Below are 236,452 nucleotides of genomic sequence, written 5' to 3' on the forward strand. Positions count from 1 at the left end.
AGAGGAACAAGGGCTGCCTCGACGACCTTCGTGAAGACACGAGGAGACAGGGCTAGCCCGAAAGGGAAAACCGCGTACTGGTATGCCTGCCCCTCGAAAGCAAACCGTAGGAACGGTCTGTGTCGAGGAAGAATGGAGACATGGAAGTAGGCGTCCTTCAGGTCGATCGCTGCCTTCGGTACAATGAAGTAGGGGCTGTAAAAGCCGGACTTCATTTCGGCTGGAGGGACAATCTCGATCGCACCCTTCGCCAGTAGGGTGGCGACCTCCACTCTCATGACAGGGGCATTGCCACCGACCATAGTGAAGCGGACTCCCCTGTAGCGGGGAGGAGACTGTGCGAACTGAATCGCGTAGCCGAGCCTGATGGTTCTCGCGACCCAATGGGACAGTCTGGGAAGCTCCCAAAAGCTGTACCAGTGGGGTCAAGCGAGCCAGACGTACACTGGTGGTGCAGCGAAGCGGAATGACGGGCCCAGACGTGGGTGGCATAGCGGCCCGGTGTGGGGGCACGGTCATTAGCCGCGCCCTGCCAGAGGAGGCCAGGGGAGGACCAGCGTCCCACGGGGGCGTACTCTGGCAGGGGTCTGGCGACAGAAGGGGACGAGAGTGGCGAGGCTCGTGAGCGGCGCGCACTGTCATCCACAGCCTCTTGGGGCTCGGAGGAAGGGGCATCAGTTCTTGAAATAAGAGATTCTCCCGCGGCCCTCCACCGGGGGACGGAGTGGCCCTGCTACCAACTCCTGAAAGAACTGAGCCCTAACTCCAAGCTGCCCGTCTCGAAAAGTGCTGCTTAGCCTGGTGTCTGGCCAGCTAAGGGGCGGAGACGGGCAGTGCCGCCCTCCTGCATCCCCCTCCAGCCCGGGGCCGGTGAAGGCTCGAGGGGAGGAGCCGCAGGGAGGCGGCCTCGGCGGGAAGCAGACTAAGGAGACCGCACGGAAGGATGACCATTGGTGCAGAAGGCCTCAGTCCACTTCAGGGGATGATCGAAGACTGTTGGGCGCAGTCCTCAATCACACCGCCGAGCAAGCCACCCGTCTCGAAAATGCTGCTTAGCCTGGCGTTTGGCCGGCTAAGGGGCAGAGACGGGCAGTGCCGCCCTCCTGCATCCCCCTCCTGCTCGGGGCCAGTGAAGGCTCGAGGGGAGGAGTCGCAGGGAGGCGGCCTCGGCGGGAAGCAGACTAAGGAGACCGCACGGAAGGATGACCATTGGTGCAGAAGGCCTCAGTCCACTTCAGGGGATGATCGAAGACTGTTGGGTGCAGTCCTCAATCACACCGCCGAGCAAGCCACCCGTCTCGAAAATGCTGCTTAGCCTGGCGTTTGGCCGGCTAAGGGGCAGAGACGGGCGGTGCCGCCCTCCTGCAACCCTCTCCTGCTCGGGGCCAGTGAAGGCTCGAGGGGAGGAGTCGCAGGGAGGCGGCCTCGGCGGGAAGCAGACTAAGGAGGCCGCACGGACGGATGACCGTCGGTGCAGAAGGCCTCAGTCTGCTTCTGGGGGGGGTCAAAGACTGTAGGGTACAGTCCTCAACCACACCGCCGAGGAGCCCAGCCTGGGACATGGGGGAGCTGAGAAAATGAATTCTCAGACCCCCTCACATCAACCTGGCTGAGCCCATTCCTGGACCACAGCTGTGGACATCACCTGGCCCCGGGATCACGCGGGTACCGATGTCGCCCGTAGAGCGAGGTCAGTAGTGTGCGTGGCGGATCGACCAGCCCAGACATGGGAGGCATAGCGTCCCTGCGTGGGGGCGTGGTCGAGTTTCCGCGTTCTGTCAGTGTAGGCCAGGGAAGGACCAGCGTTCCACGGCGGCCTGGTCTGACAGAACTCCCGAGTCAGCACTGCCTCGAAGGCGAAGGCGACACACAGCACTGCATGCCTGTGCCACGATAGTGACAGAGAACATACAGCCCATGATCACCACGCGATCGAGTGCAGCGAAGGCGGAGGACGCCCGCGGGCCGCGAAAAGTCACGTGGACTCCCGCGGGCCGGAAGCGTCCTGATGCACATCCGGGAAGCCTACAGCGCTCGGGGGGAGGGCGGCGCCACTCCTGCCGATGCTTTCAGCTGCCCGGGAAAGCATGACCATCAGCTCTGGATCTGACCCGACTAACGCTGACACTCCAGAGGGAGGCAACGCAGTCGAATCCTCATTTCCAGAGGAATCAAGCCCGCCTTGTGATGCTGTGAGTGACATGACACCACCTGCTGGAGCCCCGAATGAAAACACTGGGTCCCCGAGAGAAACCAGGCACACACGGAAGCCCCACGGTTTGCGATGTGGAGGGGGGCGTGGCCCGAGGAATGCTCGTCGGTATTATGCCACACTGTAACTCTCAGATCACCCTGGCCACCAGCCAAAGTATCCCCTCTCGAGGAAGAGATAGATTGGGGTGTGGCAGAGGGGACTCTACCCACACGGAGATCATTGAGTCTCGATCTATAAACATCGCGATGGTCACGTTCCCGCAAAGAAAACGTGACTCATCCACGAGCGCTGCCGAGCGTGAATAAGCCCAACACGCGAAACAGCGCTCGTGACCGTTAGGCAGATGAATCACGCGCCCACATCCAGTAAATACACGGGCGAACCGTCTTGAAAAAGACGTGCCGCGTGCAGCTCTTTTAGCGAGAGGAAAAGCTCAGCAGAGTGCTGAAGCGCCCAGGGAGAAACACACACACTGTCAGCAGATCACTGCACAGATCAGCAGCAGGCAATGCGATCTCGCTGGAACACGCCGTCACACAAACACACTGAAGAGCCGCTCGTCTCGTAGAGTGAAGATGATACAGAATGGCTTGTAGGAGTGAAGAAAACTCTTGGCTCCGAAGCGAAAACATATCTGCATGTTGCAGCGTACTTCCTTATATACCCCCAGGGTGGGGCGGAGTTACGCAATGCAAATTCCGCAGACCCATGGCATTTCATTGCCATAGGCTCGTTTTATATACTCGAAGATGACAGGCTTTCTAAGCGAAACCCCATTCGTCGTCATCCGACGTAACTCGGAGTGACAACGAAAGGGAACTAAATATACCACTGTTATGCCGATGATACATTATTGTATTTACCTATCTCCCCTGGTTGCACTACATCTATTGAAACTATTTTTAGCTGTTTGGAAGACATTAAATCCTGGATGGCAGAAAACTTCCTCCAGTTGAATACCAAGAAAACAGAGATGATTTTATTTGGATCACCCACCCATACAAAACACCGGAGCAATGCCCTTGGCCCTTGGTCATCAAACTTGCAGAATCAGGTCAGAAATGTAGGTGTCATTTTCGACAGCTCTCTTAATTTTAATAAACAAGTTAGCTCTGTTGTTAAAGGTAGTTTTTATCAGCTTAGAACAGTAGCTAAGCTGAAGTACTTTTTATCCAAGAAAGATCTTGAAACAGTCATTCATGCTTTTATTACCTCACGCTTGGACTACTGCAATTCACTGTACACAGGTCTAACCCAATATAATTTAAATAGACTTCAGTTAGTTCAGAATGCTGCTGCAAGACTCCTCACTGGTATCAAAAAGTTTGAGCACATAACTCCAGTTTTATCTGAGCTTCACTGGTTACCAGTGACATTTAGAATTGATTTTAAAGTCTTACTCTTTGTTTTTAAAGCTTTACATGGTCAAGCCCCTTTGTATATTTCTGAACTTCTGTCCACCTACTCTGCCGCCAGATCACTCAGGTCTACAACCCAACAGCTTCTTGCCATTCCCCAGACACGCCTTAAAACCAGAGGGGACAGAGCCTTTTCTGTAATAGCCCCTAGACTCTGGAACTCCCTCCCACTTCATATCATGTCTTGTAACACAATTGTCAGTTTTAAGACAAATTTGAAAACACACTTTTATTCTCTTGCTTTTAATTCTCTTTAATTTCTTCTTGGTTTTTTTTTTTTGCTTTATTTTTTGTTTTTGAAATGTTGCTACATATATATTGTTTTATGTACATTTTTATGTAATTTTAAGGCATATTGTTTCTGCCTTTCCTGCTCTAACTTGTAAAGCACTTTGGGTCAACTGTCGTTCGTTTAAATGTGCTATACAAATAAAATGACTTGACTTGACCAGTTGGAATTTCTTGTCTTGAAATCGGGGGTCATAGATCAATTCCACAATTACCTATAAGGAGACAAATTCACCGCACATAGTGATAATAATTCACTTACATACATTTTTATCACTCAGTGCCACTGGACATCATTGGCTGGCTGCCTTATCCACCTACGATTTTGATGTGCCAGGCAAGAACAATACTGATGCAGATTTGCTGTCCCGAAACCTGGTACAAGAGGAGAACACAGTTCTTTGGTGGGTTGGCAAAGCATGTCTGAGACCAAAGGTCCATATGCCAGCGAGATCATATTGACCTAAAGCTCAACAAATCACCTAGGTATGTGGAACAACAAGGAGCCTTACCTGAGTGCATTTCCTAATGTGTATGCTTTCCCTGTTCAACTGAAATGTGACTTCTTGGAGCAGAACTCCATGGCAGAGTTGGCAAAAACCCAAAAGAATGATGTTGTCTTGAGGAAAGTAATTGAGGAAAGCGTTGAAGCAAGGGACATGGTCTACCGATGTGAAAGTGAATTCTGAGTTGTGGCTCATGAAACGTGAGGAGAATAGGCTTATAATGAAAGGTTTGCTTTAGTGAAACAGTAAAATACCCACTGGAGATTAAGTTTCCCAGCTCATCTTGTCTATGGAACTCACAATAACATGGGTCTTCTGGCCTTAGAAAGAACCACAGATCTCTGGTAGTAGATTCTACTGGGCCAAAATGGCTTGTGAGGTTAAACAATACATCAAGAATTGTGGGGAGTGTAGTAGAGCCCTGCATTTCAGCCCAAGCCCAACGGGGCCCGCCTTATTTATGCCCCTAGGGCCGGACTTCGGGACATTGAACCTTACACACTCAGACTCTGAGGATTCTGTCAAGTCAGGTAAGTGGTTTTGGGGTGTGTTTTATCAAGTTTTTATGTTTTCTTGCCTTTTCAGGTGATGCATCATCAGGACTCTCCAGCATTCTCACTGACTGTCCAATGGGTAAGAGGTGATCACAATAAATGGTTTTGACTCCTTCTTTACCATGTTTAGGTTTTACCTTATACACTGGTAAGTTGGGCATTTTGTCAACCACAACATATGGCACAGAACTCTGAAGTTTGTATTTTCTCTCTCAGTCCCAGATTACACCATCACCATTCTCGAAGATCTGGAATCTCAGTAGCAGTGAGCGTGCCTTCAGCGCAGTTTTATACCTAGTCACTTCATGCATTTTCTAGGTGTAAAAGGCTCTGGATTGAAACCTTCCACTGTGGATGCTGTTCTTTTTCTCTCACAATGATCGGTAAGAGATTGTTCTTCTGTTAGGAGGCTGTCTCGTTTTGGATTGGACTTTTTTCATTAGTCTAACTGTTGGAAACTCTTGGAAATAAGAATGGCCATGTGCTGTGGTGAAGCCTTGATTTTAGCCCTTTTCATTTCCGAGTGCCGTTGCAAACAGCTGAGCAGCCTGCCTCAGCTTATCAAAAATCCCTTTTTTACTGTGGTGGTGATAAACGTTTAAACTAACATTGTGATATGCTTGACATGTTTTATATCTATGGATTTTATTGTAGGCAAGTCAAGTGTTGATTTGAAAGGCTAAATTGATCAAGCCTGTGGTTAACGCTATTGGCTGCTGGCCGATTGGTCGTCACTTTAAAAAAGTTTTTTACAAAACAAACATTTTACAAACAAAAAATGCTCCAAAATTTTTTCTAAATTGACCTTATAAAGAAACAAAAAAGAAATATAACTACTTTGCCATTAAAAACAAAACAACTATTTTAATGGCTGCAACAGTATAGGCTGTGTAATGGGGGAGGATAAAAAACAAAACAAAACATGGGCTCCAGTCAATTCTGATTAGCTGTCAGACAAGGGCCGGGCTAGGGCCTGAACATCTCTGTCAGGGCTCTGTCACTTCGGTCAAGTTTATTATTGGTTTTGTGACAGAGCCCTGACTCTACTGTATTGTTTTATCTTGTGTGAGCTCTTCTGTCCATGTGAGCTGTTTTGTGTGCGGAGCGTGGTGTTCTGATCCCGGCACGTCAGTCTAGTTTGGTTTCGGTTTTGTGCCGGGATTCGGACATTCATCCTCTGTGTTTGTCATCTGTTGTGAGAGCACGGAATGAATATTTGCTCGTTCACATGCGCTTTGTATTGTTGTGTAAGCGTGCGGTTTTGAGTTCGCTAGGGCAGTACGCTCTTCTGTCCGCGTGTGTTGTTGTGCTTTGTGTAGCACGCGGTTCATGTTTACATCAGCCTCATGCTTTCTTGTTATATTTTGTCTTGTGCTGTGTTGCACGCAGCTTGTTTAGAGTGCATTACTCGCAAAACACTAGCAGCTCCTTTGCACCAAACTACCAGCAATGGATCGATGGATCTAATCTGCATAGATTTCCTCTAAATTGAGCCTGACTCCAATGGAATAAGTAACATCTTGGTGGTCACAGATCAATTTTCTATGTACGTCCGAGCAAGAATCCATTCCGATCAAGGGCATGACTGAGTCATTTAATAAAATAGCTCTTGCTACTCTTGGGGATCCGCAAATCACTTACCACTCCATACTGCATCATCCTCAAGGTGACGCCCAGCCCGAGAGGTTTAATCACACCTTGCTCTCAATGTTGGGAACCTTGGCAAGTGAGAAAATGCATCAGTGGAGTCAGCATGCGGGGTATCTGGTATCACAAAATGTGATGCTACAAGGTACTCTCCCCACTACTTAATGTTCGGAAGGGAAGCAAGACTGCCTGTTGATCTTTGTTTTCAAATATCTGCTGATGGAACAGAGGAAAGGCAACATTCTCAGTATGTTGTCAACCTGAAAAGAGATCTAAAATAAGCTTATCAACTAGCCTCAAAAGCTTAGAACAAAGTGCACCAAAGAAACAAGAAAGTATTTGACAGAAGAGTGAAATTCCAGATCTTGGAGAATGGTGATAGAGTGTTGCTGAAGAATCTGGGACTGAGAGGGAAAATGCAAACTTCAGAGTCGATGGAGTTCTCTGCAATATGTTGTGGTTGACAAAACGCCCAACTTGCCAGTGTGACATGGTAAAGGAGGAGTCAAGATCATTAATTGTGATCACCTCTCTTACCCATTGGACAGTCTGTGAGAATGCTGGAGAGGCAAGAAAACACAACTTAGACAAAACACCCCCCAAAACCACTTCCTCAGAATCCTCAGAGTCTGAGTGTGTAAGGTTAAATGTGCCTTACCAGGCATACATGCACAAGTATTTGAAAAGTAGAATGGCAAGGAAAAGATCTCCTTATGGCACCGCAGATGAGCTCACGGTATTGATCAGAAGAAAAGTGATCAGGTTTAGGAAGAGTTGATGGTGTCTTAGGGTTGACTAAGTTAACGGAAATGCTTTTCTGAGGAAATCACCGCGATTTATGGACATCTAATATCGGGAGGTAAAACATGCTCTTCTTACTGAAGATGTTTGTTTCTTGTTGAGTGAAGCATTCTTTTATTTTTTTGACCAGAATGGATCCCAGCATCAAACAGGCCTGCAGTATTAACATTGAGACTTTCATATTGAGTTAATAGAAGGGTGAGCTCATATTGGCAGCTTATTATTTGGTTAAAGAGTCCTTTGAGTTTTAAGAAAGAGGTTGGATCAATGGCTCAACTTTAAAGGTGTATATACATTTAGGAATATTTGTATATACCTAAAGGAATATTTACAAAGAGTGAATATATGAAACTGATCTTTTTGGGATTGATCTGTGAATTTGTAACATTCCTATTGATTATTTATATAATCGTTATTTTATTTTACATTTTGAAACCACCTGAAACTTGATCTGTTCAGGATACCGTTTTTTTTTTTCAGTGTATTAATTTTTAAAAAAGGGGTATTATTAAAACTTTAGTAACATAAGCAAAATATTAAAATCCCAATTCATTAATGTGTATTTTAATACATTTTAGGATTAAGGGACCCAAGGAAAGTAGTAAAAATCACAGCTACAAAAATTAAGTTAAAGTGAGTAAATAACCACACTTAGCTCACAACAAATGGGAAAATACAAAGTTTATTAAGAACTTAGGGGGCTCCTTTATACAGTGTATCTAAAAAGCAAAAGGTCAAAAGCGCTACAGACAATTTTGATTTTATGGTGACTTTAAAATGCTGACAACGTATTGTTCATTGCTAGTTGATGTTGTCTAATGCATTAACTCATGTTAATTAATTTAATCTTATTTTTATGTGTTAATGTATTTTCTTCTAGATGTTTTAAATATTTAGAGGTTAACAGTAGGTGGATAACAGTAGAAAGACAGTGAATTAGATCATGGGATGCTGCAGACATCTGAGTGGGTGTTGAGTGAGTGGAAAGAAACAGCAGCAGTAGGAAGAAAAGGGAATGGATGAAAAAAAATAAAAAAATACCTGGATACAGTATGTGGCAAAGCCCAGTGGAAAACAGAGAGACAGAGAGAAAGAGAGAGAGAGAACACACACTAAAACAGGAGAATAAGTTTGAGTGACCAAATCATAATTCAAACATCTGTGGCAGATTTCAGTTTTAGAAAATTATGTTTCTCCTGGGGAAGTGAGCATGAATGAGGCAGTAAGTAATTATGGTAATATGAGTAGGAAAACAGCAAGTCTCGTCTGTATTTACTGGTGCAGCAGTGATGGAAAAAATCCTCGGAAAATAGCACGAGAGAGCAAGATCTTCTGACAAAGAACATAAGCATTAACAATGTAACACCTCCACGTCCCCAGAGAGAAAATTCGCCATTAACCTCGTTAGAAGCCCGATCTAAAAAATGTGCTTGTTTGCCAGACTGTGAGAGTAGACAGTATTACTTTTGCTCTTTTGCGCAAATCCGCAGCCCACTCCAAATCTCTCACAGATTGCCAATAGCGCAAGCTGTGTAGTCCTGCCAGATAAACAGAATCTATTGGATCAGGCAGATTTCAGGGCTGTGGCTTCACACATGGCGGCTTCTGTGCCCCAGATTCTCTGCTCGCAGACATTCAATCCTTTTCAGTTTTGTTTTTCAATGTCCCACCTTCTTTGTCTCATTCATCCGAGATACAAAAACATAACAGTTTGCTTATATTTCATACATAGCTGCATCCAGGGCAGCATGATGTGAGTATTCTTAAAGAGCACAAAGAAAGTGTAGTATCTTTTACGGTACAGTACAAAACACGGGGGAGGGAGGAGATGCTGGCCACAAACCGAATGCGCCGGAGGAAACGAAATGAAAACATTCAGAGTTTGGTGGATAATACCAAAGTACACAGCATCATCTACATCTGAGATCAGATGCAGTGCTGCATTGCGCCATCTCACTCTTTAAAGGCAGAGAGACAGCGGAGCAGGCAACACGGTTCAAATAGGGATTTGGTCTCATGACCATGCAAAAAATTAAATAAAAAAAAAATGGACAGATGGGTAACTTTGTGGTTAAACGGCATCCAAGGAAACAGAAGTGAAAGGGAGACACAAAAAAAAAAAAAAAAAAAAAAAAAAAAGCCAGAGGGTGAGAAAGTGAGATGAAGCGGACAGGGATGGCAGGAGGGTGAGTTTGCCCATCTCATTAGCTCGGACTCATCTGATTATGTAAGCACCCGGCTCTTCGACACATCGCCTATTTTTAGCCCGCTCCCATGTCTCGTCCTATCATCTGCTCTATTAGTTATTGGATGTCTGTGACTCCGCCATGTCATGATAATTATGTAATACGTGGTACTCAAACACACCCATTCAGGGGCACACATCTCACAGCAGTCTGGAAGACATTTGCGCGCTAATGATGTGTACAGTGCACTGAAGTGTGACAACACGCACACACACACGGCAAAGTCCGGAGGTGCTTTGTAAGCTAATTAGACAGAGGCTGTGACTATACTTCACTCTACATGAAATTACCCTGTTTACTTTTTTTATGTGTTTCAGTGCACATAATTTCAAAGACAAAATTTAGTCTGTAATCTTTTATCTTCCTCTGAAATGACTTGTCTTTTTGGGTGATGTTACCAAGAACTCTTATTTTTTGACCCCTTCACTCGACCACCTGGCATAAAGAGATCACTTTTCAAAATCCAATCAGTCCAATCAGTTCCTCTTTTTCTCAGTAAAGGGATAGTTTACCCAAAAATGAACTTCGTAACTCAACTTACATTTCTCAATAGCTACATTTACATGCAACCAAGATTGATGGCTCAATCCAACTGAAAAGCCTTCTAGTACTTTTAACACGTCAAATGTTAATTTTGAGCTCGATCTGAATCTGAATGAAAGTTTTATCCGATTGAAAGGGATGGTGTAGACCTCGAATAATCCGGGGGGCATGTAAAAAAGCATGTAAACCCTTAAATCGGACTATTTTCTGAATATTTACTAAATATTGATAATATGTCATCATGGCAAAAATTACAATTATACTTGTGGTAGCTCCGGTGACATTATCACGATTCTGAACACAACAAATGAGGACTACTGTATGTATGCACTGTTTTGTTTGGAATACATGTAATGCACATGCAAACGGATATGTGAATCAGATTGCAATGTTTACGGTTAAAATAAACAGATCTTTCAGAATGTGAAATCAGATTGGATTCAATCCAAAGACATGTACACAATATATACACCAAGACAGTGTTCTTGTTGAATGGAAGAAATTGCAACATGCAATATGGCGGCTCTAGAAATGCAAGTCCCGCCTTCCAAATAAAAGAGCCAATTGCAAATGAGTAAAGTTATCTCATCACTGAAGCTGTTGTTAGAAGCTCTGGTTCTCATAGAAACCCAAGACTTGTGCTAGGACTGCACATGGGCATATTTATTTTTTAGCATAAGAAACAACATTTATGAAACCGATTTTATTGCCGATTTGAAATTTAAGTTTGTTCCAAACCTGTATGACTTTCTTCTGGAACACAAAACAAGATGTTTAGATTTTTTATATATATTATATAGGTCTCATTGTATGGGAAACAAACATTCTTTAAAATTATTCTGTGCTCCGCAGAATAAATAAAGTAATACAGATTTGGAACAACATGAGGGTGTATAAATGATGACAATTAAATTTTTTTTGGGTGATCTACACTTTTAAATATACTGTTTCACTAAAGAATCTATTATATTACAGAAGTAAAATGACATTTTATGTTGACAGGATCAGGAACCTCGAAAATCCCTTTAAGTGCACTGAAACAAACTACAGTTATGCTGCAGGAAATGTCCACATATCATGTGTGTACGATCATACAAGGGAACGGGAACAGGAAATAACCTAAGCCAGACCCAGAAACTCCAGTGTGTGTGTGCTAACCACTGCACTGTGGCTCCAACAAAATAGTCTATTTTTATTTCAAATAGCTTGTTTTCAAGCACTTCATCCAGTGTATGGTAAGGACCTAGACTGGAGTGTGCTACAGTTCAAGCCCAATATATATGAGGAGGCAGTCCAAATCTGCTAGGAAATGAGGATTTAATCCACTTAATGGGGAGAGGTTCAATGTAAAAGCTGCAGCTCCAGGGCTAGAAGTGTGTAGAAGAGAGAATAAGCCAGTATACCCTAAATGCAATAGACAACAGTTCATTTACATACAATGGAAAATCATTAAATATATGTTGAAAGTGTGATTCGACACTTGGTGACACTATCTATCTATCTATCTATCCATCTATCTATCTCTCCATCTATCTATCTCTCCATCTAGCTCTCTCTCCATCTAGCTCTCTCTCCATCTATCATCTATCTATCTATCTATCTATCTATCTATCTAGAGTTTGAGCTAATCCCAAAGATCTTAAGAATCTATCACAACATCCATGAGTCATCTTTATATTGTGGAAAGAAATGTCATTAAATGGGACAGATACTAAAACAAAATGTGTTAACGAAACATAACCAACCTTAACTGAAACGAAAGAGCTTCTTTTTCCAAATGGATTTCCGGCAAATGCATCAGCAAGTTTTAATGGCATTTTGGTGCTGTTGTTTAAATGGTAGCAAAACAGATAAATGATGGAAAGACACTGCATGTGTGAACAGCAGATGTGGTACATTCACCAGAAAATATATCCAGCTATTTTTACTGCAATTTAACGGGTTTCATTTGTGAAAGTGGCTATTGTTTATCATTCATATGTGCAAAATTCATATTAAACAAATGCAAACATTTATGAGAAGGAAAGTAATAGTTTTGAATTTATTCAAGCTGAAGTTTTTCAGCAGAAGCCAAAAAAAAAAAAAAAAAAAAGACAGTCTTTTAAACCTTGATGAGAGCACATCCACACAATTAAGTTAATTGGCATTAATAAACTACACACAATGTTACTTTATTTTTCATTTAACAAATGTTTTAGTTTATTTTTCAGAAAGCACATTAGGGGGTCCAGAGAGTGCGCAGCATATGGCTTACATTATTTATAGACACAGTTTGACATATAAATAGAAATAAAACCCAAGAAATAAGAATAAAACACTTTATTTATTTAACATTGATCAACAAGAGAGTCAACATCACAAAAATTACATCAATGCCAAGACCTTTGCAGAGGTCATAAATCACTGTCTTAAATAACCGCCGTTACAATCAGTCACAAAAATGAACCCTTGGAACAAGGGCTCTTAGAAAAATGAAAATGGTCTCATTAAACATCAGTGAAGTCCTGCCATTTTAAAGGTCTTTGTGTGAGTGATGTCTTTAAAACTTTTAACCACTTAAAAGAGAGGGAAAGTGCTTTGCTTTTAAGTGTCCTTGAACAAACATAATTCTATGTACACAACACCGATGTAAGTTTTGGCAATATTTAATTTGAAGTCATTGTATGGGTTATTTTTTTTTATTTACCGGTCTGTTCTTCAACATAACATTATAACCTATGTACAGACTAGCAAAAAAAGGTTGCTCTGTTCGAGTTATTGAAAAGCGTCACACATGCCATGCATAAATTTAAGGCACTTCGATGCGAACGCATGTGTCACATATCAATTTCAATATTCAATAGTTTTGTCTAGTAAGTGTTCCAAGAAGCCAAACTGTTTATTTCAAAGTGATAATGATCACTGCACTTTTATAACTCGACACGTTTCCTCATATTTACCACTATACATCATTACATGCCCTTACTAATATTAAATAGAAAAGATATTCAAGGTATCTTTGCGTATTGAGGAAACTAAAGCATAACAACTCAAACTACTTTACTAAAATCATGACATGCATTTTAAAAGAAGACAACACAAACGGTCACAATGATGTACGAATACTCTCCCAGGCAAAACTATATTTACATTTCCAAACTTTAAAAGTGCAGGCTCTTTATATGTATATAGCACTTCTTAGCTTATACTTGAACTTAACTCTTGTGCTAGCAACATCTGTGTTTTTGGATACAGTATATTCTCTCTCAATGTCTTTAGTGTGAAGAAGGATGGAGGAGCGACAAGCAGTGCCATTGTGAAAGAGCCGCCGAGACCATGGATACCATGTATAGAGAAGTAAGAGGGTTTTTCTTTTCGAAGTTACAGTATCTCCACATAGTTTTCAGGGATGAGTCCTCGCTTTCCCTCCAGCACACCCTCCAGCCATCCGGGCTCCCTGGAGAGTGTCACTGCAGAGCAAAACCACGGACACACAGGTAAAAGTCTTACTGCAGCTCTTCTGTCACATTGCACGTCAGACAAGCAAGAATTCCTCATCGGATGGAAGACATTTCTTATGTGGATGGTTAGCATGGCTGATGAATGTCAACTACACACCACAATGGGTAGGAGTTAGGAACGTTTACATAAAAATAAAAAAGAGAGATACAGCCAGGCCCTGATGAAGTTTGCTTTTTCAGCATTTACTGTGCTAATAAAAAAAAAATAAAAAAAAAAAAATAAAAAAAGGGAAAATTGGAAAATGTGGTAAATTAAGCTAATAGAATGATTGAATTATTAATAGCCAAAGTGTTAATAAACAAACACAGAAGAGGTGGGAGATTTGTGAATAATGGGAGGAAAGTTTTTTATTTTTTTATTGTTGTTATTATTATTATTATTATTATTATTATTTATTTATTTATTTATTTATTTATTTTTTAGATGAGCGCAGCGATGATTCAATCCAAGGGTACTGAGGCTCTGGGAATAATTTGAAAGTCTGTGTCTAAACTTAGGATACTAATAACTGTGAATGTTAATTATCACTGCATACTGAAGATGCTGAATGCTGTATTAGACATAAGCCAGGAAATACTGGCAAAGAAATACTGAACAATTGACCGGTAACCTGTGCAAGCCTGCTTGAACAAACAGCGAGATGCCCGTACAGTTAGTTACTATGATTTGTCGAAGGACAACCTATCATTTCAATAAATGTAATGTATTAGAACACTCTGATGAATAATGGGACGTGAAGGAAGTCCAAGTGAATGACAGAAAAATTGTGAAAAACACAAAAATTATGAAAAAGGAACATGCGGATGCTGTGCTAGCAACATCACATTTACAATCACAAATTATACAAATTGACTAGAAAACAGACAGAATAAAAAATTCTATCCAATATTTTCATTATTTTATTGCAGGAAGCAAGAGTACAGTATAAGACATGTCTAGCAAAATATATTTACGTTTTTTTGCCTTTCTTGGCTTTCATGTTTTATGCCCATAATTTGACCACCAATGTTTTTGCTGGTTTAACAAAGTTGAGCAATATTATTTATCTGGTTTAATATTCTTTTCTTTTTTACAAACTTTTAATAAATGTAACAAAATGTTACTTAAGGAATCTGTCATATCATTTGGGAAGCCAGTTAACAACAACAATAACAACAAATAAATCACTTGATTCCATTGGTTCCATTGATTTGGCTCAAAATCATCTCAATTGTATCTCAAATTCAGCAAGACAGCTGAGAGGCTTCAGCTGAAGTAGTTGAGAATAGTTTCAGAAAACAGGAGCTCTGACAGTGATTAAGCTCTGATAGCCTTTATTTCCTCGTGTCATTCTAGCTCTGTCTCGTTCAATGCGAATTGATTTTAGGGGATGCTACACCCTGTCCCACTTTCCTCCCTCCACCTATGCTGATATAAGATCAGATTTTTTTTTTTTTTTTTTTTTGCTGGTAGGACCCACCAAATCCAATATGTCTGTGGATTCGGGTGAGTGCCTGTGGCAGTGATAACGTTAACACTTACCGTCATGGAAGATTGCGCCAACCTGGAAAGAGAGTTCGGAATCGTGTTCAGCCTCACAGGGGTACACAGCCTTGGCTTTCATGAGGGTGACACTGAAAAATGGAGGCAATCAGTTAGTGGATCTCTCGCTATTCGGAAGCGTGGGGATTAGGACACGACTTTCCAACTATCTGTAAAGTGGACTCAGCCGAAGTTATCACTGAAAGAAGTCTGTGTGATTAACATCTGTCCGTAAAAATCCCAGAACTGAGCTTTGAAGAAGTTGAGAAGTATGATAGTCATCAAAGAGTAGATATGATTCAAACAGAGAGAAATTCTCAAGCAAGTGTGGGCAGCATCCAGGCATATCCTGCCATTTAGAACTCCAAAATTTGGAGCATGTTCTGCAAAGCAGCGAACCGTTTCCACACCTTTTAATGCATTTCAATGGCTTTTCCATGATTTATCCAAACATTTATACTTACTGCATACATATTTCAATAATCTTATAAAATACAAATTGTAATTGTACTCACAAAGAGCAATTTTAGTCAATCATGTCCAATGGTTTTAAATACTTTTTTGATTCCAAAAACTTAATGACTTGAGATTTTATTAAATATAACCATTTATTAGAAACAATGTGCGCTTATTGAAGAAGATATAGCAACAATGTGCTCTAGACTCTCTTCACTAGTAGTCTGCAGTATGTTTTATATATTGTCTCAGAACAACGTGCCCTTAAGTTAATATACAACCCAGGCAGACACCCAGAATCCAGAAGTTACTGCAGGAGGTCTGCAACTGCAACATAACAAAGACGTCATTCCTGAAGGTCAGTCATTTTTTTCCAACAGCTTTTTAACAGATTAAAAGACTTTAAATTGAATGAGTCTGATCACCTGCCATTGGGCATCATTCATTTTATACGATGGAAAGTTAATGCATCTTTGTGTCTGGATCAGAACTATAGATCATTGCAATGGCCCCTGCCTGGAAAGTGTGAGACTGAGAGAAAGTATGTGCGTGTGTGTGCATTTGTGTGTACAGGTGTAGAGTCACAAATAGAGCTGAGGAAGCAGAGATGAGAGAGAGAGAGAGAGAGAGAGAGAGAGAGAGAGAGAGAGAGAGAGAGAGAGAGAGAGTACAGTTGTGTCGGCATGTCAGAGGAAAGGAAAAGTTGGCGAGTGTGTGAGTCGGAGGCTAAACAATGACAGATGAAGACTTTGCGTCTTTGCATGAATGCATGTGTGATTGAGTTAATAGCCTGAGGCTGTGAGCTTGGAGTGCGAGTGAAAGAATCAATGAGACAGTGAGAGAGTATATGCGATAAAGGTTGAGCCAAAACCGGCCAACCTGACACTTAAATCAACAGACTGGAACAAATTAATTACATTCTATGAGAATGGATGTGTGTATAATACATGTTCTTCAGGGACAAGTGTGTTTACATCTTACCTTTCCTCAGGTTTATTCTTTTCCTTTCCTACTGATCCAGGTTTCACCGGTGTAAGTGAGGCAGGGGAGGCATTATTCATCCATGAAGCCGTGGCAGAGCATATCCTGTGGAACAAAAAGTGACACAAAAAATGTATACTGTAATGCTTTCCTAAAGTAAAAGACACCTATTTTAGAAATACTGCCAGTAAGTAGAAGAAACAAATAGTGACCCAGGTTTGGACTGATATGATTTAGTTAAAATCCACAGATTGCATACTTTAAAGCTTCTAAGCTACTTTTTGTACAAAAATAAGTTTGTACAAGAACTTATTGTCTATTTATGCACATCAAAACATATAAACACAACACACACAAAAAAGGGGGTTAAAGACACAACAGATACGCATTCTGCTGCATATATTCCTCCATACAAACCCCTTCATCATTATTCTAAGAGAGGCTGTGCAGCTCAGACAGTCTCACAATCTCAGAGAGGGTTAGAGAAGTGAAGGTTATGGGGAAAACTGCCCAACGTCCCCAAGAATTTGAAGGATTTAGAAAATGCAAATAATGCAAATGAGCACTTTAGATCCGCAATAGCTGACAGCAGGATCAGGCACTGCACAAGATGCACTGCAAATATCAACATGAAATACACTATTGACTACACACACACACACACACACACACACACACACACACACACACACACACACACACACACACACACACACACACACACACACACACACACACACACAAAATCCATAGTAAGTAAATGCACCTATTTGAGTTTAAATAATACTAGTAATATAGTACTTAATATAGTATATATAGTATATAGTACTTAATATTTTCAATACGTATTTACTCAAACTCCTTAGAATCAGCAAATCAGTTAATTGTTAAAACAATTCAATTTAATCAGTTGAAAAGTATGAAATTGGTTTGGACAGAGCAAGTTGTGGAACAAACAAGATTAATTTCGTTAAAACGAATGAAACTGGTTTACATATATTGGATTTATTGATGATAATCTGGTAAACCTGGTTATTGTACATGTAAAACAAGTTTTATTCATACTATAACATAAATATCATTCTTTAAACTGTGTATTCCAAATATTTTATATGCAATTTAAATACATAAATCTAAATTATAGGCCAAAATATTTTTGATCTGAAAAAAAACGTTTTTAAATCGATTAATCAGTACATGTTATTAAAGTAGCATAACATAATCAATAAAATGATGTTGCTTGCACAGCACATTAACAGATGCCAGTTGTCAGGTAATGAGCATAGCTGACCGCTCGTGTTCGGCTTGTCTAGCTTGTTTCCAATGTCAGCCATATGAACGAAGGCAGACATCAGAAAAAAAAAAAAAAAAAAAAAAAATTGTTCTTTGCTAATTCAAGACACTTGAAGTCACATTGAAGTCTGGCAAACCACCTGTTCAGCCCCATGTAGACATGGAAGTCACATTTTTGTATCCTTGTACAGACATTATATGGAAGTCGACAAAGTTGGATGATTGGATGAAACTTTACACAGACAAGGTTGACTAGAATAATGTTAGCTCACATAATATTTAGGTCTTGTGGCTTTAAACCTAGTCCGACTCAATTTTCACTACCGTTCAAAAGTTTGGGGTCAGTAAGAAGAAGTCTCTTATGAGCACAAAGTCTGCATTTATTTGATCAAACATACAAAAACAGTAATATTGTGAAATATTATTACAATTTAAAATAACTATTTAATATGTTAATATATGTAACGTTTTATTTATTCCTGTATTGGCAAATGTCATTATGCCAGATGTCACATGATCCTTAAAAAAATATTCTAATTGTTTTGGTGCTCAAGAATTATGATCAATGCTGAAAACCGTTGCCCTGCTTAATATTTTTGTGAAAACCAATTTTTATTTAAACCAGAAATTTTTTTTTTTTTTAAATTAAAAAAAATGCCACCACCAGTGTTTTTGTTCATTTTCACAAAAGTTGCATGGCCCCCAGAATATTTTGCTGTATGAATATAATATTGCTGACATACAATATCAAAATAAATGTGTGTGCAATATACCACTTGAATGTGGGTAAGTTTCATAAAAAAAGCAACATTTTGAGCAAAAAGATGAGAAAATCACGTTTTTGTCAAAGACTACTGTACATCCAGATGGGATTAAGAACGATGATCAAAACATATGGAGTAGATCGAGTCCATCAACACCCCCAAAGCTTCACAGTCCTGTAGCTCGTCCTGGGTCGACATTTCATTCAGTAACATTAGGCAGTTTAAATGTATATGCGGTTTAATGTTGACGATCGCATTATTTTACATATGCATATGATAACATATGATATCGCTGGTCTCTGCTTCTTCTTCGCATGTATTGATCATGAGATTCAGTACTCTTTCAGAAGATGTATAATAGCGCTACCGTATAACACTGAAAACACAGAAAGCCGGAAAAGTCCGTCAATGGCGGGGAAAGAGTTCAAATAGAAATCTTTTGTAACATTATAAATGTATTTACTGTGAATTTTGATCAATTTAATGCATTCTTGCTGAATAAAATTCTTACTGAACCCAACCAATCTTTTAAATCACAGTGTACTTCTAATTTTCACTTCTGTTTTCTTAATTATGTATATTATACATGCCATAAATTGAGCTTCACTTAAATCTGGAATATCCAGATAACAGTTAAAACCAGGCCATGCTCTTAATTATATTTGGGTAACGCTGGTTTTGAATCTCAAGATAATGGAGACGAGGAATGTGTGTGTGCTGAAGGTGAGGAGTTGTGAAGGACTCACAGAAGCAGGGATAGTGGCAGCAGAGGGGCAAATGAGGAGAAGCATAGTCCAGCAGGAGAGACAGAGGAACAGAGAAAGAGATATATGTGTACAGTATGTATAGATAGAGAGAGAGATGCGGTGATTTATGACTCTGCAGTGGGTCTGTGAGTCCTCAGCTGCTGCACATCAGCATGAGACTCTAGCAGCGCTGCAGTGCAGCAAATCCACTCATTAACCTCACACCAGCCTCACACACACACACACACAACTCACACCAGCCGCATGAATCCCAGCTAACACACCACACACACTGCTTGATACATACCGTTCACGCTCACACATTTCAAAACAAGGTGAATTTGAATCGTCAAACTCCAAAAGAAAAGCTAAATGAAGTGGGAGAAAAAAATTATAAATATAAATCCAGTATGGTTGCCCTGGCAACCAGCAGAACCACAGGGAAATGGTTTCACCCCAAAAATGCTTTTACAATTACAACTAAGCCACAGCAAGAAATTCACGCTCATTTTTAAGCTATTAAAAACAGCACTTAGCAAATAATTGCATCTTATGTCTTATTTTCTGATCCTCAAAAAATGTCCTACTTGAAAGAGGCACAAAACGATTTAAGACTGAAAAAGAACTGAAAAACAAACACTGATCGAATGTGTTTAACAATTCAACTCTTTAAGTTCTGCTTACTGATAAACAATGTGTAATTATAATAAGTGCATGCAACATTGGATATATAGTGATAGATGACAAAAAAACAAAACTTCAATAATAATGAATTAATTGGTCACCATTTCCACGTTTTTCCAAAAATTTCCATTGATCCATGTATTCGTGCAATTATATATATACAGTATTATACATAATTATAATTATTATTATTATAAATAATAAAAATCAGTGTATCAGACTAATTACAATCAATCGAATTTTACATTTTTTTGCAGTCCAGAGCGTATACAGATCTATATATGCAAATACAGATTGATGTAGAGTGTATCTTTTGTATAAATGGATAATATTTTTCTAAATTATGCCAATTGTGGATACACTGGATTAACTCTCTGGTGCTCTTCAGGCATTTTTGAAAACTTGGTAAAGGTTTTGGCAATTGCCATGTGAAACAAACACACACACACACACACACACACACACACACACACACACACACACACACACACACACACACACACACACACACACACACACACACACACACACACACACACACACACACATACTGGTTTATGTGGATTAGCCAGACTTTTTCTCCAAACAGGCCCGGTGGTGGTTTAGATGGACTACCCTTTCCTGAGGTCCTAGAGCTATGAGAGTTAGATTAAAACACTCAAAAAAATTTGGAAAAAATTCAGGACACTTTAGACTTCAGATACACCCTTCAGAGCGTGATACACACCACCCTAAAACTATTGTGGTTTATAGAGACAGTTCTCTTTTTGAAGAATATGTGACTTATAAGGACCAAAACAAACATTATTGGGACTTTAAAGGGACAATGACGTCACTTGCTCATTAACATAAATACACATTAACATAAATACACATTAACCTGACACCACCAAGCATTAATGGGACTTGAATTATTATTTTATTGCACAACTCTAACATCACCATTGTTAGTTGGTGACACTGACTAACAGCCAGATAACAGCCTGTAAGAGCTAAACAATAGATTGTCACACAACACCAGTGCCATGACAATGAGAATGGAGCAAAAAAGGTAAAATAAGTCATTCTTACCCAACTTCAAAAGACCCATGGTTGCTCATAACAAAAAATAAAAAAATATATAAAATAAAATAAAAGCTGTTTTACAGTTTGCTTTTGTGACGGCCTCTATTTAAAACATTAAAGGAACTTTGGACTTTTGGGACTTTAGCTTATTCGTCGTATCCCCCAGAGTTAGATGAGTCCACACACCCCCTTCTCATCTCCATGCGTGCCGTAACTCTGTCTGACGCTCCCACCGCTAGCCTAGCTTAGCACAAAGACTGGAGGTAAACGGCTACAGCTAGCATACTGCTCCCAATAAGTGACACAATAACGCCAACATTCTCCTATTTACATGTTGTGATGTGTATAGTCACAGCGTGTACAAATAACAAGGTCACATGAGACACAGCCATCTTCTAACCGTATACATACTGGGAACTATATTCTCAGAAGGCGAAGCACTGCTACTGCGGAAGGATTTGCTCGCAGGACCTGAGAAGCCCGTGGTGAGGAGCAGAGAGTTCGCTCAGAGGGTTGTGCTAATCACTCCAGCCAGCAGTGCTTCGTCTTCTATATAGTTAATTCTATGAGAATATAGTTCCCAGTATGTATACGGTTAGAAGATGGCTGTGTATCATGTGACCTTGTTATTCATACACACTGTGACTATACACATCACAAAATGTAAATAGGAGAATGTTGGCGTTATTCTGTCACTTATTGGGAGCAGTATGCTAGCTGGAGCCGTTTACCTCCAGTGTTTGTGCTAAGCTAGGCTAGCGGTGGGTGCGTCAGACAGAGTTACGGCATGCACAGAGATGAGAAGGGTGTGTGTGGACTTGTCTAACTCTGGGGGATACGGCGAATAAGCTAAAGTCCCAAAAGGTCGGCGTGTTCCTTTAACACAAACATAGAAACACCACCACAATTGTCAGTGTATTTAAATCTTTTCTTTTTCTGACTGCCTCTTTGCAGCTATTCCTCTATTTCGAACAAAGTCCCTTATATTTTGCACTGTTCTTTGTGCCAACACGGGGTCTTCCACCAGTTTGCAGTGACTGCATTCAGTTTTGGTGGCCAGTTTTCCCCTGCTTATATGACCTTTGAAGTGTCGCATTACTGCAGCGACCTCAGCCTTAGACCACACTTTCTTTGCCACTCTTCTGGATCCATGTTCCTCATCAGCATACTTCCCTGGAAGATAGGCAAACAAAAATGAATAGATCACTAAATGTGTTGTCCAGTTTAAGCCATCAAAACATGAGGTCAGTTAATGCCACAGTTGACAAGAAATTGCAGTTTACTTTTCTTAATTCACTTTGGGTATCAGTTGGTGTCTCACTCGATGTGATTTCACCAACTTTACTAGCCCACATTAGAGTGCGGACAATATGGAGTATTATTAGAATGTCTGCTGTTCATCTATTTATGTGGCCAAACCTTTTGCTATTTGAATTAATTGCAGTAAGTAATACTATAATTAGTAACGTGTCTTAAGTAATTTTGGCATTGTACTTTAACACACCGTATTTTAATTGAAACCAAGACTATGGGGTTTAAGGTCTGATTCTCAGTTTAAATCTGATTTCATAAGGTTAACTAAATAGTGTTGGAACTTGGTCTGAAAGTTTAGTCTTGATATTGAAACTGTACGTAACAATCAGCTTAATACTACTTTTAACCTCTTAATCTTCCAGATTTTGTGGCATGTTGTGACTCAGTCATCAAGACCAATTCATTTTTAGTCTTTTAACCAACTTGCTAAAAAGAGAATTAATAGAACATACTCATGGGCAATCAAGAGAACATGTGAAGAGGAGGAGGTAACTTTACTTTTACCTCAAATTCAGTATACATTTCCTGATAATAAAGTAAGTGTATATGCTCCCTTGCAGACAAGATGTTTTGTACAAATGCAGTAGAGTTAAATTTAGGGCTATTCATTTATATCTCTTTCTTTAAGATTACTCTTGCATTTTGATAGTTGAATACATCACAAAGACGTGCATAATAATGTTAAAGGGATACTTCACCGTTTTTTCATATTAAACTATGTTATTCCCTTAACTAAGACGAGTTGATGCATACCTCTCTCGTCTCAGTACGTGCACTTAATCGCTCTGGCGCGCGGCGACACTTATAGCACTTAGCTTAGCCCAGTTCATTCATTAGGGACCAAACAGAAATGAAGCTAGAAGCGACCAAACACCTCCACGTTTTCCCTATTTAAATACAGTTACACAAGTAGTTACATGACCAAGTATGGTGACAAAATAAAACATGGCACTTTTCTAAGCGGGTAAAAAGGATAACTATAATGTATGGCGGAATAGCACTTGGGACTCAAGAGCACTTCGACTTGGCGCAGTAAAAAGTCACGCTTGAAAAATCCTCTCCCTCTCACTTCTGTCATTAGAACCAACGTGACTTTTTACCAGAGGCAGACAGAGTACACAGCTTCATTACTTGAGTAAAAGTACAGATACACCTTGCTAAATTTTACTCAAGTACAAGTAAAAGTACTACAGTCAGATGTCTACTTAAGTAAAAGTACTGAAGTACTTGTTTTTAAAAGTACTTGAGTATCAAGAGTACAAGAGTACATTTTCTAAATATTGCATTACTACTGCCACAGTGCTTACATTGGTAAACACAGCAAACACTTGAAGCGAAAACTATCATTAACTTGTTCAGAAAATTGAAATAGTCTGGCGAGGTGGGGCCACGGGTTGGCACATTCCCGGGACGGACCTGCTGCGTCTTCATCCATTGTTTCATCCATGGTTTCGTCTCTTATCTAAATCTGACCATGGAGTTGACCTTTGGCGGAAAGCTGAAGGTGATTGCTGATAGGCTGTCCCAATCAGTGGCGCCTACACAATCCAATCACGTTTGAGAGGGAAACAACAAATTGAGGGTTTCCGAGATTTTTCTTTTTCTTTTTTAGAAGTAACGGGTACTCACGGTTATGGATAGAAATGTAGTGGAGTAAAGAGTACAATATTTGCCTCTCAAATGTACTTGAGTAAAGTCATGAGTACTCCCCAAAAATGATACTCGAGTAAAGTACAGATCCCTCAAAATTGTACTTAAGTACTGTACTCAAGTAAATGTACTCCGTTACTGTCCGGCTCTGCTTTTTACACCTAGTCAAAGTGCTCCCAGTGCTATTCCGCCATACACTACAGTTATCCTTTTTACCCGCTTAGAAAAGCGCCACGTTTTATTTTGTGTCACCATACTTGGTCGTGTAACTGTATTTAAATAGGGAAAACGTGGAGGTGTTTGGTCGCTTCTAGCTTCATTTCTGTTTGGTCCCTAATGAATGATCTGGGCTAAGCTAAGTGCTATCAAACTGTCGCCGCGCGCCAGAGCGATTGAGTGCACGCACTGAGATGAGAGAGGTATGCATCAACTCATCTTAGTTAAGGGAATAACAGTTTAATATGAAAAAATGGTGAAGTATCCCTTTAAGGGAGTTGGGCAAAATAAGAATCTCATTGTAGGGTATAAACCACTGTGTTTCTTCTGTGCATAGACAATAAACGTCTTGAATCTGAATCTTACCTTCAGAGGGAGGTACACTCTCACTTACTGTGGACGACACAAATGACACTGATCCTGTTGAAAACAATTTAACAAGTTACTTTTGTCACAGGAAAATATACATTTTATCAGCAGTGACTATGAATTGAGTTAACATACCAAAGTCTCCCATGTCATGGTCTTGCTCTGTGGTTGTAGAGTCAGAAACCATAGGCTCCACAGTTCCAAACTCTGATGCGGTGAGATCTGTGTTGCTGTCATCAGATTCGCTCCCACTGTCTTCAGCATCACTTAACGCAATCTCATCTGGAAAATGGCATTAGTAAAACTCAGAGTACTTGAAAACCATACTTGAGTAAAAAGACAGATACCTTGCAGCATAAATTACTCTATTACAAGTTACCAATACGAGTAAAAGTGATTAACAATACTTTAGTATTTTACTTCTACTAAATCTAGGCTCAAAGATGCACTAGTCCTTGACACCTGAGACAGGCAGGTGAAAATAAGAAACAATTGATTTGTAAAATGAGAAGTCATGTTTATTTTCTAAAATCTAAATAAAACTGAACACCTCAATAGTCTAATAAATCAGGGTCGACACAACAGCCTCTTAAAGGGATTGTTCACCCAAAAATGAAAATTCTGTCTTCATGTAGTCAACCTCAAGTTGTTCCAAACCTGTATTTCTTTGTTCTGCTGTACACATAGATAGATATTTTATATATTTTTAACCAAGCAGATCTTGCCAGCCATTGACTAGTACAGCAGAACAAAGACAAGTTTGGAACAACCTGAGGGTGAGTAAATTATGACAATTTTCATTTTTGGGTGAACTATCTATTTAAACGTCTACAAACTCTCAAGTCTCAGTTAAGCTCAAGTGCACAAAAAGGCCACACGTAAACCAATATCCTTCAAAAAGGCCTTGTCAATATGGTGGATAAAAAAAAATTATGTTAAGTCAAATTAAATAGTCAAAGTCTACTTGCACTGGATGTGCTGGTTTTGGACTCATCACTGGCTGCAGTCCTGACTTCATCTAAATCAAACGTCTGCGATTTAGCACCTACTAATGCACTCGCATTCATGTAAAGTAGACTTGTTGACAAGTTTGGGTGAGTAAGGGCAAAACGCACAAGATATAGTTCAGTCAATGCCACTTAGATGGAAATATCACTTCTTTATAGCAAAAACAAACTGCTGCAGAAAAAGTTAGGTGCCATGCAAAATGTAATTTGTAATTGCATAACTTTTTGGCTACTTTGTAGTTGTACTGTTACTAATTACATTTACTCAAATAGTTTACAGCTCTGGTAAAACTCTCATAAATAGCTGGACATAAAAATCTGTGGTTGAAATAGCCACATCAAATAAGGAAAAGATAGTACTTGGTTTTGTACTTGCCACTTTTTGCAAAGTAACTATTTTTACTTGAGTAGTTTTGAGCTATTATACCTGCGTTTATGTTTAATGTGGTCCATGAGCACATAAGATAAATGATTACACAATCTGATATTAGGTTCATATTTAAAGTAATTCGACTGCACCTACACAAACATAATTTTGAATTACTGTCCAGCCATACTGTAGACTTAAGTTTATATTTCTGAATAGTAGTCCTCGACTCATACTTGGACATGAAAGGTGATTTTTTTTTTCTTGGAAAGGGATGCTGACTACGCCAAGTCTAGATGATTATAAATTAACATTCAAAGGAAAAAACAAAAACTCAGATAATATCTACAAGGGCTAATTTCTGTACAAACCTTCAATTTCAATCTCATCCAGTGACTTCCCCTGCATGCTGGAAAGGTTTCCTTTCTCCATTGACAAAAGGAGTTTGGAAATCTTAGCCAGTTGTGTTGTGGGAACTGGTAATCTGTAGAAGTCGCGGTGAACACGGATGTCGTGACCCAGGAAATCTGCAACCTGATCAAGTTCATTGTGTTTTAAATTAAGGACTTGTGAGAGTGTGGCAACATGTTTCCTGAGTTGCGTTGACCTAAGGTACTCAGGGTGCTTTGCTCCACACTGGCTTGCATGAACATGCAAACAATCATGTCCTCTGTAGTGGCTCATTGACGTTGGTCTTGCAAACAGGAAGACATTTATGGCACAAATGCCACATTCAGTTCTTCTACTGGCAAGTAGTGACAAAGCATATTCTGACTCTGAATCAGGTATGTATTCCTTGTCAGACATGTCCTCAGCATCATCAGATGATATTTGGTCCAATTCTGGATGTGGAATTTTGTCCTGATCTGACAGCAGTTCATCCTCAGAAGCCTTAGGAGACTGCTGCGCCTGAATTGGTGAGAAAGCAAATTATTTGACATGGTGATTGAATCTTATAGCCAGTTCAAGTTCAACACTCACTTAGTAGATACTCACCTGTGCTGCTAAAGTCATCTCTTTTAATTTGCTTGAGGCAGGATTTATGCCAGACCCCTGAACAAACTGGAACACATTTGAGTAAAATAATGTTAACACTGCAGGTCTATTTAAGTGGTTAGAGCACAACACATTACACTCTATACTAATTCACTAAATATCTAACCTTTGCATCGATAGCCAAGCCACTTGAAGGAAGATACGGGTCCCACACAACGAACACACTTGTCCAAGGAGGATACTGTTGCGCACACAAGGCGGTGTTTTTGACACTGTTGGCGAAAAATTTAATTGTAGTATTTATTTATGCCACATAGTTTGGACAAAGATATTTTATATTTACGCCACATAGTTTGGACAGAAAGATATTTCATATTTACATGTCGATATCCAATCATTTTAAATCCAATACCAATGTGACATTTAATTTACCTCATACATATGATTACCCTTTTATTGCATTTTGTTATTTATAGCGTATCTTATTTATATGCAGCTTATTTAAAGCATATCCTATATGAAGATATACCTTCTTCATATTTTTAAATTGTAGATGGGGAATATGTAGTTAGCCTCAGTGCCAGGAGCTGACTTCTTGTAGCCCAGTATAACTAATAGGGTGCCTATCCATTACATGTAACCAAACATCTTAGAATTCACATTTAACCAACATACAGATCCAATGCAGGCAGTCCAAGTGTTCTTAAAAACCAAAGTGACGCCTCTGGGGACGGGACCCTCTAAACTGTATGGACCTCCCAAGTCATATTTGGGTGGGGTTCAGTGTTAGATACACATACACTCAGATATTATACTGACTGTCCTTCCATTCCATTGTCCACATAAAGCATGTTCTACTCAGGTGACTACACACACACACACACATACACTCAGATATTATACTGACTGTCCTTCCATTCCATTGTCCACATAAAGCATGTTCTACTCAGGCGACTGTCCACATAAAGCATGTTCTACTCAGGTGACTACACACACACACACACACATACACATACACTCAGATATTATACTGACTGTCCTTCCATTCCATTGTCCACATAAAGCATGTTCTACTCAGGCGACTGTCCACATAAAGCATGTTCTACTCAGGTGACTACACACACACACACACACACATATATATTGAAATAGGTTGACAGATTTAACATTTTGCCACAAATAAGTTGTACATCAAATTTAATTTACCTCTCCAACCTTGGTGAGTGGGCCGAGCTCTGGACTAGTCTGATTCGGGTGGCTGACGGCTGTATGGGTGCACTTGCTCTCAGTGGTCAGCTGTAGAAGATCAAACAGAGACAAAGGACAATAAAGAGAAAGTCCTGGGAGCGTGATACTAGAGAGGACATTTGACATCTGAATAAAAAAAGAAACCATTCTAGTGTTGACAGAAAGACAGAGGAAAACCTTGCTTTAAAACTCACTGACAACTTTTCTGATATTAACAATCAAGTGCAAGATATTAATAAAAATCTATCTTTTGTGAGGACATACCTCTTCAGTATCATCAGTTGTGGAAGGGGGATTTGTGGTACAACACATCTTTGGAGACATTTCATCATCAAGGCCCTGTAAAAAGGAAAAAACAAACAAAAAATATTGTAGACCGTGGACTATGAAAACTACACTGATGAACACATTTGTGTTCACCGCGACTTCTACAGATTACCAGTTCCCACAACACAACTGGCTAAGATTTCCAAACTCCTTTTGTCAATGGAGAAAGGAAACCTTTCCAGCATGCAGGGGAAGTCACTGGATGAGATTGAAATTGAAGGTTTGTACAGAAATTAGCCCTTGTAGATATTATCTGAGTTTTAGTTTTTTCCTTTGAATGTTTGAATGCAGCTTATTTAAAGCATATCCTATATGAAGATATACCTTCTTCATATTTTTAAATTGTAGATGGAGAATTTGTGGTTAGCCTCAGTGCCTGGAGCTGACTTCATGTAGCCCAGTATAACTAATAGGGTGCCTATCCATTACATGTAACCAAACAACTTAGCATTCACATTAAACCAACATACAGATCCAATGCAGGCAGTCTTAAAAACCAAAGTGACGCCTCTGGGGACGGGACCCTCTAAACTGTATGGACCTCCCAAGTCATGTTTGGGTGGGGTTCAGTGTTAGATACACACACTCAGATATTATACTGACTGAAGCTTGAAAAAGCATGTTTAGACAATGTCCTTCCATTCCATTGTCCACATAAAGCATGTTCTACTCAGGTGACTACACACACACACACACACACACACACACATACACATATATATTGAAATAGGTTGGCAGATTTAACATTTTGCCACAAATAAGTTGTACATGAGATTTAATTTACCTCTCCAACCTTGGTGAGTGGGCCGAGCTCTGGACTAGTCTGATTCGGGTGGCTGACGGCTGTATGGATGCACTTGCTCTCAGTGGTCAGCTGTAGAAGATCAAACAGAGACAAAGGACAATAAAGAGAAAGTCCTGGGAACGTGACACTAGAGAGGACATTTGACATCTGAATAAAAAAAAATAAACCATTCTAGTGTTGACAGAAAGACACAGGAAAACCTTGCTTTAAAACTCACTGACAACTTCTTTGATATTAACAATCAAGTGCAAGACATTAATAAAAATCTATCTTTTGTGAGGACATACCTCTTCAGTATCATCAGTTGTGGATGGGGGATTTGTGGTACAACACATCTTTGGAGACATTTCATCATCAAGGCCCTGTAAAAAAGAATAAACAACAAAAAAAGATCAATTATAATAAATATCTTGAAGACAAGATGTTCCCTGTGTAGCATTCAGTGAAAAGATATCATGGCTGTATTTCAGTGAGTGTTTTGTGGAAAACATGTAGTCTCTGAAACGGTTCTTTAGTCACTGAACAGGCCACATGACTACAGTCTGTAGACTATGAAAACTACACTGATGAATACAGCATTTGATTACTTTGTTGTTTATCTATTGTCAGCCAACTTCGTAGAATGATTGCACTTCTAGAATAATTGACTAAGCTTTTACATGGAGTGAGGTGTTAGTCCTTCTATAGTTCTAAGATTTGCTATGATTCTTTTAAATGACATCTTGTCATGAATTTTCGTCAGTGCTGTTGAATGGGTGCCTTTCCATTACATGTAACCAAACAACTTAGCATTCACATTAAACCAACATACAGATCCAATGCAGGCAGTCCAAGTGTTCTTAAAAACCAAAGTGATGCCTCTGGGGACGGGACCCTCTAAACTGTATGGACCTCCCAAGTCATGTTTGGGTGGGGTTCAGTGTTTGATACACATACACTCAGATATTATACTGACTGAAGCTTGAAAAAGCATGTTTAGACAATGTCCTTCCATTCCATTGTCCACATAAAGCATGTTCTACTCAGGCGACTACACACACACACACATACACTCAGATATTATACTGACTGTCCTTCCATTCCATTGTCCACATAAAGCATGTTCTACTCAGGTGACTACACACACACACACACACACATACACTCAGATATTATACTGACTGTCCTTCCATTCCATTGTCCACATAAAGCATGTTCTACTCAGGCGACTACACACACACACACATACACTCAGATATTATACTGACTGTCCTTCCATTCCATTGTCCACATAAAGCATGTTCTACTCAGGCGCCTGTCCACATAAAGCATGTTCTACTCAGGTGACTACACACACACACACACACACACATACACTCAGATATTATACTGACTGTCCTTCCATTCCATTGTCCACATAAAGCATGTTCTACTCAGGCGACTGTCCACATAAAGCATGTTCTACTCAGGTGACTACACACACACACACACATATATATTGAAATAGGTTGGCATATTTAACATTTTGCCACAAATAAGTTGTACATCAAATTTAATTTACCTCTCCAACCTTGGTGAGTGGGCCGAGCTCTGGACTAGTCTGATTCGGGTGGCTGACGGCTGTATGGATGCACTTGCTCTCAGTGGTCAGCTGTAGAAGATCAAACAGAGACAAAGGACAATAAAGAGAAAGTCCTGGGAGCCTGACACTAGAGAGGACATTTGACATCTGAATAAAAAAAGAAACCATTCTAGTGTTGACAGAAAGACAGAGGAAAACCTTGCTTTAAAACTCACTGACAACTTTTCTGATATTAACAATCAAGTGCAAGACATTAATAAAAATCTATCTTTTGTGAGGACATACCTCTTCAGTATCATCAGTTGTGGATGGGGGATTTGTGGTACAACACATCTTTGGAGACATTTCATCATCAAGGCCCTGTATAAAAAATATATATATATATATTGTAGACCGTGGATTATGAAAACTACACTCTGATGAACACAGCATTTGATGACTTCATTGTTTTTGTTCTTACATTCTGTAATGGTCAGTATCATCTATGGTGTGCTGGTTAGGTGGTGCTAACAAAAGCTATAAAAATCATGTTCCACCTGAAGCTTGATGGAAAATGTACAGTGTTTTGGTATGTGAAATGTTCTATGGTTAAAGCATTTCTTATATGAGAACTAACAATTTCACAAAGTTAGTTAAATAAAGTCAAGAATATAAAAACACTGTTTTTAACTTTTTTTTTTTTTAAATAACACTCTACACACAGCATGTTTTGTATATTGATCATTGTGGTTGGTTACTATGGTACCAATTAATTTATCTTACAGGTTTAGTACACTAACAGAACATCATAAACACATTACATTTATTTAATGGCCTGAAAGTACTCATATTAATGATATCACAGCCTTCCTGTGTCACTGCAACTTCATATTTAAACAAAATAATGTTGGGCTACTAAGAAAATATTTAATTCTATAAAACAAACACAATGTCTGTAGTAAAAGTTAAGGCTTTAACTAGCTTCGCCCTGCTCATTAAGCCATGCGGTAGCCACAGCTCAACTTAACCTAGCTAGCTTTCATTTTAAAAACAAAACTACCAAATTTGACCTGCTCGCAATGTTACTTCTGTCCTCATCTCTACCTGCTGTCCTCCACCTCTTTAGCCTGAGGCTTAATGAGCAGGACATGTTGATAGCCACTCAAGCTAGCTCAGCTAATATTGTGGTAAATATATAGCATTTTACAGTAATTGTAAGTTACAAGTTACAATTTCTTGCAAATAGGAAACACTTCATGCAAAAATGCAACTATATGTATAAATATAATTATTACCTGTATGTATTTAATCCAGTAAACCCAACGACGTCGAGCTGACACTTCCGAGGTGTGGTCCATTAGGTATTTAATTAGCGACAGCTGGGCCATGTGCTGTGGGCGGAGCTTCCCGTCGACTTCTGTTTGTTACCGCCCACGTGCGCAAACCAGCCAATCACAAGACGGCCCGCCAAAATGCACCGTGTGTATCAGAAATGTGTATGAAACTGCAATATAAAACCCAGCTGTGGGGTCGCTGTTCTATACACTGGCATACACTCAAAATCAGGTCAAGTGGTAAATAAGGACTTTCAAAGAAAAAGAGAATTTATGTTGTTCAGACACTAACAAATGCAGTTACACTCTTTGATTTATGAGGACCTTGGCATAGTCCCCGTATTACCCTTAGGTCCGGGGAGCCCAGGTGAAATGTCCGGCGTGTTGTCCGTGTAAACCACATATCCCAACACACACACACACACACACACACACACACACACACACACACACACACACAGAGATGTCTGGTTCACTATCTTTGTGGGGACTCCCCATAGACTTAATGGTTTTTATACAGTACAAACTGTATATTCTGTCCCCTTACACTAACCCTACCCCTAAACCTACCCATCACAGAACACTTTCTGCATTTTTACATTTTCAAAAAAATATTATTTAGTATGTTTATTTACCCATTCCCCTAATGGGGACCGCTGGCTGGTCCCCACAATGGAGGTGATCTCAGGTTTTACTATCCTTGTGGGGACATTTGGTTCCCACAATGTACTATATATCAAACGCACACACACACACACACACACACACACACACACACACACACACACACACACACACACACACACACACACACACACACACACACACACACACACACACACACACACACACACACACACACACACACACACACACACACACACACACACACACACACACACCTATCTTTATGAGGACATTCATTGACATAATGCAATCTCTAGCCGCTTACCCTAACCTTACCCATCACAACTAAGTGCCTAACCCGAACCCTTACCCTAAACCTACCCTTAACCTAATTATAACCTTATCCCTAAAACCAAGTCTTGACCCTCAAACAGGCCTTTAAAGAGGTCTCAGAAAATGAGGACCGGCCAAAAATGTCCTCACTTTACTCTCTTTGTCCTCACTCCAATGGTCTAAAACTCAAACTGGTCCTCACAAAGATAGTTGTACAAGCACACACACACACACAAATCTTGGACATGATTTGAAAAGATTAAATGGTCCTGAAAAAAATTATCACACTTGTGCTCCTCGCGATCAAAAATGACTGCAATGGAAATGAATGGGAGACGATTTTCATCTAGTGGAAACTTTTGGTACTGCAGCCAAACAAAATCTTACTGAAAGCTAATTTTTTTGAGATAACTAGCTCAAATTTGGAACACAACTTGTTTAGATTTATGGCTTTGACTTTCTTGCAGTCTTAGAGTAAAACATGTTTTTGAAAATACATATTTCATATAAAATTTTAAATAACAATAAACATAAAAATTCTGTAACTTTTCCACTTCACTTTTTTAAACTTTTTCACTTTCGCAATAATTTGCCACGTGTTGTCTTTGAAAAGAGACATTTAAGGCCACATCCACACGAAGCCAGAGCTTTCCCTATCCGATATTTTTTTTTCCCCGTTCAAAAAAAAAATTCCGTAAACACGGCGTCGTCTCAAGAAATATCTGCGTACACACGAAACCACTGAAACAGACTCAAAACGATGTAGTATACATGCCAGACCAGTATGTGGCGCTGTAATTCTGCCACAGACATACACTAAAAACCGAGAAGAAGACTTAAAACATGCGCATAAACCTTGCGCGCTGTATACTATGGCTGTATACAACAATAATATTAGGCACAGTAGCTTCTTTTTTTCTTTTCTTTTTTAATCAAGAACTTTGTTGAACAATATGATAAACCATAAATGTAGTTGCTGTGACTTAACGGTGTCTGACTAGTTGACACTTGGTGTGATGACATCATCGTTTCACAAAATGTACGGATTGGCCGTACACACGAAAACGCAAGGGCGGCGTTTTCAGATTTATCCACCTTGGGACCCAGTTTAAAAAAATAGCGGTTTCAGTCTCCGAAAACGCCGGATCTGTGTGGACGAAACGCCAATACGATAAAAAATTTATACGTATACAGCGAAACGCGTCTCCGTGTGGACGGGCCCTTAGTTTGTGCTCTAAAGCATTCAAGATTAACGACAGTTTAAGTTGGAAATAACATTTTCAGGTCTATGCTCAAAAAGTGAATAAATGGATTATAACTACAGCGTAAATATAATTTAATACCATAAATCAACTAAAAATATTAAATAAAAAACATTATCGGACTAAAATATAGTACATACATTTAATTAAAAAAAAAAAAAAAAAAAAAAAATATATATATATATATATATATATAAATATATATATATAAAAAATTTAAACGTGAAGAGCACCAGATTCTGTGTTGTAACACATTATCTGAAACAAGGCAAGAATACAATGAACGTCTCATCAATTACACGGTGGCCTGTCAACATCCAAAGCTTCATCAAGTGCGATATAGCACAATTCAGCATTTACTACAGCATCACTGTGATCTGTGCTCTTCTTCAAGGCCAGGGGCTGGGAGATTTACAGATAAACAGGTGACAACCTCGTGACATATGGACAGGAGTAGCTCTGTAAGCGACAGCGCCTGCTAGAAGGGTAAACAAGGCGAACATCTCTCTGTGTCAATAGTGTTTACGGGGTAGTGCTGTGGCCACCTGTCCCTCGGACAAACAGCAGGCAGGATTTACAGGCGCACAGGGAGCCGCTTCCTCTGATGGCAGAGAGTGGGAAACGGCAGGGAGAGAAGCAGAGGGTTACATAAGACCAGCGCCGTCTGCACACAGGACCGCAGGCCAAGAAGAGAGCAGCATGTGATCAAAGCTCGAATGTGTATGGGAAAAGGGGAACTGTGAGCACATGAATGGGTAATTAAAAGAATAAAGGGGGTGCAGGAATGGATGGAGGTTGTGGCTTGTGGAAATGAGTGAGAACAAAATGTATCCAAATTTGGAGTGGACTGGAAGAAACAGCGAACAGATGTTTGGACACAAAGTTTATTTTCAGGTGACTCTGCAGAAAGTGGTGGGCCCCTATTAGGATTCAACACATGAGCCCCAGACAAACACACAGCATCTGAAGGGCTGTGAAAGAGCTGAGAAACCAGAGGCAAAACCTCTGGCAAATAACACTGGCACAGGATAAGACTCTTAGCCCAAGAACTAAATCAAGTTGACAAGCACAGGCTTGAGCTCAGAAACAGAACCAAATACCAACACACACAAAAAAGACAGGTCAGGTTATGCCTACAATATTTGTGATAGTGTTCTGCTACCAAATTATTTTAAATAGCTTTTGTAGCATGTTATTTTACCATTATTTTATACGTTTTTCTTATTATTTTTGAATCAGCTTATATTTCATATTAGCAAAATTTTTAGTAAATTATGTGCTTTTGTCATTTTTATTAGTTTGATTTTTTTTCCCTGACATTACTATATAATATAGGTTTAATTTATTTTTATTTCAGTTTTGGTTTACGTTCAGCTTTAGTTTTTATTGATTTCCAGTTAGTAGTTTTAACTTATTTCAGTTAGTTGCTAAGGCAACATTTCTAATTTGTTTATTTTAAGTTTTTAATCTAATGTATTTTATTTTATTTAAATTTTATTTCAATTAACAAAAATGTTTTAGTAGTAACAATGTAGCCAAGAAAAAAAAAGAAAAGAAAACTTTTATTTTAGGTGACAATAATAGCCCTGCTTCTGACTTGCAGTAGACTGTTAAACAGCTTAGCACTAACATGCACTTCAATGACATGATTATATAAGGTTTACTTTAGGTTACACGTTGTTTTGATAGTCCACTTTAGACATTCTACTAACTAATAGTAACTTTGCAACTAACTCGTTAATTTGCAACTACTCTGAGTATTGGTAGACTTAGATCAGGGTTAAAGTAAGTAGAATAAGTTGACAAGTACTTGCAAAGTGACTGATAGTCAGTAGAATGTCTGTTGGAGGACCATCACAATAAAGTGCTAGCAGATATTAAGCAGACAGTCTACTAATACTCTAATGACTGTTGATGTAGTTGCAAAGATACTTATAGTTAGTAGAATGTCTAAAGTGTACAATGGAAATAAAGTGAAACTTTATAACTTTAAAAGTACAATCTGTTGTTCTGACTTTACACCGCAAAAGCAGCACAGAGGTAGCATTTGCAATTTGTTTCTAATATAAAATTATTAGAGGAAAAGAGTGGCTATTCTGAAGAAGCAAAAACATAAGATTTAATTTTAATACTTTATTTTAAAATGTTAACTCATGACTCTTAAATCACATTATATACCTTTATATACATTCAACACATAAGCAATGCTTATTATAACAATGGCTTTGGAGAGACAAGTCTTTGCTACATACCCGGTGCTCTCTAGCATGGATGTGCTAATGGTGGCATGATGATTCTTGGATTTCTCGGGAGGCGTTCCAGAGGCGTTCGAGGACTGGGAGGAGACCGACTCATCACTGACCACTGATGCCTCATCATTACCCAGGGCTGGACTCTCAAAGGATGGAGAGACTGTCAGAGCAAGGGAGAGAATGGCAAGGAAGAAAATAATGAAACGATAAAGACAATAAAAGACAAAAAGAACAGGAAAATGAGAATGAAAAAGACATATTGAGAGAGAGAGAGAGAGAGAGAGAGAGAGAGAGAGAGAGAGAGAGAGAGAGAGAGAGAGAGAGAGAGAGAGAGAGAGAGAGAGAGAGTCAATTCACTGATCAATTCAGACTGTTAATGAATACATTCTCAAAATACTAAATCCATGAAAGTTTGTTTGGTAGTCTCTCTCTCTCTCTCTCTCAGACTGTGTGTGTTCTTGTGTTTGCTTGTATATCTGGGTGGGCAAACTAAAGACTCAAGTTTCTTAAAAAAATAAAATTAAAATAAAACAACACAATGTCTGTGCTATTCCAGTTCTAATACTTTGGTGTCTATTAAAATTAGATTAGTAGTAGTTTAATTGAAATGTTGGGGGAACATTACATTTTTTTTGTTTTTTTTGTTTAACATTTCATTGTTTGTACATTTGCACCACATGTAAGGGGTCAAATAAGTTTATCAAGAAAAAAAAGTGTACGGATTCAAATTGCACCTTCTATTAAAATACATTTTGAGGTGATATTCTGTAGCCTGACGTCGTCATACTCAGATTTTAGTCAGAATATACTAAATAGAATATGGAGATACGGGGGGTGTTTCAACCGAACCAGGAAAGAAAATGCTTCTGCACTCCAATCAGACCTACAACCAATCAGAGTGTTGATATCTTCTATAACAGACGCAATGGCGGAATCTACAAACATCAATTCTCCAGCAGCAGTCATATGTTGTAAACGAATTCAACCCAAGCGCTCTTTGGTGACACGGATGATTACGTTACTGTTGATCATCTGTCCATCATCGTATAAAGCCCGCCCTGCCAATTTGATTGGTCCGAACAGCTCTGGTTCGAGCATAGCTGCTCCACCACGGATCAAGTCCAGACCGAACTTCCCGACCTCAAATGTTGTGGGCGGGGCTAAGTTCGGCTGGCATCCAGGCTAGATATTCTGATTCTTTTCTCGTCCTTTCTCAATCTCTAAGCCATTGTAGACATTTAAGGTGCTCTAAGCGATGTCACGCGTTTTTTAGGCCAACATTTTTTTTGTCACATACAGCAAACAACTCCTCACTATCTGCTAGCTGCCTGTCCCCTGAACACACTGTAAAAAAAACGCGGTCTCTGTAGACAGCCCAGGCTCCACAAACAGCAACAAAAACAAACTGGGCTCACCTGCACCACGAAACATAACAAACTGTTCCAGCCAATAACCGACAGCTCAGGCTGGAAACCTGTACATTCTTCTATCCTGCTTCCGTTACAAATTTGCAGGAACCAATCACAAACTGGCTTATCACACTGGCGCGCTATTGGCGGGTTTAATCCAATCCAATTCCTTTAAACCTCTCAACGGTGCTCAATGGCTTCTTTAGTTTAGCAAACAAATCGCTCGAGTGGGTGTAAATACCACTTACTTTCATGTTGTTGTTTTTTTGCACAACCTGCAAAAATCGCTGGATGCCATTGCTGCTTCTGCAAACCACTGATCAATGCTCCAAACCAACATGTTTATTGACACGTTTCCTGCCTGGAGTTTTCACTGCAAAGTACGTCACCTGGATCGTTGGTCTGATTGGTTGAAGGACTATCCAATTGCGTACAGAGTCATTTGAACTATGCCCGTTGATCATGCCTCTTGTGCAGTAGAAAATACAGAGCAGACTCCCCAGACTATAGCCAGACTAACTCAGCCACTGATGCGGTTGTCAAGTTTACCGGCACAGCCCTATCCCACACAAACTAAAACTAAACTAAAACTAAAATGCGTAGAGGTCCTTCAACCCTGAAAATGCTTAAGTAGAGATTAATAATGATGGTTTGGCCTTTTCATGGATCCAGCATTACACACATTTATAGTTTTTCCACCTTGTGTGTGTGTTTTGGCAGTGGCCACCTTCCCTTTCTGAAGTAACATCCCAAAACACAGAGGGATCTCTACTAAACAAATAACCAGTGTTTACTATCTTGTGTGGAAAAGTGTGGTTAATCTGACTCTGAAAACTGCTGTGTTTTCGAAACCCAGCACATTTTGGAAAGCCTTGTGACAATGTGCTAATTCACTTTGTGAAAAGGGCCAATACTAGTTTTAGTATACCTGCACAACTGTAGTGTGGAAGAACAAGAGAACACACAGAAACATCGGTCACACTTTAGTTTATGGTCCAATTCTTGCTATTAACTAACTATTAACTACCACTTTTGCCTCAATAAACTGCTAATTACTGCTTATTAATAATAGTAAGGTAGTTAAGTTTAGGGGTTGGATAGGATTAAGGGGTGTAGAATATGGTCATTCAGAATAAGGCATTAATATGTGCTTTATAAGTACTAATAAACACCCAAATATCCCAGTAATACTGTATGCATGCTAATAAGCAAAGGTAATAGTGAGAATTGGACCCTAATACTGAAAACACATAATTCTTTAACTGAAAAGTGAAACTGGAAATATGATCTGCTTTGTTCTGTACTAAAAATAAAAGTTGCTCAAAACCTAGCCTAATCCTGCACTGATCCCAGTCTGAAATTGTTCCTCTTGGGTGGCATAACAAATCCAAATAGAGAACTGGGAGACACATTTCTAAGAAGTCCAGGGCCCCTAAAGCATCAGTTATCCACCTAAATATGGACCGGCAAACTACATCCTGTAGCCCAGAGTGACAATGGGTAATCAGCATGTTTCAGCAGAGCATCACATCTGATTGCTCAGTAATCTTACATAGTCATGAACCCTCACTAAGAAACGGCCAATGTCCACATGGAAATAAACCAACTGCACAAACACTGCAAAAAAAAAAAAAGGGTTATTTTACCACCTGGTTTATCCAAATGAAAATGAACCTCTATGAATTGCTGCAAAGTCACTTTAATATTAAAGAAAAAGTATCTTTATCATTTATATATTGTATCATATCTCCAGGCACAGGCCAGTATTTTCTGTGCTTCTGGTGCAATATCTGTGAGAGTCTGTGTGGTTCTGCTTATCTTTCCCTTTCCATTGATAAAGGCCCTATATTATGTCATTATCTATTTAATAGTAAATCTATGTGACAACTATAATTCCTTGTGCTTTTCCCTTGACCTCACTGTGCTTAAACCCGATTAGTCTCCCGTACCTGTTTGAATATCCAGCACCTGCGGGTTGTACACAGCCAGCGGGCGATTCTGGCGGCTGAGCCTCTTGGACTGTCTGGTTGGCGCAGAGAGGGGTGTAGTTGCTAAGCATGGAGAGCTGCTCGGAGCATCCCCGAATATCTAAAAGAACAAAAAGTTAGTGGGATTTGCTGGCTAGACTGAATGTGTTGTGTGCATGTAAAAATCAAAGTAAACAGTTTGTTTACAGCCGATGCCTGCAGATAAATAAAAATGATTATGTATGCGAGTGCGAATGTGTGGTGGAAAAAAACAAAACAAATAAAGATTCTGGATGTGCTCGAGACCTGTCTCTTAAAGGAATAGTCAATCCACACTCATGCATTTCAAAACCTGTATGACTTTCTTCCTTACGTGGAACACAAAATGAGATATTTATAGTAGAATGTCCAAGCTGCTCTTTTCTATAATGAATGGTGACTATGACTGTCAAGCAAGACTTTCAAGGAAATAATAAAAGTGAATAAAGAATTAATTTCACTCTGTTCCTCACTCAAAAGTAATGATGCACCAAAATGTTTTTACCGAAAACCAAAACTAAAACTAAATTTGGATATTCGGGTATTTGAAAATGTATGCTGTCCAGGGTGTCGTGTTCTCAGGTGATAAGTTAAACCAGCTGTAGTAAAGTTTTTTGGGCAACAAGCCTCTCAATGTTACAGTCAAACTAATTTTACATATTGCTACTCTAGCATCATTTTTGGTCACGGTGAGATTTCATTTGCTGTCTGTATGTGATGCTCTCTGAGGTGTAGCTGCGTCTTTAAACCTAGCCAGCTGCCAACCTAGACAACATTTTGGGCAGCTCACTAGTTTTGAGAAGTGGCCACGCATCTCTAGTGAGAAGTCTCACCTTTTCATGCTGTTCTACGAGAATATCAACCACAATTTTCTGGAATTTGAGGTCCGTAATGGCCACAACCATTTCTCCTGTAGCCTCATGAGTGTGGGTCCAAACACAACACCCGCGTCATTGGAGAAGCGCTAATTAAACTCAATATTTTCGGTCAATGATTTCAGCCCTTCAAAACCGTTTCTGCTGAAAATTCTTTTCTTTTCTTTGCTTCAGCCGAATATTTTCAGTTGCCGAAATTGTGGTTGATTTTTAAAGATTTTGAGGTCAAAAGATATCATTTGACTTCAGAACACACGGAATAAGGACACAGCTCGTATGCATCCATTTTATGATGCTTTTATGGTGCTTTTTAGAGCTTAAAAGTCGACACACCAAGCCAACGGTCAGCCATCAAGCAATGTCAGGCGATAGTTGAGCATCTGTCGGCCTAGTTTTTGTGGCGTTTTCTGCACCGTTGGCACTAATCAGACCCCTGCCGGGTATGTTGAGCATGTTGAATCGCTGACAGGGCCTGTTCTGATTGGCTGTTAAGCTTAACAAACCAGTCCACGAGTATAAAAACCGAAGTGATGAAAGCAAGCAAACAACGAAACAACTGCTTTGTTTACGGTTTGTCAGCTGCAGTCCTAGCTCTTTCCTTTTAGAATGATAAATACAGACTACTGCCACCTGCTGGTTATTTCCACTCAGGGGTGTAGTCTCTGGGGTGTGTTAAAGCACACCACAGTCGAATTTCATCGGTGCTAGTTCTTTGATATTGGTATGGTGTGCCAGGGCCTTCATCACCATTTACTTGGAAGAGAGTAGCATGGACATTTTTCAACACTTCTACAGAAAAAGGACAATCAAAAAGTTTTAGAAAAGACATGAAAATGAGTAAATAAATAAACTTCATGTTTTAGGTGAACCTTTGCTATATAAGATATGTTTGCAAGCTTCATTAACAGCAACAGGCATCAAAAGACCTCTCATGAGAGTTAAGCCTAAATAAGATAACCCAGGGCACATTGCCCAGTTGATTGTGAGAAGCTGAAACTGACATGCATTTGAACGAGTGGCAGCCGTTCAGTGACAACACAGGAAACATGTTTTCATAATAGCGTCGACTTCATTACAGTCACGCAGTGTTTACATTTGAACCCCAGATGGGCAGTGTGAGTGACGGAGGTTAACAGAAGTGTGGAACTCTCGACAGGGATGAACAAAGGAATGAGGGAGCTGGTAGAAGGGATAGAAATCTGATACAGTTGTGAAATTCTGCAGACGACAGCAAAGCCTGCTCTCTTTCTCTCTTCTCTCTCTCTTTTTCCATCTCAGTCTTTGCCCATTCCTCTCTCTCCCTCTCTCATACTTTCTTCCTCGTCTTTCTCATTCCAGATCTGCCTCTCTCTTGTTACCCTCTCACCCCTCTCTCTCTCTTTGCCCTCAGTCTACACACTTTCCCCCCTCGTCTCTTCTTTGTCTCGCAACTTTTCCAACTACTCTTTCTATCTCTCTCTACAGATGGACCTGAATGCAAAACACTGTCTGTTGAGTGCATCTGGGGGTATCAGCAGTCTGGAGAGGAGCTAATCAGTCTGCTGCTCTGCAGAGTCATTGCTTCTGAATCTCAACGCTTTGCCCACCTATTTTAACTTACCTCAAAACAAAATCAAGGTCATACGCAATATCATTTTGTTTAGGAATGCTGTATATTAAACATTAATCTGCCCATTTATGGAATTTTGGATGCTGTTTCAGAGTGCTTTTCAGAACACAAGAACATTGACAATTGTTTGCATTATTCTTTTACATATGCCAAGCACACATACTGAAGTGAGTACTAATGTCGTAATGGGTAATAAAACAATCATAATGTTAACCACATCTTGTTTGGGTGCATGTATGTATCTTAAAAATGGTGTATGATAAATACAAACAAATTCCCCTGTTGTTCTGTCAACATTTTATTATTCAAATGAAATCTTTATTATTATTATTATTATTATTATGATGATGTAATTGTTTTTAGTTCAAGATCAGTTTACAAAAGATAATATGAAACAGTGAACATTTAATCAGCAAAAGTGATTAATAGATCCTAGTGTTTATTTTGAATACTAAAATATGATCATTGGTCACAACATTGGGCATAGTATGAAAGCAATTCATCAGCCTGTTTGAAATGAAGGCTAAATAATTCAGAGATTATGAAATAATCTCACTCTTTCTCCCTTTGTCCCTCAGAATAAACCCCATTTTAGGATTAACCAGATTACTGTCATCTAAAGCCGATTAAATCAGTGTTTTAACCTGTATTTTAGTCAAATGAGTATGGTAGTCCAACTGTATTTGAGCCATCAGAAAGAGAAGCTAACTGAGAAGAGTACAGTCAAAACACATGGTTCCCCCTCCTGGCTGTGAAGAGAAGTACAACAACCTCTGCATGGGCAATGCCTTATAGAAAAGTTCAAAATCAAACATTGTTCAAATCAATAGATTTCATTAGCTGTCTGCTGTCTGTAATGTGATGCTCTCTGAGTTGTAGTTGTGTCTTTAAACCTAGCGATCTGCAAACCTAGACAACATTTTTGGCCACCTCACTAGTTTTGAGAAGTCTTACCTTTTCATGCTGTTCTATGAGAATCTCCACCACAATGTTCTGGAACTTAAGGTCCATAATGGCTGCAACCGTTTCTTCCTGTGGCCTCATGAGTGTGGGGCCAAACACTACACCCAGGTTTGCCACTGTCATCAGGTTTTGTTTGCTGTTGGCTGCAACACTGCACACACACACACAAGCACACGCGCACACACACACACACACACACACACACACACACACGTTATCAAGTTATGATCAAATGACTTCAAAGAACAGGAAAGATAGACATCACTGCACATTGTTTATTTTGAGGAGAGATAGCGAGTACATTGAATTTATTTGCATTTGTATTATTGGTTTTGATTGTGAGACTAGATGCAGTTAACCTCCTATAACAAAGATTCCTTAGAGACACAATCTTCAGTGTCCTTGCATCCTTGCTGAATTTACTCTGGTTGTGTTAATTATAGACAAATGACAAAATAAGAGAGAGGTGGGTAAACGCCATTACCCAAAAGACTTTCATTAGGGAAGAGAGGGTTGGCAGCATGTCAAAAACTTGAGATATTCTAAGTGTGTGTGTGTGTGTGTGTGTGTGTGTACGTTTTTTTTGTTTTTTTTTACTGCATGCTGAATGACTAAAATATAATTTTCACCCTTTTGGCAATTAGCCTCATAGTTGGAGAAGTTTAGCCAAACTTCTTTACTCATTATATTTTCCATGTAGATCCATTTGTAAATCATATGAAAGTGTATCCTTACCACCCTTTGTATAAGAAACAAATCATTCCTTCCTAAGTCGCAATGAAAAACGTGTGTCTAGTGCAGTCAGAACCTGATGCATTCTCTCTTTTTAGTTTGGTTCATGTAGGCATATATACTGTTTGAACATGGTAATTAAATTCAGTTCAAACAAAACAACAAACATGGTCCGAGACCACCTTGAGGAAACCTTGGCCCTGTTTACACTTGGCATGAAGATGCTTTTTGGTCATTCGGATCACAAGTAGATGAGGGAGACACATTCCCGTTTACACCTGGTATTTTAATCCGTCTCTTTTGTCCACTTTCAACCACTTCAGTCATGATTTCTTCGAGGGGAGGGGTACATTTTTCAGATCTTTTGAATGGACGAAATAAGCTTGCGCAATTCACATATGAACGCGCCCGGAGATGACGGAACAATATACAGAGAGCAGCAGCTTTCATTTCTGCTCTGAAAGCCGCAAGACCAAGCCTTCCACAAGTGCGTGTTAGAAATCAGGAATGGTGAGAGAACATTGTGCTTGGTTCTTTTTTCCAACCCAAATTTGAGTCTTCAGCCGACAAAGTTTGAATCCCGTCTGGCCAGTGCGCTTCCCATAATGTTTGCGCATTAGGTCAGTAGGCAGAGAGTAGGCGGTCTTTTGTGACTGTTCGAACGCATTCGGCCACGAGTACGTTTTCGGAAGTAGTTGAAAGTAGTCAAACTCAAAACGTTTTAGACCGTTTACATCTATTTAGAGTCATCCACTTGTGATCCGATCACCGAAAACACTTCTTAATATCAGGTGTAAACCGGGTCCTTGCTGCGATTTCAATGTTAATTAATATTACTCAGTACTTATTTGAGTAAGTACCACATAACTTAACTACGTCACCTTAAAATAAAGTGTAAACAAATAATCTTACCTACACCAGACTTTTGAACAGTACTGTATATCCAATAGAGTGAACAAAGCAAAAAACAAAACAACTTTCTTCCTCTAAAAATGGTTATTAATGACTTTTTTATTTTTTTACTTAAAACAATTTTGTCCCTGTTTCAGAACAATGCGAACAAACAGCCCTGAAAAGTCAGTTTACCATTTTTAAATGATGCACTTTGAAAATATATATGCCACAGACAGACAGCAATTAATCACCTCTTTGATTATATTTCAGATAACATGGCAACATTTGGCTTTTTTCTCTCCATCTCTGATGGGTGTGCAACTGCGCCAACTCCTAAAGCATTTTGCGAGGGCTGGAGTGGATGGAAGAGGAATTTAGTGGCGGATAACCTGAATTTAATTTCCAATTGCACATCTTTGGCTGCCAGCAAATCCCACTCTATATTTTGAGGAAATGCGGCTGCCCAGTCACTGATTGCCGGAGGTTAGAGAGATTATACGCTTATCCTCAATTTGCTTACATTCACATTATATAGAAATGTTAGGCCTGAGGTAAAGCCTTGTAATGGTAGCGAACATTTTTTAAGAAATATATTACCCGATCTAATCTCTTAACAGAAAGCTGTTGCATAACTCTCTTCTCTAAGTTTGCAGTTGTTGGACGTAAAGGAGATGGTAAAGGCTTTTTTCTCTCTAGAAAAACAAAATTGTTGATCTAGATAACAGCATGGAGACTATGAAAGTCCATGTGGAGTTGTCTCTTTGCTCAGTCTCTTTTCTCTCCAGAGTGCTGTCTGCCTGTTTGCTCTGTTGCTCAGCAACAGAGGTAGCCTACTGGTGCTGCCAGTAAGAAGGGTGTGTGTTTGTGTAGTGAAGGTAAGCATGAAGAGAGGGAGAAATAATGAGAGAAAAAAAGTGGCTGACGGCCGAGAGAAGTAAAAGGTTGGAGAAATAAAATAGAGAATGTACACAAAAAATTGTGTATGCACAAGAGAGAGAAAAACCAGCTTCCACTCACTTGGCGAGATGCTTGGTTACCAGACTGAGCACTAATCTGTTCCTCTCTGGCAATTTATGAACCAGACAGTGAATGGCCTGAACTCTAGATTCTGGACTAGCGCTCTCTGTGTAGACCAAAAAAGAGAGAGAGAGAGAGAGAGAAGGGGGGTTTTAGAAGACATTATGAAACATGCAGTATCACAGTTTACACTTTACAATAAGAGTAATATGAGTGTTATACTCTGCAATCAATGTACCATCAGTACCTGATCCGTTTTTTTTTTATTATTATTTTTTAAAGAATTTAAAGAAATAAAAAATAAATACAAACACTACCAGTTAAAATCTGGACATATCTGGCTGAATTTGTTTCCATGAACTTACATGTAAATGCATATGCTTAAATGTTTGTAATTAGTTTTGTAGACAAATATAAATTTCACCTATGTATAAATTATTTAGAAAATAAATAAAATGTATTTATTGTTTTAAACGTAATATAATTAATAAAAATAAAAAAAGATATATATATATACACATTTAAATATTATTGAATTAGTAGGACCAAACAGTTCAGGAAAACTAGCCTACAAATGACCAACATAGAAACTCCTAAAAAAGAAGCATCTCAAGATACTGCTCAAAGTTGGTCCAGGAAATAATTTAAAATATAATATGATATTTTTAATTTGTTCAAGTCCCAATCCTTTCAGGTTTTGATGTTTTATTACGGCTGGTGTAATCAGTGTTACTTTTGTATTATTTATATAAGGGTGTTTAACAATGAAACCGAAACACCTGTTTTAGACCACTATAATTTATTAATATGGTGTAGGGCCTTCTTTTGCGGCCAAACAGCATCAGTTCATCTTGTGAATGACACATTCAGGTCCTTCACAGTGGCCAGAGGGATTTTGAGCCGTTCCTCTTCCTGAACAGTGACCAGGACACCATGTGATGCTGGTGGAGGAAAACCTTTTCTGACTTGCTCCTCCAAAATACCCCAAAGTGGCTCAAAAATATTCAGATCTGGTGACTGTGCTGGTCATGGGAGATGTTCAACTTTACACCATTCTGTCACAAGTCTTGCTGTGTGTATTGGCGCATTATCATGCTGATCCACAGCACCCCTTCAGGGTACAATGTTTGTACCCATTAGGTGCACATGTTCCTCCACAACGGTTCAGTAGTCATTGAAAGTGACGCGCCCATCAAGCACAGTAGGGAATGCAATTATATTGCAGCCCAAACCATCACTGATCCACCCCGTGCTTCACTCTGGGCAGGTTGTTGAGCCTCTTTAGGGCTGCTCCACACCGTAACTCTTAAAGATGTGGGAAAGACAGTGAAGGTGGACTCATCAGAGAACAATGCATATTGTACATGGTCCACAGCCCAAGATTTGCACTGTTGGCACCACTAAAACCAACATTGGCTATAGCAGCCCGACCATGAATACTGACTCCTTGGAGCTCCCGTTGAACAGTTTTGGTGGAATCAGGAGAGTCAAGGTGTGTATTTAATTCTGCAGTGATTTGGGCAGCTGGACAGTTACTCCTGTTGGATGTGGTTCGTCCTTCGTGGCGGTATGCCGACATTACCCTAGATACCATAGCTCTCGATACACCACAAAGATTTCTTGTCCTGGTCAGAGATGAGCCAGCGAGACGCACACCAACATTTGTCCTCTTTTGTATTCTGATTTCCCCATTATGTTGTGTGGAATAATTTTTTTTATGTCCAGCTGTGCTATTGCTCAGCTAATTCAACCTTCACACTCTGCTCTTACTGATGGAATGCAAAATCAGTGAATATTGGCCACCAGGCGCGCATTTATGTGAGCCTGACTAGAGTTTGGTTTTTCCAGCTAGAAAGCCAACGGAGAGTTGCAAGACCACAATGGCTGCAAAATAAAATTTGCTGCCGCTAGGGTGCGTCTAGATTTCTAGGCTACTGTACTACTATAGTTTTTATTCATATTTTAAATGAGCTTTTATTTTTATATTTTCTGTTATGTTTCATGTTTCGATAATTTTAGTTTTTAATTTCATAATTTAGTCATGTGCTTGTCATTTTTATTAGTTTTAGTTAACTTAATTTCTATTTAGCTTTAATTTGTTTTCATTTCAGTTTTAATTTGAGTAATTCAGTACTTCAACTTTAACATATTTCAGTTAATTCAGTTCAGTTTATTTGCGTTTTTCATGTAATATTTATATTTTATTTTATTTCAGCTGTATAAATCATTTTTAATAGTTTTAGCTAACAATAACAACACTGGTTGTAACTGTATTGGCCGAAGTGGAGTAGTGGCTAAATGTTGCTCCAGGGGGACCTGAATACAATACGTCCCTGTGGGCCTGTCAAAAGCAAAATAACTAACAGTAGTTCAGGCCTGCCTCTATTGACTCCTACCATAACCTACAATAACCTTCTGAGGACAACCATCTTTGGCAGTCATTTTCATATTTCAGATGTCCTTCAACGGAATTTAATTCAGTGATACTTTTGACAAGCATTTACCCCCCTTAAGAGTTTCACAAATCATAAGCTCTTTTCTCACTGACATGCACATATTATAATTGTATGGCATTTGTCAAGTAATTGATTGGGTATTGCTTGATTATTATCTAAGCAAGGACAAAGACCTTACTTGCAGGGACGATGAACTCCTTATACAGCTCGTATGTCATTAGTGGCTCTGGAAGGCTCCTTGAGAGAGAGAGAGAGAGAGAGAGAGAGAGAGAGAGAGAGAGAGAGAGAGAGAGAGAGAGAGAGAGAGAGAGAGAGAGAGAGAGAGAGAGGGAGAGATTTATCGGCTTTATTGGGCATTATTATATACACAACACTATGATTAATGTGGCTGATCACTGCAAGAAATTAGATGAGCACACAAACACACATACACACTGTGATAACCAAGTTCATCTGAAGGTACTTTCGCTCAGTATCTGGCACACGTCCCAGCACCGTTAGCCCAAAATGAGCACACCAATATCATTCATACTTGTAATGCAGTACAAAGACAAAACACACATACAACTCTTTTTCTGCTGCATTACAAAAACTGCCTTGTGCTATTCTATTGTTACAAATCAATTACAGAAATCAATTAAAAGCAATATTAATTAAATGTTGAAATATACATATTTTATCACTGAAAGGAATGTCCCACTGCGAAATTCACACAAAAAAACTGATATTTCTCATGAACACATTTATCCTTGATACTTTTATTTGAGATTTAAATCGATTTATAAATGAAAAGGCCCATACGTTTCTTTCTGAGGATTCGCACTTGAAGTTAACTTTAAACTAAAGTTTATTTAGAAACAAGCAATTGTATTAATGCTGAATGTAGGCCTATTCTGTCAAATTACAATCAGTACATTTAGAGAAAGGATATATAGAAACTATGTTGTGTTTATTATCTGCAAACCGAAATGGAATGTAGAAAGTACAAACTCACCTCAGGTAAAGCTTTAAAGCACTGGTGATGGTTTTGACATCCCAGTCCTCACAGGCTGCTAAATCTATTTCATTGCTCTTCTCATCTACAGATCACAAAACAATAAAGAATTAAGATCAAATAATCTTTATTAGAGGGCAAAAAACTATGGTCGGTGAAGGGGGTGGATTTTGGATCTACTGCTCCTATCTAATGAGTGATTATAATCAAGGTTATGAGATTTTACTTTGTTATAGAAGCTACCAGTGTGATTACTGCAATGTTCTTTTAGAGTATTCTCTAATGTCTGTATTTGATATCTGAATGCAGTAACAGCGCTTGCTTATTTAGCCCGGCTTCCAGAAATGAAGTATGGACTTCTTTAACATGTCAATACATTTATCTGCTTTTCTAGGGTACTCTGCCAGCAATGGTCACAGGGATCATTGAAGTCTATAGTTAAGGGACCATTTCTCAGTTAAAGCCTTACTTTCCATTTAGACTAAAGTATCCTCTCCTTGAGAGAAAGAACGTATTATTTTGATGTTTTGAGAAAACTCTCCTGTTTATAGTTAGAGCCTGGCCAAATCCAACCTTGAAGAAGCTGTGCGTCGGTGTGTGTGTTAGTCTTCTTGGTTACAGGTTAAGGAACAACTGGCATTATTGGAGATTGACTGAGTTGTTGTTCTGGACATGCTGGCGCCCAGCAACCCAAATCTGCGACCTGGAAGGTCACGGCGTGCCTAACTTCAGGGTGCGAGTATCAGCTGCCTAATCGATGGAGATATGCTTCAGTCTATCTGTATATGTGTGGAAAATTACTATGTCTATCCATTTCTTAGCCAATGAGAATAATTCAACCTGAAGCAAGGACGTAGCTTAGACCTTGGTGAAGGGTATAACTGCTGTGATCTTTGTAACTGTAAGCGGGGCGGCCTATGAACCCTTTGTGAGTCTTGAAGCTGACTTCTGCTGATGAAACTGCAAACTATCTTCAGTAAAACTTTTCTTCAGTTTATTATAATTCTGACTTCTCCGGTTCTTCATACATCATATCTGGTTCTGGGTCTTTGACTGTAAATCCCCTTACATCGGTAAGATTATTTACTTTTTTAATTGTCTTGTTTGGTCATCAAAGCTGCATGTGATGGCTGCACAGTAAAACATTAATATTGTGAAACATTACAATTTAAAATACACTGTAACTGCTTTCTATTTTAATATATTTTAAAATGTAATATATTCCTATGATGGCAAATCTTTTTTTGTTTTGTAGCAGCCATTACTGCAGTTTTCACTGTCACACGATCCTTCAGAAATCATTCTAATATGATGACTCCGTGCTCAAGAAACATTTTTCTATTTTTTTTTTTTTTACATCAGTGTTAAAAAAACAGTTGTGCCGCTTAATATTTTTGTGGAAACTATGATAAAAATATTCAGGATTCTTGGATTATTTGATGAATAAGAAAGTTCAAAAGAACAGCCTTCATTTGAACTATAATTTTGCAACATTATGAATGCTGGATAAAAGTATTAATTTCTTAAAAAAAGACCCTAAACTTTTCAATAGTAGTGCATTTTGAAAAGTCTGGGAAAACAGTCAAATGATACAATCAAAATAAACACAAAACACATTTAAAAGAAGCAGAAATAAGGGATTCAGATGGAGGTTTCATGTTTCACTTGTATGTTTGACTTGTGATGTGCTAACCTCCCTTTGTCATTTTCTATTTATTTGTTTTGAATAATCCCTGTAATGCCTAAAATTGCAATAAAAAAAGAAAAGAAAAGGAAAGTAAAGAAAAAAGCAGAAATAAATGATAAACTCGTGGTAAAACATTTCTGAGCCAGTTTTAGTGTAACCCTACTAGGACCCGATTAGGATGCTCAGTATAGATGAAGTACAATGAGAAAGATAAAGAAAGTGAGACAGAGAAAGGGCTGAGGGTCAGAGTACGGATGATTTGAGGGGAGGACATATGGAGAACTGATTCATTCAGTTAATTTCCCTTCTACATTTGAGGTAGTATCACTGCTCACATATGGGTTTATGGATCTATACATACTTTCCTGCCAGGAGGTTGGACAAAGAGTATGCAAATGTTTAAAATGTTCTGCTTTGAGTTTGTAACTTTTGAAGATTTCAGCCAAAGCACTGACAATCACATCTCTGTCTGGTTGTTACCATGGTAATGTCTGAGTGTGTTTTTATATAACACAGTAGATAATCAAAAAATGTCTTAGGTCACTTATGTACAACATTTTAGTCATACAAGTAAATTCATTCTCAATCAAACCTGAGCGGCAGTTTGAATCATTGTGTGCTATTTGCAAAGGCATATAAATATTCTCTGTCTTAAACTGCAAGTCTGATTGTATTTAGTCAAGTCGCTGAATTCAACGTGCTCCAACCTGTTCTGAACTATTTACATTTTATAATGCAGTCCGCTGTTGACGGCACAAACAGCAGAGAAGAGATTGAGACGGAGATAAATTCTCTCTCTCCCAGTTCTGCTCTCCTTTAAAACGCTGGTGTTCTATAACCTCAACTCAACCCTCAGACAGACTGGAATACACAGACTGTATACACAAACTTGAAACTACTGTTGAAAGTTTGGAGTAAAAATATTTTATATGTTTTTGAAATAAGTTTTGCAGAAGTCTACATTCATTTGATGAAAAATACAGCAAAACTGTGCAATATTACTTCAAATTAAACTTTTAATATTACTATATTTTAATGTCATTTATTAGCAAAAGCTGCATTTTCATTACTCCAGTCTTCAATGCTCACGAAACTGAGTTGGTGCTCAAGAAACATTTCTTATTACTATCAGTGTTCAAAACAGTTTTGCTGCTTAATTTTTTTTGTTGTGATTGTGATTATTTTGTATAACTAGAAGTTGTTATAAAATTGATGCAGGTTCTGCAAATGTTGTTAATAAATGATAACAAAAAATGTCGCTTGGCCTCTCATGGCTTATTGCTTTATTAAAATGGCATGTCAACTACCTGAGTTTTCAACCAGTGTTCTTGTGAGCACAACGAATCCTTAAGTGTTGTGACTTGTGAGCACATCACATCTCTGATACAGATAACGTTTTAGCACTATGCGGTTTCATCTTAACACTTAATTTGCATTCTACCGACATCTCAATACAACATAATGTATGCTCATCCTCCTGAGTCACATTGTGAGAAATAGTCTGTCAATAAAACAAAAATAGCAATTGAAATTGGCATACAGGCGTTATGATTATATTGCTGTGGAACGGATTCATCTGGATACTAACGTATAGTATTATATTTCTTTGTAAAGATTCACTTACATAATCCTACATCATAAAAAAAATAAAAATCTAAATGCATAATTCTAATTGTGTAGACCTTAAAGCTTTAGTCCACCCAAAAATGCCGACATTATTTATTCGCCCTAAAGTTGTTTCAAACCTGTATTAATTTCCTTATTCCGTGGGACACAAAATAATATATTTTGAAGAATGTTGGTAATCAAATAGTTTGGTTTCCAATTGACTTCCATTGCATGAATAAAAAAATAGAATGGAATGGAAGTCAATGGGGAAAGAAACTGGTTACAAATATTCTTTAAAATGTCTTCTCTTATGTTCCACAGAAGAAAGAAATGCATACAGGTTTGGAACAAAAAATGATGATTAAATGATTTTCATTTTTGGATGAACTGTCCCTTTAAATAAAGAGAATATGTGGATATAATCCAGCGACAGCAGAACCTGTTAATGACAGTGCTCTGAATTTGAAAATGAGATGGATAGTTGGTTGTGCTCTGGACATTTGACAGGTTTTCAAGTTCATGAACCAACTACAAGGGCTCAGGCTGTTCTCAGATGAGGACAGTGGATCCGTATAGAGTGTTAATGGCTATTAGACTCTGGAGTGGCTGAGTTCATGTAGCAGCAGGGGCACAGGCAGCCTGCCGACTCGACACAGCATTTAGCATTCAGAGCAGAGAGATACCAGCTCATGCTATGACTGGAGGAGAGAGAGAGAGAGAGAGAGAGAGAGAGAGAGAGAGAACCCAAAAGAAAGAAAGAAAGAAAGATAGATGAGCATGGAACAGGAGTATAAGAGAGATGATGATAGAGCGTGATCAGAAGAGAGAGAGAGAGAGAGAGAGAGAGAGAGAGAGAGAGAGAGAGAGAGAGAGAGAGAGAGAGAGAGAGAGAGAGAGAGAGAGAGAGAGAGAAATCTGATTGCCTGCCTGCAGTAATGGAGTCAGGTGTCACCTAAAGGACAGGACAAAGGGACATACAGACAGACACCAGACAAGATGAATGTCTGAATGCCAATGAGACTCAATAGGACAATGGCTCTAGAGACAATTATGGGGCTTCAAAGAAAATCACCTAATCTGACAAACAATTACAGACCTATAATACAACGCTCAACTTACCAATCATAAAACTGACAAGCTTCTGTACTTTTGAACTGACCCCAACCACTCTGTACAGACCCTGATCATTAATACCTGCAAAAAAACACACAAAACAATAGCAGTTAGGTACTCTATAACCATCCCAGCTGATCTGGAAAAACTAAATAGCACACCAAGCTTTTCCTGCATTATCCAGAATGAAGCACAACAGGTTGTTGGTTTGGGCTGAGAAAAACTGCTAGATCATTCTGCTCTCTAGTGTTCAGAGGGTGTTACTACAGTATGTGACCTTACTGAAGGTTTTAGCAGAAGTTTTCCTTTGTTGATAGACAATAAACTGTAAATAATGCCTGATATGTTTTTATATGCATAACAACATTTTGTTACTTATTTTATGATTTTCATATATTAAAACAATACTGGGATTTACCTCTGGCTTCAATGGCGTTTATTGAATTTTTCACAAAGCTTATTCCCACATCATCCAACTGGGCATCGACTATGGAATACACAAATGTCATCATAATATACAAGCATACAAATACATTTTTTGTTTTTGTTGTGCATAAGCACTACAATTAAAGGTAAACTTCAGCTATAAACAGTAGCTCTGATATTAATTAGAGTTCACTCACTTCCTCTTTCTCTTGAATGTGTTCGGTTGAGATACTGCATCTGTGCGTGAGAGATAAACATCAGAAAACACAAACCATACCAGCATGAAACACATTACACCAAACAGAACTGAATTTATATACCAAACAAGAGACTATTACTGATCATTAAATGCTTTGAAGTACACACTGCCATTCAAAAGTTTGGGGTCGGTAGATGATTCAAATTATTTATATATATATATATATATATATATATATATATATATATGTTTTTCTTAAAATGTTTTTCAATATTACTACAGTTTAAATTAACCTCATGTTTTGTCAACTGATAATCAGAGAATTATTTTGACTGAATATAGGTTGAAGTTGAAGTGAGGGATTGACACACCGGCTCCTTTCCTCCCATCGCATGCATCCAGAATCTGTGGTCATCTTCTGAGATTGCCTGGACTGTCAGCACTGTTCCTGGTCTAGAAAAAAAATAAAAAAATACACAGACTTAGCCTGCTGCTATATACAAAATTAAAACTGACCACAACTACCTGTTTATTGTAGATTATTTGTCTTTTAGTGCATGATTCATTTCTAAACAGCTCCAAAATTGTTTTATCAAAATGTAGTAACTGTAAAGTGCCTTTCCATTTCATGTTTATATTATTTTAAGGTTGTGCCTCTGGATCAGACAAAGAGTTGTTTTGAGGGCACACACTTTGAGTGTTAATGAAGTTAAGTTAACAAAGAGAATAAAAGGAATACAGACAGATCAGTCCCTTCAGAAGCGAGGGCTATCTTTACATACAGGAGAAAAGTACACATTAGTGCTGCACGATTTTTGGTTTCAAACAGAGATCACAATTCTTTCACGATTCTGAGCAGAAAACTAAACAAAATACCATGTAATTTACAAGAGTTTCTGAAAAAAATTATAAATGCTGGAGTCTATTTAAAATCCGAATGAATTATTTGAAAAAATGAATGGTTTGAATGAATGATTCAAATGACTCACTCATAAATACTTCTTTGTTTCATTACTGGGAACATTGATCAGGTTTTTTTTTGGTTTTTTTACAAATCTGTTATTAAATGAATTATTCAATGACAAATTGATTTTTTTAACAGTCTCTTGTCACCACATGGTGGCGTAACAAAGTAATATATAGAATTGTTATTTGAAGTGTCAAGTTATGTACTTTCAAAAGGTGATTTACTCTATTTTGATAGTGTTTACGTATGTCTGAACTATACATTTTTATTCCAGTTCATGAATATATGAATATTTTTAACATAGAAATAATACTGGTTTAAAAGACTGTTTGTGAAGCTGTTTCATATTTACACTATATATAACAACTGCTCTCCCTGGATCAGCGGTAGCGCAGACGCAGATCTGAACGTTCCAGCGTTCCAGGTTTAATGGACACAGGCGAAATGTTGTCATTTAGGAATGAGATCGCGTGGGAGTTTGAATCAAGATTGCGATCTTTTAAAAAATGAACCGTGCAGCTCTAGCACACATGCAGCTTTTGTGGTGCAAATCTGGGGTTGTCTATTAACTTTGACTGTTCAATTCGAAACGGACCAAAATCCAGTAATTTTTCTTGTTTAAGATCCTTTTCACTTGGAAATACATTGGATTATGGAAATCAAAGGCATATTCATTTTGATGTTGAGTCATATTCTAATTTTGAAACATTCTGATGTGCTGTTTAAAAGATTCCACTAACCAGCCCCACGAAGCACACGATTAGCGTTCATCATACACTCTGCCCGGTTCAGCTTTGGCTTTGATTAATGAGGGTTCTGAGTGTATCCTGGATGATCAAAAATATTTAGATTTTCCTTATCCTCTGACAAATGAGATGTAGTACCAATGAATCTATTTTGTCTCGCACTCATGTTAAACACAGTAGTTTCAGAGGGATTTACGGTCCTATTGTTTTTCTTTTCCTGTTTATTATCATCATAAGATAAATGTATAAACCTTAACAATAAAAAACGACAAATTTTGTTGGATTTGTTTTCAAAGGGGTCATAAAATGCATCAGATCTTTATATTATGTACACAAAACACTTGGCAAACTGATTGGCAAAAAAATATCCAATGCAAAAACAATGATTGCTTTTGAAGACAAAATACTTGCCACTGTTGTAGCTTGCAATACAAGATATTTAGAAAAAAAATGTCAGCTTGTTGAGATTAATAAACAAAAATGAAGAGTCAGTTGTTGAGAGTACACATCCTTGATTTACATGTGCCTGTTAAGGGGCGTTTCAACTCAATTCAACTTATTTTCAACAGGGGAGTTAGCTGGGTAAGAAACTTGCAGTAAGTTTGTATTGTAGAGTAAACTATGATGTGTAAATAGAAAGGACATTTTGAGTTTCTATTTCATGTCCCCTTTAAGCAAAAAATCTACTTGTCAAGGAATACTGGGTTACAAGCGAGTCATAGTAAAACATTGTAAAAGTTTTTATTTTTTATGCATAAACAACATTATTTCTGGTGAATCAGAAACGCATCATTACATTTATTCATGTAAACCATTATAACCGGAGGCATGGCCAACATACCGATCTGTGATCTCTATGTCTAGGCAGAACCTCCTGTCAAGTGTCTCTGTGGTTTTGCGGACACAAGACTTCATTGTAACAGAGTCCGTCTCACCCTGAAAGGATAAAGAACATTCTGTGAACAGCAGATCAGCAATACATTAACATTATATGAAACATGCCATTAAGACTAATGTGTCATGTGTGATGAGAACTTACAAGCTTCCCGCCTGATCTCTGGTCAAACGTTTTCATGTGTAGAATTTTTTGTTCTTTGACAAACGTGCAATAGCGTTTCACCCAGCTGGATCCAAAAGGAGGAGGTCCTGCAGAAATAGCAATAACTATCAGTAATGCAACCAGCAAAGCGCAGGATACATGGCATGACAGTCAGTAAAAGTAATAGGCACAAAAGAGTTGTAAAATGATCTTGTCCATCATAAAAATGGTCTTGCGTACGTTTCTCCTGCATGTAAAGATAGCCCTCGCTGCTGATGGGGCTGGTCTGTCTGTACTCCTGTGGCGACTCTTTGATTCTCTTCAATAACTCATACACCTCAGAGCGTGTGCCCTCAAAACGACTCCGAGTCTGAAAGCAGAGGCACAACAAAATAACACAATCATTGAGGAAGTTTTACAAATTCTGTGAGGGCCTGGTAACTGGGAATTTACACTGATGGAATTCCCAAAATCTTTGGAATACATTGGGAAATTACTCAATCCATTAAAAAAAAACCCACCTCAATGTGTTTAAACATTCTAATCCATGTTTTCAATCTATACATCCTCAGAACTCTGACCCTGACCATCACAAGTGATTTACAACTGATTCAAAACAAAACACCAGCGAGGACAGTGACGCGGTCCAATCAAATAGGACAAGGGAGGAAGTCGGCTCTCAAACTTCCGGCTTAGAAGTTAAACACAATGGAAGGTCAATGCAAACAAAGGCCTTTAAGTTTCCCTTGGAAACCTTGGCCCTCTCAAAACGCTGCTGTATCCTGTCTTGGTTACTCTCTTTCCATGTCACTCAGCGAGCTAATAACATTAACAAGAAGTTATATTTATTTATTTATTTTACAAATCTTTACGAGTAAATCGTTCAAAAAAAGATTTAAAGTTTAGTGTATTAAAGTAAACAAATATTATGAAAGTTTTTACTTACATTTTGAATATTGATTTGAAGGGCCTTTTTGTAATGATCAAAATCTTTGGCCAACTCATATCCCTGATGATAGAAAGTAAATACAGTCTGAAAGAATGCCAGCATCTGCACAAGAGAGAGAGAGAGGGGAAGAAGGGAATGAGTGAAAGTAAAAAATAGAACTACTTATATCCACTAGGACAAACATTACCATGTTCATATATGTTTTTGTGTCTAAATCTCTATGTGATGTCAAAGAACACGGTTTCATGTAAGTAGAAAGTCAAACAGACATCCATAAACTGGAAAATAATCAGGTAAATATTCGCTCTGCTAAAACACTCAGCTAAATTAGAAGGATACTAATTTATGTGTTTATGCAAACTATTAAATTGTTTGTCCTAGGTGAATTAGTGAGAATGCGGGCCCAAATAGACCCACTTGCAGATGGCCTGGACAAACCCATATTTAAAAGAGGCTTTTGTGTGTGGTAATTGCACCAAATCTAACCATGCTGTACTTACTGAATATAATTCTATTTCATTTATTTATTTGATATACGGTAGGCTACACTTTTTCCTCAGTATTTTTAAACAAATAAATGCAGCCTTGGTGAGCATAACAGACTAGTGTAAATATGATTATGGTTACCAATATTGTTATTATGTAACTTACCTGTATATACATAGTGTCCACTTTCATTTTATAATCAAAGTTTAATTTAGTCATTTTCAACTCAGTTTTGAATAAAATTTGCAAACTTACAACATTACAAGAAATAGTAAGATTATTATGCCAGCAAGCCATTCCAAACATAGCCCTTATTTTTGTTATTCTATTTGGTGCGCATGGCAGCTTTTTACTAAGTGTTATGAAAATACAGATGAAATAGTGTATATGTATAAATACATTAATAAATGTATATTTGCAATGTGTATTCTGGTGCTGTACAATCGCTTCACAGCATTGAGAGTTATTTCATTAAATGTGTTTCCTTTCTTTTTAGTGGCATGTGAAACCATACCAAATGCTGTTGATAGACAAACATGAAAGCAAACCATGTTGAAACAAATCAAGTTGAACGACCATCTGGATGAAGGGTCATGCACTCACAGGCTCAACACACTCAAACTTCTTTCTCTCCTGTATCTCCTGCAGCTTGCAAACGTACTCCAGAGACGTCTCCTGGAAGTGCTGTCTCGTCGCCTCCACCGACACGTCTGCCTGAAAGACAGACAGAATGAAAAAAAAAAAAAAGTTGAAGAAAACAAGAAACAGAAGTCATCACATGAAAATTAAGAGTGACTTAAGATATGCAGATGGAGATATGGGTTTTCCAAAAGCTGTCTGCCTGTCCATGTGTTGCCTGCCTTACAACACACAAAGGGCCTTATTCTGAAAATGTAACATTGAAAACAAAGAAATGACTTGGATCATGCAATTGAGTAAAGTATTGTGTGAATGTAAACAGTGCTAAACAATAACTACTTTAATATAGTTATTAGTTGTGCAAATACAGTTAAATGCAGTGCATCACACTGACGTCTCTTAGCAACATTCCATGGCGAACTCCATCATAAATAAACACACTTATGTAGGCTTAAAGTCTCAAAGCTTTACCAAAAGAACTTGGAACTTGCAATTGAAGGAATCTATGCCCACATACACACTGCCAAGTTTTGGCAACTGCATTTAAATGTGGGAATGAATCACTTAAGCTTTTGTCCTGTGTGTGTTATGCGTTCTGGCGTATAATGGATACAGGAATAACTCCCAAAATTCATTCAGTTGGCATTGCAATAACCACAGCAACGTTTAGATTTCATGTAAACAAGAAAATTGGACGCCAATAGTTTAACTTTAACCCAAATGGTGTTTGTGACATTAGCTAGTTTTAACATTTATTATAGTTAATATTACTAAAGACGTAATCATCTGATTATTTTATTTTTATTTTTTATAAACCACTACCAACAGATTCTCTTTTTTAAATCATTAAGCCCATGCTTTAAACCGAGTGCCTAATCTGCATTGTAAATATAGGACTGGTGGGAGAAACTACTGCGGAGAGACACAGCATAAAAAAATAAATAAATAAATGAATGTCTGCATTAACACTGAGTTTTGAATTAAGTTGTCTTGAGATGTAACAGTGTCTAAATATGTACAGTAGAATAATTTGTTGCGCACTAGATTAGACTGAATGACCAAAATCCTCATCCCTAACCATATTTGTCTGGAGTCAATGTGTACATGGCCCATGACAAATTAAGTGTCTTATGAACTGGAGAAAATGTAGCAGTCCTCTGGCATTCTTAAGTATTTCTATGTATCTTATAGAAGTTTGTCTGCTGTGAACATCAGTCTGACACTAAATAGCCCACTGCTAAAACCACAGCCAAAAAAAACACGTCATTAGGTCCAGAGGAACATAATGGCCCAACAGTCTCTAGTGGTTTTTGTGCTCAATGTATACAACATTCATGGCTGATGGGTACGCCTTAAAAGGTTATGTTCCCCAGACATTGTTCGATCAAGTGAGATGCCTAGCTTCTTATATATAGTAGAAATAATGACAGACTGTGCCTTCACTAAACAACTGCAATAAACAGTATAGTAAAGAATATAGAAAACCATTGACCTTTTTTTTTTTTTTTTTTTTTTATAAAGAAGAAAACCAGCATTTCTAAAAATAGTTTGCATTACACATCCATCTTGTGTGTGGGAAGAATGAAATGTAAAGTACCTCCTGTAATTGTGGCTCCTTCTTCTTTGCTGACATGTTCAAAAGTTTCTCTAGCGAGCTGTAGTACTTCTCTGTTTCCTTCTCGTACCTCTTTCTCTCTGCCTGAAATATCAAATGGAGGAAATTACTATTTTTTATATATGGAACTGGTTACAATAAATTTACATTTTTCCATTCATTTTAATTACATCAATGCAAATATCCTTAATGTGGGAGCTAACAGTGAAGATCTAGAATTTTACCTTTGCTGAGCCGAGATGCTCTTTCCGAAACTTTTCTAAAGGCTTCATCAGTGTCTCTGTGATGTTTCTCATCTGTGAAAATGCCATTCATTAATTTGATATATAATACTTGGCCATTTAATTTAATTATATTAAACATTAGCAGAAACAGGATGATTTTCTTTCATCAAAACTTGAGCGAACACATTGTAGGTTTCAATTTTAAATGTCAATAAAGGTGACATCATTGCATCACCTATTCCGCAGTCATGACTAAACCTGCACAGAAACTGTAATAAATCAAATAGCTCCACAGATTTCTACAGAAATTGAACAGCTGCCATTCATAAAATTCTACACTTCCCCCACTGCTTCCATATTTGTTTACTAAATACGCTGGATAATACAATACTTTCATCTAATAAGAGTACACATTTTAAGAAGTTAGCAGAATTTTTTATTTTTTTTATTTTTATTAAAACAAACATTAAACAAAAAGGTAATATTATGCTCTATATTCTATATGGTCCTTGTGATGACAAGCCAAATAGAATGCAATAGTATGGAGCCGCTAAAACAGGGTTGGGCAACACAGGACTTCGAATTATACTTTCCTGCAGAGTTAAGCATCAACCCCAATCAAACACCTGAAGAAGCTAAACAAGGTCTTCAGAATAACTAGAAAACTACAAGCAGATGAGCTTTATCAGGGTTGGAGATAAACTTTTGTGTTCCAACAAGAAACTGCATTAGATCGCAAAATCTTAGCACTCTCTCACAAAAAAATTGTTTTACGATCCTCAAGAAACTTTGCGTTTACTCTCTAAACTTTTGCCTTCTCTCATAAATCGCATTCCCCTAAGAAACTTTGCATTTGCTCACAACATAATAATTATTTCCATCACAAGTTTTGTATTTGTCCAAGAAAGTTCATGAGAGAACACAAAACTTTTCTCTGAGAAATGCAGAAGTTTTGCGAGCAAACCCAAACACATCGAAAAACCATTTCCCTTTAAGGACTCAGAACATCAATATGAATGCAGCTCTGCACATATCTGTTATGATTTATTTATATTTGCGGTGTAAATCAAGCTTCTTGAAATTCAGGAACACTTTTCCCCATTTGAAGTAATTAAGGACATTCTCTTTACCCTGAAATGAGATAATGAAATAACCAAGGCAACCCATGATGTGACTGTTAGAATGAGCATCTCCAGTCTACCATTACTCTGTTTCTGACCCTGTCAGGACCTGTTAGCTCTGCCCCTTCCACACATGACTCCAGTGAGCCAAGGGGCCATAACGTCATTGGCCCGCTGCGGTGTTATGAACGGGTGGGGCTCAAATCTGAGCTCATGACAACTGTCAGCTGTTGCACTTTGAGTCATGGGCAGGACCTTCAGCTCTCTAATTCTGCATACTAAATAAATACTAACATGACCTACATGCAACATGAGCCCTTCCTACCTAGATGGTTAACCACCTATTAGAATATATAGTCCTCTCATACCTTAAGAATGCAAAAAAAAAAAAGTCTATGCCAGAGGAAGGGATTTGTCAATCTAATAGGTAAAAACTGAAATCTTTTCTTTTGTCTAATTTTTTAAGTTAATAACAGATAACACAAGTGCCATTGGACGTTCTTTTGTTTTTGAAAGTACAGTTCCTACACAACACAGTTGAGGTGGCATGACTCAACATAAGCAGCAGTCTTGTGCAATCTCTGAGTAATCTGTGAGATATGACACAAATAACTTATGGCAATGTAACTCACTTCCTGTGGCAAAAACTGTGACTAAAGAATGCAAGAACAAACAGAGGACTGACGTCGCTTTACAGACTATGTGTTGAAAAGTGTGTTGAACTCAGTGTTAAAACTGATTACTGATTACTGTATGTCTCTCCACAAGCAAATGGCCATGCTGGCATGTTCCAAAAATATCTTTTAGCCTGCAAGGAATTGAGTGAAATGTATAACAGAGAGTGTGTTAGGTGCAAGTCTCAACTGGTTGTGCTCACCATCAGCTCTCTTTGGTCTTCCAAGTTTCTGAGAAAGGATGAGAACTCTTGCAAGGATTCATCTGAAATTACACATATGCAGACACTGAGCAAAGCACAATATAAGCAAATGTATGCATGTATGTAAATTAATATATGCAAAAAGGGGGGAAAAAAACTCACCAATGCACTTCTCATCGTCAGTTTTGGCATCGCCGATGTATTCAAATTTGAACTCCCCCAGGCACTGAGCAAACTTCTTCTGGGCCAATGAAAGCTCTGTAAGGCAAATAGGGAAGACAGAGGGAAATCAGGAATTGTATTATTTTTGGATGTTCTAGTGGCAGAGAGTTTTCCTTTTCATTAATTTTTCCTTTTCATTTGGGAAGGTGTGTCACACATTAACCTACGCTACCATTAAACGTTTGGGGTCAGTAATATTTTGGTATATACTTTATAAGGTCTCACTTGTTAACAGTAGTTAATGTATTAATTAACATTTATTAACTAATATGAACAAATATGACTTGATTTGTAGATAAATAATAAATGTTGTAGAAGTATTGTTAATTCTTAGTTAATGATAACTAAAGTGGTTAACTAATGTTAACTAATGAAACATTATTGTAAAGTGTTGTAAAGTGTAAAAAAAATAATAAGTAAATTGTATTCAGCAAGGACACATTAAAATAAATCAAAAGTGACATTAAGGACATTTATGATGTCACAAAAACATTTCTAGTTCTATTGAAACATTCTATTCATCAAAATGTCCTGGAAAATGTCCCTTTAGAGCAGGGGTGGGCAACTTCGGTCCTGGAGGGCCACTGTCCTACAGAGTTTAGCTCCAACCCTGAAAAAATCACCTGCCTGTAATTTTCTAGTAATTCTGAGGACCTTGATTAGCTTGTTCAGGTGTGTTTGATTAGGGTTGAAGCTAAACTCTGTAGGACAGTGGCCCTCCAGGACCGGAGTTGCCCACCCCTGCTTTAGAGACTTCTTTCAAAAACACTAAAACATCTTACAGCCCCCAAACTTTTGAATGGTAAAGTATGTAAACCAATCCATCACATGACCTTAAACATTTAAAACACACAATCGTTTTATTGTATCGCACTGGGAATATTTGGATAACATTGTCTTCTGTTCAGGTGAAGTATTCCCAAAGAATAGTTTAACAATACCACCTATTTACAGATATGAGCTGGTCATAATGAAAACGAAAGTTATGCTCTGCAAACATCCTGCTGGACTCTTATGTTGCCAAGAGCATCCTGAAGGAGCAGGTGTTGCTAATAGATACCAAGAATTCCCCTTCCCTGAGGAAAACATGTGGAAAACCCAATGAAAAAAGGGATGGGACTTCGCCTGGGGGAGGATTTGTAAATCAGAGAGAGCAAATTTCATTCTGTGGATTCCCAAAGGATGATCCCGATATAAGTGAACTCTCACTGGGGTCCGTGGGACAGAGTGCTGGGGTATTTTAGGACGAACACTATGAGCAGTATCCAGCAATGTAGTGTCATCAACACTGACAGCTGGGCCCGTCCGTGTGAAATGAGCTGGCAGTGCAGTAGACCTATCACATCTTATTCTGCTAACTATGGCGGTTTCTAAATTTGCTTGCCATATTTGTCTCAGATTTAGTCTTTTATCCTTGTAATCCACTTTTAAGAGTCATTCTAATTGATTCCATTCAGTCATTCATGAATGACCCATATTTCATTTATGGCCACACAGCTACCCATTAAGCTGCTTACTCCACCCTCTTGCCTAGTCCGAACTAAAAACGCCGGTCAACTCATCTGTGAGGGTTGGAGTGAATGTGGATTCCTCTACAACAATGCTCAATCATGCGAGTCTGGCATAGTGGACTTGCTGACTACATGCCCCAGGACAGAACGGACTGAGAATGTCAAGAGATAAATGTGAATGATAAACACTATGCTCTAGGGCAGGGCAGGGCAGTGGTATTCAATTAAAGTTCCATGAGACCCAGTCTCTACATTTTTGACTTTAATATCAACTGAGTTTATAGTTTATGTAGCTAAACAAATCATTGCTGAAAAAAGTCACCAAAGTAAATATATTGTTTAAAATCATTAAATCAATAGTCCGTGCACACAATGTTAAATTCACCTTTACAGACCCCATGTGGTAAAAATCAAGTTTTAAAGTTGTTTATATGTCTGTGTGGTGCTTTTAATATACTTCAAGACAAACCATGTGCAATGTCATAAGTCAACACCGTTGCTGAGTATTTTCTCCTTAAAACTGCAGTGTACCAAAGACATTCTTAAAAACGCTGTTTGAAACCGCCTCTCTTTCCTACCATCACAAACTTGTAACCAATCCTGTCAATGTGCAGGGTGGGGCTTTTACCAAATCTGTTTTGTCAATATGATATATAGTATCAACTGAGGGTGCTCTTGCTTTTGTCTGAGGGTGCTTAGCACCCCCAATAGTCCCCACAGAACCGGGCCAGCCAGTATAATTTGCTCTTCCTCTTCTTCTGAATCAGCTGGTGTGATAGAGTGGAGACAGGGACTAATTTCCATATTCAGGGATTCACGTACACTAAATGAAGAAAGAATTCAAGCTATTTTAAGGCATGAATAAATTATTTTCACAGGGATTTTTTATTTATTTATTTATTTTATATGTAATTTTGATTATCAAAGATGATTTAAGGCAGGGGTGTCAAACTCAGTTCGTGGAGGGCCACAACCCTTCAGAGTTTAGCTTCAACCCTAATTAATCCAGCTAATCAAGGTCTTCAGGATTACTAGAAACTTCCAGGCAGGTGTTTTTGGAGCTGGTTGGAGCTAAACTCTGCAGGATTGTGGCCCTCCAGGAACTATGATTATTCTGTTTATTGCCGAGAAGTATATTAATGTCTAGAATACATCCATGACAGCAACCTCTTACACAGCATCCATCCACCCATCTGTAAAGACAACATCTGTCTAACAATGTTTCTATTAACACCACTGTGTGCAGGGGAGGTTGATCGCCTAATTCTAGTGGGTATTAGGAAGGGCAAATGGCAGCCCGTGGGCAGCTGGGCACTGGACTAATTCAAAGCAGTGTTTGATGAGCTTCTGTTCTTTTAGCCAGACTCAAAATAGAGTCACCAGGAAACAGTTTTATTTCCTTTCTTTCATAAGTGTTCAATGTAAGCATCACTCTGTAAACATATGAAGTCGTGGCTGTGGAAGTTACAACAACATGCAATCAAAAGTGAAATTCAAAACTAAAAGTGCCATGAGCAGATCAGACTATTTATAATGACGTAATGACACAAAGACATGCTCGAATTTCCCACGGAAATCCACCAGTACCACTGGTATTAAAAACATTATTACAAGCTTACCGTTTTGAATCGAGATAAGGCAAGCAGTTTTGAACACTGGCTGGTTGTGTACTTGCTTAAAAATTTATTTTGGATAATTTTTAACCCCAAAAAGTTACGAAATGACATATAAAAGTAAAATTATACAAATACACGCTACCATTTAAAAGTTTGGGGTTGGTAAGTAAAAAGGAAAAGAAAAAAGTGTTTTTGAAAAAAAGTCTCTTATGCTCACCACGGCTGCCTTTATTTGATAAAAACTATAACAATTTAAAATGAATTCTCTCCAACGGTGAAATGATGGTTTGACATGCACCCGCCTCCTCTCGCTCAATCCTCTCATTCACCCTGGTTGAATAGTGTTGGTGTTACATGTCCTCATGTATCATTTTAGTGATTCCCGCAGGTTTCGCGCTCACACCAAAAGCTTGTGCAAAAAAATAAGCCACGTAACAAGGATTTTTTTTTTTTTTTTTATAGATATAGAATAGTAAGTTTTAGTAAAATTGAAACAAATGTTGGCGAAAGAGATGCGGCTTTAGTAGATTCCTGAAGATGAAAGATTCAGCATCTTGGGTTGAGATAGGCAGGTCATTCCACCAGCTTGGAACAGTCAAGGAAAAGGTCCGTGGAAGTGATTCTGTGCCTTTTTGGGCAAGTTTCTGGATGGCACATTGGTCTGAAGTAATGAGTTATGATATAGGGGTACAGAGCTATCATTCCGGTTCCCAAAAAACCTAAAATCACTGGACTTAATGACTACAGACCTGTCGCTCTCACGTCTGTGGTCATGAAGTCGTTTGAAAGACTGGTGTTGGCCTATCTGAAGGACATCACTGGACCCCTGCTGGATCCCTTTCAGTTTGCTTACAGAGCAAACAGGTCTGTGGATGATGCAGTCAACATGGGACTGCACTATATCCTGCAACATCTTGACAGACCTGGGACTTATGCACGGATCTTATTTGTGGACTTCAGTTCGGCCTTCAATACCATCATCCCTGATCTTCTCACAGCCAAACTGACTCAGCTCTCCATGCCATCCTCAATCTGTCAGTGGATCTCCAGCTTCCTGACGGACCGGCAGCAGCGAGTGAGACTGGAGAAACTCACATCCAGGACCCTCACCATCAGCACTGGCGCCCCCCAAGGGTGCGTTCTCTCCCCACTGCTCTTCTCCCTGTACACTAATGACTGCACTTCTAAAGACCCCTCTGTCAAGCTCCTGAAATTTGCAGACGACACCACCGTCATCGGTCTCATCCAAAATGGTGACGAGTCTGCTTACAGACTGGGGGTTGAACAGCTGGCTGTCTGGTGCAGCTATAACAACCTCGAGCTGAACACGCTCAAAACAGTGGAGATGATTGTGGACTTCAGGAGAAAATCCCCAGCACTCCCCCCTCTCACCATCATGAACAGCACTGTGGAAGCAGTGGAGTCATTCAGGTTCCTGGGCTCTACCATCTCTCAGGACCTGAAGTGGGCAAATCACATTGACTCCATTGTGAAAAAGGCCCAGCAGAGACTGTACTTCCTTCGCCAGCTGAAGAAGTTCAATCTGCCACAGGAGCTGCTGATCCAGTTCTACTCAGCCGTCATTGAGTCTGTTTTAAGCACTTCCATCACTGTCTGGTTTGGTTCAGCTACCAAATCGGACATCAGGAGACTACAACGGACAGTCCGGACTGCAGAGAGGATTATTGGTGCCCCCTTGCCAACCCTCCAGGACCTGTACTCTTCCAGAGTGAGGAAGAGAGCAGGTAAAATCATCACAGACTCCACTCACCCTGGACACCCCCTGTTTGAACTGTTACCGTCAGGACGGCGACACAGATCACTGGCCACAAGAACATCCAGGCACAGGAACAGTTTCTTTCCACAGGCCATTTCCCTTCTGAACACTTAACATGCCCCCCAAGGCATATGCCTGTTAGTGCAATACTCCCACTGTCTAGTGCAATATTCTCTAACTCAGGTGATATTTATATTTATATTATTCATACTACTCAAAATACTGTAAATATGTTCATAATCTGTAAATGTTTATTTGGACTAAACCCAACTGTGACCCTACTTTTTTACTTTTATACTATTTTTATTTATTTTTAATATATTTTATTCTTAGAATTTGTATTACTATGTTTCTTGTTGTATTTGTATTTGTATTTGTATATGTGCACTGGAAGCTTCAGTACCAAGAAAAATTCCTTGTGGGTGCAAGCACACTTGGCAATAAAGCTCATTCTGATTCTGATTCTGAGCCAGTGGTTGTTCTGTAAGCAAACATCAGTGCCTTGCAATTGATGTGAGCGGCAATTGGCAGCCAGTGCAACTTTATGAGGAGAGGTGTGACGCATGCTCTCTTCAGTTTGTTAAAGACCACTCTAGCTGCAGAATTATGGATCAGTTGCAGAGGTTTGACAGTGCATACTGGAAGACCTGCCAAGAGAGCATTACAATAGTTCAGTCTGGATAGAACAAGCGCTTGGTCAAGGAGTTGTGTATGCTCTGATAGGAAGGGCCTGATCTTCCTAATGTTGTATAAGACAAATCTGCAGGACCGGGCAGTTCTAGCAATGTGGTCTGTGAAGATCAAATGATCATCAATTACAACTCCAAGGTTCCTGACTGACCTTGATGGAGTTATGGATGACGAACCTAGCTGAATGGAGAAGTTGTGATGAAGTGCTGGGTTGGTCGAGACCACAAGCAGTGTGGTTATTTGTGTTATCATTTGCAATTTGTTTATTTGTTCTTATTTTATTACTAAATGTTTACTTTTCTTTATTTCGTTTACGTCTCCATACCGGCGTGATGACTCCGATCTTCAACCAGATGGAACTGGATAATAGTCTGATTGTTCCAATCCAATCTGACTTCTGACCTATAATGCTGCCTGATTCATAATCACACACTGTTCGTTCGTTGGCCAGAGGAGAACTGGCCCCCCGACTGAGCCTGGGTTCTCCCAAGGTTTTTTTCTCCATCCTGCCACCTGATGGAGTTTTGGTTCCTTGCCACTGTCACCTTTTTTCACCTTTGTTGCCATTGGCTTTTGGCTTGCTTAGTTGGGGACATTAAATTTAACATTTAATTTAATATTCAACAATATTATTGATCTGCCTGCACTGACACCATTAAATGAGAACTTAACTGAGCTGAACGATGACATCATGGTTTTCTCCACAGCGGCTATATATATATATATATATATATATAAAATAACTAAATTAATAACTTTTTTACAACAAAAATGAAACATCACTGAACTTACCGGTACTCAAGTTTGTATCGAATTTCAATATTTTTCAAGGTATCGCTTTGAAGTTGGAAACTCCAGGATCGTGACAACACTACTATATAGAGCAGTCAATACAGGCAACATCAGCTGAAAAAAAACAAGTTCAGAAACTTGAGATATGGTCTACCCCATATACTCTGGACTCAGCAGTAATGTGCAGGCTTTAACAGGACAGACAGAGACCTGACTCATGGCACTGAGATATGTTGCTCACTCACTCACTCACTCATGGGAAATGCTTGAAGCATTGTATTAGAGGGACTGTGACTTAAGGGGTCTTAGGATGCATTCAGAAAGGGCATAGTGTTATGGAAATATCAAGAGGGACGTGCTAACAGCACACACACACGGAGGTTCGGCCCATTGACAACACCCATAAAATTCCCTGGTCAATCCGAGGGAATTCTTCAACAGTAAAGCATTTTGAATGAAAACACAAACCAAAAACAACACACCCTGGAAACTGTGATTGTAAGGTCAAATTCTGAGTACAGCCAAACCCTGGTGCTGACCCAAGCAAACTATTTTGTCAAATTAATGACAGAGACTCAGTGACCATTACAATTTTCTGCACCAAGCATTTGCCATAGATTTGATAACAAATATATTATGTAGCCTAGCCCTTAAAATGATAGCAAAAAGCCACTCGTTCCAGGAAACTGACAACACTGTCGTGTCAACCTATATATTATGCAGAGGTTAAATACGGGTTTGGTGCCTTATTGTCAAAACAGAGGCACTGGCAGAGGCACATATTTTAGTTTCAAACACAGAGGCCTGCATTTAAAGTGACGTTATAGCCTACGTTTTAAATTGAGAGTGAAGACAGACACACTTTGCTGATAAATTAAACTGCAAGGCTTGCTGCATGCCTGCACCATGACTTTGAAACCAAAGACACCCGTTCAAAAAAAGAATTCACCCAAAAAAGAAAATCATGTTATAATTTACTCACCCTTATATCATTCCGGAAAAGTTTTCTTTTTATCCGTTGAACACAAATGCTACTTTCCCCCACACAGTTAAGGTGAATGTTTACCAGGGGCTGTCAAGTAAAAAAAAAAAAAAAAAAAAAAAAAGGACAGAAATCTCCATAAAAATACCATAACAGTCCCAAATATAGCACATCAAGGTGTGTCACATCAGGTCGGATGCCAATGATTCAAAATGACTTGAGGTGCTAAATTTGATATGCACACAATGGTTTTAAGGACTACTTTTATGACGCTTTACTGCCCCTGGTCAGCATTTACTTTTTGGAAAAAAGAAACATCCTGCTTAAAATCTGTGGAATATTACAATGGAATAAAGAAAACTTTGGAACATCAAGATGATGAGTACTTTCATAACCAATGTCTTTTGTTTGTTTGTTTTTGGCTTTACTGGAGCTTTACTTGTTTACTACATACACAAGCATGCAGTGTCTTCACAAAACGAAATAATGACATAATGAATATATTTTTCTATTGCATAGGAAAAACAAAAAAAAACAAATTCAATTTAGTAAAACAACACTGATTTATTATAATTATTATTACTACTACTATTATTTCAATGAATATCATCATACAAAGATATTTTTTATTACGTTTTAAAACATTGATTAAATTGTTAAAGTTGAACTAATTCATTTGATTAGACACTATTTGAAGAAGAAGAAGAAGAAGAAGAAGAAATTAGGGCATTAAATAAAGGATTTTACAAGCAATTTATGTTTACATTTATTCTCAAGGTCTAACAAATATGTGGAATTAATTGCCTTCCCTATTAATGGTGTAACATGATATATACTGTAATAAATATAGAAACTGAATGATATATATATATATATATATATATATATATATATATATATATATATATATATATATATATACATGGGTTGGAAAATGAAACCTAAACACCTGTTTTAGACCACTATAATTTATTAATATGGTGTAGGGCCTTCTTTTGTGGCCAAACAGCATCAGTTCATCTTGTGAATGACACATTCAAGTCCTTCACAGTGGCCAGAGGGATTTTGAGCCGTTCCTCTTCCTGAACAGTGACCAGGACACCATGTGATGCTGGTGGAGGAGGAAAACCTTTTCTGACTTGCTCCTCCAAAATACCCCAAAGTGGCTCAAAAATATTCAGATCTGGTGACTGTGCTGGTCATGGGAGATGATCAACTTTACACCATTATGTCACAAGTCTTGCTGTGTGTATTGGCGCATTATCATGCTGATCCACAGCTCCCCTTCAGGGTACAATGTTTGTACCCATTAGGTGCACATGTTCCTCCACAACGGTTCAGTAGTCATTGAAAGTGACGCGCCCATCAAGCACAGTAGGGAATGCAATTATATTGCAGCCCAAACCATCACTGATCCACCCCGTGCTTCACTCTGGGCAGGTTGTTGAGCCTCTTTAGGGCTTCTCCACACCGTAACTCTTAAAGATGTGGGAAAGACAGCGAAGGTCATCTCATCAGAGAACAAAATGTTTCACATTGTCCAGAGCCCAAGATTTGCACTGTTGGCAGTGGCACCACTGAAACAGACATTTGTCATTGGCACGAGGGACCAAAGGTTTGGCTATAGCAGCCCGACCATGAATATTGACTCTGAATATTGTCTTCAGTGTTTAAGCTTTTAAACAAAGATTTCTTTGTGTACTTAAAGTTAGCTAAAATAGGAAAGTCTTACTGCTCTCTGTCAAGCAGGTTTACAGACAGTTGAGTAAGACAGACACACACACACACACACACACACACACACACACACACACACACACACACACACACACACACACACACACACACACACACAGAGTCTCAGCCTATATTGTGTAACGGAACAGTGTTACTCAGTGTTTGATTACACATAAATGTCTTTGCTAGACACACCTCCCACTCCTCTGTAATTTGTGTACCGTTTGAACTGTCTTGTACGGTTGAACACAGCATCGGCCAAACAACTCATGTCATGTGTGGGTTTATCGAGTTTTAATTGTTTCTTTCCTGAGTAATTATGCTCGAAACATCCGTTGTGTTGCACTAACATTGTAGAAAATGCATTAAAGGAATATTAGCTGATCTTATTATGTCAGATCCATATTTCTAAACATTTCAATGATTTGTAGTTTATCTTGGTTCATCTAGTTTTTGCCACTGAGCCCAGGAAACCAGAAAAAAAGAGAATAAAAAAACAGGAAAATGCCCCTCCTATTGCTTATCACAGGAAAACACACATCTGGGCACATGCAATACTATAACAACAGGGCACAGTCAATGTGACTCGACAGTGAGGTATGACTCTTCTGCAACACTTTTCCCCAAAGGCATTTCGAACAAGTTTAAAGGATGGCCAAAACACAGTGTATTTTTTCCCCAAGAAATAACAACATGCACTTCAGCAGCAGAACTGCCTTTGGACAGAGGACACACACCCAGTCTGAGTTTTAATCACTGCAATCATTCATATGCACTGTGAACCAATGAGTAATGAGCACTTAGAAAGACTTTTGGTAACTTGTCATTAAGCAAATGCTTATTATCTTGAGCGATTTACAGTAATGGTATGGGCAGTCTTTCTGAAATACCTTTGTTTCTTTAGTGCCTGGGAAAGAGAATTTTAGTTATTCAGTCATTTCAGTTCGTGGACAGTCCTTATATGGGATCAGACCTAGTTATAGCGAATAATGAATTGATCTATCCTTAAACTGAAATCATAACGTTTCAGATTTTTAAACCATCTAGAAAGGGTCTAGTACTTTGATTGATTAAGATTTTGTGAGCAGTCTGTTTTGAATTAACCAGAAATCCCCATTGAGTCACATTCTGAATATAAAAAGGAAACTTCATTTGGGAAAGTGATGTCACTCACAATGACGTCCTGATTGGACCCACATGTGTGATTTAGCTCAGAGGGTAAAAGGGAATCAAGCAAGGCTCAGTGTGCTTCTTGCAGATCTAAACCAACTAGATCACTGAATGTACAGTAAATTTAGTACTGTATTTATGGAGATTTAAGGGAAAACAATGATCCTAACTTACTCAAAGACTGACTCATGAAACCTGATGCAGAGAAATTAGCCTGGTTGTCAATAACCTCTGGTTATATAGAGGTCTAATGACAAGTTTTACACATTAGAGGGCACCTATTATGCCCTTTTTTACAAGACGTAAAATAAGTCTCTGATGTCCCCAGAGTGTGTATGTGAAATTTTTGCTGAAAATACCCAACAGATATTTTTTACAGCATGTTAAAATTTCCGTATTTTCCGTACAAAAACGCGTATTTTGTGTCCCTTTAAATGCAAATGAGCTGCTACTCCCGGCACAGAGGGTGGAGCTTCAGGAGCTCATGCTTCAGTGTCAGGACAATCTCATCTCACGGAATGGAAATGTCAGAACAGAAACTGTACTAGCAGTGTTCAGTTTGGATCCGGAGTCGGACAATAATACCTACAGAGCCAGAGAATATATGCTGTATGGAGACAGAGCAGGTATACCGGTAGTTTAGTTTAATTACGATTATAACTTATTTGTCATCTTGCTTTTATCCACTATTAGTACAAGCCTGTTGTAGCGGACCTAGTCTGAATGATGGCCAAAAATGTACTGATGAGTTTTATGTTTAAGTTTATTGTACTTCACACAAAAGATGAAGCATTTGTTTTAGTCCAGAAAATCACTGTAAGAGTAAAACAGTACAAAAAGTGTGCATTAGTGTTGTCAAAAATATTGATATTTCGATAAATATCGATACTGAAATATCTGAACGGTACCAATACTAATGTCCCGAAGTATCGATACTCCCATTCTAGCCGAGCTGTCACTTTCACTTCTCTCCAAAGGCGCGTTGACAAACACCACACGTGACCGCACTCGTCTCATTCGCTCTGGTTAAATAGCAAAAGCGAAGTGTATGGAAAGATGGCGAGTGCGGCGCCCTCGCGACCGGCTTTGGTTGATAAAGAACACCGCGAGCAGGCATGTCGGAGAATAGCGCGGACACGCGTTAAAAACACACCGCGAGCGGCCATGTCGGAGAATAGCGCGGACACGCGCTTCACACTTCAAGCGGGCTGCGGGCACCCAAAAGATTGTGGCTATCAATATCCCATCACAATTTTTTTTTTTATTCTGAAAACAGACTTAACGAACAAGCTCCAGGGGGACCATTTAGCAGCATGTACCTGTATGCTACTCAGCATCAATGGGTCACCTCTTTCTGAATTCCCCTATAACTAACTGTAACTCCCCTGTAACTTCTCATCTTTTCTGAAACATTAACCAATATGGCCTAGTATTGTTGTTATGAGTGTGTTGTCTCGTTTTTCCACTGTAATTCTTAAAGTTAATATAATCTGACTGAGGAATCTTAGACAAGTAAATATTTTAACTGTGGTCAAATGTAAATTAACTTGTGCCTATTTAACTTTATTCAAAAAAAAAAAAGATTTAATTCAGCAATTTGCCTTCATTAGCGATTATCATCAATTTGATTACAGATATAATTAAACTAAACTGAGCTAGACAATGACATCTCTGAATTCAATAATGAAATGCCTTTAACTGAAAATTGAATGTTTAATCTTATTATTATACATTACTGACACTCTATCCTCCAATTTGATACTGTTAAGTGCTTTGACATAATCTTGTCAAGCACTATATAAATAAAGGTGACTTGACTTAAGGTCATGTCGATCCAGTGAGCATTGTTTTTGCGTGTGATGCACGCACGTTTGTGTTTAAATCTGTTCATCAAATAACGTTAATGTATTAACCAGCATTTATGACCAATAAACAATGCATTTGTTACAGTATATTTTAATCTTTGATAACAGTATAATAAAAATACAACGGCTCATGTTAGCTCTGGTCCAATGAAAAAATATTAACAGATAGAACTCAGGACATTTTTGTAAAATATACCTCATTGTCATGTTCTAGACTTGTTATATTCAGCTTTAAATAAAAAAAATACCCCCTTAATATTGTGGCAGTTTTTTTCTCTGTGGTATCGAATATCGATATTTTTTAAGGTATCGTATCGAAGTTAGAAATTCTAGTATCGTGACAACACTAGTGTGCATTAAAGTCTTATCCATAAACTCTCTCTCTCCCTTGCATTATCTTCATTATCTGCATTATCTCATTACAACTAACAGTAAACAGATATACACAGACCTTTTCGGTGGGTACTTAAACTGGTAAACTTTATATCTGTAAAACAACTCTGATGAAATGTAATAAAGTGTCCGTTTCATTACTGCCGTGACCAGTATCACTCCGGAGACTGTAAGCTGGAGCACAAACACAACAGTTGGTGCTGATTCATCCTCGAGTAATAGGCTAACTTTTTTTTTAGCAAAGCCTGCTTTGTACGGACCCTCGTTCACAAAGCAGTCTGGTGTAAAATGATTTGCGCAAAAAAAAACACATTTAGGTAGATTGGGGGCTCATTCCCTTCAAAAACAAAAGTAATCCACTCTTCAGCAGCTCAGATGTCAGGAGTAAATGATGACTGCTATGTTCAAAACACCTAAATCGAAACAATGGCGGACTGTGTACAGCTCACTCAGGGAGGGTCTATGCAAATATGGCAGTGTCAATCAACAGTCGTGGGAGAGGCTTGTGCAAAAGGACGTCACATTGCCCAGAATCTGAAAATGGCTTGTTCTGAGACACTGAATGATTTATGGGGATTAAACAAAAGCACTGGGTGGATTTTTACCATTAAAGGGTGGTTGTGTACGTACACACTGCCAACACACATTTATGTTCAAACACCATGAAAAAAAGTGAATTATGCATAATAGGTGCCTTTTAAGAAATAAAATGTGTTTTTGTTAAGAATCATCTGAATGGTGTAGATGAGATGCCTGTAATCAAAATGTGTTCAAAAAAAAAAAAAAAAAAGTGTTTTGATTATATATAATGCGGGTAACACTCCCTTAATGCATTTTACCATGTTGAAACAATGTTTTGCTGTGTTTCACTACATCAGAAATAATCCTTGTTGGCTGTCACATCTGTAGATACACTAGTAGCGTAATGTAGTTTGGTGATGTGGACAGGTAAAAAAGAGAATTGCTAGAATTATTTTGACCACTCTCTCGAAGAAAAAAAAAAAGAAAAAAGAAAAAAAGAAAAAGCAGTTATGCAGATCATTACATCACATGTTCTTTCCATATAGATTTTACTAGTATCAGTGTTATTATAGTTAAGACTTTCCTATTTTAGCAAGGCCTAACTGTAAGTATACAAAGAAATCTTTGTTTAAAAGCTTAAACGCTGAAGACAATATTAAGAGTCAATAAACAGAGTCAATATTCATGGTCGGGCTGCTATAGCCAAAATTATACATTTAATATAACAAATAAATAAAAAATCAAATTATTAACAAAAACTAGTATCTCAATGATACTAAAACACTGACTAGTATGGCAAAATCTGTTTATTACAGTGTGTTATATATATAATCTGATTTGTATTTTATAAATTAAATGATTTTGCTTGTAAATTACTTCTTGTATCTCTTTATTAAGTAAAAAAAAAACATTTATTTTCTAATTTTTCATTGCACCCCTAAAATTTCTACACACAGTCCTACATTTTCAACTTAGGAGCACATGTGCTACTTGGGAAAAACAATAAGCATCAAGCCCTGTCATGCCAATCTTTATCTTCTTCCTTGAGGCAAAGAAGCCAAGCCAGATAAAACTAACTCATTCCTTACAGTTACAACATTTCTAAAAATCATTACACAAATCACATTTTAGTTAACCAGTTAGCAGGAGACCAACACAATATAAAACTCAAAAACTAAGTATTTTGAACACCATCTTTCAAGAGCAAGCGGTGTGTGAATCCTGCATTGAACTCCGAGATTTGAGAAGCAGTTGTCAGTAAAATAAAGGGAACACAGCAAAAGTTTAGTATTATACTGCTGTGGTATTGTGGTAAAGATGCATTTTAACCACTGGTTCTTCACAAGCTCGTCCTTGAGCAGTGAAAAAAAAAAAAAACTGGCTTTAGCTTCACATTGTAGAGCACAGCATCTTCTCGACATGATGCTGTTCTGTTGTGAGTGCTTTTTGCAGATGGCAGTTTTCCCTGGTGTCTGCGCACACAATAAGTGGGCGGGCAATATGCTAATGTTTCGTCTTGACGTCGCAACGTCACGTTTGAAAAACGATTAATTTCACTGACTCAAGAGTCGACTCTTACTTTTGAAAGACAATAACTTTATATACGGTGCACTTTCAGATTTAAAACTTTGCAGGATGTTTTCATTCACTATGTTACACACTACATGAAAGGTCATTTTCAAAAATCCATAGTAGGGGCACTTTAAGAGGTAAACCCTGCACCCCCAATGGTTTCTCAGTCCCATGTGCCATACATGTACTGTAGGTGTCTAAATGTAAAAAAATATATATATAAAATAAAAAATAAAAAAATACATAAAAATAGCCTGATAAATATCTGGTCTCCAGTTCACTTTGATGACTATTTTGAGTGTTTAGGATTTTTTATTTTACAAAGCACAACGGCTGTCCCGATGGAAATGTATATAACTGTTCCAAAAAAATTATTGTCCGAACCTCAGCTGGGAATGCACTGTACAGTGCATAAATTTTTGCGGGAATATCCCGCTTTATAATCTCGAAACCAGCAGGAATGTGTACAACTATGCGCAATACCTGTGCCGAACTTCAGGCCCTGCAGATTAATACATTATAAGCACCTGCACAAAAAAGATAAGAGTCGCCGTTTGGCCATGAGAATGAAACTCCTGGAAGATTAATAATAACGGGTCTGAATAAATACTAGCACAATCTGTGTTCAGCACAGACATTCCCCAGTGCTCTCAACCAAGTCCTTTTAAGGCTTGCCGGGAGAAATACTGGAAATGGCCAAGATCTCCCTTATGAATGCAAGAGGCCCATCTATTACTATTACTAGTCATCTATTACATAAATAATTGAGTTTCAGTTTCCTCTAACTGCAAAAAAGGACAGAGAGAAACTGATACATTTATCAGACTAAATTGCGAGTGCAAGTTAAAAGAGCACCCAAGTCTCAAGGCTGAAGGGGTTATGTAACAAAAGTATGCCATGGTATGTGGGGTTTGACAAGTAAAAATGAACAGATGGAGATAGGTTTATGGCAATAGCGATGGGTTTCAGGTCAAGACCATTCTGAACTAATGAAGACGAGGAACATGACTTTTCAGGTTCACACAGCCTAAAAATTCTTGGCTTCTTCTGATCAATGATTCTGAAATTTCAACAATATATTGAGGGAGTAGAATTAGGAAGAATGAAACGACTTAGAGAGTCCAGACTGATAACAATTAGGGATGTAAATCAGACAGTTCATCACGATACAATATCGATTCTCTCAGCCAGCGATATGATATTTGCCGATACCTCAAAAAACGATTATGATTCGATTAGATTCAGGGCTATATCGACTGATTTAGCGATATTTAGATATTATGTGCCAAGTTTACACAACCAGTTACGTTTATTAACTCACAAATACAACCTAAATATATAATATGAATGTTTAATTAAACTATTTGAAAATTGCACACCCTCTCCCAATTGGGACATTTACAACCGAAGAGTTCATTTGCAAAAAACAATAACTCAGTTTTTGGTGATTTTTCATAAATCCTGTTGTTGTTTTTTTTATTGTGTATTTCAAGTAATATCAATCAAACTGCAGCTGGGTTGTTTTGATTAAGTAATAATAACAAAAAAAAATACAGGTAACTTACTAAATTAAAGTTCATTGTTTTTTATATATTTTTTTTTTTTTTGGCAAAAGCAGATAACTGCACATTTCATGTTTCAGAGTTAAACAATCCCAAGTAATTGCTATGATATAAAACACTCAGTTAAAACAGTTACAATCTTTGTAACGTTAATCTCCTCCGCTGACATAGACGCCTGACAAACTTTGTTGTTGTGATTACACACAATACAGGGAGGAGGGAGCTTTTCCCTCACCACTGTAACGTGCTGAAGGTTCCTCGAAAAAGTTTCAGCTTTTATTTTCCTTTAACGCCCCGAAGAAGATTTTACGAGTTCATCAAGTTTGTTGAAATGATCTATCCTCGATCACTTTTAGTCAGCTTTGAAGAATAGTGAAACTCCTCTCAGCTAGCGCGTCTTTACGAAGTGACCTGAAAACTGCTGCGCGCTGATTTGCTAAAACGAACTTTTCGGGTTGTGTTCACAAACAAAAAGGGTGCCGCTTGTCGGTTTCTGCTGTAAAAAATGAACTCGCAATGCCTTGACAGTGGACAATACCGGCTTTTGTGACAAAACGTGTTTAGGGTTCAGTCAATCTTGTCAGGCTTCTATTTCAGCTGAGAAAAGTTACGTGAGGATGTGGATAGTGTCAAAATAAAGGTACTGTATATTGATATTTTATGTGAGGCATCGATGCATCGTATCGTTAGACGACGTTTGATCGATGCATCGATCCATATCGATGTATTGTTACACCACTAATAACAACCTGTGTTTAAATACATAGAATGCTTACATATCTGAAGCCCAAGTTAAAGTACAATTATATTAACTATCATTTATGCATAACTAAAAATAGGACAGAGTTAGAAAAGTTTAAATCACCATGTTTATTAATTTGTCTGCACCAGTTACAACTGTAGTATTGTTTCCTACTTTTTATTATTTATGAATTAATTCAATATGGCGGACATGGTGAGATAATTTACATTTTTTAATGTCATTCACTGCCAAAAAAATCTTTACAAAATTAGTTCAGTGTTATTAAAAATAGATGTAGCCAATGTTTGTTATGCTGTGTATTTGTTAGGGATGTGCAGTACGATTAATTTCATTAACGTTAAAACTGAAATATTGTAACAGACTGAACTAGTCTAACAAACCCCCAGATGACAGTCAAAAAATCATGTATGAGATCCATTTGAAATAGCCTACTTAATCTATGAATTAGTCAAATCCTATACTGAATGCTGCTGAAAAAATATACAATGTACTTATATAATTTGATGTGCTTGCCTGCATTATGATCATTGTATTAAACTTAAGTGTTCAATTGATTTGCATTTACCAATATAGACTAAATAAATAGGCATTGCAAACTCAATAGCCTATTATAAACTAAATTAAAATAAAATATCAATAAAATATTTAATCAAATAAATTGTTTTTTGTTGCTTGCACATCTGGGTTAGAATGTGTTTAACTTGTGTATGAAAAGTAAGCCAAATTGCAAGAAAATCTTGATGTGTACTGGAAACTATACATCATTTTTTTAATACATGATATGTTGTTGTAATGCAAGTTTCATTTATAATGTTTCCTCTTTCATATTAGTAGGACTACATGCAGCAAAACAAAACAGACTTGCATCTTCTTCATAAACAGCTCTGATGTGACACTGAGGGCACAGTTAACCATCAAACTAAATTACGAGCAGGACTGACTGTGTTTACACAACCATCTCTTTGTCCAATCTTTCCTGTTCCACTCACTGATCTTTTCCAGGCCTCTCTTCTTACCCTCTTCTTCGCTCACCCTTTCTTTCCTCCCCTAAGGCCTCTTTTGGCTTAAACGTCTCCAAGTTTATTAAGCACAATATTTTTTTTGTCAGAAGAGCATGACATCACTCTCAACCCTGTGGCCTCAGTTTCAGTATTAATTCCATGAATGCGTTAGAGATATGATCATTTAGTGGAATACCACTGCAGCCGTTCCAAGGCTGCAACACGTCTATGCTGAAGTATTTGTTTTTGAAAACTTACTTGAGACCGTTGAGGAGACATTGTACAGGGTATCTGCACAATTTTTAAAGTCAAATTTAAGGCTTTTTAAGACCTGAAGAAATCAAAATTAATACCGTACATTAGGGGTGTAGAAAATTGACAAAAATATGTCTCGATAGTTTAAAAGTTTTGTTGATAATAATTAGATGATATTTTACTGATTGTGTTTTTGTACTGGTACCCTGGCTGGTTTAGGCCTGTTGTTGACAGAAAACCCACGATATTCATATTTTTTTATATTCTATGCAGTGGTCAGTTCACAGTAGTGACCGAAATTAACATTTTTATTAAGGGGCAATTATTTGCCACCTTAAATTGATTTCTAGGGGCATTTTCACCTATATATGGACATTGTTTCTAAACGTATTTAGAGATATGCATTACCTTTTATGTCAAATTCTAACATTCAAATTAAATTATATTAGAATAACACAGTATCAATGTCAAATTAAATCATTAAATTAAAATCCATCCTTGCAGTGCAGAGGTGACACAGAAGCGGCATCAAAACTGGCATTAGCCTACTATATTTACACTTCATTTACAATTGCATAAATAAAGCTATTCAATATTTAAATATGAAATTATTTATAATTTTAACGTTTTAATTAAAGGATACTTTAAATATGAAACTAAAACCACCAGTAGGTGGCGGCAAGAATAAGCGAGTTGTTGGAGTCATTTATTCAACCGATTTGTTCAAACGGCTGATTCATTCAGAAAAACAAGTGATTGTTCATTGAATTGTTAAAATTATTCGTTCAAAACGCAGATTTCAGTGAAACAAACAAAAAAAAAAATCATCGATGTCTGTTGGACTACGGCTTCATTATGAAATTCTCGTTGGCGATATAAAGTGAAAATTTACAATATTGTGTCCAAAAAGTAACTCACAATGTTAACTTTGTTCATTTAACTGCTGTATAAAATAAATAGCACATTTGCAATTGTGCACAGGAAAACGACACTCTTGCTCATGTGATATTCTAATATGACAACATAATATGATATAAATATAAGACTGACACATCACGAAGTGAAAGTAAGCATGAGAGAAACGCGATGTCAGCTCGCACTCGCAGTGCCTCGTACATAGTTAAAACAATGATTACAATATAGTTCATACTGTAGACAATATCGCACATTTCTAAGCACATAAAGAATGAACTTACAATTGAACTGACATTTACTCGTTTTCTTCTCTCCTCTCGCGTGCAGGAGACAGACGTAGGCTGATATACTGCCGTAAGTGACGCGAATTGTCACGTGAACAAGCAAATCCACAAAGATAGAATTAAAAAAAAATAAGTAGGCCTACGCTAATTAGATAAACTTCGAAAGCATTTAGATAAGTCTAAGTCAAAGTGTCATCTAAAATTTAAGACCTTTCATAAGTAAAAATAAGACATTTAAAAAATATATATATATTTTTAAGACTTTTTATGGCCTTAAATTAAAAAAATCGAATTTAAGACCTTTTAAGACTTTTTAAGGATCCGCGGGTACCCTGATTGTTGTTTTTCCCTCTTTTTAAAACGCTTATGGTGTGTGTCCACTGGCGCGGAGCAGAGCAAGCGCTTTCAGTTTATTCCTATGGAAGTTGAGCTTCACGCTTCAAGCTCAACTTCCATTGGAATTAATTGAAAAGGCTTACTCTGCGCCAGTGGACACGCACCGGTGTGAATGCCTGTGCGGCCTGGGCGCATTTTAGTTTCCGATTAGCGGCAATTCGATGGCGGCATTTGCTTGAATAGTGGGTTCATTATTATTCTTAATGAAAAACACAACATAAAAGTACAATAAACTCACTTTTATTAAACATAGAACTTTTATTAACAAATATGACTCCTGCTGATCTGTGCTGCGACTCTCTTTAGGCTCACGCTGAATTGAGCTGACGGGTTCAGTTTTAATTTGTAGTGTCTGTTCTCTAACTGAACTAGGATTAATTAATTGTCGATAATATTTTAATTGATCAAACTTATCGATCGTCGAATAAGCGTGCATGCTGCTCAACCGCGAAATACGTAAAGCAGACACGAGGAAAAATTAAGCAAGCACGCCGGAGTTATATTTGGGACAATTTTAGAGTTAGACTACATCGTCATGACAAAGTTTGCGTGTGCATTCGCAGCCTTTTGTTTTGTGCAAATGTAAGTTGTAATATTGTATAAATTTTTTGTAGGCCTCTGTATTTGATTTCTCTCATACAGAATGCATTTAGTTAAGAATTAATGGTGATCAGCTTCAGAGCATGCAGCTCAAACAGCATTTGGGACTTCATATTGCATAACATTATAAAGAGAACACTATTGGTTGAGTTAAATACCCTGCAATGAAAGTGTTTCAGTTTTCTGGGAGTCCACAACAGGAGTTACACATTCTGACTAGCACGCATCTGAGTGACACGTTGGTGACACGTTTTAGTAGTCGTTATATTTGATTATTAAATACGTAATTTAATTAAGTGATCAATCACATCGACCCATTTTACAATCCTACTAGCCATTTATTTAGAATAAAAAACCTTCTCAATCATTTGGTGAGGAACATGGCGTTTTGAGCAGCATTTGCACACCCTGTCATGCTGTTTTTATGTATACAGTGCTCTGTATACATCCGATCTCTCCTCTTCTGTGAGAAAAGGCATTCCCTTAAATCGGGGATCCAGGGCAGAGGATGAAGGATCCTCTTCTGTGACACTGTTGTACCTTTTCAGGAGAACTGAATCTCATGGATCATGTGTGAGTCTCCGTTGGTGTCTGACATATTCTGGAGGAGTTGCGCATTTAGAGGAGCAATGAGAGAAACTGTCGGATTGCGCGCTTCTGACATCAGTGTTGTTGCATCCTTCATTGGCTTTAATGCCCTCACAGCATCCTCTGCATTTGTCACAGTAAGAGTGCACATATCTGTCTCTCCTTTTCTGACTTCTGGATGTTGTTCCAAGAACCTCTCAACCATGTCGTATGCGCTGTTCCACCTTGTTGCAACATCAGTTATTAGCTTATGATTTCTCAGGCCAAGACATTGCTGTTTCACTTTCAGACAGTGGCTCGCTGTGGTGCTGCGATTGAAGAATGTTGATATTCGTCGGATTCTGCCCAAAAGCCTGGAGAGCGCGGCCACTTTAAGCGCGCTAGCATGCCAGATTCAGCGTATGGGCGAAGCATTTTACGTGAGGGAATGTTCCGAATTAAAGCTGCAGTCGGCAAGTCTGGCAGATTGGGTCGATTAGCCAAAATGTTGAATGTTTACAACTCTCATGCCCCTCCCCACTACCAGCGAGCACCCTCCCATCGAGGTCGTGCTCGTCAGTGCGTCACTGTGCGTGTGTACCTGATTTTCTGTGAACGCGTCCGTCTCTTCAGCATCTATCAACACCATGGACTCAGAGGAAGGCTGCCCTGGCTAATCTATCCATAGATAGCAATAACCGAGGAATTGGAAGCTTGTTAGTAGATTTTCTCTCCGCCATCACACTTCATGCAATCTCCAGGCGAACTTCAGGCGTGGCATGTGCATGTGATATTAACGTGCGTGAGTGAGGGGGGATCTGTGGCGTGTGCACGACCTGTGATTGACAGTCAAATCTCACACCCCCCTGCGCTGATTGGACCCGGGATCCGGGAGCTGTGGATTTTTGCAAAACAAATAACACGCTCCAGGTGGAGTTAGAAGCTCGGGTTTTTTTCTAAAACCATCTTATTTATGTTGTTCTGTCGGATTATAGTGTCAATTTCACTGAATATGATAAAAAAATGTTGCCGACGGCAGCTTTAAGCTGCAGCGATCATGTTTGACGTATTATCTGTCACAAGCACTACATACACGTGAAACTACGTCGTCCATTCATCCACGACATGAGACAGTGGCTCTGCCAGATGAGCACCCGTGTGAGACTCATAAACGGCTCTCGTTTGCAGCACATGAGACAAGATCTTCCAGTCCTTGCTAATGTAATGTGCCGTTTTTGTCACATACGACTCTGTCGCAACCGAAGTCCAGGAATCACATGTTATTGCAACTCGATGAGCTTGGCTCACTGACACCATTACCTGGGCTTTGGTTTCGTGGTAGAGTTTCGGGATAATCTTTTCTGAAAAGTGGATGCGAGAGGGGAGCTTATATCGGGGCTCCAGTGTATTCAACAGGTGGCAAAACCCGGGGTTTTCCACTACAGAAAAGGGCCATATCCTTTGCAATAAAAGCTGCCACTGTTCTGGTCATTCTCTGCCCTTTGGGCAGCAACGTTGATATAATTTTTGGCTGAGCTTGATCCACCTTGGCACTAACAGGCATTAACAGCTCGGGGTGAAAACGGCTGACGTGGTTTCTCAAGTTAGTGGTATTGCCCCCTGCATATTTTATTTGTGCGTGACATAATTAAATTTACACACAGTGTGTCTTCTCCAGGTTGTTCATAAAGGCCGAAATGTGCCCAGATGACGGCTTTTAAAGTAGTTGGAGCATTTTTAATTACTCGCACTCGCCTCCCTCTGCCATTGTATGCTACCGCGACAAAGCACGTACGCGACAAATGACGTCAGAAAAGCGGCAGTACATTATAATCGGTTATGTTCTATTACTGAACCGATACCGAATCGTCCTCGTTTGCATTGCGAATGCATCGTAGAAACGATTCATTTCGACACCCCTAGTGAGCATGTGATGTAACCGGTGTTGCGGATGAACACAGAGTAACACTGTTAACACAGACTATTGCAGAAGGCCTAGTGTAAACCAGGGGTTTTCATACTGTTCTGGAGTCTCCTAGCACTGCACATTTTGGAGGTCTCCCTTGGTGTTGCACGGTGTACCGATACTTCAAAAGTATCGCGATACTCGGAAATTAAAAACGTCACGATACCTACATTTTTCAGTATCGATACTTAAAAAAATAAAAAACGCCTCCCTATGGACATCTGTGTTTTTTTCCTGACGCACGCAGCAAAGAACCTGCCGCTGTCAGTGTCATGTGACAAAACACTAGTGATGCTCCGATCAGCATTTTTGGGGCCGATCACCGATCACCAAAATCATGATCTGCCGATTGCCGATCACTGCCGATCACAGAATGGAAATATGCTAGAGTCAAGAAAATCTTGAAGAACCACCAATATTTATTTAATTGTAGTTAGAAAACAAGATAACATAAGGCTACTGTAGGCCACCTTTTCCAAATAAGGCACAGTATAATTTTTCAAAACAAAGAGGGGTCAGGCAGACTACAATGGATGTAGTTGAGGAACTAACTACATCAGATCCAAAAAATAAAATAATGACAATGACATTTGAGGTTATTAAAACAGTAAGTCCCGCCCCTCGACTGCCAAAAATAAAAGTGTTCGAGCGAGCAAAATCAGCAGGCGAGAGGAGATCAAGCGCGAGAGTGTGGGGAATGATCATGCGCGCGCGCGAGGGCAGAGATGTCATGCGCCCGCGCAGGGTTTGAATGAGCTCGCGAGTTCCCGTTTCCTCGCGCGTAGATCTGTTATCCTCTCGCGAATGTCATTTACCGCGCGCGCCAGCATCAGTTGTGCGCTCGTTTATAATTGCCATTGAATTGCCGTCATAGGAGAACTCATTTTGCCACTGTTAAGCAAACTCTGCTCTGCTGTTGTGTTGCCGCGCATGCGGAAAAGTTGCGCGAGTTATTTACGTCACGTGATCGGCTTTTTTGATCGGCGCTTTTGGGGGTTGCCGATCAAGCTATTTTTTGCCAATATCGGCCGATCATGATCGGCGGCCGATCAATCGGAGCATCACTACAAAACACTACAGCGAGATGGCTTCATGTGCGAGCACAAGTGGTCCACGACTCGTACGTTGCCTACCTTGCTCTGTTGCACGGTGCACCGATACTTCAAAAGTAAATCAGAAATTAAAAACGTCACGATTCCTTAATTTATTAGTATCGATACTTCTAAGAATGACCGCGTTCCAGATTTGTAAGGCCGGCGACACACTGGCTGCGTGTCGTGTCCGTTTTTATTTCGGCTCCCATGTTAACTGCCTGCGTGACACACGCGTCTGGGCGCAGCTCGAGACGCGCGGAAAACACGTGCATGCTAGAAATAGAACCGACGCCTATTTTTCACGCGACACGCAAGCGTGTTGGAAGCGTTTCCAGGCAAAATAGAATAGGAAAAGATGTTTCTATGTCATTTTGACACGGATACATATTAATAAATGACATTTTGATGTTTGAAAGTTTTAACATAAATACAATAAATGTAATAAAAAAAAATATTATCGATTTTCAAATATTGCACCTCTCAATACAGAACGAATTATTCTGTAGCCTATTTTGCCGTCAACACTGCCGACGTTGTCTTTGCTGCTATATATTTTTTTAACATTAAGTACTTGAACATGAGGCCTTCCACAACTCTCTCCCCACATGTCAAATTTATCACCAATGAGGCTTATCATATGTTACCAATATTAAACATGGTTTAATATAATCGCTGTTCATATTTTTATTCAAAGTTCAGAATCAAGATAAAGCTCTTATGTTTCTTATGATAAAGGAGATAATGCTGCTAAATTTATAATTTTTTTACCTTGAATGTCATTGCTCTAATTTATTTTTTTATATTTTGATATTTGATATTTTGTTCAAATGTTTAATATATCTGCTGTTCATATGTTCATTTATTAGTGTGTTATATGATTAGAATGTTGTCCCGGTTTTAAAATAAAGCACAGCAATGAAATTTGAGAGTGTTTCTCCCTTTTCAGGAAAAGTATCGAAATCGCAATACTTGACTTGGTATCGGTATCGAAACAATAATTGTGGTATCGTGACAACACTAGTCTCCCTAGACACACCCATCTCAGGTCATGCAGTACTAGTTGATCTCACAGCTGATTATCTGTGTTTAATAAGGGAGACATTCAAAATGTGCAGTGCTAGGGAGGCTCCAGGAACAGTAAGAAAACCCCTAATGTAAACAAACAAACAAACAATTAAAATACCACCAACTCTTTGCCCAGCTTGTGTCAACCTAAAAAACGTAACACCAAGAACATCCAGGTAAACAAAAGCACCTCAAACTAGGAGTGGATGATTATTTTTGTTGTACTTTATCTTTGTTGTCAAAAACAAGAACAAACATGCAATTATGAACAATAGGACCGACCGTGTTAAAAAAGTTAAGCACAATAAGATGAGGAAAAGAACTCAATGCTCGTGTGCACAAAACGCCGCCTCTCGGACGCTCGGAGATCCTGAATTGTGTTCTCATTGGCAACTTATATTGTCAAATATGCACGTCTTGGCTAGTATTCACGTAAACAGTCTTAAGTTAGTGAATGCAAATGGTTGAGAAAGAATGCACACGTGTAACCGTATATTGGATCCATGTGTAACAGCCTAAAAAAAAAGTCCACATAAGTCAGCCACATAAGTCTGTATAAGTTAAAGGGATCTTATGGCCCTTTTCACAAGATGTAATATAAGTCTCTGGTGTTCCCAGAATGTCTGTGTTAAATTTCAGCTCAAAATACCCCACCGGTTATAGCTTACAGTCCAATTTGCCTCTATTTGGGTGTGAGCAAAAACACACTGTTTTCGTGTGGGTCTCTTTAAATGCAAATGAGCTGCTGCTCCCCGCCCCCTTTCCTGAAGAGGGAGTGGCATTTACAGCTTGTGCACGATCCTACGACGTCAATAACAACCAGGAGAAGTGATATGTCAATTTAGACAAAGTATTTACTTTGTCAATATGACTGACAAAGTAAATACAGGTGTTCTCTGTTCAGTCATATGTGTGATCCTGGGTCGGACACTGATGATGAAGGAGAGAGAACAACTTTGAGAATGATAGTTGAGTACCAACACTATGCAGCTCTGGTGAGTCACTGGGAACTAACATCCCTCATTATAATGATATGTGTCAACTGTGCTGGTCTGTGCAAAACACATTCCATTTTTAGTCTATTATCTATACAGAAAACTGACAATATAATCACAGACACATTAGTGGTACTGGTAACTTTAGCTGTGGAAATTGCTAACAAGCACATTTGTAAAGGCGATTTTCAATCATTTATAAAATATAAAGTATTTTGCCTTTACAAATGTGCTTGTTATCAATTCAGAGTGTGAAGCTGGACCACGAACAATAGATACTGCTTCATCCTTGAGTAACAACCTTTTAGATAAACCTGCTTTGCATTGACCCTCGTTCACAAATCAGTCTGGTGTAAAATGATTAGAGCAAACATGAACGATTTTAGGTAACCTGAGAATTTTTACCATTCTAGGGTGGTTGTGCACACACACTGCCGACACACATTTATGTTCAAACAACATGTAAAAGTAAATTGTGCATAATAGGTCCCCTTTAAATAACTATACATTAAGCGTATTCTCTTCGCTAAGATGTTGATATAGCAACTGTTCAAGTGTCAAGTAAGTTTTATTCATAATGTTGCTAAAGTAAAATAAAATAATGTTGCTAAAATAAAACTTTCCTGTTCTCTGCAGTATGGCACACACATGAAGCTAATTTCACTCATTTCTTTTCCTAAAAGTAAACTTTCCTCTTCCATGATCTCATATCCACTTTAATTCTGTTTTAATTCATTATTATGACGAGGTTTCCTGACAATGCATTGAGATAGATTACTGTGAGACTTTTGCCAAACTGAATCCTTGGCAAGAGTTGAGAACATCTCACAGACAAAATGTAAAACGTGACATGCAGAGAGTGGAGGACTAAACTACCTATTTGTTTTGCTTTGCTTTAAAGACATTTCAGTGTACAGCTTTATGCTTCCAGTATCCTGAAATGTGGAAATAATTTTAACGTTTCAGCAGAGTAAAAACAAATCCTGCAGAAGCTGATGCATGTATTCTATTTGTTTCCTATGAACAGTGACGAACAAGGATCACATCTCCCCTGGGGAGAGGGGAGGATACGAGGACAGGTCAAGAGGTTGTGTGACAAAGACTGGCCGCTCTGCAGAGGAAACGGACAAAAACAGGAGCGCATCCTCTGAGTCCGTCTCATCCACTGAGGGATTCCTGTTCCACAGCAGCTGACAGCCTGGTTGTCACACGTCTCTCTGAATCAAGGATTCCATGGCAGAATACATCCTCCCAGACTTCCAAAAGGTGGAAAAATTTGTTATAGTAAAACTTTCCTAGTTGTAGACTATGTAGATTCATTTGTGGATTCTAGTCTTATTAAGTGGCATTATATTTATGATGAACAAATTTAATTCAGAATTTTAGCAACATCACACGTCACAAGTACATAGAGCGCATCAAATGTGGCAAATAGAAGTTCAACATTGCTTGCTTGATTCATGAGAACCAATGTGATTTGTTCTCTCATTTCATGAAAGCACGTTTCATATTAAGCGAGAACCAATGAGGTTTGGTGTGCTCTATGTGCATTAATCAATGTTTATATGTGAATAAAAGCCTAAATTAAATCGGTTTATTATCTAAAGTGATCACTGATCATGTCTCTTCATTAGACCGCTCAAATCATTATGGATTCCTTTTTTTTTGTCTTTATTAACCATTTGAAGTGTCAAAGTTTTCTGTGGACTTTTGATAGTGGGACAGAAGTCTCTTGTTTTTCAAAGATAAAGAAAAGTCCCATGGGTTTGGAACAGTGTGAGGGTAAGTAAAAGAAAGAAAGAATTTAAAAAGAAAGGAATTACATTTTGAGTGAACTATATCCTTTGAAAAAAAACAAGCTCTGATTCCATTGCTGAAAATCAGTCCTACTGCACTAAATGGTCACTATCAATGTCATCCCCAAACATGTATGAATTTCAGCACAAGACAAGCAATTTGCTTGATTTCACAACCACAAGAAAAACAAGCAAAAGCTGAAGAACTGGGCTCTTTCATGGTTATTTGCCTCAGGGACACAGCCAATTCTGTTTAAGATGACACTTGAAAGTCATTTTAAAGAATGATGCGATGCCTTTTGAGAAACTTTTTCTGAAGAAAAATAAATAAATAATAAAACAAGCTTTTTGTAGAGTCTTTATGAAATATTATGATGATTGTGAGGCATTTGACCTTATCAACATTTGACATGCCTTATAGTACACTATACAATATGTAGGGCAATAGCTTTTTTTTCAAGTTTTATTAGAGTCCCCTGCAAGGATTCTCTTGGTTCATGACCATGAGTTAATTGGCCAGTTTTGCTGTAAAATGCTGTTGGGTCACTGCATGGGCATCTGTATACGAGACAATAATGTTGAAGTCAATTGAGCAGTGAGAACTGGGACAAAGCCAACCACTACAACATTAAGAAATACTCTGGGTACATCCTGCTTCAGAAAGTCAAATGCCAGTGAAAAAAAGAATCAAAACATGCATGTATGCCAAGTTAAACTCTGCTAACCTGGCGACCAACTGCTTCTATAATATTCAGCCATGCCAAAATTGGTGTCACATTATTTTGTTGCCAACAAAACATAAGACGACAAATGTCATGTGTTAGACAGTAAAGTGACCAACAAAAGGGGCTTTCACACCGGATCGTAGTACCCGGTTTTTGTCGTGTTCGCACCACAGGAACTGGGAATGATTTTAGTTCTAGGAACGCCTTTTGGGGGGAACTAAATTAGCTCCTACAGCCGAAGGCACGGAAAATAACTAAATTTACAAAATCTGTGTGTACACACACAGATTATAGCTAGCCTATATATTTACTCCACACTCTTACTATGAGGTTAAACTCTACGGACATGGAAAACAGCAGATGGATCTCTCAAACTTTATGCTAAGGACAAAATCCAATGCAACTTTGAGGGGACCACCAAGCATAACATTTTTAATAATAACATGATTTAGGCCTAATAATAACGTTTGATCACTTAAATTCACATTATTTTATTCCATTCTATTGAAATAGATGCAAGTGCTGAATTACTACTCATTTAGGTCACTTTATTTGATTAGCCTAATTAAAATCGTGGGGTAACGCAGCACTGTTTTACTTGGTGAAAACAATCATACTAAAAATACATATGGATGTGTTGACAGTTGTGTTATAACATTACTGTGCGTTATCTCGTGACTAGTAGGAGACATTTGTTGCACACTGCAGTAAGCTAGAAATTAGAATATCATATTAATTTAAAAAAAGTGCTGTCTGATTTACTTTTTGGGTGCAAACATGTTACTTGCGGTAAATAAAAATAAAAAACCCATAAAATTCAAATAATAAGACTAACCATGTTGAGCTAGGCTATATAACAATGATTCGTTTTCTATCGACAAAGGTGCCCAAACATTTGCTCTCCTGTCTAATAACACACATAGGCTAATATATTAAAGCGTCTTTGCTGTTTCCATGGTTTCTACGAAGTAAAACCGGAAATCGAGGGTAACGCAGATAATATGATGTCATTGACAGGCGACGCAATGACATGAGATGTTACACTGGTTAAAATTGCAAATTTCTCTAGATTTAAACATTGTTGTAAACATTTGGGATAAAGTACACAAGTCAACAAAAAAAATAGGCTATAATATAGCCTATATGGCTAACGTTGTTCTAGTGGGGGTTTTTTGTGTGGATATTTTAATCCAAAAATCTTACATATTGTGCCTTTAAGTACAGACACCAATTGAGCATGATACCTTCTGAATGGCAGCACATAACATTACAAAACATTATGAGAACAAAACAGCAGACAAAACTGATTAAAAACAACAACAACAAAAAAAACATTTGCTTGTTATTCTTGACTTACTCCTGAGGGAAACTCATGAGTTACCTAAATCAACCTCTCCCAATGGTTGGTTCATCTAAAATGCATGTTATTATTGGTTGTTGGTGATTGCTTTATGTTTCAAGCCAAATAAAACTAAGCTAAGCAAGCCATGATTATTATGTGGGCAGTGGATGTGTGGGCTTATGTACCATGAGCCAGCCTTGAAGCCATGCACATCTTAATTTAGCCATATTTACAGTTCAGCATTATCTGGAAGCTGTGACAAAACAAAACTGTGCATCATGCATAGGATTGAAAAAAGAACGAGGAACACACCACAATAATCTTAAAGAAACATTCAGACAATATTTGCTTCAGCATAAAACGGTCAATCACCTAAAAACTTTGGCCTTTCTTTTTCATTTGAACAAAAATCTACTGATATCAGCAGAACAAATACTCATTTTAAAGATAAGTCTACCCAGACACTGCAGATCCTAATAATTCAAACAAGTCCAAAAAAGGCCTGGACGTCCAAGGCGCAATACGCAAGCTTTATTTTTAGCCAATTTGTTCTGTCCAGTCCTAAACTCTAGAAAAATGAGTGCATAAATGGGAAGAGACATAAAATGTTTACAATAGGCCTTACACGTGGAGGGTCACATGACAGAGGTGATAAGCTACAGATGAAGATGCAAAACTGCTGATGTAACTGGAAACTAACTCAGTAATGTGGCCATTTAACTATGTAAACAGATCAAAAAGCAGACTTATAGGACACCTGATGATCTGCACATAGTTCATGTAAATCATACCTCAAGAAAACTGGATAAGGTCAGCAAATCTTATGCCACGCAAGCTCATTTCACCAAATGAACCAATTTTACTCTCCAGACCAGCAAAACTATTCTAGCCAGGTATCGCGCATACGTGGGAATAGGAATGACATGCTGACCTTGACAGAAGACAGGGAAAGAAAAAACTGCCTGACTGATTTGAGTTAATAATATATTACCTATTGTATTCAAGTTGCATGGTCTGGACCACATGTTGACTGAACACACTAACAAGTTTTAGAGATAAAATGACTTGACACTTACGTTTTGTGGCATTGATGAGATTCTTTCCATCTTTATACAGCTCTTTGATAAATCTGCCGGTTTTGTCCAGCTCTGCTTCATGAGCTTTGATTTTGTCTCTGAAAGCAGGACTGTCCAGGTAACACTCACTGAACTCCAACGGGTGTAAACCCATTTTTACTGGATTCAGCTAGTTTACTGACTAGCTAGCGTTTAAATCCCGTCAGAAAGCGACCAGCGAATGAATAAAAACTGGTCAAACGAATAAACACAATTAAAAATGAACGCAAAGCTGTAACGTTAGTAAAAAGCATCTACCAACGCGTCCTCGTATATTTTAGCAAGACCAAGCGCGTCGGGACTTCTCTTGGTAATAAAACTCTTTCCAAGTCGCACAAGTAAACTTGTTCCTGGGTATATTAAGTAAGTCCCAGGATTAAACTCCCGCAAGATAAGATAAAACAGTCATACGCTACACGGATATCTGTTGAAATAAAGGTAATAATGTCCAGTCAGGTTTTTGGTCCGTGAATGACAGTCGAGCTCCTCCCGCCGCGTGTGGGACTCAGGGCTTTTTTTTTTTTTTTTTTTTTTTGACTGCACGTCATCACGCTTGGCTCTCTGAAAAACTGAGATATTTTGGAGAATATTGGGACGCGGGGACTGTTATTGTAGAAATTGACATCTGTTCCAGGTGTATAAATCGTTCTGCATAAGTATCAAATTTTGGGTTTCTCAAAAAATTCACTATTAATACCGTAATGGGCTGGTCAGAGTCAGTAAATCTTATGTGGAACTTGAAAATAGCGGATGTTGTTTCCGGCCGCCTGGTTGTTCTGAACGGACCTGCAGTACAGGAGCAGATTTTCAGTAGTATTAGCTTTCATCTAGAGATAAAGCAATATAAAAATATGTTTTAAGCGCAGTTCGGGGGTTTAATTACAGCGATAGGCTGGAGTCGCAGAGAACATTGATAAATTTACAGCCCCGGAATCTCAACTAGCAAGCCTGAAGAAGGTAAATATAATCATAAATCAGCCTTTACCTTTTCAATCCAAATTTTGAACGTTACAAATAATGCTGTAAAAAATGTTAAATTAATTCTTGAAATCTGCATTTTAAATGGCAAAATGTAATAATTCTGGTTTCTTATTTCGTTGGGGGGAAATCATATTCAATGTTGTTATTCTGATTTATGAAAATCTTTTCTGTTGGAACCAAAATCACATTTGCTAACTTACATCTACAGATTTTTGGAATGAGCAGATTTGTCTGATTAAATATGAATAATTAATATATCTTAAAAAATGTGTCCTTTTGATTATATTATGTTATCATTTCATGAGTAAATATAGCCTATATGCTCAAACACAGATGTGTTACATTTTACACTAAAACATTTGTATATTTATGTTTGACAATGGTGGGATTGCCCCCCCCCCCCCCCCCCCCCCCCCACCACCCACCACCAAAAAACTGTCTATTTTTCATGTTTTTCAACTTTAGCAAGTGATATATAATTAGCTCTGTCATTCACAGAAAAGATGCCTAATGCCACTACAAGACCAAAGAGGACGAGGCGTCATAGACAAACTCAGAGAGAAGATGCTGCGAGAAATGAGCTGGTGTCTAGATCACTGGAAAGTGCTCAGCAGTGTCTGTTCAGTCAGGACTATGGCACTGCTTTTGTTCACTATCTTTTGGCTCTAAACCTTGCCCCAGCACTAAGAGACTTTGCAAATGTAAGCTTGATTTATTGTTTTTTTATTATTATTATTCCATGTTTTCATGTCTGATTACTGCAGCGATGTATGGTGGAATCATAAAGTTGTTCAGGCTTCAGAACCTCTTTTGCAAAATCTGTAAATGCTTTTTTTATTTATTTTATTTATAGGAGTCCTTCAGATTCACTCTGTTTAAATGGGCTGATGAGCTGGACTCTCTTGGACGCATCCAGGACCTCTTTGATTGCTATGAACAAGCTATGGAATTGTTTCCAGTGGATGAGGTTATAGTGAACAGTATGGGAGAGCATCTCTTCAGGTTATTTATTTATTTAGTGGTCTTTGTGAACTAAGAAAAGTCACATTTATCTTATCAAGATTATGTAATCATGTCTTATTGATACATGTATAATGCATACGCTACCATTCTAAAATATAGGGTTGGTAATATATTTGAAAACTTTAGAAAGAGGACTTTTGTTCTCACCAAGACTGCATTTATTTGATGAAAAAATGCATAATTCACTGTAAAAAAATATTTGACTGTAAATTATGCATAATTACAAGTAATTAACCCTAAACCAAACCCTAACTGTAACTGTATAGTAAGTATATGTAGTTAATTAATATTACTCAGTACTTACTAGAGTAAGTACAATGTAACTATGTCACCTTAAAATAAAGTGTAACTTCATTCTAATATGCTGATTTGGTGCTCTAGAAATATTTTTATTATAAATGTTGAAAACAGTTGTTCCGCTATATATTTTTAATTAGAAAATTGTATTTCTTATTAATAGCAATTTAATTTAGTTTATAGAAATAGAAACTTGGTTAATATATATATATGGCCCCAGACATTTGAATGGTGGACCGTGTTGTTCATTTACAAACATAATCAATCAAACATAGTCAATTGTTGGATTGGTTTCTTTTGTTTCAGAATGGGATTTCGGGATGAGGCTGCTGGGCATTTTTACAAAGCCCTTAAACTCCGACCAGACTTCCCAGAGGCGAAGGAGAACTTTTACCGTGTTGCAAACTGGTTGGTGGAACGTTGGCACTTCTTAATGCTCAACGACCATGGGCGGAACCACAAGTACCAGTTGGCTATTAAGAAAGCTGTTGAGGGAGGATGCAGCTCTGTTCTGGACATCGGAACTGGCACCGGCATCCTTGGGTACGATTTTTCAGAAACTATTACATAACATGTAACAAACGTCTGCTACAACTGATATACAATGGTGAGTGTGGTTTGACGCTGTTCGGTTGGTATGTTAGAATGTGTGCAAAGATGGCAGGCGCTGCTGAGGTCTATGCCTGTGAGCTGTCAAAGACAATGTATGAGCTGGCATGCGAGGTGCTCTCAGCCAATGGGATGGCAGATAGCATCAAGATTGTTCACCTGAAGTCTCTGGACATGGAAATTCCTAAAGACATTCCAAATAGGTAAATAATCTCTTTATACAGTTAACCAGATCCATATTGACATGGTTTTAAGCTGGAAAAATAACAATCTGTGTTTTTTGCAAACATAAATCCCACCAGTCAGATTTGTAAAAGTTTTTGAAAGAAGCTTCTTATGCTCACTAAGGCTACATTTATTTGACAATAGAGTAATATAGTAATATTGTGAAATATTATTACAATTTAAAATAACTGTTTTCTGTTTTAAAAAAATCATACTGACCCAAAATGTGTAAAATATTGCATTGACGAAAAGCAAATTCTGACTGACTTATTTGAATTTGAACATAAATGTTTTTGCCTACAGAGTGCATTGCATCTTTGTTTTTAATTAAACTTTTCAATCATATAAACAGTTCACTATGGTATCCATTGAAGATAACAAGAGTGTGTTGATCTGTATTATATCTCTTTCATTAGAGTGTCTCTGGTTGTAACAGAGACAGTAGATGCAGGGCTGTTTGGTGAGGGCATCATTGAGAGTCTGATCCATGCATGGAAGCATCTACTGTTACCTCCACCTGTAAGTCACTTTCTCAGTGATTTCACTATATGTATGCAGTATTGATTGTTCTGATCAGCAAACCTACAGTGGGGTCACGTGATGCCTCAAACTAAACTCTGATTATAGTGTAATCCTTTTATACAAATTACTTTATCCTGTCTGATCCAATGTTTATCCGGCCGTGGTCAGTGACTAAGAGATTTTTGTCTCTGTCTGTCTTTATGGCAATCTTGGCAAAAATCATACTTTGCTGTCCTAGAACTAGATTATTTCTTCTAAATCCTTACTTTAAATTTGTTAAGCTTTTTCAGTATCATTATCAGAGATTTAGTCAACAGGGACACCTAGTGACTACCCGAGATACATGCATGTGTTTTAACATGTTTGTGACTCTGTTTTAAAATCAACATGGTACCATAACATTAAGGATTTTCTTTTTTTTAATTAGCTTTTCCTCTGATCCAAAAATTGATTATGGAAGCATCTCTCAATTCTGACTTTTTTTCTCAGAATTGCGAGATATAAACCCACAATTGTGAGAAATAAAGTCAGAATTGCAAGATTTTAACTCGCAATTAAGAATATTTAGCATCACAGCTTTTTCCTTGCAATTCTTTTCTCAGTTCTGAGGAAAAAATACTGACCCAGAGAATTAAGTGTTTACTGTTTATATTAAAGGGGTGGTATAATACCCTTTTCACAAGATGTAAAATAAGTATCTGATGTCCCCTAGTGTGTATGTGAAGTTTTAGCTCAAAATACCCCACATATATTTTTATATAGCATGTTAAACTTTTTGAGGGTGAGCAAAAACGCACCGTTTTTGTGTCTGTCCCTTTAAATGCAAATGAGCTACTTCTCACAGCACAGGGGGCGGAGCTTCAACAGCTTGTGTCCTTTTACCTCACACAGACATGCACTGAAAATTTCTAAAACTTTTAGCCTTTTATGTTCAAACCGGAGTCAGGCAAAGATGGAAAGACTCAAGAAGAAGTGACAACATGTAGAATGCAACAGGACGTTTCTGAATGGTTAGTTGATTAAATGTGTAGTTGTCTTCTAGTCATTGATTAGCATATTCTGTCATGATAATCTATAAATCGTGTTCCCGGGGGTGGGTTTATGTAAATTCTAGGGTTGGTGATGTCACTAACCCGGGAGGAATGTCGTGTAGTCCCTATCAGCCATTTGTTGTAGTCCTTAAAAAACAATTTCTCCAATATATCTCCATTTGCTTTGAACTTTGAGCATTGTAGCTTTGCAGATGTTGTTTATGCTCAAACAGCAACATTACACACTAACTAAAGTTAAAAAAGTGAAATCATAATCAACCACCCCTTTAAGCAATTCTGAAAAAAAGCTAAAATTGCGAGTTTATATTACGCAATTATTAGAAAATTCTCAGAATCGTGAAATGTAAAAACACAATTGCAAGATAAAAAAAGTCAGAATGGTGAGAGAAATAATCGCAATTACGTTTTTTTTGTTTTTCGTGGGGGAAGCAAGCTTCCATAATTGATACATGTTGTTAATATTACATTTTGTTTCAAATATATATGGTCACACTTTAGTTTACGGTTCAATTCTCACTATTAACTAACTATTAACTACGACTTTTGCCTCAATAAACCCCTAATTACTGCTTATTAATAGTTATTAAGGTAGTTAAGTGTAGGTATTGGGTAAGATAAAGGGATGTAGAATATAGTCATGCAGAATAAGGCATTAATATGTGCTTTATAAGTACTAATAAACAGCCAATATACTAGTAATATGCATCCTAATAAGCAACTAGTTCATAGTGAGAATTGAACCCTAAATTCATACACTTTGAATTTAAAAGAAAAACATTAGTGATTCATAATTTTCAACTCATTCCAACTAATAATTAAATCATCTCAACAGAACTTTCGAGAACCCTTGTCCAGTCCCTCGCAAACGGGCCGGGTAATACCTGCCGGCGCAACTGTGTTTGGAGTCGCTGTGCAGTGCCATGAGATCCGGAGACACCACAGGTCAGTGACTAAAGCTACTCATGCATAAATGACACGTTGTAAATGTGTACGTTTATAATACATTTCTTTTTAGACCGTTAAAGGTCAAATATAAACACTGTTATCAAAGAAGCAGGCTCTAGAGAGTATGATCTTAGAAAGAATACAATGAACATTCAGTGACTGAATTACTAAAAGCATTGCACATCTTAATAATCCACTCAACCCTCTGCAGGCTGTGTGTCTCTTCATTGGGAGGCTTAGATCTGTCTGTTGTAGGACAGATCTATAGTCCTGTTAGCTGTTTTGCTGATACTGAGGACAGCACAGAGCCCTACACCACTGAAAGACTGAGCCGCCTGCGTGGAGGATACACTCAGCTCACACAGCCTTTCACAGCTCTGGACATAGACTTCAATAATGTGCAGGTATTGAACTCAGTCAACATATAGAGCCATGTATTTAGCAGGAGGGTGTTGAACTAAAATCTTTTTTTTGATAATAAAACAAAACTCAAACAGGTCACAATGTTGTTGGAAGAAATGAATACTTTTATCCTGCAAGGATTAATTAAACTGATCAAAAGTAACAACACTTAAAATGTTATCAAATAATTCCATTAAATAAAAATAAATGCTGTTCTTTTGAACATACTGTATATATAGTTTCTTGGGCAGCAAATTGGCATATTAGATTGATTTTGAAGGATCATGCGACACTGAAGACTGGAGTAATGCTGCTGAAAATTCAACTTTACCATAACAGGACTAAATTACACTTTAAAACATATTCACATAGAAAACAATTATTTTAAATTGTACTCTTTTAAACTGGTAATACTTATTATTTTACTGATTATTTTTTATCAAATACATGCAGCCTGGGTGAGCATAAGAGACTTGTTTCAAAAACATTTAACATTTAAAAATCTTACCTGTAGTGCAACAGAGACATGCTGTTACCATTAGGCAAATGGTTGAGAAACTACACTACTGAAATACCTAAAGTGACATGAGCATTCTCTGTGTTGCAGGAGCTGGAGGGTCTTTGCTCCAGAGAGGTGATGCAGATGCGGCTGTGTGTGACTCGGGAGGGCATTCTTGATGCTCTGGCAGTATGGTTTCAGCTACACCTGGACCAGGACAACCACCTGTCCACTGGCCCACAGGAAGACACGTGCTGGGAGCAGGCCATCTATCCAGTGCAGACTCCATTCAGTAAGAACTGCTGCCTATCAATTGAAAAATATAGAGAATATTGTAAAGAGGACCATGACTCTAGAGCAGTGGTTTTGAAGCCTTTTTATAATAAATATTCAGAATTCTCTAATGGTTAAACCTTGAACCTTGAAGAACATTTAGCTCTTAAAACGTCTGGCATCCTGAAATGTAATTATTCTTATTTTAATTATTTTATTTATTTATTTTAATCTAGGCTGTATTGAATATTATTGTGGACAATGGGTGGGCTTGGAGTGAAGAAGGTTGAGAACCACTGCTCTAGAACTAGTTGCTTTAATTAATTTATTGATGCATTAATGACAAATGTTCTACAAGAACAGGAAGTAGTCTCACTAACTGCACATTAGCAGCAATTTACCCTTCAATATAGACCCTCTTTAGTTTATTTTTATCTTAAAGGACAAGTTCGGTATTTTACACTTAAAGCCCTGTTTTCAGATTGTTTCTGATGAAATAGAATGGTTAAGATTGAAATTTGGACAAATGCTGCTGGCCCGAGAATTTTCGGTTTCTGTGGTAGCACCCCTCCCCCCACCTCCACAATGGCTGCATAGGTGCACTGGAACAATCCTTCCTAAAACGCATTAAACTTTCGTTTACAAAGACGTGAAACTCACCGAGTGGTCAGGGGTGTTCACTGATATGCTCACACAAAAATCGCTGCAAAAGATGCTTTCCAACAGGTTTTATCGTAGTTTTTGTCCAGCTCCATTGACTTGTATTGGATGTGCCGTGAGGTACGGTATTACTCCGCCGCCGGAAACGGAAATGGGGTTGTTTGTGGGCTGGAGTGTCTATTATTCAAGCTCTCAACAGAAGAATGTACGGGTGTGAGGCGTTTGGAAAAATAGGTCCACAGTTTTACAACGAATGGTAAAACAGGTGTTGGAAAGCATCTTTTGCAGCGATTTTTGTGTGAGCATATGCATCACATGAGGTTGAAACTAATACATAGCTGTTTATTTGCGTATGATATTTGCATTAGATCAAGGCCTGGTTTCACAAACAGGGCTTAGATTAAGCCAGGATTAGGCCTTAGTTCAATTATGACATTTAAGTAGGTTTTATAAGCATGCCTCAAAAAAACAACAAAAAAAACAACAACATTACTGGTGTGCATATTAAGACAAAAGAGTGGCACTGACATATTTTAAGATATGTTGGTGCACAAATATCTGTTTTAGTCTGGTACTAACTTAACCCTTTTCTATGAAACCACGAGGTAGTGTTTAGTCCTATTTAGTGAAGAAGATTAAAGGTTTATCTACAGCCAGTTCTAATGTTAATAGCTTTTTTGAATAAATTATGTTTCATAAACAAAGTTTGGGAGGAGCACGTTCAAATAATCAATCCAATCAACTTGTCATCAAACAATTACCATGTCTACCCTATCAGCATGAGAGGAAGCATATATATATATTCACTCTGTCAACTCACCTAACGTTCCTTGACAGTTTTCAGCATCCCTCCACCACCCGACTCCTCACTCTTGGCTTGTTCTTTCACAGTCAGGAATACGGGGGGAGTACTCTGGGTTCGGGCCGAATACCGAGCCCGGAGCCCTCTCCTCTGACAGCACGCCAAATACGCATTTATTCTGACTTATTTGTAAGTGTGAACTCGTGAATAATAGGTGTGTTTGACTTGAAGTGGCGCTGCACAGACCGATCGGTGTATGACATCAAAGTACTGTGAGAGCGATTAGAGAGCAGACCGAATCACTCTTACTGTATTTTGATGTCATACAGCGATCGGTCTGTGCAGCGCCACTTCAAGTCAAACACACCTTATGAATGGACTTTAATTCATGTTGTCCCTCATTATGAGTATTGTAAATTTTAAAACTCTTTAGTTTTCCATGAATATAGCCTTTTATGGTGGTATGGCATTAAATAAATAAATCAATTCATGTCGTCCCTCAGACACTGTGAAATGTGGTGATGAAATACTGGTGGAAGTTTCCTGTAAGGACTCTTATCTGAGGCTCTGCTGCATTGCTATCGTAAGAGACGGACACACATTTCAAATGGACAATGCAACTAAAGGACCTTCCAAAATCCTCAATGCAAACCCTGAGTCAGAGCTGTGCAGTGCTCTGGCTGGCCTTCAAACCACCCAGGAGAAACCTTCTGGCGCTTTTATGCTGGAGTCCTCAGAGATCGCCCTCCTCAATAACACGGCGTATCATAACAGCTTCCAGAAGGCCATGAGCAAACTTTTGGTTTCTCTAAAGTCGACTAGGAGGTCACAGGAGTCAGACACAGAACTTGACCCAATCTATGTGCTTGATGTCTCTGAGGGCTTTTCTGTGCTCTCTTTGATGGCAGCCCAGTTAGACTCAGGTTCAAGTGAAGATAAAAACAGCTCTAGATTGGTTCAAGCCTACAGCTCAGTTGAGAAGGAACATCACCAGACTATGCTGAAACTGCTGGCCAAAGAAAATGGTGTGCTTGAAAGTGCACTAGAGTTCTGGCTGAGTCACGTAGAGGACGATTCTGCAGTTCTTCAGCGGCCATCCATCGAGAAGCTCTGGAGCGCCATCATACTAGACTGCATAGAGACTTGCGGCCTTATTAGACAGAAACTGTTGGAGAAAGCAACGTTAGCTAGGTAAGAGTGTAAAACATACTATGGTTAGTTATTTTCTTTAGGTTGGCTTACAGTTCTTCTTGTAAACATTTCAGGTGCTTGTTGGAGGATGGTGGACAGATTTTTCCGGAGCGCATTGTGATCCACGGTATGCTTGTTGAGTCAGACACGCTGCTTCTGGAAAGCGCCGTTCAGGGAACAGAGCCGACTCTTGGGTTCAACATCGCTCCATTCATCAATCAATTCACAGTATGTTCTTTAATAGCTCTGTGAATACTGTGCTCACTATTCATCTCTTGACTTTGTGTATGAGGTCCCATATTTGCTCTGAAATGTTGTCTCGTATTTTGACGTTCAATGTAATGCAGACTTTGTTCACACTGCAACCAAATCTGATTTATTATACAAATCTAATTTACAAACCAAGTATATATATATATATATATATATATATATATATATATATATATATATATATAGGTTTCCATAGTAATTTGCAAATGCTTTATTTAAAACTTAAAGGAGAGGGTGAAAATGGAAATGCTGGCTTTGCTCATCTCCATCATAACATCTTGTCTTTGTGCGGAATTTGAAGTGCATGACATAAGCATCAGAGTCATTAATTATCAATCATAATATTTTATGAATTATTTCATATTCAGTTTTGGCATCACAGGAATGCATTACATTTTAAAATATATTCAAATAGAATCATTATTTTAAACTCTACAAATATTTCACAATTGTTGTTTACAATAAATGCAGCCTTGGTAAGCCTTTCAATACCATTTGGCCATGACTGCCCCCAATTGTGTAATGTTTGCATTCAGTTTACTCGACTTTGACCTGCAAACTCAAGGGCACATTCTAGTGCAGATGCCAAAATGGGGTCTATGCTGTTTTTTTGTTGTTGTTTTATTGAATTGAATCACAGTGTACATGTTTAATTTGCCACCTTTGGCACCAAAATGACCAGAAACAGCCCTGCTTTGTGGTTTATTGTAAAGCTGATTTATGGAATATTGTCCAATCAGTGCCATACTTCCTTAACAGAAACAACATGTTTATGTCATACAATTAGTGAGATATGAAAGATTATTAGCTTATCAAAGATCACATTTTCCATTTCATGCCCTATTGTATTAAAGCTGTGTATGGACTGGGGTGTTCTGATAATTCAGCTCTGAGAGAAATTCAATAACGTACATGATGTGGTTTTCTGTAAATTTGATAAAATGTCTCTGTAATGTGCGTTTTCTCCCTCAGGTACCTGTTCATATGTTTTTGGACCTGTCCACCCTTGAATGTACACATCTTAGTGAACCAGTAGAGCTCTTCGCACTAGACCTCATGAACAACACTGCCAATTACACCGACAAAGAAGTCAAAGTGAGTTTTGGGTTATTTTGGGTTCCCTCTATTGAGGTGTTGTTATTTTTAACTGAAATAATTTGTATTAATTGAAATAAAATAAAATACGAAATATTGGATGTAGTAAAATGACTAAAACTAACATTTTAAACTAAACTAAAATGAAAAATGAAAAAAAGAAAAGAAAAAAAATGATTCAGTATATTTATAAATACTATAAATTAATTAGCATTTCTCATCATTGTGATTTATGGATAAAGATCTTAAAAAATATATTTTCTCTCACAATTTATACCAGATAAAATATCTTAAAGCTTGGCCGAGCTTAATTATAAAATTTCCTAAGGCATTTTCATTTTATTAATTTTTTTATTATGTGACTTTTCCAAGTCTAGAAAAAGTTGGGGGACCAAGCAGAGGGAGGAAACAAACAGTTGTTGAGGGGGTGAATTAAAACAAGAAATATATTGATACTTGGTTGTTTTAGCTTATTTGAAAACTCAAAAAACTTTATCTAATTGTAAGTAATTTTGAGTCCCCCCTATAGGCCCCATAACTTCCTATTAAGGTGCTTTTTATTCTTTTGCATTTGTTAGGTGCAGGTCAGCACCTCAGGCAAGGTGACTGCCATTCCCTTCTGGTACCAGATCCATCTGGACTCTGAGCAGAGCGTCAGCACCTTCAGTGAGGACTCTCACTGGAAGCAGGCGGCGGTGGTCCTCCAGCAACCACTGGCGGTCAGCAGAGGAGAGTGGGTCCACCTCAGCATCCGGCTCCACAAGAGCAGCATATCCATTACAGCTGTTAAACAGGAATAGGGGGGCTGATGATGTCATCAGGCAGGCAGTGACCAGTGACTCATGGTGGGAGGGATTCTGTACCAATATATAGTTTTTAACATACTCCCAAAATCTGCTGCTAATGGGCAAATATTTAATTGCTGTATGGTAAACAAAGTTATTGTTTTTAGCAACAGAACACATTTTACATTAAAATAATATCACCATGACTGTGTGGCTTGATGATTCTTGTAGGTATGTTTAAAAGGAAAGTTCACCCAAAAATGAAAATCGTTTGAAATAATTTAGCGTTTTTTTTCTTCGTTTTTTTTCTGTAGAATAGAAGTCGGTACCAATCTTCAAAATATCTTCTTTCGTAAAAAAAAAAAAAGAAAGTCAAACAGGTTTGGAATGACATGGGAGTTGGTAAATGACAATTTCTGGGTGAAGTATCCCTTTGAATTGGGATTTAAGCAGAAATACTCATTACACATTTCCATGTGAAGTTTAATTATTTGTGACAACAACTGTTAGATAAGGCAATGCAACAGCAGTACAAACCATTGCAGAATATGCATCTCTCTGAATGAATCAGAGAGACACATGACAGTTCATAAAAACAATTAAATGGGATTTCCCACAGGTCCACATCTGTATTGATTAAACGATCTGCCTGTGCTGTTATGCTATATATCTGACATTTATAGCGCATGTGCAGCTAATGTTGTGTACTAACACACTACTGACACCCAATATTAACAAAGAAAAAGACGATTTCTTAAAGGGAAGATTCCCCCTAAAATGAAAATTCTGTCATCAATTACTCACCCCCATGTCATTCCAAACCCATAAAACCTTTGTTCATCTTCAAAACACAAGTGAATATATTTTTAAAGAAACTTTTGTTGTCCCTCCATTGAAAGTCCACGTAACCAAAAATGTTGACACTTCAAAAGGTTCACCAAAACATTGTCAACATAATCCATATGAAGTCTTCTGAAGAGACACAATAGCTTTATATGATGAGCAGATTTAATTAATACTTTTATCCACATATAAATATGATCGATGCGCATACATAGAGCACATCAAATATGGTAAACAAGCTCTAACGCATGTGCTTGATGCGAGGAAAAAATTTGGTTTGTTTCACATGTTTCATTAAAAAACATGTTCAATTGTGAAAGAATTCAATGATGAAAGAAAGTGACATGAGAGAAAGTACATTTTGACAGAATTTTCATTTTTGGTCAAACTGTCCCTTTACTAGCAATAAGACAGCTTTGGCTGATATTTAAACATTGCATCATTCCCCGAGGTGAACTTAAAAAGTCAATATTCAACATTTTCAATACTTTTCAAAGTAAGGTTTTAAACAATTGTCTTTGTCTAGCCATTAAAACAACCAAAAATAACATTTATATATTTTTGTTTCTAATTCTACTAATTTCTGACAAAATAAAGAAAACCGACGTCTGCATTTATGTTTTGATGCAATTGCATGAAGCTGTTTAGAAGGCAAGTCCAAGAAAAGTTGCTAATCTCTGAAGCGAACTGAGCAAAGATACGAGTGTTTCAGTACTTTGTGCTTAAAAGCCGATGTACAGTCAAAACTGTAGTTGCTTTAACGCATGCATATATTCCGAAACAACGTGTTCCACATCTTAACGGCATCCTGGCAATTTCATATTACTGTCCATGATCAAGGTGCTGCTGCTCCTCAAAAAAAAAAGGTAAAAGTATTTGCATTAACATAAAATGATTTAGTGAAAGTAACACTAATGATACAAAAGGTGTAAAAATTACTTGCTAACAAAATCCAGGAGAACGTCAACGAAATTGTGAAGTAGCATTATCAATGCATAGTGTTTCTTAGAGTAAACATTCATAAAGCTGTCTTAAAAAGAACCGTTAACTGATTATTACATTTTAAAACTGGTATTGGGGAATTACTGTGCTTGACTTTAAGGTCAGTTTATAATATGGTCATGTTTCCAGCAAAATAATTGCAAAACGGAGATAAAAACAGCGGACCAACGCTGCCCAAGTCCTTTATATACGTTCTTGCTACCAAAGTTTCACCGAGCCTCTCTGAACAAATATTAGCCACAGGTATCCAGTAGTTACCAGAGTTAACGGTAGCTAGATTGATTGATGTGCTTTAAATATAAAAGCGTTGGTAGCTGATGCTAAGTAATCTCCGGATAGTCTGAACACTGTTGCTCTGTACAATCGCCAGATATCACAGTTGGCGGGATGTCATCCACATCTCCTTCCCATGGTACGCTGCCAAGGTTTGCAGGAGCAGAGATGGAGTGAGGGGTTAAGGTATGACCCATGCCCTGGTAATGGCCCTTGGGGGATGGAGGAGTGGAAGATGATTCAACTGGATCCTGAGCTCCAGCTGACAGCAGTCCCGTGTTCTCGTCCTGGCAAACCTCTTCACCAAAATATGTTTTCCTTGGTCGACCCATGACAGTTCTCCCTGAAGTAATAAAACAAAGCACATACATATGATGCATAACTGTTTTAATAGGGCCAGGTATTGACACAGGTTTCACAAAACGATTCGATTCTGATTCCGATTCTCAAGCTTTTGATTTCATTTGATTTGATATCAACTAATTTGTATACATGTATCAGGAACAGTACATGTCAATTTTTCTTAAGGAAAATAATCTGCTGTAAACTATTCAGGGAACCCTTTATGTTACACCTAGGTTAAAATTAACAAGTCCAAAACTAATAAATTCAATTGCTATTTATTTTCAGATATATCAACACTCAAATAAATTCAAACTAAGGAGATATGGACATTGAATAGCTTTCCTGAGGTAAATGTTATTGTTACATGTTATCGTTTACAAGCTGCTTTATTAATGTCTTTATAAAAACTGACTGAGCGATTATATGAGACATAATGCATTTCAGGAAGTTGTACTGTTTCTTTCAACATTCCTTCTGATGTTGAAGTATATTTAATTTACATTTATGCATTTAAAAGACGCATTTATCCACAGTGACTTACAGAAGAATAACAAAGCATTCATCAAAAAGCCAACAATTTTTGTAGAATATTTCATGCTATAACTAGTGGTAATGAGGAAATCATCAGTTCAAATGTCCTCTATGTTGCCTCTTGAACCAAGACAGCTACAGCAATCGGTCAAAACACTAAAATAACACTGTCAACAATGCCTATTCTGTGTTCAGAAACTTGGACCATACCAATTAAAGGTAATAATGTAGCATTATTCCTGGCTGTGCAATACAGAACTCGATCCATTTGCGTTCTCTTGCAAATGTTTTGAGTTCCCCTGAGATAAGCTAACGTTTTTTCAGAAGGACAGACAGACAGATACATAGATAGATGAAGCATTTTGTAAAAATATTTTTTTTTTTTAAGGCTTCAAGACCCTCTGACCATTCCACACTAATAAGAAAAGACTGTGTAGACTCACCGACATTGCGCACTTGTTCTGAGATGTCAGCCCGTATGTCTGAGATATCCCACATGGCCAGGAAGGAATCAAAGCAGGAACCTTCCTCTGCTTCCTGAATGTAGGGTTTGTAAGTGAAGCTGAAGTGATGGGCAATGGCTGCCAAAAACATTTCCAAACAGATGATGAAGTCCTATGAGAACAGAGAATCACAGACTCTTAATCTTGAAGGTTACTTCCACTCGTGCAACCAGAAGTTCATTAATGGCACTGCAGCAGCAATGGTACATGATAAGCCAGTCAAAGACAATTTCTATAAATATTTTAAACCGGCGTCTCACTAGCTGATTTCCAGTGGTAAGTCCCATTTACAGTCCCAAGTATTGTTACAAAAATAGTAGTTTAGTGCTCAGACCAAAGTACCACACCTGCAATCCAGTGGCTACAGCTTCCACACTTTTCCACTCCCAGGTGTGAGATTCGGAGATCACACCAACCTTCACTAAAAGCGCAATGACCACAGCTTGCCTAAGACAGATAAAACAACTGAATTAAATAAAACATTACATGGTGACATAAAATCAATATCCATCCATCCATCATAAATTATATTTTATATTGGCTTATATTGACCATTAACTGCCATGACTCATGGCATGACCAGTTGTGCAGAGATGGTAGTTGCTATATTATGTATCCTAGAAAAGTTCTAGAAAACTACACTAAATAACAAAGGATCTAAACATGATTATAAAAGTTACCACTGCAAGTAGATCAGAATTGTTATGTGCGATGTGTAGAGAACAGTTTACCAGAATGACACAAAAACCACCAGCTTGACACAGAGGAATTTGCCCACGGGTTTTATGGGACTCAGCTCTTCTCTCAGAGCCTTGTAAAACAGCACAAGACAGTACATGGCAAACTGAAGAGAGAAAACAAGAGCACCATTAGCACAATACCATTAGGTTTTCAGGTTACTGTTTAACTTGAACTATCAATAATTATTCACTGTTGTTGGATCAAGATCATTAAGCTTTTAATATGTATGAGCAGCATGAAAACAAATGAGAGGCTGCATGTTTTGTTTTACTGTTGATTAAAAAAATCAATAAGATGTCTCTGTAAATAAGGCTTTAGTTACATTGTATCTTCCCTTTACTGCTGTTTGGCTCCTGGGTGTAACTGTAGACTCATTCAAGCTCACGTGACAGTCTTGCATAATATTCAGGAAAAAAAACAAAAAAACAGGTACTTACGAGCTGAGAGAGATTGTTGACAATAACCAGATATGTCCAGGCATTTTTTGAACTGAAGTTGCCTTCATCATAGACACCACAAAGCTGACAAATCCTAATTTGGTAGGACAGAAATGACATTGAAATGACTGACTAACAGCTAAAGCTTTATTTTGAACTGTTACATGCTCAATTTAAGAGTACATTCAAAAAATATAGTCTATAAGAGGGTGTAAGTTTAGTACCAGGAAACTGAATAAAGTTTTGTGTTTAAAAGTATCAGAGCACAGAAACATATGGAACCATTAATGTTGACCCAAAGGGTTTGTTGATCAACTGTCACTAACAGAAATAACACTACCGTTCCGATGTTTGGGGTCAGAAAATAAATTAATACTTTTATTCAGAAAGGATGCATTAAATTGATCAAAAGTGACAGTAAAGACATTTATAAAAATATTTAGATTTTAAATAAATACTGTTCTTTTAAACTTTCCATTTATCAAACATCATGGGGATAAAAATGTCTCAGTTTCCACATAAATATTAAGGAGCACAACCTTTTTCAACATTGATAATAATAAGAAATGGTTCTTGGGCACTAAATGACATTGAAGACTGGAGAAATGGCTGCTGAAAATTCAGCTTTGCCATTACATATAATCAATTCCCTTTTTATCAAATGAATGCAGATTTAATGAGCATAACAAACTTCTTTCAAAAACATAAAAAAAAGTTTAAAAAAATGACTCCAAACTTGTGAACTATTAGTGCATTGTGCATATATTGTGTCTCTTTGTGGTGTAAAACCTAATAAAGTAACACTTACAAAGCAATGACTGTGGTGACAGGTCTCACAACTGTGTACTGCAGAACTCCCAGTTTGCATCTCAACAAAAGCACTCTGTTAAGATAAAAAAATTGTTAGGTAAATGTTCTGTTCTTAATATAAAAATAGAGGAACATTTTAAAAAGTATTGGTAAGGTATACAAAAATAAATGTGCATAAAACACTTCAAGTTAAGTTAACAGGCACATAACAGAGCTTCACTGTCCTCTGAAGCACTACACAAACATATTTTTTCAGTTTAAAAAACTCGCTGGTTTAAATCAACAAACTCTTCACACATTTCCACCACTGCCTAACGTAAATTTAAAAGTTGCTGCTGTCAGCGGCAATAGCTAAAGGCAGCCAACAACCGCAAGAAAGTCTTCAATCTGCAAGCAATTTAGAAGAATCCCTTTCTGCTATATCTAAACTTTCATTTCCCATCCTGCACTTTGAAGAAAACTCCAAAGGAGAAGATGGTAAACAGGTAATGGAGGCCCTCAACATAAGAGACTTGGCTAACATCTTGACTTTCTCCTTTAGTAATATTAACAACAGATATGCATGGAATACCACATCCCGCCTCAAGTCACCCCACTCTTAGTTATATCATAACTGTGTTTATGCACACTCACTCTCCCATGGGCCACGGTGGGCAGCAGCAAAGAGGAGGGAGATGTTTTTGTTGCTCCTGCACCTCCAGCATCAGCACCAGACTCGGATACTGGTTCCCCAGATAGTTGAGAAGGAAGATCATGAAGTTGTAGATAACATAGGCCTCATAGCACTCTCTACATGTGTCTACATAGATGGCAATGCTGGGATACTTCAACGCAATCCACTGTGAAAACAGAGGAAACCAAAGACATTTGAATAAAGGGATTCCACATATGGAACACACACAGATGATATCCTGCTGCTCAAAAAAGATTAGATGCACATGAGTTTGGTCAAATTAGTTTCTGTTCCAACTCTTTAAGTAATCTAAGTCATGAGCATCTGCACCATCAGGCCTCACATTAACTCATTGTCAAACAGAAAAAAGGCCAGTATTCAAGTGAAGGCAATCTAAGTTGGATAGCAAACATCAAAGAAGCCATTTGCGATTCAAATGCCAACATTTTAGCATCAAGGTGATCACATGATACTCACACTGTCCAGGCTGTATATAGGAACCATCCATAATATTCTAAAAAAGGAAAAATAATAAAAAGTGAGAAAGAGAAAGAACAATCGCGCAGAAGTTAATGTCCTATACAATACTGCATAAATTAAACTAGTTGCAAAGTAATATTATCTATACATCAATACCTGATAATGGGTTTTTGTAGCTCAGGTTGGGTGTAGTGTACTAGATGCTGCAGTATCCCCCACAGTGAGATGGGTATAGTCATGAACACGAATAACCCAGCGATGAACCATGCCTTATTTTGAATACTAGCCTACGTGATTACAAAGAAAAAATACAGCCACTGTGAAAACCAGACATTGTCAAAATCAAAACTTAAAAAAAGTTATGAATATATATATAGTTTAGCACTATTTATATATACTACGGTAACACTTAATAGCGTTCAGTTGTAAGTCATTTATAAGTGGTTAGTTAATGATTAACTAATTATTTACAAAACATGACTGCATTCATAAATTATTAATAAGTGATATGTTCATTATTTTATGTATGTTTTGTAGATTCAGTTATAAGTCATTTTCATTTGATTAGTTACTCATTAACTAATCATTTACAAAACATGACTATGCGTTTCATAAATGTTTAATACATTTTCTTAATTTTTGTTTCGCTCACATAAGGGTGCACAGCGGTTAAATTGAACTAAGGCCTAATCCTGGCTTAATCTAAACCCTGTTTGTGAAACTAGGCCATAGTTTTAATAATTTTAGCATTTCAATTCACACTTTTTTTTTTTTTGCATAAGTTTTCATGCAACATTTATATTTTATTTCAGCTTAATTTAAATGAACAGAAATCATTTTTAACAGTTTTAGTTAAAAATATCATCAGATGTGCAAACGCCATTGAAGAGATGACGGCAAACCCTGCGAGGTCTTCAGATGACAGCAACTCTGAATCAACATGTATGCACCACTGCCAAATTGTCTATATATTGTAATCATTATGATCACAACTTGACATATGGACATTACTTTGACACAGTCACCTCTGATAACAGATTACTCTAAATTGTAATGTAGAAACATGCATTTTTCTATAACAAAACACTTTGGAACCAGATAAAACTTACAGGTTCTTTAGACCTCTTATACCATAATAAAGAGTCCAAATGAATAATTTATTAATGGTTTCCATTGTAGGTCAAACTAGACTCAATGGTTATGTGAAGTTTCTTCACAACAGCATTATAGGCACATTCTTGACTATCAGCTGCTAAATGTTTAATGTGTGTAGTTATAAAAAGACTTCTGACCCCTGATTTTTGAAGTTCCCATATACAGAGTGGAAGGACAACCAGAAGGAGCAGAATGTACAGCAGCACCACGAGAGGCCGAATCCACCTCCTCCAGTTCCCGCATGTGCACGGCATCTTTCCAACGGACACTAACCTCTTACATTACACTCCAGTGGAGTTTGACGCAGAGACATGTAACGTTACAGATAAAAACTGAGTTCACTGGCAGTTCTACAGCTGTGGTTTGGTTTAGAATGCATATGACTGGAATAGACACTACAGAGATCAAGACGAATCATGTGTTCAGCGAGTCAAATAATCAGCTGATTCCTCCCGATGCTTTCCGCCGCTCCCACATACATTACAGTCACTGCTTAGTTTCAAGAGCCGCTCGCGATCGCCGCTGTTATAAAGTCAGCGCGCAATCATATTTAATTCTCTTTTTGCTGAAGTCATGTCATAAAAGGCATATATAAGTTTACAGACTTCAAACCATGTAATGAAAGGCATATATACGTTAACAGACTTTAAAAAAATAAGAAGTGAACGTGAGCGACAAGTTCATAAACAAAGCTGGTCGGACCTTCCTGTTGATGTTGTCGTCACTGCAGGTTGGTTCTTCGCTTGTTTAACGACACATTTTTTTAATACTTAGCGCCACCACTCGGATGGGAGAACAGCCAAATCACGGCGTGCAAAAACAATATTCGCCGCTGCATAGTTAACAAACTAAATTAAGAAACGAGGCGACAGGTGAGTGTTGTAAAGCGTTTTGTTTCGACGTCTGATTCAGTGTCGTTTTTCAGAAAGTGGCTTATATCTGTCTGCCAAAAAATCAAGTGGTTTAGAAATATAATTATCCATAATTTGTGGGAAATAATAAAGTAAAACGTTCTCACAACTTCCCCCACTACCGACGTGAGTTGTACTGCCGATTTCAAACATTTTGAAGTTTTGAATCTAACGTTACTGTGGTGATTAAATTAGCAAAATAGTTTGTATGCCACCCCCGACCTGCCCACAGTGCCATATCATTCATTAAACATTTTAATTAAAAATGATCAACTTTAATTTAAAACTACAAATACAAATACAATGGGAAACAGAATAAACATAAACAAACTTTTGGCTAACAACTAACGTTAAACAAAACAGACAATGAGGGCCCATTTTGTGGGCAAAGCTAAAGTACATTAGAAAGTATGTGACAGACCTCATGATCAAACATTTCTATTATTTTTTATATATATCTGAAAAGCATGTGATGCCATATATACAATTTAATAACTTGCCAATTTAGATGATACCATTTCTGTCATTCTGTGTGATTGCAAAACAATTTATTTACCAGACATGAAATAATACTTTTTCCTCTGAGTTTTTAAATCTGTAATTCCTTTATATTTTTTTCTCAGAGACTGATTATTTTGTGACAGTTGTATATTGTGTGCATTATGGTACTCTTCTGTTACCTTGTCTTTCGATTACTTTTTTGATTTTTGTTGTTGTTGTTGTTGTCCTTTTTCAAGACTGACAGCCTGCTGCTAATATCTCCTTTGGTGTTACATGGAAGAAAGAACATCATATGAGACCGTCATGATGGTGAGTAAATGATGACAAAATTGATGAACTGTCACTTTAAGTTTATTGAATTTGACATGTTATTGAGTTTTACTTAAAATTGTTCTTAGGAGAGAGAAAAGCAAAGATTAATAGAATAATCTCACTGAAGGGGATTTAAACAAAAATGACCTCATAATCACACCAAGAACAAGTGAAAGTACAGTGTGAAACAAAGGTGAAATTGGTCAGACTTGGGTTTCTCACTAGATGGCAGTGTGTGGCAACACTTTCCGTGCAGGAGTATCCCAGTAAGCAATTTGCATCTCTTGTATAAAGTGTTCCTGGACAAAAAACAGGCCAAGTCTCTAAGTCTGTTTTCTTTTTTAGCAGGAAGATTGCGCCAGATGTTTTAGTATGTTTTCCTGAACAACAGAACAGTCGTCAAATTACTGTTTCTAATTAAGATTCCTGGGGTGTGTAAAAAAAGATTTATTTATTTTCCCCCCTGCAGCTAATCCAATTACGACAAATGCCGTATCAGCACGAAAGTACATTTTTTAACTGGTTGAAAAAATAAAACAGTTAAAAATAAAATAAAAAAGATGCTGCTTTAAATTAAGTACAATCAACTTGGATGTTTAAGTCATTTCAACTTAAATTACATTAAACTGACTTAAAAATGAGCTGAATATTGTAGAACTTAAAAAAAATGCTTAACTTATTTTGGTGAGTTGTAAGCAATGTAAAAACATATGTTGTCATAACTTATTGATCATATGATATTTTACAGCACAGAACTCCAGAGTTTGACTTTTCCTTATAGTGGACTATAGCTAAACAACTATTTTATTTTATCAGGAAGCATATGCAAGTATAAGTGTTACTAATATACACAGCACTTTAAAACAGCACAACATCTTAAAAGTTTTATAGGCCTAATTGTTTTGTTTATGCAATTTGTGAAGTTAAAGAGCTCTTCTCAGGCTATATCAAAACAAAATTAAAGCTGCAAGCAGCATTTATCGGCGTTCAAGCGGTTTAAGGCCTTTAAGCACATGCGTAAAAATATATTATGTTTTATTTAGCAAGCATGTAAACACTTAGAAAACTTAAAATTAATTTATAAAAGAGATTCAGTCAAGAATCATTTTGTACAGACGTAAATCATGTATGTTGGATTGATGTTTATAAGGAAGTTCATCCTGATAATGCATTGTCAGCATTTGAAAGATTATTTTACCCTTTGGTGGACGAACATGCACCTATGATAAAATGGAAGAATGTTAGGGCACCATGGATTGTTAATGAGCTGAAAAACATTATGTTTGAGAGAGATGTGGCAAAGGGTACAGCAAACAGAATTGGGAATAAGGAGGATTGGGACATCTATTGCAAATTAAGAAATCAAGAAACTAAAATTAATAGGAAAAAGAAAATAATGTTTTACAAAATTAAAATAAGTGAATGTAAAATGATTGTAAAAAAATTTGGAGTACACTCAATGAAATAATGGATAAGAAATCAGGTCAAATTCCTTATTTTATTGTTACAGGCGACTCATTTTTAACTTTTTAAACCATATGAAATTGGAAATTATTTTAATGATTTTTTCATAAAGTTGATAAATTAAGAGAAGAAATGTTGTTTGGCAGAACCAGTTTTCCACATCTTTAATATCAGTATTGATTGAAAGGGGATTTTTCCTTTAGCTTGGAAAGATGCAAAGGTTATTCATCTACAGAAAAATGCAGCACTGGGTTTTAATGGTCATAATAGTCGACCAATAAGTTTGCTACAAGTTCTTAGCAAAGTATTGAAAATGATCGTTTGTGAGCAAATTAAATTATTCTTTAGGGAGAATAATTTGCTCTCTAATTTTCAGCATGCATATGGAGAGAGCACCGATTGATGACAATAACTTAGCAGGAGCAGTATTGTTAGATTTGAGCTCAGCTTTTGATGTACTGGATCATAAATTATAGCTGGATAAACTGAAATGTTACTAATTTACTTCTCATAATGTGCATTGGTTTAAAAGTTAACTATCTATTGCGACAATGTGTATTTTATAATGGAAGTTATTCAGATGTGAAAGAGTTGCAATATGGTGTGCCTCAAGGAAGTTGTTTAAGACCAATGATATTCCTCTTGTTTTAAAGTGTGCATAGACAGTCATGTATGCAGATGATAAAACATTATATTTACCTGCAACATCAATTAAGCAGTTGTCTTCTAGTTGTCTGGATGAGGAAATACAATTGGTCACATAGTTGGTACAGAATAATAAGTTGGTTCTAAACTTGATAAAAACCAAAAGCATTGTGTTTGCATCAAATTGCATCAAAAGTTGATTGCAACTTTTTTTGTTGACAAAGAGGTTTGTCAGTTATTAAGAGATGTGTAAACGTTTTACCACAACACTGGTTCTTGGTTCTTACTTTTTACTTAGATTATTGCCTTGTGTGTGGTTGAGTGCATCAAGTAAAGACACAAAATGTAACTAATTGAAAAATTACAATTAGTCTAGATCAGAGCGATATGACTCACTTTAAACTGTAATAGAAGGGCTAATATAATAAGAATGCACTGGTGATGGATTGTCTCTCTGCTTTGTTTTATAGGAAATATTACTGTGTCTAGAGTTCCTAATGTCCTGTACTCTCAACTTTTGTATAGTACTAGTCATAATTTTAACACCAGGGATGCATAAAAGGGATGTTTTTATTTCCTGTTTCGAAAACCACTGCAAAACAACGGACTGTAATGTATAGAGGAATGAAATTCTGCAATGATTTACCATTGATATTACATATTTTTTAACAAGAAAAATGAGTTTTAAAAAAATATTTAAAGGAACATTTAATGGCACAATATATAGTAAATTGTTGCTTTTGATATTTGGAATGAATTTTGGGTTAGTATGTTTCATTGACTTGACTTTTTATTGTTGTTGATTAAATGTATTTTTGTATTTTTTACTTGTTGGGACCCCAGGAAGAGTAGCCACTGCCTAGGTAGTGGCTAATGGTGATCCAAATAAACAAATACACTTAGATCATAGATGGAAAAGACCATTTACAGCCAATACAGGCAATTTACTAAGGACAAATAAAAACAGTCTTGCCTGATCTCCACCACTTTTATTAGGTGTCCTCAAAGTGTGCCCATACGTGTGTCAAATTTGTTGTAAATATCTCATTTCGTTTTAAGGTGTAGACACTTATATTTATGAGAGCCTAAAAATTATTCATGGGTGACATTGATTGGAATTTTTTGGCAGTTCCTATCATAATTTTGACATTTGGGCGTTATTGTTTAGCTATTGACCTATGTTTTCAAATTTCCTGTGGTGGTTTTGTCTCAATCGGACCAACGGTTTTGGAGATAATCGCAAGTTTTTTAAGCGCTAAATGACACCGTTACACAAACCATAAGGCTAAACCTGGCATGTTTGGTATCGTTGGACTCGGCAAGGATTCAGGAGTCGAAGGAGGTCACTTCCGTGAAAATTGCTGACTTGAAACGTCTCAGGCTCCTTCAGGGCATTGTGCCGATGACGCATACTGAGTTTTTTGAGATACGCCAATGTTCTCATAGACTATCATGGCACCCTGGACAAATACACTGCATGCCAATTTTCATCCGACTAACCGTTGGGTGGGTGTGGTTAAAGCCATTTTCATTATTTCTTTCCCTGTTATAGCGCCACCAAATAGCCAATAGTCAAATTTTATTTTTCCCGTGTGACCTCAGATTGAGCTCATAAACATGTGTCCCAAGTTTAGCGGAAATATCTCTTTCTGTTCACAAGTTATAGCCTAGCCGTTTTAGTAAAAGTGGCCCCGGTCACATTGAACAGTTTGGTTCCCCTTAGCGACCGTGAATTGAAATTTCACTTTTTTTGGGGGATGATTATTGATAGTCACTCTCCAGAGAATATTTCTGAAGTGGTTTGGTTCCGATCAGGCCAAAAACCTAGGAGTAGTTCGCAAAAGTAGTTTTTTCAAAAAAACTCAATTTTGACCGCTGTTGCGCCCCCGTCAGGCCGATCGGGGCGGGCCTTGGTGACGTTGTAGGCGGTGTGAGTACTACCAGCCCTCAAAGTTTCAAGTCTGATAAAGTACGACTTATGGTTCGGTCTGCCCGATCAGTTTTAAATGGAGAATGCTGCATCATGGGAAAATTAACAATAACAATAAAAAAGGCCCTAAAAAAGGGCCTCTACTAATACTAGTAGTAATACCTCTACTAATGGCCCAACGTCCATAAAAGTTTCCAAGCTTCTTTAGCATCACGTGACGCATGTGCACGCCCAATTTTGTGAGGTTGTATACAAATCAGGCAGGAAGAGGGCCGCTTTTAGCCATTTCATGGGATTTGCCATGTCCTTTTTCATGCGACCACAGAATTTTGGGCGCAATTGGATAGACCTAAAACCAATCAGAGCGATCGTCATCGTGTAAAGCCATATGCTGCGTCCCATATGCTGCGTCCCAAAGTTACACTACGCCATAAAAGTATGCACTCTTTTTGTGAAGAAAAGGTATTTACTTTTGAATGTGTAGCAAAAAAGTAGGCAAGCTTTGGGACATACTACTTCGTCATCTTTATCGGACGGATCTGTCGCATGCATCCTGTCACGCAAACTGCCCTGTCAATCATCTTGTCACAGTTAAAATCCTCTATTAAATCTAATTTAATTTCCTACCGTTTCCTAGCACGTTCATCTGCCAGTGGGTCTTTCATGGAGACTGTCCTCATGTGTTTGCAATTTGAATATAATAATGCATTTAAAAGTTGTTGCATTTCACCAACGGACGTCGCTCAAATGCCTCTGGGCGCAATTGGATAGACCTAAAACCAATCAGAGCGATCGTCATCGTGTAAAGCCCGCCCCAACGTTTCTGATTGGTGCCGCAATTTCGACGGATTAGAAATGGGCTTGAATGAGCTCTTTGCCAGACTACTTGCAGAGCAAATCTAAATTTGCCGGAAGTTGTCTGGGTTTTCCCAGGCTAGGTGTGAGTACTACCAGCCCTCAAAGTTTCAAGTCTTTACAACTTACGGTTCGGTCTGCCCGATCAGTTTTAGATGGAGAATGCTGCATCATGGGAAAATTAACAATAACAATCCCTAAAATCAAACCTGTGTATTTACTTGAGTGTGCAATGAGGAATAGCAATAATTTCCAAATGCTTTATTGAGTAGGACAGATTTTATCTCAGACAGCCTTCCCTTGTCAGCAGTCCCGCAGAAGACATAAGAGCGCAGTTTCACTAGGCTCTTTTAATACCCACCAAATGTGGAAGATGACTTTAATGCTCTTTTACATGGAAAATGTTTAAATGTTTCCATGATGAAAGCAGAGGCAGGAGCTTGACCTGTAAAACTCAATACTCATTCTTTCCTCTCTCATGCCCTTGTGTTTATATAAGACATAGACTGCAATAAAAAAGGTTTAAAAAGATCTACCGGTCATTTGCCAGTCACAAAAAATAAGGTATATCTGAAAAAATTGTGTCAATGAAATATCTGAGGACAAAGGAAGATGTACAAGGCTGAAGTAGTCCTGAATACGTGGAGGCAGAACTTTTCCTTTATGTCGCTGCGCTGTCATCATACTGTCCCCCAGTTACAGAAATGGCTCATTGCGATGGGACAGATTGTTCATGAATATTGAATCGATCCTTTTGGCTTTTATAAATTAGAAATCGTTCTTGCCACACTCATGTGAGCGCCTTGTTGGATGACTTGGAGGGATAGCTCTGCAAAATGGCATGTGGGACTCTGCCATGTCGGGGCAGGGAAGACAAACAGGCGGTGTGTTTGTGAAAATTGGATACATATTTAAAGTTTAAACGCCGAGTGCCGTCCATAGTTAACATCTCATGTGACTCCCAGAATGAGAGTTCTTCTGTTTAGTTTGGATTTAATTTAGACGTCAGTACGTGTTGGGCTAAATGAGGACAGTTATTGGTTGAGGCTTTATGTCTTTGGACATGTGAATTACAATCTTCATGAATTGGTGTCATGCCAGATGGATACCTTCAAGACAGAAAAAAATTTGAAAATATAAATTTGATTATTAGTCGGGCCAAAAATCTAGGAGTAGATCGCAAAAGTAGGTTTTTGGAAAAATACCCCAAAATACCCAAAAATCTGATGCATGCATTTTGTCCATCTTTAGCCAAGGATTCCAACGATATAAGACACTTGAGCCTAACGGTTTAGGAGTTATGAGCCATTTTGTTCTTTTGACCGCTGTAGCGCCCCCGTCAGGCCGTTCGGGGCGCTTCTTTGGTGACGCTGTAGGCGGTGTGAGTACTACCAGCCCTCAAAGTTTCAAGTCTCTACAACTTACGGTTCGGTCTGCCCGATCAGTTTTAGATGGAGAATGCTGCATCATGGGAAAATTAACAATAACAATAGGGTTTCAGCGCTACGCGCTTGAACCCTTAAAATCAAACCTGTGTATTTACTTGAGTGTGCAATGAGGATATACAATGCCATGAGTGTGCAATAAAATATATGTTTGATTATTAATTAATCTCAAACATATGGCCAAAGATGTATGACAGAAATTGTTTGAGTGTAGAAATGATTCTATCTAGTCCTCAATATTGTAATATAATTTTTTTATTTTTTTTTAAACTGATTACGCTATTGTTCTTGGAGCTCAGTCATCTCATGTTTTGTGAGACATAAAACATAATTTTGTGGATGGTTTGAAATCCCTTGCATGAGAGATAAGGTTACCTCATGCTCATAAATAGAGGTGACTGCACTGCACGATCTCACACTTAAGACATGTTTTATCCACAGATATGATCCAAATACCGTTGGTTTCTTGCCTTTTTAAGTGTTATGGTAGTGGTGGTGTGTAATATCAGAAATTTGTTATTAATATAATCCATGGCAGAGCACTATTATTAAAAACTTTAGGATACAGTCAGCGCTTATCTATGTTTGCTGGAAGTTTGGCCTTGGAGAGCTACTTTTCCTCTGAAAATAACTTGGCCTATGTGCTTTGTTGAGAGACCTGAGCTGAAGGCAGGATAAAGAATTATATTATATGTAAAGGATACCATGGTCTCTCTGAATACTTGATTCTGATTGGCTGGAAGGTGTCCAATAAAACCGTTTAATGCACAGGTAGTTCCAAGTCGGTTTAATCACTGGTCTATATTAATGCACTGCTTTCATTGAAGCACACACACACATACGTCACTCGCACCGAGAAACTTGATAGTCCATGGCTATCTGTGCATTAAATGATTTGAATGCACTCTGTGGAGGCAACCAGTTAAAATCGGTTCATGTATCTAGCCGTGGATTATTCCTTACTTATATTATAGGTGTCAAATTTTGTTATGAGCTTGAGGTATATGAGCTGCAGCCATGGATTTTCAGTAAATAATGACTTAAAATTTTTGTTCCTCACAAAAAGTTATCATATGACTTCTGAAGACTTAAGAGCATTACATTTACATTTACATTTATGCATTTGGCAGATGCTTTTATCCAAAGCGACTTACATTGCATTATCCTATACATTTATACATAGGCATGTGCAATCCCCTGAGATCGAACCCACAACCTTGCGTTGTTAACGCAATGCTCTTACCACTGAACTACAGGAAAGCTATACAAGCATTAGAGAACTACAGAAGCATAAAAGAGCAGCTCGTACATCCTGGGGGGAAAAACAACTTTTTCAAATGTTTACATTTTTTTATTTCTTGAGGAAAGTAATAAAAACATTGAATTTAATACAGATGCAGAGCGATCTCTCATTCTTTATCTATTCGAGTACAACGACATTTTGATGGCATCGGGGTAAGTTTCTAGAGTGATGTGAGTTGCACATGTCAGCTTTTCAATTTATTTTATTTTATTTTCTTTTAAAGGCTCCTTGTGTTACTTTGCCTTTGAGCTTCATTTGCTCCTTCCTTGGCAGGCTCAGAGGTTCCCACCAAATTCCTCGGACCTAAAACCTTTCGTTCTTCTCCCTGAAGGCAGTTTCATGAGAATGAGAAAAACATATCTCAAATCTCTGATGAGACGTCGTTTTTGCATTAATATGCTTTCAATAGTAGACTCTCAAAACAGACTTGTCTTTCCTCTCATTCAATTTCTAATTCCATGTGTGATAAGAAAATGTCTTAAAACAAACAAAAAGACATTTTTATAGTAAATTATTAAGTCCATGCTTATTTTGGATGGTGAACATGGCCCGTTTATATTCAGCCTAGAACATTGTGTTGCAGTGACTTTATATCAATCAAAAATTATTAGCTTTTTAATTAATACACATTTGTAACTGTTAGAGCATATAACTCTTTTTCAGAGAAATCGTGTTTGAGACCAGACCAACAATTTGTCATCATCTTCATTATATAATATAATATAACATTACAAAACCCCACACAAGCAAATAAAAAACACATTTATTTTTCCAAACCAATATCAGACTGATATAAACCGTAACTTACATTGCAGACAGATAATGGTTTAAGCTCCACAGTTTACATCAAGGCTTCTAGTATGCCCCGTTCACATCCTCTATGTTGACACTGATGACCCAGAGGGGCCGTGTTGCCTTGTGGGTCAAAGTGCATCACAAATCACTCCCATACTGGAGCTTCTTCCCAGGCCAAAAAGAGACAGCTGTCACAAGGGACCCATCTTTTTAACACTGAAACGTCGTTACATTTGGAGATAAGACAACATTGCTTTAAGTGGTAGAATCAATAGTCTGGTCCAATACTCTCAAAAATAACTAGCAGCTAATCTAGAAGATTGGACTAATGCTATTACAGTCTATAAGAAGAAGCTTGACAAGTTTTAACCAGTCAGTCATGATATGTAAAATAATCTATAGTTAATTCTCTGTACTGCATAGCATATATAGAGTAAACAGATGTTCGGTTGTTATAGTTCTATAATAAGTTTAAATATACATATATATATATATATATATATATATATATATATATATATATATATATATATATATATATATATGTAACTGTGCAACATTCCTCACTCAGTGGTGGTAAAGTTCAACCAGTGTGACAAGGGTAATCCGTGACATCAAAATCCACTTCATGACCTTTTTTTTTTTTTTTTTTTTTATGCACAAAAATTTCCCTCACACTTAGCATTTCAAATTAACAAGACCCATGTAGATCTCTGTCAGAACGTGTACAATGTCATTCATATTAGTTTCAAATTATGTCAAAAGGAAATGGATTTCTTTCAAAAGTTTGGGGTTGGTAAGATTTGATCATGTCTTTGAAAGAGGTCTATTCTGCTCACAAAGGTTAAGATTATTTGATCAAAAATACAATAAAACGTTAATATTGTAAAATATTAGTACAATTTGCAATAACTTTTTTCCATTTTAATATATTTTAAAATACAATTTATTTATGTGATTGCAAAGCTACATTTTCTGCATCATTACTCCAGGCTTCAGCGTCACATGATCCTCCAGAAACATTTCTTGTTATTATTATCAATGTTGAAAACAGTTCTTTGATATATTTTTGTCAGGATTGTTTGATGAATAAAAAGTTTAAAAGCATTTATTTGAAATGGAAATATTTTGTAATATGAATGTTTTTGCTTTGTATCCTTGCAGATTAAAAATAGACATTTATAAAAATAAAAATAAAATACTTACTGACCCCAAACATTTGAATGGTGGAGTATATTTTTGGTTCAACAAGATAAAGAAAACAAATATTTCAACTTAAAAATGCAGATGATATACAAATACTGAGACCATTAAATATTAATAATATTGAAGTAATGTATACAAGGTTAATAGCATGTATGAGTTCTCCCCACAGAACTTTCACAGTGTCAAAATAAAGCAAAGATATGTTTGTATCTCTTAGGCGTTTTTGTTTTGATTACACAAAAGCCCCCTTTCCCGCGCCCTTATGCTCATTTTTTTCTTTTTTTCTTTTACACTATAACCCAGCAGTTGGAGTCATTCCTAGAAATTACTCTTAAATCCCACCAAGGTCAAAGTTATTTGCCTCCTTAAATCTGGAACACAATCCAGCTGTTACATTTCACATGTGCTGTATGATCTTCATGTTTGTATTTTTTTTTTTTTTTTTTTTTTTTCTGAGCTTACATATTCATCTAACACCTTTCAAGCATATACACATGAAACTTGATTGGGCATTTAAACAAAAAGGCATATCTTCATTATCTTCCTACTACTCTAAATAGACAGAGGTGACGTCCAGCGCACAATACGATTCGCCTAAGAACTAAATAAACTTTTAGCCAGGTGGTGACCTGAAAGTTCCTGTTTTACAAACTAGTTTTGAATCAAGCTTCCATAACTGCATTCAATGTGCTAACAATAACAACTGGACACTGAATTTGAGGGATAGGCTGTCCCCTCAGCTGCATGGGAGTTTCTTTGGCAAAGCCTATAGGAAGGAACACACACACACACACACACACACACACACAGATTGACCCTCACCACTTCACTCTTCCTTTCTGCAACTTCCTTTCACATCAGACAGTGACGATCCAGGGCCTGTTCATAGTGCAGTTTGTACGTAAGGAAAACATGTCGAGCTCCTGATGAGGGTTAATTTGTAGCTGTTAGGTTCAGCTGCATCCTGTTGCTGTTGGTCTTCACTCCCACCACTTCTCTCACACAGAAAAACAACACTCTGAATGTCTGGGAACAGCTGCTCTAGGTCTACGGGAGACTTTAAATATATCAGGTCCATTGTCTGATCTGAAGCTATATATAAAAACAGCCTTATACTGCGCTGAGCACAGGGCCTTTAGTTTCATATGAATGGTTACAATGCTCTCCACCTCAAAGTTTGACACTGATGATGATGATGTCCGCTTTTCTAATGCGTTTTAAGCATGTAGACTGTCCTCCGCCTCTCAGTCGCTGTATTTGCGAAGGCTTCTGTCGGTATTGAGGTTGCCGGGCTCATGGTTTTTGCACTGAATGCTAGTGCCGTTCACGGGGCCTGAGCTGGACACCTGGTTCTTGGTATGACACCAACAGCACAAGCAGGACTGAAATAGTGATAAAGTTAAAAGGAAAATCATTAGATTATTGCAACATAAGCTCATTAGAAAAACATGCTGCTGCTTTGCAAAACTTCAAAAAAAATACATATATGTTATGACCCCAAAACACATGGGATGATTTGTTAGTGCATGATTTGTTAAGTAATACATTTTCACGTTTGCATGACATGGGTTTCTGACATAGTAAACTTGCTCACTAGCTCACTTGATACAGCATTGCACTTGGAATGCTCAGGTACGAGTCCAGTAAAAAAAAAAATGTCACGACACTCGATTAAAGAGCTGAAAGACTTGTAGAAGTAAGCTAAAATGGCATGGTTTGCTTTTGTTAACACCATCGGTTACATTTAGAGCAGGGTTTAGTGTAGGAGGTACGATATTTTCGAAGGAGATAGAGCTTGAACCTTTTACTTGCTTTTTTAAATGTGACAAAATTTTCCGTTTTGAACTGCAACAATAACAGCCAACATTTTAAAATGTTGCCAGTTTTACATTCTTCTGTTTTGAAAACAATTGAACATGCTTTTAGCACCATTTACGGGACATTTCAATTTGATTATGCTGTAAAATGTGCAAGAAACAATGTAATATTATTTTGCAGAAATGCTGCCCCGCATGCAAAAAGCTTGGTTTGGATGTTAAGTAGTGCACATTTGTATTGTATTAGAGGTGAATAGGTTGAAATGAATCAGTATTTCTTATCTGCAGCACTAACTTTGGCCCATAGTAAATCAATGTTGAATATTTCTCTTGGACCTACACCATCTCTTGCACAGCTCACCAGTTTGCTTGTATTTAGGGCCATGAACTTGGGTTGGCCAACTGAGTTGGTGTTATGGTTTGTGTCACAAACGCTTCAGCTGCATTGTATTTATGGGATCATCCTCATTACTGAAAAGGGGCCCACTTAGGATCTGACATCATTGTCTGTAATCTACACTCAGACACCCATGGCTGGGCATGGCTTATCTCTCTCTGAGAATGACTCACAGGACACCTAAACATTTGTCTTCATAAATCAAGCACAATTTGCTGAATGAATGTTCTGTGGCCACTGATTTTGCGAAGTCGTGACGCGAGGAAACATGCATTCTCTCATTCAATTAGACTCAATTATGAGTCTGTTTGCAATGGCTGATTAATGAAGGAAGAAGCACTCACCTTAAAGCAATTCTTGAACTTCTTGCTGACAAAGTAGAGGATGATGGGGTTGATGCAGGAGTTCACAGTGGCCAAGTTGATGCCAAAATAATCCATGATCAACAGGAAGCTGAAAGTTTGGACACTCGTTTAGTTTTGTTGTGTGTAAGTTTACATACCACTTGCACAATCTACAAGATGTTTGCCATTTTTGAATAAGATGGATTATTTTAGAGATTGCAATCACAGATACTAAATACTAGCTGAAGATTTAAAATACAACAGTTAATTTAAAGCTGAGCTTATAAAAAAATCCCACTAGAAATATTATACCATAGTCACATAAAAAAACATGACTTTTTAAAATTGTATTAATATCCATGACTTGTTTTTAAATTACTGTTTTTAAAATCCCCTGATATATCCAGGTTTTCCATTATTGTCCCTGATCTGTCCTGAGAAGGGAAGCTGCCCAATAATCTTGACAGAAACTCCTTAAGATCCTGTAGTCTTGGTTTCCCATCATGCTCTATGTTTGAGTTTTTCCAACAGTGGCTATATGATGTCTTCAGTGGCCAACTAAGGGACTCATACACAACTATCACTATTAATGCATAACTATATATATTTTTATGTCCCATCTGAATATTCCTGTTAACTCTAAACAGTACAATTTGTCTAAATTAATATATTATTTTGTCTTGTGGGATATAATGAAATACAGTGTTTTAAGCAGCCTTTTTAATGGCAGTACTACATTTAAAATATATGTTTTATATATCTTATTTTTACGATTTTATCTAATTTATCTTTTTATTTTTTTGAAAAAGTTACACGTCTTACAGCTTCTGATAGGGGTATGTAAACTTATTAGCACATCTGTAAACACTTTAGTATAAACTATAACTTGTATGTCAAGAAATAAGTACCATGCACATACAGTACAAGTATGTAGGGTATAAAATAAATCAGTCCGCTGTTAAGAGTAAAAATTGGCGAAGGCTCACTCACTTGAGTAGGTCACAACGTCTTTCATCAGTTGGAACATAAACCATTTTCTTCAACAGTCTACTGAGATGAAGGGGGAACCAGCAAAAAGCAAAGATCAGCACTAAACAGAAGACTGCTTTAGCAACTTCACGCCGCTGGAAAACATAAACAAGCCATTAGAACCGCAGTATGTTCAATGTTATATAATGTACTCTCAGCGATATTACTTTTACAGACTTTAGCACATACATAATAGGCTAAAAAGATTATTATAATATCATCTAGGGCAACTTCGGTCCTGGAGGGCCACTGCTCTGCAGAGTTTAGTTCCAACACTAATCAAATACATCTGAACAGGTTAATCAAGGTCTCCAGAATTACTAAAAAGATCACTTAAAAAAAACGACAAAAAAACTGCTGGACACTGGCCCTCCATGATCTAATTGTTTGCAGTAATACTCCTTATGTTTGAATGATACTGACTTGAAGGATTATGAGCATTAGTATTAAGGACTTTTCATACCTGTTTAAGGTGTTCACTGAGGACGATCCGAAGGCTTCCGTTTCTACGGTGGAGCATTTCACATGTCATGAGGGTGTAGAAAACAGCTGTGCAGGCCAGTGGCACGCAGAAGTAAAAGCCAAATAACCACCAGTCTTTAAAATCTACATAGAACTGAAAGCAGATGAAAGACATTCACAGTATCCATTATGTTTATAGAAAAAAAAGCAAAAAAGTTACGGTGTCATGCAGTGTTTACAGCCAGTGAGAGATCATTTAAGGGCTGAGTTGTCACAGTACACATTTTTTACACCAACATGAATTGGTAGCTAATTGAAAGTAGTAAAAATATAGCAAAAATGCCCTCAGAAGACTTTTCTAACTTGAATTAGTGTGTAATGTTGCTGTTTGAGCATAAACAACATCTGCAAAGTTACAACGCTCAAAGTTCAAAGCAGAGGGAGATATTTTATTTTAAAGAAATTGCTTTTTAAGGACTACAACAAACGGCTGGTAGGGACTACACGACATTCCTCCCGGGAATTAGTGACATCACTAACCCTAAAATTTACATAAACCCGCCCCCGGAACGCGATTTATAGATTATCAAGACAGAATATGCTAATCAATGACTAGAAGATAACTAAATATATAAGCTACATAAATTCATCAACTAACCATTCAGAAATTTTGTCTACGTGTTGTTACTTCTTCTTGAGTCTCTCCACTGACTTCTGATTACTTTCTGACTTCGGTTTGAACATAAAAGGCTAAAGGTTTTTGGAATTTCCAGTGCATGTTTGTTTAAGGTAAAAGGACACAAACTGTTGAAGCTCCGCCCTCTGTGCCGGGAGCAGCAGCTAATTTGCATTTAAAGGGACAGACACAAAAGCGGTGCGTTTTTGCTCACCCTGACAACTTTAACATGCTATATAAAAATATCTGTGGGGTATTTTGAGCTAAAACTTCACATACACACTCCGGGGACATCAAAGACTTATTTAACATCTTGTGAAAAGGGCATTATACCACCCCTTTAAGTATTGTTTTAACTGTGAGCTTAAACTTTTGATGTTTAGACGCCGGAAGCAACGAACCGGTAAGAAAAAATAAAGAGATGGATTCGAGAAAAAAGAGGAAGACATTCTAGCTTAATATGATATAGACTAAATTTGGGGTCAACAAGATTTTTTTTCTTCCTCTTTTAAACATTTGTTACAAAAAAAGTCTATTTCAAATAAATGCTGTTCATTTGACATTTCTATTCCTTAAAAAATCCTAAAAAATTAAATAAATAAATCATTGTTTCCATTAAATATTGAGCAGCACAGCTGTTTTTAACTGTGATAATAACAAGAAATGTTGCCTGAGAACAAAATCAGCATGTTATAATGATTTCTGAAGGATCATGTGACACTGAAGACTGGAGTAATTCAGCTTTGTCATCACAGGATTAACATCACATTTTATAAATATAATATAAATGCATAATATAAATATAATAAAATACAAATTTTTTTTTTTTTCAGTGTTGTAAAATATTGTTTTTTGTTTGTTTGTTCTTTACTTAGCAGTTAAAATTTATTCAATAATTTACTTATTTGTAGCCATGCAATAAACATGAAAAGCATTTTGCGTTGCATCCTGATCACCCTGCTGGATTTGTTTTATTATAATAATCAGCTGACCTTACATTATCCCTAGGTCCCTATAGCATAACTCTTTAACATATAAAACAGTACTCAAAGTGAAAACAACACAATGTTAATTTCATTTTTATAATTTAATTTGTGCTGTATTAAATTGTCTTATCTGAATTGTCCAATGTTTCTGAGATTAATGGCAGGGTTCATATGAGAGAATGAACTCGGTTTCTCATCCACACATATGGCTCTGCTTGAGAGAGATACATCAGCTTGTAATTGCACTCATGGTCTGCTATCAATTTACTTCTTTGGACCGAACAAAGAAAAAAGAAATCTCCAGATATCGTCTGCATGGGAAAACTGAAGAAAACTCCAAAGGTTTTACTCTTATCCCCTGCATTGTCTGTGATTTACGCAAAATGTTGCTTTCAAGATCAAAGTTTGTAAATGATGACAGAAATCGTGCACAGCATCCTGCTCGAGGTCAACCACACAGGGTGCACTTACAAAAAGTGCTTGAGTGTTTATGTGAATGAAGGGAAAAGACGTCGGCATGACATCCATCCGATTAAAGCTTACCCTCGTGAAGTTACTTTCAGGCTTGAGCATACAAGTGTTGATGGTTTGGTTGTTGTAGTTGAAGGTGATCATGTTGAAGACTATTGCCTCTGGTACAGCCAAGATAATGGACAGGACCCAAATGGAGAAGATCTCAATGGCAGTAAAGAGGGGAATGCCGACCCCCTGCACTCTGCTCCAGGAGGCTACAGCCCTGTACCTGAGCCACAAAAACAAAACTCTCATGACATTGCTCATCTGTTTTAACATTTCACAACAGAGACATGTCATTAGCTATGTTTCCATCCAAAGATGTCCATTTAACTTATGTGTAAAAAAAGGAGTATCACATAAAACAATTGCGAAATTTCTATCGCACACTATAACAAAATTTTATGATCAATAATTTATGACAACATGGTTTCACATTGCTTTAACTCATCAAGTTAAGCCATTTTCAACTTTTTCTTTATGATATACAAGATTCAACTAATTTTTTTAAAGTCAGCTTAATGTCATTTAAGTTGAAATGACTTAAACATCCAAGTTAATTGTACTTACAAAATGTCAGGCAGCAACTTTGTTTTTAACAGTGCATGTACTGTATTTAAGAAAACAAAATTGTCACTTACTGGTAATAAAAATGGAAGTTGCTGCAGTCGGGGAAGCCACTGTGGCTCTTTTTTCGTACATTATATATTACTTGTGCCTCAGAGCGTGCAGACGAAATGCAATGAATGCTGTCGTGTTATCTTGCGTTCGGCGGTGGATGCCTGGCGTTTGGGAACTCAGTCATGTGAGACAGTTCTGGGAGGTAATTATCCCCAACAATTTGATGGGGGGGGTTTGTTGTTTTTGCGCATCAGGGGATCTTTTTGGTAAATGTGTTTCCATCATAGTTTATGTACATGCTCTTATCAAATAAATAAATATAATCTTTTTTTTATTTTATTTTTATCCTGCGATATACCAAACTGCATAAAATAGATTGATGGAAAGATCTACTTTATTGAAGATCCACTTTATGTGAACTAAACATCTCTGTGAATGACCTCAGAGAAATATGTATAGTCTTCTTTTTTTTTTTTTTTTTTTACATCAACACCTGCAAAGCTTGACTGATCAGATTCCTATCGTGTGGGAAAGCTTCTGTGAAAATATTGCCGTGCGTGCAGCTGTGCCAGCTTTCAGCTACTGGTTTACAGCTACAGTATCTAAGATTAATGAAAAGGCTGCTTTGCATTGTAATATGCATAATACAAAAATGCTCACAGATATACTTCAGCTGTTTGTTTGGATATAGTCACTGGTTTGCCTGGCTGCTTGTTTCCCTTTGCTCAAAGTCATGTTTGCTTGTTTGTTTCATTAATATATTTTCTCTTGTGGGTGATTCTGTAAAACGGTGCATCAAGATTTTATATAACTATTTTTTTTTTTTTTTATAACCCATTTGAATATTCCTGTTCAACAACAATGGGGCATTTATATTTCACTAAGTAGAGATGTATCCACTTTGCCAAAACTAATAATTAAACATAATTCATTACATTTATGTAGCGCTTTTCTCTGCACTCAAAGCGCTTTTACATAGGAGGGGGAGGGGGAGGAGGGGGAGGGGGGGAGAGGGGGGAGGGGGGGGGGGTCTCCTCAACCACCTCAACCACCTCAACCACCACCACCAATGTGCAGCATCCACCTGGATGATATATGTATTATCTTCATTTAATATGTAAGCTCACGCAACATGGGGAGAACGGATCTGACGAGATGTGCTGAACATTTCCTCGGCATGATTCAGAAACTAATTGAAAGCGGCTGTGCTGTTGTGAAATTAAGTCCAGCCGTATGATGATTCAGTGATTCATTCTTTAAAAATTGTGACGGGCTGCTAGACATTTGTGGCTCAGATTCGCTCTTATGGTTCTTAATGTCAATGAAACATCATTCACACGGGAAAAAAAGTTGATGGCTTGTTTTTGGCTTATACAGTATCTTAACAATTTGGCTGAAAGACAACATTTTAGTTTAGTTTTATTGTATAGACATACGACAAGATAACAGCCATTCTTCCTTTCTTTATGGTAGCATTTAAACTGAAGTGGGCAGGTGGCTTCAGGCTCCTGATGAGGAAAATACTTTCTAATGAGAGGTGCCCATTAGAGCTGACCTTATAAACTGGAGGAAGTGCCCTGATTCAAGAAGTGGACGAGCTCACGTCCCGCCTTTTCCCCTAAACCACATGCGCAAATGCACTAATGTTTCCTGAGAAGGTTTTCATTGGAACCACCCTGATCAAGATGATACGGGAAATACAGCTTTTTCTCATTTCATACAAAAAGAGATCTCTGGTTTTAAAATGGTGGATAAATTGAAAAGAAAGAAATTAAGCTACTTTTTGACAAATTACCTGTATATAATTTGAGCTTCTACAGTCAAAATAATTACAAATTAATTTTCTAAACAACTACAAAATATACAGATAGACACCAGTGTCCAATGAAATAAATGTACTCAAAACTGGATTTTTAAGCTTGAATTGTTAATTGTTTTTGCTGATAAAGACAGCATAATGTATTTGAGGCAGAATACAATGCTTCCACAATGCTTTATGAGAATAAAAATTATAGAGTCTGAAAAGTTAGGTCATGCTTGGTTTGAAGACGTACAATAAGCATACAGTGAGATTGAAACAAGAATTGTGAAATATGTTTCTTTTTAAAGGATTAGTTCACCTCAAAATGAAATTTCCTCACCCCAATGCCATCCAAGATGTTCATGTCTTTCTTTCTTCAGTGGAAAATAAACTTTTTTTTTTGAGGAAAACATTTCAGGATTTTTCTCCACACAATGAACTTCAAAGGTAAACAAATTGTTGAAGTCCAAATCAATGTTTCAAAGGGCTTCAAAGTGCTTCAAAGGGCTCTGCATGATCCCAGCTGAGGAATAGGATCTTATCTAGCGAAACGATCATTCATTTTCTAAATAAAAAAAAATGTATATACTTTTTAACCACAATTGTTCGTCTGCGATGCGCCAGGCATTACGTAATCACATTGGAAAGGTCACGCTAGACGTAGCGGTCTCCTCCATCTGCCTAAGGTCTTCATCTGTGTACTCCAGTTCAAAAAGGTAGGGTAGGGCGAAAAACTCCATCTTATTTTCTCCTCCAACTTCAAAATCGTCTGACATCATTGTTTTACAATGTTTTAATACAAGGGCTTTTGTATTAGTCTTCGCATGTTCACTTTGTAAACAATGGGGCGGTACTTCCGCCTACGTCCAGCGTGACCTTTCCAACGTGATTACGTAATGCCTGGCGCGTCGCAGACCAGCACAAGACGAACAATTGTGGTTAAAAAGTATATACATTTTTATTTGATTTAGAAAATGACAGAACGTTTCGCTAGATAAGAGTAAGACCCTATTCCTCAGCTGGGATCGTGCAGAGCCCTTTGAAGCGCTTCGAAGCCCTTTCAAACTGAATTGATTTGGACTTCAACAATTTGGTTACTGTTGAAGTTCATTGTGTGGAGAAAAATCCTGAAATGTTTTCCTAAAAAAAGTTTTGAAACATGTTTTGCAAGAAAAATGTTTTCCTCTTTTCCACTGAAGAAAGAAAGACATGAACATCATATTATCAGGAAATTTTCATTTTGAGGTGAACTAATCTTTTAAATATCTGAGTTACAATATAGCTAAGAGGAGGAGTGACAGATTATAACATATCTAGGCCTAAAACCATAAACCCAGCTTCTGACCTTTGTCTCTCCCTGACCCTAAGACCTCGGCTGTGAAACTTGAACCTGTAACCTCAAGGAGGCCTGATGTTTAAAGATCAAATTAAAGAAAGGTGTGTAGGTAGCTTTTTTATTAGATGAGTTTCTCTCATCAGTAGAAAAACTCTTTGACAATTTAAAGATTGTGAAAATAAATTAGAAAAGGCAAGTTTTTAAAATGAGGTTTAGAACATGTAGACACTGAAAGTGGCAAATATTTAAAAATGGTGAAGCAGTGATTTACCTGTCCACACTCAAAGCACACAGATTGAGTACTGTAATCCCAACAGATGCTTTCTGGAGGAATGGAACCAGTTTGCACAGGAAGAGTCCAAATGGGCTCTCATCAAACGGCCATTTTGTGACAAGCAGCTGCAAGAAAAAAAGGATTGTTCATTTCTATGATTCCTCAGCCATATGACCCACAATCTCTAGTAGAATACATTGCATTGAGATGAATGAAATGTGGATGCATTTTCTTATTTATTTTAAGCACTTATGTCTGTACATTTATTTATAAAGTTGGAATGAAATGGAGATGTTTAACCATAATTGAGGCAGTCTACATTTCTGGAATTTGCTGGTTTCTGAAACAGTTTAACTTAAATAAGTAGCAGATTGTTTTGCTTTGACTCTGTTCCCGTCTTTGGCCTTAAGGGCACACATCTTGTCTTGATGAAATTGATTTAGTGCAGTTTCAATGGCTACTTGTATATCGGCCCAGGCACTTCTTTGTTCGTTGTGTACTTTTGCTAGTCTTCACCATGGAAGATTCTAGTAGTGCTGAAAACAAAATCCTGATGTCTTCTTTTTTGAAGTGTACCCCATTTTGAAATAAAGTTTTGCGTCAGTGGAAGGTTTGTGTTTTGTTGGTTTGGACTCTTGCAAAGTCTCATCATTCAAGTGGCCTTGACAGGGTTCTTTGAAAGGGTGTTGTCTTTTGTTAAACAGGAAAAGTATGTGGATTATGCTCACGTTTAAAAAGGAAGCTCTTCATGGGTGTATCCTGGCCCTGTTTGTATGAGGAGTGTGGAGTTTAGCACAGATGGAGTGTGTATGTGCATTTGATGTATATTGGAAGTCAGTGGTCTGGAGTGCACAGAAGTCTGTGCGTCACAAAACAAGACATGCTAACTGACGCACTTCTGTTTTAAAACACTGTTGTTGTTTGAGCTTTCAATGTTAAACGGACACCTTTCATCCTAATAGAGAAGCTCTCTCTGGATCTCCACCCAACATCCTGTTGAAAAGTCCCTCAACATGAAATTTGTAAAAACTGGAAACATTCTGTGCTAAACTGTTGCACATTGCCTCAGAGAGTGTTTTAACATTATAAATCATATAGATAGACTACAGATAGGAAATTTGACCCGGGTCAATGATGCATAAGAAAGTCCAAGATAAAGAAAAAAAAATATATAGTTAAAAACATATGTATTTATACAAGTTTGATGAAAGGTTTCAGTATATGACTCTAAAAATGTCATGTGGTGTATCCATCAAGTAAAAAGTATTAAACAAAAATAAATAAGTAAATGTACACAAAGTAAATGAATCTAAAAGTCCCCTTGTGGTGAAAATCAAGTATTTAATGTTGTTTATATGTCTATGTGGTGTTTTTGATGTGCTTTAAGACAAACCATGTGAAAATTCATGTCTATACCATGAGTATTTTCTCCTTAAAACTGCAGTGAACCAAAGACAGTCTCAATAACTTGGTTTGAAATTGCAGGTGTTTCTGACTTAACAAACTACCTTGTAACCAATCACGTCAAAGTGTGATCGTAAACAAGTGGATCTCTGAGCTGGTGTGAGTGAGTGGAGGCAGGGCTAATTTGCATATTCACAGAACCGCGGTTTTTTTTCCAAGGAGAGGACTTTTAAGGGATTAAATTATTGACTACAGGGGGACTTTAATCATAAAAAAAAAGAAAAAAAAGTTTTTCATATATTTCTTAGGTACGTTTTTAAGTGCCAACTAGTTTCTCCTTATGGAGGATCCCTTTACCACTCTACAGATAAAGCGTTGTCGGCAAAATTCGGTTCGCGTATCTACCCTGAAGTGATAAAATTCTGTATCAAAATGTTAAGGCCAGACAAGTAGTTTTTTAAGGCTTGGTTTGTAGGGAATTACAAACCTGCGCACATATATTCAAAGGCGCATACCAATAGACTGAACTCGTAATACGCATGTGCACGCCATCAGCGTTCTCAGAGGTTTCCTGAGTTTCACATCAGAGAACACATCAGAGTTTCCTGTTAAAACGGTGTTGTGTTAGCGCCCCCTTAGTTAAGAACTAATGATCGTTGTGACGGAAGTGAATCAGTCAAATTAACTTTAGCTGGAAAATAACTGTATTCAAGAACTGCTATAAAGCCAAAACAATCTCTGTTACTTTAAACTATCCTTGTATCTCTGTAGAGCCGCTTTGGAACAATCTACATTGTTAGAAGCGCTATATAAATGAAGATGACTTGACTTGACTTACCGGTAAGTTAATTTTTTGGGGGGTCACACCAACCCCAAATATTTTAAATAATGTGTGTGTGTGTGTGCATATATATATATATATATATATATATATATATATATATATATATATAATGAATTTTAACACATGAATTAAAAAAATATGCTGTTCATTGAAAAGGTCATTGTATGTCTGAATTGCACTTTTAATGTATTTACAAAAAAATTGAGCAGCACATCACTGACCCATCTGCTAGAGGCCTCTGTTCACTGTCAAGTACTGAGTTCACTGATGAGCAGAGTATTAGACAAGGGAATTTTGGCTAGTGATGAAGCATTAGTCAAAACAGGGCTGTTCATTTGGACGATGGGCCTTCAATCCTCTGTTTATTTTATCAGGCCATATCCCTGCTGTACTCATCACAAAAGCCTCAGTAACCGTAATAGGACGGCCCTGGAGATAAACTCTGAATGACCGTATAATTATAGGGCCCCTTGCCCTGTGCATCTAAGCATCCTCCCAACTTCCTCTGCCAGCTCACTCTCCCTTCCTGTGCTCAAGTACTCTCTTTTGTATTGTACTGTATTGTATGCACTCTTAAAAATAAAGGTTCCAATAGAGGGTTTTCAGAAAGGCCATAGAATAAGCGTTTTTGATTTTCTTAATGTGAAGAACAATATGAGAACCTTTTTTTTTCACTACAAAGAACCTTTTGTACAATGGAAACATTCCATTGAGGTTAAATGTTCCTCATGGAACCATAGATGCAAATCAAGAACTGGTGTATAGGCTGGTCTTTCTGTCTGGTTTGTGAAAAATCCCTTTCAGAACAACATGATGTCATGTTTCCTACCAATTGAAAATAATGAAGAAACAAAGGTGCCTACCTTGTAGACATTGATAGGGATGTCTATGGTGATATAGATGAGGTCTCCAAGAGCCAGGCTGGCGATGAGGGCATTGGGTCCATTTCTCATGCACTTGTTTTGGTAAATAATCCTCAGCAAGGTGGCGTTTCCCACCATTCCCACCACAAACACGACACAGGAAATAATTGTGTTAATATACTTAAAATAGAGCTTGATGGAAGTTGGAGCCTTGCAGGGTGGAAGTCTGGTATTGTTATCCAGCAGGGCCTTTTTGTTGGTGTGCTGGAGCCCCTTATGCACATTGGTTTTGGAGGTAGTAGAGTTTTGAAGAAAACTGTCCTGGACTTCCTCTGTTCTATTTATCTGACATATTCCACCAGTGGCCAGGATGGCCATTAGCAAAAAAACTTGTAGTGTCGTAATGCCCATTGCAGAACGCAGTTCGCTCTTTGATTTCCAGATGAGGTGATACGATCCTGATTAGTGCAGCTGTAGAAAAAGAAACAACAGGACGGACATAACACATAATGTTGTAAAGTTTAGTTTGTCACAGCTCACACACACAAAATAAAGAGACATACGATGCAGGCCTCAGAATGAAACAAAATCAAAGAGAATTACTTAAAAGTATAACACTAGATGCGCAAAACTTCAACACAACTTCAAAAGGGATTTAGTGGAGGAGCACAGATGGAGAGTGCCAGTACGAGTTACTGTCATGCTATGGGGACGAGACGTTGCCTTTCCTGTCATCCCAGGCAAGTACCCATCAGTGCTGGCATGGTGCTAGTGGCACAGCACCAAGCTTTTGTTTTTTCATTTGTAATTTTAAAAATGCACCCGTTGCATGGCTTTCATCACTTCGGCTTCCTCAACACACATTTCCGCTCTGGTTTGCGTTTGGCATTCATTAGGGCAGTTTCCCAAATTTAAACATGAAAAAAATTTCTTTTGGAATTTTAAATGTTCTAGTAATTTACAACAGCTTAATAATTCAGTTTCATATCAATCAGATACCTTTGTGATAACACTTTACAATAAGGGTCCATTTGTTAGATATAATACATCTAAAGCATTTATTCATCTTAGTTAATGTTGATTTCAACATTGACCATTACTGCATTATTAAAAGTTGTATCTGTTAATATTATTTAACAGACCTGAATTAACATGAACTTACAATAAAGAGTTGTATTTCTATCAACGAACGTTAACAAAGATTAATAAATACCGTAACAAATCTATTTCTCATTGTTGAAGTGGTACCAAATAATATTTTAACATTACAGTGAAGCCTTATAAATTTCATTAGATATTCTGTTCGAAAAGAGCATAAAATGTCAATTTTTTTAATTCTTAAAAAGTTGCTAATCACACTCACACACAAAAAAGAATCTCTTTCAAATTAGTTGTGCAATTTTATCCATAACAAATGTAGCCTATTCGTACACAAGAATCACAAGTGAGAAAAGTTAATCAACTCTCATCTTGTTTGGAATCATTTGAAACCCCCTTTCATTATCTTGACAGCAAAGGAACACTTCTGAGCCAAGATGTGTTTCCTGTTCAAAGTCCCTGCCACCACCTGGTACACAAGGAACTATTTAGTAGACAGCCCTTCAAGTAGCATCTCAGTTTAGCATCAGCTAGGCACTAAAGAGATCCTGAACGGCACGTAAACTGTTACACTTATGAATTATAAATGCCTCCTGGTTTTTCACCTACCGCTCCTTAAATGTCTGCCTTCCCCAGGATCCCGTCAGTCAATCAGTCAGTGAGTTAGTTAGACGAATATTCGGCTAGAGCCCCCCAGACATCTGTGTGGTATCATATGAGTAATTAACCAACTATCAAAGTGTAGCAAGATCCCATTTGGACGCCACGACGCACCAAAGCTGCTGTGAAGGGGCTGCGCATTCTGTCTCCTGCTTTTCCTGTGGAGAGTTGCTGTTTGTGTGTGTGTACGTGTGTGTATGTGAGTGTTTAAGAGAGAGCACTTTGACGGGGTGGGATTGCAAATCTCCACCTCCCCCCTCGGCCGGGAGGGGGGCCCCAAAGGAAACACCAGCGCTCGGTGAGGCACAGCCTGCCTGACTGTCAACAGTCAGCCGAAGCTTGGGAAGCATCAGGAGGAATTACAAATCCTCTCCTGAGGTTTGCTGCCTTTCTCTCCCTCGATCTTTGTCGTTTTCTTTCTCTCGCCCTGACAGAGCCCTTGCCACCATGTCATAACCTTCTCCCAAATGATCAGCAGCGATATTTGCATCTGGCAAACTCACCTACGAGTCCTTTGCTTTAGATGCGATACTGACTGATATGCAGGAGGGGTTGTGGGGGACGGTGGTGGGATAGAGAGCCAAATGTGCCTTGGACTTTCTATGCCTGAAATATCACAATGTGGGTGGTCAGGCTCAGGGGAAAACTTGATTGCTCATGTGAACATAAAAGCCCACATAAGCCTTGGGTTCAAGTCTGCCTTATACCAGCCTTACATAAATTGAAGCTATTTTGGATTCTTTTTCATTATGTGCTCTGGCAGCATGATAGGCTGTCTTTAAGAAGGTCGATTGGAACAACAAGCTCATCTAAAGCAAAGTTCCTGGCTGACTACATCACTGTCCATTATGCAACCTAAACATCTATGCCTATGGGCCATTATCAATATGGGGTCTAAGTGCAGCCAGGAAGACTTATCAGGATTGTAAACAGGCACCTAAGCTGAAACTGCAACTGTACTTGTTTCTAATAAAGCATTGACCTGAATATCATTACAACTTACTGGTCTATGGTAATGTTTTATTTATGCCTAATGCCTCCTCATTACTGAGGCTTTATCAAGTTGTCTTGAGATTTAGAGGTTTATATCATTGTGTTCTGTATGCAAGGGTTGATTGAACCTATCTGACAACATGTAGATTGTTCTATTGGTAAACATGTATTAACAAAGCACTAATTTGTTTGTAGCCTTCATATCTAACAACATAGGTTAATTAATGTTTTCAGCTTTCAGCACAGCACTGTTTTAAAAATTTTAAAACAGATTTTGGCAGATTTCAGTGCTTTTTCAGAAGTATCTTATGCTCACCAAGGCTGCATTTATTTTATCAAAAATACAGTAACAATGGTGATACTAGGCTACTAATTAAATTAAATTAAATGTTTGCTATTTTAATATATTTGAATGTAAAGCTGAATTTTCAGCATCATTACTCCAGTCTTCAGTGTCACATGATCCTTTAGAAATCATTCTAATATGCTGATTTTGTGCTCAAAAAACATTTCTTATTATTATTATCATAAAAATGGTTGTGCTTCTTAATATTTCTTTGGAAATCATGATATATTCAACATTCTTTGATGAATGGAAAATTCAAATGAACTCAAAACAGTATTTATTCAAATTTCTTGTAATATGAAAGTATTTTCTGTCAATTTTGATCAATTTAATGTATCCTTACTGAATACAAGTATAAAATAAAGATTTTTTTCTTTTCTTTCTTTAAAGAAAAGAACTTACTGACCCCAAACTTTTGAACATTATATTATATCATGTTATATTGCATATTATATTATACCATACTATACTATATTATATTACATTACATTACACTACACTACACTACACTACACTACACTACACTACACTACGCTATGCTATGCTATACTATAATAAATCTGTGATTCCTCGCAAGTTTCATATTTTTATTTTGTTTAGTTTTTTCCCCTTTATTTCATTTCTGGTCCACTGGTCTATTCTAGCATTGACCATATAGCAGCAGTAGTCTGTCTGTCTGTCTGTCTGTCTGTCTGTCTGTCTGTCTGTCTGTCTGTCTGTCTGTCTGTCTGTCCAAATCAACAATGTGCAAAGACTAAAAAAAGACTGTTACTGTAACTTTTAAAAGTAAAAATCACAAATAGTTATCCTTTTGTCCATCTAGCTCATATTCTCATCACGTTTCAACAGGGCCAGATGCTATGGGCAGTGTAATTCCCCCTTTCATTCCATTTGTACGTGCATCTTTTAATTGGAGTGTTCATTTGCAGCTAATCAGCCTGCTTAGTATTAATTGTGACTTAATTGGGTAATACTAATATTTATTGCCATTCAATTTTAAAACGATTGTGTTTTCTTTAATTGTAGGCATGAATTCATAATACCTCTTGAATAAGTCATGGTCAACAGTGGCATATATTTTATTAATCGTAACGTGATTTGCTGACAGGATCCTTTTTCACAGAGTCCCTCAAGTCTGCCGGTAGTTTCAATGGTGTCACAACTTTTGGGGGAAAGGGAGAGAGAGAGAACGAGAGTATGTGTGTGTGAGAGAGAGAGAGTTGAGTTTGGAGTCTTTGTTAATCAAGACATTAATATATAAAATGATGAAACCTTTACCTGGTCCCAGTTGTTTTGGGCTTTCATGTTGTTGTGCTGTTGTTGTTTGGGCTCTTCATCTGGTATTAATGGCATTCTGTCTGAACTCAAAGATGGCAGGCTGCCTGGTAATTCATATGCTTGTTCTCTGATGGCATCTGTGAAAATGTGCTCCGTGCATATTGGTACATACCCTGTGGGAGGGAGCAGGAGCTCAAACCTCTGACTGAGTGGGATGTACGCGGTTTCATAACTGGGGCATTTGCACCAAAAACAAAAGAGAGAGAGAGGGAGGAAGAAAGATTGGGAAAGAAGGCCAATTTTATTTTCTTATCTGGTGACTGTGATTGACATTCTGACACAGATGATGGTACTGGACTGAAGAACCAGTGGCGAATAGTTCGTTTTGAAGTACTGGGATATTGTAATGAATCATATAAAACAATTAGCACACACACACATACACACACACGTTCAAATTGTGAATGTCAAGCTTCTGTTTTCTATACAAGCAGAGTGTATTTAAACTTCTAAGGTCCAATAAAATATCACAATGTCCACAAAGTCCAAATATGTGCTATATTCCAAGTCTCTGTACTGAAACAATACACATTTTTGAGCTGTTGTTCACCTTCATCTCTGCCATTCCAGTTGCGTCTAATTTCAATCATGCTCTACTGCAATCAGTCATGTGACATGGAAGAACCAGTGTCAAACCTCATGGCACCATTTTTTTTAACATAGACTTAAGCCCGGGCCACACCAAACCGACGCCAAAGAACTAGCGCTGATGAAAGCCGACTGTGTTGTCGCCTCGCGTCGCCTGCGTCGGGGAAAAAAAGCTGCACTTGAACACACCGAGAGAACTACAGCCGACTGTCAGCTAGCATGCGTGTTCTGTGCCTGCGTGTAAATGAGACAACTGTCTATTTCTGCAGATATATTCATCTATAGCCTATTCGTCATTCAAAAAGGGAAACCGACGCTGCAGATACACAAACCATAAACAAAGCAGTATGTGCTTATCGTTTTGAATATCAATCCTGCTAAACATTTTCTTTAATCCACTCCGCTCATGTTAATATTGAAATATTCCCCAAGGAACACTCAGGTAAGATGACGTAACATTAGAACAGCCTTCTATCTGTACCTGTTCTCTAAGCTGAACAGCCAATCAGAGTTCTCTCTCTCACCGAGAGTATTTCAACATGTCGAATCGGCCGGAAAAAAGCCGACGAGGACCAATTTCAGCCGACTGCGCGGAACACACTGAGAAAACGTTGTCGGCCGACCGTCGGCTTGGTGTGTCCCGGGCTTTCGCACATAAACTTATCATATGACTTCAGTAGAGATAGAATACTCTGAACATCTGAAGGTTAAATAAAATATAAGGGTTAGATCAGAGATAGCTTACAATTTCAGGTTACCACTTTCATACCACTTTCACTGATATACTACTTTTATGTTACTTCAAAAGTGGTTTTTTGCTCTTTTTGGAGTTCGAAAAAAAATATAGAATGTATAAAAATGGCATAAATCACTTCCTGGGCGTCTCTTTTTCATGCAATATTTTTATAGTTTCGTATCAAAGAATAAAAACATGGAACAGCATGAAAGTGAGTGAATTATGATGCAGTTTTCTTTTTCTGTTTTTTCTTCTTTTTTGTGTGGAACTATTCCTTTAGACTGACCAGCATCCGTGGACAGCAGAGACTTATTTACCCTGTTAGTTTTCTTCTTAAGTTACAAAAAGTATTAGTTAGCCAACATTTGCAGTCTCCACCATCATCACTTTGTCCATGCAATCTACTTTTGCTGTAAAGAAAGGATGATTTATGAATGATCTGGAAAAGTGTTCACATTAGTCATTTTACTGTGACACCAGAAGGTCTAAGGTCATGAGAAGTGCTCCTACAGTATTATCTGTTCGACAGTGCAGACAGACAGTTATGCTCTAGAGATTATGCTACTGCGTTTAAAATAAGCACGTTTTAAAAACTTTTGACTAGCTGAGAAGTTAAATCATTTTAGATGATGGTGTATGCCCTTTTGTCAAGCTTGTTTGCAATCTAAAAAAAACAATCTTGGAAAATGGTTTGTGGTTAATACAATAATAATTCAACAGCATATAAACAAGATTTTTTCTCGCTTACTAGGTCAGCTACACACCATTAATAGTCAACAGGTGGACATCATCAAGTGAGTCAACTTCATTGTTAGCATTGTGTGTTCATACAAAATAAAAATAAATAAAATACTATGCTCTGTCATAAATTGTAGCTTTCATGTTGTGTGGATGGCCAAACTCAAACTCTCTATAGACATAGATATCTAAATAAGATAGCATGAGTCTAAGAAAAGTCAGTGAGGCTTGTAACACATTCCTGAAGAACCCCTTGCCTAATCTGCCTTTTGTCAGACATGTTCATTGCGAGAAGCGATAAGGTCTGAGCGCACGTCTATATCTGGGACATGCTTGCTGCATAAGCTCTTAAATAAACCCTTGGGGGGACGTCTAGGACTTAATAACCGCTCATCCTCCAGGAAACTCTTTCTAAATTTCTATTTAGCAGAGACATAAGTCACATGTTTGCCGAAAGTTTGGAAAACAGAAGCTTTTCATTTTGTTTATAATGCAAATTCAAAACAGTCTAGAGAGAAAGAATGAATTATTAGAAAGGCTTTATTTATTTTGCAGATAAATAAATTAGAGATTACTTGATTTTGTCCAGTTGAAGACAACACAAAATAAAACACACACACACACACACACACACACACACACACACACACACACACACACACACACACACACACACACACACACACACACACACACACACACACACACACACACACACACACACACACACTAAAAAACAGAGACAGAGTGTACTGTTTACAGTAACATGCACAGATATATCATTGACTTTCCAATGAGTTAAGGGGGACTTGGATTTATTGATTGATCGGTTATAAGTCTCCACAAAGAAATGTTTACACATAATACATGATCTACGTAACCATAAAATGAAATAAAATAAACATATAAATAAAATAAAGTTAAAAGGTTCTCTACAATGACTGCATACTCAAAAATAATGATATAAAAAAATTAACTTTTTTTTCAGCAAGGATGCATTAAATTGATCAAAAACTAAATTTGTAATGTTTCTAAAGATTTCTATTTCAAATAAATGCTGTTCTTTTGAACTGTCTATTCATCAAAACATTCTGAAAAAAAATCATGGTTTCAACATTGATTATAATAAGAAATGTTTGAGCACCAAGTCAGCATATTAGAATGATTTCTGAAGCATTATGTGAACTGAAGACTGAAGTAATGATGCTGAAAATTCAGCTTTTTCATCACAGGAATACATTTTATTTTAAAATATATTCAAATAGAAATAAGTTATTTTAAATTGTAATACTATTTCACAATATTGCTGTTTTTACTGTTTTTTTTAATCGGATAAATACAGCTTCAGTGAGCATAAGAGGCTTCTTTCAAAAACAATATAAAATTTTACAGGCGCCAAACTTGTGTATGTATGTAAATGTGTAGTGCAGCTAAAGGGAAGTGGTTGTAATGCAATATAGTCACATTAGTACAGGGATAAACTGTACAGACTAATGGCAGTGGGCAGGAAGGATTCACTGTCTCTCAGTGATACACCAGGGCATGATAATTCAAGAACTACAAGTGCTCTTGTTATCTCCATAATATTTTAAAGTTTGGACAGCACCCTCCTCTTGGCCACCACCTTCAGTGAACTACTGGAATCTCCAAGATAGACCCACAAACTCCACTGCGTAAAAATGACACTTGCTACTGTAGGCTGAATATTCATATTCTGCATATTTTGAATGGTCGACTAGGCCTTTCTTGTATATGTTCTGGATGTTATTAGACCAGTCAACGCTGCTGTTCAGGTGCATTCCCAAGTACTTATAGGAATCTACCTATTTCTGTCAACATCCTCCCAACGGATGTAAACTGGGGTGAAAGGTTTCCTCTTCCTATTATAAGTCCAGAGCCATCTTCTTTGTTTTTTCCACATTGAGCTTAAGAGGATTCTGGTCACACCGGTCTACAAAGACACTAGTGATTCCTCTGTACTATGCCTTCACTCACACATCCAACAATCGAAGTGTCATCTGAGTATTTATGTAGGTGACATGACCCAGTGTTGTATTTAATGTCAGCTGTATGAAGAGTTAACAGGAAGGGAGCCAGGACTTTACCCTAGGGAGCTCCTGTAATATTGAGCACCTGATCCGACACACAGTCCTACAACAAAACATACTTGAAATCTATTTTTTTGTTTAAAGAAATGAATATATATTGAGCAAGGAGGCATTACATTTTTGCATTAAATTCTGTAAAATACTTTTACATTGCATTGCATTTGCAGAAATATCGATTTCAGATAAATAGTGTTCTTTACATTTTTCCATTCATTAGAGTCCAGATTTTTTTTTTTTTTTAAGCAGAACAACCATTTTAAACATTGATATTAATCAGAAAGGTTTCTTAAACACCATATCAGCATATTAGAATGATTTTTGAAGTATCATGTTCAGCTTTGCCATTTAAAGAATAAATTATGCTCTAAAATATATTACAATAGAAAGAAATTTATTTTAAACTTTAAAAAACATATATCAAATACAATATGTAAAATACAAGATATATGAAATACAAGGTATATTATAGGTATTTTTGATCATATGCAACTGAGGCTTCTTTCAAAAACATGCTTTTCCAAACCCAAAACTTTTGAACAGTAATATCGGTCCAGTGCAATAAATACACCCTTCAAAAAAAAAAAAAGGTACAAATTTGAGAGAAAAATGCAGTTTTTCTGTTTTGCTCATTTGATTCTTGTCATGTATTATATCGTGTAGACCTGCAGTTTCATTGCATAACGTTTATGAAATAAGACATGAGTGTGAGGTAGGCTATACAAATAAAGAGAGAATATGTTGTAGCTTTCTTGGTAGCACATCAAGTAATAGCAGCTATACTGGAGTCATGATGTATTGCAATGGAACGTGCAGTTGATGAAGTATATGCCATACAGTTCATTAATGAACACTCCACTGTTTTTTTTTAAATAGGACTTATTCACCGTCTTTCCTACATTTAGATAGGTGGGCAAATGCATTTTTGTCTCAGTGCATGCATTGTTTTAGTTTGGAAGTGCCACCGCTAGCTTAGCTTAGCATAATGAATGGAATCCTTTGTTGCCAGCTAGCATGTCATGAGTAAAAGTGATAAAAAAAAAAATATTTAAAAAAGGCCTTCTTGTGGCCTGCATATTCACAACGAGTACAAATAGCAATGCAAATTAAGACTAGGCGATTTCCTAGGCAGATATTGACTTGGGACTATATTGGGGGGGAGCAGGCAAAGCACTGCTACTTGGGCACAGAGATATCACACTCACCACCAGTTCGTGTTGGCTCTCATCCTCACGTCCTCAGACTGTTGAGCGATCGCAACCTCCTCCTCCTGTCGTTCTATTTCCAAAGCACGTAGCTCCTCTTCTGAAAACTCTGGTTCATTGAGGTAAGGTTCTGGCTCTTGACTGTCTGAGAAGTCACCCTCCTCGTCTCTCACAAAATCCGCCATTCACTATGTCTACTGTAGGAAAAATAGCCAGCTACTATTCACGCTGGTATGTTGACAGAAGTTGGGGGATTTCTGGTGTTGTGTGATATCTCTGCGCCCAAGTAGCAGTGCTTTGCCTGTGCTTCCCCCCAATATAGTCCCAAGTCAATATCTGCCTAGGAAATCGCCTAGTCTTAATCTGCATTGCTATTTGTAGTCGTTGTGAATACGCAGGCCACAAGAAGTAATTCGTTTTTTTAAAAACACTTTTTTTTTAATCACTTTTACTCATGACATGCTAGCTGGCAACAAAGGATTCCATTCATTATGCTAAGCTAAGCTATCGGCGGCACTGCCAAACTAAAACAATGCATGCACTGAGTAGAGCTGCACGATTCTGGCTAAAATGAGAATCGCGATTTTTTTTTTTGCTTGGAATCAAGATCACGATTCTCTCACGATTCTGAAAAGCTTCATTATTTTAAAGATCTACAAATCCTGAACATTAGGTTACCAAACAAGATAGAAACAAAATAAGACATAAAACGCTTGCTTCAGTCAAATTTAAATAAATGCAGTAAACAAAAAGAATGTAATATTTAAATAAATAAAAAATGACAATTAAACATTGACAACATTCAAAGGTATTACGCCAGGCTAGACCTATTAAAGATTCTTAGTAAGAAACACTATCAACATTTTTGGGTATGGTGTTGCGTTGAATAGCGTTGCTTTTATAGACGTTTGTTTCGACTGGCCGCTGGTACTTTGTGATTGAGCAGTTTTGTTTTTAACCATCTCATACTGTAGTTTAATTGAGAAGTTTATAATAACTTTGCTTTTCATTTATTACTTAAAGCTCAGTTGAAGTTTTTCGATAGCTACTACATTAAAAACTACTAGCCTAACTGATAAAGTTCACACATTATTTAAAACAAGTGAACAGTCAGTAATAAAATAAGAACAAATACACAAATTACATAACATGAATACTAAATAACAAAGTTTACAAAGTCTAACAGTATATTCAGGTACATAAATTAATAATTAAGCCTAAATGTAAAATAACACCATTTGTCACTGTATAAATTGAATATAGTTTAATCTTTGTTAAAGCTGTATTTTATTGTTTTATTTATATCAATGACACAGAAAACAGTATACATAATATTAAAGCTGCAGTAGGGAACTTTTAGAAAACGTTGACTTAGCCTGAAAATTTGAACAAGCACAGCTTACAGGTCACTCCCCCTCGCTCTCTGCTGCGCTACAGCCCTCCCTCCACAGCTCCTCCCCCACAACAACGGAGCCTGCCGTGAACGCGCAGGCTAGTAAACAGGGCCACTGATGACGGCGGATAAACAGTTATCGCACATTCACTGGTAGGGACGAAACATCAACAATATGCTTTACATTGACTATCATGGCCTGCCCATACTTTGACTACAAACTTGGTCCTCAAATCATTACGTATTTTGCGATACATGTAATGTAACTTCATAACGTTGCACTCTTTCAATAAGTTTTAAATAGCAAGATAATATAATGGTAACGTTACAGTATGTAAGTAATTATTCTAGCGATGTGTAATGCTAAATAAGGTTTGCTAGTACATTATTTCAGCAACATGACAAGCCAGTGAATTAGCAGGTTTCAATTGTTGCTTTGCACACTGCGTGACATTTTATCTGTATGCTATGCGGCTAGAGTTTTGACACTGAGTAAATGGGCTCCGACGCGCTTGTTTATCGTCATCTGTCTTTTTCCGTTTACCTGTCTTTGTTGTATGAGCAGTTGCCACTCGAGAAATTGGCAGTTTTAGTTGTTTGTCCACCATTAGCACAGCTGCGGCACACCGGCAGTCTTGATTTTGAACAACTGTAGGCGCTGTGCGAGAAAGGGGGGTGATCAGCGTGTACACAAGCTTGATTGACACTGCTAAGACACTCCTCCTAGCTCTGATTGGTTGTTTCTTACCGGGAGCGGTGTATTTCTGCAAATGGCAATAGGACCACTGGGAGGAGCCTGAGGAGCTTGATTTTTTTCACAGATTATCTGTCTCATATTCTACTGTAAGGAAATAATGACAGTTTTAACAAATATGTAAAAAATACATTTTTACAAAAGTTACCAACTGCAGCTTTAAGTGTGTGCTGTCACTTTAAGACCGACTGCACGGACCGAAAAAACCAGACAAATAGCCGTTTCTTTCTCAGCTGTTCACATATGACATAAACGAGAGAATACTTGTCGAGATGGTCATTTAGACCGGTATGTTGACAATTTTGTGTTTATGTGTCCATTCAAGGGCAAGGAAACGCGAAAGAGGAATCAATTCTGCATTCGAGCGCTGTCTGAAACGCGCCTCTCTTTCACTGCGCTTCGAGTGTGTGTGGCTGTGCGCACATATAACGCGCGAGTCCCGGTTTTCGGCTCTTCTTCCGCGATTAAAATTGTTTGAATGTGTAAATTGGCAAGTCAATACACGTCCAAATTATGAACTTTCACTCTATGATGGTTAAATTTAGCATTTAATCCGCGAATCACATGCGTGCCGAACCGAATCTAGTGCGATCCGTTCCACCCCTAGCGCGTTATCTCGTTGAATATCATTGGCAGAATCGTAGAAATGCAGGATTAAGATCGCGTGGGGGTTGAATCGAGATCGCGATCTTTTAACGATTAATCGTGCAGCTCTAGCACTGAGACAAAAATGCGTTTGTCCACCTATCTAAATGTAGGAAAGACGGTGAATAAGCCCTATTTAAAAAAACGGAGTGTTCCTTTAAGTTTGTTGAAGAGCTGCTCTGACAGATTTTGTGTGTTAATTCAGTTAAACAGACAGACTTATTCAAATGGATAACTCATGGGCCGATTGCATAAACTGCTTAGACTAGTTTTACAAGTTAGTCATCTAATTGTAAGACTTGTCATAAATTCTTTAAGTCAGTTACATAAAAAGGTTTATTGGCCTAATTTTAGTCTGAAAATTAAGACTGATTAGCCCTAGCTAACTGCTATTTGGTCAGACTAGATTTTAAGATGCAGTCTTAACTTAGCAGCTATGCAACATTTAATTTTGAGTGTTTCATTAACAGAACTGACTCATAAGAACCATTTATTAGTGAATCGGACAACACAGGACACAGTTTGAAAACTGTTGGTATGGGGTTTCAGGACTCCTCTTATGATTTCTTGGAAACTTGAAGGGAAACTACAAATAAATGTCTACTTGCTGAATATTAGCCACTGAACCTGAACAACATTTCAACAGCACATTTTCCCGTCTCACTGCTAAGCTCTAAACAAAAAAGTTCAACCACCTTAAAATCTACTAAGCATTCTTATGTGCTCCTTAAACATCACCTCACCGAGAGCAGGTCGACTCAAAGCATCTGCAAACAATTATAGAAATAGCATGTGAGATACAATATCAACACAGCTGGCCAAACCTGAGTGATCAGCAGAATTACTCAAGGGGAAGTTTTAGTTTTAAGTCAATAATTGCATCCATGTGGTCTATAAAGACGGGCTTTTGTATCAATGTCAGATATTTGTAAATATTATAAAAAGGAATTGATGAAACTATTAGAACCTGGTGCTTTTTGTAGCATGCAGTTATTTTGTGTTGTTGAGGGAGTGCGCTACCGTTAAAAAGTTTTTGGTCAGTAAGAATTTATTTATTTATTTATTTATTTATTTATTTATTTATTTAAAGACCTTAATATTTTTATTAGATGTGTATTTCAAACAAATACTGTTGTTTTGAACTTTCTAATCAAAGAATCCTGAAAAAAATAAATATATACTGTATATTTGTTTCCACAAAAGTATTAAGCAGCACAATAATTTGCACAAATAATATATATATACACTCACCTAAAGGATTATTAGGAACACCTGTTCAATTTCTCATTAATGCAATTATCTAATCAACCAATCACATGGCAGTTGCTTCAATGCATTTAGGGGTGTGGTCCTGGTCGGTCTGAGTATTTCACAATCTGCTCAGTTACTGGGATTTTCATGCACAACCATTTCTAGGGTTTACAAAGAATGGTGTGAAAAGGGAAAAACATCCAGTAAGCGGCAGTCCTGTGGGCGAAAATGCCTTGTTGATGCTAGAGGTCAGAGGAGAATGGGCCGACTGATTCAAGCTGATAGAAGAGCAACTTTGACTGAAATAACCACTCGTTACAACCGAGGTATGCAGCAAAGCATTTGTGAAGCCACAACACGCACAACCTTGAGGCGGATGGGCTACAACAGCAGAAGACCCCACCGGGTACCACTCATCTCCACTACAAATAGGAAAAAGAGGCTACAATTTGCACGAGCTCACCAAAACTGGACAGTTGAAGACTGGAAAAATGTTGCCTGGTCTGAAATGTTGCCTGGCCCAGTCTCGATTTCTGTTGAGACATTCAGATGGTAGAGTCAGAATTTGGCGTAAACAGAATGAGAACATGGATCCATCATGCCTTGTTACCACTGTGCAGGCTCGTGGTGGTGGTGTAATGGTGTGGGGGATGTTTTCTTGGCACACTTTAGGCCCCTTAGTGCCAATTGGGCATCGTTTAAATGCCACGGCCTACCTGAGCATTGTTTCTGACCATGTCCATCCCTTTATGACCACCATGTACCCATCCTCTGATGGCTACTTCCAGCAGGATAATGCACCATGTCACAAAGCTCGAATCATTTCAAATTGGTTGCAAAAGTCTTAGGCATGTTAATATATATATATATATATATATATATATATATATATATATATATATATATATATATATATATATATATACAGCGGGGGAAATAAGTATTGAACACGTCATCATATTTCTCAGTAAATATATTTCCAAATGTGCTATTGACATGAAATTTTCACCAGATGTTGGTAACAACCCAAGTAAGCCATACATACAAAGAAACAAACAAAAATAAGTTCAGCAATTAAGTTATGTGTAATAATGTGAAATGACACAGGGAAAAGTATTGAACAGATGAAGAAAGGGAGGCGCAAAAAGGCATGGAAAGCCAAGACAACTGCTGAAAACTTACAGTAATTAAAAAGCAATCCAGCCCCCTGTCAGTGGAAATTAATAATCTCCTCGCAAGATTTCTGATAGAGGAGTGAAAAGAATAATCAGAAGAGTTGTCCAAGAGCCAAGGATCACTTGTGGAGAGCTTCAAAAAGACCTGCAGATAGCAGGTACTGTTGTCTCAAAGAAAACAGTAAGTAATGCACTCCACCGCAATGGCCTGTATGCACGCTCACCACGCAAGACTCCATTACTGAAAAAAAAGCATGTTGAAGCTCTTTTAAAGTTTGCTGCACAACATTTGGAAAAGCCAGTGAAATACTGGGAGAATATAGTGTGGTCACATGAGAGCAAAATTGAACTGTTTGGATGCCATAATACACACCATATTTGGAGGAGAAATGGCAGTGCACATTACCCTAAAAACACCATACAACTTGGTGTTGGCTCTTGGACAACTCTTCTGATTATTCTTTTCACTCCTCTATCAGAAATCTTGCGAGGAGCACTGGTCAAGGCAAATTTATGGTGAAATTATTGTCTTTCCACTTCCGTATTATGGCCCCAAAAGTGCTCACTGGACCATTCAGAAGCTTAGAATGGCGCCTATAACCAATGCCATCATTATGTTTTGCAACAATTAGGTTGCGAAGGTCTTGAGACAGCTCTTTGCTTTTACCCATCATGAGATGTGTCTTGTGTGACACCTTGGCAATGAGACCTTTTTGTAGGCCATCATTTGGGACTGAACCAGCTGTTATTAATTTCCACTGACAGGGGGCTGGATTGCTTTTTAATTACTGTAAGTTTTCAGCAGCTGTCTTGGCTTTCCATGCCTTTTTGCGCCTCCCTTTCTTCATGTGTTCAATACTTTTTTCCCTGTGTCATTTCACATTATTACACATAACTTAATTTCTGAACTTATTTTTGTTTGTTTCTATGTTTGTTTGTTTCTACTCGACCTAGGACGGTGACACAAAACAAAACGTTGCGCTTTTCTAAGCGTGTAAAATGGATAACTATTTTGTATGGCGGAATACCATAGCAAGTGCTTGTAAGCACTTCGACTTGGCGTAGTAATATCTTCACTCGTGAAAAATCCTCTCACCGGCCCCCGCTCCCTCTAGTGAAGATATTACTGCGCCAAGTCGAAGTGCTTACAAGCACTTGCTATGGTATTCCGCCATACAAAATAGTTATCCATTTTACACGCTTAGAAAAGCGCAACGTTTTGTTTTGTGTCACCGTCCTAGGTCGAGTTACACTTCGCGAGTAACTGTATTTAAATAGGGAAAACGTGGAGGTGTTTGGTATCTTCTCTGCTTGGCCCATATTAAATGAACTGGGCTAACAAAGTTTCGCCGCAAGACAGAGGGATTTAGTGCACGCACTGAGACGATAGAGGTATGTATCAACTCGTCTTAGTTAAGGGAATAACATAGTTTAATATGAAAAAACGGTGAAGTATCCCTTTAAATCTTTCAACCTTCTTTTAACCTTCAATCTTCTTACGACTTCCATCTATCAACTATCCTTTAACTTTCTTTTCTCCCTCATTTACTCACACGTTCTTTTCACTTTCTTTAGCACTGCGTTCACATTCTTTCTCAGACGAAAACTTTAATATCGTCATTTAAATACTGTTCTACTTTCAAACCCACATTAATACACGTCACTTTCACATTATCACCTTCTGAGTGGGCATTTACAGTTACGGGCTAAATGCCCTGCTGACATAGGAGAAATTAAAATAATTAAAAGAAATAAGAATAATTAAAACAGTTTAGAAAAATAGAGTAAAATACAGTACAGTACAAACAGTCGGACGAACAGCGGCACAGTGCTCATTCAGTAAATGCACAGCTAAACAGAAGTGTTTTGAGTCTGGATTTGAATGTGACTACTGTAGGAGCACATCTGATCTCTTCTGGAAGCTGGTTCCAGCTGTGGCTGGCATAATAGCTAAAAGCAGACTCACCATGTTTAGAGTGAACCCTTGGTATTTCTAGCTGATATGATCCTAATGATCTGAGTGATCTGTTGGGTTTATATTCAGTGAGCATATCTGCAATGTATTGAGGTCCTAGGCCATTGAATGATTTATATACCAGTAATAATACTTTAAAATCAATCCTAAATCTAACTGGGAGCCAGTGTAAAGACCTGAGTACTGGTGTGATATGTTCATATTTTCTGGTTCTGCTCAGAATCCTGGCGGCAGCGTTCTGTATGAGCTGCAACTGTCTTATGGTCTTTTTGGGAAGGCCAGTGAGGAGACCATTACAATAATCCACCCTGCTGGTGATGAAAGCATGCACAAGTTTCTCTAAGTCTTGTCTGGAAACAAAGCATCTAATTCTTGCAATATTTTTCAGATGATAGTATGCTGATTTAGTTATTGCTTTGACATGACTACTGAAACTAAGGTCTGGTTAGAGACCTAAGGTCTGACTAACGTGACCTGCCAGAACTAACGCTACGCTTGATTTCAGTTTCCTCATCCTTCCCTCGGGTCATTTTGACCCGGAAATTACAAATAGAATTTTTCTTTTTTTTTTATCAAAATGAAATCAAATAAGCTTTCTGGACAAAAATAAAATTAAGTATAGTTGTCGGTCTTCGGGTCATTTTGACCTGTGAGGGAAGTATTTGTTACAGGACGCGAGGGAAGAATGAGGGTTAATTTTAAGTACAATCAAATTGGGTAAGGCAACTTATTTCTGCGATATGCTGATTTAGTGCTTAAGAAACATTTCTTATTGTCAATGTTGAAAACTGTTGATCTGCTCGATATTCATATTCAATTCAGTTCACATCTATTTGTATAGCGCTTTTCACAATACATATAGTTTCAAAGCAGCTTGATCCATGGGCATCCTGAGGTAGAAACGGAAAGGGAAATGGAAAAGAATTAGTGTAACTGCTGTTCAAAACATTTCAAGCAATCTTGTGCATTTGATCTGATATAACTGGAGTATAAGGTTATGCGATGCATTATGTGAATGCTTGGTTAAAGAGATGTGTCTTTAATATATATTTAAACTCTGAGAGTTTGTCTGAATCCCGCATATTATCAGGATGGCTGTTCCAGAGTTTAGGAGCCATATGTGAAAACGGTCTCCCTCCTTTAGTGTACTTTGCTATCCCAGGTACTACCAAAGACCAGAGTTTTGTGACCTTAAATAGCATGATGGATTGTAGGGCGATAGAAGATCTGTTAAATACACAGGAGCTAAACCATTTTGATGCGGAACTTAATAGGTAACCAGAGTAGAAATGATACATTTTTGGTTATGTGATCACATTTTCTTGACCTGATAGGAACTCTAGCAGCTTAATTTTGACTAACTGTTGTTTGTTTATTAAGGATGCTGGACAACCATCTAGAACTAGCCATCTAATTCATGAACTAGCTTTTCTGCATCAGAAACAGATAACATGTTCTGTTCAACATATGAAATATGGTTTTCAAAAATTGCTGTCTAATATAACACCCAGGTATTTAACTGTAGAGGATGAAATAACAGTACATCCTTCTAAATGCAAATTCTATTGTAAGAGATTCTGTGTACAGGTGTTTGGTCTAATAAGTAATACTGTTCCTCTGTCTTTTTCAAATATATTAAAAGAAAATTACTGGCATCCAATATTTTATATCATTAACACACTCAACTTGGATCATTTCGAATTTTTATCTGGTCATGATGAAATTATATAACTGAATATCATCAGCATAACAGTAGAAACTAATTCCATGTTTTCTAATAATATTACCAAGGGGCAGCATGTAAATTGAAAATAGCAGTGGGCCTAAAACAGTCCCTTGGGGCACTCCATAAATGTACTAAATATACTGACATTAACTTGGACAATTCCCCATTTAAATAATTAAAATAGCAATGGTAATTTTGCAATCAATCTAAGAGTATGGCATGATCTATAATGTCTAAGCAGCACTAAGATCAAGTAAAACATCTCGGTTACGTATGTAACCCAGACGTACGTCGTGACCGACGAATAGGAATCTCGTTAGAGAGGCCAATCTACTTCGAGTGAAACTAAACAAGCCAATGCACAATGGCGTGCCATCATTTGCATCAGTTGTTCAGCCACGCAGCACAGGTATATAATAAGCAGGAGGTGCGATTGCACTTCAGTTTTTTGCTGAGGAGCCAAGCTTGATAAGCTGGCCACCCCAGCGGGCAGCAGCAGATGTGGCGACGGGACGTACGTCTCCGTTCCCTCCCTCAGGGAACGAGGGTTACCATATGTAACCGAGACGTTCCCTATCAGTCGGTCACTCTCGACGTATGAAAAAAAAAGCCAGGGCTGGGTCTGCCGCCTCCAGGGACAGCGCTTGCAGGTTCACCACCTGGTCCCTGAAGGGAGTGGTAGGAACCTTGGGCACATAGCCAGGCCGGGGTCTTAGTACAACATGGTTGTCACCCGGCCCGAACTCTAGGCACGATTCGTCGAACAAAAATGCTTGCAGGTCCCCTACTCTCTTGATAGAGGCCAGTGCAATCAGCAACAAAGTCTTCAAGGAGAGAAGCTTTAAGTCTGCTGATTGCAAAGGCTCAAAGCGAGCATCCTGAAGTGTTCAAAGCACCAGGGAAAGGTCCCAAGAGGATATGGAAGGGGGTCGAGGAGGGTTTAACCGTCTCGCCCCGCTAAGGAACCTGAGGACATGGTCGTGCTTTCCTACTGATTTGCCATCTATGTGGTCGTGATATGCTGAAATAATGGCAGCATGTACTTTGAGGGTGGAGGGAGACACCCTTCGCTCCAACCCTTGCTGCAAGAAGGAAAGCACGGACCCTATCGAACATCTTCGGAGGTCTTCTCGGCGAGAAGAACACCACTCGACGAACAGGTTCCACTTAAAGGCGTATGCATGTCTTGTGGACGGCGCCCGTGCAGAAGTGATGGTGTTAAGTACCTCTGGGGGTAAGTCACCTAGAACCTCCGCGTCCCGTCCAGGGATCAGACATGGAGTTTCCAGAGGTCCGGACGCGGGTGCAAAAGGGTGCCGGTCAGAGTCAGAAGGTCCTTCCTCAGAGGAATGGGCCAGGGAGGGACTGTCACGAGGAGCATGAGTTCTGGGAACCAGGTCCGGGTGGGCCAATAGGGAGCCACCAGAAGGACCTGCTCCTTGTCCTCCCTGACTTTGCACAGGGTCTGCGCAAGTAGGCTCACTTTTGGAAAAAAATCATATATGCAGAGGCCCCGGGGCCAGCTGTGTGCCAGTGCATCCATGTGTTCCCTCGGTCAGGGAGTAAAACAGCTGGCAGTGGGAGGTCTCTGAGGAGGAAAACAGGTCTACATGAGCCTCCTCGAACTCTCTCCAGATCAGCTGAACTGCCTAGGAGTGGAGTCGCCATTCTCCCTGGAGCACAGCTCGTGATAGCTCGTCGGCCATACGGTTGAGCACACCGGGGACATGCATGCCGAGAAGCGACCTCAGATGCTTCTGACTCCAGAGGAGGAAATGGCGGGCGAGTTTCGACATGCGATGGGAGCGTATACCACCTTGTCGGTTGATGTACGCAACAGTCGCAGTGTTTTCCATACAGACCAGCACATCCCTGCCCTGTAGCGGCCTCTTTAAGCAGCTCAGAGTGAGACGTACTGCTAGCAAATTGAGGCAGTTGATATGCCAATGCAGTTGGGGGCCCTTCCACACCCCTGACACTGCATGCCCATTGTACGTTGCACCCCAGCCGGTGGCAGAAGCATCTGTGAACACCATAGCATGCCTGGACACCTGTTCCAAGAACGAGGGGTATGACCACAGGCTGAAGGTCTGGTAGCACGCCGGTGTGATTGTCACCCGATGGGTGCCGTGATGCCACGCCCATCCCGGGACTTGGCCGTAAAGCCAGTGCTGAAGCGGTCTCATATGGAGCAGCCCAAGCGGAGTTAACGCTGCTGCCACTGCCATATGCCCCAGGAGCCTCTGAAAGAATTTCAGTGGGACCGCCGTCCTGCCTTTGAATGTGTTCAAGCAGTTCAGCACCGACTGAGCGCGTTTCCATAGACTCGGTTGGTTCCCCGAAGAAAGCGCGCTCACCGTGATCCTCAGGTCTCCCGTGTCAGTGCCCGAAGCAACCCTCTGAGGAGGGTTAGATCGAGGCACAGACACGGGGACTCCGCCCCTTTGCAGGAACGAGAGTCTCGACCGCAGCTCCGCGATGGTCATCTTCCCACAATGGGTGCATGACTCATCCACGAAGGCTGCCTCAGCGTGTTCGAGGCCCAGGCAGCGATCGTGACCATCCCGCGATCCCAGGTAGTGACCGCATCCAAAAATACATAGATAGAATGTCATCTTTAAAAAGACGCTTTCTATCTGTGTAAGCTCTTTTAGGGACTGCTCTCGCTGGTGCTGAAGCACGCAGGGGAACTGTCACCGCGAACACAGACAGGAATGCGCACCTGTATGTGTGCTGCCTCTCTCTCACTGGTCTTTCCGGCCGTCAAAACTGCTTTTGAGCGCTCTCACCTGCGCACCTTACCAACTGTGAAAACAGCTTTTTGTTTGCTCAAAGGGCAAAAACAGAAAAAGAGAGAGAAAAAGACAGCTCGCGCTGCTGTTCTGTGATGCCTGCACCAGAGTGGAGAGGTCCGAAAAAAAGCTGGCTCGTAGAATTCACAATCTTCTGAGAGTTTGTAGAAAGCATCGAAGTGCTTGGCTCCGAAGCAAAAGACTGAAGTGCGATCGCACCTTCTGCTCATTATATACCCGCGTTGCGTTGCTGAACAGCTGATGCAAATGATTGCACGCCAATGTGCATTGGCTTGTTAAGTTTCACTCGAAGTAGATTGGCCTCTCTAGCGAGATTCCTATTCGTTGGTCACGACATACGCCGAGAGTGACCGACTGATAGGGAACTAGTATTGAGATACAGCCTTGGTCGGAAGCTAAAAGTAAGTCGTTTGTAATTTGAATGAGGCCAGTTTCTGTGCTATGATGGGGCCTCAATCCTAAATGGAAATTTTCATAGATATACTTTTTTTGCAAGGGGCAAAGGAGCAAAGATTTTTTATATATATATATTTTAGACATAAATTGAAGATTCGAAATGGGTCTGTAATTTGCCAATTCATTTGGATCTAGTTGTGGTGAGGCTTAATAACTGCCAGCATTAAGGGTCTTGGGACGTGACCTAGAGATAGAACATTTTATGATATTTTTAGGATTCTTGAATGAATAGAAAGTTCACATGAACAGCATTTATTTGAAACAATGTAAAAGTCTGTATAATGTCATCACTTTTGATCAAATTAATGCCTCTTTGTTAAATAAAAGTATCAATTGAAATACAATTAATTTAATAATAATGATATATAAATGTGTATGTTGCATTGTGCAAAATGTGTGTATATATATATATACTCACCTAAAGGATTATTAGGAACACCTGTTCAATTTCTCATTAATGCAATTATCTAATCAACCAATCACATGGCAGTTGCTTCAATGCATTTAGGGGTGTGGTCCTGGTCAAGACTATCTCCTGAACTCCAAACTGAATGTCAGAATGGGAAAGAAAGGTGATTTAAGCAATTTTGAGCGTGGCATGGTTGTTGGTGCCAGACTGGCCGGTCTGAGTATTTCACAATCTGCTCAGTTACTGGGATTTTCACGCACAACCATGTCTAGGGTTTACAAAGAATGGTGTGAAAAGGGAAAAACATCCAGTATGCGGCAGTCCTGTGGGCGAAAATGCCTTGTTGATGCTAGAGGTCAGAGGAGAATGGGCCGACTGATTCAAGCTGATAGAAGAGCAACTTTGACTGAAATAACCACTCGTTACAACCGAGGTATGCAGCAAAGCATTTGTGAAGCCACAACACGCACAACCTTGAGGCGGATGGGCTACAACAGCAAAAGAACCCACCGGGTACCACTTATCTCCACTACAAATAGGAAAAAGAGGCCACAATTTGCACGAGCTCACCAAAATTGGACAGTTGAAGACTGGAAAAATGTTGCCTGGTCTGATGAGTCTCGATTTCTGTTGAGACATTCAGATGGTAGAGTAAGAATTTGGCGTAAACAGAATGAGAACATGGATCCATCATGCCTTGTTACCACTGTGCAGGCTGGTGGTGGTGGTGTAATGGTGTGGGGGATGTTTTCTTGGCACACTTTAGGCCCCTTAGTGCCAATTGGGCCTCGTTTAAATGCCACGGCCTACCTGAGCATTGTTTCTGACCATGTCCATCCCTTTATGACCACCATGTACCCATCCTCTGATGGCTACTTCCAGCAGGATAATGCACCATGTCACAAAGCTCGAATCATTTCAAATTGGTTTCTTGAACATGACAATGAGTTCACTGTACTAAAATGGCCCCCACAGTCACCAGATCTCAACCCAATAGAGCATCTTTGGGATGTGGTGGAACGGGAGCTTCATGCACTGGATGTGCATCCCACAAATCTCCATCAACTGCAAGATGCTATCCTATCAATATGGGCCAACATTTCTAAAGAATGCTTTCAGCACCTTGTTGAATAAATGCCACGTAGAATTAAGGCAGTTCTGAATCTGAATCTGAATCCTTTAGGTGAGTGTATATAAATTGAACAAATACATATTCAATCAAACTGAACTATTATTGCTAATAAATAATAGGTTTCAGTAATTTGTTAAATATAAGTTTATGTCTCTTTTTTTCTCACCCCGTCCTCCATCTTGAATTAATTTTTTTACTAAGCTTGTCGCAGTGCATTATGGGTGCATGATTGCAGTATCCTTTGGCTGCTCGCTAGTTTTTAAAATGATCTCTGTTTTTGAAGGTATATGCAAATGCAATCAGTGATTAGCATTTAGCCTCTAGCAATGGAATAATCTCTGACCCCAACAATGGCATGTCAGAGACTCTTCATAACCCTTTCCAAGCACATATCCCAGGGTACTAATCAGCAGATGTCTGTCTAAAAGAAGGATCAAGTGACAGCAGATACACATCAAAACAAATATATATATTATTTAATATAATGCTTATCTGTGAATCCACTGAATTGTTAACTTGCACAATCTAATGCATCAGAACCAAATTAATGCCAGTTTGTCCTGGGACATTCTGCTCTCAGTGGCACTTTGTTAGATCAGTGTAATGACTATACACAGTACCATCACTATCTCTTCCTTCATCTCTATAATGACCAAAATCACCCAAACAGGCGTTCACATATCAGACAGGCTCCACTGGACTTTACGATCAAATACGTTACAGAAGTTAAAGTGATGGCATCATCCAACTTGTTCTACGTTAAGAGAGGGAAACATGGATGGGTGGCTGGGTTTTTATTTTTATTTATTTTTTTACACAGTCTTTTGTGTTCATATAAATGGGTGTGGTCCTGTTCATGGCTGGGCGCTTAAAGGGTTTGCTGATATAACTTTCAGTTTGATTTGAGACAACAAAGAGTAAAGTGCACAAGAAGCATTTATATTGCTTCTTATGATGCGTTGATGTTGTAATATTATTATACATTCTATAAAGGGGCTATAAAGCATCTATTTGTGGCCAATCTAACAGTATAGAGCTTTCAAGTTAAGATGCATTGTGATACAAAACGCTTTGTTTGCTGTTCCTGATGTCATAATTGTTATTATGCCCATAACTGCACAAACATCTTCATGAATGGTGCCCAGATGTCTCTCAGACTTCAAATTCCTGTGGTTCTTTTTCTTTTCTTTTCTCTTGCACACACACAAAACATACACAAACATGCCGTCCTGGAACTGACCTCACCAAAAACATGTCATGCGTCTCACTACAGTCATCATTTCCTGTAGCTGTTTACAACAGAAAGTCCTCAAGGCGTCATCAGACGATGGATGATCAGCAGCAACATTTAGACATTTATTTTGAAAGTATCAAAGTATGACTTTGAATCATAGTTTGTTGCAGCTTCAGTGTTAGAGAGGGTGAGAAAATCGTAGGGAGAAGTTCTCCGCTCTTGCACTCTTTCTCATCATGTCTCGCAATTTATTTGTTCTTTTTTTATGGGCAACGTGAGTAAGGGGCCTGTCCCTGGGGGATTGCTTAAATGAAGTGCTGGAAAATCCTCTGTGTCTGTACACGCAATCACAATACTGCAGCTGTCAAATTGATTTCAAATTTGTAATTGTTATTCATCTCAATGTCTTTGCCATTTTAGCATTCAGACAAAAACTAAAGAATAGGCCTCTGTGTAATTATTAGGTTATTATGCAGCAGTGCTCTTATCTCGCTCACACAAAACATAACAATCTATGTTTCTCAAATTCACGTCAAAATGCATTGGAAATGCAAACATAGAACTCATTTCAAATATTGTGTTCACCTTAACGTCTATATGAATGATGGTATTTAACTCATGGTGATATTTAATTTATTGAACTTCCGTGATGATTCAATTCCATCATGCAGTGATCGCAAAAGATTTTACTTTTGGTAAACATCCCGTCTGGGGTTTGATATGAATTAATAACCTTTAAAGAGCTTCTTATATCATTTTACCAACCCGATCTCATGGCAATTCGTACGAATTTTAGTAGGTGGCTAATTCGTACCAATTCATACTACCTCACTCGTATGAATTCATACGATTTTGGCTAAATCGTACATATTTTACGAGTTGCCAAATTCGTATGAATGACCTTCCCCTGACCCCGCCCCTAAACCATACCCATCATGTGGGTTTAGACAAATCGTAGGAATTCGTACGACCTCACTCGTACTAATTTGTCTAAATTAGCCACCTTTTAATCACTTGTTCGAATCCGTACAAATTGGTCGTGAAATAGCGTTTCATTTTACTGATAAACAGGTGCTCAGCTTGGGACTTTTGTGTTTCAAGCTCTGAAAGTTCTGATTCAGTTTGTAGAGTCCTTTCAACACAATCTGGCAATTTGTAACTATTTTACGTTTTGCTGAATTGGTGGCTAATTCGTACAATCTCATTTTGAACCCCAGTGACGTGTAGGTTTAGTGGTGGGATTAGGGGTGGTCCTTCATAATGAGATTCGTTTGAAAATCTTTAAAAAAAAATATGAATCAAGTCTTACGAATTCAATCAAACGAAATCGCCACCTCGTGAAATCGGGTTGGTACTTTACAATAAATAAACTTTGTTAACATAAGTTAATGCATTAAGATAAACTCATGATGAGCAATACATTTTTACAGTATTTATTCAGTTTTGTTGATGTTAGTTATACCTTCTTTTTTTTTCAGAAAGTCATGTTTTTACATCATCTGTAACATGCTGTGACTTGTAAGAAAGAGATTATGCAATAAACGCCAAGCATTCAAAACATGCAAAAAGTACACACATTTGGATTTGTGCTGAATAGGAGAGGTACATGAGCACAAGTTTATTATAGCACATTTTGCACAAGCTGGAATTGTCAGTTTCCCTTCAAAATTCATTTGTTTAGGCTTACCGTTCAGAAATGTTGTTTATACACCATATCATTTATTTTTGTCATTTTATTTTACATTCCTATTAAATTTAAAGAATTTGTTGTGGAGTGAGGGAAACTAAAATACATGTTTATAATGTTTGTAAAGATTTCATTTTATTTACTGGTATTTTACATTATTTCTGAATATGATAACAAAATGTGCCTCATACACTGCAACTGATCAGATTTTTTTTGTCGTCTTAACTGTGCAGTTTTGACCCTGTGCAACTTATAGTAAGGTGTGACTTATTTTCAGAAAAATACAGAAATAAAAATGCAATCGTTCATTGTTTCTTCATGTTATGGTTCACAGTGCCTGCATGCGCTAGTTGAAAAGTAGCTTGAAACATAATAAGTCATATAGAAAAAAAAAGAGAGAAAACTAGACTACATCTTATTTTTTCGAGTGTATTTGTTTACAGAAAAAGTATTTAGACCTTTTAAACATTAGATGTGTTTTTTAGTAAATCTATATGTGAGTTTAAAACCTGGAAGTATGATTCATGAGTCAAGCATTGTGCTGTCAAACAAGGCACTTAACCCCAGGTTACTCTTAGGGGATTGTCTCTGTACGTGTGCTGTGAGTTGCTTTGGATAAGAAAGTGTCTGCTAAATGACAAATAATCTTACTCGAGCTGAAAGTCTCACATTGCCAAACTTTTGACTAAACAGCACACGGTTTGCTGAATTATGTGGACAGTCTGAGACTGAGACCATTTGAAAAATCACTGAGTTTTTTTTTTCTTTTTCTTCCTGTCGTAATTTTCTGCAGATGGGAGATGCAAGAGAAATGTTTTGTGATCAGTAATGCAAAACACTCAGTGGAGAATGGAGAAATCTCAGAAGCAATTAATTTTCCTGAATATTGTGAGCTGCATCCCGTAAACTTCAAACCACAGAACGCTTCAGACATGTGAGGACTTTAGCCCATAAGAGCTCAATTGAATCCAGATGTTGCTCACCATTACTTTCAGCATTAATCATTTCGTTTCTGAAGGAAGGAGTCAATCGCCTAAAATGAATCGCTTGTTCTTTTTGCAGATTTTCTATTTTTTTCAGATAACTTTCTTTCACACGTTCTGGGGGGGGAAAGAAATGCACAAAATATTCAGTGATTGTGAAAATTGGTTGATTTGGTTCTTTAGTTTCTGAGATTAAAATAATGATTGTCAAACAAAGCAAAAAAATAAGTAGCTGGTATTTCCTCCAAGGAAAACAAATTTAAATGAATTCTCTCTTTGTTGTTTAGTGTCTGGAACTCATTTGATTCTGTTACATGTGTTTGCGTGCATATGCAGAATTAGTCTTTCTTCTGAAACTGTGCTTATCACATACTATAAATATACTGACTTTGAAAGTGGTGTTTTGATTGAACAAATAGCTCAAGTCAATAACCAAATGTTCAAAACCTCAACAACTGTGTGAGGACTTTAAGAAAAGCCATTTTCTCTCTACACTGGGGTCCAGCGGCTGGAGACCAACAGTGAAGCTATCCATTCATTCATATAATCATTCATTCAGTAAGAATTTTTCTTTTTTGAAAGAAATGAATACTTTTATTTATGCAAAATGTTGCTCCATCTATGTTCAATACAAGCAATCTGAAAAGCACATATATTTAAATTTTTTATTATATTTTAAAATGTTACTGTTTTTGACTTATTTAATCCAAACCTTTGAGTGGTATTTAAATATTAAGAATGGAAAATAAATAAATAAATAATCCAGACTTTTAATGTGATCGACTTGTGGAGCCCACTGTTTGTAATTAACACTCACTCTTAAATTGCCCCTTTATCCTTACCTTTTTCTTACTTCTATATTAATATCAACTCTTGCAGATGAGATATTCATGTTTATTGCTATCCATGAGACATTTTATTGCTATCTGATTTTACTGTGAAAGACAAATTGCTAAGAAGAGCTACAATATATTACAAAAGCGAGTCATGTGTTATTTTTAACTGCTCTCATTGCCTTCCCTCTTTGATTCAATCACAAAATCCCAGTTTCTTCCGTAGGCTATATCACAGCTGGCTGGCTAACATGAATACATTTATTTACACAGTTGTGGCAGGTTGTCTGAGCGTGTTCTCTCGGATACAGACATGAGTAACGGGCGCCGTTACGCTATCAGAGCTCCGATGTTGACCTCTGGATGGCCTTAACTGTTGGCCGCTGCTCAGTCTCTCACCGCAGCCATTCCAACTGTTCATCTACGCTGATACGGACTTCACACTCCCTTAACATTTAGATCCAAATCAGTCTACGTGCCTCTCTGCTGCAATAAAGCATTTGCTGTTTACTTTGGCCCTCATCCCAACAGCCAATTCAGCGAGGGCTGGACAGAGTCAGGCTAAAGGGATCACACATAGCAGTGATGCTTTTTCTAGCGCATGACCCTTTTTCTGAAAGCTGTGGTGATAAGTGACCATATACAAGGCACGCTGGACTGACAGGAGTCTGTTTGTAAAATAAATAAAGATCGATGTCAGAGCTGTTGAAATGTGCTGTGCTATTGCTGATAAGTCAGTATAGATGCTGAATGTGTGTCTGTGGTTCTTTTATAATGGGCAGAAAGGGAAATTGGATCAAGTGTGTGCGCGTCTGCCTGTCAGGAGATTCTCGTCTGTATTAGATTTATGTTAAATTGGAACAATAAGTGTCTCTCTTCATCTCTGCCTGTGTGATGAAACGGTAAAGCTTCACTTCCTGTGTGTATTGTTCAATGGGGCACCATCGTCATCTCTCGCTATACGCAGGGCCGGACTGAGCATGGGAACCTGTCACATAAAATGAGCCCTGGGATTTCTTCACAGTGGGGCGGAGGTTTTTACCAGCACTTTTTTTTTTCTTTCACATGAACCGATATTCTGACTGAAACACATAAGCATAACATCATTCTTAATTGTTATGGTAGTGATTGTATTATATTAAATTATGATTCTCTGCAATGTACATATCAAAGAAAATAAACACAGATTAAAATGGGCTTATTTAATAAAACCAACCCAGTTTCACTGGAAAAATGTGCCTGTGACGACATTACTGCAAAAAGATATTACGATGCTTCTTTCACATTTCGTGAAAGAAAGTGCCGCTGAAAGTTTAGCCGAAACAGAACTTGTTTTGCTAGTTGTATGTTTCACGGCAAATTTTCAGTGAGTGGTGTTAAAAGGTTAAAGCTCTATCACGTTTGAAAATAACGTAACACCTACACTTAACTTTACTTGTATTTCATGGGACCCGAGCTCTCAACATCGATAAGTGCAGTGTGAATGACGACCAAGTTTACTATCTCAGAAAAGACATACATATGCAGCTGGTTATATTATGCAAATATCAAATGTATTAGTGTACAAAGCATGTGCTAGGCCAGGGTATGAGTGTTTTGAGTTAGTAACATAGTATTTTTCAAGAAACTGCAAAAAAATTATTAATTGATAATATGCTCCTGTAATCAAAATTGTGTAAAGTTGTTGAATAAAGGTGTTTTACTGCCACAAGTGTTCATTTGAGTTGGAACGTTTTGCAATAATGTGGGTTGAGGCATGTTTTTCCAATGAGCATACGTTACACAAAACATGCTTTATTATTGTTATTATTATTTAATTATTTGACTTAAAAATATATTGGCCAGAAATTCACATTTTTGTCCTTTCGTTTTTTGATGTCTGAACCCAGTCTGTCCATTCGAACAACCAATACCAAGTCCCCCTAGAGATCACTGGTCAACAAACTAATCACACACCCCACATTATTATAACAAAGACATGAGAAAGAAAACATCAAAAAGTCCTTCATCAGAAGACAGAGTTCTTGTAGAGGCTAAAGCACTTGGGAGCGGCCGGTGCAGACACAAGTTGGGGGTCCTTTCTGTTCTAGTTCTCTCCATGGTGGCCTAAAGGTTCTTGTTAAAATGGCTGTCTACCCTTAGCTGCTCATGCATATATATTTGTGTGTGTGTGTGTGTGTGTGTGTGTGTGTGTGTGTGTGTGTGTGTGTGTGTGTGTGTGTGTGTGTGTGTGTGTGTGTGTGTGTGTGTGTGTGTGTGTGTGTGTGTGTGTGTGTGTGTGTGTGTGTGTGTGTGTGTGTGTGTGTGTGTGTGTGTGTGTGTGTGTGTGTGTGTGTGTGTGTGTGTGTGTGTGTGTTGGGGATGACTTTGGGCAAATCAACTCAGTAATTGGAGATATACAATATCTATATGAAGTGTACAGGGTTGGGGTTGTTTTCCACGAGGCTGAAATCCCAGCATGGATGCAGAATCCCACAAAAGACTTCCAAGGAAAACAGTGGCCCCTCTGACCCGAGCGAAGCCGAGGGGCTGTGCTCTGGAGCCAAGAACGGGTCCCGGGAGAGCTCCACCGGGTGACTGAGTTACAAAAGAAAACAGTCAAAACGGAGCAAGGCAGAACCCATCGCTTCTGTCTGTGACTTCTGAGAAGCGGATGATGAAAAGCCACATGCGTGGTTTTTATTAACCTGAGGAGGGCTTTTGTTCTGCTTACCAAAACACCACAGTGAAATATAATACAATTATTTTATTTTTTTCAATATACACTAGTTTAGGGTCATATATATATATATATATATATATGTATATATCTCTATCTCACACACACAGCCCTTTGAGACTGCATTTGTAATGACAGACAGTACTTGAAAAATCTAAACATTAACAATATTTACATATCATCCAAAATGTATTACTACAGTAAGTCTGCCACACAAACGAAATGTGGCTGAATTATCCACAGTGGCTGGGCGATTTTTAAAGGCATTGAAATAATAATAATAAAAATGTTGATACAAGACAAAAACTAATCACTAGCATGTCTGTAATTGCTACTTAATTTGCTCCTCTTGATAAAACATTCACACGTGACCCGTTTGTGTGGCAGACTTATTATAGTAATACATTTTGGATGATATGTAAATATTGTTAATGTTTAGATTTTTCAAGTACTGTCTGTCATTACAAATGCAGTCTCAAAGGGCTAGTCGGGCCCAAAGCAATCACATATTATGCCACAAAATCGCTACTAACATTACCATAAATGTCCAACAAGCCTTGTTTACAAATACTCTCACTTCTCATTCAAGAGTGTCCGAGCCGAATATCAATTCACTCAAATAGACAAACTGTTAAATCAAGCGGCTCATATTGTGTTTCAATGGAAGAGCAAAGTTTTATTCCACCGATCATATAATGTGCGCTACTTGTTTCTAAAGAATCCAACAATTTCAAATGGAGCTTAAAGAAAAGGTGTTTTATATGATCTGCCTGCTATCCATTATTGATGATTTCAAAATTGCATTAGCGCTGTAAAATCTCTGTCGTGGTTTTAAGTGGTTGACATGAAGGTTCTTATTGAACATAATAATTGGTATTAAGAAGCAGAGATCTATTTATTGGAGTGTATAGTGGCTCTAACAGATACACTATGTAAAACTTTACTGCTTACGTTCTCTGGCAAAGCTCTTTATAGAGCTTGAGAACGAAATGAATCATTGTGCAACTGGCACTGATGCACTGTCAATAAAGTGGGCATCCAAATCAGTTTTTTTTTCTTTTCTTTTTTTTTTTTTTTTTTCTTCTATTAAAAAATAAACATTTTAAATCTTTAGTTATTAACAAAAAATGTGGATATATGGATGTTTATGAAAAACACACATTTCATATCACGCTGAATTTCATATATAGACCAAGCAGACACTTTGTGCACTGCTATTTAAAGCATGAAAATTAAAAAAAAATTGTGTTTTATTCGAGATACTTTCAAGAACAGTTAAAAAAAGGTGCTGCCTAAAAGTACAATCAACTTGGATGTTTAAGTCATTTCAACTTATTAATTAAATTAAATTACATTAAACTGACTTAAAAAATAGTTAAATCTTAATTGATTAACTTATTTTGTTGTCATAACTTATTGACTTATTGATAAATCCCAATATATGTAAAAAAGGTAAAACATTTTTACAATAGGATCACTTACATACAACTGGCTGGTGGCAATTTATGTGTATTATTAATGCATTATATACAAAATATATGTGTAAAAAATTCTTAATGTAAAGAATGAAGAAGTTTTGGAAAAGAGGGCACGATAACCTTCTACATTTCCATTTTCCTGAAATCAAACTAAATTACAAAAAAAAAAAAAGAAAAGCATGTGAACATCTTAACCTTTATGGAAGAGTTCAAGTCTGTCTTTGTATTTGGCGGTTTGCCTGGATGTTTCGAGCCCTGCATACTTTCATCTGCGTATAGTTTACAAAAAAAAAAAAAAAAAACATATTTGAGGAGCCTTCTTCCAATTTATAACAGTCTAAAATCTCTAATTATATTGCATGAAAAATAAATATTTTTTTCCCCTGTCTATTTATTAATTATTAGTTTAAAAAGTGCAATGTTATCCACAGCAGCAACAGAACATGGAAAAACAAGAAAATAATGCAGTGTTTCTGTCTCTCAAACATAATGTAGTTTGACATCTTTACCACTTGGTGTCAGAGTTGCCTCCTTTAAAGGCATTTCAGATAATTCTAAATGAAAAAGTACATTTAAGTTATGTTTTAGTTGTTTGCAAGAGGCATGTTTGCTATAAAATTCCTCATGCACCATTATGTTGTATTGATTTGTAATGTTCTGCTTTATATATATATATATATATATATTTAATATAAATATATATAAATAAATAAATATATATATATATAATACATTTATTTATTTATTTATTTATTTATGCACACATAATCATGCTGAAGGTAACAAACCATTATTACAAAATATATATTAATATAGTATAGTAATGATTAAGTTATTTTAAGGTAAGTTAGGAGTTTTATATATTGGTGTTAAACATATAAAATTGGAGAAATATAAAAAGACATTATTTTAAAAGCATATCTACTTGTTAAAATATTTTATAACAACAGTCTATGATCAAATGTTTTTTGTTTTTTTTGTCATTGTTATAAAATCAACGGTAGTGAATGGCATGGCATCTCTCTCTCTCTCTCTCTCTCTCTCTCTCTCTCTCTCTCTCTCTCTCTCTCTCTCTCTCTCTCTCTCTCTCTCTCTCTCTCTCTCTCTCTCTCTCTCTCTCTCTCTCTCTCTCTCTCTCCTCCATCATCAATAGCACTATGAGTAGACATGATGAAAGTCACTCACGGGCTCCCAGAGCAAGACCCTTGTTTCGCTGCAGTCGTTTTGAGCACACACACACACACACACACACACACACACACACACACACACACACACACACACACACACACACAGTTTCACACATGCCGTACACTTTAATTAAAGCCTTTGAGAATTGTACGTTTTCAGCAGCAGACAATGAACAAACTTTCAATCACTTGACAGGTATATTTAAGTTCTGCAAGTTTGACCAGATGGGCCATCCATTTTATATAAGAATCTAAATGTGAATTCTCGAAAAGAGAAAAGAAAAGCTATATAAAACAAATCACAGAAGTAAGTGCAGTCACTCTTGATAATCTATTAGTGTGTTTGATGTTTGAGCCAATCGGCGACACATCAGATATGAGTTAAGATGAGCTGGCAGGACATTAAAAAGAAGAGTCTTGTTTGCTAATCTAATTGCACAGAACAGAAATTGTGTCCCTTATTGATAATACTTAAAAATATTTGTATATGATTCATTTATGCATTTTTACTTATTCAAATTAGCATGATGAGGGACAAACAAATGTCAAAAAGTCAACATCAATCAAAAGCCCTGCACAATATATTGAATTATTTCTCTGTGTCTCTAGGAGCCAACGTTCAATTTGAAATGGTCTATGTACCACCTGCTTTTTTTTTTGACAGTTTTCCCAATCCAAGTGATATGCCTTTTTGAACATCAAAAATTCCCTTCAAAATAGGTCTATTGAGCATTTGAGGACATGTGTATTTCTACCACGTGTGTCTTTGAACTTTCACAAGATACAGAAGACAACATGCTGAAGAATAAACATTTCAAAATCACAGCACACTGAAAGATACCTTGAAAGCAAACCGTTCGCTGTTGGTGCTAATCCACTGAAAGAGACAACTGTGCTTTTTAAGAGGTGTCTTTGCTCCATCTAGTGAACCTTTTGGGTAGGATGAAAATGAATTTATTCTACCCTGTGCGCTCCTGCTAAGATCGTGTGCATATTAAAATTCAAAGCACTGAAAGCAAGTGCTTCATTTGAGACTCCTGTCCATCCTGTTGCACTTTGATTTCATCATATTGGTGGATTAAGGTAGTCTTTGCTTCCCGATCAACTAGTGTGCAAATTATGAGCTCAATTGATGATATCCTGTGTAAGACACCTGTCTGCTTCCCATCATTTTTAATTAGGTTCATAGAGGAAAGAATGGACAGTATTGAATACATAAATGCATCTTATTTAGTTAAGATTTACAATAAGAAAATGGTGGCATATGGACAAACTACAGTGCTGATGGAATGATTTCTATGCTGTATGACGTTGGCTTTCAACAGTGTGTGTGTGTGTGTGCGTGTGTGTGTGTGTGTGTGTGTGTGTGTGTGTGTGTGTGTGTGTGTGTGTGTGTGTGTGTGTGTGTGTGTGTGTGTGTGTGTGTGTGTGTGTGTGTGTGTGTGTGTGTGTGTGTGTGTGTGTGTGTGTGTGTGTGTGTGTGTGTGTCTGTGTCTGTGTGTGTGTGTGTGTATGTGTGTGTGTGTGTGTGTGTTTATCTGACTCTTGAAATGGAGTCCTGAAATTTAGACAACTGTGTGTGCTGAAATGCAAGTCAGTTTGAACATACAGCACAGCATAAAACAACATAACATCAAAAATGTTCACCAGAAATGATAAAATCAGTTTTGTTTGTTCAGATTTTTTTTTTTTTTTTTTTGCTTAAAAAGCAGTTTGACCTTTTGAAAAGTTTATTTATATAGCACCATTTATACAGCTGCGGCTAACCAATGTGCTTTACTAAGCATCATAAAACAAACACACGTAAAACAGGGAGAAGAGAGAATAAAAAAAAAAAAACAGACAACAATCTTAAAAAAACATGACACAAATTTCTGATTATTATAAGTGAATAAAAGTAAGTGACTTGAATATTTTTCAGCAAGGACTTGAAAATGTGTAACAAAGGTGCAGATCTAACCTTAAATGGCAAACTATTCCATAGTTTAGGACCGGCAATCGCGAAGGCACGATGACATCTTTGTTTTAGTCTGAACCGTGAAATAGATTCGCTATTTCCCTGTCGCTGTGTCCCTGATATAAGACCTCTGGAAGGATTGTGTTGCACTAAAGAGAGGTATAGGGGGGAGCCAGGTTGTTCAAGCTCTTATAAACAAATAAGAGGATTTTAAAATCAATTCTAAAATGAACCGGCAGCCAGTGAGGTGATGCTAAGATTGGTGTAATATGGTCACATTTGCGAAGACCTTTTAATAGTCTCGCTGATGCATTTTGGACCTGGAGACGAGATGATAAAAATGCATAGATCACCCATTCAAATGCATAGATCTAAAAACTAGATCTGACAACCGAATTTACTTGCTTGTCAAGTTTCAAATCACTGTCTATTAGAAAACCCAGATTTGTAACACAGGTGTTCACTGATGATGTAAGTGTGTGCAGTTGAGGATGATGCATTACCATCAGGAGGACTAAAGAGTTTTAGCTCAGTTTTGTTTTTATTTAATTAAAAACAATTAGCAGAATTCCCTTTTTTAATGTCATATGCATGCCAACAGGAGCTCGAGTGAATTATTGCCAGTATGTTTAAGAGGGACATAAATCTGAGTGTCATCTGCGTAACAATGAAACATCATATTTTCTATGTATCTCAAAGGTACAATGAAAAAAGAGTAGGGGCCAAAATGGAGCCCTGAGGGACCCCCCAGTGGAGGTGAGCAGCTGAAGACACAGAGGAACCCAAACAAACAGAGGATTTTTCGATCTTTCAAATAGGAATTAAACCAATTTAGAACAGTTCCTTTCAACCCTACATCATGTAAGATATAAGAATAGCGTGACCCACCATATCATAAGCTGAGCTACCATCTAATAGCATTAATATGACAAAAATCTCCAGCATCAGTTGTCTGGTAAATATGATTGAAGACCTTCAGTAAAGCTGATTCATTACTGTGAAGGGCTCAGAAACCAGACTGATACTTCTCATAGATAGAATTGAGATTTAAATAAGAGTAAAGTTGACAAGAACTTTTGAGATAAAAGGTAATTTAGAGATGTGCCTGTAGTTATTAAGAACAGCAGGGTCAGGATTTGGGATTCTTAATTGAAGGGATTACCTGAGCATGTTTGAGGTCAGCTAAAAAAAAAAAAAAAAAAAGAATTAAGTTATTTATTAATAGAGTAAGCTTGGCCCAAAAAGTTGTATGATAATATGGTGGAATAATATCCAATGAACACGATGAATGATTGAGATGGACAATAATTTAATGTAGAGAAGAATGTTTAAATTCATGCTAAGCAAATGAGCATGGAGGAAATAGACTTAATGTTATTAGTTTGAGTGTGGCCTCTGATTTGCTATCTTATTAGAAAAAAATCATCACCTTTTAAAAAAGAGGGTACTGTGTAAACTTCAGGAGAAGGATTTAGAGCAGAGTCAATGTGGTAAAAAAAAAAGCTTTGGCTTTTGCCTATATTTTTCTATGATATTTGAATAATATTGACACTTTGCTTTCTTAACTGCATTTTGAAAGTTTGACATAGCATCCCTTAGGGCTTCATAGTGCACCTGAAGTCTGTATTTTCAGCTTGTCTGCATAACCATCTAAAGGAGCGTACAGTCTCATTTAACCCTGGCTCAGTGTTTCTTTTAAGGTGTTTTGGTTTTAATGGGACAACAGAGTCTAAAATATGAGGACAGGTTGAACTAAAACGAGAAATGTCTAAAACACAGTATTTATTTATTTAGCTAGTTTTTTAGAAATCCGCTACTTGACACTAATTTAGAGATTACACTAACCAGTAACAGTTTAATGTTACGTACAAAGAGTGCTTTCTATTTTTACACAAATACATACAATTTGTTCTAAATGTAATGATGTTTCCTGTCTTTAGCTCATTTAAAGAATTTAAACTGATGTTACATCTCAACCCATGTCTTCCATATTATACTTTTGTTGTGCTATGTGCTATGTAGCATGTTTTTTTTTTTTTGTTTTTTTTTTTTGACAATTGAATTTTGTGCAATAAAACTTAACATTAAGAAACCCTTAGCTATCTATCATCGTGAGTGAGTTGTAGAACTCTGAGATATTGTAAATATAGACTAAAAAGCTATAATGCTGTGTTGTTGTTGTCGTGACAGTCATCTCAGAAGAATTATATAGACTGCTAATTAAAGGCTATGCAGACAGCAGTCCAGTGAATGGTTGAGTGCTTTGGGATTAGTATGAATATTAACACAAACCATTTTGTTTTGCAGGCATTCTAATTGTTTTTTATGATGCAGTAACATTAATTAATGACACAACACAAAGTCAACATATCTAAAACTTCAATGCAGAAACTTTCTCCTGCAATATCAGTGTTTTCTCACTTCAAATTAATACTTTATAAGTGTTTTCAGTGGAGCTAAGAGAACCCAAACTTTAGCTTCACTACAGAAGCTGTTATTTTTCAGGTGTAATGTATTGAAATCGCTGTCATGTATTTCTAATCTACCCTCCGCCTCTGAAGCATCAATAAGGAAAGGCCATATCCCTTCTCCCTGAAGTGATAATTACCCACATCACTATTGATCTGCCTATTGATGCATTACTAATTGTTTGCGGCTCTTTTTTATTTATTTAATTCAATTCCGTACTAATGCGTATGTGTTAACCTTGAGTCGAGGACTTGGGCAGAGTTTGGAATGCAGATGTGGGGATGCAGGCGTTAGGATTCTACTTTAAAATGGTAGAGATTTTGTGCCGTTTGCACTTTGAGGCTCGGCTGCTTAAACAGAATGTCAATTCGAGCCAAATTTGGGTTGCCGTAACGATTCTTTCTTGACGTTGTTGAGATATTGAATTTCGTCCCAGCCTTGAATGTTTCCAAGTTTTCTGAGTGGTCTCACAGGTGCTTGTTGAAGACGGCACAAGATGCAATTATATTGACAAAACTCGAAACCACATTAAAGATGAGATGGAATAATAATTACGATATTATGTATCAAGAGATTTGAATTAAAAACAACAAAAATGCATTCAGTTTGCCTTTAGTTATTGACATCTTTTCCCATGCAAATCCCAAGGCTACAATTGCGTAGGTGAATATGCATTTACTCCCTTTTGCTCTATAAAAAAAATTTAAATAAAATAAACCTTTTCTAAGAGAACATGTTTGCATTTTTTATTGTAAAGTTGAGTTAATATCGACAGACAGAACTTGCTTGATGTCTACCATTCAAAGCAATGAAGTCTTTGAAATATGCACACAACAAGTGTGATCAACTACAAGCACATAAATCAGAAAAATCCATAGAGTAACTATTTATGACAAAACCGACAGCAAGAAAAATAAAAGGATGAAAAGACAAAACACCCGTGTGTGAATATGAAACTATAACACTGCTGTTTATGGCATGGCCTGGGTCTACAGTGCATGCGAGTGAGTTTTATGAATATGCACAGTCAGTACAGAGGTACATCTAGGGCTAATGTTTGTGAGCGATAGCGGGAGATAATGCATTTGTGTGTATGTCCGCGAGTTCGCAGAGCTGAAGGTGTTTGTGCTGTTATGCCCTCTGGCTTGGCTGCCAGCTTCTTTCCCCCACTTCAGAGCCAGGAGGCAGACTGCCGAGGAATACCGATCACCTTGGCCAGAGATGCTCCTTTGAGCCTTTCTCTGGCATCTTTTCCCCTTCTGCCAGCTTCCTCCTCTGCTCCTCTCTTCCCTTCTGAAGTTGACAACAAAGACATCCTCGGGGTCCTCCTTGATGTAAGACCCGCTCTTGATCTTCTTTCCCTATGTTTTTTGTACCTTAGTGTTGCGCTACTTTCATATTCCGCTAGCACAATATTTACACTCCAGAAGACAAAGCCGGGGTGAATCTTTCATGCTGGCCAGGGCCCTTCAGAAAAAGAACCAATCATCTGGCCACGTTTTGGCTTCATTACCTGGCCAGGCTCATCAGATATCAGGGACAGGTACAGTAACCTCCGGCCGTGCCTCACTGTCAAGCACCATTCCAATCCCGCGCCAAGGATGGAGCCGCCTGGTGTGTCGGAAGACTTTGTTCCCATCTTGATTTGCCTAAACCTATCCCGTTTATGATTGAACAGCTCTTTGCGAGAGAGCAAAAAAAAAAAAAAAGAAATCGCGAGCATGGACCGAGTTACATCTATCGTCCTCAAAGTTTTTCATCTCTTCCCTTCTTCTCTGATATGGAGTACCTCCATCACGGCTGCCACAGTTCCCTCTATCCCCCCTGCCCTCCCTCACTCTCTCGCTCTCTCTTTCCTTTCCCGCTTCCATGAAGAGAACTCTCCAAAGAGCTAATTAGTGGAGCGAGCGAGTCCAGAAAGTCATGGAGGAGCTGAAGGAAGAGACGCGCTCCTCGCTCGCCCACACGCTCGCCGGCTGACTGTCAGGGTCCTGCAAAGGGGTCACCAGAGTAACCAGTGGCAGGAAGACCGACAGAGACAATTGAGGGAGCTTCTGAGAGTGATGAGCCACTGACAGGAGGTTTCCTTCAAGAGTCCAAATGGCTTGGAGAGGTACAGGCTCAAAGTACCTGGAAGTACAGAAGCCGCGATGCTAACGACATGCTAACACAGGCTGTTCCATATCGCTCACACTTGACAAGGGAGAGAGCTTCACTGACATTCTTAGAGGAAACCAATGGCATAAAAAAATAAAAATAAAATGCTATCCAAAATATTTGCTTCAGTGAACAAAAGGCAGTGCTCAGATCATCCAATATCCTCAGCATTATTAAAATCACTGACTGACAGTATCAGCAAATCGAATAGCAAAAAAAACACAAAAAACTTCTAGTACTATGCGTATAATATACTATTAATTAATATAATATTTTGAAAAATATCCATTTTATGATAGGGGTTTGGTGTTGTTTTGGACCCCTTTAATGTTGACAGTCATCAACAGTTTATTCTTTTTGAGGAATTTTTTGAGTTCTGCAGCAGAAAGACACTAGCGACGTATGATGTAGGAATAGTGTAAGATTAGGAGTAGAGAGTAGATGAGAGTAGACGCCTCTCGCGGTTCAAACAAATAGGGCTGATCAACAAACTCAAGCTCCTCCAACATTTCTCTTTAAAAATCCTCGGTTTAGACTTTTAATTCGTGACCGGTGTTTTGTTTTTCTCTATCCTCTGCGCTTCTGCATTCGTCAATACGTCATACAGCGGGTCAGAGATCACTATGCCGGAACTAGACTAGTGTACGGCCTTACGGGAAGACAGTGATAATATGGATATTTTTCTTATAAAAATGCATAATTTCGCTTCAGAAGGCCGTTATTGATTTCCAATTTAGTAAAAAAAGGCAATTAGACAATTTTAACAGCCTTTAATGATCTCTAAAGCTCTCGACTCTGTCTTGTGTATTACAACAAACCACAAAAGGGTTCAGTAAAAATATTTTCAATGCAATTAAACAGCTTTTAATTAAATGAACATAAAGTAATGACCTAGATCAGACATAACCAGATGAATGAACAACACTCAGCACATAAAAGAGACCAAAAAAAAACCCAAAACAATGTGAATAGATAGGAAGGCAGCTAAGAGTTGATAAGTGAGCATAGGTGATGTCACGATGGGTTTTGACATGAGAGCCAAGCCAGGTTAAATGCAAAAGGAAGAACTGAAGGATTCTGGGAATGTCTGCTGGGTCCTCCTTTGCTTGCAGACCAAAAAGGTTATGGGGTTGCCATTATATTTTCATGATGATCATTTATTTATTTGTCAAGCAAATCCAATCAGAATAGCAGCCAGGTTTTGCACAAAGCAAGCTGTGGTAATTAGCAACACTGGGAGTGGTGGCAACAACTCCAACTTGATCCACTGACTTTTATGTGTGTGTGCAGAGAGGTGTGGGTCTAAATATTGATGGAGTTGCCAAAGTACATGTTGAAAACTACAAACAGTGTTGTACTGGACTGGCAGAGCACAGAGGTTATCATAAAGAGGGCATGCCAACTAACTTGTACAAACCTAAGCTGCTGAAACTCAAATAGTGCACAAGCTGGTCCAAGTATGGGTGAAGATCTGACCTCTTTGAAAACTCACTTTTTGTTTTGCTCCAACTATCCTAACTATGTTAGCACTGTGTTCTAATTTCAAGGTTTAACTGTGCTGAAAACATTTATGTATCATTAATATGTGTCATCTATAAGAAACAATAGTGCTTCCTATAATATTTTAAGTTGGAAAAAGAGTTTGCACTTCTTTTATAACTTCTTGTGGAGATTTAATTGAAAATTAACTGCATAACAGTATTTTTTTAAGGTGTCAAATAAATTCAAATGAAAAAATGTTGAATTACATCATAAAGTTCCTTATAAAATTATGAGCGGAATTTGCAATAAGGTGAAACCAAGTAGCAGTCCATTAAAGAAACATTAGTCATATTTTCTCATGTACTATTCTTCACTACTTTCTTTACTTTTGACTTTTAAATCTTACAAAAACTGATGAAAGCGAGGGAAGTAAAAGCGAATGCACAAATGTCAATTTTTCAAAAAAAAGAAAAAAACTGCATTAATGCAACACACGGGTCTTACTGTAGCAACACACTGCAGAACATGACAAAGCTTCCTGTTCAGAGCTGTGTGTTTGTCTTCATATAAAATGTAACATCCTGCCGTATAGCCTCGTGTGCCACGTGGGACCTCACTTTGCAGGTCTCTGGTGTAATCCCATGATTCCTTTATATCTCGTTCCTCAAAAGAGCGTTAATTACCAAAAACCTTCATTTCTTTAATATGGCTCAGGCCAATTAAACAGCCCATTATTCACGCAAATATTTTATTTGAAATGACATTTTTTTAATGAGGCTTCTGCCTTGATTGTTAATCGCCATGAACGTATTAAAAGAAAGGGTGTGCGACACAGAAAAGTGCTTTGTACATCTGCTTTTCGATGAATATTTAACACATACCCCAGATTTTGACCATGTGCCATCCTGGTTCCTTAAACTCTGCCGCGATCTAATGTGTCATAGTGAGAATTCGGTTACACTTTATTTTAAGGTGTCCTTGTTACAGTGTAATTATGCATTTAAATACTGAGTGATTTTAATTAACTACATGTACTTATGGGGTTAGGATTAGGGTTTGGTTTAGTTGCATGTAATTATGCATAATTTAGTTATTACTACAGTAATTACATGCAACATGTATAACAAGGACACTGTAAAATAAAGTTACCGAGAATTCTTTATAACTTAAATCAAACCGAAGTCATTCGTATGAACACTAAAAATGTTACTTTATACAGGCAAATTCAACACTGGTGAGCATATAAAAAATATAACATATTTAATGGGAAGAACTGTGTAATTCAAATGATAACTATTTGTATATCCAAAGTCTTAAATGCAAGGACTTTGCATGCAGTGCCTGTAATTACAATGAATGGAAACATGAGGCTTGTATCCAGTTCCTACTTGTCCCCATTTTCAGAGCACTTGTCACAGCTCCTGTCTTTAATAAATTCTTGCTCTGTTAAATAATTTAGCCTTTTATCAATAAAGCTCAATGTTACTCTATCTCTTAGTCTTCACATTCAATTGTAGGACTATTTCTTTATTCATTATCTGTGTCATTTTGTCACTTTCTAATGTGCGGCTCTCTGAAACGGCAATCTGTATTTTTCCTAGTTCTCCGTCTTTTCATCTCCCTCATCCATTTTTATTTCCGCTCCCTCCCTGTGCACATGGAACGGAGTATTATCAATGTTCCTGACATGTCCCCTGTTGTCCATCTTATTCCCAGACACCGGAGCAGAAATACTAAACTTTTTGGTCTAAATTTGTATTGATTTTGTTGATTAGCTCAACTAATTAGATACTTACGGTAGTCAATGTTTTCTAATGAAGTGCAGAGAGACCTTCCGCATTTAATTCTCAGCAATCACGATAATCTCTTCATGACCTCATCACTCTCCTTAGGCAAGTGGACTTGTATTTTTTCCCCACTAATGTGTGAGTCACATCTCGGAATACCTCGCATAACAGTGCGCTCCTAACCAAATGTGTAGAAAGTGATGATATCGATTTTGCACCATCCGAGACGACATGACAAACAGATTTGTCCGCAGTGGTAGTATTTCAGGGATTAACACTGTCCTGGTTTGGTTAATCTTCATTTGTTTTGTTTTTTTCTTTCAGTACCTCTGGGCAGCATGAATTATTAAAATGCCTCTAATGACATGAGTAGTGCCAGATAAAACCATGACCTTGTAAGCATTGATCTCCCGAAATACACCAATAAACTCTAATTTGGACGCTCTTGATATGGCAAAATTCAGACTTATATTCAAAACGCCATCGATCGCCAGCCAATTATTCTCCACCTTTTCATTTCACTAGGCCTTATTGATTTCATGCTGTTGTTTGAATTGCAGAATTACTGCTGACAATATTGCAGCGTAAACTTGCACAAGTATCATTATGATTCCAGGCTGTATATTCTTCCTGGTAAGTTGTTTAGTAAAATAAATGCATGATTAGGGATAGCTACTTTAAACCATGGGTCTTTTGTAAGACTTTAGATTTAAAGTTGCAATGAAACGGTAGTAGCGACATATTTTACCTCTGCATAGTGATGGACATCCGAGTGAAATGGATTATTGAAAAATAAAAATAAATGTGAAGCAAAGAATTGCTTCTAGATGCATCTGATGTTGACTGGATTTTGAGGTGAATGCTTTGCACTCAAAAATTGAGACATGAGCGTAAGCTTGCAGGGGCGGCATTTAAGCGGACTAAATGATTGGAGAAATCCTGCATACATCACCACTGAGAAGTCTGTCGTTTCACCAGAAGCTCCAGTTATGACATGTTGATTAATCATTTGAGGTCAAAGATAAAAAGAAACATACTGTATCCACAGATGAATCGTTCACAATAAGATCTATAACATGCATTTAGAAAAGAGTTAAGGTAAATTTTCATTTAATGGCAACTTTAACTTAGTTTTTTGCCATCCCCCAGAATATTTTATTGTATGAATATCTGAACATACAATATATTAAAAGAAAGAACAGAGGAAAAATGTCTAGCTTCATGTATTCTTTTTTTTATCATCATTTGAATGTGGGTACGTTTTTATTTTTAAAAGCAACATTTTGAACAAAAAGCTAAGAAAATTGTGTTTTTGTCGAAGACAATTTGTCAAAGGATTCAGAACTATGATCAAAATATAGATTGAGTATCAAGTCCATCAACACCACCAAAGCTTGCACAGTCCTATACATCTTTGTGGGTTCGACACTTTATTCTGTAATGTTAGGCAGTTTCGATTTATATGTTGTTTAATGTATGATAATCACGTTTGCTTACATGTGTGTAAGCTATGCTTCTATTATTTTTGTCTGCTGCTTCTTCACTTGTTTTTGGATCCAGAGATTCTGTACTATTTCAGAAGATGTGTAATAGTGTTTATAGTGAAAACATGGATTTCTGGAAAATTCCAGCAACGGCGGGGAAAGAGTGTTTATTTTTTACTCTTTCAAGAGTCGTACTGAACAAGATCAGAGCTCCTGATCACTGTTCGGTTGTAAGTACTTAAAGTACTTGTAAAGCTTAAAGTCAGTATGAAATCAAAATTGACCCTCTCTGTCATGTTTCTGGTCTTATTGTGAATGATTATTTGTTTTTTATTAGTAATCTTTTAATACGTGTAAAATGTAAATGTAAAAAACGTGCTCTTCATCACCTAGGCCATGGAGACTAAGTTTGTTTTATTTTTTATACAGTGACCAATTGTTTTAGAAAACTCGCTACATTTTGGCATGTAATGGCCACTTTTCACAACCCAATAAGTTTGTGATACAATAAATCCCCTTCTCGTCGAATATCCAGTTTCACTTGTCACATTTGTAAGAAGTGAAGTGTTGCAAATGGCAGTTCGCATTGACTTTAAATAGTTGTTTTTAGCATTCTCACATATTTAATCTCCACAAAATTATCTTGATTTAGATCAATCAAAAATCAGGACAGAAGTGGTCGAAAGTGGACAAAAGAGACGGATTAAAACACCAGGTGTAAACGGGAATGTGTTTTCCTCATCTACTTGTGATCCGATCAACCAAAACTTCATACCAGTTGTAAACAGGACATTAAAGACAATTGTAGCACAAAAAGTTCCTTAACATGAGTGTGTGTGGGTGTTCGTCAGGTTGTTTCTTTATATCCTACAACTACTGTTCCAGTGAAAAGACAAAGAATGTGTATGTGTATTGTGTGACAGAGAGTGTATGTGTGTTTATGTGTGTTTGTGTCTGCTGTCTGAGAATCTACAAGCAGAGACCGCGGTGGGACTTGTCTGTGCGTGGGGCTAAGTGAAGGTGACAGTGTTTCTGAGCAGCTTCCTCCCGCACAGGAGAGTGATGAGACTCCCTGTGATTGAAGGAACATTCCTGCAGGCGTCCTGCAAGGCTTGTAGGATTCAGAGCATCGTCACCTGGGGAACAGCAGCCGCGGCCACCCCAGGCTTTAAGGTGTCAGCCCCTCGCGAACAGCCACCGGCACGCTGGAAGTGACCTGACAGAGACAGAAGTTCAATTATAAACTAAAGAACAAAAATACCCGTAATTTGAGGCACATTTCATTGAGCTATTGATACCATGATATTGTATAAAGTAAGAAAGGTGCATCAAATATAGAAAATGTTCAAATAAAAAGAAAGATTTGTTCAAAGATTGCATTTAAGATGGCAAGTCTTTGATGGAGGATGTTGTTCAAGACTATGTGCACTATTATGAGTCTAGTGGAAACCGAACAACTTCCTAAGATCCATATTTGCGGAAAAATATCAGGTAGGGTGGAAGAGGCACGTAGGACAGGCTGTCAAGGTTCTTAAAGGTCTAGTTAGCAGAGGTAATAGATGAGAGTTGTCAGTTTCACAGTTTATGAGCCCCACATGTCCCCTGAGAGCTACCGTAGCCTCTGGCCATTCTGCCCTTACCTAAGGCATGGACCGCTGGAAAATATATAAGAGAACCTGATGCTTCTAGTCATTCTGCATCCCTGCATCCATCTCAAAATAATTGGTGAGGCACCTTTCCACAGAAAAAGAGAAGGGGGTATGAAAGAGTAATAGCTTGCAGCAAAAATGCACAAGTCTGTTGGTTCAACTCTGATACACTGAGAAGGTTGTTTCTCCAGCGCAAAGTTTTGGGAAAAGTTCTGACTTAGGCCTAAATGATTAACTGCAGATCTCAGAAATGGAGAGAGTCAACTAATGGGTATTATTTCAATTTTTGTACTGTCGTTTTATACAATTGTTTGTTCTTATATGTCATTTTTAAACCAGTAACATTTTACAATAATTGTCCAAATAAATTCTGATTAAAACTTATCATTTATCAATTAATCTTAGATAATATAAAATTTTTTTTTAATTTTGGGAAAATGTCAAGATGTATAAATGAACATTAATTCATGTTTTATGGACAAACATGAAATAACAATGAATGAACAATAGTAATTGTTTTTTTAATTAACATTAAATGTTTTTCATTGTTAGTTCATGATACTGTTAGTATTAGCGGATTGGACCACTGTAAAGTATTATTTATTCTCTGACGTCTATTATAAGTTTTGTATGTAGATGCTAAATCATTGGTCTTCAAGTAATTTTTTTGAGAAAAAATAAATAATTAATGTGCCTTACACACAAACAGCATTGAAATGTCATGAATATTTACATCAGTAATGCTTTAATAGCTTTGCAATGTAAACATCATAACGGTATGCAATAGTGTGTAAATATAATCATATTGGTAACACTTTACAATAAGGTTCATTAGTAAACATTAGTTAATGTATTAACTGACATGAACTAACAATGATCAATACAGTATTTATTAATCTTTGTTAATGTTAGCTAATACAAATCCAGCTGTTCATTGTTTGTTCATGTTTGTTCACAGTGCATTAATTAATGTTAAGAAATACAATCTTTGATTTGAATAATGTAGTAAATGCAGAAATTAATATTAACTAAGAATAATAAATGCTTTAGAAGTATTGTTCTTTCTTAATTCATGTTAACTAGTTAACTAATGTTAAATAATGAACCTTATTGTAAAGTGTTACTCTAATATTATAGGTTTAAAGCACAACACTCTGTTTTAGAGTCCTGAAAAGGCTAAAGACCCCTGTGTTACACTGTGAAATTTAGACACCAATCCTGTCTCTGTCATCTTTATGTTTTAGCTTCGCTGGTTTAGCAAGTCCACTAGATGGAAATTCATCTGTGGATAATCTGTCACCTTTCTTCAGTCATTTATGAGACTCACTTCACTTGCAGCTTTCTTCATCCACTTACAATCAATGACATTTTTATTATTATCATGTAGTGTAAATATCGAATCAGAAAACCTTAAAAACTGGTCTTTTTTTATCCATGGTGGGGAAGCGCATGCAAGCAAAGGTTTCGGCCCTCCTCCCTGACAACCTGTCCAGCATCTAATGACTACCCCAATCTCCATTTGCAATTCTTTCTCTCATCTCCCTCCCCTCCACGTACATCCATCTCTAATCCGGTAGAAGAAAGGCCCTTCTCACCCCCAGAACTCTGAGAAGACAATACCACTGGGTTTTACGCTACCTGTAAGCTCAGAGATAAGAAGGAAACACAGTGAAATTAGGGGGGAAAATCATTATTCTCTGAATGAGACGTCTCGGGCTTGATCAGAGGCCAAATCAAAGCCCTATCTCTTAGGCTACTTAAACATTCACTTTAAAAGTCGGCGAACTGATTGTACTCATATGTAAATCGTGGCTGCCGTGCCGTCACCGGCCTGCATTCTCTCCTGTCTCCAGGTTCTCTGGGATCCCAGCAGAGCCCTCACTCTCCCCTTCATTAGAATCCTCCTGGTGAGGGGCAGACTCTGAGAAATGAGCAAAAGATGTAAATTCGAACGCAGAAAGGAAAAGGTTCAGATCTTTTCTCTTTTTTCCCCCCTGACAAGCTCCAGAGAGTATAATGAAACAAGAAATGTTATGGAAACTGAGAGTAGTTCGTCTTGTATGGTTCAGATGGGGTACTGGGCCGCTGGTGTTTCAGACGGACGGCTGTGCTTTTGTCAGTCCGTGGGCATCAGGCGCACATCGAGGACACTATTGAGACTTGTTGCCATCATTAAATAATGTTCTTATACCGACAAACCAAGAGAAAAAAAAAGTAATTAGTCAACACATTTTTACATTCCACAAAACATGTGGCCTAAATAGATATTTACAATAAGATTAAAACATGAACTAACGATTAAAAATACTTCCAAAGCATTTATTAATCTTATTTGATATTTATTTCAACATTTACTAATAGATTATTAAAATCAAAAAATTGTGTCCGTTATTATTATTTAATAGACCTGAGCTAACATGCATTAACAATGAATTGTTGTATTTTTATTAACTAGCGTTAACAAAGATTAATACTGTAACAAATGCATTGCTCTTTGTTAGTTAGATTAGTTAATGCATTAGCTAACAATATTGTAAAGTGTTACCTATAAATCGAATAAAATGTTTGAACAAAGATGCACTGTATTTTTGCTTTTAAAAAATGGAAGTGATTTGTGTGATCAGCATTCAGATGCTGAAAGGCATAGGACGTGCCCATTACCTGCAACATCATTTGAGATTCCAAACACTCGTTCTTACTAAAAAGGCCTTGTTTCTGGGTTGATCTTTGTGGGTTTCTAACAGTTCCGTGAAGCATGCAGACGGCAACAAGAGCACATTCGCTAGGCCAAGACCCAAACATGCATTAAGATTACCACCATCCTCATTAGCGCCCTGACGGGCAGCATCATCATCATCTGTTAGTGCGGGGAAAATATTCAGACGGGGTGTTCTCAACATCTCAATGGCCATGAAATTGATCACCTTAAAAAAAAATTTACAAAAAAAAAAGGTGGGGGAGGGATAGAAGAAGGCCGTGGTGTTCTTACACTGGAAAGATTCATGCTCTTGGGCTTCTGCATTGATGGGCTGTCATGTAGTTGATAGGACTGTGCTTTAATTGGGGAGTGTATTAAACACTGTGCATGGTTATTGGGTTTTCATATTAATGGAGCTTCAACTTGGCATGTACTTAAAGAATGAAATCTAAATTATTGATGCTGACGATTATTAATTTTGATGTAGGATATGGGAAATTCTAGTATTCTGTAGATATGGCTGATCTTTCATTACATGGATGAACCTGCATTGTTTAAAATGTGACCTTGAAATAAATATGTATTCAATTCTTTTTATATTAATAAAAACATTGGCATGTTTAAGCAATATCACACAAGCAAGAGTGTTGTTTTTCCCAAAGATATGTGTAATTCGGCAAGCAATCACATTATTACGAGAGTGATGTTGTTTTTAATGCTTAATTTATCATAGAAAAGCATACAAAGCCGCAGCAGAGTCAATGCTGTGCATCTCAGAGCAAAACAAATTAGGAGGTGTTTTGTTCCTGAATGAATTAGCACTTTAAAAGATTCGGTTGAGTTTATTTTTTTAATTTTTTTTCTGAATGCTTCTGCGTTTTTGGATGAATCTCTTAAGTGAATGATTCAATGTCTCACTTTTAAAAACAGAAGGTGCATACCTAGGTACCTCGTATACTAGGTACTTAGTAGGTACTACATTTGCAAATAATAAAAAATAATAATGTGACGGTTAAAAAAGAATGTTCTATATAATATGAATGTGTATAGTGTATAGAAATCTGGACAAACTACATCCGTGACTCACTGCGTCTGTTTGTGTCGATTCAATGTCGTTCACAACTCCTTTCGTGTGGCGTAATGTGATAGTAAAGTGTCCATCAAATTAATGCGCACTTCAGAATCTTGGTGGAAGTAGGTTATCCAGGTACTTTTTGCCTACAGTTTTATGAGTACTATAAATTCAGACATACTACTCATTTAGGTCTCTCACCTACAAGTAGGAAAGTAGACATGCTCGGACACAGGGAGTCACTTGTTTTATTCCTGAATGAATCAACATGTTTGAATAAATCCGTTGAATGAATGATTCAGAACTCCCAGTTATAAAGACAGTCACTTGTCGCTACCTAAATGTAACCTGCAGAAACAGTCACTGAAAAATCCACCAAGTAATGTGCAGATTGCAAAAACACTGACAACCCAAGTGATGCAAAAATAATACTAATATTTTCAAAGCAGATTGGGTTGGGTTGCTGTTGGGTTGTTCTATTAGCGTTCTTGGAATGCTTCTTGGCCAAACAGATTCAAGGACCATAACTAACCTTGACATTATATTAACCTCACAGGAATAGTGCACTTCCTGTTCATATCATATGAGCAAGTTGCTTTTAATATAAATTTATTCTGATTTTGAGAATTTATCGTGAATATTTTTCTGTGAATGTTGAAGTGCAGAGATTTGATTCATTACAATATCATAATCTCTTAAGCAATGTTGCTTCCAGATGAATGACTGACATACCCATTTAATAATCATGATCTACAGCAGGTGGTGTTGTAGAGTTGTGAACTCAGAGCCTCTTTTCACACCGACTTTCCCGAGCCATTTCTCTCTTTCTCCCTGCTGTGCGGAGGAAGGTCACATAACCTTGGGCCAGCCAGACCCATTGAGCCTCTGAGGCAAATAAGAGCTGTCACTGTGGCATTTCACAGCTAATTCCCATGACAACAAAGAAAGAATAGCCCCTAATAAGAATCAAAGCTATCATCAGAACAATCAATGATTTCTATTTATATACAGAGCAATCCAGAGATAGCCACAGATATGATGGCAATCACATTGCAAGTATTATATGTACACAACTTGCAGTGAGAAATCGTCCTGAAATTGAAAAGACAGTAATGGAGATATTCTGAGTTTCTCCTGGGAGCAAAAAAAAGAAAGAAAAAAGTCTTTCACTGTTGTGCAGAATCTCATTTGAACTCTGACCACTACACATTTTACCATGGAGATATAAACAAGAGTGCTATTATGTAATTGAACTCAATGCCTATGAGGACAATTGTCTTCAAAATGAGCGCTGGAGGAACTCCAATAATGAGTTTAAAACGTCTTTGTGTCTTGTGCCTGTGGGGAGCTAGCTATGATTAATAATTACTGCTTTAATTGTCTAATGTTAATTAAACACAATGTTATTATCTGGAATTAGTTGGAAATCTGGCCGTATTTGACTGTGACTGAATGGATAAGAATAACCATTGTTTCAAGACTGGTCTGCTTGGTGGACATTTTGGTAAGTCTTATTTTATAGAACTGTCTACGTACCTTATATATAAGACAGTGCTCTCTCTCTCTCTCTCTCTCTCTCTCTCTCTCTCTCTCTCTCTCTCTCTCTCTCTCTCTCTCTCTCTCTCTCCTCTCTGAGTCTTGAGGATTTCAGTCTAGTATCGTCATTACGATTTTTCTGTGTTTTTGAAAGAAGTCTCTTATGATCGCCATGGCTGCTTTAAATTGATCAAAAATACAGTAAAACAGTATTTTTTTTCTTGGAAAAAATCATTACAATTTACAATTTTTATTGTTTTCTATTTTAATATATTTTAAAATATAACATTTATTCCTGTTGTGGCAAAGCTGATTTTCATCATCATTACTCTTCAGTCACATGATCCTTCAGAAAGCTGATTTGGTGCTCAAACGGTACACGGTAGTGTATACCGCAACCATACACATGTATATACCATACACACATATACACACACTCCCCTTATTTCCCTTTTCACACTGTTTCCATCACCCAAAGCTAAGCAGATGACACAAGCTCAAGCACAACGTCCCATTCACCAAATCTGCTTCCCTTCCATTCCCATGAAGCAATTGCAGGACATTAATGGACCTTTCATGTGCAAAGCTCTCCGGCAGCCGGAAGGCAGAGAGCACAGGGAGAGACAAGGGCCGTGGTAATTGACGCCTAGCCTGGGAGAACAATCAAGGCCAAAGCAGCAAAGCAGCACATCCTCTAATTATTGAGAAGTCTAGCATTGAGGTACGATGATAATCAGTCTCCCAGAGACCTGCGCCTCTGTGTGGTTTGAGCCGATTTATCGTGTTTCTCTCCCCGCTTCCACTTTTATTAAAGATGATATTTCATATTGAGGGGGGAAAAGGGATCTCCAGACAAAAGTTAAAATGCAAAGTTTCAAGTCTGAGAGAGACGACGCGGATTATTTCTTGGCTTATCCACCGAGTACATGCAAGAAAAGGGATGAATGTGGAACAAAACATCAAAGAGCTAGAACTAAGAAAAAAGGAGCTGAAAAATGCTGTTAAATATTTAGTATGAATGCCAACAGGTGGTCAAGAGTTCAACACAGGGAAATGGTTTAATTATGAATTATGGATGAATCTTGTACTTATGTAAATATGCTGTTCATTGCCTAATTGAAAAAGAAAGTGGAACCATATCGAGGAGAAAAAAAAGAAAAGATAATTAGGTTAATTTAAAAAAATAAAGTCTTAATCGTTCTCAATCCATTTACGATTAGCTTATGAAGTAGCTTCTCTTGGAATGTGTATTTGGGAAGAATTCCATGTATAGTAAATTACAGAAAGACTCCCGACATCTCTCCAATATTGCCAGAAAATAATCAGAACAACTTAAGGGATTTGAAATAAGATCTTACATTGTTTTTATCTGACGTACTAGATGACTGATGATTTGACTTTTATTTTTTCAGTTTAAATATAAAGGTCAGTGGAGTGAGACAATTTTTTTTTTTCTTTTTTTTTTAACAAGCCCACTTCTTCATTCCCGGGTCACTTTCCAGTGGAGATGGAGAGGTTGGAAGTGTCACAGAAACAATCACTTCCTCAGAGAAGTTGTATGCGCCTCTAATGGGCTGAGCTTAGTGCAAAAAAAAAGAAAAGGGGGATGAAGTGGCTGGGAAAAAAACCTTTAGAACTGTCTTAGATCCCTGGGCATGGAAACCTCCAAGATAAGTAATAATTGATAAACGTTGGGGACGAGAGTTGCCAGCTCCTTTAAAAAAACCCAAGAGACTGTCTTAAATATACTGGAATACGATTATGCCTTTCTTTTATCCCTATTCATCAACGTATCTTAACCCATCTTCCCCAATTCACTTTTCTTTGGCTCCTGCTGATGCCAGTGAAAGAGGAGGAGAGAAAATGACCGTTTTGGTCAACACAAGGACCAAAAGTTTTTTTTTTTTGTTTTTTTTTTTTACTCTTCATTATTATTATTATTATCACTTTAATTCTTAATTTTAACCAGTTTATATAACAATTATTGCTATCATAATTGCTATTGTTGTATGATTTTTCATTTATATTGAATATTTCAGTAAAACTTTATAAAAGTATACAGTAATAAAATACTCACAAATAAAATACTCACAAATAATTACTTTTTAGTCAATTCATAGTTTATATTGTAGTCTCTAAACTGTTAATATATTAATAGTCTATACAAATAGTGAGTTATTCATTCATTGTCACTTATTTAGCACATATAAAAAGAGTTAGATAATGTTTTTTGTATGCTTTGTATTCTAGACCTAATTGATGTATTTATAGAATGTGATCTCATGACTAATTCAATGTATTTGCCAATTGTACGTTTACTTACACTTGCATAGACACAAACACTTACAGGATTGACATATTGACAGTATTTTGTTTCTTAATGTTTTGTAAAAGGGAATATGTTTTGCTTTTGGGAAAGGGTTAAGCAATTAAAATAATAATAATATATACATCAGTTATATGGTAATTATGTCACACTTTAGATTAGGGTCCAGTTATCACTATTAACTACGACTTTTGCCTCAATAAACTCATAATGACTGCTTATTAATAGTTAGTAAGGTAGTTGTTAAGTTGTAATATGGTAATGCAGAATAAGGCATTAATATGTTCTTTATAAGTACTCATAAATAGCCAATATCCTAGAAATATGCATGCTAAATAAGAAACTAATAGTGAGAATAGGACCCTAAACTAAATTGTAACTGGTAAATAAGCTGTTAACAAAGCATAAAAAAAACATTAACTATGAGCTAACTAAACAATAATCATTTTGTTTATTAAAGTGACAATGAATGAAGAACTATTTGTATTTTAAAATATGAACAATGCAGAGATTATAATATATAAACTATATGAATTAACTACAAACTAATAGTTAGCTTTATATTATACTTATAAAGTGTTACCATTTATTCAAATTAAACAAGCATGGAACTTGTGCAGTTTTAATTTACAGAGAATTGAATGATCTTTCAGTGAGTATATCTTTATAGGGCGGACTGGGTGAACAGACTTATTAATACTATAGAAACCCGTTGAGGAAAATAAGTTAGACCTGCAACTTTTTAGTCACTATTCTAAACACATGTAACCATGAACGGAGCCATTGCTTGAATTCATGAGGTCCGGGATAAGATTATGGGGGGTGCTAGCCCCCTAAAGACACATTTAATGGACCCCCTCGTGAGATGGCCCTTAGACCACATTCCACCGTGATGGCGACCCTGATTATAAAGCACATTTTGAACCTGGGATTAAAACCAGATCCAAATAACGAAGCAAATCAGAAAGAAGCTTTCTGACATCTATTGAAATATTTGTCTTAATTTGAGTGAAATTTGAACAAAATTGACTGCTGGTTAATTATAAAAAGCATCTGGCAAGGCGTGAGCTTTCAAAATGCGTAAGAGCTGTTTTTGTAGCAATCCTTGAGTGTTGCTGAATTCTCATTAAAAGACACTCACCTGCATGCAACATATGCAGCACAAATTATGCATGAATTGACACTGTGCCGCTTTTTCAGATAATTCATGTTTCATGTACACTAGGAACCACAAAGAACATCATTAGGGGTTTGTAATTAAACTGTCCTTTATTGTTGTTGGGTAGAATGTCATGCAAATGTTTAACTTATTGTAAAATCACTGACAGACACCTCAATAAGCACCTTCATTATTATTTAAATTCAAATATAGAAATCATGTCATAGAGAAATGGCCTGGATTTTTCTTTTCTTTTCTTTTTTTCTTCTTTTTTTTATTTTATCAGTCAATTTATGGAATAATCTATTTGAAATATGCTGCTGAAAAACAATGTTACATGACACTCTCTTGTCTAAATAGTCATTTATTTGAGCAACTGCAGGCCATATTTAAAATACATTAAAGTCCTCAGACCATGTTTAATGAATACATTTAAAAAGGAGCTTATTACAGTATGCCAGCTAAAATGGGAGGTTAAAGTATGTAGAAAATTTCTTCCACTGAGGGTCATTTGCAGAGTCTTTCATACCCCTTTTATTTTATTCATTGACTCTTACATGAAATATCTTTTACATCACATTTGCCTCTCCTAGTGGCCATCTTAAAAAGACACCAAAAAGGCAGATTCTCTGTGTTAATAATGTCTGCAGATCAGATTATAATTAGGCTTCACCATAAGGAACAACGGATAATAGATTTAAAGTCTAGATCATTCTGTCATCTACAAAATAAAAGTGTGTACCATAATAATAATTATAATAATGCTTCATAATAAATTAATACAAATAATAACTATTATTATTATTATTAGTCGGCACATTTTCCGAAAAGCCAGAGCACAACATATCTTTGTAACACAGAACCAATTGTTCTTTTCACATGTATTTTTCCCATGCTCCATCATACACAATTTATTATTTATTACAGTCTTCTGTAATACAAATGGTCTTAGGATAAAGACAAATCAAGAATTTCCATGTTACCAAGGCGGAAATAGATTCCTAAACAACTTTTGTCTGCTGAGGAAATTGGCACAGGAGTGAAGGGGGGCTCGGCAGACATCGACCAGGATCTGTGTCACTAGAGAAAATGACAAAGCTGCACTTGAGACAAGCACAATTTCACATTAATGAATAATTGAGATGCAGAAATATCCGACAGGGCTGGGAGCTTCTGTCCCATGTTTGCCTTTTCTAATTATGATTATAGGTGCCTTGAATTGTAGGGCTTCACTCACGGGCTGTATTTAAATCGTGCATTCAGCTGTAAATTCTTCTTTAAATAAATAGCCGATGTTAAATCACTGTTGTGTTACAAAACTTTGATTGTCAATAAATGCATAGAGTTTGTGTCCTTGGGCCTGACGGGAATGCTGTAGGAAAACTTTCAAACTAACACTTAACAACAAGGGTCTATTTGTTAGCATTAGTCAACTACATTATTATTAACTAAAAATGAGAAATACTTCTAAAGCATGTATTAACTTAGTTTCAACATTTAGGAAAGCTGTAGGCCTATCTGTTGATATTGTTATGAGCTAATACACTGTAGAAAATGATATGATCAATAAGTTATGACAACAAATGTTTTTACATCGCTTTAACTCATCAAAATAAGTTATACAAGATTCAACTCATTTTAAGTCGGTTTAATGTAATTTAAGTTGAAATGACTTAAACATCAAAGTTGACTTAAAAATTTAAAAAAAATTTACAGTGCATGAACTAACAATGAACAGTTGTATTTTTTATTAACTAGAATTAACAAAGATTACTAGTACTTTGCAAAAAATATTGCTTATTGTTAGTTAATGCATTTACTAATGGGAAAGTGTTGCACTTTTTCTTTGGCTTTGAAATCTTGGTTACATTATCAATGATGGTTTCAAAACTGGACAACTTGTGTGTCAGTTAATATCAAGGAGGAAGAGAGGAAGGAGAGCAAGAAACTAAAGTGTAAAACTAAAAAGATGAGAAAGTAAGAGCGAGGAAGATAGAAAGAAAGAATTCTCTTGCTGCAATTAATGTGAAGGTCTCTTCTTTTTCTGAGGAAGGCAAACAGGAATTGGCAGCTTCCATCATCGCTATAGGGATACAGGGAAGGAAACTTCAGAGCATCTTGAGTCCATTATGTTGAATTCCAAACCTCATCTCCAGTCTAAGGAGAGAAAGTGAGAGAAAGTTTCATTTTTAATGACAGCTCATGAATTATTCCATTTATTGTATAGTCTGTTTTCTGAGGTATAGCACATCCAAGAAAGGTGAAGATGAAACATGTAGAGAGTCTATGTCGTTTAGTTGGGTGATAAGGTGGCAAATGACACCTGTTGAGCAAAACAGGAACAGGGACATTCTTAAAAAACAGAGTCTTGGAAAAAAGTGTCCTGTTTCTTCTCTCTCTGAAAGCTTCTTTTGTTCCTATTTCACTGGAGTGGAAAAAACAAACATCAGGTCTAAAGCGAGTCCCGATATCCCCCAACACTGGTGACGCATACTCAACGAGAATCTTTGTGATTCAATAATACAAATGTTACCAAAAGTAATAACTGAAAATTTGTAATAAAATAAAATAAAAATTAATAATACATTTAAAATGATAAAAATCGAATGAAAACAATGAAATAATAATAGTAATAAATTAATTGAATTCAATTCACATTTATTTGTATAGTGCTTTTTACAATACATACCGTTCCAAAGCAGCTTTACAGAAAATGCATGTTTCTACATTACAGTTTAGAGTGATCTGTTATCAGAGATGATTGTGTCCAGATCACTGAAGTATCGAGTACAAGTTTTGAACATAATGATTAGAATATAGAAAATGTAGCATTCTCACTATTACCTTGCTTATTGGCTGTTTATTGGTAAATACAAAGCACAATACCTAAACTAAAGTGTGACCTAGATTTATTTATTTTTTTATTTTATTTTTTTTTCATATAATTGAATTCATAAATTTACAGTAAGATATCTTTATTAGCATTTGGTAATGTCCTTCGGTGATATGTTCATGTCACTGGACAGACATGATTGTAAATCATATGAAATGAATGTGAAAGTCTTGAATTAAATTCAAGTAAAATTCTTCTTTGCATTCTTAGTTACAATTCTTGAACTATTTGTGGTATATTATTATATTGCCAGATTAATTTATTAATCTGAAAATATAAATGATATAAAATATAGTAGTATTTTATTTCCGTTTGTATTATTTTAACCCCTTACAAATACATATGATGTTCCTTGTATGTTTAACAGGAATAATTAACAGTATTGAATCAAGATGAGCAAATTCTATGAGATATTTTGTATCAATAGACTAGCAGAGCACAAATGTATTTCTGAAGTGATCTAGGGTTGCCAAAACTCTAGTAACATTCAATGATCTGGCATGAGGATTAAGATGGTCTAATGCTGCATGTTGAGCTGAACAGAATACAGTCTAACATTCTCACAGTCGTATTATAGGCTGCTGTCTCCCTCTGGTCCCTCATGACACAGACATGTGGTCTACTTTGTCGTATTTTTCTACAGCCTGGCCAATAGGTGTCCCTGTAAACCATACAAATACTAGCACCCAATCTCAGTCCTGCTAATACTCACTGCCAGCACTGATTTAACTGGAAATGGTAACGTTACCTCCGTGATGAAGAACTGGTGTCAGTTGTCAACATGTATTTTGATTAAATGTTTTGTTTAATATTTGGAATTAAAAAATAGAAGTTAATACCTTGTTAGTAATATCATTAGTAGCAGTAGGCCTACACATAATATTTAAAACCGATTAATAATAATAATAATTTTTATTATTATAGCTAATTAACTAATGTATTAAACTGAATATTACTACAACTACTACTACTAATATTAATAATAATATTATTATTCGTTTTTCATTTATTTAGTGGTATAGTAGTAGTTTAATAAAAGTATAATAATAATAAAAATAATAATAAAATGATTGTCTTTATAGTCTAATTATTATATTATAACTAATTATAAATTATATTTATAATTAATGCACTGTGTATTATATATTAACACATGAATAAATTATATATATATATATATATATATATATATATATATATATATATATATATATATGATAATAATAATAATGTTTCAGATTTATATTATATTATAAATAATATATAATTAAGATTTATTATATATTAGCGCACACACACACACATATATATATATATATATATATATATATTATTATTATTATTATTTATAATATAATATCTATATATTCAACTAATTCAACTGATACTACTACTACTAATACTTTTATTATTTTTTCAGATTTATATTATATTATTAATGATATACAATTCATTTTTTATTATATATTAACAGATTAATATAATATACATAAACTAATTCAACTGATTTCGACTACTACAACTACTAATAATAATAATAATAATGATAATATTATTATTCTTTTTCAGATTATAATTAGGCATTTGTATTAGTAGTATGTAATAATAATAATAATAATAATAGTCTGTAGAAGTATATAATAAGGATAATTTAATTAAGCATTATTATTAATAATAATATTTCAAATGAATAAAAATAATATTTCTAATTTGACAGTCTCCTCTTGTTCTGAGCTCATAACAACCTGATCACTTAATCCAATGTGTTTTTCCGTCCCACCTCTTTCCTCTCTCTCTCTCCCTCTCTCTCAGTGGCAGCAGTAAGAAAAGGGGGGTCAGAGCAGCGTTCCCAGGATAAAAGAGCTGGGCTAAGGGCTCCTCTCAATCACTGGGCCCTCCAGGAGGCGAGCTTCACGGGGCGATGAGAGACCTGTCGGGGGTGTGGGGAGGTGAGCTCCATTTAGACGTGTCTATCTCAAGAGGAGAATGCTGTTGACTCTCCCCTATCTCCTATGCCTTTGGAGACAAAAGGCATGCAAATATTTGGTGTGCTGCTAAGCCCCACAGAAGTATATTCAAAATGTCAGGGTGGTTATTTTCTGGAAAGGTGTCTCATCTCTGAACAGCTGGATTCAGTGGGATGGGCCGCTGCCTGTTGAGTGGCTCCCAGACGGTGAAGGGTCCCTAACTTTACCCGTAATGGCTCTCTGAGGGAACAGCTTGAATCGGTGCGGATAAATCAATCACCACAAATGTGTATTAATGCGATTACAGAAGAGCTTGTGATTTTTCATTTAGTAAACTGAGCAAAAATTCTAAATATAATAAAACAGATCAGGATGTATTTGAAAATTTGGAAAACCCTCAGTGAATAGTCATGTAGTTTGTGTCTGTGTTTTTTTTTCTTCTCTTTCCGTCTTGTTTTCTCTCTCTCTCTCTCTCTGATTCCCTCTTTGAGCTCTGATCAGGAGTGAGCTTTCTCATCGCCCCTGGGGAGGCTGCGGGGCTTCGGTCAGCCATATGGTGTGAGTGCCCTGCCCCGCCCTCCGTGACAGCCCTGGAGGAGCGGCTTGATGAGGCTGGATCAGACCCACCGCTTCCTGATGGAGAGGACAGCACAGACAGAACACAGGCGGAGACAGCCAGGTTAGGAAGAGGGAGACAGGGGCGATAAGGTGTGCTCAACCAAAGGAACAGGAATAAAGGAAACGGATGAAATAAAGGACTATGTTTGTGTCAAGAAAGGAAACATACCTAGTAGACACATTTTCATGTGATTTCATGTGTTTCAAATTCATTTGAATCTGAACACACTTTAGAAATGTATTTCTTTTTTATTTCTTTTATTTAATAAATACGTCATTTCTTTTTTTAGTTTGCTCTCAAAAAGGAAACACGCAGAATATTACCTGGAATAAAGCATAGCAGAACCACGTACAACACAGACAAATCATTTACGCACAGATTTGATCTTAGAGTGTGCGTACGCTAAAATCCACACCAACATTTATATCTATTTAAACGGTCTTTGATGTGGAAAAGTGCTTAGTGTCACGTCAGGGTCTGAGCAGACGTACGCACTTTTCCTTGTGGCAGAAAGATGGGGTTCTGCAGGTATTTGGAAATCTAAGCAATTATTACTGTTCACCATTCTCAATTTAAGGATTTTAATGTTGACTTGTGCTCTGTTATATGTTAATGACATGAATTAAGCGACATTAGACACGTACGCACATTCGAAAAATGATCGTAAGATCAAATGTAGGATGTTTCTACGCATTATAAATGAGGAACCCTGAACGCTAATCAACAGAACTAGAGACAGGTGCGTAACATAATCAGTAACCATAGAAACAAACATGGGTCGGGAACACAGGCAAACAGAACTCAGATTCAATAAATAAATATGCACACTTTAAAATTCATTTATGAAACCAAATGAAAATAAAATTAGTTTGGCAACTTAACTCAATTAGGGTTAGATCAACAGAGCTCTACTCAACAGAGTAGTGGCCTAAAGTGATTTCCGGCTTCTGACATCTGCACCCTTTATTCAAATTGTTAAAAATGTGTACAACAATTTGTGTGATAACGCAATGAATTATTTCGTCAAATTTTGCGGGCATATCTTTTTTTTATTATAATATAATGTATATTATGTGTTTCTATTATGTCAGAGGAACTTATTAAAAAAAAACTTTAGGGAAAAATTTTAAATTAATTTTGAACTTAGCAACTTTCACTTACACATATACAGTACTTGTCCAAGTACATAAATTTTTTTCATTCATATGATGCTTTGAGTCTACAATTTTTTAAACATTAATGAGCACATAAGCATTATTTTTGATAACATAATTGGTGCCAATGTACTCTAAATGTTAATAAATTGAATGTATTCATTTAGGAAACTGGATCCATGCATGGGTGTTTTATGCAGCTTGTTTTTTCTCTCTCTTCCGTCTGCTGATTGCATGATCAATCTGCAGGTCAAGTATTCATGTCAGACACGCTGTGAAGATGCAGCAGTCATTTAACTATAATTAGTCATTTTAAATCATGTATATTAATTATAGTGTTTAAATGAAATTACCAAACGGAAACACCTCAACGAGTCCCCTGTCGAACAGAGGGAGGAGGGGACGTACAAGGAAAAGAAGCAAAAGAAAGACAGGTTAATTGTAATTCACTGAGAAGATGACAGTGGAGTGAATGTATTCCCTGCGGAGAATGATTGGAGAAATAAAAGTTTTCTCTGTAGCCCCCCACCACTGCCTCCTCACTCGCTGAGTTGCCAAACACCAGCTTGTCATTTCTGTTTTGTTTGGGTTCCTTGAGATGCCTGAAAGACTTGATACACACATTAAAAGATGCTGACATGTTTGCGTCTGATCCTCTTTTGGTCTCCATCTCTAATCGGGGTCGGCTTCTCTGTCTCTGTCTCTAACGCGTGCGCTCATAGAGACTGCCACAGGTGCCACTAACAGACTTCCCTCAGATCAGCTTCATTTTGAAACATTTGACAAAAGATGGATAGTTTTTCCCTTTCAGGACAGGAAAAACCGATCAGTAGGCTCCCCTATATGCCCCGATGATGTGATTTGACTCACAAGTACGAGTCTACTTAACCTAATTAATCTTCTGTGTTTACATCACTCATTACCACCTTGACAGTTATTTTGCTCATCTTTGATCGGGGCCCTTTCGTGATGAATTAGAGTTGGACGCATGACACTTCCCAGCTACAGAGATGTCCCGTGCCAGGGACGAAAGCCCAAATGAATCTCCTGACGAGGTGTCTTGAAGATATAAGCTATTCAAATGAGACACTAACAGAAGGGGACTTTTCTATTGTCGGGCGCCTTATGATAATGTTCTCATTTGAATATAAAAGAATCTTTGCCATTTTCTCCCTGTAGATCAAAAATGTGCTGCTTAAATAGGTATTCCCCTCACTAAACAGAGAAGACAATGGGAGAGTTAACCGTCTGCTGCTCTTTTGTTTGTTATGCCGATGGAATTATCATGCAGACACTAAAAAAGAGGTTAAAACAAGGAGATTGTACATTCACCTACTACGTACTGGATGGTCATGTGGGTTTTGTTACGGTAAATGGGCAGCTTTTGTGAAGCCAGATTATAGAGTCTTAGTGTGTAGAAATGGCTGTACTTGAGTAAGTATGGTCAGGATGATGGACAGATATGTAGTGTTATCAATGATAGTTTTGTTAATGTACGTTACTCCACACAGTGGATCTATAATTCACTACTGTTAAAAATAAATGTTTCACTTATCAACACAATGCTACGGAAATAATATGAGTAAATGTAAGAAATCTTTTTCTTTTGACTATTGTCTCCAATGTTTCATTAGTTGGATTCAAATGAAATAAACGTAGATAAAATATATTTATATTATTTATTTTTTTACCTAGATACTGGCTGTTTTTTTGTCAACAATTTACTAGGATAGAAATAGTTTAGAAATGTCTAAATTATAAATTAAAAATGATTATTAAAAGTACAGTGGGTACGGAAAGTATTCAGACCCCCTTACATTTTTCACTCTTTGTTATATTGCAGCCATTTGCTAAAATCATTTAAGTTTATTTTGTTTCCTTATCATTGTACACACAGCACCCCATATTGACAGAAAAACACAGAATTGTTGACATTTTTGCACATTTATTAAAAAAGAAAAACTGAAATATCACATGGTCCTAAGTATTCAGACCCTTTGCTGTGACACTCATATATTTAACTCAGGTGCTGTCCATTTCTTCTGATCATCCTTGAGATGGTTCTACACCTTCATTTGAGTCCAGCTGTGTTTGATTATACTGATTGGACTTGATTAGGAAAGCCACACACCTGTCTATATAAGACCTTACAGCTCACAGTGCATGTCAGAGCAAATGAGAATCATGAGGTCAAAGGAACTGCCTGAAGAGCTCAGAGACAGAATTGTGGCAAGGCACAGATCTGGCCAAGGTTACAAAAAAATGTCTGCTGCACTTAAGGTTCCTAAGAGCACAGTGGCCTCCATAATCCTTAAATGGAAGACGTTTGGGACAACCAGAACCCTTCCTAGAGCTGGCCGTCCGGCCAAACTGAGCTATCGGGGGAGAAGAGCCTTGGTGAGAGAGGTAAAGAAGAACCCAAAGATCACTGTGGCTGAGCTCCAGAGATGCAGTCGGGAGATGGGAGAAAGTTGTAGTAAGTCAACCATCACTGCAGCCATCCACCAGTCGGGGCTTTATGGCAGAGTGGCCCGACGGAAGCCTCTCCTCAGTGCAAGACACATGAAAGCACACCTGAAGGACTCCAAGATGGTGATAAATAAGATTCTCTGGTCTGATGAGACCAATATAGAACTTTTTGGCCTTAATTCTAAGCGGTATGTGTGGAGAAAACCAGGCACTGCTCATCACCTGTCCAATACAGTCTCAACAGTGAAGCATGGTGGTGGCAGCATCATGCTGTGGGGGTGTTTTTCAGCTGCAGGGACAGGACGACTGGTTGCAATCGAGGGAAAGATGAATGCGGCCAAGTACAGGGATATCCTGGATGAAAACCTTCTCCAGAGTACTCTGGACCTCAGACTGGGCGGAAGGTTCACCTTCAAACAAGACAATGACCCAAAACACACAGCTAAAATAACGAAGGAGTGGCTTCACAACAACTCCGTGACTGTTCTTGAATGGCCCAGCCAGAGCCCTGACTTAAACCCAATTGAGCATCTCTGGAGAGACCTGAAAATGGCTGTCCACCAACATTTACCATCCAACCTGACAGAACTGGAGAGGATCTGCAAGGAGGAATGGCAGAGGATACCCAAATCCAGGTGTGAAAAACTTGTTGAATCTTTCCCAAAAAGACTCATGGCTGTATTAGATCAAAAGGGTGCTTCTACTAAATACTGAGCAAAGGGTCTGAATACTTAGGACCATGTGATATTTCAGTTTTTATTTTTCAATAGATGTGCAAAAATGTCAACAATTCTGTGTTTTTCTGTCAGTATGGGGTGATGTGTGTACAATAATGAGGAAAAAAAATTAACTTAAATGATTTTAGCAAATGGCTGCAATATAACAAAGAGTGAAAAATGTAAGGGGGTCTGAATACTTTCCGTACCCACTGTAAGCATGAAACAAGTTGCAATAGTGTTTTCTTTCCAGTTTTGACGTAGAAAACGACGTTTGAACGAGAAAAACTGTTGGGCGGGATTTGGTTGAATGGTTGAGGTTTGCTATTGCTGGGATGTGGTTGTCCTGCCTTCTTGCCAGTAAACACGTCATCAGACAGTGGTGTAAAGTATTTGAGTAAATGTAGGGCCTAATTAGTTACTGTACTTCAGTATTTGTTTGCTACTTTGTAGTTTTACTGAGTATCAAAGATATTAGCAACTTTTACTTTCTACTTAACTACATCTTTTAGAAAGTATATGTACTCTTTACTCTAAGGGGCGAATTCCAAACGGCGTTTTTGCACCATTGAAGGGCACTTTGGGAAGGGGACACAGCGTTCCAAAAGACAGTGAACAACATAATCCCTTCACGAAGGGCCCTTCCACAGGTTACTATGAAGTAATAAGAAGTAATTTAATCCTTTATGGCCATGTTCTGCCCTTTGGAGTGAGTAGGGTATAGGGATGCTCACTTCTGATTGGAATTTGCACCAATACATTTGTGATGAGTAATGTAATTACTCTATACATTTTGCATGGCACATAACTTTTTCTGCAGAAGTTTATTCCTGTTACAAAAGAAGTTATATCGCCATCTAAAGGGCATTAAATGTACTGTATATTTTTGCATTAGGTTTTGAGAACTAATGCAAATTTCAGCCTACATTCAGTAAGAGTAAAACACTTAAGTTCTGTTAAAATCAGATACTCTCTTTTACTCAACTCGCATTGGAATTGGTGACTTGTAAAGGCCAATTTATACTTCTGCGTCGGGTGCGCGTAGAAGGTACGGCGTAGCATACGCATTGACGTGTACCATACGTCGTACCCTTCGCCGTACCCTGACGCGCACCTCCTCAAAAATGTAACTACGCGTCGCGGCGACGCGGACCGCAAGATCTGTGATTGGTCGGCTGGATAGCATCGCGTTTCCTCCTACCCATTTCCGGAATGATCTTCTTCACTCTGCACCGCCCGCCCGCCATTTTTAAATTCCGAAGATCAGTGAAGAGCCATGGAAATAGACCAAGTTACAGAGAGATTGCTTGAAGAAGTGCGGAAATACAGCCATCTGTATGACTCCTTCAGTCGCCATTGCTCGTAGAAACCTAAACTCAAAACAGCCGCGATAATGTAAACACAGTGGAACATTAAAACCCACCCGCGCCAACTAGCGTTTCGGCGGTGTAACTGCAGAGCAACACAGACATTCGCAGAAGTATAAATGCTCACGACGGCGTCGCCTACGTGCGTAGCCTACGACGTACACTATGGCGTACACTCGACGCAGAAGTATAAATTGGCCTTAACTTGTAATGGAGTCATTTTTGCTGTAAGGTATCTGTACTTTTACTCAAGGAAGGTTTTCCGGTACTCTTTAAGTCCCTGTCATCAAAGAAGAGAAAAGATGTCACTGCAAAAAGGCAGTGACATGCCTTACCTGGACATTGCCCTCAGCTGCTATAGGTCAACTCGTAATTAACTTATAAAGTGCTTCAATGCTTCAATGAATCAATGCTTCAGTGAATCAAATCAATCAATGAAGCACTATCTCTAGCAGCTATCTGCCTATTTTGGTGAAGATCAGACCAATGGCAAAAAGTGGGTTTTTAAGAAAATCCAAAATGGCGGAAAAATGTTATAGGCAGAAATATATATATATATATATATATATATATATATATATATATATATATATATATATATATATATATATATATACACATATATACATATATTAGGTCTATAGACTCCAGGATTCTGGGGGGGGGAATTATTTTGTTTGTTAGAGTTCCAAAGTTATGATCCGAAACTCAAATTGCCTTATTATAGCGCCACCTAGCGTCAGATCTAGCGTGTGTCTGTGCGTTCTGTGTAGCAGTGCACCATTGGGACGATTTGGGTCAAGGCATTTTACGCCTTTGACGCTCATACACTCATACACTTTTAGGGCAGAACAATTAGGAAGGAAAAAAAAGAAAATCAGCACAAACTTTCAGTGTTTGGGTCTTAAATAATGATGTGCACAGATAAATCATTTATAATAAATATTGAAATATTCCATAAAAATAAATGTCAATTTTGATTCCTAGTGACTAAAGAAGAAGAGCTCTTTGTATATCTGATTTGTTCTAGAATCTATACTTTCTGTAAGTGCAGATCTATAGTGTGAGCTGAACTAAAGGAGCTGTTGTGTCTTTGAGTGTCCACTGCCTCGGGCTCATCCTCCAGCCACAGCTTCATGTCTACTTCTGGTGGCAACACACAGAACAAGGCACCTTACAACTGACAGAGGCCAGTGCCTTGATAATTATCTGTGAGACATAATGTTAATCAGAATCACCAAAGGAAACAAAACTGTGGACTTGAAGGGCAAAAAACAGTCTTCGAGTGTGAGCATCATATTAGCATTTAGCATGTAGCTGGATGCTTTAAACAGCTACTGATAAAGAAGCAAAGCAAGAAACAATTCTTTAAAGATAAAGTTCACCCAAAAAATGAATATATATATATATATATATATATATATATATATATATATTTATATATATATATATATAATCAGATATACAGTATGTCTTCACAAAGATATTTTCCATATGTGTACAGTTCATAGTGACCAGGTGCTGTCAAAGGTACAATAAACAATATAGAAACACTATACTTGTCACAGTTGATCTGTGGCTTTATCCGAAATCGCATACTATATGGTGGGCGAAAAACAGTATGTGAAAAAATAAGTATGTCCAAATTTACAGTAGGTATACTAATAAAAGAGTAGACAAAAAGGACCAGGATGACCTACTACTTCCGGTGAGATTCTGAAGTGTGCATATGATGGACACTTTACTTTACTTTCCCATGAGGCCACGGGAGTGGATTTATGAATGATAGTGAATTGATGTAACTGACGCTGGTAGGTCACATGATTGTCACAAAATGGCAAATGTATGCGTCCTGATTACATTCATACTTTATGGAACATATTGTTTTTGCGGTCGTTATGCCCTTATGCGTCACACCTTTGTGTAGTTAATTATCTTGTTTAGTCCCTAGCCTAGTGTTTCTGTATATATAGCCCTGTGTTTGTTTCAGTCTTGGTCAGATCTAATTTAAGGGGTTGTTCGGTTTCTCGATTTTCTTGGTTTTCAGATATCCTGAAGTGTAAGTTTGATTTGATTAAAGAACTGCTTGTGAGTAGATTCAGCCTTTATTTTACTTCTTTTATTTCAACCCCTTGATGACAACCCCTTGATGTTTATGAAGAAAACCATATTTATATTCAATAGGAATGCATTAAACTGATCAAATGTGACAGGAAATACTTTTACGATTATACTGTTCTTTTGAACTTTCTATTTTGGTTTCCACAATAATATTAAGCAGCACAGCTGTTTTCAACATTGATGATAATGAGAAATGTTTCTTGAGCCCCAAATCCAAATCATCATATTATAATGATTTCTGAAGGATCATGTGACAATGAAGACTGGAGTAATGATGCTGAAAATGCCATCACATCAATAAATGACTTTACAATTTAAATAGGAACTGCTTATAATATAATATATGGAATAATATTTGAAAGTTTTATATAAGGAACAGAGTTAAATTTGTACCATTAGAGTATTTACTTTTAATTTCCCCCTCCACTGCAGCTTTAAAACACAAAGCTATCATGTGACTTCAGGTGACTTGGAATATAAAGCACTCTAATGGACTACTTGGTACCTTTATAGTGCCTTTTTGGAGCTTGCCAACCTGCGATCAGTATAAACCGTTTAGTGTCTTTGTATGAAAATCGAAAAGAAAAAGAAAAAAACCTGAAGATGCTTTATTTTGTTACATGGAAAGAATATCCATGCAGGCATGACAGATTTTTCCTTTTGGATGAAGTTGTACAACAGTTGTTGTGCTCTCCACTCCACAAGTGACGGTAGAATTCACGACTATTGTAGCAGTGACACTTTTACAGCAACCGCAGTTAATTCTTACCGAAATATCTGGAGGTTCACCATGAGTGCAAACATTCTGCTGGCAGTGAGATATTACAAACGTCTTTTGGGTCCAACAAACCCACCTCATTAATATTTCCAATTATTATTCCTTTTCTGTTCTCTTTCTACCAGCAAATCTGCCAACCAAACGAAGGAAAATAATTAGCTACTCCTGATATTGCAGAGGTACAGAGAGTGCCTGGGTCAGACCAGGCATCCTGCGTATTCTGACATTTTAAATTACCTGAACAATACCTGAAGCAATCTCTGGACCTAATTAACTTCCCACTGAGACCAAATGTACACATCATTTAAAAAGATAGATTTGAGGGGACAAAGCATGATGCCTGGGCTTACACTGGGGAAAAAGCATGGGGTTTGAACCTAATCCCCCCCCACCCATATCACACCATGTCCTTCCCTATATGCAAACGCAATGGGCAATATTCTGCTAGCCCTTTTTATTGTATTAGAGTAGTGGGACTCTCCATCAAGTAATCAATGTGCTGTTCCAATGAGTTCATTTTAATGCACTCAATCATGCCTTTAATGTTTATGGCTTACGGGGGTAGCGAGCTTCAGGAATGCAGGAATGTTATATGGCTCCGGTTTCGGCCCATTTCATCAAATATTTATGCGCTCAAAAAACGGGCATCAAAATAAGGGGTGGAGGAGAAATACATTTGCTATGTTTCACTCGCCCTCTTTGTCTTTCTTTCTCACCTCCTGTGCCTGACTCCCTTGTTTACATTTGAACTCATTGTGTAATTCTGGCACTTCTCTCTCCACTTTTATTTTTCTTTGAAAAAGGTTTAAAGTGATAGAGTGAGACGTTCTTCGCAGCAACACAGGCAGCTTGTCAATGCCACCGTCGTCATGTTATGAAAGGCTTTTGTCTTACCAGAAGGCCAGCAGCACATGATGCAAAAATACTGAAATTTAGCTGTAATTCTCACCCTATTTTCATGTCAGTCTTATATCAGCTCAGCCCCTGTTAGAGTCTATTTTCTGGTATAAGTGGCTTGTTCTATGTCTCTTCCTGTGCCTAATCACACCCCTCATTTTTTCACCAGAGCAGTTTAACTCTGGCACCCCAAGTAATATTAATTTTGCAGATAGTCTTTTTAAGGCCTTTTTGTGGCATTAATGTTTTTAAGCATGGTGTGTATATTCTTAACAGCGCCTTTAGCTTTTATCCTCTTTTTTGTCAACCTCAAATCATAATACAGCAGTCCTTTTTAGTTGTTTTTGAAAGGAAAGCTTTGTGGTCACTAAGTCTGCATATTTGATCAAAATACAGTAAAACAGTAGTATTGTGAAGTAGTAGTAATGTATTTTAAATAGGTTTAAATTTAAATTTGGTGTAATTAATTATGGAAAAAATTTAAATTATCAACGCTTTTAACGCATCCCCACCACGTCTCAGACCTGTACGTCATCTTAAATTGCATGCAGTTTAGTTACGAACATGATACAATCTGTGTTTTTTGATGAATCGAGTGAGTCATTGATTCAGTGGCCCATTCATAAAGACGGTCACTTGCTTAGTTCCTGAATGAATCAGCCGTTTTGGATGAACTGGTTGAATGAAGCACTGAATGACTCACTTTTACGTGTAATAAATTTTATGTTGAATCAAAGTATTTCTTTCTAAAGCTACTTTTTGTTATGTCTATTTGATGCTTTTCTCATTTAACACAATAATGACTTTAAATGATCTTTTAGGGGTTAATTTCTCAGCCAGAATTGATGTGTGATTAATTTGCTATTGATTTGACTAATTAATCAGCACATCATAATTAATTAGATTAAAAAAAATAAAAATAAAATAATAATTGCTTGACATCATAGGAATAAATTAGGAGTTTTCAGTAGCCACTATTGATTTGGCTGATTTGGTGCTCAAGTAACATTTATTATTATCAATATTGTGCTGCTTAATATTTTTGTGGAAACAGTGATGCTTTTTTTTTCATGATTTTTATTTTATTTTTATGAATAGACCAATCAAACAGCATTTATTTGAAATATATATATATATATATATATATATATATATATATATATATATTGTAACAATGTAATTATTTACTGTAATTTTTTTTCATCCATTTCAAGCATCCTTGCTGAATAAAAGTAATTTCTTTCTCTCTCAAAAAAAATATATCTTAAGGTTCTTGCACACAATTATGCGTTTTTTCGTATTTGTCATTCGGTGGCTCTGAATTGTCGAAACACCTCTCAAAATGCTTTTTACGTATGCGAAAAATGCAGAAAATCTAACCCTCACCGAATTTTTTTTTATGACGGAAAAAAGTTTCGGAGGCAGTGTGTAAATGTGATTGAGACAACATGAGGTCGTATTTATTTTTTTACGTGCGTAAATTTCAGACGAGAATTTCGGACACAGTGTGCAAGGACCTTTACTGACCCTAAACTTTTGATCAGTAGTGCATACGATTTTGATTTAGTTTGCATGTCTTTGTAATGTCAGCAAAGCAATATAGTTCCAACAATTGTGAAACGTGGCTCAAAATTAGCTTTCAATATAAGCAAATATACATCCCTCAAATGGAACTAATGAATTCAAGTCATCGTGCTTAGCGACTCACGAACATCTCGCGTCAACGCATTATAGTATTCTAAAGCTATCTGCCTTACGAAGCCCCAAAATACCAGCAATACACTTCAGCACTCCATGCCGCTGGAAACTTTCACCTGCAGTCCAGGGAGAGTTGAGCGATCAGCAACAAACAGTTGTTTGAGCTAAAAGCTGTGATGTGCTGCTCTGAACGGGAGCCTGGAGTATGTTTCTGACATTCAAAGCTGAGCTGGAGAGGTTTGGGGTTGCAGAGAGAGTGTGAAACGCGCGTGTTGAGTGTCGGACTGAGCAGAGGCGAGCAATCACGTCCTGCTGTGTGCTATCCCTGAGATCAGAGATCACAGCTCCCGACCACACATGCTCCTGAGACTCTGGCCTCCTGCAATATTTACCCTCTACACGAGCCAGCTTGGCAGAGACCTGCCACTCAGCATCTCTGGAAAACTGCTTTTAATAGAACCATCAACCCAAATCAGCCATTCCAACACATGGGGATTTGACAATCCATCTTGTACTACAGATTTACAGACAAGGGATGTTTTCGCAAGCCCAAGAAAGGGGAAACAGTTGGTGGATTCTGAAAGTTTAACATTTTAATATATTATGTTCATTTGATATTCATGAGAAAGGCTGCAGTTTGGGGTTTTGAGGAACTTCTATGCTATAAGTTTAAGAGCAGGATAAAGACTGAATTACAACTTTTCTCTTGACAAAACTTCGGGAAAAGTTCCTTTGTTTAGACTAGTATTTACCATTTAAGCACTCTGTATATATTTATAGATGAGAACCATTTCAATATGTGTCAATTAATCTATACTCTATCTCTCTCTCTCTCTCTCTCTCTCTCTCTCTCTCTCTCTCTCTCTCTCTCTCTCTCTCTCTCTCTCTCTCTTTTAAGTAATTCTGAAATGATTATATAGTTAACAGATATTTGTTATGCAGCAGAGTTGTGTAAAATTCAGAATTGAAGAATTGGCCTGTTTTAAGTGAATTTGAAATAAATAGGCCACAACCCCTCATTAGTTGAATTGTCGAATCAGAATACTGAATTTCATTAAGAAATGCATTCTGGGAAGTGTTATCTAGTATACACTACCATTCAAAGTTTGGGTTCAGTAAGATTTCCATACAATCTATCTATCTGATAGTCTATCTATCTATCCATCCATCCAGCGTAAGGTTTATAGACCTTCAAACTTCAAGGCTTTTTTTTTTCAAAACTCCCAAAAAGGCTTTGTCCAGCCAGAGTTCATGACAACCATTGCTTTTCTAGTTAAACATTACAATTGTGCAAAGTCCTTTGAATTCTACTTCCTCACATTAAAGTTCAAATTGCAATTCTGCATCCTGTTTGCTACCTCAGTTCATTTTCAGGAACTGAAATTCTCAGTTCTGAATGGTGCACAACTCTGTTATACAGAGGCCTAGACCATGTTTGAAATCGTTCATCAGAGTTCTGTGTTCAAAACCTTCATCTTTTTTTGCATTCGGCACTATGACAAATTAAAACATATTGGTTTTGTATTGTAGCTTAACATTACAGGAATATTTCACCAACTATTTTATTCAAAAGCCTTCACACCTTCCCCAAAACCTCTTTGACTACATGTCATATCCCATGCTAAAATTTGTAAATCCTTTGCCAAACCACTGAACTTCCTTCTATGCCACTAGAACAGCAGACATCACTTGCTGACACAAGCTCTCGCTTCTTTGTAGCATGAGTTATTTCAGGTGGCAGCAAGGCACATTTTGGGCTTGCATACATATAAGACGAGCTGATTTAGGGTTTTTGGGGACCGCCTGAGGCAGGTTATCCTGTGAGCCTACTGACTGCAGAGGGATTGCCTGGCAGAATGAAAGGCAGGCAATAAAAGCAGGAGGGGGGGGGGGGGGGGGGGGGGTGGGGGGGGGGGGGGGGGGGGGTGCGAGTGCATTGAACGGGGGTGGGTGGGGGGGCTCCCTCAGGCAATGGCCCAACTGGCCTCTGGTTAAATCCTTCACTGAAAGTGTAATAATCCAACCACAAGCAGACACCAAGAGAGGACAGAGCCTTTAATGCACAACAACAGTACCTTCTCTAATTGCCCCTTTTGTCTTTTAAGCACAGGATTTCTGAGAGTGAATTCTGCTCGGAAACATACATCAATAGGGCTTGGTTCTTCAAATGAGTTGGAGATCACAATAAGGCCAGAGAATGAATGTATGCCATCTCCATCCAATTGCCTGCTGGGAGAAATTATGTTTCAGATATCATTAAATCCCTTCAAATCAAACAGGTGAAGCTTATAACATGTATTATATATATATATATATATATATATATATATATATATATAAATGGGGGGATGGGGGGGGGGGGGGGGTTCATTTAAATTAATCTCTTTAAAGAGTAAATTACACTTGTCAATAGGTCCATAAAAGTGAATCTGGCTCTGAATATATTTGTTCCTTTCAACAAAACTTGTTTACAAAACCACTTGATCTTAAAGATATACTTGATTTCACTCATTAAATGTATAGGAATAGCAAACAAAGCTGCACAACCTCTCAATGACCTGGTTTTGCATGATAATAGATAGTTGGAGAAGCCGAGCTGCCTCTCGTTTTCCTGCCAAATACATGCTAATTATGACAGAGGAGGTCAAACTAATTAGCTCTGCTTTTGAACTTGAATGTAGCGGCTTTATTTGAGAGTTTAGAAAAAAAAAGCTAAATTAGTGTTTTTTTTCATTATGTCCCATTTTGATCAATTTCTTTTGCACTGAACGAGTAATATTAATGAAATAATTGCCAGCTCTGTGGCCCTTGAAAGTGTTAAGTGTCGTACTCTGTGAAATCAGGCATGAACAAACGCCATTAGGCCGACAGTGAATCATAAGTGTTTTTGTTTAGATAAGTTCAGTAAAGCATGTCATTACAGAGCGCTAAGAGCTCTAAGTGGTAGTTTAAGGGTCCATAAATTCAATTAGACACTATTTAATCCTGTTCTCTAATGTGTAATTCACTGATCCATGTGATGGGAGGGAGCCTGAGGTTTGTGGACTTTTTGAAGAAATATTGCCTGGGATTTCCATATATATTGTCAGTTCAATGGCACCTTTCTCAAGCGTAAGGGCCACAGATGCTTACAGGACTGCAATCACAGTAGACTTCTCCCACAGGACATCCACTAGTCATTAGAAATAGCTGAGAAGGGGGCGTCCCGTGAACAGACCCACACCCTTAGTCCCCATAACAGCCTTGGCCTCTCGGCGCTAATGCTCCAGTTTAGCGGCAGGCATCGAGAATGCCATGAAGGTCCTGACACACGTTAGGGGCTCCTCGGGGTCCCAGATGATGCAGGGTGGGTGTTGCTGGGGGGCCAGGCCGAGTTCCCCAGTCTCGCGCACCCCTCCGAAGTTCTCCTTTATCCCTTTGTGGCACGGGCCAGTCTCCTCAGGGCTAACCTCCTCCTCCTCCGAAAAGCGAGAAGTGGGTGGGTGTCTAAAAGAGCAGCTGCTATGAAAGAGTGCCATTTCCTCCTGCTGTCAACACTCTGGTTACCAGACCCCCCTAATTCACACACGCAGACACTATCCGCCGCCCCGCTCTCCCAATTAATATGCAGATGAACTTGTTTTTCTTAGTTGTGAGCTCCAGTGACAAAGCGGGAAAACATATGCTTAAAATATTTATGATCTCATCCAGTAATTAAGAGCTAACAGGGCACTCAGTGAGAGAGCGAGTCAAACAGAGGCAGAATGGGCTGAAACAGGCACTCGTTCCCTTTTTTTAATAAAAAAACAGACGCGCTGATGCACCCACTTTCTTGGGGAATTTAAAGAAATATTCCAAGTTAAATGAAGTGGAATTCTGTTCACCACAGAAAGTAATTTGGACTCAGCACGACAAATATGTTGACAGAAGTGCACTTACAATAGAAGTTTATATGTGACAAGTGCTCTTTTTTTCTTTTCCTTTCATTTTTTTTATTTCTTTTTTTACAAACTGTGAGACAAGTTTCAATTATTTTCTGTAATAATAAACAGCATGTCATCAATAGAGCTTTACTTATATTTAAACTGATATATATATTATGTAAAAACCCGATCAAAAGCAGATTAAGCAGAGTTCTTGAATAAAGATAGAATCTAGAATATGGAAATATTTGCGTCATCACAGAGTGGATGGACTGAGTATCTTTAGATGAATGTATGAACATGTGAGTGGATAAGTGACTGAACTAAAAATTGATGATTGATGAAATATTGATAAAATGTCTATTTATAATATTTAATAGTTTAATACATTTAATATTTACATTCAAAAATGACATTAAAATTGAGCTGATGGACATTTCAGTTGATTCACACACACACACACACACACATTTCAGTTGATTCACACACACACACACACACACACACACACACACACACACACACACACACATTTGGACGTTCCATAGACATAATGTATATATGAAGAGTTCAGATGCAAAAGCCTCTAAGTGCCATCTGAAATGTTCTTCTAGAATGATCATTTTTATCAAGCTTGTATATTTAAGTTCAATAATTTCACTTAAATGGCAATGCAAATTGCCTATTAATTGTCATTTAAGTGAAATTACTTAACTTAAAAATACAAGCTTTATAAAAATGATCATTCTAGAAGAAATTTTCAGATGGCACTTAGAGGCTTTTGCATCTGAACTTTTCATATATAGCCTATATATATATATATATATATATATAATGCAAGTATAAAGTAAAGACTTTTACAAAATTAAAAACTTGTTGACTGACTGAATTTATTATTGACTGACATTTAACTAACAAACAGAAAACCCTGACTCTACTATAAAGTATTCTACTCTGCAGACCATTGCATTCCTTCAGCTGTGGAGCATACTAGTCGAGCTCTGTCTCATGCAGCGGTGTCTGACAGCTCTGGACGGAGGATGCACTAATCACACATTCAGTCTGACTGTCTGTCATACATGTCATGCATTCTACATTCAACATCCACCCTGCAGATAAAAGCTGAAAAGACTGAGCTGGCCTGGTGCGCTCCCCGTAGCTCAACTTACCTCTCGCCTTCGAGTGTCCTCTGCCTCCTTCCTTTTGTCACTTTTAAAGGGAACACCCTCTTTACAGTGCAGTAGTTCTCACGTCCCAGACTTTAAGCTTCGTCCTGTGCATTGACCGATGGAAGTCTCTTACACGACGGCGCTCTCTTCCGAGCTTGTTGTCTCACAGGCGCTCGGTGCCGCACTGGCTGCGTTTTGTCAATAATCATTTATTTGTTGCCGCAACGGCAGAAGCCATTACATCTGACCTCCCTGTTTCATCAATTATGGATAGATTATCGGATGTGAACATCTGCACAAGCAGCAGCGCGCGCTGTTTGGACTCACCTCGTGGCTGGGATTAGATCAAGTATTAAACTGTTGTTTATCGTCAGGCCAAAAAACTCGACTGGGAAGAATCATGAGGGAATTCCTCTTAAAGAAAATACAACACCCATCAACAGGCACCTTAAATTGTTTAGCAGCGCCGCCGAGGTCCGCTGTAAGCTGGTGGCCATGTATTATTCACAGGTATTACTGGTTATGATAAAGCTCATGATCAGGGCTTTTGGCAGACGTGTGGCGGGTAGTTATTGTTTTGTTGAGTTGAAAATGCATGAGCAGGGTACGGTTGATGCTGCTGCAACCCTTTCATATGGTTCTGGGAGGAACAGATGGAGGCATAGGACTTTGCCAGCAGCAACCAACTACTTGGAACTTCAATCCAGGACTTCAGTCCAGCAGTGGCCCCCCAAAAAAAGAACTGGGCCCTGCTGCCTGAGCTTAAAATAAATCAGAGGGCATTTGCTACTTTTGACTGGGGACTGTAACATTTTAGGTTGCAAATATTGGCCTACATTAATTAATGAAGTAACTAGGGGCATTAAGTGGGTAAAGACTGACATAAACTAGCAGATGTTAAATTGTGTCAGTTCCAGCTATTTTAATTTAATTATAATTATATAAAGAATATATAGTTGGTAAGATATTTTAAATGTTTTTGAAAGAAGTCTCTTATTCCCACCAAGGCTTTTTTTAATTTGATTAAATCTACAGTAAAAACAGCAATATTGTGAGATATTATTACAATTTAACATTTAAAAGTGTAACTTATTTCAGTTGTGGCAAAGCTTAATTTTCAACATCATTACTCTAGTCTTCAGTGTCACATGATCCTTCAGAAATCATATTAAAAGATTTGGTGCTTTTTATTATTATTAATGTAATTTTTGTGCTGCTATATATATAATTATTATATATATATTTTTATAAATTCTTTGAGGATTCTTTATGAATAGAAAATTAAAATGTGTGCATTATATAATACTTTTATTTATCAGCAGCATTCCTCATCATTAACAGGCCAATCGAAGAAACACAACTCATCAAGCATTAAGCATGTATTTATACCAACACATTTTATTTCTGCTGTATATTGCATTATTTAACAGAATTAATCAACAAGTAAGCTCATACATCATCTCTCCATCTTTAGATAATAATAAACAAAAATCAAATCATAATTTCAAGGCTGTTTGTGCTCACGCAGCTTAATGAGTGCACTCATGGTTCTATGTACAGTATGTGTGGTTTCAGCGGGTAGTTATGAGATGATTTAGTACCAGCCATGACACAATGTGCAAATGTCATGCAGTTTTCTCAAGCTTCAATAAACTGTCAATATTTGCAGCATTCTGTACAGAGTTTGGGAAAATGCTCATATATTATGGGGCGGCAGTGGCTCAGTGGTTCATGTAGATTGTCTACAAACCGGAAGGTTGGTGGTTCAATCCCCGGTTCCACCTGACCAAGTGTCGAGGTGTCCTTGAGCAAGACACCTAACCCCAGCTGCTCCCGACGAGCTGGATCGCCTTGCATGGCTGACACCGCCGTCGGTGTATGAATGAGTGAGTGAATGGGTGAATGTGAGGCAATATTGTAAAGCGCTTTGGTGGCCATTGGGTCTGTGAAAGCGCTATATAAATGCAGTCCATTTACCATTTACCATTTACCATATTAAGTGCTGTAGGAATTATTAGAATATTTGAAAGTATTAAAAAAACTAAATGTTCATTAATGAAAGTTGCTAAATATCTCTGTCTTTGTTGAAAAAAGTTGAGAGCTCTTAATGTTACATAATATATATATATATATATATATATATATATATATATATATATATGAAGTTCTGTTTCATTTTTATCATGAAATACTCAGACAGTATTCTCCTTTTGGCCAGTTGCAGGACTAAAGCAGTTGCTGTGACGTGTGGTGTGCAGAGTATCAGTCGGATGTCACTCGGTGAGGTACCAGCTGAGGTTGAAAGGCTTAGTGTAAGGTCAGTATCACCATACTGCATTATTAATATGGTTGTGCTTACGTGTTTGCCCATCGAAGCCTTCTGTAAGAGAGATAAAAGAAACAGAGATGTTGAAATCAAGCATAGATGCAAATTTGCAGTGGCATGTAGCAGTTTGAGAGGGAAAAAAGGTTGTGATCAGAAAAGGAGGAGGACACTAACGGTGCTACGGAATAAGATTCAATAACAATCAACAGGTTGAGTAAATCTAAAGAAATCCATGAGGGCAAACAAATATTACCTCTACGAAAAAATACCTCAAGGATAACATCTACTTGTATAACATTTAATTGTAGTACTACAATTTAAAAATAATGCAATAATGTACTTTTGCATTGTAAGGCAACATGTCCAAATTTCATAGACTATTAATTTCATGGGAATTCAAACTGGGTATTTTATTTTCTTAATGATGTTTAGTCTTTCAATTATATTCCCTGAAGTTTACAAAATAAATGAATCACTTTCCAGTGTAATCTCATCAAGAGCACTTATCTTGCACACAAAGTAGTTTGTCTTCAAAACGTGTATCTTGAGTGAACAGATGACAACAGAGAAAACACATTCATTTTAAATATAGCAGGCTTACATAACAAAAAAAAGCAATGCATATTACAATGAAATGGGACTGGAGCTATCATGGTTCAGTAGGAGTAGTAGTTTATATTACTTGTGAACTAAATACTTTTGAGTCCATTCAATTAAATAGATTCTTAAAACTTTTCAGTCTGTTCCTCAAACAAACAGTGTATAACTTTAGCACACAAGTCATATTTTGAAGCTAGACAAATACATTGGACTCTCTTCACGCCCGCAGCTATTAACAGAATTTGTGAATCTAGCAAAGTATAATTATCTTCTGACCACCGTTATCAATCTCTCAGTATCCCCCTTTTTATCCCCAAAAAGTCAGCAGCATATTATAATTACCTTATGTTCGCAAATCACGTGAGCTATAATAACATGGTGGAGCCTCTGCGGTATAACCACTGAAATCCTCCTCAAGTAATGCCGCCCTGCATTTGCATGCCATGGCTTTCTTCATGCATCACACAATGGCATCCATGTCCTTAAGTGCTTGATGGCTGAGCGTCTGTGCTGCCATTAGCATTAGCCAAGTGCTGCTGGAGTAGCGTTAACAGATGCATCAGTGGGCGCGGGTTGGACTGCAGCCCATAAAGTGGGGCTGCACGTCAAAAACCATTAGACGGCACGCTTTGATTAATGTTGTAAGTGATTGTGTGAATAGCACTCTGGGACTGCAGGAGAGAAAGGTTATCCTCTCACAGAGGAGCAACATGAGAATGTCACAGGAATAATGAATATGCCCGTCATGTTATTTCCCTCCCTTTCTCCCCCTCTTTTTTCTTGCCTTCCCTTCCCTCTCTCTCTCTCTTTCACATTCTCTCTGTTTTCTCATCCAAAGCCGCTGGTACTTCTGCTGCTGCTGCTGCATTGTGGGCTTGATTTCAGCTTCCTGTGTGTGTTTGCATGGCTCCTCCCGCTCCTCTGTGTCTGGTGTAAAGACATATGAATTATTGATTTGCTGTGATAATAGAAAGAGATATGTCATATCTTTTCAGCTATATGCCCATATCATATGTGGATATTAAGCGTGGCTCTCTCTGTAAATTTTGGATAAATATGTATATGACAATACAGGTAAATAATATGAGGAATATGGAGAATTGTATGCAGATGATGTTTTCAGAAAGTGACACCGCGTTACATTTTAAGTGAATTGAATTCATAAAAGCATGTTTAAATCTCAAATCGCTTACTTCGCAAAAAGTGTGCAAATCGATTCCACTGGGAATTTTCTGCACTTACAAGCCCTATGGAAAAAGTGCTTTATAAATTTTTGATGTAGAGTTTATTTATTTGCATATCTGCTGATATTTAAATCCACAGTTAAACGAAGCCGAATTAATGTGTCATCATCTCGGTTTCATTCAAATATTACTCAAGATCTCCTCAGCAGCTTTAAATCTGTGAGCAGGCACGTGCGGACAGACAGATCCTGTGGCATTCAGGAAATGTAATCATACTTTAAGTACCATTTCCATTTGATATGTTACGCCATCTTGGGGTTTTCCAATTCGATATCCTCCCCCAAACTCCTGTTCCCTCATAACATGTTCAGATGAATCCATCTGCTCTCCTTGTCTTCTCACCCCGTGTTCCCCTCCTCTACAATGGATCAATAAATGAAATGCTATGTTTAAACTGAATCAAATTTTCCACTTGTAGGGCCAGGCTTGCTTTCATTCCCTCGCTGCATCACTCCAGCGGCCTTCGTCTCGTCATGCCCCCACATCCGAAGCCAAAGCATTTGGCTTCCCCATATATACAATTAAACGCACCAGTAAGTTCAGCGTTTTCATTTGATTGGACCTGTGAGAGTCTGGTTGGGGAAGGAGGCCCCTAAAAATGACCAGCGTTGTAATTGCATGGATTGTGTTTATATTCATTCATGAAAAGGAGACCACGCGCCAGACTTCCACCTGTCGCCCTTTTGATTGGCAAGGCAGCAGCCCAGCAGCGCACACTCTGAAGATGGAGTCAGTGGTAACACACGGGCCAGTTAGGTATGATGGTCATGTTTTTCGAGTAGATGTATTACTTTAATTTAGGGTCCAACTCTCACCATTATCTAGTTGTTAATTATCATGCATATTACTAGGATATTGGCTTTTTATTAGTTCTTATAAAGCACATATTAATGCCTCATTCTGTATTACCATAATCTACATCCCTTAATCCTACCCAATACCTACACGTAACTACCTTACTAACTTTTAATAAGCAGTAATTATGAGTTTATTAAGGCAAAAGTTGTAGTTAATAGTTAATTAATAGTGAGAATTGGACCTTCTAAAGTGTGACCCTTTATTCAACAATGCATAGAAATGTAATTCATACAGACAATCATGTTCAAAACAACAGCTTAATTCTGTAGCAATATAAAAGTGTTTACTGTCACTTTTGATCAATTTAACAAATCCTTGTTTATAAAGGTATTCATTTATTTTAAAAAGATCTTACTGATCCAAAATTATAGTATATACAGTATATGTTTGGCTACACATTTCTTGGCACTTTTTACAATTAAGAAAAACCCATCCAGACAAGATATCCATAAACACACATTCAGACGCACTTACAAAACACAAACACACAAGTCTCTGCTTTCTGCTGCAGCACACGATTAAGTTTTCATGCATTTTGTTCGACCAAAATCTGGGTGCGCTCAAGCACGTTCTGTATTGATTACTCCAAGCGCAAACAGTAGACCAGTGTGATACATAATTGGACAGTTGTCAGGGGAAAAGGTGGGCCTCCCTGCATATATACACATGGCTCTTTTTTTTTTGTGCAATAGTGACAACAGGTCAAGGATAAAACATTGCTCCTTTGAGGCCCAGATTGCACTAGTAAATATTACAGTGTTTTATCATGTCGGTATCTCACTGGCATCTTCCAGAACCATCACAGCAGCTATTCATGGTGCTGCTTTTCTTCTGAGGCTCTAATCAAGCAAAAGTAAACTTTGCACTGCTAATATAGAAGCCAAGAAACTCCTTGGTTTGCTTTCTAATGATGAAAAACAAACACGTGTGTGGAGCTGACCTGACACTGGATCAGCTCTCTGATGAGATGTGTGGACAAGAGCGGCGGTTATGCTTCTGCATTCCTAAAATCCCATTCAGTCAAACAGAAACGCCAGGGAACAGACACTGACAATGTGTAATATCTCTATAAACGCACGTCTTCTCTGTTGACACGGCTTTTGGCAAACACAGAGATCTGACCTGGAATACCAGATTCCCACACACACACCCACAGTTGTGCTTGTTTATAGCTATTCCCAAAGCATACTGGGTCGCTTTCCTGTTTTCTCTCCTCGGGCAATCAAACAGCAGCTTCGCTTACTAACCCTTGCCTCCACTCCTGGGCTTTCCCATTACAACAAAAAAAAACATTCACTTACAAGGTGCGCGCTCCTGCGGCGCAATGCAAATACTCCATTGGTCAGCCAGGCTCGGAGAAAAAGGGAGGGCTAGAGCTGCCACAATCCTGACCCTAAACAACATCTATTCTTAATGCCTCTACTCAACAAGACACTGAAACAGATCAATAGCAGAGAGTGGTCAAATACTAGTGAGCTTAAACAGTGATGGGTATGTGGAAGGGATTCACTTAGTGAATGTGAAAAGCAGAAATCCCCGACAGAAAAGACAGATAGAGACCGCTGGTTCAGGTTGTGACTGTGTGCATGGTGAAGTGTTCGTACAGGCAAACCTGGACATGTCAATAAGCAGCAGTCAGTGGCATAGAAGAAGACTGGGAATGACATGTGCACCGATCCAAACGTAGACCTCAAGTCACCGTTCACAGCACACATTAGTGCAGAACATTTGCCAATGTTGCAGATTCTTTTCTCTTTTAGGCCCTTGCCACAACTGCACTGTGCTTTGTAGATCTAATAAATGGTTGTCCTAAATGTTATGGATAATTTAACCAGATGGGCAGTTTAACCCTTAAATGCATGAATGTTTCGCCAATCATTATTACATACTCGGGTCTTTAGCGACCCGAATATCTAACACAGGTGGATCTCTACCTTTCACGATGATGTAAAACTCTCCTGATATTAGAGTAACAATTATAGAAGAATAAAATAAAACATTTTTTGTTACCTTTTGAAGCTTGGAAGGGTTCAGTTTAAGCAGATGTTTTATATCATCATCACGGTCTCATTTCCCAGTACATTCAGCATCTGGCTCAAATTCGCGATCTCAAACATATTCTCAAAACTATCATTTTAAACATCTTCAAAATCAATAGTTTGATCGCTGACGGCTTCTTCACCAGATCCATTTGATTGTGTTCTGTACTTGCTCTGCAATAAATCGCTGAGCCATTTCAAGTTTTGCTGATGATATTCCTTATTATTTTGTTTTCTGCCTGCGGTAACTGTGAGTGAACTGTCACTACATCATTGCCTACCACCTTGCGGAATAAAGGTGAATTGCACTTATTCAGTCATCAAAGATTAAATTGTAGTTCACTTACACTGCTACACACCTCGGGTCATTAGTGACCCGATACCATTTTTACAAAAAAATGAATGGGAAAACAGTCATTCTTTTATAATATAATAAAATTATAATTTTAAATATAATTTTGTTATATTTTTTTTAATGAATTGATTGAGGAATACTAAGAAAGTTCAGCCTTTGTTTTCAGTCACCATATTCACCATATTCAGATTACAGTTACTTTATAACATTTATTGGCCACAATATAAGGCAGTGACCTTAAAAAGAGAAATGCTGTCAAACAAGAAACGCCATTTTTTTCCTCAACACTGCACAAGCGCAGAGTGCACACTTGTCTTCCTGCTCGCCTTGTCCTATGGTCATGTTTTAAAGTTCTCGCGCATGCACATTGTTACTCATGCAGTATTTCCCTTCCTCCACCGTTTAAATCGACAGTGCCATGGCAAAAGAGAGCTTGCTATGGAAGTTTGTTTCCCCCACAGAATAAAAAATTCAAAAGGTAATTTATTAGGTAATTATCTCAGAATTCTGAATTCAGAATTGCAAGTTATTAACTCAGAATTGTTAGAAATAAAGTCAGAATTGTGAGATAAAAAGTCACAATTACCTTTTTTAATTGCGAGTTTATATCTCACAATTCTGACTTTTCTTCTCGCAATTCTGAGTTTATATCTCACAATTCCGAGAAATAATTGTGAGATAAAAACTCGCAATAGAAAGTCATAAAGTCTGTATTGAGGCATTCTCTCAATTTTAGGTGAGTCTTAAACAGATAATGTAGTCCAGTCCGGCAGTGTGAAGAGCTTGTTATAATCAGAGAGTATAACTAACGTAGTAGATTCACAGACTAATGATTCTTGAGAAAATACAGAGCAAACATTGTAGTGTGGTATGTGGTTCATGAACAAGTGATTCTTATGAGTCTTTCAAAAATTACTTTTAAGATACCGATTTGAATCTCACGAAAAGTCTCATGAATACTTTACTTTATGGACTTCTTCAGAGCGCTCACCGAATCAACATCTGATTCGCTTAATTGTTTACTCATTTACTTTAATTGATGTCATCTTGAAAGCAAGTTTTAGTGTTTACTGCAGTAAACACTTATGTTATGCGTGGCTTTGAGAATATTTTATCTGATTGTGATAATCAATGGAAATGACAGATTCTCATCCACTAAATGAGCTCTCATGAGCTCTATAAAAATATCTCATTGTTAGGTAAGTTTCAAGATTATTTTGGGATATTTTATAGGGGTTATCTATCTTATATATTTTGAAAGTTCGGCGTACTATAGATATATATTTAAAAGTCTCCTTCAAAGATGCATTCTGTCTTTAAAAAGTGGTAGCCACTAAGTATCAAACGACTCGCTAGAAAATACTTTTTCTCCCATTAGAAATTCTTCATCAGACTGTTGTTCCTCTGTTTTTCCCTTCTCGTAAATCAAAGCCTGGCATTCTTCACTACCTAGCAACCTGTTCTAGCTTTTGTGAGATCTATCAATAGGTGTTGTGGTCTTTCCTAGCATCATACAGTATGTATTACAGCAACCAGCATATATGAAATCCGCCACTTCTGAGAAACCACCTTACCTGTCAGACCGTCAAGGGTTAAGATGTACTTTGTCTGAAGCAATATTCAGTGGATCTCTGGCCTCGATTTCTCAGCAGGCCTTGCTAATGACTTGTAGCCTACAAATTCCTTGCACTCTCAGGTGGCTTCCTCCGAGCCGGGCTCTGCATCATGATGAAAAGCCAGAGATAAAACAACCTGACAGTTGCAACTCATTGCAAGGAGCAAGCAGTACCCTAGCAGCTGAGACCCCGGAGCCCCAGTTGCTCTCTTTTCTTCCCCCTCTTCTCTTTCGCACACAGACTCTCTCACTCTCTTCTCTCTTTCCTTTGTATTTTTTAGACACACTGCTGCAAATGATTTGCAAATGCAGACAGTCCAACAGCTGGTGGCCTATAAGATGAAGTGTAGATAACTGTTTGTGTTCGAATGTGTGTGGTGCCGGAGCAGAGGAAGCAGGATAGAGAGCAACTGTTCCCTAATTAAAGTCCATTCCCACCTATTTTATTTCGGTCCATTAAGCAGACAGAGCCCACCCCTCTCCTACGCTTTCGCACATGACACCTCCCAATCAATACGCTCCTGCCGGTACCTCTTCGGGATCTCTGAAGACCAGATTACAGCTAGAGGAAGCGCTAATTGAATGTTCGAAGCAATAGATGTGAATAATAAGTTTTAGATCATCGGACCTGTTATCTATTGACGTGGGTCAATCCTGTTATACATTCCATATGCCCATCAAATAATATCTTAATACTGAAATGAATAATATCAAACCTTTAGTTTTCAGGGAAATCATACAAGTTTGTTTATTTTATAACAATAACACAATTAAGTGAAAAGGGGGATGGGGTGAATTTGAAATAATTCACTATTTTGGTTTGAGTGAATGTTGCCATTTTTATAACATTAAAATTTTAATTTATTTAAAAATACTCCATGTGTTTCTTCATTGCTTCCCTTTCTCTAATTGAAGTGTTGATCAAAACATTTTTTAAATATTTTTCTAATATTGAATTATTTTGTAATGTCCCTTTCAAATCAACATAAACCACATCATCCCCCAGAAGTGATGTTTTTTAGGGAAACAACCACACAGCATCAGAACATACAAGCAGTGTTTTTTGTTTGTGTGTGGTTGTGGGTGAATTATGTGTTTTGTAGTATTAATTGGTGAGACACACTTAAAAAATTGTCCATTTCTATACATTTGCTTAAATAATTAACTTTGATAATGATAGTATCAAAATTGTTAAATATGCTTGGTAAAAAAAATAATAAAAAAAAATAAAAAAAAGGTTGACATCCTCATGTAATCTAACTGATAAACTTGTTGCATGGGCACCCTGCTCATTAAACAATTAAGTTAGAATTAATTAAGTTTTAAGTGCCTGAGGTTGACCAGAGGACATTTTTTGAAAGTCCAACATATCATTTTATAAAAATAATACATTTATTTTGTATAGCACCTTTACAATTGCATTCTCAAAGCGCTTTACAACACAAGCAAGCACAACAATAGAAATTAAAACACAAAGTAGAGAGCAAAAAAAACAAAAGATGTAACACTGAATAAATAAAAAACAAAAGAAGTAAATTAAAAGCAATCCTGAAATAAAAAGTACTTAAAAATTACTAATGAATTTGAGAGAATTCCACAATTTGGGGGCATAAGATGAGAAAGCCCTGTCACCCCTAGAGCGAAGACGTGTTTCAGGAACGACTAAAAGCCTACTCTGAGAAGAACGCAGGTTGCGACTAGGTTTGTAAGGTGTTAAAAGCTCAGCCAAGTACTGAGGAGCCAGACCATGTTTTTTTATGTTGACATAAGGATTTTAAAATCAACACAGAATATCACTGGTAGCCAATGCAACGATGCCAAAACAGGGGTTATATGGTCAACAGACCTAGCCCCGGACAAAGTTCTAGCTGCAGAATTTTGCTGATATTGAAGTTTGTTCAAACTTTATAGAACTTATAGAGCTACCTTAAATTACAATACTAACTTTTTAATTTAATTTAATTTATTTTTTAACTTGCAAAAAGCACTAACAGGATTAACCAATGTGTAAACAGATTAAAATTATGTGTACGAATAATGAATGATCTGTTAAAAGCCTTTTGAGCAGTTTAGGTCTTTCAACAACCATGTTAAGCCCCTTCATACAAAGTATTTGCCACAGTTAAAATTATTATTGGACAATTGATAAAGGAGGCTAATTCGTACGAATTCATAAGATTTTTGCTAAATCGTACATATTTTACGAGGTGCCCAATTCGGATGAATTCGTACAAATGACCTACCCATGACCCCGCCCCTAAACATACCCATCACTGTACAAATTAGCCACCTTTTACTCACTCATACGAATTGGTTGTGAGATAGCGTTGGAAAATAAGGCCTCATGAAAAAGAGGGTGTAATCTTGTTGTCTGAATGCTGCATGGTTTCCAGCATTTTACTTTCCTGTTTTATCAGTGTCTTGGGGTAATTTTGAGGCACATCATTTTATGTTTCAATACCAGCTATCATTAGTGAGTAATCTCCACAAACACCCTCCATATTAATGTTAGGAGCCTGTTAGTTGGTGGTGGCTCCAAGCCCAGAGAGAGAGAGAGTGAGAGAGCTGGCTGGCAGATGGCCCACTCATGAGACTGTCTGTGGGGGGCTGACTCAGTGGAGTTGCCCTGCCCCCCTCCAACAGTACCACTTCAAGGGTCAGTGCTTTGCTGCCGAGTTAACACACCACCTCATCTGACATTTATGTGCCCTGTCCCGTTCCCTTTTCCTTTCTACCTCTTTCCTCCCTGTCCATGTTACCTCCATGTTTGATTCGCTCATGCATTGTCTCTTCGCAATGCTCATAATTTCATAATTTGACTGTATGATGTCAGCATCCTAATTCTACATAATTGAATTAAACAGCCCTGTCCTTGTATTTCAATGCAAATACCATATTGCCTGCGCTAAGTGACCACAGCAGCTGCAAACCCGCTAATTAGAGGAGCTGCTTAGCAAATGTGCTAAGGCAAATATTTAGCTAATTATCCATTTTTAATGCCTTTTTCTAACACTGGGCCCTCTCCGAAGGTCCAGCAGATGCTATTAAATTTCACCCCATAGATACACAGTTATGACATGTAATAACTACATGAGTATAAAAGAGATTAATAATTTAGAAGGAGCTAACAAATTAGGGCCATCATTAAAAAGGAGGAAAGAGACAGAAGGGAAAAAAAGGATCAGCCTCACACCATTTGCATTAAACTCCAAATCCAAGGTAATACTGGCCTCACTTTCTCTGTCTCTTGCCCACGATAAAGAATTACTGCATTAATTCTGCAAAGTGAACTTATTGCGCCTATTCGTTTCAGGGTTCCCTGGAGCATTCAAAGACTACACAATGATAACTGCATTTCAGGGGACAATAACTCTTACTGTAGATATCCATTTCCTCATCAGACTCAGTCTTACTTTGACCAAAAAGGGATCATGGATATTATTCAGCGCTGTCTAGGTGGCGGTTTCCACCATTTGAGCATGAGATCTGCTGAGCGTATACACAGGCTCGGGCATTTCCCCTTGAGGGAATAAACGCCGCTTACCTTCTATTGTTCTGATGTGTAAACATACTGACCTCTCTCAGCTTGAATCAAAGTAGACCCAATCATGTCTGTTTCTAGGTTAACATCTTAATTAACCTTAAAAGCCTTGTTTTTTATCCACTTGCGTTGGCTGTTTGTACCGTATCTGCGTAGATATGCTCATAAGGAGTGTTTATGGTTTGGTTGCGTGTACAGTGTCATTTACATAATGGGATTTATCAGTGTCAGAAAATATATTTGTTTATCTTAATGTTCTGTCAAGTGAACATAGTCAGAGAAAAGCATCTCATACACCTTTAAATGCAGACATGAAGGTGAATTCAATTCCCCATGTGTAAACATCACCCACGATGATTTGAAAGAACAGAGGTGTCTTGTGAAAAACATTCTGTTAACAGTCTGCAACGCTGGAGGCACTGTCTCAAAATTGTGATATTGTGAGATTTCTTCCCCCACATGGTTTAGAATTTCAATTTGAATTATGAGGAAAAGGATCAGTCAAGGTGTATGTGTGCAGTCGTTGTTTAACCCCAGGTTTCCTCGACTAACATTCTCTTTTGAGAGCTGCCAGATGACTTGACACAGTGCTTTATACTACACAAAAGCCTTTTGGGAGGAAACCTGTGCCAGGATATAAAAAAAGCGTTTTCCCCAAGGGTATGCATGCAAGTGGGTGGAAAACATCAAGAGGCCAACTTTGAACATTCAGATCCCAGGCCTTTGTGGATCTGATGTCAAATGGCATTGTGGATTTGATGTCAGAAGCCTGGGCTGGTGTAGGTGAATTTTACTGTACACAGATCAGTTTGTGTTTCATGAGTTTTAAAAGCTTTGACTTTTTTTTTAAATGGATCTAGAATCGCTTTAGTACTATACATCATGTTTAAAGACAAATATGAACTATAACATAGGATAACACCTATATTAGTAAGGACCGTGATGAGGAAGTTATTGGTTCTTAATGGAACATTCCAACCCAATCTCACGGCTCTTCATACTTATTTTACATGGTGGCTATTTCGTACGAATTCGTACGACCTCACTCATACAAATTTGTAGTATTTTTGCTCCATAGAATGTATTTTACGAGTTGCCCAATTCGTATGAACCCCTGACCCCGCCCCTATACCTACCCGTCACTGGGGTTTAGAAAAATCGTACGAATTCGCACGAGTAAGGTCGTACGGATTAAGCACCTCGTAAAATGCGTATGAATTGGTTGTGAGATAGCGTTGAACATTCTATTGTTAAGTCTGTAGTGTTCACATGTAACTCCTGTTCCATGTTTTCTGTTCAACATCAGACTGTGATGTAAGCACGTAAACTGCACGTTTGAGAGCAACTCTCCCTGTCCATGTGTGCTTTCGTTTATTAGACAAGAAAGACACTACAAAGTCAACCCGATCTCATAAGAAAACAAAACTATTTATGAGGTGATTATTTTGTGTAGATATGAATTCATAAGTTTTTACTCATACAGAAATGTGTGATAAAAAGAAAAAAAAGAAAAAAAACAACATCATTTTGGTCCACCCCTAAACCTGTCAGAGTAGCATTAGCAGGTTTGTATGAAAACATGCCAATGATATTGTACAATTCATATAAAGTAGCCACCAGTTCACCAAAATGTAAAATGTAATGAATTGTTTGTTGCTTAAGCTCAAACAACATGATGTTGATACAATGGTAATAATGTTGATACAATGGTAAATGGAGTCAATTATTGGTGATCAAAAAAATCACACAAAAATAAATAAATATTATCACTCTTAAAAATGTTAACACATATTGTTTATGTTTATGTATTAATTATACTTTTGCAACAGTGAGTATTTTATCGTTTATGGATTTGCCCTGTTCATCAAAAAAAGACGGAAGGGGCTGGGGGGACAAGTGGAAATTCATTTTTGTGATAACATTTATTATCAAGTGAACTTAAATTATAATATATATATAATATATGTTGTGTATGAAAACTGTGCCTTATACACCTTAGTTGAGAGGAAACCAGTCCTGTCCCTTCAGGCTATTTTATAAAGTCACCCCACGTTTGTCCCTGTTGAAAGCAGTGAGTCTTGTGAACATTAGGGAGGGGATGTTTGAGTACATATTTCTACTGATTGTGCATGAGCTCACCAAAACAACAAAGGGACTCATAGGAGCAGCCTGAAGACATTTATCTCATTTTATATGTATGTCTTGCAGCATAGCTCTCTCAGAAGACATGAGATTGAAATCACAATTAAGTGTTTGGTATCCTCTATGATCATAACTTTATTGCTGTTTGAATGCTTTTAAATCCAGTGACAAAGGGCATCAATGGGGAACCAAGCATCTTCCTTACTTCAATTCAGGTAATTAATTAATTCAGGGGTTCCAAAACTTTTTTGTCAGCCGAAGCACTTGACCTAAAATATTGGTAAAATATTAAAATATCTGGAGAAGGACGAGGAGTAGATTGAGGAAGACACCATGGAGACTAAGACCAGAGGAACCAGGGAGGATAAAAAGGTGGGACGAGCCAGGGTGCGGACAGGAGAATGATCCAAGGATAAAGGCCCAAGGCGGATCCAATGGTGGGAGGAGCCAGGGTGGAGTCAGACATCTGAACACCAGCGGTGGATCCAGGAGAGTAGGAGAGACCCAGATGGAGACAAGAAGCCGTAGAGACCGGGCAACATTGATGGTTTTGGAGACTGAGGTGGAGCCGCAGCAACGAGCATCCGAGGAGCCAGGGTGCCAGAGGAGCCGATGGGACTTAGTACCAAGGCAGAGCCAGAGAGAAGGTGGAGCACGACAGAGCTGAAGGGGTGGAGGGACAAAGCGCAGCTAAAGGCCCTGAAGTCCTTGCCGTAGACAGAGCGACGTGTGACCAAGACTTATCCGGATGGACAAGGGTGCCCGATGGAGAAATAAGGAAGATGGTCTCAGGTGGAGCCAAGGGAGGGAGGAGCCAAGGTGGAGCCAACTGTTAAATGAGCCAAGTTGGAGTGTTAGGCTCAACAGCTGGAGGTGGAAGACCCAAGGCAGATCCACGCATCAGAGTGGAGTCAACCGAAAAGGAGCCGAGGGACTGAAGGGAAACAGCGGAGCTAGGGCCAAGGAACTGGCTTTTATATGCAGAAAAGGGAGGTGGGTGGGATCAGCGGAGACACCGGAAACTTGGAGCTGGGCAAATCCAGCGGAGACACGGGACTGGAGCTGGGCGGGATTGGCGGAGGCACAGGAGACTTGGAGCTGGGTGTGACCAGCGGAGACACAGGGGACTAACCAGCAGGGACGGGAGACTCCTCCTCCAATTCTTCATAACAGTATGCAGAGGCCAACTGCAGCTCACCCTCAGCTGCGAGAGTGTGGGTGGGGCTCCATTCCATCCACGAGTACACTCACTGGCACAGATGACATTGCCAGCTCGCATACCTGGTCAGACTTCAAGTTGGGCTCAGACTCCAGGACGATGGTTGGCTCAGTCCTTACTACTGTCTCGTTCATTGCGACAGGCTCAGGCTCTGCGTCTACGCTGGGCTCTGGCATTAGTTCAGTGCAGAGTGGGGGCGGTGGCTGGCTGGGCTCTGGGTTTGGAGTGGAGCAGGTTATGTCCTCATCCACGAGGGTAACGGTCATGTAGGAGTTGTTGTTGGCCATCTACCCACCCCACGGACGTAGTGAAATCCCCCCCGAGGGTTAACACTGGGCAGGAAAGCCTTGCTCCTTTAGCTCGCTAGAAAAAACACACACAGGGTTAAAAGTTAAACGGTCAGGGAAGGTGGTAAGGTACACCAGGTCTAAGAAGTTCTAGGTTTTGTCAGAGATTACATTGTTCTTGCTCCAAACAGAGCAGGCGGACGGCTGGTAAGTCCATTCTTTGTCTCGGTTCCATGTTCTGTCACATACTGGTGGCTGTAATGAAGTGCATGATGCAGGAGATGCAGAGAAATAAACTGCATTTAATTATTTATCCATGGAAACACTCAGGAGAATACAACTGCATTTAACATTGATGACACAGAACAATGAACTGAGGAAACTAAGGGAATAAATACACATACTAGATAATTAACAAGAACCGAAAGAGGTGCGTGACTAATTTGAAACAAAACTAATAAGCAATGGAAACACATACAAACTGGAACATATAACAAAACAAATTGATAATAAAAAATATGCAGAACTTAACCGTTACAGTTGAAATGACTGAAACACAATGAACAATTTTACCAGAAAAGTGTTGCAACCTTTCAACATATGAAGATTTTATTAATACAAATATATATGAAAATACTTAAAATAAATACAATTAGTAGGATTTTTAAATCACATGTATAGGTATTAAAACTGACCCATAAGGAAAGTGCTAATGAGACTAAATAAATAAATTAAAACACACAAGGTCGTCTTCGTAAGAGTCAAAAATTTCATTGCTGTGGGGCGCGAGAGACAGAACTTTTTGTTTTAGTAGACTGCCCATCAAATAAGCATAATTACCATCAGAATTCACATGGTGTTCAAAGACTCCTGAAGGCAATCGGCTACACTCGAATTAGCAACTACGATAAATCACCATTAATTAGCTAATAAAAGCCAGCAGGTGGTTGGGAGCCCACAGCCATTCCCTGGTTGTTTGAATTATGTATATTACATTGTTGCGGCAGTGAAGTAAATGAGAGAGCGAGAATAACAGACAAGAGTCTTTGAGGCCCTTGCGAAAGAAAAAGGGATATTACCTGATTCAAATATCCCACAATTCCCAGCATTCCACCCAGAGGACTACAAGTCCCTTTGACCCCTGCTCAAATAATGGAACCAGATGGTTTTTTAGGCACTAAGCGTATTTGAGCTGTCATTATGAGCACAGACTCTTCAGCCACAATTCATTGTAAACCTTAGGCTTACTCAACTAGTTCTCTGCTTTAATAATCCTTCACCTGTGAAGTGGGATCCATTTAATGGTTTAATGGTTATTAGTGAGACAGTGTGTAGCCTATTGGTCGCCCAACAGATTTGGCTAATTTGATGGTAGACCTAATGAGGCTGATGGATTTCAGGGTTTTCTTCAATAAATATTATGAACAGATTGATTGATTGTTTGAAGTTTTCAATGAAGTTATTAATTTTTAAAAATTAAGGATTTAGATACATATAGATATGTAAACAATATCACTGTCTGTGCTGCTGTCCCAGAGTGTGATTTGCATGAAGACACAGTTAATCACAGCCATGCTCATATTGCGTGTGATCTCCGTGCAACTAAATGAATCAATGTTTTTGAACTAATCGATAGAGTAAATTATTTATTGGCTCATTTTCATTCCTGATTGAATCATTGTTTTGAATGAATCAGTTGAGTGAATGATTCAATGACCTGCTCATAAAGATAGTAACTTGTTGCCATCTACTGATTTATCTACATGTAAGAGTCACTTAAAAATCCCCATCACTAATGCACAGACTGGCAGTCTATCAATCAGGAAGCAACAATTATTTAAGCAGTGGCTTATTGGTTTCAAGGCACCCCAATGGTGGCTTGACAGTTTTTAATTAAATTTTCCAGAGATATTACACTCTTAAGGTGTAGTCACGTCAGTGAAATTTTGTGGGGAAAACGGTCCATTATCAAGTGCCACAACTCATCGGTGCATACGTTTCATCTTTATTAATTTATTTGATTTTTGATGACCTTGAAATGTTTAATAAAAAAAATATCATAACTGGAGCTTCCAGTGAAAACAGCAGACTTCTCTTTGGTGACTGTATGCAAATCCAAAATTTTTGCTTTTCCAATAATCTGTTACACTTAGTTATTCAGTGCGTCAAAATACAGAAGATAAGCTCTGTAGCTTCTTCCATTTTATTGCAACCTAAGCATTTTTTTATCTCTGTTCGCTAGAACAGATGTCGTTGTTTGTTAACTACACTATCAAAGATGATTAACCTGGCATGGATTAACCTTAAACAGGTAATTTGGTAACACTTTACATTAAGGTTCCATTTGTTAATATTAGTTAGTTACAATGAATTAACAATGACAAATACTTCTAAAGCATTATTTATTTTTATTTTTATTATCTTAGTTAATGTTAATTTCAACATTTACTAATACATGATTAAAATCAAAAGTGATTTCTTGTTAAGATTAATGCGTACTATTACCGATGTAGGTAACACTTTATAATAACTGTACACTATGAATCATTAGTTAAGCATTAGTCAATAGCATTTATAAATCATTGTCCCTACATTAATTGACATTAATAAGCCATTTATAAATATAGCTAAATGCTTTATTCTTGATTTATAAGCAAATCTATAATGTGTTTAATAATTGTATTTTCATACTTTATTTATTATCAACTTATTTATAAATATAATACTATTAGTATTATATTATTTACAAACCAGATATTTAGGAGTTGTCAGTGGTTCAAAAGATCATTTAGAAAGTGTAAGTAAATGATTAATAAACTATTTAAAGGTGCATTTATACATCTTATTATTTAGATATATTGTAATTGTTACTACGTGTGTTTATAAATGCTTTATTAACATGTATTCCTTCTGTAATTCATGATTAATTCAGGTAGTTATAAAACATTTAGTAGTGGTCAGTTAACTATTATTGTGAGGTCATCTAAAGTGAGGACTATGTATGCCTCGTAAAGCTTTTACAAAGGAGATTTAAAGGCTCAGTTATCTTCTAAACAGAAAAAGGAAACAAACACAACACAGAGTGATACAGAACATAGACATTTGTATTTATGCAAAAAAAAAAAAAAGAAACTGTACAGCTGTACACTTGATATAAAATGAAAAATAAACATCTGCAATATTATATAAAAAAGGAACTAAATAAGCAACAAAATAAGCAAGAAAGTTAATATAGATAAATAAATAAGCAACAAAATGGATATACGTCAACAAAATAAGCAACAACAAAATGTAGAAAATAAGCTAAATTTTTTGGTGTAGTAAGGTTTTCTTGGTTTTGTTTTTGTTTTTTGCTTATTTTGTTGATGTATATTCATTTTGTTGCTAATTTATTTATATCCACTTTCTTGCTTTTGTTCATTTTGTTGCTTATTTAGTTCCTTTTTTATATGATATTGCAGAGGTTTATTTTTCATTTTACATCAATTGTACAGTTGTACATATATGCTTATAAATCAAGAATAAAACATTTATAGTTGTATTTGTAAACTGCTTACTAATGTTTATCAATGTTGGGACAATGCTTTATAAATGATAAATGAACTATTTACCAATGATTCATAGTGTGCTGTTATTATAAAGTGTTACCCAAATATATTACTCATTGTTGTTCATTTCAGTTAAGCATTAACTAACAATAACTAATGGGACCTTATTGTAAAGAGATACAGGTAAAGTCTCTGAAACCTTAATGATCTAGAAATAGCACTTGATTATCAGTGACAAACATTCCTAATGTCAGTAATTTAACGCAAATAGTGGCGAAGAGAGCAGATGAACTGATGCAGCATTACATCTTTGCCCCCATGAGCTACTGCTCCTCTCCCAGTGGATGCTGCTGTTTAAGTAATAAACTCTCCTTGGGTTGCTCATTGTATCATCCTGCCAATTCATAATTAATGATTTCTGTTTGTTTTTATTATGTTTGTTTTTTTCAGCCCTGAAATTAAGTACTGTTTATTTTGAGAAGCAATAACAAAGTGGTGCTTAATTATGTTCATA

At 37.7% G+C, this 236,452-nt stretch overlaps 5 protein-coding genes and 3 long non-coding RNA genes across 9 annotated transcripts; 3 read left to right on the forward strand and 5 right to left on the reverse strand.

Annotated features, from left to right (window-relative positions):
- Nucleotides 1-12,522: 12,522 nt before the first annotated feature.
- arhgap10 (Rho GTPase activating protein 10) lies at nucleotides 12,523-95,300 on the reverse strand. Of its 2 annotated transcripts, none has more exons than XM_082163225.1 (23): nucleotides 94,779-95,300; nucleotides 63,690-63,785; nucleotides 63,528-63,589; nucleotides 61,530-61,601; nucleotides 61,288-61,389; nucleotides 59,655-59,765; nucleotides 58,563-58,667; nucleotides 57,857-57,986; nucleotides 57,617-57,723; nucleotides 57,419-57,513; nucleotides 55,236-55,317; nucleotides 54,863-54,902; nucleotides 54,658-54,726; nucleotides 54,246-54,320; nucleotides 49,832-49,916; nucleotides 49,016-49,074; nucleotides 46,382-46,487; nucleotides 43,730-43,889; nucleotides 40,235-40,373; nucleotides 36,877-37,036; nucleotides 16,678-16,782; nucleotides 15,241-15,332; nucleotides 12,523-13,667 (listed from the first exon to the last, which is right to left on the reverse strand). In XM_082163225.1, exons 1-23 carry the CDS (start codon nucleotides 94,930-94,932, stop codon nucleotides 13,579-13,581), a joined length of 2,295 nt encoding a protein of 764 aa, XP_082019351.1. In that variant the 5' UTR covers nucleotides 94,933-95,300; the 3' UTR covers nucleotides 12,523-13,578. The 2 variants fall into 2 exon arrangements, with proteins under 2 accessions (XP_082019351.1, XP_082019352.1); XM_082163226.1 differs by having other exon boundaries at nucleotides 12,523-13,909.
- Nucleotides 20,964-31,422, reverse strand: LOC309494695 (uncharacterized protein; the record flags this gene model as incomplete). The annotated part of the gene is made up of 11 exons (XM_082164109.1): nucleotides 20,964-22,402; nucleotides 24,776-24,829; nucleotides 24,914-25,060; nucleotides 26,524-27,061; nucleotides 27,149-27,214; nucleotides 27,315-27,420; nucleotides 28,355-28,413; nucleotides 29,508-29,597; nucleotides 29,816-29,890; nucleotides 31,069-31,158; nucleotides 31,375-31,422. 11 exons carry the CDS (start codon nucleotides 31,420-31,422, stop codon nucleotides 22,149-22,151), a joined length of 1,527 nt encoding a protein of 508 aa, XP_082020235.1. The 3' UTR covers nucleotides 20,964-22,148.
- LOC309494063 lies at nucleotides 64,162-65,520 on the reverse strand. The gene is made up of 2 exons (XR_014204205.1): nucleotides 64,504-65,520; nucleotides 64,162-64,280 (listed from the first exon to the last, which is right to left on the reverse strand). It is a non-coding gene; the product is annotated as an uncharacterized lncRNA (long non-coding RNA).
- On the forward strand, nucleotides 85,767-93,971 carry LOC309494066. The gene is made up of 2 exons (XR_014204207.1): nucleotides 85,767-86,785; nucleotides 88,810-93,971. It is a non-coding gene; the product is annotated as an uncharacterized lncRNA (long non-coding RNA).
- Nucleotides 95,301-95,451: 151 nt separating the features above from the next.
- Nucleotides 95,452-106,657, forward strand: prmt9 (protein arginine methyltransferase 9). Its single transcript, XM_082163219.1, has 13 exons — nucleotides 95,452-95,774; nucleotides 96,297-96,499; nucleotides 96,652-96,800; nucleotides 97,425-97,661; nucleotides 97,763-97,930; nucleotides 98,369-98,471; nucleotides 100,359-100,468; nucleotides 100,683-100,875; nucleotides 101,481-101,664; nucleotides 103,611-104,298; nucleotides 104,373-104,526; nucleotides 105,544-105,666; nucleotides 106,245-106,657. Exons 2-13 carry the CDS (start codon nucleotides 96,302-96,304, stop codon nucleotides 106,464-106,466), a joined length of 2,529 nt encoding a protein of 842 aa, XP_082019345.1. The 5' UTR covers nucleotides 95,452-95,774; nucleotides 96,297-96,301; the 3' UTR covers nucleotides 106,467-106,657.
- Nucleotides 106,658-106,913: 256 nt separating this feature from the next.
- On the reverse strand, nucleotides 106,914-114,973 carry tmem184c (transmembrane protein 184C). The gene is made up of 10 exons (XM_082163260.1): nucleotides 114,382-114,973; nucleotides 113,246-113,376; nucleotides 113,087-113,123; nucleotides 112,570-112,775; nucleotides 111,935-112,009; nucleotides 111,127-111,220; nucleotides 110,680-110,792; nucleotides 110,296-110,395; nucleotides 109,889-110,060; nucleotides 106,914-108,912 (listed from the first exon to the last, which is right to left on the reverse strand). Exons 1-10 carry the CDS (start codon nucleotides 114,496-114,498, stop codon nucleotides 108,617-108,619), a joined length of 1,341 nt encoding a protein of 446 aa, XP_082019386.1. The 5' UTR covers nucleotides 114,499-114,973; the 3' UTR covers nucleotides 106,914-108,616.
- Nucleotides 114,974-121,102: 6,129 nt separating this feature from the next.
- Nucleotides 121,103-125,109, forward strand: LOC309493594. Its single transcript, XR_014204012.1, has 2 exons — nucleotides 121,103-123,283; nucleotides 123,317-125,109. It is a non-coding gene; the product is annotated as an uncharacterized lncRNA (long non-coding RNA).
- Nucleotides 124,358-140,927, reverse strand: ednraa (endothelin receptor type Aa). The gene is made up of 8 exons (XM_082162720.1): nucleotides 140,686-140,927; nucleotides 138,979-139,449; nucleotides 135,865-135,992; nucleotides 131,866-132,064; nucleotides 129,662-129,814; nucleotides 129,160-129,293; nucleotides 128,170-128,278; nucleotides 124,358-126,993 (listed from the first exon to the last, which is right to left on the reverse strand). Exons 2-8 carry the CDS (start codon nucleotides 139,387-139,389, stop codon nucleotides 126,856-126,858), a joined length of 1,272 nt encoding a protein of 423 aa, XP_082018846.1. The 5' UTR covers nucleotides 139,390-139,449; nucleotides 140,686-140,927; the 3' UTR covers nucleotides 124,358-126,855.
- Between the last annotated feature and the right edge of the window lie 95,525 nt (nucleotides 140,928-236,452).

The sequence above is a fragment of the Leuciscus leuciscus genome, assembly GCF_965113295.1.
Source record: "Leuciscus leuciscus genome assembly, chromosome: 3".
Classification (NCBI taxonomy): Eukaryota; Metazoa; Chordata; class Actinopteri; order Cypriniformes; family Leuciscidae; genus Leuciscus; species Leuciscus leuciscus.

Excerpts from the sequence above, each read along its gene's own strand:
- arhgap10 (XM_082163225.1), bottom strand. The coding sequence starts at position 94,932 with ATGGGTTTACACCCGTTGGAGTTCAGTGAGTGTTACCTGGACAGTCCT. Across the intron at positions 54,321-54,657 it reads AAACGCCATTGAAGCCAGAG|GTATTAATGATCAGGGTCTG; the intron begins GTAAATCCCAGT and ends GTTTTTTTGCAG. Across the intron at positions 16,783-36,876 it reads TCCATGCTAGAGAGCACCGG|GATATGCTCTGCCACGGCTT; the intron begins GTATGTAGCAAA and ends TTTGTTCCACAG.
- prmt9 (XM_082163219.1), top strand. The coding sequence starts at position 96,302 with ATGCCTAATGCCACTACAAGACCAAAGAGGACGAGGCGTCATAGACAA. Across the intron at positions 97,931-98,368 it reads CCTAAAGACATTCCAAATAG|AGTGTCTCTGGTTGTAACAG; the intron begins GTAAATAATCTC and ends CTCTTTCATTAG. Across the intron at positions 104,527-105,543 it reads CATTCATCAATCAATTCACA|GTACCTGTTCATATGTTTTT; the intron begins GTATGTTCTTTA and ends TTTCTCCCTCAG.
- tmem184c (XM_082163260.1), bottom strand. The coding sequence starts at position 114,498 with ATGCCGTGCACATGCGGGAACTGGAGGAGGTGGATTCGGCCTCTCGTG. Across the intron at positions 113,124-113,245 it reads CTACAAAAACCCATTATCAG|AATATTATGGATGGTTCCTA; the intron begins GTATTGATGTAT and ends TTCCTTTTTTAG. Across the intron at positions 110,396-110,679 it reads GTGGTTTTTGTGTCATTCTG|GCAAGCTGTGGTCATTGCGC; the intron begins GTAAACTGTTCT and ends TATCTGTCTTAG.
- ednraa (XM_082162720.1), bottom strand. The coding sequence starts at position 139,389 with ATGGGCATTACGACACTACAAGTTTTTTTGCTAATGGCCATCCTGGCC. Across the intron at positions 135,993-138,978 it reads TCCCTATCAATGTCTACAAG|CTGCTTGTCACAAAATGGCC; the intron begins GTAGGCACCTTT and ends TTTTTCTTGCAG. Across the intron at positions 129,294-129,661 it reads TCAGTGAACACCTTAAACAG|CGGCGTGAAGTTGCTAAAGC; the intron begins GTATGAAAAGTC and ends TATGTTTTCCAG.